General features: G+C 54.0%; 1 protein-coding gene and 2 long non-coding RNA genes across 10 annotated transcripts; all 3 read right to left on the bottom strand.

Moving 5' to 3' along the window:
* Positions 1–6,989: 6,989 nt before the first annotated feature.
* NCAM1 (neural cell adhesion molecule 1) lies at positions 6,990–126,375 on the bottom strand. 8 transcript variants are annotated; one of them, XM_064173218.1, is made up of 21 exons: positions 126,032–126,375; positions 75,362–75,436; positions 72,718–72,936; positions 70,077–70,220; positions 68,655–68,792; positions 68,080–68,197; positions 66,723–66,892; positions 65,810–65,952; positions 60,932–60,961; positions 52,963–53,113; positions 50,609–50,793; positions 49,238–49,334; positions 47,811–47,981; positions 47,325–47,456; positions 45,875–45,889; positions 29,175–29,299; positions 27,494–27,674; positions 14,237–14,444; positions 13,104–13,220; positions 10,392–11,180; positions 6,990–7,205 (listed from the first exon to the last, which is right to left on the bottom strand). In XM_064173218.1, exons 1-21 carry the CDS (start codon positions 126,081–126,083, stop codon positions 7,085–7,087), a joined length of 3,381 nt encoding a protein of 1,126 aa, XP_064029288.1. In that variant the 5' UTR covers positions 126,084–126,375; the 3' UTR covers positions 6,990–7,084. The 8 variants fall into 8 exon arrangements, with proteins under 8 accessions (XP_064029288.1, XP_064029290.1, XP_064029293.1 ...); XM_064173220.1 differs by lacking the exon at positions 10,392–11,180; XM_064173223.1 differs by lacking the exons at positions 10,392–11,180; positions 45,875–45,889.
* LOC135191169 (uncharacterized) lies at positions 18,753–20,692 on the bottom strand. The gene is made up of 2 exons (XR_010308739.1): positions 19,733–20,692; positions 18,753–19,118 (listed from the first exon to the last, which is right to left on the bottom strand). It is a non-coding gene; the product is annotated as an uncharacterized LOC135191169 (long non-coding RNA).
* Positions 126,376–126,517: 142 nt separating the features above from the next.
* Positions 126,518–133,437, bottom strand: LOC135191168 (uncharacterized). Its single transcript, XR_010308738.1, has 2 exons — positions 133,265–133,437; positions 126,518–126,741 (listed from the first exon to the last, which is right to left on the bottom strand). It is a non-coding gene; the product is annotated as an uncharacterized LOC135191168 (long non-coding RNA).
* Positions 133,438–245,185: the final 111,748 nt, after the last annotated feature.

Here is a 245,185-nt window from a genome sequence, read left to right as displayed (position 1 = left end):
CACGACTAGAAGCTGCTCAGCCTGCACTGCCATTAGGGATAGAGAGGTGTGGATGGATACAGATGCAGCACAGACAGCAGGGTGGACCCTCTGCAGAGGAACTAGCTTGGAAATGGGGATGCTACCCCCCCCCCCCCCCCCCGGCTGAAATGGTCCTCTAGGAGAGTGGGGGAGGGGGAAGTACACAACCACTCTGCACAGTTAGCCTGCAAGCAGTGGGAGGTGGCAGGAGGGTGTGCAAAGGGAGCTGGATGGACAGTCCCCAGCTTCAAGGGTTCACTTAAAGTGGTGCTCACCTCCCTGACCTCGACGTGGGCAGCAGGGCCACCTCCACAGAGCCACAGAATGGTTGGGGTTGGAAGGCACCTGAAAGATCCTCTGGTTCCAGCCCCCCCTGCCATGGACCTTCATGGAATCACAGCATGGGTTGGGTTGGAAAGGAACCTCCAAAGGGCATCCAGTCCAACACTCCCCCCACCACCACTCCTGCAGTCAACAGGGACACTTCAACCAGCCCAGGTTGCTCAGTGCCTCACCCAGCCTGACCTTCAACACCTGCAGGGAGTGGGCACCTCCCTGGGCAGCTTTGATTTGGATTGATTTGCTTAGGGACCATGAACCAAGCATCCCCACAGCTGGTAGTGGGGGGTCACCCAAGAGCCACATTTCCTCCTGCTGCCCTAGGACAGAATCCCAGCATGGTGAAGTGCTGGAAGGGACCTCTGGAGACACAAAACAGGCTTAGGAGGTGAGGACCCATCCTAACCCTGCCATCTGACTCAGGATGGGTATTGCACGAGTGCCTCTGCTTCTATATTCACTCATCCTCCATTTGCATCCCAAGGAGCTAAAGAACAACAACAACAACAACAACAAAAACCAAACCCCTGCAAAAAAACAAACCCAAAACTAACCCCAAAACCAAATCCAAACCCAAACCAAAATCCCCCCCCCCAAAAAACCCCATAACCAAAAAAAACCCAACCAAAACAAAAACCCCAACCCCCCCCCCCAAACCCCTCACACTTAGCAAGTGACCAGACCATGAATTGTCCACAGTTGAGAGATGATTTGATGCTGCTTTCAAAGACTCAAAAACACAGACAGAAGTGGCTCAAACACACCTGAGCCAAACAGCAGCTTCCCCACCCACCCCCACCCCCTTCTGCTAGCACACAGGAATGGATGCTGCAGGCAGCTCACGTCAAGGCTTCTGTTCCTCCTAAGAGTTGTTGCTTTGTGATGTAGTTTTTGTCCTGAATGTTTGGTTGTTTTCAGATCTGAACTATTCCCTACACCTTCCACATCCAAACTATGGTGAAGCTTTTTTTTTTTCTTCTCCTTTAATTATCATCATCATCATCATCATTAGTTCAATACTATGACAAAAAACACGTTTCACACTAAAATAGTCACGCACCCACAGTGCACAAGCTTGCAGATCTAAAGTAGAAGGAGGAAAAGAATAAAGAGGAGGGAATTAAAAAGAGGAAAAAAAAAGAAGAGAGAGGGGAAAAAAGTAAAATAAAAAGAGAGGGGAAAAAAAAAGAAATAGAAGGAAAAGAAACCCAAAAGAAATGGAAGGAAAATAAACCCCAAAAGAAATGGAAGGAAAATAAACCCAAAAGAAATGGAAGGAAAAGAAACCCAAAAGAAATGGAAGGAAAAGAAACCCCAAAAAAATGGAAGGAAAATAAACCCAAAAGAAATAGAAGGAAAAAGAAACCCAAAAGAAATGGAAGGAAAAGAAACCCAAAAGAAATGGAAGGAAAATAAACCCCAAAAGAAATGGAAGGAAAATAAACCCAAAAGAAATGGAAGGAAAAGAAACCAAAAAAAAAATGGAAGTAAAAAGAAACCCAAAAGAAATGGAAGGAAAAGAAACCCAAAAGAAATGGAAGGAAAATAAACCCCAAAAGAAATGGAAGGAAAAGAAACCCAAAAGAAATGGAAGGAAAATAAACCCAAAAGAAATAGAAGGAAAAAGAAACCAAAAAGAAATGGAAGGAAAAGAAACCCAAAAGAAATGGAAGGAAAAGAATCCCAAAAGAAATGGAAGGAAAAGAAACCCAAAAGAAATGGAAGGAAGAGAAACCCAAAAGAAATGGAAGGAAAAGAATCCCAAAAGAAATGGAAGGAAAAGAAACCCAAAAGAAATGGAAGGAAAAGAAACCCAAAAGAAATGGAAGGAAAAGAAACCCAAAATCAAAAGCCCAAGAGAAGGAGCATCTCTATGCAATGGGCTGGTCTCCCCCCTAGCCACCTCTGCCTTCCTCCTGCTCAAGCCTCCTTTCTTTCCACTCCAAATCTCAGTGGGTGATTCCCAGTGATGCCCTCTCCAAGGCTCCCAGTGCTCAACCCCTTCACCATCAGCCCCTCTGCAGCTTGTTCAGCACAAGGGAGAGGGCACTGGGAGCCCTGGCACTGATTCCCAAGCTCTTTGTGCCGTGGTGCTGGTTGTGCAAAGCACAGCTGCTTGTGCCCTGCCCTGCAGCCCATGCCATGGTATTGGTTGTGCAAAGCACAGCTGCTTGTGCCCTGCCCTGCAGTCCATGCCATGGTATTGGTTGTGCAAAGCACAGCTGCTTGTGCCCTGCCCTGCAGCCCATGCCATGGTATTGGTTGTGCAAAGCACAGCTACTTGTGCCCTGCCCTGCAGCCCATGCCATGGTATTGGTTGTGCAAAGCACAGCTGCTTGTGCCCTGCCCTGCAGTCCATGCCATGGTATTGGTTGTGCAAAGCACAGCTGCTTGTGCCCTGCCCTGCAGTCCATGCCATGGTATTGGTTGTGCAGGACACAGCTGCTTGTGCCCTGCCCTGCAGTCCATGCCATGGTATTGGTTGTGCAAAGCACAGCTGCTTGTGCCCTGCCCTGCAGTCCATGCCATGGTATTGGTTGTGCAAAGCACAGTTGCTTGTGCCCTGCCCTGCAGCCCATGCCATGGTATTGGTTGTGCAAAGCACAGCTGCTTGTGCCCTGCCCTGCAGCCCATGCCATGGTATTGGTTGTGCAAAGCACAGCTGCTTGTGCCCTGCCCTGCAGTCCATGCCATGGTATTGGTTGTGCAGGACACAGCTGCTTGTGCCCTGCCCTGCAGCCCATGCCATGGTATTGGTTGTGCAAAGCACAGCTGCTTGTGCCCTGCCCTGCAGCCCATGCCATGGTGCTGGTTGTGCAAAGCACATCTGCTTGTGCCCTGCCCTGCAGTCCACAGCCTTGATTCTGCTCTAGGTTCCCTGGGCAGGGCAAGATGAGCTCAGTCTGAGCAGGAAGCTTCTCCTCTGCTTAAGTGTCCCTGCAGGGGGGGGTTGGACAAGATGAGCTCGGAGGGTCCCTTCCAAACCGAAGCAATCTGGGAGTGACAGCAGGAATCAGTCACAGAATCACAGCATCACTGAGGCTGGCAAAGCCTTTTGAGAGCACTGAGCCCAGTCCTAACCCAGCTACCATAAGCACTAACCCATAGCCTGAAGCCCCTCACCTCCAGGAGTCCACTTGCTAAGGGACCTCTGATGCTCACCCAGCCCAGTGGTGCTGGAGCTGCCCTGGCAGCAAGGCTCTGGCACAAAGCTTTGTCCCAGGGGACAGGAGATGAGATTCACTGGCAGGATGAGGAGGAATTGCTGCAGTCAAACATCTGAGATCAGACCAGCCCTAACTGTACCATCTCCCTTCTGCTCCTCAAAGCTCTGGGAAGGTTCCATGAAGGGGAGAATGTCCTAAAAAAGCAGAGGTGATTATTTCTCTTATGCAGTCAGGCCCAGGTCCAGCAAGGGACTTCAACTCTGAGTAACCTGAAAAGTACAAAAGGCCTTTGACCAGCAGCTCCCTTCCAAGCTGAGCTTGTTTTTAGGTGGCTTTGCTGGCTGAGAAAGACCTTGAGTGGTTTGAATACCCTTACCCAACCCCTCACCCCCCCTCCCCCAAAAAATAAAACCCCAACTCCCAGCATTACTTTTTCTTCTTATTCCAGTAAGAAATCATCATCATCATCATCAGAAAGGGGGAACCACTACTGTAAACATCCATGGTTTCAAATGTCTCCCTTTGCCAAAGCCAGCATCCTGCTAACCTAGGAGCTAGAGGAATTAAAGCAAGGAAAGAAAGAAATCATCCCCACCCCCCCCAAAACAAAAAACAACGAAGCAGCTAATTTACACCTTGGAAAAAGCAACAAAAAGTGAACAAAACCATCTGTAAACACTTGGAAAAGAACCCAAAATTGGCCCAAAAAAACCCACCCCAGTAATAATAATAATAATAATAACAACAACAATAATAATGAACAGAAAAGAGTGAAAGGAATGGAGAGGCTGAATACTGCAAATCGAAATAGAACCCCCCCAACAAGCTGCAATTTTGGCATCCTTCCTGGGATCAAAAGGCTTAAACCAAACCCAAAACCAACCAAACAAAAAGAGGAATAAAAGAGCAAAGAAATGCTCCAAGTGGAGAAGAGAAAACGTGAGGTGAAGAAGGAGGGGTGGGGTGGGTAGGGAAGGGGGAAGAGGGAGAAAAGAATAACAATAATTAATAATAATAATCATTAACTTATTTCTGAGGCTTTTACATATTTCCAACTCGACTGAAAAGTATAAAAATAAATTGTGGACTTTGTTCAGCAAGGACCCAGCTGTGCCCCAGCAGCAGCAGCAGCAGCAGCAGGAGGAGGAGGAGGAGGAGGCTGCCTGCCTTTGCTAGGCTAACAAGGGCAAAACGGGGAGGGGAGGTGCTCAGAGGAGGCAGGAGGCTGCCTGCCTGCCTTTGCTAGGCTAAAAGGGGCAAACCAGGGGGGGGCTGCTTCTGCTCTCTCTTTTTTTTTGTCTTTTTACATTATTAATATTATTTTTTTCCTTTTATTTTTTCATCTAGGAACTAAATTTGGAGCTTCCCCAACTGCTCTGCTTGCAGGTGTGGAGCTGCCCCAACTGCTCTGCTTGCAGGAGTGGAGCTGCCCCAACTGCTCTGCTTGCAGGTGTGGAGCTGCCCAACTGCTCTGCTTGCAGGTGTGGAGCTGCCCAACTGCTCTGCTTGCAGGTGTGGAGCTGCCCCAACTGCTCTGCTTGCAGGTGTGGAGCTGCCCCAACTGCTCTGCTTGCAGGTGTGGAGCTGCCCAACTGCTCTGCTTGCAGATGTGGAGCTGCCCCAACTGCTCTGCTTGCAGGTGTGGAGCTGCCCCAACTGCTCTGCTTGCAGGTGTGGAGCTTCCCAACTGCTCTGCTTGCAGGTGTGGAGCTGCCCAACTGCTCTGCTTGCAGGTGTGAAGCTGCCCCAACTGCTCTGCTTGCAGGTGTGGAGCTGCCCCAACTGCTCTGCTTGCAGGTGTGGAGCTGCCCCAACTGCTCTGCTTGCAGGTGTGGAGCTGCCCCAACTGCTCTGCTTGCAGGTGTGGAGCTTCCCAACTGCTCTGCTTGCAGATGTGGAGCTCCCCAACTAATCTGCTTGCAGGTCTGGAGCTCTCCAACCTCTCCTTGCAGGTTTAGAGCTTCCCAACCTCTATTTACAGGTTTGGAGCTTCCCAACCTCTCTCTTTGCAGTTTTGAAGCTTCCCAACCTCTGTTTGCAGGTTTAGAGCTTCCCAACCTCTCTCTCTTTGCAGGTTTGGAGCTCCCCAACCACTAACTTTGCACATTTGGAGTTCCCCAACCACTTCCTCTGCAAGTTTGGAGCTCCCCAACCACTTTGCAAGTTTTGGAGTCCCCCAACCACTTCCTTTGCACGTTTGGAGCTCCCCAACCACTTTCTTTGCACATTTGGAGCTCCCCAACCACTTTGCACATTTGGAGCTCCCCAACCACTGCCTTTGCACATTTGGAGCTCCCCAACCACTGCCTTTGCACATTTGGAGCTCCCCAACCACTGCCTTTGCACATTTGGAGCTCCCCAACCACTTTCCTTGCACGCTTGGAGCTCCCCAACCACTTCCTCTGCAAGTTTGGAGCTCCCCAACCACTTTCTTTGCACGATTTGAGCTCCCCAACCACTTCCTCTGCAAATTTGGAGCTCCCCAACCACTGCCTTTGCACATTTGGAGCTCCCCAACCACTTTCTTTGCACGATTGGAGCTCCCCAACCACTTTCTCTGCAAGTTTGGAGCTCCCCAACCACTTTCTCTGCAAGTTTGGAGCTCCCCAACCACTTTCTCTGCAAGTTTGGAGCTCCCCAACCACTTTCTCTGCAAGTTTGGAGCTCCTCAACCACTGCCTTTGCACAATTGGAGCTCCCCAACCACTTTGCATGTTTGGAGCTCCCCAACCACTTTCTTTGCACATTTGGAGCTCCCCAACCACTTTCTTTGCACATTTGGAGCTCCCCAACCACTTTCTTTGCACATTTGGAGCTCCCCAACCACTTTGCATGTTTGGAGCTCCCCAACCACTTTCTTTGCACATTTGGAGCTCCCCAACCACTTCCTTTGCACATGTGGAGCTCCCCAACCACTTTCCTTGCACGTTTGGAGCTCCACAACCACTTTGCACATTTGGAGCTTCCCAACCACTTTCTTTGCACGTTTGGAGCTCCCCAACCACTTTCTCTAGAGGTTTGGAGCTTCCCCCAACCTCTCTGCAAACCCAGTTCTGCTTCTTTCAACACAACCCAGGGTCAGCTAAGCCCTGATTTGATTCTGGCTTTAACCCTAGGCTTTATTTTTGGGGGTTGTTCTTTTTTTTTTTGCTTTTGTTTCGTTTTGCCTTTTTTTTTTTTTTTTTTAAGCTTATTCACTTTTTTTTTTGGCCTTTTTTTTCCTTTTTGTTCTTTCAACTCAAGTGCACAACAAACAGAAACCTCTGAAGAAACCTTCAAAACCGACCAAGCAAAGGAGACAAAAAAACAAAAACAGAAGGAGGAAAAAAAAAATAAACCAAAAGGAAAAGAGAAGCAAAAAAAAAAAGAGATTTTTTTCCCTCCCCCTCCCCTCATTTATGTTTTTTTTTTTTTTTGTGGGTTTTTTTTCTCTTCTTTTGTTTAAAACAAAGAAAAAGGCAACAGACACTAGAGGGGGATGAGATGTGTTGTGTGGCTTGTGGGTTTCAATGCTTGGGTGAAGTTCTCCTGTCGCTGGCTGCTCAGCCCTGGCTGGATCATGCTTTGCTCTCGTTCTCCTTTGTCTGTGTGGCTTCGTTGGGGACCGTCTTGACTTCTGCTGGAGCTGTCTTAGGTTCCGTTGCTTGCACTTCCAATTTGTCTTCTACTGGGGGGTTCCTGAAGGAGAAGCAGCCAGAAAGAGAAAAAGGCACAGTTTAGAGGGGTGGAAATGGTGTTTGGCTCTGAATTTGTCAGATAGGAAGTGAGCTCCAAGCTGCAGTGAGCTCCAGGCTGCATTCAGCTCCAAGCTGCAGTGAGCTCCAGGCTGCACTCAGCTCCAAACTGCAGTGAGCTCTAAGCTGCACTCAGCTCCAAACTGCAGTGAGCTGTAAGCTGCACTCAGCTGCAGGCTGCACTGAGCTCCAGGCTGTACTCAGCTCCAAGCTGCACTCAGCTCCAGGCTGCATTGAGCTCTAGGCTGCACTCAGCTCCAAGTTGCATTGAGCTCTAGGCTGAACTCAGTTCCAGGCTGCACTCAGCTCCAAGTTGCATTGAGCTCTAGGCTGCACTCAGCTCCAAGTTGCATTGAGCTCTAGGCTGAACTCAGTTCCAGGCTGCACTCAGCTCCAAGTTGCATTGAGCTCTAGGCTGCACTCAGCTCCAGGCTGCACTCAGCTCCAAGTTGCATTGAGCTCTAGGCTGCACTCAGCTCCAGGCTGCACTCAGCTCCAAGTTGCATGGAGCTCTAGGCTGAACTCAGTTCCAAGCTGCACTCGGGTCTAGGCTGCACTCAGCTCCAGGCTGCACTCAGCTCCAAGCTGCATTGAGCTCCAGGCTACACTCAGCTCCAGGCTGCACTGAGCTCCAAGCTGAACTGAGCTCCAGGCTACATTCAACTCCAGGCTACACTCAGCTCCAAGCTGCATTCAGCTCCAAGCTGCATTGAGCTACTCAGAGTAGCTTCCCAGTACCTGAAGGGGGCTACAGGAGTGCAGGGGAGGGATTTTTGACAAAGGCTTGGAGTGATAGGATGAGAGGGAATGGATTGAAGCTCGAGGAGGGCAGAATGAGACTGGAGAGTGGGAAGAAATTCTTGACAGTGAGGGTGAGGAGACACTGGCACAGGTTGCCCAGGGAAGTTGTGGAGCACAGAGAGGGAGGGTGAGGAGACACTGGCACAGGTTGCCCAGGGAGGGTGAGGAGCACAGAGAGGGAGGGTGAGAAGACACTGGCACAGGTTGGCCAGGGAGGTTGTGGAGCACAGAGAGGGAGGGTGAGAAGACACTGGCACAGGTTGCCCAGGGAGAGTGAGGAGCACAGAGAGGGAGGGTGAGAAGACACTGGCACAGGTTGGCCAGGGAGGTTATGGAGCACAGAGAGGGAGGGTGAGAAGACACTGGCACAGGTTGCCCAGGGAAGTGTTCAAGGCCAGACTGGATGAGGCCTTGAGCAACCTGGGGCTGGTGGGAGGTGTCTCTGCTCATGGCAGGGGGGTTGGAGCTGGATGAGCTTTGAGGTCCCTTCCAACCCAACCTAATCCATGAAGCATTTCCTTTAGCTTCTGACCAGTACAGGACCTCAGCATGGAGCTCACCCAGTCCACCCCCCCCAGCTAAAGCTTGCCCAGGATCACAGTACCAAGGTCCAGATTTTGCCACTTGTTGTAGGAAGGGAAACAGAGAAGTTTGTTTGTCAAACAGCAGGGGAAAGAGAGGTCAACATCTTCACAGAGTGAGGCTCAGGTTCATCAGCACTGAGGCCTTTGCCCAATGCTCTCTTCCCAGCCACAACAAGTGCCACACAAGGCACACCTGGTGGCCTCTCTGAAGTGCCTGCTCCAGCCCTTCAGCCACCAAGTCAGCCTGGGATGACTGCAAGCTTAAATCACCCTGGCAGGACCCTGAGCATATAGTTACAGTGCCAGCTGTGCCAAGGAGAGCAGCCCAGCAGAAAGAACCCAGCTCTGCCTCCCACCACGCCAAGAAGCCCTTTACATGACACAGAGCAAGCTGCAGTCAGCCCTCACTGTGGGCAAACCATTTGCTGCCTGCTTTCAGCTCTGAACCAGATCACAACTCTCTGTCTCTCTCAGCACTCCAGGGCAGCAGCTTTAGGTGCAGCTTGGGTTGCTCTGCTTGGGAGCAGCTCAGCTGCACCCATCAAAGCTGCCTGGTTCCACCCAGTGCCCTGCTGGTGTCCTCCCTGGGGCATGCTGATGCTCCTTAACCAGCTGGGTGAAGAAGAAAGGCAGTACAGGGATGGAGGCTCAGCTCCCAGCCACCAGGACAGCATCCTGCAAAGCAACCCAGCTGTGACTGCTGTCCCTCTCAGCCAGGGCCACGCTGCCTCCAGCCACTCCAGGGGCAAATCCAGAGCTGCTGTGCTTGGACTGCCTTCTGCCCCACCTCACACTGGGGCGAGTGCTGAAGGGCTCCACTGATCTGTTAGGAACTTGAATCAGGGTGGTTGTGCTCACTGACCTACAGCAGCTCAGTGCCTGAAGCCAGACCTGCCCTGAGCACCATGCAGGGCCCTGCCCTCAGCACCAAAGAGGGCACTGCTCTGAGCACCAAGCTGGGCACTGCCCTGAGCAGCAACCCTGCCCTGAGCACCAAGCTGGGCACTGTCCTGAGCACCAAGCTGGGCACTGTCCTGAGCACCAAGCTGGGCACTGTCCTGAGCACCAAGCGGGACCCTGCCCTGAGCACCAAGCTGGGCACTGCTCCTGAGCACCAAGCTGGGCACTGCTCCTGAGCACCAAGCTGGGCACTGCCCTGAGCACCAAGCTGGGCACTGCCCTGAGCACCAAGCTGGGCACTGCTCCTGAGTACCAAGCAGGACCCTGCCCTGAGCACCAAGATGGGCACTGCCCTGAGCACCAAGATGGGCACTGCCCTGAGCACCAAGCAAGACCCTGCCCTGAGCACCAAGCAGGACCCTGCCCTGAGCACCAAGCAGGACCCTGCCCTGAGCACCAAGATGGGCACTGCCCTGAGCACCAAGCAAGACCCTGCCCTGAGCACCAAGCAGGACCCTGCCCTGAGCACCAAACTGGGCACTGCTCCTGAGCACCAAGCTGGCCCTTCCTGCCCTTTTCCTCCAAGAGCAACCCAGGCTGAAGCTGCAGGAAGCCTACCCAACAGCAGCTCCCACAGCCTCTCTCTGTGCCTTCGCCCTGCTGCCCCAGCCCAGCCTATCCCCGCTTCCCTCCTGGCCCTCTCCAGCCAAGCCCTGCCCGTTGGGCCGGCTCAGGGGGGAGTTAGTTTGCTGAGGAGCGCCGTGGTTAGCTCAGAGGACACCCACACGAGCACAGGACAGGCACAGGCACAGCACACAAGCAGCAGAGATCAAAGGCAGCCGTACTCGGTCTTGGCTGGCGCAGCAGGCACAGAGCTGTCTGCAGCGGGCGCAGCGAGCTCGGCAGCTTGCCCACTTGCCGCACTGGCGGGAGCAGGAGAGCCAAGGGCTGCAAAAACATCCTTTGCAAGGTCAATGTCTGGGGTCTTGAAGGTCCCCTCGTCCATTTTAAAGTCCTCCTTCTGCGAGGGGTTGGTGGCGCTGCCCGAAGCAGCTTCGCTCTTGGCGCTGCTCGGGTTCTTGGGCGCCTCCGTCGGGCTCTTCGCTGCCCCTGCCTGCACAGCTTCCTTCTCGGGGCTCTTGCTGCTTGAGGCCTCCTGCTTGGGCTCTGATGGGGCTGGAGGAGAGCCAGGGAGGTTCGCAGGGCTGGGGGCAGCTGCCTTGTTCCCAGCTGCTGCTTTGGAGGTCTCGGCCACGGTAGCGACAGCGCTGGGGCTGAGCACTGCGCCTTGGGCGGACAGGACGCTTGAAGACAAACTGTTAGTGGCTGGAGCAGAGCTGGGAGTGTCGCTGAGGTCAACAAGGGGAGCCACTTTGGGGGTGGAGGAGGAGGGTGGTGGTGAGGAGGCCGAGGTGGCTGCCCCTTTGGCTGGAGTCGCCTGGCCAGCGGCCGTGGCGTTTGAGTCGGGCATGGCCGCGGGCGGCGGGGCAATGCTGGAGGTCAGTGTGGTGGTCTCACTGGTGGGGCTGTTCTGTGCAGTGGCAAAGGTCTCAGTGACAGTGTCAGAGTTAGTGGTGCCTGTAGTTACAGAAGGCAGCATGTCCTCAACAGTGGCTGCAGTGTCAGCAGGGTGCCTGTGGAGAGGACAGGAGCAGAAGAGAAAGAGAGACAATGAAGCCTGTAAGTGACAGCAGGGAGAAGGGGAGAGGAGTGCAGGAGTGAGAAGGTGAGCGGGGGGCATGCAGCAGCAGCAGCAGCATGGCAGGGGCTGACAGCACACAGCAGGCAGAGGCACTCAGAGCAGCTGAAAGCCTTCAGAGGTCGAGCGTGAGAAGGGCAGCAGGGGATGGCTGGAGAATGACTGGGAAGAGGAATAAAGGCAAAGAGGAGGCAGCCTTCAGGAACGACTTCTTCAGAGGTCTGGGCCCAAGTCTCAGCCAAAGGCAATCCTGACAGCTGCAGACACTTCTCTTTCAGCCTCACTTCCCTCCCAGCCCCTTCCACCTAACCTCACAAGTAAGCTTTCCACCAAGCCCCTGAGCTCGCAGCCCTGTGCCACCTGTCACCACATCACAGGGTCCCAAGAGAGAACACCTGGATCCAGTCCACAACAGGGTCCCAAGAGAGAACACCTGGATCCAGTCCATGACAGGGTCCCAACAGAAAACACCTGGATCCAGTCCATGACAGGGTCCCAACAGAAAACACCTGGATCCAGTCCATGACAGGGTCCCAAGAGAGAACATCTGGATCCAGTCCATGACAGGGTCCCAACAGAGAACACCTGGATCCAGTCCATGACAGGGTCCCAAGAGAGAACACCTGGATCCAGTCCACGACAGGGTCCCAAGAGAGAACACCTGGATCCAGTCCATGACAGGGTCCCAACAGAAAACACCTGGATCCAGTCCATGACAGGGTCCCAAGAGAGAACACCTGGATCCAGTCCATGACAGGGTCCCAACAGAGAACACCTGGATCCAGTCCACCACAAGGTCCCAACAGAGAACACCTGGATCCAGTCCATGACAGGGTCCCAACAGAGAACACCTGGATCCAGTCCATGACAGGGTCCCAAGAGAGAACATCTGGACCCAGTCCACCACAGGGTCCCAAGAGAGAACACCTGGATCCAGTCCACCACAGGGTCCCAACAGAGAACACCTGGATCCAGTCCACCACAGGGTCCCAACAGGAACACCTGGATCCAGTCCACCACAGGGTCCCAACAGAGAACACCTGGATCCAGTCCATGACAGGATCCCAAGAGAGAACACCTGGATCCAGTCCACCACAGGGTCCCAACAGAGAACACCTGGATCCAGTCTCTCATGCTGGCCCTGCTTGCCTGCACGTTTAAGGCTGCCACCAACTTGTGCCAGCCATGCCAGAGGTCAAACACTAACAAGCATCTCACAGCTGCCCAGAGCGAAGCCTCCTGCTTCAGCAGCCACGCAGAAGTCCTCAGAGGTGACTAAAAGCAAGGTCTAGGAAAGACTCCAAGGAAGACAGAGGACAATACTTCAGCCTAGCCTGGCCCAGCTAACAGGGATTCCCAGCCCTGGGCCCCAGACAAGTTCTCTGCCCTGACCAAAGCTCCTGGGCAGCTGCAACCTTCCCACTGCTCGGTCAGACCTGCCAGGTCTGCCCCAGCACCCAGAGCAGAGCTGCTCTGCTGCTGCCAGCAGAGGACTGCGTTCACTAACCCAAACCCAGCACTGCCAGGGCAGAGCTGAAGCAGGGGGCGGTGGTAGCTGGGCACTGCTTTTGCTCTGTCTCCTTTGCAGTGAAGGTGGCTGGGACAGGAGTGGCAGTGACAGCTCTGCCACGAAGCACTGCTCTCCTGCCCTTCCCCCCCTCCAGGGCTGCAGGAAGGACTCACTGAAGGCTGAGCAAGAGGCAAATCCTCCCTGGGACGTCGCAAAGGGAACTGCTGAGCTTTTAACTTCATTTCTCTCTTCCTGCCCTAAGGTTATGAGCGTGAGAGCTCAGGGATGGATGAATGCAACTGAGGCCAGTGCCCTGCCCTGGCCCGAGGCTGGCTAATGCCCACATACTCTGGCTCTGTCAGCGGGGTGGTCTCGTTGGGCTCCATGTGCTTGCCCCCGTCGTGGTTGGGGGTCCGCTCCTCTTCGGTCCTCACCTCCACGATGGGCTCCTTGGACTCATCTTTCCTGTAACAGAGGAATTGCATGGAGCATGCTTCACACTGGGGAGCTCCTCCTGCAAAGAGCTGCTGCAAAGAGCCATGGGGGGAGGGGCAGGAACAGGCTGGCCCTGACAGGTCTTTTTGTCACTTCCCCTCCACCCCAGGACAGCAGGGTAGGGGCAGCTATTGGGTGGCTGCTTACAGGAGAAGGGCAACAACAGGGAAATGGCTGCAGAAATCCCTTCCTGGGAACACAAAGCAGAAGCAGTGTGGCCCCAGAGCTCTTCAGCACCCTCCTGGCAGAGATAGGAACTCAGAAGTCTCTAAACTCTGCTGCTTTCCCAGCATAAAAGGGATATGGAGCTGCTAGAGCAGGTCCAGAGGAGGCCATGAGGATGATCAGAGGGCTGGAGTAGCTCTGCTGTGGGGCCAGACTGGGAGAGTTGGAGCTGTTCAGCATGGAGAAGAGAAGGCTCCAGGGAGAGCTTAGAGCAGCCTTCCAGTACCTGAAGGGGCTCCTGGAGAGCTGGGAAGGGACTGTGGACGGGCTGGGAGTGACAGGATGAGAGGGAATGGATTGAAGGTTAAAGAGGGCAGATGACCAAGAAATTCTTTAGAGTGAGAGTGGGGAGACACTGGCACAGGTTGCCCAGGGAGGTTGTGGAGCAGAGAGAGGGAGGGTGAGGAGACACTGGCACAGGTTGGGCAGGGAGGTTGTGGAGCACAGAGAGGGAGGGTGAGGAGACACTGGCACAGGTTGCCCAGGAAGGTCGTGGAGCACAGAAGCACAGAATGTGATCAAAGATCACATTCTGTGCTTCTGTGCTCCACGACCTCCCTGGAGACATTCAGGACCAGGCTGGATGAAGCCCTGAGCAACCTGGGGCTGGTGAGAAGTGTCCCTGCCCACAGCCGCGGCGGTTGGCACCGGACGATGTCTACGGTTCCCTTTCAGCCCAACCCATTCCACGAGCCTGAAGCAGTCTCCTCCCTGGAGCTGCTGGGGCACAGGGGAGCAGTGGCAGCAGGGGCAGTACTCACGAGAAGGCAGCTTTGCCCTCCTCCATGTCCTTGCCCTTGGCCCCGGGGCCAGCCTTGCCGCAGAGGTTGACGGCGATGCACATCAGCAGCCCGCACTTGTTGACGAAGTAGCAGGTGACATCCACGGCCACCAGCAGCAGCACGAAGATGACAATGAGGATGCCAATGATGGCAGCAGTCCCCAGGCCTGAGGTTGGGCTGGTGCTGGCTTCAGAGACCAAGAGAGAAGAAAAGGCAGAGTGGTTAAGGGGTGAGGTGAGGCTCACGGCAGCTGGAGTCACACAACTGGTTTGGTTGGAGATGACCTTTTAAGGTCCTTGAGCTGCAGCTTATATCCATGGTTCCTTGGGATAGGACAAGCAGCAATGGATGGAAGCTGCAGCACAGGAAGGTCCAGCTTAACACAAGGGGGGAATTCTTGACTGGAAGCACTGGAACAGGCTCCCCAGAGAGGCTGTGGAGTCTCCTTCTCTGGAGCCTTTCAAGGCTTGTCTGGATGTGTTCCTGTGTGCCCTGAGCTAGATTGGATGGTCCTGCTCTGGATGAGCTCTTTGGGCCCCTTCCAGCCCTTGACATCCTGTGAGCCTGAGTCCAAGCATCTGGCCATGCCTGGGCTGCAGCATGGGCAAGCCACAGTCCCCTCTCTCCCTAGCACCCCTGTAACCAGGGCATCACCCTGAAGACATGCAGGACAACCTACCTGAGAAGCCAGAGTCACTGGCACCTCATGGGGCTCTTCCCATGCCTGCTAAGCAGCCTACTGAAGCCTTTTCTGCTGTGGCACAAACCCAGCTGGAGCTCCAAGGGGCTCCTGTTTCCCCCCCGACCCCATTCTCTCAAGATGAAGGCTGTGTCCAGGGCACAGAGTGGCACTGCCAGCCTAGGCTCTGAGCCATGCCTTGTCCTAGCAGGTGGTAGCTGTGGGGCCTCAGCACTGCTCAGCCCCTTGTGTGGTGAAAAAGGAAGGAGGAACCAAAGCCCCTCCTGCTGCTCAGCTAAGGTCCAGCCACCACTGTCAAGGCTTTCCATGTCTTGTCCAGGCACAGCTGAGCTCATCATGGAATGCTCTGGGAGTGTTTTGCCTTACCCAGACAGCAACCCAAGTGGCCTTCTGAGGCAGCAGATGGCAAAGATGGGCAGGCTGCCACTCTGCTGGCATTGCCCTGGTGGCAGCAGCAGCCCATCCCACCACACCAACTGTCCACCACCACTCCCAGCTAGAGAACAGAGAAGAACACCTTGGCCTTTCCAGCACACAGAAGGGCAGCAGGTGAGAGGTGAAGACCCAGCAAAGGCACAAGGTTGCCTGGCTGCTAGCTTCAGAGGGAGTGCCTTTAGCTTCCTGCCTGCCTGCCAAACGCTGAGCTCTGATTAACTGATCAGAGAACCCTGCCAAAACCTTTCAGCATCACTAAACCAACAGGCACAGCCCTGACTGTTGCCAGCTGCAGCTTCCCAGCCTGTCACTCCCTGAACACAGACTGCTTTTGGGTCCCCTTCTAATTCAGAATGCTCCTCCCCATGCTGCTGAGCTGCAGGCAGGGCATGCAACTGCTGCTTCACACAGTTTAGCTTCTGTTTGGGTACCAAACGACTCAGAATGCTCCTCCCCATGCTGCTGAGCTGCAGGCAGGGCATGCAACTGCTGCTGCACACAGTTTAGCTCCTGTTTGGGTACCAAAGTACTCAGAATGCTCCTCCTCACACTGCTGAGCTGCAGGCAGGGCATGCAACTGCTGCTGCACACAGTTTAGCTCCTGTTTAGGTACCAAACGACTCAGAATGCTCCTCCTCACACTGCTGAGCTGCAGGCAGGGCATGCAACTGCTGCTTCACACAGTTTAGCTCCTGTTTGGGTACCTAACTACTCAGAATGCTCCTCCCCATGCTGCTGAGCTGCAGGCAGGGCTTGCAACTGCTGCTTCACACAGTTTAGCTCCTGTTTGGGTACCAAAGTACTCAGAATGCTCCTCCCCATGCTGCTGAGCTGCAGGCAGGGCTTGCAACTGCTGCTTCACACAGTTTAGCTCCTGAGCTGCAGGCAGGGCATGCAACTGCTGCTTCACACAGTTTAGCTCCTGTTTGGGTACCAAAGTACTCAGAATGCTCCTCCCCACACTGCTGAGCTGCAGGCAGGGCATGCAACTGCTGCTGCACACAGTTTAGCTCCTGTTTGGGTACCAAAGTACTCAGAATGATCCTCCCCACGCTGCTGAGCTGCAGGCAGGGCATGCAACTGCTGCTTCACACAGTTTAGCTCCTGAGCTGCAGGCAGGGCATGCAACTGCTGCTTCACACAGTTTAGCTCCTGTTTGGGTACCAAACTACTCAAAACCTGGTTGCAGGTCTCAGCTGCCAGATTCTCTGCACTCAGAAGCCTCTCTCTGCCTGCTTGCTGCTGCTTGCTCTCTGCCAGCTGCTTGCTGAGGCAGCTGGGCACGAGCAGTGTGGCTGCCACTGGCCACAAGACTGCTTTGGGGTCTTCTCTCTCAGTTGAGATGCAAACCTCTTTGTTCCTAATGCCTTTCTGTTGCTGCTGGGTGTCCCAGCCCCCAGACACACCCAGCCTTTGCAGAGAAGCCCAGCAGAGCACCCCCTTCCCCTCAGCCCAGCTGATGGTGACTCTTGACAGGTGGAATGATCATTTCCAGGGCTCACAGAGAGCTCTACCCTCTGCCACAGATTGGATTGCTTCAGAACAGGAGAGAGAGAGCATCCTCAGCACGAGACAGGGCAGGGTTGTGTCATTTTGTGACCCTGACAGGCACTAAGGGAGGCAAACCCCAACAGGAAGGTTTCTTCCTGCATTTGGCTGTACCTAAACGCCACTCTGAGGCACTTGAATCACATCCCAAGCCCATTAAATGCTCAGCAGAACATCTGTGCCCCTACCCAGGCCCCTGCCAGCACCTGCATGATGACATGAGTGAATCCCTGCCCCTTGCAGGCAGGGAGGGAGGGGGAGTTGCCTCTTTTAATGCACTCAGGATTCTTCCACAGTTACCATGTCCCCGTTCAGATGAGCTCCTGAAGAGAGAGAGCTAAAGAGGGGTCAAACCTTTCTCCTTACTCACACCACCTCCCTGGGCATGAGCTGCTTGGCAGGCTAGCAAAGGTGCACTAAGAAAAGCATCACAGGAGAACAGCTCCAAAATATTCCTCACCTCAGCCACCAGAGACAACAGATTTTATCCTGGGACTGATGGGAGCTTTGCTGTGTGCCAGAGGACACCCTCTGGAAAATTCCACTCAACCAAGAGTCCTCCTCTTTGCTTCCTCTCCCCACTAAGCTCTCACAAGACTTTTACATCACTCCCAGCCGTGAGTCCCTTCATGTCAAGAGAGTTACCTGGGCCACAAACCACATCAACAGCTTCATGCACTGCCTACACCTTGTCTGGGATCCTACAGCAGCTGCAAAGCTGCTGGGCCAACCACAGCCTCCAGGGTTCTGAGCCAGAGCTTCTGGGTCCTCAGCAGGCTGTTTTCAAGCACCTTAGAGTTCACACAGGGAATGGGGCCTGAGTGAGCCTCTTTCAGGTGACTAGGATGGAAGGAACTCATTTCTTCTCTCTGCAGGACTCAGTTTGCTGTGCCACTGGAGATCAAAAAGGTTCAGGCACTCCCATGGGATTCCTGGGCCAGCCTGGGACCATTTCACCTCTAGCACAGGGAGATAAGGAGCTGGAAATGGAATGATACCACCTGCCCTTGGCATGGGGATGAGCAAGGGGGGGAAAGGTGCTCAGAAAACAGACAACTCAGGGGTGAGGTCCTCCCTGGGACTCCCTTCCATGCTGACTGCAGGGTGGGAGTCACTTCCAGTAACTTCAGCCATGTAAACCACCTCTCATTTAACTTGCCAAGGCTTTGCCTCTGGCCCTCTCCTTGAACATGCCTTAGAGGGAGGGTGAGGAGACACTGGCACAGGTTGGGCAGGGAGGTTGTGGAGCACAGAGAGGGAGGGTGAGGAGACACTGGCACAGGTTGGCCAGGGAGGATGTGGAGCAGAGAGAGGGAGGGTGAGGAGACACTGGCACAGGTTGGGCAGGGAGGTTGTGGAGCACAGAGAGGGAGGGTGAGGAGACACTGGCACAGGTTGCCCAGGGAGGGTGAGGAGACACTGGCACAGGTTGCCCAGGGAGGTTGTGGAGCACAAAAGCACAGAATGTGATCTTTGATCACATTCTGTGCTTTTGTGCTCCACAACCTCCCTGGAGGTGTTCAAGGCCAGGCTGGATGAGCCCCTGAGCAACCTGGGGCTGGTGGGAGGTGTCCCTGCCCATGGCAGGAGGTGGGGGTTGGCACTGGATGATCTTGAAGGTCCCTTCCACCCCAAATCACTCTCTGAACCTGCAGCTGAACCTCAATTCAGCTCCAGCACTTGGTCAGACAACTTCTCAGTGCCAGGATTCCTGCTGCTGTGCTTCAGTAACACAAAAGGTGCCAACTCCAATCAATTGCCTAAACCCACTGGGGGCGAGGGGAGGGGGTTTAAAACAAGGACTGCAGATGCTTGTGGGTGTGCAACAGCTGCACAAGGCTTTGCCTTTATAATTTAGACAGAGAAAAAACCCCATCAACTCAGAAATCATCATGAACAGGATCTGAACAGAGACAGCAGAGAACTTTTATGTGCAAAGCATAAAACGTTATGGTTAGACAAGGCTGATGGCAGGGAGAGGTTTGCTCAGCCCTGTTAGAACCTGGTTAGAAAGATTAATCCCATCCCAAAGAGCTGAGAGTGCTGCAGAGAGAGTCTGGGCAGACAGTTCAACAGCTACAGCAGCAGCTTCATCCTTGGCACCCTCAGGCTCACTGTTGAAAGAGAGAGCTGCAGGGATCAGAGCTAAATGGATTTCTCCATCACAAAAGGCAATTCCTGGAGGGAGAGACATCCTCATTCCCAAAGAGCAGAGCCAAGTGGATTCCCATCACTCAAACATGGAGGGAGAGACATCCTCATTCCCAAAGTGCAGAGCTAAATGGATTCTGATCACAAAAACATGGATGCAGACATCCCCATTCCCAAGGAGCAGAGCCAAGTGGATTCCCATCACTCAAACATGGAGGGAGAGACATCCTCATTCCCAAAGTGCAGAGCCAAGTGGATTCCCATCACATAAACATGGAGGGAGAGACATCCTCATTCCCAAGGAGCAGAGCCAAGTGGATTCCCATCACAAAGGCATGGATGCAGACATCCCCATTCCCAAGAAGCAGAGCCAAGTGGATTCCCATCATAAAAACATGGAGAGAGAGACATCCTCATTCCCAAAGGGCAGAGCCAAGTGGATTCTCATCACACAAACATGGAGGGAGAGACATCCTCATTCCCAAAGAGCAGAGCCAAGTGGCTTCCCATCACACAAACATGGAGAGAGAGACATCCTCATTCCCAAAGAGCAGAGCTAAATGGATTCTGACCACAAAACCATGGATGCAGACATCCCCATTCCCAAGGAGCAGAGCCAAGTGGATTCCCATCATAAAAACATGGAGGGAGAGACATCCTCATTCCCAAAGGGCAGAGCCAAGTGGATTCCCATCATAAAAACATGGAGAGAGAGACATCCTCATTCCCAAAGAGCAGAGCTAACTGGATTCCCATCACAAAAACTTGGAGAGAGAGACATCCTCATTCCCAAAGAGCAGAGCTAAATGGATTCTGACCACAAAAACATGGATGCAGACATCCCCATTCCCAAGGAGCAGAGCCAAGTGGATTCCCATCACAAAGACATGGATGCAGACATCCCCATTCCCGAGGAGCAGAGCTAAATGGGTTCTCCATCACCAAACCAACTCCTGAAGGGCACAGGTTGAGGTTTCAAGGTTGGTTTGTTTTGTTGTTGCTGCTGGGTTGGGTTTTTGCTTTGCTGTTTGGTCTTTTGAACATGAGAAGAAGAGAGGAGGAGGAGGAGGAGGAGGAAAGAGCTGAAAATCCTTCAGTGCAGTGCAACCCAGAGCACTTGCTACTAAAAACCTGCATCCTACTGCCCCATTTTCCACCCTGGATGAATGCTGCCTGGGAGAGTCAGACAGAGAGTTCCCCACCTCTAGGATGAAGGCTCAGCAGAGTCATTTAGCTGGGCAGGGACTTGATCCAAGCTATTATTTGCTGTTAAAATGGCAAGAAAAAGGAACCTTCTCTATGCAGCTGAGGACAGAGGAGGGCAAACCCAGCAGGTGTTAGACCAGCACCCAGTGGAGCTCTGTGCTCTCAGGGGCTGTGCTATGCCCCAGCACCTGAGGGGCTCAGGAGGTGCCAAAGATTCAACCACATTCAAAGGAAATGTGGGATGAGATTGAACAAGGCCAAGGGCAGGGTTCTGCACTTTGGCCACAGCAACCCCAAGCAGCACTACAGGCTGGGGCCAGAGTGGCTGAGAGCAGCCAGGCAGAGAGGGAGCTGGGGGTACTGATAGATAGTAGCTGCAGAGGAGGCAGCAGTGCCCAGGTGGGCAGCAGAGCCAATGGCATCCTGGGCTGGCTCAGGAGCAGTGTGGGCAGCAGGACAAGGGAGGTTCTTTTGCCCCTGTGCTCAGCACTGCTCAGGCCACCCCTGCAGTGCTGTGTCCAGTTCTGGGCTCCTGAATTGCAGAGAGATGTTGAGGTGCTGGAAGGTGTTGAGAGAAGGGCAGCAAGGCTGGGGAGGGGCCTGGAGCACAGCCCTGTGAGGAGAGGCTGAGGGAGCTGGGGGGGTGCAGCCTGCAGCAGAGGAGGCTCAGGGGTGATCTTATTACTGTCTACAACTACCTGAAGGGACATTGTAGCCAGGTGGGGGTGGCCTCTTCTCCCAGGTAACCAGCAATAGAACAAAGGGACACAGCCTCAAGCTGTGCCAGGGCAGGTTCAGGCTGGCTGTTGGGAGGAAGTTGTTGTCAGAGAGAGTGATTGGCATTGGAATGGGCTGCCCAGGGAGGTGGTGGAGTCACCATCCCTGGAGGCATTCAAGCAAAGCCTGGATGAGGCACTCAGTGCCATGGTCTGGTTGACTGGATAGGGCTGGGTGCTAGGTTGGACTGGATGATCTTGGAGCTCTCTTCCAACCTGCTTGAGTCTATGAAAGAAAGAATCAAACCCAGAAATCAACTCTTCAGTGTAACTCCCATGAGATGCTCATGTCCAGACCACCACAGCACAGGAAAAGCTTCTCCTGGCCACCAATTTGAATCCCCAGCCAAAAGCCCACAGAGATCTTTGGGACAAGCAGAGCAGGAACATCTCTGAGCCATCTTCTTTCTTTCTTTCTTTTTAGAAGCCTCTGAGGGTTTGGATTTGTGGCTGAGGCTTTAGAAAGCTTTTGGGTTAAGTGCTGGATAAAAACCCCAAGCAGAAAGCCTTGCAGTCAGTGCTGCACCTTCCTTGGATGAAACCCAAACAAGCAAACCCCACCAAATCTTTCTTCATATCCAGGGGGATGGAGGGGGAAGGATAGAAAAAGGCAAACTCATTACAAGCAACAACAACCAAAAAGAGATAAAGAGGGGGGGGAAATAAACCCCCAACTTGGCTTAAACCTCCTCTTTTTGTGTCTCCTTGTTACACAGCACTGCTTCAACTTAATCAGGTTTTATTGTTCCAGTGTCCTCTGGGGGGTTGAACTTTTCCTCTTTGGGTGGGTTTTTGTTGTGGGTTGATTTCTTTACTTCCTCTCACCCTTCCCTTTGCTTTTTAGTCTGTATTTTTATCATCCTCTGAAGCTGCTTTCACACCTTGGGGTCTGTTTTCTTTTACCAAGCCTTTTTTTCCCCCCAAGCCTTTATTTTTCCAGGTCTTTTTTTTTTCCCCAAGCCTTTTTTTCCCCCAAGCTTTTCTTTTTCCAGGCCTTTTTTTCCCCCAAGCTTTTTTTTTTCCCAGGCCTTTTTTTCCCCCAAGCCTTTTTTTCCCCCAAGCCTTTTTTTCCCCCAAGCCTTTTTTTTTCCCCAAGCTTTTATTTTTCCCCTAAGCCTTTTTTTCCCCCAAGCTTTTTTTTCCCCAGGCCTTTTTTCCCCCCCAAGCTTTTCTTTTTCCAGGCCTTTTTTTCCCCCAAGCTTTTCTTTTTCCAGGCCTTTTTTTCCCCCAAGCCTTTTTTTCCCCCAAGCCTTTTTTTCCCCCCAAGCCTTTTTTTCCCCCCAAGCCTTTTTTTTCCCCCAAGCCTTTTTTCCCCCCAAGCCTTTTTTTTCCCCCCAAGCCTTTTTTCCCCCCAAGCCTTTTTTTTCCCCCAAGCCTTTTTTTTTCCAGATCTTTTTTTCCCCCCAACCCTTTTTTATTCCCAGGCCTTTTTTTCCTCCAAGCCTTTTTTTTTCCCAGGTCTTTCCCCCCCCCCGCCTTTTTTTCCCAGGCCTTTTTTTTTCCTCCAAGCCTTTTTTTTATTCCAGGTCTTTCCCCCCCCCAAGCCTTTTTTTTTCCAGGTCTTTTTTTTCCCCCAAGCCTTTTCCTCCCCCAAGCCTTTTTCTTTTCCCAAGCCTTTTTTTTTCTCCCCAATCCTTTTTTCCCCCAAGCCTTTCTTCCCCCAAGCCTTTTTTCCCCCCAAGCCTTTTCTTTCCCAAAGCCTTTTTCTTCCCCCAAGCCTTTTTCTTCCCCAAAGCCTTTTTCTTCCCCCAAGCCTTTTCTTCCCCCCAATTCTTTTCTACCCCCAAGCCTTTTCTTCCCCCAAGCCTTTTCCTTCCCCAAGCCTTTTCTTCCCCCCAATTCTTTTCTTCCCCCAATCCTTTTCTTCCCCAAAGCCTTTTTCTTCCCCCAAGCCTTTTCTTTCCCCAAGCCTTTTCTTCCCTCAAGCCTTTTTCTTCCCCCAATCACTTTCCCCCCAAGCCTTTTTCTTCCCCAAGCCTTTTTCTTCCCTCAAGCCTTTTCTTCCCCAAGCCTTTTTTCCCCCAAGCCTTTTCTTCCCCCAATCCTTTTCTTCCCCCAAGCCTTTTCTTTCCCCCAATCCTTTTTCTTCCCCAAGCCTTTTTTTTTCCCCCTATTTTTTTCTTCCCCCAATCCTTTTCTTCCCCCAAGCTTTTTTCTTCCCCAAGCCTTTTCTTTCCCTCAATCATTTTCTTCCTCCAAGCCATTTTTATCCCAAGCCTTTTTTTTCCTTTCTCCCCAAGCAAATTATTGCCTTGTGGTGGTGGTTTTGTTTTTTGTTCCTTTTTCTTGTGTGTGTGTGTGGTTTTTTTGTTTGCTTCACTTTATTGGTTAAGTGTCTAACAGAGCAAAAGCAGAGTCACTGCAGAGAGAAGCAATGAAACAAAGGAGGAGGACGACGTTGATGGACTTCCCAAGGTCGCTGCAGGTGCCAGACAATGGTTCCCAGGAGGGATGGAGAGGAAGGGGGTGTGGGGAGGGGGGGGGGGGGGGAAATTGTGGTTGTTTGAAAGAAACCAAACCAAACCCAACCAAATTTGGTGCATGTGGCAAGCGTGGATGTTCCCCAGTGAGATCCAAGGTGGCATGGATGAAGACAGACACAGGAGAGGGGGGTCAGGGGAAGAAGGGAAAAGGGAAGGGAAGAAAGAAGGAGGAAGGGAGGGGAGAGGAAGAAAGAAGGAGGAAGGGAGGGGAGAGAAAGAAAGAAGGAGGAAGGGAGGGAAGGGGAAGAAAGAAAACAAAACAAAACAAAACAAAAGAGAGAAAAGAGAAAAAAATAGATAAAAAAATTAGGTCATAAATATAGAAATCATAAAGAATCAAAAGGTTTTATCTACTTTTGTAACTGAAAATGGCTAAAGGGTTAAAGAGGAGCACTGAGCATGTTCACACCGATGAAAAAGGGAGAGGGCAGAAGCTCAGCAATGTCCAAAGCTGCAGAGCAGGGTCCAAGTCAGGGGGGCTGGGGGGGAGGGGTGCAAGCAAATGGGATTAAAAGGGATGGAACAGAGGGCTCGGGGAGGGAGACAGGGAGGTGGTTAGCTGGTATTTGAAAGGACAACACTGCCTTGGACACAGAACAACCACAGCAACTAAAGGAAACGAAACGCAGCAGCTGTTGTGCAGACCTCCTGTCTGCCTGGGCAGGGTCTGCAATCCAGGGGGGGGCTACACCACTGGGGAAGCAAAGAAGGGCTCAAGAACCCAGAGCTGACTCTTCCACTCAGCCTTCCAGCTGGTTTGCCAACTCCTCTAAGGCAGGGAATGGTGGCCTTAAGCCTTCCAGCAACGTTGCAGAGGGTGGGAGCAGAGAGCTCCACAGCTGAAACGCATCTCACAGCTGCAGAGAGCCTCTGGCTGCTACTGCCCAGCAGAGAGATGCCATGGCACAGGGCCTGACTCTCACCTCTCCTGCACAGCTCCTTTGAACTTTGGAGGTGCACCACAGGAGGTGCTCGAGGACAGAAGCCCAGAGAGCAGCTTCTGCCCCACTGCAGGTTGCCAGAGTTGCCCTCATGCCAACAGAAGCTTGCAGACTGCATGCCAGGGGCAATCTAGCTTGCCCTCTGGCAATCTTTTCCCCACCGGTACTTTGGAGATCAGTTGAGGCAAGCAAAAGGTCAGGAAACTCCCTGGAAGGCCTCAGAGAAACTAAAAACCTTTACAACACGAGAAGAAGCCCCCAGACTGCTGCCAAATCCAGCAGTCAGCAGCAAGTGCAGTGCTCTGCTTGCCCCTGACCCACAGCACAAGCTGAGAACCAACTGCATGCACCTGCTGGGCAGGCCTGCAGCACAGCTGCACTTCCAACCACTGCTCTGCAAAGTGCTTCTGACATTTGCAAGTGCAACCCTTGAGTGGCAGCCTCCAACCCTCAGCCTCCAACCCTGAGCCCTACTATGCTTCACACCAAGCCACAGCAAGAAATAACTCCAGAGAGGCCAAAGGAATCACAGCTGGGATAACAAACTGGGCTCTTTAGAGGGTCCCTGCCCTGCTTTGTTGGATCTGAAGGGTTCAGTGGCATCTATGCTCCCTGCTCCTCACATGGCCTCAGACTGCAGCACGAGCACCAAGCACCTCACAGGCAGCAGAGCTCTCAACGTTTGCTTATGCACCTGCTGCAAGGCATCCCAACTGCCCCAGGTAGCTTTGCTGCCCCGTTTTGGGGGGACACTGCTTTGCAAAGTGCTTCTGACATTTGCAAGTGCAACCCTTGAGTGGCAGCCTCCAACCCTCAGCCCTCCTATGCTTCACACCAAGCCACAGCAAGAAATAACTTCAGAGAGGCCAAAGGAATCACAGCAGTGACAACAAACTGGGCTCTTTAGAGGGTCCCTGCCCTGCTTTGTTGGATCTGAAGGGTTCAGTGGCATCTATGCTCCCTGCTCCTCACATGGCTTCAGACTGCAGCACGAGCACCAAGCACCTCACAGGCAGCAGAGCTCTCAACGTTTGCTTATGCACCTGCTGCAAGGCATCCCAACTGCCCCAGGTAGCTTTGCTGTCCCATTCTGGGGGGAATCAAAGCCTATAAGAGAAAACATCAGCAGAGGGAAGCAGCAGTGACTGCCCCCAAAGGGCTCTGGAGGAACAAAAGGATTGATCAGTGCTTGCAGCTGTCCCTGGGCAGACACCACAGTGCTCAGCAACCATTCTCTGCTCCTGCCAGCCTGCCACATTTGAGTGCTCAGCTCAGAACTGACCTAGGGCACCCTCTGCCAGGCTACCTTTGCTAGTCCCTGCCAGGAGCCACAGTTGTCCTTCAAATATGTGAGGGCAGCAAGTATTAGAGCTGTTGGAAAGGAGAATCAGAGAGTGAGTTGCTTAGTGAGTTACTGAGGGTCCCTCCACCCAAAACTGCAGCCTTGGTCAAACACAGCCCAGTCTCTTCTACCCCATTTCCTTCCTCCTCCCTGTCCTCAGCCTTACTACCACAGACCCTTTCCAAGCCCCAGGCAGCTCATTTGTGTGCTGGACAACATCACCTGCCTTAACCAGCATGCAAACTGCACTGGGGCTCAGCTCTTTGCTTCAGACGAGAAGGGGCTGGGAGCAGTGGGGGCTGACCCCAGACTGGATTCTCAGAGCAAGGGTGAGGCTGAAGAGAACTCTCCAGTTCTGCATTAAAATGTGAGGCTGAGGGAGCAGGCTGGAAAACAGAATGAAATCAAACCACTGCCTTCAGCAGTTCAGTCACTGAAGTGAACCCACAGGCAGGCCGGGGAGGGACTGTGCAGAAGGGCTTGGGGTGACAGGATGGGAGGCAATGGTTTGAGACTGGACCAGGGCAGAGTTAGGTTGGACAGCAGGAGGAAGCTGTGCACAGGGAGGCTGCTGAGACACTGGCACAGGCTGCCCAGGGCTGTGCTTGAGGCCCCATCCCTGCAGCCAGCTAAGCTCAGCCTTGCTGTGTCCCTGTGCAGCCTGCTCCAGCTGGAGCTGTCCCTGCTGCCTGCAGGATGCCCTTGGAGGGTCCCTCCCAACCCACTGCAACCTGTGAATCTGTGACTGATCCTGACTGACTCTTCAGCTTCCAAGTTTGTCCTTCAACCAACCACCACTCCCTCAGAGGTGGGGCACAGCAACCTCACCCTTCAGGGTTCTTGTGTTTGGGTTTTTTTTTTTCACATGGGCACTTCTATGACCTATGTAGAAAGGAACTCACCTAGTTAAAGATATCCCTGCTCACTGTGGGGGCTGGGGCTGGATTAGATGACCTTTAAAGGTCCCTTCCAAGCCAACCCAGGCTCTGATTCTATGGAATATCAACTGTCCTTTCAGCACCTCCCAGCACACTGCTCCATTCCCAGCAGCTAACAGACTCTGCTTGCTTCTTACCAAGCCTCCCTCACCCTCTATGCATACTAATGAGCACAGCCTGTCTGAAACAAGACCTTCCAGCAGCATTCTAATGTGGGTTGGTTCTTCCTAATGCCCTTGCCAAGCACTCAAGCAGGGCTGTTTTAAAGGGATCTCCAGGTCATTGCTTAGGAGCAGCAAGCAAGACTTGGGAGATCCACACACTGAAAAGCATCACCCCTGCAACCTGAGTGCTCTCCTTTGCTGCTTTCAGACGGGACTGCTACTTTCTGGTCCCAGCAAGCATTTCCTTTCCCCCTCTCTGGCAATGCTCTTAACCCTGCTAGCCAAGGCAACACTCCCTGTGAGCAGTCAGACAAGGATCTGCCCAGCAGCATTCCCAGGAGGGGCAGTGCTGATGCTGTACATACTGTCACAGGAGCCTGCAGCGCAGGTATGTACACACAGCCAGAACTAAGCTTTGGATGGGGAACCAAACTGTGATCATGGCTTGAAGCAAGCAAGTTGTCAGGGTTACTCAGGCACATTAAAGGATGCAGCACTGTGGCATTAATCAGCAGCAGAAACCAGATGGTAAAAAGCTTGTGAGTGCTGTACCTGGGATGACAGTAGGCTGGGCAGAGGTTCGGAAGGCATAGTGAGCTGGCTTGGACTTCCCTTGCTGGTTTTCAGCTATCACATACACCTCATACTCTGCATTCCAGTCCAGGGACTTGAGCATGACGTGGTCACTGCCAGATGGAAGTCTGATCTCTGGTTTCCATTCTGAGGAGTGCTTCTGCAGAGCAGGAAGGGAACAGGCAGGGATGCAAAACACAGAGCGTTAGGCAGGGGCTCAGAGGACACCTCTGTGGCTAACTAAGGGAGGGCAAAGTGTGGAGGCCTCTGCACCAGCACAGGCTGCTCAGCTAAAGAAGGGGTGCACAACGTCAGGCAGCAGGGCAAGAGAGGGGGTTCTGCCCCTTGGCTCTGCTCTGCTGAGACATCCCCTCCAATCCTGACTCTGGTGCTGCTGTGCCCAGCGTGAGAAGGACAAAGAGCTGCTGGAGTGAGGCCAGAGGAGGCCACCAAGGGCTGGAGCAGCTCTGCTCTGAGGACAGGCTGAGGGAGTTGGAGGTGTGCAGCCTGGAGGAGCCTCTGGGAAGACCTTAGAGCTGCCTGCCAGTGTCTGAAGGGATCCTGCAGGAAGGCTGCAGAGGGACTTGTCCTGAGGGTGTCCAGAGACAGGCCAAGGGGGAATGGTTTGAAGCTGAGGCAGAGCAGGATGAGACTGGAGCTGAGGAAGAAGCTCTTCAGGAGGAGGGTGGTGAGACTCTGGAATAGGCTGCCCAGGCTGTGGCTGCCTCCTGCCTGGGGGTGTCCAGTGCCAGGCTGGATGAAGCCTTGAGCAACCCGGGCTGGAGGCAGGTGTCCCTGCCCATGGGGGGAGTAGATGAGCTCTGAGGTCCCTTCCCACCCGAGCCATTCTGTGATTCCAAGCAGAGAGGCCAAGCAGCCACTTTGCTGATCTCTGCAGTGCTGCCACACCTGCAGAAGATGCCTCAGTTCCTCCTCTCAGCCTGGGACACATCACCAAAGCCACTTCCACTTCAGAGGGGAGAAGCTGCGACCTGTGCGGCTCTCCACCACGCAGAGCCCTCTGGGGGTGTTGTGGCACCTCCTGGCACGGTGCTGGGCACTGCAGTGACACTGACTGCATGCAGTGACACTGACTGCATGCAGTGACACTGATCTTATTGCTGTCTACAACTACCTGAGGGGTGGCTGTGGCCAGGAGGAGGTTGCTCTCTTCTCTCAGGTGGCCAGCACCAGAACAAGAGGACACAGCCTCAGGCTGTGCCAGGGGAGATTTAGGCTGGAGGTGAGGAGAAAGTTCTTCCCTGAGAGAGTCATTGGACACTGGAATGGGCTGCCCGGGGAGGTGGTGGAGTCGCCGTCCCTGGAGCTGTTCAAGGCAGGACTGGACGTGGCACTTGGTGCCATGGTCTGGCCTTGAGCTCTGTGCTAAAGGGTTGGACTTGATGCTCTGTGAGGTCTCTTCCAACCTTGGTGACACTGTGATGCTGTGATACTGTGATGCTGTGACACTGACTGCAGGCACTCCCCACAGGCTCACAGGGGACAGCACAGAGAGGGAACCTTCCAGGGCCAAAGGAGAGGCAGGGTCAGCATGCAGCCTCTGTGCAGGCTCTGAACCCTTCCCCCACACCTCTTGGCCTGCTTACAGGGCAGTGAAGAGACTCCAAAGGAAGGAGGTCTGAGTGCCAGCCATACTTACAGCCTTGTACTTGATCAGGTAGTGCCGAATTGGGGAGCCACCATCGTCCTGCTTGATGACATTCACTTTGATGGAGTTGCCATCTTCTCCCATCTGACCTTCCAGCTTGGGGGCACTGGGTTCCCCTGAAACGAGGGTGGATGGATGCTGAGTTGTGGCTGGGGCTGGGGGGGGGGAGGGAAATTCAGCAGGGATAAAAGCAGTCATCAAACCCCAAACCCCAGCCAAATCCTTCCTTGCACTCAGCTGCCAGGGGATCAGCCTCGCTCTCAGCCACTGCCACTGCACCACCCAAGCAGCTCTTGCCTGGGGTCGTTCGGCTGCACCCACGCGAGTCGCAGGTTCCCTTCCCCAGGAGTGTGCCAGAGCCACCAGGAGTCCCCTGCTGGGTTTGGTGTGAAGGGGCCAGGCTGGGGCTCCTGGCAAGCAGGGGGGTCGTGGAAAAGGGATGCCGGGACCGGGGCTGGCACCTGAACGTCGAGGCTGTGGCGTTACTGGGGCAGAGGAGCCAGCGCAGCGCCCCCTGGCGGCCAAGAGGAGCCAGCGCAGCGCCCCCGGGGGGGCCAAGAGGAGCCAGCGCAGCGCTCCCGGGGGGCCAAGAGGAGCCAGCGCAGCGCCCCCTGGCGGCCAAGAGGAGCCAGCGCAGCGCTCCCGGGGGGCCAAGAGGAGCCAGCGCAGCGCCCCCTGGCGGCCAAGAGGAGCCAGCGCAGCGCTCCCGGGGGGCCAAGAGGAGCCAGCGCAGCGCCCCCGGGGGGCCAAGAGGAGTCAGCGCAGCGCTCCCGGGGGGCCAAGAGGAGCCAGCGCAGCGCCCCCGGGGGGCCAAGAGGAGTCAGCGCAGCATCCCCAGGGAGGCAGAGGAACCAGCGCAGCGCCCCCTGGCGGCCACGAGGAGGCAGCGCAGCGCCTCAGAGGAGCCAGCGCAGCGCCCCCTGGCGGCCAAGAGGAGCCAGCGCAGCGCCCCTTGGGGGCAGGAGGAGGCAGTGGCCCGCCGGGGGGGCAGAGGGAGCCAGCGCAGCACCCCCGGGGTGAGGGGGTGGGGGGCAGGAGGAACCAGCGCCCCCGAGGGGGACAGGGGGAGCCGGCACCCCCGGGGTTGGGGGGAGGGGGTCAGAGAACCGCTGCTCACTTCAGCGAGTGTGCTAAAGCACAGACTGAATCCCATCCCTGCATCTCCTCCTCCAGCTTACGCTGCTCTAAGCAGCCGCCAGAGCCCAGGCTGGACCTCATCAGCCCTCGAACAGGCACAAAGTACCCTGTTTGCAGCCCAGCAGAAAAACAAGGGGGGAAAAAAAAGACCCCAAACCTCCCCACACCTCTGCTGAACCTCAGCTCTGCCATTCCTCTGCAGCCACCCGAGGGCTGGGTAACTTAACTTCAGAGCATCAGAGAGCTGTCTGGGTCGGAAAGGCTCTCTAGAATCAAACCCAAGCCTCAACCCAACACCACCACGGCCACCAAACCACGTCCCAAAGTGCCAGGGCCACACCAGTCTACCAACCTCCTTTACTGATCCAGGATTTTTATCCTGGAAGCCAACTAACTGAGGGCTGCACCTCTGGAGAGGTCATCCCAGCCCACACTTCCCTCTGACCCTGAATGCTTCCAGCACCTGCTGATTGAGAACGGGACAAGAACAAAGGAGCCCTGCAGGAGCAGCAGCACCTCCCCTAGACACACTGATGAGATCAGATTCTCCCAGCAGTTAGATTCTTTTCCTTCCTCAATCTCTTTTCCTTCCTCAGTCTTTTCCTTCCTCAACCCTAACCCCCAAACCCATCACTGCAGTGGCTCCTGGTTCTGACCACGTAGTTGATTTGGCACTGCAGTAACTGAGCCACAGCTGCCAACCAGGAGCAAAATCTCCTGTCCTGCCATTGCTTCTCCCCCACTCCCTCCAAAGAATAAACTACCTGCCAGTAACAGCTGGAGCAGGGCACTCCTGGCTGCTTGTCTGGCTGCACACTGAGCCTTTGGCACTGCTGAAATCCCCATGGGCAGCACTCTGCTCTTCACAGATTGGCATTGGAATGGGCTGCCCAGGGAGGTGGTGGAATCACCATGCCTGGAGGTGTTGCAGCCAAGCCTGGCTGGGGCACTTAGTGCCATGGTCTGGTTGGTTGGGCAGGGCTGGGGGCTAGGTTGGGCTGGCTGAGCTTGGAGCTCTCTGCCAACCTGCCTGATTCTATGCTGGCAGCTGTGGCAGGCCTGAGGAATGGCTGTGCTGGTAACTAGACAGCTGAAGAGCAACACCTCCTTGGTCCTCCTTCCCACTCTCACCCCAGAGAGCTGATGAAGTGAAGGGATCTTGAAAGTGGGACCTTGCACATCTGGAACTGGAGCTCTCCTCTACCACAAACAGGTTTTACAGGGACTGATCACACCAAGGTTAAGCCATGGAGGAACAATCCTCTGGCAAGGTGGCAAGTGCCAGAGCTGCTGCTGTACCTTACCCAGGCTGATCCATCACCCTCCCTGCTCAAAGCTCCCTGCACTTGGAATTGCCTAGTGGCTACCTCCTGCCTCCTTCCTTCTCCAACCCTGCAAACACATCTCTGCTCTGAGAAGCATCCTGGAGAGGAGAACCTCCCCTGGTGGCAGCGACACAGCAGGTGGAGCAGTGCAAGTCCTGCTGGAGAACACTTTAGCTCTCTCTCCATAAACTCGGGGCCTTTAGTTTACCAGATGTAATCCAGACACAGGGCTGCAAAATCCAAAGTGAGTTAGTGTGAGGAAGAAGTTTAGTGGGGAAAGTTTAGTCCAGCAGAGTCAGCATCCCTAGGATGAGTCAAGATGTCAGTAGCTGAAGAGAAAAGGTTGTGGGCAGCAGGTTAGAGGAGAAACTCATGCTCACAGAACATGCACCCTCCCTACAGCATGGGGGCTGCCAAGCCAAGGTGCATTGCAGAGGGATGCTGCATGCCTGGGCATCTCCCACTTGCACTGACTGCAGATGTTGCAGAAGTCTGCCAGTTCCACCCACAGAATGGAGGACCCTTAAAGCACACCCCCGGGGGGGACCCTTAAAGCACACCCCCAGGGATGCTGCAGCTGAGAGCAGGCAGCTGCGAGCACTCCAAACTCCCTCTGCAGTGGCATTCTGCAGCCACCTCTCTGCTTAGGACTCCTTCTGCTGCAGCAGGGATGCAGGACCTTGTGTTCTCCCTCTGGGCTGTGACACTGCTGAGCAGCTCTGGCTGAGGGATGTGCAAAAAGCAGCTCAGAAGGCACTGGGTGAGTGCTGGAAGGCAGCAGTGAGCCCAGAGCTTTCGTGCTGCATCTCCTCCCTGCTCCTCTCAGATGTGCTTCTCCTGCTCACCTTTGAGGAGCAGCTCAAAGTGGTCACCAGACCTGCTTAACTGCCAGCTTAAATCCTTGCCCAGCTGGCACTGAAGAAAGATCCTGCACCCTGTGCTCAGAGCTGCAACCTCTGGTGACTTCTGCAACACAGGAAGGAGGAAGCAGCTGATTTCTGCAAGCTTTGACCATCAGGTAAAGAGAACAGGACTGAGAGCTCCTGTCACAACTCCACATAAGCATCAGCTGGGAGAAGCTTCCATGAGTGGCAAACAGACAGAGGGGAGAAAAGAACAGGTAGGGAGGCTTCAGAATGCACACAGGAGAAGCAAACAGCAACAGGCAAAAACCAGGAACGAGAACAGACCATGCAAAAACGAGCCAAAGTCTTCAGCCCTCCTGGGTTTTGGCCAGAGAGAGAGAAAGCTGGGGGCAGAGAGGCTGCTTCCATCCATGCAGTCATGTGGAAAGGTTACTGGTGTTAGTTTGGTGTTCCTGGCAAACCCCAGCCTAAACCCTGCCCTGGGTGGTGGTCCAAAGCCATAGGATGATTTCAGAGTTCAGGCTGAACAAAAGTCAATTCACTTCCTTCTGTCCAGAAGGATTTCTTTAGCTGGGGAAGCAGAAAAGCAGGACTTTCCCCTCCCTCCTCCCCTTGAGTTATGCACAGGGTAGGAAGAGAAGATGTAAAAATCACAGTGCTCAAGGAACTGTTTTCACTGATAGGCACTTGGGGACTGATTTCAAGCTGCAAGGCTCATTCATTTGCTTCTTGATTGCAAGGAGATCACCACCTACAGGAACTGCTGCTGGGAAATGAGCTCAGAGTGAGTCCCCTTGGCCATGCTCTGAGCTGTGAGGGCAATGAGATGACCTGGCAAGAGGTGATGCAAAAACTCTGCCAAGCTCAGCTCCCAGCACCCCACTCTGTGTGTGTGCCTGGAGATACAACTGCATTAAAAACCCAAATCCCACCTCAGCTGAGTTGAGTTTTACTCATAATAAACACATTTCTTTCTTAAAGCACAACCTGACTTGCTTAGCACTCACTGGACACAGGGAGGGTGAGGAGACACTGGCACAGGTTGCCCAGGGAGGGTGAGGAGACACTGGCACAGGTTGCCCAGGGAGGTTGTGGGGCACAGAAGCACAGAATGTGATCTTTGATCACATTCTGTGCTTCTGTGCCCCACAACCTCCCTGGAGGTGTTCAAGGCCAGGCTGGATTAGCCCTTGAGCAACCTGGGGCTGCTGGGAGGTGTCCCTGCCCTTAGCAGGGGAGTTGAAACTGGATGATCTTGAAGGTTCCTTCCAACCCATTGTGTGTATCCATGAAAGGGAGGCTGGATGCTCTTTTTCATTACCTGGCTAAATACAGCCTTCAATTTTTAATGCTCTGTGTTGTAAGCACCAAACCAGAGAAGGGCAGCAAGGCTGGGGAGGGGCCTGGAGCACAGCCCTGTGAGGAGAGGCTGAGGGAGCTGGGGGGGTGCAGCCTGCAGCAGAGGAGGCTCAGGGCAGAGCTCATTGCTGCCTGCAGGGAGGCTGTAGCCAGGTGGGGTTGGGCTCTGCTGCCAGGCAGCCAGCAACAGAAGAAGGGGACACAGCCTGGAGCTGTGCCAGGGCAGGTTCAGGATGGATGTTAGGAGGAAGTTGTTGTCAGAGAGAGTGATTGGCATTGGAATGGGCTGCCCAGGGAGGTGGTGGAGTGGCTGTGGCTGGAGGTGTTGCAGCCAAGCCTGGCTGGGGCACTTAGTGCCATGGTCTGGTTGGTTGGGCAGGGCTGGGTGCTAGGTTGGGCTGGCTGAGCTTGGAGCTCTCTTCCAGCCTGGCTGATTCTGTGATTCTATGATCCTCCCTGTCTGTGTTCCACAACCTCCTTGGACAACCTGTGCCAGTGTCTCACAATTTATTTTGAGGTGTTTGAGGCCAGGCTGGCTGAGGCTGTGTGCAGCCTGCTCTGGGGTAGGGTGTCCCTGGGCATGGCAGAGGGGTTGGCACTGGCTGCTCCTTGGGGTCCCTTCCAACCCTGACTGATTCTGTGATTCTAACTCGATGTGTACCTTGAGTGCACACACACACTGTGCACATTGAGTACACACACACTGTGCACATTGAGTGCACACACACACTGTGCACACTGAGTACACACACACTGTGCACATTGAGTGCACACACACACTGTGCACACTGAGTACACACACACTTTGTACTCAGACTGGATGATCTTGGAGGTCTCTTCCAACCTGGTTGATTCTATGATCATAAAACCTGCCCAGAAGGCTCCAACATCTCCGCTCCTTTACCCACACCTCACTGCAACCTCAGAGAGAGCTTTAGATGCTGCCTGCTGGAAGAAGCAAATGACTGAGCCATGTGATTGAATGTTTTTTTTGCCCCTCTTTTGCCTTTTCCCCCTCCCAAGGCTTTTCCTTTCCAAGCTCAGCTGCATTCTCCAGAGGCAAAAGAGTGGCGACTCCTCCGTTAAGGCTTCGGAGGAGGCTTTTGGGAGCGAGGGGATTGGGAAGAAGCTCCCTGGGGGGAGAGAATCTTCAACCCCCCCCCCAAAAAAACCAAAAAATCTAAAGGCACCCAATCAGAACAAAGTGGGTTGTTGGTTGGTTGGTTTGTTTTACCTTCTGTTGACCAGCGTGGACGACATCATCAGCACCATGCAAGCCACATGACAAAGGCACATGGATAGGGCACGCACATGATGTGGTTGAAAGGAAAGTGGAGGAGGTCACATGGAAAACACAAAAGAATTAAAAAACTGATGTGAACAATGGGCAAGGGCCAAAAAAAAAAGAAACAGAAACCACCAAACCACCAAACCAAGCAAACCACACAATTAACCAAACCACTTTAGCCAGCATCTATCAGAGTGGGGAAGAGAGAGAGAGCGAGAAACCAACCTGGGGAGAGAAGAAACACATCGAGGCACAGAGTTATGGCTTTGGGGTGGGAGGGAGGGGGGTGATGGGCACAGCTGCATCACTGCTGGTTAAGGACTGAGTCGAGGAGGAAAGAGAAATTACTGTGGGGTGGTTCTGGAATGCTGAAGGGATCCACAGGGCTGCTGGAAGAGAAAAGGGAGTAACGACGGCGGTGCGGAGCGGCAGCGCGGGGGGAGGTGGGCAGGGTGCAGCTCCAGGGGCACTGAAGGCAGAGCTTGGCACTGCAGAGGGATGTGCCCTGCTAAATGCAACCACTGCCAGAGAGAGAAAACTGCTCTGGGCCTGCCTGCACATCCCTGCCCTGTGTCTCCTTACACTTCCCTGCCCTATGCCTGCCTGCACATCCCTGCCCTGTGTCTCCTTACACTTCCCTGCCCTATGCCTGCCTGCACATCCCTGCCCTGTGTCTCCTTACACTTCCCTGCTCTATGCCTGCCTGCACATCCCTGCCCTGTGTCTCCTTACACTTCCCTGCCCTATGCCTGCCTGCACATCCCTGCTCTGTGTCTCCTTACACTTCCCTGCCCTATGCCTGCCCGAACTTCCTTGCACTTCCTCACCCTGTGCCTCCTTGCACTTCCCTGCCCTGAGCCTGCCTGAACTTCCCTGTACTTCCTCACCCTGTGTCTCTTTGCACTTCCTCACCCTGTATCTCCTTACACTTCCCTGCCCTGTGCCTCCTTGCACTTCCTTGCATTTCCTCACCCTGGGTCTCCTGCACTTACCTGCCCTGTGCCTGCCTGCACTTCTTTGCATGTCTTTGTGGGTGCCGTGCACAGAGGCACTGAGTGCAGCCTCAGCAAGTTTGCTGCCCACACCAAGCTGTGTGGTGCAGCAGCCAGGCTGGAGGGCAGGATCCATCCAGAGGGACCTGCACAGGCTGCAGAGGTGGGCACAAGCCAAGCTCAGGAGGTTCAACAAGAACAAGGGCAAGGTCCTGCAGCTGTGTGGAGTCAATGCCAAGCACAACTCCAGACTGGGCAGTGAGTGGCTGAGAGCAGCCCTGAGGAGAGGGACTTGGGGGTGCTGCTGGAGGAGAAGCTCAGCAGGAGCCAGCAGTGTGCACTTGCAGCCCAGAAAGCCAAGCAGAGCCTGGGCTGCAGCAGCAGCAGTGTGGCCAGCAGGGCCAGGGAGGGGATTCTCCTCCTCTGCTCTGCTCTGATGAGAGCCCACCTGGAGTCCTGCATCCAGTTCTGGAGCCCCTGGGACAAGAGGGATGTGGAGATGCTGGAGAGTGTCCAGAGCAGGGCCAGGAGGATGCTGAGAGGCTGCAGCAGCTCTGCTGTGAGCACAGACTGAAAGAGTTGGGGCTGTGCAGGCTGGAGCAGAGGAGGCTCCCAGGGGACCTTCTTGTGGCCTGCCAGGATCTGAAGGGGGCTCCAAAAGAGCTGGGGAGGGACTTTTGAGGGTGTGAGGGAGTGTCAGGAGTGGGGGGAATGGAGCAAAGGTGGAGGTGGGGAGAGTGAGGCTGGAGGTGAGGAGGAAGTTGTTGAGCAGGAGAGTGGTGAGAGGCTGGAATGGGTTGCCCAGGGAGGGGGTTGAGGCCCCATGGCTGGAGGTGTTTGAGGCCAGGCTGGCTGAGGCTGTGTGCAGCCTGCTCTAGGGTAGGGTGTCCCTGGGCATGGCAGGGGGGTTGGGACTGCCTGCTCCTTGTGGTCCCTTCCAACCCTGACTGATTCTATGATTCTATTAAATGAACATTTCACTGCTGGGGGATTTTTTCTCCTTTACTTTCTCTCCCCTCCAAGTTTCTTCTCAATCTTCTGTTTCCACTTTTTACCCCATGCTGAGAGGGCAGGAAGGTTGGCACCATGCTGGGGTCTTGGCATGCTCACACAACACATCAAGGGCAGGCTGTTGGTTAAGAGACATCAAGAAAATGAGGTGCAAGGGCTTTAGTTCCCTGGATACAAAGGCTCCAGAAGGACAAACAGCACTCTGCAGCAAGGGGATGCAGCTCCCATCTACTCACTCGGTGGCTCTGAGCTCGCAGGGTCAGCAAGAGGCTGAGTTGCTATGGAAAGATGAAGGACAGAAGAGATGTAAAGGGGAAGTGTGGCATGGGCAGGAGTTAAAAGAGGCAGGGGTGACAGAAAGGAGAGAGAAAAATGATGCTGAACCCTTCTGGAAGATCCTGGCATCACAGAGTTACCTGAAGAGGCTGCACAAGCTGTGCCCTGCTGCTGCTCTTTGCCAATGCCTCTCCCACGGGGACAGCTCCTGCAGCAAGCTCTGGCTCCAGGGCTCACTACTGATGCTCTGTCATCCCTACGAGTTTTGAAGCTCTGGATTCAAAGACAGCTCCAGCATTTTGCCTACTTTGGCCCAAACAGCAACCTAGGTTGCCATGTTGCTAGCCCATGAAGCCCTGGGATTTCTGGAGGCTGGCAGCATCCCACTGCCAGCTTTAGAAGGCAAAGGAGCAAGGAAGGAGAATGGGCAGCTCAAGCCAAAGCAAATGCACTTTGCCAGCCTGCATTTTGCACCCTCTTGAGTTCAGAGATTCATGGAATGGGCTGGAAAGGACCTTCAAGATCATCCAGTGCCAAGCCCATGCCATGGGTAGGGACACCTCCCACCAGCCCAGGGTGCTCAAAGGCTCATCCAACCTGGCCTTGAACACCTCCAGGGTGGTTGTGGAGCACAGAAGCACAGAATGTGATCTTTGATCACATTCTGTGCTTCTGTGCTCCACAACCACCCTGGGCAACCTGTGCCAGTGTCTCCTCACCCTCCCTCTCTGTGCTCCACAACCTCCCTGCCCAACCTGTGCCAGTGTCTCCTCACCCTCCCTGTAAACACATCCTCCTTGGGCAACCTGCCCATGGCAGGGGGGTTGGAAGGAGATGACCTCCAAGGTGCCTTCTAACCCATCCCATTCATGAATCTATGATTTCATGTTCTCCAAAGCCACACACACACATCCCCAAGTGATGACCACGAGGCTTGGCAGTCAGATCTATCCACCTGGCTGACACAAAAGCTTTTCATCTTCTTTCCCCCCTCCTCTCAATGGGAATCTTTCCCCTTTTCAGGCTTTTTTGCACAGAGCCTGAATTGCTGAGCTCTGATCTCCTCTCTGGGGCTGCAGGACCACACCTGTCTCAGAATGACCTGTACCAAATCATCATCCTGCTGGTGATGACACCAACCGTGGTGAAACTTCACCTGGGGGATATCTCCTCCTCAAGTTAACAGCATCCAAACCACTCCAGGCACAAGTTTTAGGCACAGATGTTCTGGAAACTCATCTCCCAGTCAGCTCTCTGCAGCTGCTGCCATTTACAGCTCTACCTATCCATCCCTTTATCCACTGTGGTCACTCATCCACTCATCCTGCTGCTGCTCCACTAAGTCCAAACTTTCCTATCATCAAATGTTTATAGGGAAAATAGAATAGGAATGATTAAAATCCTCTAATTACAGCTTAATAATAATAATAATAAATCAAATCAAAGTTGCAGCTTAAAAGGAATCAAATAAAATTACAGCTAAAAAAAACCCACCCAAATCAAACTAAAATTACAGCTTAAAAGTTAAGATGAAAACTACATCTTGAAAGAAATCAAAATTACAGCTGGGAAAAGTCAAATTTGAGCTGGGAAAAATCAACTCATCAAAATTACATCTTAAAAAATAAGATCAAAATTACATCTTGGAAGAAATCAAAGCTGCAGCTGAGAAAAATCAAATCAAATCAAAATTAAAGCTTAAAAATTCAAATCAAACCAAAATTACATCTTAAAAAATAAGATCAAAATTACATCTTGGAAGAAATCAAAGCTGCAGCTGAGAAAAATCAAATCAAATCAAAATTAAAGCTTAAAAATTAAAATCAAACCAAAATTACAGCTTAAAAAATAAGATCAAAACCTACATCTTTAAAGAAATCAAAACCACACCTTAGAAAATTCAAATTGCAGCTGAGAAAAATCAAATCAAATAAAAAATAAAGCTGAAAAATTCAAATAAAACCAAAATTACAGCTTAAAAAAATAAGATGAAAACTACATCTTGAAAGGAATCAAAATTACAGCTGAGAAAAATCAAATAAAATCAAAATGAAAGCTTAAAAAAATCAAATCAAACCAAAATTACAGGTTAAAAGAAATAAGATCCAAACTACTTCTTTAAACAAATCAAAATTAAAACTGAGAGAAATCAAATTACAGCTGGGAAAAGTCAAATTACAGCTGGGAAAAGTCAAATCAAAGCTGAAAAAAAAATTAAATCATCTAAATTACAGCTTAAAATAATAAGATCCAAACTACATCTTCAAAGAAATCAAAATTACAGCTTAGAAAAGTCAAATAACAGCTTAGAAAAATCAAATAAAATCAAAATAGCAGCTTACAACAATCAAATGAGATCAAAATTACAGCTTAAGAAATAAGATCCAAACTACATCTTTAAAGAAATCAAAATTACAGCTTAGGGAAAAAACCCAATTACAGCTTTAAAACAATCAAATAAGGTCCACATTGCCACTTAAAAAAATCAAAGTTATAGCTTAAAAACCAAATCAAAGTTACAGCTTAAAAATCAAATCAAAGTTACAGCTTAAAAACCAAATCAAAGTTACAGCTTAAAAACCAAATCAAAGTTACAGCTTAAAAAGCAAATCAAAGTTACAGCTTAAAAACCAAATCCAATTGAAATTAGAGCTCAGAATCAAATAAGATCAAAATTAGAGCTCAAAAAATAAGATCAAAACTACATCTTACAAATCAAATCCAATTGAAATTAGAGCTTAGAATCAAATAAGATCAAAATTAGAGCTTAAAAATTAAGATCAAAACTACATCTTAAAAATCAAATCCAATTGAAATTAGAGCTCAGAATCAAATAAGATCAAAATTAGAGCTCAAAAATTAAGATCAAAACTACATCTTAAAAATCAAATCCAATTGAAATTAGAGCTCAGAATCAAATAAGATCAAAATTAGAGCTCAAAAATTAAGATCAAAACTACATCTTAAAAATCAAATCCAATTGAAAATAGAGCTTAGAATCAAATAAGATCAAAATTAGAGCTTAAAAATTAAGATCAAAACTACATTTTACAAATCAAATCCAATTGAAATTAGAGCTCAGAATCAAATAAGATCAAAATTAGAGCTTAAAAAATAAGATTCAAAACTGCATCTTAAAATTCCAATCAAAACTACAGGTGGAAAAAAATCAAAATCAAAATTGCAGCTCACAAGGATCAAATAAGGTCTAAGTTAGAGTTTAAAATAGATCAAAGCTACATCTTAAAATATCAAATAAAAATTACAGCTTAGGAAAAAATAAATCAAATTACAGCTTGAAAACAATCCAAATTACAGGTTCAAAATCAAGTCAAACCAAAATTACAGCTTAGAGCAGCAAAATAAGATCCAAATCACAGCTTAAAAAATAAGGCCAAAACTACATCTTAAAACAATCAAATCAAAGTTGCAGCTTAGAGAAATCACAGCTCAGGAAAAAAAAAGTATCAAAAGCAAAATTGCAGCTCACAACAATCAAATAAACTCAAAACTGACAGCTTAAAAAAAGAACAAATCAAAATTACAGCTTAGGGGGGGGGAAATAAAATCAAATTGCAGCTTAAAAATCAAATAAAATCAAAACTGCAGCTCACAGCAATCAAAGAAACTCAAAATTACAGAAAAGAAGAGGAAATCTACAGCTTAAGACAATCAAAGCCAAATTGAAGCGTAGGAAAATCACAGCTTAGACAAAAATCAAACTCAAAATTACAGCTTAGAAAAGAATCGAAGCTGCAGCTTCAAAACCAAATAAAAACAAAGCTGCAGCTTCAAAATCAAATTAAAGCAAGGTTCCATCTTAAAAATCAAAGAAAAGCAAAGCTACAGCTTACAACAACCAAATAAAATCAAAATTACAGCTTCAAAATCAGATATAATCAAAACTACAGCTTCAAAATCAAATAAAATCAAAGCTACAGCTTACAACAATCAAATAAAATCAAAGTTACAGCCTCAAAATGAAATAAAATCAAAGCTACAGCTTGAAAATCAAAGAAAATCAAAGCTACAGCTTAAAAATCAAACAAAATCAAAGCTACAGCCTCAAAATGAAATAAAATCCAAGCTACATCTTAAAACAATCAAATAAAATCAATGCTACAGCCTCAAAATGAAATAAAATGAAAGCTACAGCTTAAAAATCAAATAAAATCAAAGCTATAGCCTCAAAATGAAATAAAATCAAAGCTACAGCTTAAAAATCAAAGAAAATCAAAGTTACATCTTAAAAATCAAAGAAAACCAAAGCTACATCTCACAACAATCAAATAAAACCAAAGCTACAGCCTCAAAATGAAATAAAATCAAAGCTACAGCTTCAAATTCAATAAAATATAAGCTACATCCTAAAACAATCAAATAAAAGCAAAATTACAGCTTCAAAATGAAATAAAATCAAAGCTACAGCTTAAAACAATCAAATAAAAGCAAAATTGCAGCCTCAAAATGAAATAAAATCAAAGCTACAGCTTAAAAATCAAAGAAAATCAAAGTTACAGCTTAAAAATCAAAGAAAACCAAAGCTACATCTCACAACAATCAAATAAAACCAAAGCTACAGCCTCAAAATGAAATAAAATCAAAGCTACAGTTTCAAATTAAATAAAATCTAAGCTACAGCTTAAAACAATCAAAGCAAAATTACAGCTTCAAAATGAAATAAAATCTAAGCTACATCTTAAAACAATCAAATAAAATCAAAATTGCAGCCTCAAAATGAAATAAAATCAAAGCTACAGCTTCAGATTAAATAAAATCTAAGCTACATCATAAAACAATCAAATAAAAGTAAAATTACAGCCTCAAAATGAAATAAAATCAAAACTACAGCTTAAAAATCAAATAAAAGCAAAGTTTCAGCCTCAAAATGAAAAAAAATCAAAGCTACATCTTACCACAATCAAATAAAAGCAAAATTATAGCTTAAAAACCAAACAAAATCAGTTACAGCCTCAAAATGAAACAAAATCAAAGCTACAGCTTCAAAAGGAAACAAAATCAAAACTACATCCTAAAACAATCAACTAAATCAAAACTACAGCTTCAAAATCCAATCAAATCAAAGCTACAGCTTACAACAATCCAATAAAATCAAAGCTACAGCCTCAAAAAGAAATAAAACCAAAGCTACAGCTCACAACAACCAGAACTACAGCTTAAAAATCAAATAAAATCGAAATTGCATCTCACAACAATCAAATAAGATCCAAATCACAGCTTAAAAAAAGATCCTGACTACATCTGTAAAAAAAATCAAATCAACATCACAGCTTAGGAATGAAAAAACAAAATCAACCCAAACTTGCAGCTTCAATAAGTCAAATAAAATGACAGCCTTAAAAAAAAAATCAAATCCAAACTGCATCATAAAAAAGAATCCAAAATCTCATCTTAAATACATCAAAATCCCAGCTCAGAATTCAAAAACCCAGATTAGAATTCAAAATGCCAGCTTTGAATTCACAATCTCAGCTTTAAATTCACAATCTCAGCTTCTAATTCACAATCTCAGCTTCTAATTCACAATCTCAGCTTCTAATTCAAAATTCCATCTTAGAATTCCAAATCTCATTTTAGAATTCAAAATCCCAGATTAGAATTCAGAATCCCAGCTTAGAATTCAAAAGCTCATCTTAGAATTCAAAAGCTCAACTTAGAATTCAAAAGCTCAGCTTAGAATTCAAAACCTCAGCTTAGAATTCAGAATATCAGCTTAGAATTCAGAATCCCAGCTTCAAATTCAAAATCTCAGCTAGAATTCAAAACCTCAGCATTCAAAATCCCACTTTAGAATTCAGAATCTCATCTTAGAATTCAAAATCTCATCTTAGAATTCAAAATCTCATCTTAGAATTCAAAACCTCAGCATTCAAAATCCCACTTTAGAATTCAGAATCCCATTTTAGAATTAAAAAAATCTCATCTTAGAATTCAAAATCTCAGCTTAGAATTCAAAATCCCAACTTAAAAATCAACCTAACCCCAAATGACAGCAGAAAACCCCTAAAATAAATAAATAAATAAATAGCTGAGTGGTTTTTTTTTTTTTGTTTGTTTGTTTGTTTTTCTTTGTTTTTGTTTTTCTTTTCCTTCAGCTTCAGAACTGCCAAAGGATTTGCCAGCAACTTCCTAAAGCTTGCCCAGGCCACCATGGGGATAAGAAGAGCTCAGCACGAAGCCACTTTTCAAAGTGGCTGCTGTGGCTGTAGGCTTGATGGGGCAAACATAGGCTTATCCATGCTGGCTTGCCCAGGAATCTTCCCCTGTCCCCCTGCTCCTCCTTCTGTGCTGGGGGGAGGCAGCTGTGGGAGGGGAGGGCGAAAGCCTTGGCTTCACCTAGTACAGTGAGGCTTGGCAAAGTGCCATTCTGATTGGCTGACCTGTGCCCAGTGCTCCACTAGTCTTGGGCTGGATGTTGCTAAAAGGGATAAGCAGGCAGCATGAGGCTGCTGCTGCCTCGTTTTGCATCCTGAATTTGCCTGGAGAGCTTACCAGGAGCAGGCTCTAAATGCCTGCAGGCGGTCGGCTTGCCTAGCCCCCGGCGCGACGCTGTGCTGAGGCTGCCCCTGGCAAGACATCCTGCCTGCACCTGAGTCACCTGCTAGGAATACAGGTCCTGGAGGTACACAGATCATGCAGAGCAGCCAGGAGACAAGACTGTCTGCCTCCTTTCCCCAGAAGCCTGAGAAGAATGGGATGGGGTTCAATAGCTCCAAGTGCAGGGTGCTGCACTTTGGCCACAGCAACCCCATGCAGAGATACAGGCTGGGGTTGGAGTGGCTGAGAGCAGCCAGACAGAGAGGGATCTGGGGGTGCTGATTGATACCTGCCTGAATATGAGCCAGCAGTGTGCCCAGGTGGCCAAGAGAGCCAGTGGCATCCTGGCCTGCATCAGGAATGGTGTGGCCAGCAGGAGCAGGGAGGTCATTCTGCCCCTGCACTCTGCACTGGTTAGACCACACCTTGAGTGCTGTGTTCAGTTCTGGGCCCCCCAGTTTAGGAGGGACATTGAGATGCTTGAGCATGTCCAGAGAAGGGCAACGAGGCTGGGGAGAGGCCTTGAGCACAGCCCTACAAGGAGAGGCTGAGGGAGCTGGGATTGGTTAGCCTGGAGAAGAGGAGGCTCAGGGGAGACCTTATTGCTGTCTGCAACTACCTGAGGGGTGGTTGTGGCCAGGAGGAGGTTGCTCTCTTCTCTCAGGTGGCCAGCACCAGAACAAGAGGACACAGCCTCAGGCTGCACCAGGGGAGATTTAGGCTGGAGGTGAGGAGAAAGTTCTTCCCTGAGAGAGTCATTGGACACTGGAATGGGCTGCCTGGGGAGGTGGTGGAGTCGCTGTCCCTGGAGCTGTTCAAGGCAGGACTGGACGTGGCACTTGGTGCCATGGTCTGGCCTTGAGCTCTGTGGTAAAGGGTTGGACTTGATGATCTGTGAGGTCTCTTCCAACCCTGATGATACTGTGATACTGTGAATCAAGTCTCAGCAGCAGCCAACAAGACACAATTCCTTCCACATGCTTTGGGTGCTGTCTGGTTTATACTTTGAAGTACTTAAAAGCCTCTTCCAGTATCCTATTTGCATTTGCCACTTTAAGAAGCATCTGCTCAGGTTTTGCCTGTCCCCTGCCCGTATGAATTTCCAACCTGTGCAGTTTTGAAGCTGTGAGTAAGTTTTCTGGCCAGTATTCACGTTAATAAATGGCTTTCACACTTATTAACAATCATCACCTGGACAGCAAAATGAACACAGGTTATTCATCTTGCCTAATCCCTCCCAGCTGCTCCAAGAGGGTTTCTTTTAGCTGTCACTGTGGAGCAGCCAAGGTCTGACTTGAATTCAGCACCTCCAGCACAGCTCTCTGAGCACATTGTGTGGTGGGGGTAGGAGGCACACATAGAATCAGAGACCTCCAAGATGCAGCTTTTGATTGAGGAAGAAGGTTTGAGCACCCAACTGACACAAGTGCTGGAAGCCTGCTCCAAGGACTCTTTAAAAGGAGAGGCCAAAAGTTGTCATCATTCCCCCCCCCCCCCACCTCCTTTTCCCTTCAAGTTTTTGCTATCAAAACTCTGAAGGCATTAAAAATTCTGGCTCCTAATTGGTCTAAAACTTTTCTTTTTGGGGTGTGTGTCCTGCATTATCTTTTCCCAATGGATGCATAAAGGTGAAGGCTTCTACTACTCCACTCTGTAGTCACCAAGCTACTACTGTTAGCCAAACCACTACTTGCATGCTTGACAACCAAGGTGTTAACCCTTTCGAGTCTCTTCTACTCTAGAGTCAGTCTTGTTAGCAAACAGGCAGGACCCAATTACTTCTAAGCCCCAGGATTAGATGGAAAGCTAATTTGGTGTTAGAGGACCACACTAGGAGCAGAGATAAAGAGTGCAGAACAAGAATTGCAGAGGCACTTACGTGAGTGGGGGATGCCTGCAGTTTTTCCATGGATGGAACACAAGAGACACACACACAGAGAAAAGAAAAAAGACAGAGACAGACACACAAATAAAATAAAATGTAGAAGTGGTGAGAAGAGGAGAGAGGGAGCATGGAGCTGGAAACAAAAAGAGAACCAAACTACCACCAGCTGCCTCAAAGGCAACCCCAGGGAGAGGGGTAGAGGTCGCAGGGATTATGGCAACGGCTTTGGAGGTGGACTCTGAGGGATGGAGTTGGCTGCAGAGGGGCTGGGATTTGGGAGCAGCAGGATGTGTGGGGCTGGGCTGTGGTGCTGAGCACTTCTGCTGAGGCAGAAGCTGGCAGGCTAAAGTCCAAGGCCTGCACAGCTCACAGGCTCCTGAAAGCATGCACAGAGGTGGGCTAGGAGCGGTGCTAGCTCTGAGCTCAGGGGAAGGTCCTGCAGAGAGGTTTCAGAAGAGCTATCCACGAGGATCCACAAGGATAGGTGCAGTGGTGGGAAGAAGAACAGGATGTAGAAGATCTTGCTCATTCCTTTGGCATTTAGAAGAACTCCAGGGGGTGTGGGCAGCTGAATACAGATCCTAATACTTGGATGAGGTTGTGCACAAGGCTAAGAGACCATCTCTCCCCTGCCTGCTTTTGACACAGCTCCCATACCCACTCTGCATTTCTTTTCTTCCTCTTTCTCTCCTTTCTGTCCTGAAAAAAAACCTTCCTGATTTTTATTTCTTGCCTGTTTTGTTCCTAGTTTAAACAGGAGGGGAAAAATGTTAGGGTGGGACTCTGGAACAGGCTGCTCAGGGAAGCTGTGGATGCCTCCTCCCTAGGGTTGTTCAAGGCCAGGTTGGATGAGGTCTTGAGTAAGGGAGTGTGGGTGAGAGGTGTCCCTGCCCATGGTGGGGAGGTTGGAGGAGATGATCTCTGAGGCCCCTTCCAACCTCAGCCATTCTATGATCCTGCCCCTGGAGTGGAAGATCAGCCAAGCAGAGCAGACAAGAGGCTGTGGAAGCCACCTCAGGTGCTGCATAGCCACCTGACAGAAGTGATCTGCAGAGAACAGAATCAATCCCTCTCCCTCCCCAGTTCATCTGCTGAACCTCTTCATTTCTGCTTTGCAACCCCCTGCCATTTCCACCAGCAAAGCCCTGCTCAGCTCACTGCTTTTTTCCCATGCAGCCTCTCTCATAGCCTCTGGTTGATGAACTTCAGCCTAGCAACCCAGGGCACAAACCAGTGCAAACCAAAGCAGTTCCTCTGCCTCCTAGCATCAAAGCCTGTTTTGAATTAGTCAAGAGATTCACCAGGATCCCAAAGCACAGCCAAAACAAAGGGTGCAGCAAGGTCTGCAAGAGGAGGAGCTGTCATCCATGCATGGCAGAGATCCCCTGGAAAGAGGCAAGGAGAGAGAAGCAGAGAAGCAGGAGGAGGTCTCAGGTGTACTTACGAACTGGTTGTGTCTTGAAGTCTGACGCCAGGCTGAGCTCACCCACACCTTTGCCGTTGACTGCAGACAGCCTCACCGAGTAGGTGGTCTCAGGTTTCAGGCCAGTGATGGTGATCATGCCCTCCACGTTTGCTGTGGCACAAAGAAGGGAGGAAAGGCAAAGGCTCAGGCTTTAGGTCACCAGCAAACGCCAGCTTCCTGCTGGACACGACAGCCAACAGAGCCCTCTTCTGAGCCCGGGGCAGGCAAAGCTCAGAGCTGCCACCACCCTGTGCCCCCAGCTGTGCCACAGCTTCTCTGGAGGAGGATGCTGCAGAGCTGCCAGCACAGGGGAAGCTCATTTCCAGCTGGCAATGCAAAGCCTCCCTGCAAAGGCAGCGTTTGAGAACCTGTCTGGGCCTCCAGAGAGGAGCTGAGATGGCAGAGCTATGGACACCTTGCCCTAGAGGACAGGCAGGCAGGCAGGAGGCAGTTTCATCATCCTACCTTCTTTGGCATCATACAACCTGGAGTGCCACTCCCCCTCGCCCAGTGCCCTCCACTCGGCTTTGTACTTGAGGATGGGCACCCCGCCCGTGGCCTCGGGCTCGTCGAACTCCACCTGGGCAGTGCTGGAGTAGGGCTCCACTCTGTCAATGGAAGGAGAGGACGGAGTATCTGCGGGAGGAAGGGACACAGGACACGCTGGGAACCAGGCTCCGGCGGCAGAGAGAGCAGCAAACAGGCAGCAGCCGACACAGCTCTGCCACAGCTCGAGGAGGTGGAGCAGAGGGATTGGCCTGGGGTCAGGAGGGCACAGCTGCTCAGAGGGCTTTTAAGGATGCTCATTAGACAGGGCAGAGACCTTCACCTTGTGTCTCCCCCCCGAGAGGATGGAGACTGAGGTGCCCCTTCTGAAGGACAACCAGGCAAGAGCATCCCTGGGCACTGTTCTGCCCCTACACTCTTCCCCAGGGCACTCCTTGGGTGCTGTTCTGTCCCTTATAGTCTCTCCCCCAGGGCACTCCTTGGGTGCTGTTCTGTCCCTTATAGTCTCTTCCCCAGGACACTCCTTGGGTGCTGTTCTGTCCCCACACTCTCTTCCCCAGGCCACTTCTTGGGTGCTGCTCTGTCCCCACACTCTCTTTCCCAGGACACTCACTGGGTGCTGTTCTGTCCCTTATAGTCTCTTCCCCAGGGCACTCCTTGGGTGCTGCTCTGTCCCCACACTCTCCCCAGGGCACTCCTTGGGTGCTGCTCTGTCCCCACACTCTCTTTCCCCAGGACACTCACTGGGTGCTGTTCTGTCCCTTATAGTCTCTTCCCCAGGACACTCCTTGGGTGCTGCTCTGTCCCTTATAGTCTCTTCCCCAGGACACTCCTTGGGTGCTGTTCTGTCCCTTATAGTCTCTTCCCCAGGACACTCCTTGGGTGCTGCTCTGTCCCTTATAGTCTCTTCCCCAGGACACTCCTTGGGTGCTGCTCTGTCCCCACACTCTCTTTCCCAAGGACACTCCTTGGGTGCTGTTCTGTCCCCAGTGTTTCTTCCCCAGGGCACTCCTCGGTTGCTGCTCTGTCTCTGTCTTAACCATTCCTAAACCTGTGTCTGCAACAGTTCCAAGAGGACTCAGAGACCTTCTCAGATTGCCCTGCAGTCAGACCCTGGGGCCTCTCTGGCTGGCAAGTGCTGCTCTGAGGTTTCTGTCTTGCATCAGCTGCACTATCAGGAATATTTTGCTGGTTTTGAGACCCTCCAGCAGCAGGAGATTGGATACTGAGGATCTTGTTAGCCATGATTCACCTGATCCAAAACCCTATGAGCAGTCTCAGAGCAGAAGTTGACTCTCCTGCTCCCCCACCAAGACACCCCAGAAGAGGACAATCACTCTGGCAGCTCAGCTGCCTTTCCTCACCTCCCTGCCTGGGCTGCTCACCTGCCTGCACAAGGATGAACTCGGAGGACTCCTGCCCAATGCGGTTCACAGCAGTGCAGTTGTAGTTCCCAAAGTCGTTTTCAGAGTCTGGTGTCACCTGTGGAAGGGAAGCAGGGATCAGAAAACCCTTTGCACAGTCAAGCCCAGGTGCTGGCATCCTGAGGGCTGCCCTCAGAGGGCAGAACAGCAGTGGGCAGCAGCTGGTGTCTTCTATTACAGAGTCATAGAAGCAGGCAGGGTTGGAAGGGAGCACAAGGAGCAGGCAGTGCCAACCCCCCTGCCATGCCCAGGGACACCCTACCCTAGAGCAGGCTGCACACAGCCTCAGCCAGCCTGGCCTCAAACACCTCCAGCCATGGGGCCTCAACCACCTCCCTGGGCAACCCATTCCAGCCTCTCACCACTCTCCTGCTCAACAACTTCCTCCTCACCTCCAGCCTCACTCTCCCCACTTCCAGCTTTGCTCCATTCCCCCAGCTCCTGACACTCCCTCAGCCTCAAAAGTCCCTCCCCAGCTTTTTTGGAGCCCCCTTCAGATCCTGGAAGGCTACAAGAAGGTCCCCTGAGAGCCTCCTCTGCTCCAGCCTGCACAGCCCCAACTCTTCCAGTCTGTGCTCACAGCAGAGCTGCTGCAGCCTCTGAGCATCCTCCTGGCCCTGCTCTGGACACTCTCCAGCATCTCCACAGCCCTCTTGTCCCAGGGGCTCCAGAACTGGATGCAGTACTCCAGGTGGGCTCTCAGCAGAGCAGAGGAGGAGAATCCCCTCCCTGGCCCTGCTGGCCACACTTCTGCTGCTGCAGCCCAGGCTCTGCTTGGCTTTCTGGGCTGCAAGTGCACACTGCTGGCTCCTGTTGAGCTTCTCCTCCAGCAGCACCCCCAAGTCCCTCTCCTCAGGGCTGCTCTCCAGCCACTCACTGCCCAGCCTGGATTTGTGCTTGGCATTGCCTCCACCCAGCTGCAGGACCTTGCCCTTGCTCTTGCTGACCCTCCTGAGCTTGGCTTGTGCCCACCTCTGCAGCCTGTGCTGGTCCCTCTGGATGGATCCTGCCCTCCAGCCTGGCTGCTGCACCACACAGCTTGGTGTGGGCAGCAAACCTGCTGAGGCTGCACTCAGTGCCTCTGTCCATGGCACCCACAGAGATGCTGAACGTGACTGGTGCCAGGGCTGACCCCTGAGGGATTTTCCCTGCTTGTCCCTTGGCCATGGAGTAATTGGCAGCCACTCTCATTATCTGTGTCACAAACACCACCCCACCCCCACCCCACCTGCCAGCAAGAGCTAAGTCCTTCAACGTGAGGAGCAGCTTTGATGGCACTGAGCCCCCTCCTGGCTGCAGATACCTCCTTCTTCCCTCCCTGCCTTTCCTCACCTCCAGGTAGCTTGCTGAGGGAGTGTTGTAGATCTTGATGTTGCTGTAGTTGGAGCTGGGCAGCAGCTGCCCGTCCCGGAACCAGGAGATGACAGCACTGGGGTAAGCAAATACCTCACAGGTGATGTTCACTTGGTTCCCTTCCCAGGTGTAAACAGCCACAGGGCCCTGCAGCTTGGGAGCATCTGAAAGGCAGAGACACTTTGAGCCAGGACATCCCTCCCAGTAGCACAGGCAGCCTCACTCCAAGCATCCCTTCCAGTGAGAAGTGGGAAGGGAAATCTAATCCAGGAGGTGGGAAGTGGTTTATCATCCAGGGGGGGATGAGCAGAGCCTGAGGGATGTGAGGAGGGAACCTACTCAGCCTGCTCCAACGTGGCATGGGAGCAGGCAGCACGCCCTGCACTCAGGGAGGGTCTCCAATGCACCCAGCAGCTGGCACTGAGCAGATTTAAGCCCCATCACTGCCCAGGCTGCAGTGTCCCAGCTGCAGACAGCTACAGCACACATTTGCATGCAGCAACTCATCTCCAGCACAACCAACTCAGGCTGAGCTCCTACTCATTCCCTCTCCCTAAACCACTCAGGTTTCCCTGCAGGTGCCTCAGTCCCAGCATGAGAAAGGAAAGTCTCTGATTTAAGCCATGGAAAGGTTTAGGCTGGAGGGTACCTCAGAGGTCATCTCCTCCAGCATGGGCAGGGACACCTCTCAACTGGACTTGGCTGCTCAAGATCACATCCAACCTGGCCCTGAACAGCCACAGCCTCCCTGGGCAGCCTGTGCCAGACTCTCACCACCCTCATACTGAAAAACTTCTTCCTCAGCTTCAGCCTAACCCTCAGCTTCAAACCATTTCCCCTTGTCCTGTATCCAGATAGCCTCATGAATAGTCCTTCTGCAGCATCCCTTCAGCTACTGGCAGGCAGCTCCAAAGTCTCCCCAGAGCCTTCTCCAGCCTGAACACCCTCAGCTCCCTCAGCCTGTACTCACAACAGAGCTGCTCTGGCCCTTGGATCACCTTCATGGCCTCCTCTGGACTCCCTGATCTCTTCCCTAGGCTCACAGGATGTTAAGGGCTGGAAGGGACCCAAAGAGCTCATCCAGTCCAGCCCCCTGCCAGAGCAGGACCACACAATCCAGCTCAGGGCACACAGGAACACATCCAGACAGGCCTGCAAAGGCTCCACAGAAGGAGACTCCACAACCTCTCTGGGCAGCCTGTGCCAGGCTCTGGGACCCTTCCAGCCAAGAAGCTGCCCCTTGTGCTGAGCTGGAACCTCCTGTGCTGCAGCTTCCATCCATTGCTGCTTGTCCTGTCCCAGGGAGCAGTGAGCAGAGCCTGTCCCCCCCTCCTGACCCCCAGCCCTCAGATATTGATAAACATTGATTCAATCCCCTCTCAGTCTTCTCTCCTCCAGACTAAGCAGCCCCAGGGCCCTCAGCCTCTCCTCACCAGGCAGTGCTCCAGTCCCCTCATCATCCTCACAGCCCTCCCTTGGACTCTCTCCAGCAGATCCCTGTCCCTCTGCAACTGGGGAGCCCCAAACTGAAGGCAGTGCTCAAGATGAGGTCTGACCAGGGCAGAGCAGAGGGGCAGGAGAAGCTCCCTGGATCTGCTGGACACACTCTGCTGAATGCCCCCCAGGATCCCATTGGCCTCTTGGCCCCCAGGGGCACACTGCTGTGCCATGGACACTACCCACAGGGGCACACTGCTGCGCCACAGATGCCACCCGCAGGGGCACACTGCAGCACCACAGATGCCACCCGCAGGGGCACACTGCAGTGCCACGGACACCACTCCCAGGGGCACACTGCAGCGCCACGGATGCCACTCCCGGGGGCACACTGCAGTGCCACGGATGCCACCCCCAGGGGCACACTACCGTGCCATCGACGCCAGCCCCAGGGGCACACTGCAGCGCCATGGATGCCACACGCAGGAGCACGCTGCAGCGCCATGGATGCCACTCCCTGGGGCACACTGAAGCACCATGGATGCCATCCCCGGGGGCACACTGCAGTGCCACAAATGCCACCCACAGGGGCACACTACCGTGCCACAGATGCCACCCCCAGGGGCACACTACCGTGCCACGGGCGCCACACGCAGGGGCACAGTGCGGTGCCACAAACGCCACCCCTGGGGACACACTGTGGTGCCATGGCCGCCACCCAAGGGGCCACACTGCCGTGCCACAGATGCCATCCCCGGGGCCACACTGCCGTGCCACAGATGCCATCCCCGGGGCCACACTGCCGCGCCACGGACGTCACCCCCGGGGGCACGCTGCCGCGCCACGTCCTTCTGAAGAGAGGCTCGGCCCTTGCCCAGCCCTTGCCCGCTGCTTACACTGCACTTCCAGGTACATGGCCTGCGAGTCCTGGCCGATGGTGTTGCTGGCGGTGCAGATGTACTCCCCGGCGTCCGTGTACTGGATCTCCTTCAGCGTCAGCGAGGACACCCGCGCGTGGCTGCGCACCACCATGCGCCCGTCCAGCGTCTGCCACCAGAGCACAGCCCCGTTAGAGCCTCACCTCCCGCCCCGGTCTGCGGCCCCCCAGCGCTGCAGCGGCTGCCCAGGCTGCCCGGTGCCAGCCCTGCGCCCAGCGCTGCCGCGGGAAGGGTTTGCCCCTGGCCGCTGGCGGGCACAGGGCAGCCAGAGGGTTCCTTGGGGAGTGCCACATGGAATCAGAGAATGGAAGCAGAGAAGCAGGCAGGGTTGGAAGGGAGCACAAGGAGCAGCCAGTTCCAAGCCCCCTGCCATGCCCAGGGACACCCTACCCTAGAGCAGGCTGCACACAGCCTCAGCCAGCCTGGCCTCAAACACCTCCAGCCATGGGGCCTCAACCACCTCCCTGGGCAACCCATTCCAGCCTCTCACCACTCTCCTGCTCAACAACTTCCTCCTCACCTCCAGCCTCACTCTCCCCACCTCCACCTTTGCTCCATTCCCCCCACTCCTGACACTCCCTCACAGCCTCAAAAGTCCCTCCCCAGCTTTCTTGGAGCCCCCTTCAGATCCTGGAAGGCCACAAGAAGGTCACCTGGGAGCCTCCTCTGCTGCAGCCTGCACAGCCCCAACTCTTTCAGTCTGTGCTCACAGCAGAGCTGCTGCAGCCCTCTGAGCATCCTCCTTGCTGCCATCTGCTCAGAGGTTGCAGCCATTCACTGAGGCCACCCCAAAGAACCATTTTTTGTGCCCCTCTTCACTGCATGAGCAAAGCCCAAAGTGTTCTCTTCAGGCAGTGGACTCCTCCCTGCACCCTGCTGCTTGTGCCAGCTCCCTGCTGGGGGCTTCAGCAGGGTACCCTCAGGGCTGTGCCTGCTGGCTGCAGCCTGCCATACTTAATGCCTTTAAGGCTCCAAAAGCATCTCCTCGGGAGACACAGGACAAGCACTGAGATTCTGAGGATACCAAACACCCAAATGCACTGAGCTGTGGCACAGAGCTCAGCTCTCCTGTCCCCAGCAGCCAGACCCCTCCCTGGTCTGGAGTCTTTTTGTGCTCCCAGCTGTTGACCTCCATCTCTGAGCCTGACCAAGTTTCTAGCAGTGAATGAGGTGACCTCTGAAGTGCTGAAGCTCAGCTAAGCAGGTTCCACATGCACAAATCCAGCCCCCTTTGGTGACACAATTCCATGTGACCTTAAACACCTCCAGGGATGAGGCTTCCACCACCTCCCTGGGTAACCCATTCCAGCCTCTCACCACTCTCATCACCAACAACTTCCTCCTCACCTCCAGCCTCACTCTCCCCACCTCCACCTTTGCTCCATTCCCCCCACTCCTGCCACTCCCTCACAGCCTCAAAAGTCCCTCCCCAGCTTTTCTGGAGCCCCCTTCAGATCCTGGCAGGCCACAAGAAGGTCCCCTGGGAGCCTTCTCCTGCAAGTGCATGTGGGCAGGCTCCACATGCACAGGTCCAGCCCCCTTTGGTGGCACAACAACAATTCCATCTGGGTTTATTCCCTCTTCTACCCTGACTAATGCCACAACCTACAACCTGCATCCCCTCTCCTGTGCTGGTGGGGACAGATCTGTGTGCACAGCACAGGCTGTGGTGTGCATCTCCTACAGCCAGGGCAGGAGCCCTCAACATGACATTGATCCACTCTGACGCTTCAGCCACTCAAACTCTGCTTTTATCTTCATCCTTTGTCTGACTTGGGATTGAACTCCAAAACTCAGCTCATTCCTGCAGCAGGATCCACAAGAGTCAGGAGTCCTGACCTGCAGAAGCTCCAAACTTCTTTTAGAACCACAGAATCAGTCAGGGTTGGGAAGGACCACAAGGAGCAGCCAGCTCCAACCCCCCTGCCATGCCCAGGGACACCTCACACTAGAGCAGGCTGCACACAGCCTCAGCCAGCCTGGCCTCAAACACCTCCAGGAATGAGATTGCCACAACCTCCCTGGACAACCCATCCCAGGCTCTCACCAGCCTCATGCTGAAGAGCTTCTTCCTAACATCCAGTCTGAACCTCCCCATTTCCAGCTTTGTTCCATTCCCCCCAGTCCTGTCATTCCCTCACAGCCTCAAAAGTCCCTCCCCAGCTTTCTTGTAGCCCATTTCAGCTACTGAAAGGCCACAATAAGGTCCCCTGGGAGCCTTCTCCTCTCCAGACTGAGCCCTAGAGAATCTCCTAAGCACTTCTCTCTATGGCCACATCAGCAGGCAAGAGCAAAACCATGGCAGAGGAGCAGCCTGTGGTCACTACACAAAGACCATTTCACCTCCAGTGTTCATCTGCCAAGACCTCATAGAGACAAAATTGAGCTGGGCAAGCATGGCAGAAGAGGAACTTCACAAGCAAAGCAACTGAAGTTCCAACAGAACAAGTTCAGGCTGAGCTCCTGCTCATTCCCTCCACCTAAACCACTCACATCTGCCCAGCTGCAGGTACCTCAGTTTCAGCACAAGACAGGAAATCAAAGCAGTCTCCCCCCCTCTGCCCACCCCCCATCCTCCACTCAGTGCAAAAGGCAGAAGAAAAAGAAAGATGAGGGAAAAAGAGCCCAAGGAAGAGGAAAATGTCTGCCCAAAACAGCAGGCTGCAGCTTGGCTTTCTCCCTGCTCTGACCACCAGGTGCTGACAATTCCAGGCTGCTGGACAAACAGGCTGGGCAGAAGCTGGTGAGCCAGAGGCAGACACTGGTGATGGTTTACCAGTGCAAATGCTGTGATGGGCAGCATGAGGGGCAGCAAAATGCCCCAGTGACTGCCCCTGCCCAGAGAAAGCCCTGGCAGGTCTGTATCACCAGCAGCTGTTCTCCATGGCAGTGCCACTGCCCAGATCTCAGCTAATTAAAGGGTTGGACTTGATGATCTGTGAGGTCTCTTCCAACCTTGGTGATACTGTGATACTGTAATTCAGTGCCACAGGGGAAGAGACCAGCAGGAAATGCATTGACCTCCCTTCCCTCCACCTGCTTGAGGGTTTGATCCTGCCACAAAGGACCTCAAAGCTCATCCAGCTTCAACTCCTTCCCATAGGCAGGGAACACCTCCCACCAGCCCCAGGTTGCTCAAGGGCTCATCCAGCCTGGCATTGAACACCTCCCTGAGCAAACCTGTGCCAGTGTCTCCTCACCCTCCCTCTCTGTGCTCCACAACCTCCCTGGCCAACCTGTGCCAGTGTCTCCTCACCCTCCCTCTCTGTGCTCCACAACCTCCCTGGCCAACCTGTGCCAGTGTCTCCTCACCCTCCCTCTCTGTGCTCCACAACCTCCCTGGCCAACCTGTGCCAGTGTCTCCTCACCCTCCCTCTCTGTGCTCCACAACCTCCCTGGCCAACCTGTGCCAGTGTCTCCTCACCCTCCCTCTCTGTGCTCCACAACCTCCCCTGGCAACCTGTGCCAGTGTCTCCTCACCCTCCCTCTCTGTGCTCCACAGCCTCCCTGGGCAACCTGTGCCAGTGTCTCCTCACTCTCCCTGTCCAGAATTTCTTCTCATCTCCACTCTCAATCTGCCCTCCTCAAGCTTCAATCCATTCCCTCTCCTCCTATCACTCCCAACCCTTGTCAAAAGTCCCTCCCCAGGTCTCCTGGAGCTCCTCTTCAGGTACTGGGAGGCTGCTCTGAGGTCTCCCTGGAGTCTTCTCTGCTCCAGGCTAAACAGCCCCAACCCCCCAGCCTGTGTCCAGAGGGGAGATGCCCCCAGAGCACTCTGCTGGCTACACAGGCTGCAAGAAGAAGTTTCCAGAACATTCTCAGAGTGCCCCTTGGGTATCTTTTAAAGACTCAGGGTGGGAAGTCCAGAGGCAGCAAGCTTAATAGTAGTATTAGTGCTCAGTTAATGAAAAGCTTGAGGCAGAGAACACAGTGAAAACACTGAGAGGTTGGAGTCTGGGGGTGGGGGGAAGAGCAAGAGGAGGTAGAGACAACTGTAACAGGAGTTCACAGGAAGCCTGGAGAGATGCAGCTGCTCAGATTCCAAACTCTTCAATGCAAACTGCTCTGAGCATCTGATGAGGTCCCCACCTGCCACAATGAATCTGCTCATAGAATGGCTCAGGTTGGAAGGGACCTCAGAGCTCATCTGGGTCCCCCATGGGCCCAAGGGCAGCTCTCAACTAGAGTCAGCTGCTCGAGGTTACATCCAACCTGGTCTTGAACATCCCTAGAGAGGAGGCAGCCACAGCCTCCCTGGGCAGCCTGTGCCAGGCTCTCATCACCCTCATCCTGCAGAACTTCTTCCTCAGCTCCAAACCATTCCCTCCTGTCCTGTCTCTAGACACCCTCAGGAGCAGTCTTTCTGCAGCCTTCCTGCAGGATCCCTTCAGGCACTGGCAGGCAGCTCTGAGGTCCCTCTGGAGCCTTAGAATCATAGAATCAACCAGGTTGGAAGAGACCTCCAAGCTCATCCAGTCCAACCTTCTCCTCTGCAGGCTGCACCCCCCCCAGCTCCCTCAACCTGTGCTCACAGCAGAGCTGCTCCAGCCCTTGGAGCATCTTTGTGGCCTCCTCAGCAGCTCTGTGTCCTTCCAACAGATCCCTCTGATGGGCAAAGCTTTCCCAGTCAAGCAAAGGTTCCTGTGGTAGAGGCTCACCTTGTCTAGGCCACATCTGGGGTTTAAGATGGCTTCAAAATCAAAAGAGAACTCAAGATCCCCAAAAAACACATCCTAAAATGGCCAAAGTTGCTCAGTTCTGAGAGCTGCTTTTGTTCTGATCCCTTTCACTTGCTTGGAAACTCACTCCCTTGTCTATTTTGCAGCAAGAATGGTACCAATCAGGTGCAGGCAAGGGGAGCTTATTACTATTTTTTTTCCCCCATAACACAGCACTGAATGTGAAATAAAAACCAGCAACAAAGCAGCCTGGCAGCAACCTGAGTCACTGCATCATCCCACAGCCCCCACACTGCCCCTTGCAAATCAGAGTGCAGCAAGAGGAGAGCAATTTGGAGCCTTTGCTGGAGCAATGTGAAGTTGTGCAAGGTAGATCTGCATTGGTTCTGGAATGGAACACGAAGGAGTTGTGGTTTAAAGAGAAGGAGAAACTGAAGGAGCACCATGAGCAAACTGATGTGTTGGCTGGAGCAAGAGAAGTTAGCTTTGGGAGGGGGAGATAACCCCCAAATCCAAACCAAAAAGAATAAAACTAAACTCAAAATACCCAAACCAAAGCAAGCAAAGAAAAGAAAGCAAAAAAAAAAAAAAACTCAAAGAAAAAAAAACCAACCCAAAAAAACACAGCCCAAGGCAAAAAAACCCCAAACCCAAGCCCCAAACTCAACCCAAAAACATAAAAGCCCCAAACCTTAGAGCCCCAAACAAAAACTACCCCAAACCCAACCAAATAACCTCAGAAACCCAAACAAAAACTACCCCAAACCCAACCAAATAACCTCAGAAACCTAAACAAAAACTACCCCAAACCCAACCAAATAACCTCAGAAACCCAAATAAAAACTACCCCAAACCCAACCAAATAACCTCAGAAACCCAAACAAAAACTACCCCAAACCCAACCAAATAACCTCAGAAACCCAAACAAAAACTACCCCAAACCCAACCAAATAACCTCAGAAACCCAAACTAAAACTACCCCAAACCCAACCAAATAACCTTAGAAACCCAAACAAAAACTACCCCAAACCCAACCAAATAACCTCAGAAACCCAAACAAAAACTACCCCAAACCCAACCAAATAACCTCAGAAATCCAAACAAAAACTACCCCAAACCCAACCAAATAACCTCAGAAACCCAAACAAAAACTACCCCAAACCCAACCAAATAACCTCAGAAACCCAAACAAAAACTACCCCAAACCCAACCAAATAACCTCAGAAACCCAAACAAAAACTACCCCAAACCCAACCAAATAACCTCAGAAACCCAAATAAAAACTACCCCAAACCCAACCAAATAACCTCAGAAACCCAAACAAAAACTACACCAAACCTCCACCCAAAACCCAACCCAAACCTCAAACTCAGCCCCCCACTAAACATCCCCTCCCAAACCCAGCCCCATTAAACCCTTCCCCCCCAAACCTGGCCCCACTAATACCCCTCCCAAGCCAACACGTCTGAACGCCCCCCCAAAACCCAGCCCCATGAAGCAGATCCCCAAACCCAGCCCCACTAAGCAGCCCCACAAACCCAACCCCCAAACCCCACTAAAAACCCCAAACCCAACCAAAACCCCAAACCAAACCCCCAACCCCAACAAAAAACCCTGAACCCAACCCAAATTCCCAACCCTAAACCAAACCCCAAACCAAATCCCCAACCCCAACTAAAAACCCTGAACCCAAACTAAACTCCAAACCCCAACCAAAACCCCAAACCAAACCCCCAACCCAAACCCCCAAACCAAACCCAACCTCCAACTCCAACCCAAAACTCTGAACCAAACCCCCAACCCAAAATTCCAACCCCAACTAAAAAACCCAAACCAAACCCCAACCCCCAAACTCAACCCCAACTAAAACCCCTGAACCAAACCTCCAGCCTAAAACCCCGACCTAAACCCCAACCCAAAACCCTGAACCAAACCTCCAGCCTAAAACCCCAACTCAAACCCCAACCACAACAAAAACCCCCAACCAAAGCCCCCAAACCAAACTCCCAACCCCAACTAAAAACCCTAAACCAAACCCCCAGCCTAAAACCCCAACCCAAACCCCAACCCAAAACCCTGAACCAAACCTCCAGCCTAAAACCCCAACCCAAATCCCAACTAAAACCCCTGAACCAAACCTCCAGCCTAAAACCCCAACCCAAATCCCAACTAAAACCCCTGAACCAAACCTCCAGCCTAAAACCCCAACCCAAACCCCAACTAAAACCCCTGAACCAAACCTCCAGCCTAAAACTCCAACCCAAATCCCAACTAAAACCCCTGAACCAAACCTCCAGCCTAAAACCCCAACCCAAACCCCAACCCAAAACCCTGAACCAAACCTCCAGCCTAAAACCCCAACCCAAATCCCAACTAAAACCCCTGAACCAAACCTCCAGCCTAAAACCCCAACCCAAATCTCAACTAAAACCCCTGAACCAAACCTCCAGCCTAAAACCCCAACCCAAACCCCCTGAACCAACCCCTCAGCCTAAAACCCCAACCCAAATCCCAACTAAAACCCCTGAACCAACCTCCAGCCTAAAACCCCAACCCAAACCCCAACCCAAAACCCTGAACCAAACCTCCAGCCTAAAACCCCAACCCAAATCCCAACTAAAACCCCTGAACCAAACCTCCAGCCTAAAACCCCAACCCAAACCCCAACCCAAAACCCTGAACCAAACCTCCAGCCTAAAACCCCAACCCAAACCCCAACCCAAAACCCTGAACCAAACCTGCAGCCTAAAACCCCAACCCAAACTCCAACCACAACAAAAACCCCCAACCCTAACTCCCAACCCCAACTAAAACCCCTGAACCAACCCCCCCTAGCCTAAAACTCCAACCCAGGTCCCTCCTGGCTAACCCCTAAAGCCCCAGCAGGCAGAGGTGTCCCAGGCTGGCAGCGCTCGGCACAAGAACTCTCCTCCAGCTTTGCCCTTTGCTTTGCTTCTCTCACTTCCTCAGCCCCCAGCTGGGCTGCTCTCTCCCAACACAGCTCTGTTTGCTCATGACTAAGCCACTGCTAGCTCTAGAAGCTGTTTCTCTCGTGGATTGCTCCTTGCTCAGGTTATTCATGCTGCTTTAGCTGCCGTGGTTACCGAGCTAGAAGAGTGTTAATCTGCAATGCTAAAAAGAGGAAGAAGAAATAAAAGGAGGGAGGAAAAAAAACCCCAAACAACCCCAAAACCAACCAAGAAAACCAAACTAAAAGAAGTTGGCTAAAGGTCTGGCAAATCTGATACCTCTTGTTTCTCGGGCCGGGTCCAGGAAGCCTGGAGAGAACAGATATAGAACACAACAACAACAGAAAAACAGCAGTAAGAGTTTATCAGAGGTTGCTTGCAGGTATCCACAGCCCAGGCACCCCCTTGGGGTTCTGTGCACATGCAGGCTCCAAGCTGAACAGCTCAGCAAAGTGTGGGGTGGGCACAGTTGCTGCTGCTGCTGCCCAACCTAAACCTCCTCCAATTTAGATTGGCAGAGTGAAATTTCCTAGCCTAGGGATTGGGTGAAATGAAGTCTAAGGAGAGCTAAAGGCTGCTTCTGGTTGTAGGTAGAATGGTTGGAAGGGATCTCAGAGATCATCTCCTCCAACCACCCCAACATGGGCAGGGACATCTCCCTGCTAGACTTGGCTGCTTGAGGCTTCACCCAGCCTGGTCTTGAACATCCCCCCCAGGGAAGAGACAGCCACAGCCTCCCTGGGCAGCCTATTCCAGAGTCTCACCACCCTCATACCAAGTGACTGTTTCGCTTCTCACATCTCCCCATTGCCAGGAGCCTTTCCCCAGTCGTCCTGAGGAGGGGATTCTGCTGGCCTGGGTGACTGCAGTGCATAGCCAGTGCCAGGCCTGGGCTCTGCCACTGCTCTGCAGGCCACCCACACACACTGCCTGACATGAACACCCAGCTCATGCATCTGGACACCTCTGACATGCAGGCTGTGCCAGGGCACCTGGAGCTGCAGGGCACTGAAACAGGCTGACCCTCCTGGACAGCAGACAGCAGGGCAGAGCCTCCCCCCTCCAGCTGATCACATCTAGCTCACGATGCTTAGGGATGAGCAGACCCAATCCTTACTGAGCTCAGGACAAGCCAACAAGCATCAGTGAAACATGCAGCAACCTCCCCAAGAGCCACACAGCTCCCAGCCAGAGAAAGCCACCACCAGTGTGGACCATTCTGACTGCAGACTCAAGTTGCTGCTTTCCATTTTCCCCCTCCCCTATGATTTGCCTTACACATTTATTGTTCCCTTCTGGTCTCTGTTTCAATTGCAACTTGAGGCAGTTCAGTTCAGGAGTCAAAAATCACCTGCTAATTAATTAATCTCCCAGCTCTGATGACATTGCTGGAGGTGAGGATGCAACACAAGAGTGACACTACAGAAATGGAGATGGAAGCAGAGGAGATGAGGATCCAAACCAGACTCTTGCTTCCATGGTGCTTCTGGTGAACACTGAGAGAGTCAAGGATCAACAGATGGCACAGACAGACTCATCTCAGAGTGTCTTGAATAACAGCAAAGGGTTTGCTGGTAAGCAGAAGCCTGAGGTGAAGCTCACAAGGACCTGCCTGGGTTGGGACACTGCTCGTTTCTCTCTCTCTTTCTCCTCTTGTGCCCAAGTTCCTCCAGAGCTGAGCAGCCAAGTCATAATTCAGCCTTGCTTATACCCCTGCAAGTGCCCTTTCAACCCTTGTCACTGAGTCTCTGCAGGGTCAGAAGAAAGGGAAATGAGAAGATATCTCTTTATCCTTTGCTGCAAGCCAAAGGGAGATGAAGAAGGGAAGCCTGTGCCCACGCTCCCTCAGGCTGCTGTTTCTCTGCAGCACCACTCAGAGGGGTGGGGGAAACAGGCACAGGCTCATTCTCCAGCCTGGACACTTTGATACCAACTCTCCCTCATCAGCACAAGCAGATGCACAAGCTCTGAGCAGCACCATGCAGGCAAGAGACAAGAACCAAGAGCCTCCTGCATTCCCTTCCCTTTGGCACTTGCTAAAGGGGAGCATCTTAGCTACACCAGGGAGCTCCTGGCAACTCTCAGGGTGGTTGAGCCCCTGCATGGTTCCATCCAAAGCTATTCCCAAGTCCATCTCCTGAGACAGAAAGCAGAACAGGGATTTAAGGCAGGGAATTCTCTACAAGGTCTAATGGCCTCTTAGCAGGGAACAAAGGAAAACAAATCAGGCAATTAAACAAGTCCAACTCTGAAGTGCTTTGTCCTGCACACCACATTGGGAAGCATTTGCTGAAGGTATTCACTGAATGACAGAACTGTTTGGGTTGGAAAAGCTCTCTGAGATCATCCGCTCCAACCTCCAACCCAGCACCACCACGGCCACCAAACCCTGTCCCCAGGTGCCATGGCCACAGGTTTCCTGAACCCCTCCAGGCATGGGGACTCCACCACCTCCCTGGGCAGCCTGTGCTGATCCTTGACCACTCTTGCAGCAAAGAAATTGTTCCTCATCTCCAACCTAACCCTTCCCTGGCAGAGTTTTCAAGCCATTCCCTCTCATCCCCTGACCCCAGGGAGAATGGGGGGGGGGGGGGGTTGGGCACATTTTGCTTCAGCACCAAATGTTCATGAGAGGTAAGGAAGCTCTGAAACCTTTAACAACCTGAGTGTGATTGTAACAGCAAGCAAACCATGACAGGATAGATGCATCCAGGTACCTACAGCAGGCAAGACAGAATCCCAGAAGGCCAGGTTGAAAAAGACCCCAAGGATCATCTGGTCCAACCTTTCTGGGTGACAGTGGAGCTGAAACGAGCTGCCCCAGCAGCCTGCCAAGCTGAGACCTCAATGGAGGGGACTCTACTACCATCCACCTCCCAGAAACACAGCAAACTGACTGTGTGCCTTTGGCTGCACCTGTAGGAGCCTCCTCAGGGCTGTTCTGAAGGGATCTGAAGGGAGCATCTTGTGGCCAGCTGCACCTTTCCCCCAAACACACAGCACCAGGCAGAGAGTGGGATCAAGGCAAAACCAAAGCAACCCAACACACACAGAGACACAGACCCTGCCTAGCAAGTGTACAGTGCAGGACACCACAACAAATCTCCCTAAACCAATCTCTGCCCTGAAGGTTTGAACCACTCCATGAGACACGTGGCAGGACCTCAAACCTTTGCTTTGCCCTCCAAAAGTGTGGAAGAAACCAGAGCAGTAATTTTTTCCCCCCCTCCTTAATGCTTAAGAGCATCGAGCAGGAGAGATGGGAGGCTCAAAAATGGTTAGCAGTTTTGCCACTGGGCTGGACAGATGAGACCCTGCATACTGCTTCTTCCTCCTCCTCCTCCTCCTCACTTCTGCTTGATTGATGGCAGCTTTTCTGCTCTCCTCCTTGGCCAGGCTCTTTTCCATGCCTGTGATTCAAACTCTAGGGCTTGCAGCACTGTGGTGCTTGGTTCCTCACACTGCTCTCCTAGACAAAGGCTATGGAAAGCCTTCTCCTGTCAAGGCAGGACCTCAGCCATGCTGCAGGCAGAGTCCAAGCCAGCAGCTGTTGAAGGCAAAGGAAATTCCTCCTAAAGCTCACAGGGATTGCCTCTAGCCCTCAGATCCAAAAGGTGGTAAGAAAGGATTCATGCTGGAAAGCTTTGGCACCCTGATCAGTATGGCACACATTAACAAGGTGGTGACAGGCTGGCATCGTGAAGGTGGCTGAAGAAGCTCATTTAAGGCTGTCAGAGTGGTTCAGGTTGGGAAAGACCTCACAGTTCATCTGCTCCAACCTCCCCACGACGCCCAGGGACACCTCTCAACTCGACTCAGCTGCTCAAAGCCTCATCCATCTGGCCCTGAGCACCCCCAGGCAGGAGGCAGCCACAGCCTCTCTGGGCAGCCTGTGCCAGACTCTCTCCACCCTCACCTTGCAGAACTTCCTCCTCAGCTCCACTCTAACCCTGCTCTGCTTCAACTCCAAACCATTTCTCCTTGGACTGTCTCAGACACCCTCATGAGCAGTCCCTCTGCAGGATCCCTTCAGGCACTGGCAGGCAGCTCTGAGCCCTCCCTGGAGCCTTCTCCTCTGCAAGCTGCACACCCCCAGCTTCTTCAGCCTGTCCTCACAGCAGAGCTGCTCCAGCCCTTGGATCATCTTTGTGACCTCCTCTGGACTCTCCAGCAGCTCCCTGCAGGATGGCAGCTGTGTGGCTGACCAAGAGTGGACATCTCTGCTGCTTTTAAGACTTCAACAACCTACCAACTGCTGCCTTCACAGGGACTGAGGAGCACTGCAACATCCAAGTTAGCTGTGCCTTGAGACACTCTCTTATTAGAGGGTGATTAATAGCCAACAACTCCTTACCCCAGCTTCTCTCTAGCCTTTCTCTGCCTCTAAACTGAGCACTTTGCGTTATGGGATGCCTACAGCAGCAGAGTACATCCTCATCTCCTCTCATTACTGGCAGCTGTGGCCAAGGGAACCAACCCAGCACTCCTTTGTAAAAACTGCTAATGATTTTTGCCTTTGGAGAACAAAAATGGTGTTGATGTGATCTGCAAGAGGTGAGCACAAAGGCAGGCAGGCTTTTGTGCTTCTGGAACATGCAGTGCTTCAACAGGGCAAGAAGGAATTGAATTAACAGGCTCATTTTGGTCCACTGCACCTCTGAGAGGTGACAGCCCACACCTCTCCACCTGCCACCCCTCTCACATGGTGCCAGCACCACGATGACAGCATGGACAACACTGGAATCAAGGTGCTCATTCCCAAACCTCTCAGCCTGGAAATAGAAGGGGGAAAAAAATCCTTTCCCAAGCTTCCTGCAAGTGCAAGCCCCTCTGGAAACTCCTCTGCCAAGGGCCTACTGCTTTCCCAGCTTGCTCCACTCAGTGCTAGCAGTCAGCATCCCAAAGCACATCCTCAGTTGCTCTGAACTGAGTTGGCTCTTGAGAGCAAAGCACAGCAGTGGCCTGACTGCAGCTGTGGAGCTGCCCCTGCAGCAGGCAGCCCAGGCAGGGGCACGCAGCTGCTCTAGAGAGGGGAAGTGCCAGGGTGCCCAGGGGGCTCTGTGTGCAGCTCTCATGCATCCTGCCTCAGGCAGGGCAGGCAGGGAGAAGCTGCACTGCTGCCAGCAGCTCAGCCTGGGGGCTGGGGAAGGGCTCTACCTTCTCTTCATTGCTGATGTTGCGGGTGGAGGTTCTCCAAGTGATGGAAGGGATTGGGTCCCCAGAGGCCTCGCAGGTCAATGTGATCTGCTCCTCCAGCTCCATGGCTGTTTTATTCTCCACGTAGGTGATTTTGGGTTTTGCTGCAAAGAGAACACAGCTTGCACTCAGCTGGGGCTCAGGGTGAAGCTTGCCTGGCAGCAGCCACCTCTGCAAAGGGCTTCTGAACTGGCACAAGTTCTCTGCTCTGTGGGCAAGGCAGCAGAGTGACCTCTGAGAGCAGGCTGCCTCCTGCCAGAGCTGGAAGGGTTCTCTCTGCACATGCTCACAGTTGGGGTTTGCAAGAGAGGACTGGCAGAGGATGTGTCTGAGGCAGAAGCCAGGCAGCAGTGCAGGAATGAGTGGATAATCCCAGGGACTGATAAACCTTCAGGCTGTCTACTTTCTCTGCCTCAAATTAGCCTTTTGATAAGCAGCTTTGTCAAGTGGATGCAGAGGGATGGGCCAGGGACAATGACACTGCCTGACTCTCCTAGAGGGATGGAAGGCAGGGAAGCTGCTGACTCACTCCTGCAAGCTTGAGGTCACTGGACAGCAGTGGGCTGGGGTTCACCTTCCTGTCCAGTTCACAGCAAGCCTCACTGGGCTGCTGAAGCCCTTTTACTAGCAGCTTTGGCTGGGTTGGGCCTCAGCCCTCTGCAGCATGTGAACCCTCTGCACAGGTCCAGAAAGGAAGCAGGATGGAGTTGGCCTCTAGTTCAGACACAGGATCAATTTTGCCTGTCGTGATGGCAGAGGGAAAGAAGCAGCTCCAGATAAACCACATCAGGCATTAACTGGGAGAAGCAGCTTGCACCATGAGCTACCAAGAGTCAGCTGGGTTGGGCAGGGGGCACAGCAAGGGCATGTTTACCAAAGACTTTGAGATGAATGGTAGCATCCTGCTCGCCAGCCTTGTTCTCAGCAATGCAGATGTATTCTGCTTCATCACTCTTGTCCACCTTCTTGATGATGAGCTCAGACCCATCATAGTTAAAACTGTATTTCTCCTCATCATCAGCCTCTTCTATGGGCTCTCCATCCCTGCAGGGCACAAAGCACATAGGCTGTGTTGGGGAGAAGCAATCAAAAGCTGTTTCCTTTAGCCTTGTTAATGCCACAACTGCATTGCAAGCCCTCAACTTGAGAGGGTCACCACCTTCTTCTTCCTCCATGGCCTACAAAGCTGCCATTTAAATCTGCTCCTCCTCTCTCCTGCTGCACCTTTCACCTTCTGACACACATCATAACCTAGACACAAGAGCTACAAACACCACCAAGGGTGGCTTCTGTCCTTGCACATCAAGGCAGCATTCCAAGCTGTCACCAGAGTGTTCAACACAGCAACTTGGCCTTGACCTTCCCCCAATGACTCCAAACTGCCCAACAGTGAAATGCAGCCCTGAGGAACCAAAGAGAAAGACTTTAGATGTGGATCTCCTGGCATGACCAGTGCAAGTTATAGCAGCCACTTCTGACCACGTTTCCTCACCAGCTGATAATAAACTGACCCATGGGACAGGTCTGGTCAGCATCAATCATAGCATGGCTCAGGTTGGAAGGGTCCTTGAAGGTCATCCTTCAGGGACACCTTCCACTAGCCCATGTTTCTCAAGATCTCATCTAACCTGGCTTTGAACACTGTTTGACCACCCTTGAGGATGATGAGGCTTCATCCAGCCTGGCTTTGAACACTGTGAGACCACCCTTGAAGGTGATGAGGCCTCATCCAGCCTGGCTTTGAACACTGTGAGACCACCCTTGAAGGTGATGAGGCCTCATCCAGCCTGGCTTTGAACACTGTGGATGATGAGACCTCATCCAGCCTGGCTTTGAACACTCTGAGACCACCCTTAAAGGTGATGAGACCTCATCCAGCCTGGCTTTGAACACTGTGGATGATGAGACCTCATCCAGCCTGGCTTTGAACACTGTGAGACCACCCTTGAAGGTGATGAGGCCTCATCCAGCCTGGCTTTGAACACTGTGGATGATGAGACCTCATCCAGCCTGGCTTTGAACACTGTGAGACCACCCTTGAAGGTGATGAGGTCTCATCCAGCCTGGCTTTGAACACTGTGAGACCACCCTTGAAGGTGATGAGGCCATTCCTTCTCTTGTGTTAATCTTAGCCCAGTTACAGTGTTGCTTTCCCTCCAGCCTGCATTTCCAGGCCTTGCAGCCCACATCCATGCTCACACACCCCCAGGGCACTGCACACAGCATCTTACTTTGTCCAGGTCATGGTTGGCTCAGGAAAGCCATCAGCATCACATGCTAAGGTGACAGACTGGCTGAGGTTGGCAGTGGCATTCATGGTGCTCTGCCTGGCACGCACAGAAGGAGGTACTAGAAGAGAAGGAATTGACATTGGGGTTAGTAAGGACAGAAGCTGTGAGCAGGGCTGAGCCCTGCAGGCTCATGCTCAGTCTCTGCCCTGCTCTGCCTGCCCCCAGCGATGCAAAGCCTTGGGCCACCACCTGCACTCTACAGGTGGCATGCAGGAGCTCTCCAAAGCAAGCAGCACAGGGAAGGAAGGACAGGAGGTAGTGAGACACACAGACAAATCAGTGCTGTGGACAAAGCCACTTCTCACTCCAAGGCAGGAGACACTTAAAGGTCTCTTTTGCCACAAACGTTGCCTGTCAGCATCTCCAACTCCCCACTTCTGTTTGACACAGCAGAGATGGAGATCAGCAAGCTGATGGCAACCTGGGGGTGCAAATCCACTGCAGCATTTGCAGCAGCCCATGGTGCAGGTGCCACACACCCTGCCCCTGCCCTAGCACTGCCCAGGGCTGCTCACCGTTGACGATGACCTGGATGTCCTTGAAGTTGATCTCCCCCCGAGCCAGGATCCTGCCCTCGCAGCGGTAGGTGCCCTCATCTGTCTTCTTGATGCCCCTGATCTGCAGGTAGTTGTTGGACAGCACTATAAATCGGACTAGGGGGGACAAAAGGAAGGTTCACTCAATCATCAAGGGTGGAAAAGACCTCTCAGATCCAACCACGACCACTAAACTCTATCCTGAAGCTTCCTGAACACCCTCAGGGATGGAGACTCCACCGCTTCTCCCTGGGCAGCCTGTGCCAATCCCTGACCACTCTGGCAGCAAAGAAATTCTTCCTCATCTCAAATCTAAACCTCCCCTTGCAGAGTTTCGTTTCCTCTCATCCTATTGCTGGTTACTTGAGAGAAGAGACCAACATCAGCCTCACTCCAGCCTCCTGGCAGGTAGCTGTAGAGAGCAATGAGGTCTGCCCTTAGCCAGGGGTGCTCAGGAAGGCTCACTGCAGGGAACAGCTTCTCCTCTCTTTGTCTTTTCTGGGTGGAGAGAAGGCTCAGTGCAATAGAATGTCCCTTCCCATCATTTCATGGGGATTCTGCTCTGACACTGCCAAGAAAGAAACCAGATGGGGGCAGCAGGCAAACTGCTCTGGTGCCTTTTAGCATGAACAAATAGAGGCAGTGACACAAAGACAGACACACAGACACATCTGCACTTCATTAGGGCAGACAAGGAAGCCTGCCCCTCTCGCCCAAGGTTGGCAGAGTTCAAGTCTTGCCAGGAGCAGATGTGGGAATACAGCTGGGGCAGGAATGCTCCAGTGGAGTCAGGGCTCTGCAGTCCCCCACGCCAGGGAAATGCCCCCCTGGGCATGACAGGCTGCATCACTTGAAAGAAAGAGGAAAGCTGCTCACTTGCAAAGAGCTTTGAGGCCACAAGTGCAGAGTGTCTCAGCTCTTAGAATCACAGAATCAGGCAGGGTTGGAAGGGACCACAAGGAGCAGCCAGTTCCAAGCCCCCTGCCATGCCCAGGGACACCCTACCCTAGAGCAGGCTGCACACAGCCTCAGCCAGCCTGGCCTCAAACATCTCCAGTCATGGGGCCTCAACCCCCTCCCTGGGCAACCCATTCCAGCCTCTCACCACTCTCCTGCTGAAGAACTCTGACCTTGATCATCTCTTCTGCCTGTTGATCTTTTCTTTCAGCTGAATTTCCTTTCTTTCTGCCATCCTCTGGCCTAGTGCAGTGCCAAAGCCCAGTGGCCATTTGTGGCAACATCATTGTCCTGCCACTGCCAAACCACAGCATCCCTGAATAACTCCATTCACATCCTAAGACCTAGTGTTAGACACAAACTCCTCTTCTCCTCCCTCCTGACCATTCTGTTCTCCTGAACTCCTCGAGGGTAGATTTAACCAAGACCCCTCTTGTGCCTTACCATCTTTCTTGAGGATAACATCCCTGCCTTTGTGCTTCCAGATGATGGTAGGAGGCAGGGAGCTGACCACATCACACACGATGACAGCATCATCCCCTTCCTTGAACTCCTGAGGAGTGGGAGCATTCTTGAACATCAGCTTTTCTGAAAGCAATGGGAGAAGAGAGTCACTGCAGCTCTCCCAGCACACCTCAAGCCTGAGGAAAGCAAAGCAAGCCCAGGAGAGCCCTTGCCTAGAAACCCTGGTCCCGAGGGCAGGATCGAGGTGAGCCTGATGCAACCGCATCACAGGAAGCCTACATCCCAGCCCTGCCCCATCCACCCTCTCCCCAGCTCACCACTTTGCCCACACTGCAAAGAGAAAATGTGCACTTGGAAGTGCTCAGCTGCCTGGCAGGGGTGGGAGGAGCTGCTGGACAGCAGGCTGATGGCTTCTTACAAGCCTTCTGGGGCTGCAATCCTCCACGCTGAACACTGCTCCTATCTCACCGCGCGCCTGTCGCCAGTGACAGCTGCTCTCCTCTCTGCTTACTCCTCCCAGACACTTAGGATGTGCTGGAATCTTCTCCTTCTACCCCCTGCCCTCCTGTCTCCCAGCAGAATGAAAGCAGCAGACATGCTGGGAATCACAAAACGAGTTGGGTTGGAAGGGACCTCCAAAGGTCATCTCATCCAACCGCCCTGAAAAGCCAAGGTCTTGAGTTCCCCACCTACCCCTCTAAACCAAGGAAGAAAGTAGGCTGCAACTTCCCAGTATCCCCTTTCTATTCACCTTTCTCCCTGTCCTTTAGAAGCAGCCTCAGAGTCACAGAATGGTTTAGGTTGGAAGGAACCTGAAAGCTCATCCACTGCCAATCCTCCTGCCATGGGCAGGGACAGCTACATCAGCCCCAGGTTGCACAAGGGCTCATCCAGCCTGGCCTTGAACACTTCCAGGGAGGTTATGGGACACAGAAGCACAGAATGGGATCTTTGATCTTTGATCACATTCTGTGCTTCTGTGCCCCACAACCTCCCTGGGCAACCTGTGCCAGTGTCTCCTCACCCTCCCTCTCTGTGCTCCACAACCTCCCAGGGCAAACCTGTGCCAGTGTCTCCTCACCCTCACTGTAAAGAACTTCTTCCTAACATCCAGTTTCAATCTCCCTTCTGCCAGTTCAAATCCATTCCTCCTCATCCTGTCACTATAAGACCTTGTCAATAGAACCAGAGAATCAAGCAGGTTGGCAGAGAGCTCCAAGCTCAGCCAGTCCAACCTAGCACCCAGCCCTGCCCAACCAACCACACCATGGCACTAAGTGCCCCAGCCAGGCTTGGCTGCAACACCTCCAGCCACAGCCACTCCACCACCTCCCTGGGCAGCCCATTCCAATGCCAATCACTCTCTCTGACAACAACTTCCTCCCAGCATCCAGCCTAGACCTGCCCTGGCACAACCTGAGGCTGTGTCCCCTTCTTCTGTCCCTGGCTGCCTGGCAGCAGAGCCCAACCCCACCTGGCTACAGCCTCCCTGCAGGTAGCTGCAGGCAGCAATGAGCTCTGCTCTGAGCCTCCTCTTCTGCAGGCTGCACCCCCCCAGCTCCCTCAGCCTCTCCTCACAGGGCTGTGCTCCAGGCCCCTCCCCAGCCTTGCTGCCCTTCTCTCAACACCTTCCAGCACCTCAACATCTCTCTGCAATTCAGGAGCCCAGAACTGGACACAGCACTCCAGGAGTGGCCTGAGCAGTGCTGAGCACAGGGGCAGGAGAACCTCCCTCATCCTGCTGCCCACACTGCTCCTGAGCCAGCCCAGGATGCCATTGGCTCTGCTGCCCACCTGGGCACACTGCTGGTCTGATAGAATCACAGAATAGAATCATATCATAAGAGCTCACTCATCCTACTGGCCAGTTTCAATCTTCCCTCTCTGCCACTTCAAACCCATTTCTCCTCCTCTCATTACCAGACCTTGTCAATAGTCCCTCCCCAGCCTTCCTGTAACCCCCTTCAGATCCTGCAAGGCCACTCCAAGGTCTCCTTCAATCCTTCTCTTCTCCAGGCTGCACAGCCCCAACTCTCTCAGCCTGCCCTCAGAGCAGAGCTGCTGCAGCCCTCTCAGCATCTTGGTGGCCTCCTCTGGACTCCCAGAACCAATCCTAAGAACATAAATTCAGCATCAGGTCATTCTCCACACTCAGGGCAGCGTGGAACACTTGTCAGACTCAGCTTGGCAGGATGCTGTGCCAGCTCAGTTCAACTTCACTACATCTCCTTGAAGCCTTCTCTTCTCCAGGCTGCACAGCCCCAACTCTCTCAGCCTGTCCTCAGGTCAGAGCTGCTGCTGCAGCCCTCTCAGCATCTTGGTGGCCTCCTCTGGACTCCCAGAACCAATCCTAAGAACATAAATCCAGCATCAGGTCACTTTCCACGCTCAGGGCAGCATGGAACACTTGTGCAGGATGCAGCACCAGCTCAGTTCAACTTCACACATCCTTGAAGCCTTCTCTTCTCCAGGCTGCAGACCCCCAACTCTCATAGCCTATCCTCATAGCAAAGCTTTCCCTCTTCGCCTTCCTTTTGGGAGGTGAAGCAGTTCCCTGCTTAAACCTCGCCTCAGGCCCGCAGGGGGGAGCAGGGAGCAGCCCTGGGAGCCGCTGCCTTACGGAATATCTTGACGTTGACGGTGGCCTCAGAGTCGCCCTCCTCGGCGCTGCTGACCACGCACTTGTAGATGCCTGCGTCGTCGATGTTGGCGTTGTAGATGGTGAGGGTGGAGGAGAAGTCATCGTTGCGCACCACCGAGATGCGCTGCTGGTTGGGCGTCAGCTTCTCGCCGTTGGGGGAGAACCAGGAGATGTCTTTGGACTTGGCCTCCCCTGCCACTGGGGAGGAGAGAAGGAAACAGAGCAGGCTTAAGAAGAAGTCTCACAGCGTCGCAGAGCGGCAGGGGGCTGGGAGGGACCTCCAGAGCTCAGCCAGTCCAAGCTCCCTGCCACAGCAGCATCACCCAGAGCAGAGCACACAGGGACACATCCAGGCAGGGTTTGGATATCTCCACAGAGGGAGACTCCACAGCCCCCCTGGGCAGCCTGTGCCAGGCTCTGGCACCCTCACAGGGAAAAAATTCCTCCTCAGGTTCACATGGAACTTCCTCTGCCTCAGCTCCCACCACTGCCCCTTGCCCTGGCACTGGCATCCCCCAGCAGAGCCTGGCTCCAGCCTCCTGCCACTCACCTGCACAGCTTTAGAGCCACTGCTGAGCTCACCTCTCAGCCTCCTCTCCTCCCAGCAGCACAGCCCCAGCTCCCTCAGGCTCTGCTCCTAACAGAGCTCTTCCATTCCCTTCAGCATCTCTGTGGCTCTGTGCTGGACTCTCTCCAGCAGTTCTATGTCCTTCTTGAACTGGGGGGCCCAGAACTGGCCCCAGTACTGCAGATGTGGCCTCAGCAGGGCAGAGCAGAGGGGCAGGAGAACCTCTCTTGACCTGCTCACCACAGCCCTTCTGATGCACCCCAGAATGGCACTGGCCCAACAGATGTGCATAGAGGACTGCAGGTATCCAGCATTGCCCTGTGAAAGGCTGACCCAGGGAAGGGTTCTGCTGCCTGGGAAGCGAGCACAGAAAATTGTCTCTCTTGGCACTGGCAGTGCTCAGCTGCTGAGCTGCACCAAGGGCACTGGGCTGGGTTTGTAACCTAGAGGGGGGCACTCCTTGCACAGGAGCACAGAATTAGCCAGGTTGGAAAAGACCTTTGAGATCACTGAGTCCAACCTAGCACCAACCCTTCTGATTAACTCACCCCTGGCACTAAGTGCCTCATGCAGCCTCCTCTAAACACCTCCAGAGATGGGGCCTCCACCACCTCCCTGGGCAGCCCATTCCAGTGCCAATCATTCTTTCTGCCAAGAACTTCTTCATAACATCCAGCCTAAACCTGCCCTGGCACAGCTTGAGACTGTGTCTGTCCCTGGGTGCCTGGGAGCAGAGCCCAACCCCAGCTGGCTACAACCTCTCTTCTGGTAGCTTTAGAGAGCAAAAAGGTCCCCCCCTGAGCCAGGCCAGAGTGGTTTTCCTGGACCCCATGTCCTAATCTATCCACTGAGGAGCAGCATCAGAGAATCAAGCAGGTTGGAAGAGAGCTCCAAGCTCAGCCAGCCCAACCTAGCAGCCAGCCCTGCCCAACCAAGCAGACCATGGCACTAAGTCTCTTCCTGCTCCATCCCCACCAGCAGTGGCAGGCTGGGCTCTGCCTGCCAGAACAGCGACACTGCTGTGGGCACTGAGCATCTCCTGCCTCCTGCTGCATCCACTGCAGACCCCAACTGCTATCAAGTGGTTCCAGGCTGTCTTTTCCTTGCAGCTCACATCTCTGCACTCCTCACTGTGGCTTTGTTATCTCCTGTTATTGGAGGGGCTGGAACTGAATGCAGAGTGTTTCTGAATGCAGATAAGATGCCAGCAGCACTTGCTCAGAGGATGCCTCCATTCCCAAAGCAACTAACCAATCACTCTGCAGTTCCTCTTGGATCAGATGGCCTCATTACTTAACTCCTGAGGAAGCAAATGGTCCACCTGGTGGCCTTCTGCTCCCAGAGCCCCACCACAGCACCTCTGTGCTTTGTGTCATGCTTCACCTCAGTGCTCCAACACATTCACCCCTCCCACTGGACTCTCAGCAGAGCATCTGAAGGGGACACGTGGGTGCTAATTTGGTGGTAGGAGCAGCTCTGGGGCACGTGGGTTGCATCAGCACTGCACCACAGAGTGCAGGAGAACAGCCTGGGGCAGTTGGTGGCCTGGACAAGCAGTGATTTGTGTCACCACAAAGGCAGGTTTTCAGCAGCACTGAAGCCCTGGGTTGTGGAGGTAGCAACCCCCAAGCCACTTGGCCATTTCCACTGCTGCTGAGAGCAGCTGAGGAGAGAAATCAGCTGGCAAACAAAAGGCTGCCTTCTAAATGCAGCAGATCTAAGAGCAGTGGAACTTGCAAGGTGCTCCTCTGCTCCTGCTTAGGCACCTGGCTTTCCCTTTTGCCTTTCAGCAGCTCCTTTCCCATTCTCAAGGCTGTCTGCTGGAGCTGCTCTCTGTTGCTAGCTCCCAAGGGAGGATGCATTTGCTGTTTGCAGTAAACAACACGTGCTGCTTTGCTGCTGACTCTTACACACCATGAGGGCATAGAAGGAAGAGAAACCAAGAGAACTGCTAGCTAGACCTGGCACTGGAGCTTTTATCTCAGAGCTAAAACAGTGCTTGACCTCCCCAGCAAACCAAGAGAGAGGGAGCTGATGCCATGAGCCACCACTCACCTTGACATAAGAAGAACTTGGATTCTCCAACGCTGATCTCCCCCTGGCTTGGAACAATGTCCACTTGTAGAGAGGCTGGAAGAGAGGCACACAGGAGAGGGTTAGACAACAGGAATGGTCTGCAGCAAAATGGATTTGCTCAGCCTTCTAAGGCCCAGGGCTCCTCTCCCCATCCAGTGAAAGAGCACAGGGTGGAGGGAGGATCTTTGGAGCAGAGTGGAGCATCTTTGGAGCACAGGGTGGAGGGAGGATCTTTGGAGCAGAGTGGAGCATCTTTGGAGCACAGGGTGGAGGGAGGGAGGATCTTTGGAGCACAGGGTGAAGGGAGGATCTTTGGAGCACAGGGTGAAGGGAGGATCTTTGGAGCACAGGGTGAAGGGAGGATCTTTGGAGCACAGGGTGGAGAGAGGATCTTTGGAGCACAGGGTGAAGAGAGGATCTTTGGAGCATAGTGGATCTTTGGAGCAGAGGGTGGAGGGAGGATCTTTGGAGCACAGGGTGGAGAGAGGATCTTTGGAGCACAGGGTGAAGAGAGGATCTTTGGAGCATAGTGGATCTTTGGAGCAGAGGGTGGAGGGAGGATCTTTGGAGCAGGGTGGATCTTTGGAGCACAGGATAGAGGGAGGATCTTTGGAGCAGAGTGGATGTTTGGAGCAGAGGGTGGAGGGAGGATCTCTGGAGCAGAGTGGAGGATCTTTGGAGCACAGGGTGAAGGATCTTTGTCTCCCCAAGCATTGCTCTTATCAATGTTTAGCTGATCCTTTAGTGGGGCTAGAACTGGATGATCCTTGAGATCCCTTCCAGCCCAAACCACTCCATCAACCTAATGAACCATCTGCTGACATCACAACCTGCAGAAACAGCTTCATCACCCCACTGAACTATGCCTTAAATGACACAAATTACTCCTTCCTTGCCAAACTTTATGGCTTGGGAGATGATCAATCTACCAGACCCAGCACTGCCATGGATTTTAACCACTACTCCCTCATGAGTTGTGCTTTGCAGTCGAGGGAAATGAGACTATTTCAACCCCCCCCCCCCACCCCCTTCCCTGCTCTTCATTTAATAGACACTGTGAGCCCATTTGTATTCTGCTTCCAACTTGGAGCAATAAAGGCCTCTTTAGCATCACATAATAACTGCATTAAAAGGGCCTCTTTATAATCACACAATAACACTTTTTATAGCTCTGCCCTCCCTCCTATCTTTTATCTGGTTACAAAGTTCCCCCCAGCCCCCAAAATAATGCTGAATAACTGCCCATTGATTTGATCAAACAAAAACCCCCAAACTACCCCAAACCTCTGCTAATGCAACTTCCTGTTCATCTGCATTCAGTATAATTAAGTTTTGCATCCCAACAAAAGAAATTAGCCCCCAAATTGAGGCATGATTTTGGTAACAGGCAGGGAAGATGTTGCCCTGCAGGGCTAAGGGCTGAGGCCACAGCCAGGCTCTAGCTGGCAAGTAAAGAAGATGGCAGTTTATAGAATCACAGAGGAGTTTGGGTTGGAAAAGCTCTCCAAGAGCTCCAGTGCAACCTGCAACCCAACCCCACCACGGCCACCATGTCCCCAAGTCCTTTGCTGCTCAGTACCTGCAAGCCAAAGGGAGATGAAGAAGGGAAGCCTGTGCCCACGCTCCCTCAGGCTGCTGTTTCTCTGCAGCACCACTCAGAGGGGTGGGGGAAACAGGCACAGGCTCATTCTCCAGCCTAGACACTTTGATGCCAACTCTCCCTCATCAGCACAAGCAGATGCACAAGCTCTGAGCAGCACCATGCAGGCAAGAGACAAGAACCAAGAGCCTCCTGCATTCCCTTCCCTTTGGCACTTGCTAAAGGGGAGCATCTTAGCTACACCAGGGAGCTCCTGGCAACTCTCAGGGTGGTTGAGCCCCTGCATGGTTCCATCCAAAGCTATTCCCAAGTCCATCTCCTGAGACAGAAAGCAGAACATGGATTTAAGGCAGGGAATTCTCTACAAGGTCTAATGGCCTCTTAGCAGGGAACAAAGGAAAACAAATCAGGCAATTAAACAAGTCCAACTCTGAAGTGCTTTGTCCTGCACACCACATTGGGAAGCATTTGCTGAAGGTATTCACTGAATGACAGAACTGCTTGGGTTGGAAAAGCTCTCTGAGATCATCCACTCAACCTCCACCCCAAGCCCACCACAGCCACCAAACCCTGTCCCCAGGTGCCATGGCCACAGGTTTCCTGAACCCCTCCAGGCATGGGGACTCCACCACCTCCCTGGGCAGCCTGTGCTGATGCTTGACCGCTCTTGCAGCAAAGAAATTGTTCCTCATCTCCAACCTAACCCTTCCCTGGGTTGTTCCTTAGCCACTGCTCCCTCTGCTCCACCAGCTGCAAAGCTCCCATTACAGCCCCAAACTCCTGGCTTCAGTACCAGAACTCCTGGGCAGGTTGTGCAGAGGGGCAGCAATTCCTCCAGCAATGGTCCCTCTGTAGGTCAGCACAGTCCCTTCTGCCATGCCCCACTCCATGGAACCCCCTGGAGGTGTTCAGGGCCAGGTTGGATGAGGCCTTGAGCTGGTGGGAGGTGTCCCTGCCCATGGCAGAGGGTTGGAACTGGCTAAGCTTTAAGCTCCCTTCCAAGTCAACCCAATCTATGAACCAGGACACATTTGCCCATGGCAGGCAGCCTGCTCCTCTGCCTGCACTCTGCAGAAGGCTCTTGCCAGAACAGTTCCAGTAAAGATGCAAACTGAAACCCCCTTTGACACTGGGAATTATCTGGGATTTCTGGAAGCTAGCAGAAGAATCCCAGCTGAAAGTGAAAGATCAGAAGCAAAGCCACCAACAGCACAAAGCTCCACTCCTATGTCCCCCACTGCCCCTCCTTTGGGGTCCATTCCTCTGTGACATGCAAGAGAAGGTGACCCCAGGTTTGGGTAGATAAAGTATGGATCCAGAGAGCTTCAGGAGCAGAATCTGAGCTTCACTTCTTAAAGACTCTGCCTTTAATTTTGTCCATTTCTCCTCCTTTGCTCTGCTCTCCTCAGACCCCAGTCCTGGGTGTAGTTCTGGAGCCCCCAGCACAAGCAGGACATGGAAACTGTTGGAGCCAGTCCAGAGCAGGCCACCAAGATGCTGAGAGGGCTGCAGCAGCTCTGCTCTGAGCACAGGCTGAGAGAGTTGGAGCTCTGCAGCCTGGAGAAGGCTTTGAGGACACCTTGGAGTGGCCTTCCAGGATCTGAAGGGGACCTACAGGAAGGCTGAGGAGGAACTATTGACAAGGTCTGGTAATGACAGGAGGAGGAGGAGGAGGAGGAGGAATGGAAGATGACAGGATGAGGAGGGCAGATTGAAACTGGATGTTAGGAAAGGGTTCTTTGCAGTGAGGGTGGTGAGAGACTGGCACAGGTTGCCCAGGGAGGTTGTGGAGCACAGAGAGGGAGGTTGTGGAGCACAGGTTGCCCAGGGAGGGTGAGGAGACACTGACACAGATTGCCCAGGGAGGTTGTGGAGCACAGAAGCACAGAATGTGATCTTTGATCACATTCTGTGCTTCTGTGCTCCACAACCTCCCTGGAGGTGCTCAGGACCAGGCTGGATGAGGCTTTGAGCAACCTGTTCTAGTGGGAGGTGTCCCTGCCTATAGCAAGGGGTTGGAACTGGCTGAGCTTTCAGGTCCCTTCCAACCTAAACCATTCTCTGGTTCTATAAACGACCAGAGGGTGGTGGAGAGGGAAAGATCTGCTGGGTCCAACGGCCTCAGCTCTGTGACCAAGGGTAGGATTTGTAAAGCTTGTGAGTTCAGCAGATTATGGTGAAAGCCCCCAAGGATCTAATCCCCAACAAAGGCTTAACAAGACAAAGCTCTGCCTCCTGTACATGGCACTTCATTAGAAATAGACTGACTGCTCAGGAGGAGGAGGAAGGCAGGCAGGCAGGCAGGCAGCTGGGACTGATCTCAGCTGCTCTGCTGAGCCAATTCCTCCCCCATCACCATGGCAACCGCTCAGTAATTCTGCCCTGAATCGGAGGAGGGAATTGTTGATACCTTTGGGGAATATCAGATCATAAAGATTCAGAGAGGAAGCAAACAGAGGCCGGAGCACAACACAAAGCAGCCGTCCAGGGGAGAAGCTGCAGCAAAAAACAAGCTGCAAAGCCAACAAGCCGCAGGTGAGCGGCCCAGGGGCGCCCTGCAGGGGATGCTCTGCACCCTGCTGCTAACACACAGCGCTGTGGGCAATGCCAAGAGGCTGCACAGAGGGCATGCAACCTGCCCAGGGCTGCACTGCCCCACTGGCAGCTGGGCACAGGCTTTGGAAAACACGGGACAGAGCTGGTTGGGAAACCTCAAAGAGCGTTCTCAGCCCAACCCCCGACCCAGCAGTGGCACCAACAGAGCAGGGGCAGCTCTGCCCACGTGCAGGGGCACCAATAGAGCAGGGGCACCAACAGAGCAGGGGCAGCTCTGCCCCTGTGCAGGGGTACCAATAGAGCAGGGGAACCAACAGAGCAGGGGCAGCTCTGCCCCTGTGCAGGGGTACCAATAGAGCAGGGGCACCAACAGAGCAGGGGCAGCTCTGCCCCTGTGCAGGGGTACCAATAGAGCAGGGGCACCAATAGAGCAGGGGTAGCACTGCCCCCATGCAGGGGTACCAATAGAGCAGGGCCACCAATAGAGCAGGGGCAGCTCTGCCCCTGTGCAGGGGTACCAATAGAGCAGGGGCACCAATAGAGCAGGGGCAGCTCTGCCCCTGTGCAGGGGTACCAATAGAGCAGGGGCACCAACAGAGCAGGGGTAGCTCTGCCCCCATGCAAGGGCACCAATACAGCAGGGGCACCAACAGAGCAGGGGTAGCTCTGCCCCCATGCAAGGGCACCAATACAGCAGGGGCACCAACAGAGCAGGGGTAGCTCTGCCCCCATGCAGGGGTACCAATACAGCAGGGGCACCAACAGAGCAGGGGTAGCTCTGCCCCCATGCAAGGGCACCAATACAGCAGGGGCACCAACAGAGCAGGGGTAGCTCTGCCCCCATGCAGGGGTACCAATAGAGCAGGGGCACCAACAGAGCAGGGGTAGCTCTGCCCACGTGCAGGGGCACCAATAGAGCAGGGGCACCAACAGAGCAGGGGTAGCTCTGCCCCCATGCAAGGGCACCAATACAGCAGGGGCACCAACAGAGCAGGGGTAGCTCTGCCCATGTGCAGTGGCACCAATACAGCAGGGGTAGCTCTGCCCATGTGCAGTGGCATCAATACTGCAGGGGTAGCTCTGCCCATCTGCAAGGGCATCAATACAGCAGGGGCAGCTCTGCTCATGTGCAGTGGCACCAATACAGCAGGGGTAGCTCTGCCCATGTGCAGTGGCACCAATACAGCAGGGGCAGCTCTGCCCATCTGCAAGGGCATCAATACAGCAGGGGCAGCTCTGCCCATGTGCAGTGGCATCAATACAGCAGGGGCAGCTCTGCCCATCTGCAAGGGCATCAATACAGCAGGGGCAGCTCTGCCCATGTGCAGTGGCACCAATACAGCAGGGGTAGCTCTGCCCATCTGCAAGGGCATCAATACAGCAGGGGTAGCTCTGCCCATTTGCAATGGCATCAATACAGCAGGGGCAGCTCTGCCCATGTGCAGTGGCACCAATACAGCAGGGGCAGCTCTGCCCATGTGCAGTGGCACCAATACAGCAGGGGCAGCTCTGCCCATGTGCAATGGCACCAATACAGCAGGGGCAGCTCTGCCCTCATGCAGGGGCACCAATACAGCAGGGGCAGCTCTGCCCATGTGCAGGGGCACCAATACAGCAGGGGCAGCTCTGCCCCTGTGCAGTGCCCCTGCCTGCAGACCCTCTTGCTGCTCAGCCAGCTCCAGTGCCAGCCACACTCTTTCTTCCCCTTGGCCCTTCTCATAGCTGGATAAAAAGGTGCCCCTTAGAAGGTCTGAGGTGGGTTTAGGGGGTAAAAAAGGCACTTCCAAGCTGGCATGAAGGCTGCTGGGGGGTGGGAGAAGCTGAACTGGACCTGCTGCTGTAAGACAAGCAAAGATTCTCCCTTCCAAGGCAAACATGCTTCAAATTGTTGTATCAAATAGCCCAAGCTTGCCTGCCTGGGGGGGGAGCTGACTCCCTCTGCTTCCCTTTCCAAGGCACGAAGCTCTCACTCCAAGCTAAAAGCCTTCTCCAGCAGCCCAACTACACAATCACAGACGTGAGAGAGTGAATGTCTCAGACCACTTAAAGTTGCACCCTGCCTCAGCAGCTGAAACCAGTGAGGCTGCCAGCCCCTGTGGAACCACAGCAACACACAGAGGGAACCCTCAGAGCTTTCCTCTGGGCTTAAGGAAAGAAGTTCTTGAGTCTGGGCACAGCAAAATACTCAAATTGATAAAGCAAAAAGCTTTAGGGTGGGGAAAAACTGGCACAGGTTGGGCAGGGAGGTTGTGGAGCACAGAGAGGGAGGGTGAGGAGACACTGGCACAGGTTAGCCAGGGAGGTTGTGGAGCACAGAAGCACAGAATGTGATCTTTGATCACATTCTGTGCTTCTGTGCTCCACAACCTCCCTGGAGGTGTTCAAGGCCAGGCTGGATGAGGTCTTAAGCCATCCTGGGCTGGTGTAGGTGTTCCTGCCCATGGCAGGGGAGTTGGCACTGGATGAGCTTTGAGGTCCCTTCCAACCCAACCCAACCCATTCCATGGATCTATGAATGTGCAGAGAACCACAGAACTGCTTCTGTTGCAGGAGACCTCTAGGACCATCAAGTCCAACCTTCCACCTAAGACCACCAAATCCATCTCCTCTGCCCCTCAAGTGCCAGAGCAGGCACAAAGGAGCCAGGAGCTGCTCCTTCACTTTTAGCTGCTGATCACCAAATCCAACTCCACTTCCCAAGTGTCAGAGCAGGCAGAAAGGAGCCAGGAGCTGCTCCTTCACTTTCAGCTGCTGATCACCAAATCCAACTCCTCTCCCCCCTCAAGTGCCAGAGCAGGCACAAAGGAGCCAGGAGCTGCTCCTTCACTTCTTCTAGCTGCTGACCACCAAATCCAACTCCTCTCCCCCATCAAGTGCCAGAGCAGGCACAAAGGAGCCAGGAGCTGCTCCTTCACTTCTTCTAGCTGCTGACCACCAAATCCAACTCCTCTCCCCCCTCAAGTGCCAGATCAGGCACAAAGGAGCCAGGAGCTGCTCCTTCACTTCTTCTAGCTGCTGACCACCAAATCAAACTCCACTCCCCCTCAAGTGTCAGAGCAGGCACAAAGGAGCCAGGAGCTGCTCCTTCACTTCTTCTAGCTGCTGACCCCCACAGCAATGGTTCATTCACCTGCTCCCCTCCCTACCTTCCCCCTGGCTTGTCCCTTGTTGTGCTGCTTGCCAGACAGAAGAATGCAACCTGTGAACTGCCCTGCTGACAACAGCAATGCAGCTTCCAAGTGCTGCCTTTGCTGCAGAGCAGCCTTTTCACCCAGGCAGCACCTCAGATTGAGGCTCTTGAAATTCATTTTCCTCACCACAGTTCCCCTTCAGAGCTCTAATTATTTGTGTAAATCAAGGAAACCTCCAAGCTGGAGTGCTTCATTAAAGGCTTTTTGAGGCAGGGCAGAGCTGAATTGCCAACTCCACCACTATTTCAGCCTTGATTGCAGTGTTAAATGAAGGGTTTCTGTAACAGGCTTTGTCACCACTCTCCCCTCTCATGCTGAGGTGGCAGAGCTCTGTGCTTAATGGCAGTAAAGCATCAAGCTAATTACCAGGGGCTGAGAGCTGCACTGTCTCTTCCTTTCACCAGAGGACAAGAGCAGTGATGTTTAGGATCACCTCCTGCAGATAAGCTGCTGTTGAGATGCAGCTCACAGTCCTGGATGCCTCTTCCCTGGAGGTGGTCAAGGCCAAGAGGTTCAAGAGGCAGGCTCTGCTTGGTGACATCCAAGGATAGAAGAGGCAATGGGTCCAAGCTGGAGCAGAGGAGCATCACTGTGAGGGTGCTGGAGCCCTGGAGCAGGCTGCCCAGAGAGGCTGTGGAGTCTAAGAATCACAGAAACATCCAGGTTGGGAAAGACCCTCAGGATCATCTAGTGGGAGGTGTCCCTGCCTATGGCAGGGGGTTGGAACTGGATGATCTGTGAGGTCACTCCCAACCAAAATCAGTCTATGAATCCCTCATTGCTGGCTGCAATGGCTGCAAACCCCAAGCATTCAGCATCTATATTGCAGGCATAAAACAACCCATGCAAAAATGAACTTTCTGCTCCAGCAGCTTTGATGGGAAGGGAAACAATAAGGGAAGGTTGTAAAGGAGAAGATCTCAGCCTAAGCCACAGCTAATCACCAAGATTACACAGAGGCATCCTCGTGTTAAAGCCATAAAGGCTTTATGAAACACCAGCAGCTGATCTGTGCTGCAACCACTGACCCTCTGCCACAGCTGGGAGCAAAATGCAAGCACAGATCTGCAGTCTTAGGGAAGCACAATGAGCCTGGGCAAGGTACATGCAGCAGTCACAGCATCACAGAATGCCAGGGGCTGGAAGGGTGAGGGTGGAGGAGAAGTCATCATCGCGCACCACAGAGATGCGCTGCTGGTTGGGTGTCAGCTTCTCCCCGTGGGGGGAGGACCAGGAGATGTCTTTCTACTTGGCCTCCCCTGCCCCTGGGGAGGAGAGAAGGAAACAGAGCAGGCCCTTCCCTGAACATGCTCCTCAACATCCTTCTCATAGCAAAGGGTGAAGAAAGAATCACAGAGTGGCAGGGGCTGGAAGGGACCTCCAAAGCTCAGCCAGACCAAGCTCCCTGCCAGAGCAGCATCACCCAGAGCAGAGCACACAGGAGAACCCAGCCCCAAGGCTTTTATCAAATACAGTATTGGTTTGAAGAGGAAAAGCAGTCAGGGAAATACAAGAGCAGTTATCAGCTACCTTTAGCTAAGTGGTGAACCTTCAGCTGCACATCCTGAGCCACCTGGCAGCAGAAGCTTGAGAGCAGTGGCAATGGAATCAAAGAGAAGAAGCTAATGCAAGGAGAGTGGAGGCAAAACATTGGGGTTTAATGTCAGGGTTGTAGGCAGCTTTCATCCTTCCAGCTCCATGAAGAAAAAAAACCCCAAACCAAACACACCTGAAGCCTGAATCCTCACCTGGACTGACAAAGTGGCTCAATGCTCAGCACCGAGCACCAAGAGATGCTTGATGCCTGCTCTGCACCTGTAACAAAACCTCCCATCCAGATGTGTTCCCTAAGCAGGAAGATAGGAAAGTGCCACAAGGGGGATTATGCAGCCCAGAGCTGCAGCTGAGCTCTTCAGGTTGTGTTTTGTGGTTTAAAGAGCACTTAGCACAACCTGCCTGGGTCTGGAGCTGCAGCCTCTGCGCCCCATGGAGCAGTCAGGTGCGGTGGCTGCTGCTGGAGGCCAGGCAGCTCCAGCTCTGCAAACAGAAGCAGGCAAGGCTAAGCCCTAGGATAAAGGAGAGCCACTAACAGTCTCCACCTGACCTCTATTTGCTAATGGCTGCAGCATGCTCTGGAGCAGGAGGCTTTCTCTGCTGCCTGAAGCTCCCTTGGAGATATTCACAGCATCACAGAATGTCAGAGGCTGGGAGGGACCTCCAGAGCTCAGCCAGTCCAAGCCCCCTGCCAGAGCAGCATCACCCACAGCAGAGCACACAGGAACACATCCAGGCAGGGTTTGGATATCTCCACAGAGGGAGACTCCACAACCCCCCTGGGCAGCCTGTGCCAGGCTCTGGCACCCTCACAGGGAAAAAATTCCTCCTCCTGTTAACATGGAACTTCCTCTGCCTCAGCTCCCACCACTGCCCCTTGCCCTGGCACTGGCATCCCCCAGCAGAGCCTGGCTCCAGCCTCCTGCCACTCACCTGCACAGCTTTAGGACCATTTTCAGTTCACTGTATAAACATATTCAGTCCCTTCCTTCTACCCAGCACTCACTTGCACATCTTTTGCCAAGAGATGCACAAGTTCCAGAACCTAGAGGTGATTGCTGAACACAGAACTTGTTAAACACATCAAGATGATTTTATCACTCAACTTCAGACCACTGAAAGAACTCTTCCAGTTCCATTCTCCTGTGAAACCTGAGGAGCTACCTCAGCCTTCAAGCCAGAGCAGTAAATTGTTTCTCCTAACAGCATCCTAATTTAATGCTTTTTCCCTGCCTCAGAGCTCTGCTTTTTATCATTGAAGATGAAATTATTCATGCAGCCAGGTCCAGAGTATAGAGGACAAGCAAGATGCTGTGAGACTGTTAAATTTCACTGCTGACAGAAGTAAAATGCTGCTGCTTCTCACTGATGTGTTAAAATATGGGCTGCCCAGGGAGGTGGTGGAGTCACCATGCCTGGGGGTGTTGAAGCAAAGCCTGGATGAGGCACTCAGTGCCATGGTCTGGTTGGTTGGGCAGGGCTGGGTGCTAGGTTGGGCTGGAGGAGCTTGGAGCTCTCTTCCAACCTGCTTGATCCTCTGATTCTATTGATTTGTGAGGCTTTCTGCAGGGCAGTGAGAGAGGAGACCTTGAACCCAGTGATACTCAGCATGAAGAGTTACTAACAGAACCTGTGCCTTGTGTGCTCAGCCAGCTCAGGAGAAGGAATTACCCAACCAAAGGAATTCCAGGTGCAGAACTCATTTCTATCAGACATTTAACATCACCTCTAGCAAAGTCAGCTCCTGTGTCACAGAATGGTAGGGGAAGGCAGAAGAGGAATGTTCAGCTGGAGTGAGCTGTGAGTGAGCTGTGCCCAGGTGGGCAGCAGAGCCAGTGGCATCCTGGGCTGGCTCAGGAGCAGTGTGGGCAGCAGGACAAGGGAGGTTCTTCTGCCCCTGTGCTCAGCACTGCTCAGGCCATACCTTGAGTGCTGTGTCCAGTTCTGGGCTCCTGAATTGCAGAGAGATGTTGAGGTGCTGGAAGGTGTTGAGAGAAGGGCAGCAAGGCTGGGGAGGGGCCTGGAGCACAGCCCTGTGAGGAGAGGCTGAGGGAGCTGGGGGGGTGCAGCCTGCAGCAGAGGAGGCTCAGGGCAGAGCTCATTGCTGCCTGCAGCTGCCTGCAGAGAGGCTGTAGCCAGGTGGGGTTGGGCTCTGCTGCCAGGCAGCCAGCAACAGAACAAGGGGACACAGTCTCAAGCTGTGCCAGGGCAGGTCTAGGCTGGATGCTAGGAGGAAGTTCCTGGCAGAGAGAGTGATTGGCACTGGAATGGGCTGCCCAGGGAGATGGTGGAGTGGCTGTGGCTGGAGGTGTTGCAGCCAAGCCTGGCTGGGGCACTTAGTGTCATGGTCTGGTTGGTTGGGCAGGGCTGGGTGCTAGGTTGGGCTGCCTGAGCTTGGAGCTCTCTTCCAGCCTGCCTGATTCTATGACAAGACCTTTGGGCCACCTGAGGATTCCTGCTGAATACTTTTCCTTCCACAATCCCCCTTCTACTTTTTGTGTGCTGAGCCAGCTCAGGAGAAGAAAACAGCCAACCAAAGGAATTCCAGGTGCAGAACTCATTTCTCTCTATCAGACATTTAACATCATCTCTACCAACATCAGCTCCTGTGTCACAGAATGGTAAGGGAGGGCAGAAGAGGAATGCTCAGCTGGAGTGAGCTGTGAGGGTAAAAGACCTTTGGGCCACCTGAGGATTCCTGCTGAACACTTTTCCTTCCACAGTCCCCTCTTCTACTTTCCAGGGCATGAAACAACAGCACAAGAAAACCACCACCATTATATACCACACAACAGAAAATTCAGAAGGAGGAACACAAATGTGGTCTGAGGGGAGGAGAAAAATACCCTCCAGCTGGAGGCAGACAGGCACAAAGCAAATCCACCCAGAGACTGGCTGCAAGAACCAACCTGAGCAGCACTGCAGTGCCTTGATTAAAAACAGCAAAAAGATAACAGCCCAGTAAAAGCCTCCTGGAATTATTGCTGCCATTATTAATTGCTCTTCACTGTGAAGAGTCTCCAGGGAGCAGGGAGATGTGCAAGTGGCTGAATCTCCCAGCTACAACATCCTGCCTTTTATCTCCATCAGCAAGAGCCAATATTTGTTTTCACCAAGTCCCAGAGCTCCACTCCTTACCCTCACCCAACTCCACAGCTATGCAAATAATCACCAGCAGCAGCAGCACCAAACAGGTCAATCTCTACCCATCCCATCCCTGCATTCTTGGCAGACAGAGAAGCAGCTGAGGAGGGAGGTGTAAAAAGAGGCTCCAGAGATGAAGGGGCACAACAGCAGCCTCTCTGGAAGCTGTGAGGATGATGTACTACAGAAAGCCTCCATGGATACAATAAAGCTGTCAGAGGTGATCAATAATTCCCATTAGCAAGAGGCAGCAGTCAGCAGGTCCAGAGAGCCTGCTAAGCCCTCCCTGCAGTGAGGCCAGACCTTGGGGTTCAAGCAGCTTCTATTCCTCACCCAGAAACTATATCCTGTGACCTGCAGAGCTCCAATGATGGCTGCAGTGATGTACAACGAGAGAAGGAGTTGTGAGGAGGGAGCAATTGCTTCCAGATGGGGAAGGAATTCTTTGCAGTGAGGGTAGGGAGGCACTGGCACAGGCTGGCCAGGGAGGCTGTGGAGCACAGAGAGGAAGGGTGAGGAGACACTGGCACAGGTTGGCCAGGGAGGATGTGGAGCACAGAGAGGGAGGGTGAGGAGACACTGGCACAGGTTGGCCAGGGAGGTTGTGGAGCACAGAGAGGGAGGGTGAGGAGACACTGGCACAGGTTGGCCAGGGAGGTTGTGGAGCACAGAGAGGGAGGGTGAGGAGACACTGGCACAGGTTGGCCAGGGAGGCTGTGGAGCACAGAGAGGGAGGGTGAGGAGACACTGGCACAGGTTGGCCAGGGAGGATGTGGAGCACAGAGAGGAAGGGTGAGGAGACACTGGCACAGGTTGGCCAGGGAGGATGTGGAGCACAGAGAGGAAGGGTGAGGAGACACTGGCACAGGTTGGCCAGGGAGGATGTGGAGCACAGAGAGGGAGGGTGAGGAGACACTGGCACAGGTTGGCCAGGGAGGTTGTGGAGCACAGAGAGGGAGGGTGAGGAGACACTGGCACAGGTTGGGCAAGGAGGCTGTGGAGCACAGAGAGGGAGGGTGAGGAGACACTGGCACAGGTTAGCCAGGGAGGCTGTGGTCACACAGAGGGAGGCTGGATGAGGCTGTGGGCAGCCTGATCTAGTGTGAGGTGTCTCTGCCCATGGCAGAGGGGGTTGGGAACTAGAGCCTTGTGGTCCCTTCCAACCCTGACTGATTCTAAGCTGCTGTGATTCTCCTCTCTCAGCTCCACGCTGAACAAGCCACGAGAGGGAGCATGGCACCTTGGCACCGCGCAGCCTGCTGCGGGGAGTGCTGCCACAGCGCCGGGCAGCAGCCCACGGCTGGCATCACTCAAACTGCTCTGCTTGGAGCACTCCTCCAAGACCATCAAACCCAACACCACTGCCCTCACTGCAGGCACAAGGCTGAGGGCAAGGAGTCAGGAAGCAGAAAGAGCAGCTCTAGGCTGGGGAAGGAAATCTTGGTGGGATGAGCAATGCCTCACAGAATCACAGAATCAGGCAGGCTGGAAGAGAGCTCCAAGCTCAGGCAGCCCAACCTAGCACCCAGCCCTGCCCAACCAACCAGACCATGGCACTAAGTGCCCCAGCCAGGCTTGGCTGCAACACCTCCAGCCACAGCCACTCCACCACCTCCCTGGGCAGCCCATTCCAATGCCAATCACTCTCTCTGACAACAACTTCCTAACAACATCCAGCCTAGACCTGCCCTGGCACAGCTTCAGTGCTGTGTCCCCTTGTTCTGACCCTGTCTGCCTGGCAGCAGAGCCCAACCCCACCTGGCTACAACCTCCCTGCAGGCAGCTGCAGGCAGCAATGAGCTCTGCCCTGAGCCTCCTCTGCTGCAGGCTGCACCCCCCCAGCTCCCTCAGCCTCTCCTCACAGGGCTGTGCTCCAGGCCCCTCCCCAGCCTTGCTGCCCTTCTCTCAACACCTTCCAGCACCTCAACATCTCTCTTGAATTGAGGAGCCCAGAACTGGACACAGCACTCAAGGGGTGGCCTGAGCAGTGCTGAGCACAGGGGAAGAATAACCTCCCTTGTCCTGCTGCCCACACTGCTCCTGATGCAGGCCCTGCCCAGGGAGGTGGTGGAGTGGCTGTGGCTGGAGGTGTTGCAGCCAAGCCTGGCTGGGGCACTTAGTGCCATGGTCTGGTTGGTTGGGCAGGGCTGGGTGCTAGGTTGGGCTGCAGGAGCTTGGAGCTCTCTTCCAGCCTGCTTTATTCTATGATTCTATGAAAGCCAACATAAGACTGGAACCAGAGCCAATGCTGTCTGCTAGCAGGCAGCTCCATGAGGTGAGGCAGGTGTGGATATGCAAGGAGAGAGCAGCTGCAGACCTGCAGGTTTCTCTCAGGAAAAGCCCAGGTAATGAAAATCATCAGGGCAGAGCCCCAGGGATGCAAAGCAGCCCAGGTCCAGCAGCAGCAGAGAACTGATCTTCACTTGCAGAAAGAGAACTGAAGCTTCTCCTGGAGGTTCCTGCTCTGAACATTGCACAGGCTTAAAGAGCTCCACTGCTGCCTGGCTCCCAGGGCTGCAGCTATGCAAAGTGCTCTCCTACAGCTCCTTCTGCAGACAGCACCCAGCACATAAATAGCAAACCCATATTCTTGGGTAGAAGAAAGGCAGGCAAGAGGACAAAATCCCATCTCCCTCACCCCTCCTTCGATGCTCACTTCTCATTAGGAAGACACAGAAAGAGAGGGAGAGGAAATTGGCAGCAGACAACTGCTGGGACTCGCCTCCCAATCTGCACTCCACAACTGCTCCTGCCTGCCACTTTTGCATTTTTCCCCCCTCTGTGTTTTATTGGAAACAGATGGGGCCCCTGGCTAGTCTGTTATCAAGTCCCCCCACACAGCTGCACAGCTCTGAAATTGCAGGAATAGCAATCTCCTGAATACATTTCTCCTGCCACTAACAACTGCTTGCTTGGCTGTAATGAAGCCCATAGCAGGGTCTGGAAAGCTTCCTCAGAGCGTCGGGAGCCAGGGATGGGTTTTCTTTTCAGCCACAATGTATTTCTGTATCCCACAACCAAATTCCAGCAGCATCTGCCAGATGACTCCCCCTCTCCTCCTCAGAAAGCCCAGGGAGAAGCAGCTAGTAGAGGCTGCAGGAAGCATGAAGACAGTGCAGACCACAACACAAGCCCTGGGAGGAGAGGCTGAGGGAGCTGGGGGGGGTGCAGCCTGCAGCAGAGGAGGCTCAGGGCAGAGCTCATTGCTGTCTGCAGCTGCCTGCAGGGAGGTTGTAGCCAGGTGGGGTTGGGCTCTGCTGCCAGGCAGCCAGGGTCAGAACAAGGGGACACAGCCTCAAGCTGTGCCAGGGCAGGTCTAGGCTGGATGTTGTTAGGAAGTTGTTGTCAGAGTGAGTGATTGGCATTGGAATGGGCTGCCCAGGGAGGTGGTGGAGTGGCTGTGGCAGGAGGTGCTGCAGCCAAGCCTGGCTGGGGCACTTAGTGCCATGGTCTGGTTGGTTGGGCAGGGCTGGGTGCTAGGTTGGGCTGGCTGAGCTTGGAGCTCTCTTCCAACCTGCCTGGTTCTATGATTCTAAGGCAAGAAATCCAAACACCACAGCAAGCAGACCCAAAGTGCAACTTTCACTCCCCTCAGCCTGCCACACAACTGCAGTAAATCCCATTTTGAGTAAGCAAAGCAACGCCAAAGAATGCAACACTAAGGGAAGAAAAAGAGCTGCAATAAACCAAGTGAGAGGCAAAAAAAAGGCTGTACAGAGCACACCACACAGAACCAAATTCATCAGGATTCCATCACCAGGGAAGTCCAACAAGAAGCATTTCTGAGCCAAGCATCTCTTGATGGCATAGAAAAGCATCCCCAGCAACAGCTCCAAGACCCTTGTCAGAAAGGAACCTGAAGAGGAAGAGCTCAGCACCTTCCTGTCAAGCTGCCTGGTACAAACCCAATAAGCCTTCAGCAAGCAGCAAACCTTTTCTAGCTGATGGCTTTTTGCTGTCCTGGACACCAAGGAGGAGAATCATAGAATCAACCAGGTTGGAAGAGAGCTCCAAGCTCAGGCAGCCCAACCTAGCACCCAGCCCTGCCCAACCAACCAGACCATGGCACTAAGTGCCCCAGCCAGGCTTGGCTGCAACACCTCCAGCCACAGCCACTCCACCACCTCCCTGGGCAGCCCATTCCAATGCCAATCACTCTCTCTGACAACAACTTCCTAACAACATCCAGCCTAGACCTGCCCTGGCTGTGTCCCCTTCTTCTGTTGCTGCTTACCTGGCAGCGGAGCCCAACCCCACCTGGCTACAGCCTCCCTGCAGGCAGCTGCAGGCAGCAATGAGCTCTGCCCTGAGCCTCCTCTGCTGCAGGCTGCACCCCCCCAGCTCCCTCAGCCTCTCCTCATAGGGTTTGTGTTCCAGGCCCCTCACCAGCTTTGTTGCCCTTCTCTGGATACCTTCCAGCACCTCAACATCTCTCTTGAATTGAGGGGCCCAGAACTGGACACAGCACTCAAGGGGTGGCCTGAGCAGTGCTGAGCACAGGGGCACAAGAACCTCCCTTGTCCTGCTGCCCACACTGCTCCTGAGCCAGCCCAGGATGCCATTGGCTCTGCTGCCCACCTGGGCACACTGCTGCCTCACCTTCAGCCTACTGTCTATCAGTACCCCCAGTTTTCTTTCTTCTTGGCTGCTTTCCATCCACTCAGTCCCCAGCCTGCTCCTCACCAAGGCTTTGCAGGCTGCCAGCTTGCAGTCACACAGAGCACCAGCCTGGGTGCCCAGATCCTCTCCTCCTCCCAGCCCATGCTCTTTGGGTTAGTTACAATCACTAATTCAGCATCCATGCTGCAAACCTCCCTAGGGACCAGACACCAAAAGATCTCCTAAAGAAAGAATGACCCAAAATAGTAACAGATGTAGTTGGCTCCTGGCATGGCAGATGAGCCCAGGGGCAGAAGCCTGCAGACAATGGCCCCAGCACTCTCTGTGCTTATCTGAGCTCCCTCCAGGCAGCTGCTCGCTCGGATTTCCATACAGACAGCTCCAGCAGACCCAAGTGAGAGCTGCGAGGAGGAGCCAGATAATACCTGATCTCCATTTGCATGTCAGCAAGCTTTGTCTGGCAGCTCAGCCAGCTGGTGTCTAGGTAGACACGCTTAGCCAGGGGCACAGCAGGATGCCCGATGCCAGCAGGGTCCCTGTTTGCCTGATGAGAGAACAGATTTTGCTCCTCAGAACAAGCCACACTCGGCTAGCTCAGTGTGGGGCTTGCTTGCCAAGCACAGGAATCACTAATGTGGACACTTGGAGCCGTCCCCTTATCCTCCCTCCCCTCCCCTCGCATGTGAGCTCTGCTCCATCACCCCCTACGAGAGCCTGGGTTCATCTGCGACCAATCCACTGCTCAGCTGCACACTGACACCCATCCAGACCCACAAGGCAAGCAGCAAACACGAACAGAGAGCAGAGGGAGAGGAAGGAATCAGGAGCAGTGTGGCCAGCAGGACAAGGGAGGTTCTTCTGTCCCTGGTCAAGCCACAGCTTGAGTGCTGTGTCCAGTTCTGGGCTTCTCAGTTCAAGAGAGATGTTGAGGTGCTGGAAGGTGTCGAGAGAAGGGCAGCAAGGCTGGAGAGGGGCCTGGAGCACAGCCCTGTGAGGAGAGGCTAAGGGAGCTGGGGGGGGTGCAGCCTGCAGCAGAGGAGGCTCAGGGCAGAGCTCATTGCTGTCTGCAGCTGCTTGCAGGGAGGCTGTAGCCAGGTGGGGTTGGGCTCTGCTGCCAGGCAGCCAGCAACAGAACAAGGGGACACAGTCTCAAGCTGTGCCAGGGCAGGTCTAGGCTGGATGTTGTTAGGAAGTTGTTGTCAGAGAGAGTGATTGGCATTGGAATGGGCTGCCCAGGGAGGTGGTGGAGTGGCTGTGGCTGGAGGTGTTGCAGCCAAGCCTGGCTGGGGCACTTAGTGCCATGGTGTGGTTGGTTGGGCAGGGCTGGGTGCTAGGTTGGGCTGGTTGAGCTTGGAGCTCTCTTCCAACCTGCTTGATCCTCTGATTTAGGGGACCCTCCAGAAGCCTACCACAGGAAACCTGTCTGAGAAGAACAAAACTCAACCTCCCCAGCATCTTCTTCGGGCCCAGCAGCACCCTTAAGAGTGCATCCAACCATTCACTCAGCTGCGTGTGACACAAGTGCCAATGCAAACTGCAGCCCCGGACACGACTCATTTGCTTTCAAGGCTCTTCCCTTCAGAGCACATAACAAAGGCAGTAAAAACCACCCCAATCCCCACCATGCTTCATGCAACCAGGGATTAAGCAGAGCCTCGGGTACCAGAATCATTAGCCTGGGGTAGGGGTGGGGGGGGTGGAAAGAGGTTCTCATTGGGATGCTAATGAATGCAACATCATTAACACTAAATTACTGGCTGCAAAGTTAAACACAGAAGACACAAGAAGCTAAGCAGACCTTGCACCAAGCCAAGCAAGCTAATATGGTTGCATCAAACAAGGAGGTCAACCCATTCTTGCTGCCCCAATTATTAACCCGGGGATTCTTGCTGTTATGGGATGGCATTGGAAGGAATTTAGTGTTGCTTTTATGTGTTACAGTCGCTCGTGGAGGGCTGCAGCTATTCAAACTATTTGGCACGCTGAGTTTGCAGCCACAAAGGAGGTTTTGTTTCTGGGGAAGCAAAGGACAGGGCCGGCAAGGACAGATAAAAATAAAAGGGAGAGAGGGAGAGAGAAAAGGAGGGAGAGAAGAGAAAGGGATGGGAGGGAGGAAGGGAGAGAGAGGGAGAAGGAGAACGGCAGGGGGAGAGGAAGAGAGAGAGAAGGAGAAAGGGAAGGAGGGAGGGAGGGAGGGAGAGAAGGAGAAAGGGAGGGAGAAGGAGGGAGGGAGGAAGGCAGAGAGAGAGAGAAGGAGGGAGGGAGGGAAAGAGAGAGGGAGGGAGGGAAAGAGAGAGGGAGGGAGGGAAAGAGAGAGGGAGGGAGGGAAAGAGGGAGGGAGGGAAAGAGAGAGGGAGGGAGGGAAAGAGAGAGGGAGGGAGGGAAAGAGAGAGGGAGGGAGGGAAAGAGGGAGGGAGGGAAAGAGGGAGGGAGGGAAAGAGGGAGGGAGGGAAAGAGGGAGGGAGGGAAAGAGGGAGGGAGGGAAAGAGGGAGGGAGGGAAAGAGGGAGGGAGGGAAAGAGGGAGGGAGGGAGGGAGGGAGGGAGGGAGGGAGGGAGGGAGGGAGGGAGGGAGGGAGGGAGGGAGAGAAAGAGAAAGGGAGGGAGGGAGGGAGGGAGGGAGGGAGGGAGGGAGGGAGGGAGGGAGGGAGGGAGGGAGGGAAAGAGAAAGGGAGGGAGGGAGGGAGGGAGGGAGGGAGGGAGGGAGGGAGGGAGGGAGGGAGGGAGGGAGGGAGGGAGGGAGGGAGGGAGAAAGGGAGGGAGGGAGGGAGGGAGGGAGGGAAAGAGAAAGGAAGGGAGGGAGGGAGGGAGGGAAAGAGAAAGGAAGGGAGGGAGGGAGGGAGGGAAAGAGAAAGGAAGGGAGGGAGGGAGGGAGGGAGGGAAAGAGAAAGGGAGGGAGGGAGGGAGGGAGGGAGGGAGGGAGGGAGGGAGGGAAAGAGAAAGGGAGGGAGGGCAGGAGAAAGGGAGGGCAGGAGAAAGGGAGGGCAGGAGAAAGGGAGGGCAGGAGAAAGGGAGGGCAGGAGAAAGGGAGGGCAGGAGAAAGGGAGGGCAGGAGAAAGGGAGGGCAGGAGAAAGGGAGGGGGAGAGGACGGACCGAGGGGGAAAGCTTCTTAAAGCAATCGCAAACACCACAGACGACTAAGAAAAAGAAGGACACTGCCCAAGGCCAACCCTGAGCGTGTTTGTGCTGAGTGCCCAGGGCCATCCCCAGAAACAAGGCAGAACCCCCCCTCAGCCAGCCCCTCTGTGCCACTCTGACAACCACCAGCTGCAAACCCCTCCCTGCACTTTCATTCACGGATGGCATCAGGCTGGAAGGGACCCTCCGACCCCTCTGCGGGCACAGCAGGGACATCTCCAAGCAGAGCAGGCTTCCAGGCTCAGCCACAGCAAGGCTGGGGGGCAAAGCTACATCTCCTACTCCCTTAACTGCAGGCAGCAAGCTGAGTGCCCATCCCTGGGCTGTGTGACACCAGGCACAGCAGTTCGTTTGCAGGAGCAAAGCACCCAGAGGAGGCACCAAGAGGAGGAGAAGCAAAGGAGCTGTAAAGGAGAGCACTCAGGTCCCTGCAGTAAATCACAGCCCTCAGTTCCCTGTGAAAGGAGGGAATGTTAGGCTACCATGGGACCCTCAAAGAGCCCTTTGTTAGGATGGAGGCCTGTGCATAAATACCTTTGGGAAGCCTAGGGAAAGGAGGTTCAGAGTGGAAAATGCCTCTGAAATGCTTTTGCCTCCTTTCACCACGTTTCAGAGAGCGAAGGAGCTGAAAACGTCAAGCTGAGAAAAGTCAAGGACTGAGCACCACAGAGTTAACCAGGCTGGAAAAGACCTCTGAGATCATCCAGCCCAACCTAGCACCTAACCCTTCTAAGGAGCCCACGGCACCAACTGCCTTGTCCAGCCTCTTTTTAAACACCTCCATGGATGAGGACTCCACCACCTCCCTGGGCAACCCATTCCAGCCTCTCACCACTCTCCTGCTCAACAACTTCCTCCTCACCTCCAGCCTCACTCTCCCCACCTCCACCTTTGCTCCATTCCCCCCACTCCTGACACTCCCTCACAGCCTCAAAAGTCCCTCCCCAGCTTTTTTGGAGCCCCCTTCAGATCCTGGCAGGCCACAAGAAGGTCCCCTGGGAGCCTCCTCTGCTCCAGCCTGCACAGCCCCAACTCTTTCAGGCTGTGCTCACAGCAGAGCTGCTGCAGCCTCTCAGCATCCTCCTGGCCCTGCTCTGGACACTCTCCAGCATCTCCACAGCCCTCTTGTCCCAGGGGCTCCAGAGCTGGATGCAGGACTCCAGGTGGGGTCTCAGCAGAGCAGAGCAGGGCAGAGCAGGGCAGAGCAGGGCAGAGCAGGGCAGAGCAGGGCAGAGCAGGGCAGAGCAGGGCAGAGCAGGGCAGAGCAGGGCAGAGGGGGAGAATCCCCTCCCTAACCCTGCTGGCCACACTTCACCCAGGCTCTGCTTGGCCCTCTGGGGCTCCCCAGAGCAGAGCAGAGAGGTAAGGATCTCCTCTCCCCACCTCCAGGCCACGCTGCTTTCGCTGCAGCCCTTTGGGCTTCGCAAGTGCCCTTTGTCAGCCCAAGCTCCTGATCCAACACCAGTGCCCGCTGCTGCTGCTGCTGTCTGAGCAGGCTCTGTTCTCCTTTGGGAAGCAGCAGAGAGGCTGTGCCCACGGAAGAGGAGCTCAGCTGGGTCCTTCCCACGTGCCCAAGGGCTCAGTCACGTCCTGTGCCGATAACCCTTCCATTTATACCGTGCCACAGAGCAGCAGCCTCTCAGGAGGGTGTCATTAATGTGGCATTCAGACTTAGCAGAACTGCTGCAGCCATTTTGGAAGGTCTTTAATTATAGCCCCAGCATGGCTGTGGCAGAGAACAGAGCAATTCAGCTCTCATTAGAAATGTTCCCATTTTCCCCCACACAAATATTCACTTGCAGAGAGAGAGAGAGAGCAAAAAAAAAGGAGCTGTTGGATGCGCCCTGGAATGCTGCAGCGAGGGCAGAGCTCAGGGCTGGCTGGGACTGAGCAACCCTACAGGCTGGGGACAGAGTGGCTGAGAGTAGCCAGGAAGAAAGGGAGCTGGGGGTACTGGTGGATAGTAGGCTGAAGATGGGGCAGCAGTGCCCAGGTGGCCAAGAGAGCCAATGGCATCCTGGGCTGGCTCAGGAGCAGTGTGGGCAGCAGGACAAGGGAGGTTATTCTGCCCCAGTGCTCAGCACTGCTCAGGCCACCCCTGCAGTGCTGTGTCCAGTTCTAGGCTCCTCCATTGCAGAGAGATGCTGAGGTGCTGGAAGGTGTTGAGAGAAGGGCAGCAAGGCTGGGGAGGGGCCTGGAGCACAGCCCTGTGAGGAGAGGCTGAGGGAGCTGGGGGTGTGCAGCCTGCAGCAAAGAAGGCTCAGGGCAGAGCTCATTGCTGCCTGCAGCTGCCTGCAGGGAGGCTGTAGCCAGGTGGGGTTGGGCTCTTCTCCCAGGCAAGCAGCAACAGAAGAAGGGGACACAGCCTCAAGCTGTGCCAGGGGAGGATAAGGCTGGATGTGAGGAGGAAGTTCCTGGCAGAGAGAGTGATTGGCATTGGAATGGGCTGCCCAGGGAGGTGGTGGAGTGGCTGTGGCTGGAGGTGTTGAATCCAAGCCTGGCTGGGGCACTTAGTGCCATGGTCTGGTTGGTTGGGCAGGGCTGGGGGATAGATTGGACTGGATGATCTTGGAGGTCTCTTCCAACCTACTTGGTTCTATGATTCTATGAGCAATCAGTTCTGGAACCATTCTGCAGGGAACTCTTTGCCCCTCTTAGCTCCTTGCATTAAGTGGCTCTCAATGTGCACCATTTGTTGTGTCCAGCTCTGTGACCCTCCCCAACACCAGAGAGATGTGGACCTGATGGAGCAAGCACAGAAGTGGCCACAAAGATGATGAGGTGATTCTGCCCCTCTGCTGAGACCCCACCTGGAGTCCAGTTCTGGAGCCCCTGGGGCAAGAGAGATGTGGAGATGCTGGAGAGTGTCCAGAGCAGGGCCAGGAGGATGCTGAGAGGCTGCAGCAGCTCTGCTGTGAGCACAGCCTGAAAGAGTTGGGGCTGTGCAGGCTGAAGAAAAGAAGGCTCTAGGGAGACCATAGAGCTGTATCTGAAGGGGACCTACAGGAAGGCTGGGGAGGGACTGTGCAGAAGGGCTTGGAGTGACAGGATAGAACCACAGAATGGCTGAGGTTGGAAGGGACCTCAGAGATCATCTAGTTCTGAGCCCCTGCCATAGGCAGCATGAGAGGCAATGGTTTGGAGCTGAAGCAGGGCAGAGTTAGGTTGGGCATCAGGAGGAAGCTGTGCACAGGGAGGCTGCTGAGACACTGGCACAGGCTGCCCAGGGCTGTGCTTGAGGCCACATCCCTGCAGCCAGCCAAGCTCAGCCTTGCTGTGCCCCTGTGCAGCCTGCTCCAGCTGGAGCTGTCCCTGCTGCCTGCAGGGGGGGTTGGACAAGATGCCCTTGGAGGGTCCCTCCCAACCTGATGCTATCTGTGAGGCTGTTAGTGTCTGACATAGGTGCTAACGATACTCTTAGGGACCTCTCAGCCTTTGCCAGCTCTGCAGCTCAGTGCCAGTGTGCCTGTTTGGCACGGCAGAGGCTTTCCCAGCTGTGGACTGTTTTGCCTCTAGGAAACCTTTAGCCCTTAAGCCACCGTAACTGCCTGCTGCTTCAGGAATGCATTCCACTGTCAAGCTCCAAGGCTCAGAGCAGAAAGTTAAACAAATGTTTGCTGCATTAAAAGGGCAGCATCTGCAGATGCCAAGGAACACAGCATCCCTCTCAGCTGCCACCTCCTCCCTGCCTGCCCACAGGTCAGAAGCACCACAGCGGTGGTGCAGGGGGTAAAAAGTGCATCTGGGGTTTGCCAAAGCACCTCAAAACCACAAACCCTGCTCTCACTTCCCCAACTGCTGCTGCTTTGCTGCAGCAAAAAAGGAAACTCTCCACAGCTCCCTGAGAGGAGGCTGCAGTGAGGGGTTGGGGGGGGGGGGTTGGGCTCTGCTCCCCAGTATCAGGTGATAGGAGGAGAGGAAATGGCCTGGAATTGTGCCAGGGGAGGGTTAGGTTGGAGAGGAGGAAATGTTTCTTTGGTGTAAGAGTGGTCAGGGACTGGCACAGGCTGCCCAGGGAGGTGGTGGAGTCTCCATGCCTGGAGGTGTTCTAGAACCCAGTTGAAGAGGGACAGGGATCTGCTGGAGAGGCGAGGAGGAGGATGATGAGGGGACTGGAGGGCATGGCTTACGAGGAGAGGCTGAGGGCCCTGGGGCTGCTTAGGCTGGAGGAGAGAAGACTGAGAGGGGATATGATCAATGTTCAGCAATATCTGAGGGCTGGGGGTCAGGAGGGGGGGACAGGCTCTGCTCACTGCTCCCTGGGATAGGACAAGCAGCAATGGATGGAAGCTGCAGCACAGGAGGTTCCAGCTCAGCACAAGGGGGAACTTCTTGCCTGGGAGGCTCCCAGAGCCCTGGCACAGGCTGCCCAGAGAGGTTGTGGAGTCTGCTTGTGTGGAGCCTTTCCAGGCCTGTCTGGATGTGTTCTGTGTGCCCTGAGCTAGACTGGATGGTCCTGCTCTGGCAGGGGGGTTGAACTGGATGATCTCCTTGGGTCCCTTCCAGCCCCTGACATCCTGTGAGATGCTCTCTGAGTTGCCTTCCAACCTGAGCCATCCAATCATCAGCTGCAAATGATGCCCAAATTGGAGCTGTGCAAACTCTTCCACTTCTATATGCCAACCTGTGAGCCTGTGATCCCTGTGCCCGTGGCACCTGGGGACAGAGTCTGGTGGCCATGCTGAGGTTGGATTGGAGGTTGGACTGGATGCTCTTGGAGAGCTTTTCCAACCCAAGCAATTCTGTGTTTCCATTTAGAACTACAGCCCCAAAAAACCCCAAAATCCTGTTCCTTGTAAACATTGAGAGGGATGAACAGAGAGCTGGACAGACAGACAGGAAAATAAAGTCATTAAGACTCAACACAGAGGAGGGAAGAGTCTACAGGGAATGGATTAGAGATGGCTTTAATGGACTAATCCACTTTGCTTTCAACAGGCCTCACATAAACAAGGCTGGCTGCAAGTTAAATAAAAGCCCCATGAAATCTTAATGAAAAGCAACACAGCAGCTACAGAAACTAATCTTCCAAATGGAATCATTGCACAAGGAGCAAATTTCACCAAGCAGGAGGCAGTGAGAGGCAGGAGGCATGAAATAAACCTCCTGGAGCTGGCTCTGGAGTCTGCTGATAACCTGGGCAGAAAAACTCAGCCTCTTGGTGCTTCTCCAAGGCTCTTGAGGCTGCCTGGTGTGGGAGTTTCTCAACCCATCCCAACTTGGTATTTCCACAGAGTTAGTGGCAGGCTGCTGTTTCTCAGGGAGATGCATCATAGAATCAAGCAGGTTGGAAGAGACCTCCAGGATGATCCAGTCCAACCTAGAACCCAGCCCTGTCCAGTCAACCAGACCATGGCACCAAATGCTGTAGAGAGCAATGAGGTCTGCCCTCAGCCTCCTCTTCTTCAGGCTAAACAATGCCAATTCCTTCTGCTGCTCCTCCCCAGCCCTGTTCTCCAGACCCTTGCCCTGCTTTGTTCTCCTTCTCTGGACATCCTCCAGCAACTCAGTGTCTGTCTTGTAGTGAGGGCCCCAAAGCTGAACACAGGATCCAAAAAGCAGCCTCTCCAGTGCCAAGTTACAGGGAGAAGGAAGGAGAATTTCTGGCATAGTATGGCTGAGAATGCAGAGGCCAAAGGGATGAGACTGAACAAGGCCAAGGGCAGGGTTCTGCACTTTGGCCACAACAACCCCAAGCAGCACTACAGGCTGGGGCCAGAGTGGCTGAGAGCAGCCAGGCAGAGAGGGAGCTGGGGGTGCTGGGAGAGAGGAGCTGCAGAGGAGGCAGCAGTGTGCCCAGATGGGCAGCAGAGCCAATGGCATCCTGGGCTGGCTCAGGAGCAGTGTGGGCAGCAGGACAAGGGAGGTTCTTCTGCCCCTGTGCTCAGCACTGCTCAGGACACCCCTGGAGTGCTGTGTCCAGTCCTGGGCTCCTCATTTCAGGAGAGATGTTGAGATGCTGGAAGGTGTTTGGAGAAGGGCAGCAAGGCTGGGGAGGGGCCTGGAGCACAGCCCTGTGAGGAGAGGCTGAGGGAGCTGGGGGGGTGCAGCCTGCAGCAGAGGAGGCTCAGGGCAGAGCTCATTGCTGCCTGCAGCTGTCTGCAGGGAGGCTGTAGCCAGGTGGGGTTGGGCTCTGCTGCCAGGCAGCCAGGGACAGAAGAAGGGGACACAGCCTCAAGCTGTGCCAGGGCAGGTCTAGGCTGGATGTTGTTAGGAAGTTGTTGTCAGAGAGAGTGATTGGCATTGGAATGGGCTGCCCAGGGAGGTGGTGGAGTGGCTGTGGCTGGAGGTGTTGCAGCCAAGCCTGGCTGGGGCACTTAGTGCCATGGTCTGGTTGGTTGGGCAGGGCTGGGTGCTAGGTTGGGCTGGCTGAGCTTGGAGCTCTCTTCCCACCTGCCTGATTCTATGATTCTAAGGCAAGAAATCCAAACACCACAGCAAGCAGACCCAAAGTGCAACTTTCACTCCCCTCAGCCTGCCACACAACTGCAGTAAATCCCATTTTGAGTAAGGAAAGCGACGACAAAGAATGAAACACTAAGGGAAGAAAAGGAGCTGCAATAAACCAAAGTGAGAGGCACAATAAATGCTGGACAGAGCACACCACACAGAACCAAATTCATTAGGAAATGAAAGCAAATGATCTGTACCCAGAGCTCCTATAGGGATTCTCCAGCACCTGCCAAAGCCACAGCTTGCTGCCTGCCACTGTCTGAATGAGAAAGAACCAACCACAAAGGCATTCATGGAATGGGTTGGGTTGGAAAGGACCTTCAGGACCATATAGAATGGTTAAGGTTGGAAGGGACCTCAAAGATCATCCAGTTCCAACCCCCTGCCATGGGCAGGGACACCTCCCACTAGAACAGGTTGCTCAAAGCCTCATCCAGCCTGGCCTTGAACACCTCCAGGGAGGTTGTGGGGCACAGAAGCACAGAATGTGATCAAAGATCACATTCTGTGCTTCTGTGCCCCACAACCTCCCTGGGCAAACCTGTGCCAGTGTCTCCTCACCCTCCCTCTCTGTGCCCCACAATCTCCCTGGGCAAACCTGTGCCAGTGTCTCCTCACCCTCCCTCTCTGTGCTCCACAACCTCCCTGGCCAACCTGTGGCAGGCTCTCAATCGCCCTGCAGGGCACAGCTCTGTTCAATCCTACATTCTCAATGCATTTATCAGACAGCTAAATATGGTAGAGCTCTTCCCTCTGCCTCTATGACAAACAGGCTGCAACAGAACGTGGCAGAGCACAAGCTGCTGCTGCTGCTTTGAATGAAATCAAACACAGCCAAACATCAAAACCCAACCCCCAAAACCACTCAGCAAACCACAACTGGAGATCGACTGCACAGGAGGAGAGGGACCTCCAGAGAGCATCCAGCCCAAGTACCCTGCCAAAGCAGGATCACCCAGGTCAGGGCACACAGGAACACATCCAGGTTGGCTTTGGAAGTCTCCAGAGAAGGAGACTCTCTGAGCATCCTGCTCCAAGCCTCCAGCAGCCTCACATCTTATGACCAACCCCTACCCACTAAGAAGAAGTTCTGATTTTGAGCTGCTGACACAGAATGGTTTAGGTTGGAAGGGACCTCAAAGATCATCTAATTCCAACTCCCTCTGCCACAGGAAGGGAGACCTCCAATTAGAACATAAAAGGCACAAGATCCTTTGTGCATAGAAACACAGCAACATCCACATAGGCTCAGCATCACCAAGTCCAACCCATAACTCTACTCTCCAAGAGTAGCCAACTGCTTTAAATCATTGAGCCAAGCAGAATGGAAGAGACCTCCAAGCTCATCCAGTCCAACCTGCACCCAGCCCTGGCCAAGAGAAGCACCACTGTGGTGTATGGATTTAATATCACCTATTAAGTGCAGTCACATAGTACTGCACTTAACAGGTGATATGAAGTCCAGAAAGGAGTGATGAGGATTCTTAAGCCATCACACTTAGGTGAGGAATTAGTGTAGCTGTTCAGCAATCATTTAAACCTGGTTGTTCACAGCAGGAAACAGGGAGCTGTGCTATGGGGGGAGAAAATCAGTTGCTTGTGCCTGAAGATGTCTTAACTCTCTGCTGTGTGTTCAGAATTAGACCTCAGGTGCAAAACCAAGGGGGAGATGTTTGCAGCTCAAGTCTACAGTTGGTCACTCTCTCCACAGCACGGGCTCTGTGTTTCCTCCCTGCCCAGCTCTGGGAGGTCCTAAAGCTCTGTGAGGCTCTGACTGTCCACAGGAGCCAGTGGCAAAGTGGGCAGGAGCTGGCTTAAAGCCAGGTCACAGAAGGGCACAAAGGCAGGGCATGGCAGGAGCTGATCACAAGGTGCTGCTTGGCACCACGAAGCCTTACTCAACTTTTCTATTCACCCAACAGCCTAAAACCACAGAATCACAGCAACATCAGGTTGGAAGAGCCCTCCAGGATCACCAAATCCAACCTAGACCCCTACTCTACAAGATTCACCTTAAACCCTATCCCTAAGCACCACATCCAAAGGACTTTTAAACCCATCCAGGGTTGGTGACTTCACCACCTCCCTGGGCAGCTCATTCCAGTGCCTTATCCCACAACTCTTTCCACTGGCAGTTTGTAATGGCAGGGATCAAACCCTGGAGCTGTAAGTCTGCTGCAGGAAGGTGAGGAGCTTAGCTTGGAGAGGAGATGACTAAGGGCTGACCTCATTCATGTTCATATCTATGCAAGAGGTGAGTGCCAGGAGGCTGGAGCCAGCCTCTTCTTGGTGATGGAGCCCCTGGGACAAGAGGGCTGTGGAGATGCTGGAGAGTGTCCAGAGCAGGGCCAGGAGGATGCTCAGAGGCTGCAGCAGCTCTGCTGTGAGCACAGCCTGAAAGAGTTGGGGCTGTGCAGGCTGGAGCAGAGGTTGGAAGAGCCCTCCAGGATCACCAAATCCAACCTAGACCCCTACTCTGCAAGATTCACCTTAAACCCTATCTCTAAGCACCACATCCAAATGACTTTTTAAAGGCTTTGACAAGCCTTGAAACAAGGAAACTTTCAATGGATTAAAAGAGTAATGAAATAAGCAAACAATCAAGCAACTGCTGCCAAGTTAAGCCTTGGCTGTAACTTGTGCTGGGGGCAGACAGCTGAAGGGATCTCTACACAACTTGTGCTGCTGGCATCTAATTGCTTCCTTTCTTCTGCTCTCTGCCTGCATATGATAAGCTCTGCTTGCACAAGAAATGTCAGCTCTCTGAAAGGGCATCTTGTGCTGAACAGGAGGTTAATGTCCATTTCACATCAGCTGTGCACAGAGATGCTTTCTAGTAAAGCTTCTGCACAGCCTGAGTTAGGCAGGATGAAAACCAGACTGGTTGGAGGTTTAGGTTCCATAAGGGATTGAAGCTTGAGGAGGGCAGATTGAGACTGGAGATGAGGGAGAAATTCTTGGCAGGGAGAGTGAGGAGACACTGGCACAGGTTGGGCAGGGAGGTTGTGGAGCACAGAGAGGGAGGGTGAGGAGACACTGGCACAGATTGCCCAGGGAGGTTGTGGAGCACAGAGAGGGAGGGTGAGGAGACACTGGCACAGGTTGGCCAGGGAGGTTGTGGAGCACAGAGAGGGAGGGTGAGGAGACACTGGCACAGGTTGCCCAGGGAGGTTGTGGAGCACAGAGAGGGAGGGTGAGGAGACACTGGCACAGGTTGGGCAGGGAGGTTGTGGAGCACAGAGAGGGAGGGTGAGGAGACACTGGCACAGGTTGCCCAGGGAGGTTGTGGAGCACAGAGAGGGAGAGTGAGGAGACACTGGCACAGGTTGCCCAGGGAGATTGTGGAGCACAGAGAGGGAGGGTGAAGAGACACTGGCACAGGTTGCCCAGGGAGGTTGTGGGGCACAGAGAGGGAGGGTGAGGAGACACTGGCACAGGTTGGCCAGGGAGGTTGTGGGGCACAGAAGCACAGAATGTGATCAAAGATCAAAGATCCCATTCTGTGCTTCTGTGCCCCACAACCTCCCTGGAGATGTTCAAGGCCAGGCTGGATGAGCCCTTGAGCAACCTGGGGCTGGTGAGAGGTATCCCTGCCCATGGCAGAGAGGTTGGAACTGGACATCTTCAAGCTCCTTTCCAACCCACCCCACCCCTGGGACTCTATGAACAAGGAAGGACTCAACTCTTCTGCCTTCCAAAGCCCCTAAAAAAGAGTGGAGGGAGACATATGCAGAACCTGCTTCTCCCTGCCAGTGGAGCAGGATGGTGTTCTCCATCTGTTCTCAAAAGGCTGGCAGGTAATAAACGATTATCCCACCTTCTGTCCTGGAAAACAGAGCTTGTGCTCCTCATCTGCCCTTCCCCCTCCCTCCCCAACCTCCGTCATCAGCCCTGATTGATTACCCCAACAGAACAAATCAAACAGAGCCAGCCACGCTTCACTACATCCTCCCTTTTTTAGACTCCTTTACAATTAGATCTGTGGCATGGCCAAAGAAGAGCCCCAGAGGGCAGCAAGGCTCCTACCAAGCCACACTTGGGGTGATAAAGCCCCTAACAAAAGCATCTAGAGAGAGTCACATCCCCAAGGGGAGCATCGAAACTTTAGACTGTTAAGCACTAAGCAGCAGAACAACAAAGGGACAGAAATGGTGAGAAGAGGGAGGGGGAAGCAAAAAAAAGTCACTAGGAAGTAACTGATTCCACCCCAGAAGGGTTCTGCATTGGGCATCAATTCTGTCAAATCTTCTTTTTGGTAAGTTTAGGCTGAATAAGATTTCAAACAGGGCAGGTTTGGTGGTTTTCATCAGCTCAGATTCCTTCTCTGCTGCCTGAAAGCCCCAAGCTGTGTTGGGGGATTGCTGCAGGGGCTCAGCTCCATGCCATATGAATGCACAGGGAGATCTCTGCATCCTTTAAGGCACAGCTACACTAAAAGATGGAAACTGAAGCATGTGGGCAAGCCTAAGATGCAAGCCATGGCACAAAGAATCAAGCAGGTTGGAAGAGACCTCCAAGCTCAGCCAGTCCAACCTAGCACCCAGCCCTATCCAGTCAACCAGACCATGGCACTAAGTGCCTCATCCAGTCCCTTCCTGAACACCTCCAGGGATGACAACTCAACCACCTCCCTGGGCATCACCAACACCCTCCTCACAAAGGGTCACATCCTTGAAGCACATAGAGGTGTGGGGGAAAATGAAAGCATCAAGAGAGAAGACTTTTTTCTCCCTAAAGCTCTGTCAGGCTCTGCATGGAGACAAGAAGACTTTGGAGCAGCCTTCCAGGACCTGAAGAGGGCTACAAGAAAGCCAGGAAGGGACTTCTGAGAAGGGCTAGGAGTGGGAATGGATTGAAGCTTGAGGAGGGCACACTGAGACTGGAGATGAGGAAGAAATTCTTGGCAGTGAGGGAGGGTGAGGAGACACTGGCACAGGTTGCCCAGGGAGGTTGTGGAGCAGAGGGAGGGTGAGGAGAGACTGGCACAGGTTGCCCAGGGAGGATGTGGAGCACAGAGAGGGAGGGTGAGGAGACACTGGCACAGGTTGCCCAGGGAGGTTGTGGAGCACAGAGAGGGAGGGTGAGGAGACACTGGCACAGGTTGCCCAGGGAGGTTGTGGAGCACAGAGAGGGAGGGTGAGGAGACACTGGCACAGGTTTCCCAGGGAGGTTGTGGAGCACAGAAGCAGAGAATGTGATCAAAGATCACATTCTCTGCTTCTGTGCCCCACAACCTCCCTGGAGATGTTCAAAGCCAGGTTAGATGAGCCCTTGAGCAACCTGGGCTGGAAAGAGGTGTCCCTGCCCATGGCAGGGGGTTGGAGCTGGATGAGCTTTAAAAGGTCCCTTCCAACCCATCCTATGATTCCATGAACTCCACTGGAGAGGTCTCTCCAGCTCAGAGTGTGCTGTGCTTGCTGAAACCTTCAGCAGCAAGGCTAAGAATGGAATCTTCAGTTCAAGAGGAAAGGAAAACACCAACCACAAAACAACAACAAGCCCTAAATCAACCCAAGAATGCCAGCACATAAATCAAACTGTTTCATGGTCCTCATAAATGCCTGGAGGTGCATTCCCAGCTAAACAGAACCACATTTCACTTCCCTCCTGTGCACCACTGCCTGCTGAAGCCTCTGCCTGTGCAAACATCTTGCTAGAGGCTTTGAAGAGTGACAGCCTTGCCATTTGGGTTTCAAACCTGCCCTTGTCCTGTCTCATGATGAACTTCAGGCAAGCTGGCTGGCACTGGAGCAAGATTTGAGATCCCCAATGAGGTTTTCAGATGTGAAACTCGGTTTGCAGGAAGACCTCCAACACCAGGCAGGAGGAGCCAAAGCCAGCAGCTGTTGGAAAAGTGCATTGACCCATCCCAGCAGCCCTGCAAGCCCCCAGGGGGACACAGTTCAGTGGGTAGCTGCCAGTGAGTTCCAAACACAGCTCCCAGGAGCAGAGCTGGAGGACCAAAAGCAGGATGGCAGGAACCATTTGACAGCTGGTGCCAGGACTGGGGGGAATGGAGCAGAGCTGGAGGTGAGGAGGAAGTTGTTGAGCAGGAGAGTGGTGAGAGGCTGGAATGGGTTGCCCAGGGAGGTGGTTGAGGCCCCATGGCTGGAGGTGGTTGAGGCCAGGCTGGTTGCAAGCCAGGAGGGAATGGTTAGATTGGACATTCTGGACAGGCTGCAGAGGTGGGCACAAGCCAAGCTCAGGAGCTTCAACAAAACCAAGGGCAAGGTCCTGCAGCTGGGTCAGGGCAATGCCAAGCACAAATCCAGGCTAGGCAGTGCCAGGCTGGAGAGCAGCCCTGAGCAGAGGGACTTGGGGGTGCTGCTGGAGGAGAAGCTCAGCAGGAGCCAGCAGTGTGCACTTGCAGCCCAGAGAGCCAAGCAGAGCCTGGGCTGCAGCAGCAGAAGTGTGGCCAGCAGGGCCAGGGAGGGGATTCTGCCCCTCTGCTCTGCTCTGCTGAGACCCCACCTGGAGTGCTGCATCCAGCTCTGGAGCCCCTGGGACAAGAGGGCTGTGGAGATGCTGGAGAGTGTCCAGAGCAGGGCCAGGAGGATGCTCAGAGGCTGCAGCAGCTCTGCTGTGAGCACAGACTGAAAGAATCCTGCACTTGGCCTTGTTCAGTCTCATCCCTTTGGCCTCTGCATTCTCAGGCATACTATGCCAGAAATTCTCCTTCCTTCTCCCTGTAACTTGGCACTGGAGAGGCTGCTCCTTGGATCCTGTGTCCAGCTTTGGGGCCCTCACTACAAGACAGACACTGAGTTGCTGGAGGATGTCCAGAGAAGGACAACAAAGCAGGGCAAGGGTCTGGGGCTGGAGAAGAGCAGCAGAAGGAATTGGCATTGTTTAGCCTGGAGAAGAGGAGGCTGAGGGCAGACCTCATTGCTCTCTACAGCTCCCTGAGAGGAGGTTGTAGTGAGGTGGGGGTTGGGCTCTGCTTCCTCCTAATGTCTCTTTCTGGTTACCAGAAATAGGAGATGAGGAAACAGAACAAAGCTGCAGCAGGGGAAAGCTCAGACTGGGCATTAGGGAAAAGCTCTTCATTAAGAGGTTGGTCAGGCAGTGCAGCAGACTCCCCAGGGAGGTGATCACAGCATCCAGCCTGGCAGAATTCAGACAGCATCTGCCTGCACAACACTTCTGGTCATATACTTTGCTTTTAGGTCGTCCTGTGAGGAGCAGGGAGTTGGACTTGATGATCCTCAGGGGTCCTTTCCAACTTTAGACACAGGTTTGCCCAGGGAGGTTGTGGAGCACAGAGAGGGAGGGTGAGGAGACACTGGCACAGGTTGGCCAGGGAGGTTGTGGAGCACAGAAGCACAGAATGTGATCAAAGATCACATTCTGTGCTTCTGTGCTCCACAACCTCCCTGGAGGTGTCCAAGACCAGGATGGATGAGGCCTTGGGCAGACTGTTCTAGTGGGAGATGTCCCTGCCCATGGCAGGGAGTTGGAACTGCCTGAGCTTTGAGGTCTCTTCCAATCTAAACCACTCAATGACTCTATGATGCACAACTACAGAGAACCCAGCAAAGCAAACACTGCCTGCACCAATACATCAGATGAGTTTCTTGCCTTTAACAGCAGCAGGGTTCATAGAATCAGGCAGGGTTGGAAGGGAGCACAAGGAGCAGCCAGTGCCAACCCCCCTGCCATGCCCAGGGACACCCTACCCTAGAGCAGGCTGCACACAGCCTCAGCCAGCCTGGCCTCAAACACCTCCAGCCATGGGGCCTCAACCACCTCCCTGGGCAACCCATTCCAGCCTCTCACCACTCTCCTGCTCAACAGCTTCCTCCTCACCTCCAGCCTCACTCTCCCCACCTCCACCTTTGCTCCATTCCCCCCACTCCTGACACTCCCTCACACCCTCAAAAGTCCCTCCACAGCTTTTTTGCAGCCCCCTTCAGATCCTGGCAGGCCACAAGAAGGTCCCCTGGGAGCCTCCTCTGCTCCAGCCTGCACAGCCCCAACTCTTTCAGGCTGTGCTCACAGCAGAGCTGCTGCAGCCTCTGAGCATCCTCCTGGCCCTGCTCTGGACACTCTCCAACATCTCCACATCCCTCTTGTCCCAGGGGCTCCAGAGCTGGATGCAGGACTCCAGGTGGGGTCTGAGCAGAGCAGAGCAGAGCGAAGCAGAGCAGAGCGGAGCAGAGGAGGAGAATCCCCTCCCTAACCCTGCTGGCCACACTTCACCCAGGCTCTGCTTGGCCCTCTGGGGCTCCCCAGAGCAGAGCAGAGAGGTAAGGATCTCCTCTCCCCACCTCCAGGCCACGCTGCTTTCGCTGCAGCCCTTTGGGGTTCGCAAGTGCCCTTTGTCAGCCCAAGCTGGATGCAGAACTCCAGGTGGGGTCTCAGCAGAGCACAGCAGAGGGGGAGAATCCCCTCCCTGGCCCTGCTTAAGAACAGAGGATAAACCCCCTTAAGGGAAGTATTTCTTCTGCTCCATCTTCCCATCTCTAAACTACCCAAAATAGGTGCTTATGATTTGCCTCTCTTCTCCTCTGCAAAGTGTCAGCTCCATACCCTGCAGGGTAACACACAGATGCTCCAGAGCAGCAGCCACCATCACCAGCTTGTTTGTGCTTCCCAACCCAAACCTCTCTCACCATTCCCCCCCCACAGCTTTTGGTGCCTTCCCAGAGCAGGCAAATGTCAGCCACAGCACAATAAATTGGTGCCATCTAGTGGGTTTCAAACTGCTCACCTGGACCACAGCTCTCAAACCCTACCTGGCTTTAATGACCTTGACTAACACCTGAAGGAAAGGAAAGCAGAAACAACCACATCCACCTTCCTTGCTGATCAAACACACCCCTAAAGCATGCACACTGAGGTCTTCCTCAGCTTCCACCACCTGCAGAAGCAGCAAATGAAATGAGCTGCCCAGGGAGGTGGTGGAGTCACCCACCCTGATGTGCTTAAGGATGTGGTGGATCTGGATGTGGTGCTTGGGGATCGTAGAACCAAGCAGGTTGGCAGAGAGCTCCAAGCTCAGCCAGCCCAACCTAGCACCCAGCCCTGCCCAACCAACCACACCATGGCACTAAGTGCCCCAGCCAGGCTTGGCTGCAACACCTCCAGCCACAGCCACTCCACCACCTCCCTGGGCAGCCCATTCCAGTGCCAATCACTCTCTCTGACAACAACTTCCTAACAACATCCAGCCTAGACCTGCCCTGGCACAGCTTCAGGCTGTGTCCCCTTCTTCTGTCCCTGGCTGCCTGGCAGCAGAGCCCAACCCCACCTGGCTACAGCCTCCCTGCAGGCAGCTGCAGACAGCAATGAGCTCTGCCCTGAGCCTCCTCTGCTGCAGGCTGCACCCCCCCAGCTCCCTCAGCCTCTCCTCACAGGGCTGTGCTCCAGGCCCCTCCCCAGCCTTGCTGCCCTTCTCTCAACACCTTCCAGCACCTCAACATCTCTCTGCAATTCAGGAGCCCAGAACTGGACACAGCACTCCAGGGGTGTCCTGAGCAGTGCTGAGCACAGGGGCACAAGAACCTCCCTTGTCCTGCTGCCCACACTGCTCCTGAGCCAGCCCAGGATGCCATTGGCTCTGCTGCCCACCTGGGCACTGCTGCCTCCTCTGCAGCTCCTCTCTGCCAGCACCCCCAGCTCCCTCTCTGCCTGGCTGCTCTCAGCCACTCTGTCCCCAGCCTTCAGTGCTGCTTGGGGTTGCTGTGGCCAAAGTGCAGAACCCTGCACTTGGCCTTGTTCAGCCTCATCCCCTTGGCCTCTGCCCACCCATGCAGCCATGGTTATGGATTTGGTTTAAGGAGGGTCCTGGGGGATATGGCTTAAGGAGGGTCCTGGGGGATATGGCTTAAGGAGGGTCTTAAGGGTTCTAGGTTGGGCTTGGTGACCCTGAGGGTCTTTGCCAACCTGGCTGTTTCTCTGTGTGAAATGAGGGCCAGGACAGGAGTTCAAAACCAGCAGAAACTCCTCTCTAGAGCTGCTGAGCATTTAGCCAACAGCTCTGCACTCACAATAAATAATGGGGGCTGGGGGGGGGAAGACAAAAATTCAGAACAAGGGGGGTAAAAAAGCAGTTATTACTGGGTGATGATCTGGTTCTTTGATCCAGCCACTCTGCAAGGGCACTAAGAGCATTCACCTGCCACATGGAAGTAAAACCTACTGCCACTCATGCAGCCATTCAAGCAGCATCCCCACCAGCTTCCCCCCATCTCCCACGACTTGGGACTGTTGCTGCATGCCCAACACCACAGCTAAGGCAACACTTCCTACTATCTTTGTTAACACCTTCTGGAGAAGGCTTTTTGCACATCTGAGGAGTGAGTTCTACCACCCTGTGTGTAGCAGAGATCATCTTCTCCCTCCAAACTGCTCCACGTGTTAATTAGGTCCAACATCCTGATGATCCAATAAGGATATTGATTCCCAATGCTCTCAAGGAGCTCAGATGGGGAAACCATTTGAAGTCACATCAAAAATGCATATGTAGGTGTGTTAAAAAGCTTCAGGCACTGATGCAAAGCCAGGCCTAGATATTTATAGCCCTAATCCATTTAAAGTGCTGCATTCCAAGGGAAGCAGCAGCAGCATTGCCTCCACTCATCACTTCTGGTGCCACTACTTCTAGAGAAAGGCAGAGCAGATAAAACCATTCACATGGTCAGAAAACATCTTTACCTGTTAGAGCCACAGAATCAGGCAGGGTTGGGAGGGACCACAAGGATCAGGCAGTGCCAAGCCCCCTGCCATGCCCAGGGACACCCCACCCTAGAGCAGGCTGCACATAGCCTCAGCCAGCCTGGCCTCAAACACCTCCAGCCATGGGGCCTCAACCACCTCCCTGGGCAACCCATTCCAGCCTCTCACCACTCTCCTGCTCAACAACTTCCTCCTCACCTCCAGCCTCACTCTCCCCACCTCCACCTTTGCTCCATTCCCCCCACTCCTGACACTCCCTCACAGCCTCAAAAGTCCCTCCACAGCTTTTTTGCAGCCCCCTTCAGACCCTGGCAGGCCACAAGAAGGTCACCTGGGAGCCTCCTCTGCTCCAGCCTGCACAGCCCCAACTCTTTCAGGCTGTGCTCACAGCAGAGCTGCTGCAGCCTCTCAGCATCCTCCTGGCCCTGCTCTGGACACTCTGCAGCATCTCCACAGCCCTCTTGTCCCAGAGGCTCCAGAGCTGGATGCAGTACTCCAGGTGGGCTCTCAGGAGAGCAGAGCAGAGCAGAGCAGAGGGGGAGAATCCCCTCCCTGGCCCTGCTGGCCACACTTCTGCTGCTGCAGCCCAGGCTCTGCTTGGCTTTCTGGGCTGCAAGTGCACACTGCTGGCTCCTGCTGAGCTTCTCCTCCAGCAGCACCCCCAAGTCCCTCTGCTCAGGGCTGCTCTCCAGCCTGGCACTGCCCAGCCTGCAGTTGTGCTTGGCATTGCCCTGACCCAGCTGCAAGACTCTAAGACTGACTCTCCCCACCTCCAGCTTTACTCCATTCCCCCTAGTCCTGGCACTCCCTGAGAGGCTAAAAAGTCCCTCCCCAGCTTTTCCTGTAGGTCCCCTTCAGATACAGATTTTGCAGGACTTGTGAATGTCTCAATGAATAATAAATCACAACTGCATCTGCAGAGCAAGAGAAGACAAAACCACTGCAGAGGTGCATCAATAATGCAGTGCCCCACAAGACACAAAAGAAGTTGTAGTGTGGGATTTGCTATTTTTACATCTCAGGGCTCCTTTACATGTCCCAAATTTAGAACAACAGCTTCTGAATATGGCACTCATCATTCTCCAGACCTGACACTCTGCAGCCAGCTACCAAGCCACAAGAGGATATGAAAAGAGAAAAGAGACTTTTCATTACCTAGCCTGAAGGTTCAGCATCTAATTAGCACAGCTACATTAAAAGATGGAAAGTGGAACATGGGGGCAAGCCTAAGATGCAAGCCAGGGAACATCACCAACCATCTCCTCACAAAGGGTCACATCCTTGAAGCACATAAAGGTGTGGGGGGAAAATGAAGGCATCAAGAGAGGAAAAAAAGACTTTTTAACCTCTAAAGCTCTGGCAGCCTCTGCATGGAGAACAGAAGACTTTGGAGCAACCTTCCAGGACCTGAAGAGGGCTACAAGAAAGCCAGGAAGGGACTAGGAGTGATAGGAGGGGAGGGAATGGATTGAAGCTTGAGGAGGGCAGACTGAAAATGGAGATGAGGAAGAAATTCTTGGCAGTGAGGGTGAGGAGACACTGGCACAGGTTTGCCCAGGGAGGTTGTGGGGCACAGAGAGGGAGGGTGAGGAGACACTGGCACAGGTTTGCTCAGGGAGGTTGTGGGGCACAGAGAGGGAGGGTGAGGAGACACTGGCACAGGTTGCCCAGGGGAGGTTGTGGAGCACAGAGAGAGAAGGTGAGGAGACACTGGCATAGGTTTGCTCAGGGAGGTTGTGGGGCACAGAGAGGGAGGGTGAGGAGGCACTGGCACAGGTTGCCCAGGGAGGGTGAGGAGCAGAGAGAGGGAGGGTGAGGAGACACTGGCACAGGTTGCCCAGGGAGGTTGTGGGGCACAGAGAGGGAGGGTGAGGAGGCACTGGCACAGGTTGCCCAGGGAGGGTGAGGAGCACAGAGAGGGAGGGTGAGGAGACACTGGCACAGGTTGCCCAGGGAGGGTGAGGAGCACAGAGAGGGAGGGTGAGGAGACACTGGCACAGGTTGCCCAGGGAGGTGTTCAAGGGCAGGTTGGAAGAGGCTTTGAGCAACCTGTGCTGGTGGGAGTTGTCCCTGCCCATGGCAGGGAGGGTTGGAACTGAACAATCTTTGAGGTCCCTTCCAACTTAAACCACTCAATGAAATCAGACAGGTGTGAGCTGAATGCACCACTTGCTGGTGCTGAGACTTGCTGGTGACAAAGAGGAAAACTTGGACTCTTACAGCAGAAGAAGTGTGAAGTGCTAGGCAAGGTTGACAGGCAAAGTGTTTGCAATCCTAGCAGCAGCAGCATTTAAAAGAGCATCTAGCAGGGAAAAAAAACCCTCACTGTTTACACACATTATTCTATATTTCTGCCTCACCACCCCCAGCAAAATCATTACTGGAAGCAGCAGGTCAAATGAGTCAGTGTGAGCAGCAAGGCAGGGCCTATGTGGGGGGTTAAAATAAAAGCTTCCTCACCAGGCTGCTCATTTTCCCCTTCAATTAAATCCTTCATGGTTTCAGCAGGTGTAAAATAGGTTAGCAAAACTCATTGCAGCTTGCAGCAATACAGACCTTAGAGTAGCCTTCTGGGACCTAAAGGAAAGCCAGGAAGGGGCTGGAGTGATTGGAGCAGAGGGAATGGACTAAAGAAGCTGGAGGAGGGGAAATTTAGACTGGAGATGAAGGAGAAAGTCTTGGAAGTCAGGGTGAGGAGACACTGGCACAGGTTGGCCCAGGGAGGTTGTGGAGCACAGAGAGGGAGGGTGAGGAGACACTGGCACAGGTTGCCCAGGGAGGTTGTGGAGCACAGAGAGGGAGGGTGAGGAGACACTGGCACAGGTTGGCCAGGGAGGTTGTGGAGCACAGAGAGGGAGGGTGAGGAGACACTGGCACAGGTTGCCATGGGGAGGTTGTGGAGCACAAAAGTCTGAACCTTCCCATTTCCAGCTTTGTTCCATTCCCCCCTGCCCTGTCACTCCCTGACAGCCAAAAAAATCCCTCCCCAGCTTTTTTGTAGCCCCTTTCAGATCTTGGAAGGCCACAAGAAGGTCACCTGGGAGCCTCCTCTGCTCCAGCCTGCACAGCCCCAACTCTTTCTTGTAGGTCCCCTAAAGTTTCTCCTCACCTTGAGCTGAAACCTTCTCTGTCCCAGTTTGCATCCACTGTTCCTTGTCTTACCACTGTGCACCACCAACAAGAGATTGTGCCTCTCCATTTGCCTCCACCCATCAGCTGTTTGTACACACTGAACCTATCCCATCTCAGCCTTCTCTTCTCCAGACTAAACACCTCCAGGGCTCTCAGTCTCTCTCCATGGGGACATGTCTCAAGTCCCCAAGTCATCCTCATGGCTCTCTGTTGGGCTCCCTCCAGCAGATCTCTGTTTCTCTTAAATTTGGCATCCCAAAACTGGACACAATACTCCAGCTGTGATCTGCCCCAGGGCAGAGCAGAGAGGGAGAAGAACCTCCTGAGCCCTGCCTGGACTCACTTCATTTCACCAACGCACTAAACACTCCACCACGCAGGGCCAGAGGATGTCAGGGGCTGGGAGGGACCCAAAGAGCTCATCCCTCTGCCAGAGCAGGACCACACAATCCAGCTCAGGGCACACAGAACACAGCCAGACAGGCCTGGGAAGGCTCCACAGAAGGAGGCTCCACAGAAGGAGACTCCACAACCTCTCTGGGCAGCCTGTGCCAGGGCTCTGGGACCCTTCCAGGCAAGAAGTTGCCCCTTGTGTTGAGCTGGAACCTCCTGTGCTGCAGCTTCCATCCATTGCTGCTTGTCCTATCCCAGAGAGCAGTGAGCAGAGCCTGTCCCCCCCTGCTGACCCTCAGCCCTCAGATAGTGACAGACATTGATCAAATCCCCTCTCAGTCTTCTCTTCTCCAGACTAAGCAGCCCCAGGGCCCTCAGCCTCTCCTCATCAGCCATGCCCTCCAATCCCCTCATCATCCTCGCAGCCCTCCTCTGGACCCTCTCCAGCAGATCCCTGTCCCTCTTCAACTGGGAGCAGTGAGCAGAGCCTGTCCCCCCCTGCTGACCCCCAGCCCTCAGAGATTGCTAAACGCTGGAGAAGAGAAGACTGAGAGAGGATTTAACCAGCCCCAGGTCCCTCACCAGGCAGTGCTCCAATCCCCTCCTCCTGGGCTTGGAGAGGGAATGTTGGAGGGTGATGAGAAGACATCTGCAGCTTGCCCTGAAGCTACCTGGCACCCTGCAGGCGACATGGCACCAGGAGTCTCTGCTCCCCTCTTACCCCTACCCCCAGCGCTCAGCCCCGGGACCAGGCAGGGCTGCTCAGCATCCAACAGCGACCCAAAGGCTCTGTCCTGCCCCAACACACTGCGCTAATTCTGCTGCTTCCAGCCTGGCCGCTTGAATGGAAGGGGGAAAAAAAAAGCCCTTTTTGAGCACAACAATTCCAATTCCACCACCCCTCTTCCCCTCCTTTTTCTTCCTCCTCCCTCCCCCTTCTTCCTCCCCTTCCCTGGGACTGCTCAGCACAAGCGCAATGCAAATCAGGCAAACTTCCCTTTGGAAGCAGTGATTAAGATGCGGAGGCAGCTCGCTTTTGTGTGTCGGTGGGATGTGAGGAGCCACCGACAGGCATTTCCAAGCCCTGAGCTGCCCTTCAATTCTCCCCCGGTGCTGTGCTTTAAACCATCAGATCGTGCAACAAATGCCACACACGAAGAGCAATTTGCCTGCGTTGTGTAAACACCCCCAAAGCGACTGCTCATCTCTTGGGCCACCTCTGCAAGCGCAGAGCCAATGGGGCTGGGGGAAAAAAAAGACCTCTGAGATCATCTGGTCCAGCCTAGGAGCTAACAGCACCACCTCAGCCAAAGCCTGCCACCGAGTGCCACAGCCAAGCTCTTAGAGTCACAGACTTAGTCAGGGTGGGAAGGGAGCACAAGGAGCAGCCAGTCCCAAGCCCCCTGCCATGCCCAGGGACACCCTACCCTAGAGCAGGCTGCACACAGCCTCAGCCAGCCTGGCCTCAAACACCTCCAGCCATGGGGCCTCAACCACCTCCCTGGGCAACCCATTCCAGCCTCTCACCACTCTCCTGCTCAACAACTTCCTCCTCACCTCCAGCCTCACTCTCCCCACCTCCAGCTCTGCTCCATTCCCCCCACTTCTGAACACTCCCTCACACCCTCAAAAGTCCCTCCCCAGCTTTTTTGCAGCCCACTTCAGATCCTGGCAGGCCACAAGAAGGTCACCTGGGAGCCTCCTCTGCTCCAGCCTGCACAGCCCCAACTCTTTCAGGCTGTGCTCACAGCAGAGCTGCTGCAGCCCTCTCAGCATCCTCCTGGCCCTGCTCTGGACACTCTCCAGCATCTCCACAGCCCTCTTGTCCCAGGGGCTCCATCACCAAGAAGAGGCTGGCTCCAGCCTCCTGGCACTCACCTCTTGCATAGATATGAACATGAATGAGGTCAGCCCTTAGCCATCTCCTCTCCAAGCTAAGCTCCTCACCTTCCTGCAGCAGCCTTACAGCTCCAGGGTTTGATCCCTGCCATCACAAACTGCCAGTGGAAAGAGTTGTGGGATAAGGCACTGGAATGAGCTGCCCAGGGAGGTGGTGAAGTCACCAAGCCTGGATGGGTTTAAAAGTCATTTGGATGTGGTGCTTAGGGATGGGGTTTAAGGTGAATCTTGTAGAGTAGGGGTCTAGGTTGGATTTGGTGATCCTGGAGGGCTCTTCCAACCTGATGTTGCTGTGATTCTGTGGTTTTAGGCTGTTGGATGAATAGAAATGTTGAGTAAGGCTTCGTGGTGCCAAGCAGCACCTTGTGATCAGCTCCTGCCATGCCCTGCCTTTGTGCCCTTCTGTGACCTGGCTTTAAGCCAGCTCCTGCCCACTTTGCCACTGGCTCCTGTGGACAGTCAGAGCCTCACAGAGCTTTAGGACCTCCCAGAGCTGGGCAGGGAGGAAACACAGAGCCTGTGCTGTGGAGAGAGTGACCAACTGTAGACTTGAGCTGCAAACATCTCCCCCTTGGTTTTGCACCTGAGGTCTAATTCTGAACACACAGCAGAGAGTTAAGACATCTTCAGGCACAAGCAACTGATTTTCTTCCCCCATAGCACAGCTCCCTGTTTCCTGCTGTGAACAACCAGGTTTAAATGATTGCTAAACAGCTACACTGATTACTCACCTAAGTGTGATGGCTTAAGAATCCTTATCACTCCTTTCTGGACTTCATATCACCTGTTAAGTGCAGTACTATGTGACCATACACCACAGCTGTGCTTCTGCAGAGAAAGCAGCCAAGACCTTAAAGCAGTTGGCACTTCCTTAGCAGGATAATTCATTGTTAGCTACTCTGCCAAATGAGTTTTTCCATCATCAGCTGCCTGGAGATCTGAAGTTATCAGGACTAAGGCTGCTCACATTCTACATTTACCCAGAGAAGGGTCTTGTTGAAGTACCTCCAATGTCTATGTTGCCTGTCATGCAAAAAGCAACTTCAGATGCCAAAGGCTGTAATGAGGTCAAAAAAATGCAACAGCAGACAGCCCTTGCATTTTCCAATGCAGCACCACCTACCCTGTACAGAGCAAGGTCTGTAAGCTGCAGGTGTCCTTCACTGTATTCACTGCAGGGGGGTTGGAACTGGGGGGTCTTGAAGGTTCCAGGGAGCTGGGGGGTGTTGAAGGTCCCAGGGAGCCGGGGGGTGTTGAAGGTCCCAGGGAGCCGGGGGGTGCTGAAGGTCCCAGGGAGCCTGGGGGGTGCTGAAGGTCCCAGGGAGCCTGGGGGGTGCTGAAGGTCCCAGGGGACTGAGGGGTGTCGAAGGTCCCAGGGGACTGAGGGGTGCTGAAGGTCCCAGGGGACTGAGGGGTGTCGAAGGTCCCAGGGGACTGAGGGGTGTTGAAGGTCCCAGGGGACTGAGGGGTGTTGAAGGTCCCAGGGGACTGAGGAGTGCTGAAGGTCCCAGGGGACTGAGGAGTGCTGAAGGTCCCTTTCAACCCAAACCATTCTGCCACCTCATCATCATCTTGCAGACAGTGGAAGCTGCTGGACTTAGCATCAGAGAATTGTCAGGGTTGGAAGGGACCTCAAGGATCATCCAGTTCCAACCATCCTGCAATGGGCAGGGACACCTCATGCTAGATCATGTTGCTCACAGCCTGGCCTTAAACACCTCCAGGGATGAGAGGTTTCCACCACCTCCCTGAGAAACCTGTGCCAGTCTCTCACCACCCTCATGGTGAAGAACTTCCTAACAGCCAAACTGAATCTACTCATTTCCAGTTTTACTCCATTCCCCCCACTCCTATCACTACCTGAAGCCCTAAAAATCCCCTCCTCTGCTTCCCTGTAGCTCTCTTAAGATATCAGAAGGCCACAATAAGGTCTCTTTGGAGCCTTCTCTTCTCCAGGCTGAATAGCCCAAATTGCCTTAGTCTCTCCTCATAGCAGAGCCCTCTGATCATCCTCATGGCCCTTCTCTGGACACCTTCCAGCACCTCCAAATCTCTCTTCTAATAGAGACTCCAGAACTGGATGCAGTACTGCAGGTGGGGTCTCACCACAGCAGTGCAGAGGGGCCCTTGACCTGCTGCCACACTTCTCTTGATGCAGCCCAGTGGAATCACAGGCTCACAGGATGGCAGAGGATGGAAGGGACCCAAGGAGATCATCCAGTCCAACCCCACTGCCAGACCATCCAGTCTAGCTCAGGGCACACAGGAACACATCCAGACAGGCCTGCAAAGGCTCCACACAAGGAGACTCCACAACCTCTCTGTGCAGCCTGTGCCAGGGCTCTGGGACCCTTCCAGGCAAGAAGTTCCCCCTTGTGCTGAGCTGGAACCTGCTGTGCTGCAGCTTCCATCCATTGCTGCTTGTCCTATCCCAGAGAGCAGTGAGCAGAGCCTGTCCCCCCCTCCTGACCCTCAGATAGTTATAGACATTGATTCAATCCCCTCTCAGTCTTCTCTTCTCCAGACTAAGCAGCCCTAGGGCCCTCAGCCTCTCCTCATCAGCCATGCCCTCCAATCCCCTCATCATCCTCGCAGCCCTCCTCTGGACCCTCTCCAGCAGATCCCTGTCCCTCTTCAACTGGGGAGCCCCAAAACTGAACATTACCATTGAGGATGAGGTCTGACCAGGGCAGAGGAGAACAAAAGAATGATTTTAATCTGCAGTTCATCCTTTAGCCCTTCCACCGATTTTAGGCATCCTCTATCACAAACCCAAAAGCACAGAGGGGGAAGGGGGAAATAAATCTCTTTCTGCTCCTTGGTGGCTGCTGCCCCAGCCCCTGGGAAGGGCTGAAAGGCTTCCATTTGGCTCCGACGGGAACTTCAAAAGGCAACCTCCCTAATGAGCAGCTGCAGTGGGGAAGCTGCGTTTCGACACCATCAACTGAAAGGGCACCGCAGCCAAACCCACCTCATTTACATCCCTTTGCATCACCCGGGGCTTTAAGTGCCTTCTCCTAAACAAAAGAAGCCAGAGGCAGCACACAGCTGACCTTCCAATTGGATTCTGTGATTTTTAGGTCTCAAAGCTTATTTGCCTGGTGGCTCTTTTTTGTTGGTGTTGTTGTTTTCCTCCCCCTTCCTCCCCATCTCTTTAGTCTTTAGGAGCGAGAGCTCTGCTGTGATGCAAACCGACCCAGTCAGACCTCTGAAAACAGGCGCAAAGGAGCTCGGTCAGGACAGGGGAGGATGCTTGGGAGCTGTATTTCACTCCACAGGCACACCCTTTATAGAATCAGAGGATCAGCCAGGCTGGAAGAGAGCTCCAAGCTCAGCCAGCCCAACCTAGCACCCAGCCCTGCCCAACCAACCAGACCATGGCACTAAGTGCCCCAGACAGGATTGGCTGCAACACCTCCAGCCACAGCCACTCCACCACCTCCCTGGGCAGCCCATTCCAATGCCAATCACTCTCTCTGCCAGGAACTTCCTAACAACATCCAGCCTCAACCTGCCCTGGCACAGCTTGAGCCTGGGTCCTCTTCTTCTGTTGCTGGCTGCCTGGCAGCAGAGCCCAACCCCACCTGGCTACAGCCTCCCTGCAGGCAGCTGCAGGCAGCAATGAGCTCTGCCCTGAGCCTCCTCTGCTGCAGGCTGCACCCCCCCAGCTCCCTCAGCCTCTCCTCATAGGGTTTGTGTTCCAGGCCCCTCCCCAGCCTTGTTGCCCTTCTCTCAATGCCTTCCAGCACCTCAACAACTCTCTGCAATGGAGGGGCCCAGAACTGGACACAGCACTCAAGGTGTGGCCTGAGCAGTGCTGAGCACAGGGGCAGAAGAACCTCCCTTGTCCTGCTGCCCACACTGCTCCTGAGCCAGCCCAGGATGCCATTGGCTCTCTTGGCCACCTGGGCACACTGCTGCCACATCTTCAGACATCCTCCCCGTTGTAGAAAGGAACAAAAGCTGTTGTAGGTCAAACATCACCGGCACTATCTTTACACTGCACCTGGGAAACTCTGCCAGGGCTCCTACTTCACTTTTTCCTTGTAGAAAAGCTGTGACAGAGGCTTCCAAAGCAAACAGCTTCCCCTACAGGCTCAGAGCACCTTAGTGTTTGCAAGTGGTGAGTTAAGAGAACCACAGAAGGGTTAACGACAAAGCAAATCGCCTTGCAAAAGCCATGCTTCAGAAGCCACCGAAGGACACCAACCAACCCCCCCCCCCCCCCTCCTTGGAGCTGGGCATCCTCTAGATAGCACCACCAGCTGTGCCAGAGAAAGACTGAAAGTGCAGGATGGCCTTTGAAATAAGGAAATAAAACCTGCTTTTGTCTCTTACTAAAGCTATTTTGCTGTCCCTTGCAGACTGATGGCAGCAGATGCAGTATCCCCCTCCTCCTCCTCCTCCTCCTCCTCCCATCAATTGGTTCTGCTTTCCTGCCAGCCACTCGAGGCAAACCCCTGGCATCACCACCCAGCTGCCCTCCCCACATCAAGAAAAAACAAGCAAACAAATCGACACAGACTCCCCCCACACCAAGAAAACAACCAAACCACTCCGTATCAACAGCAAACCGATTTCTTCATGCTTAAGAGCAGGAAAGCCTACCCTTAAAACATGTTTCTGGAGCTGAGCCAAGAAAAGTAAAGGCACTTTCAAGTCTGGAGAGCAGCCACGAGCTTTAAAACATGTTAAAAGTGGATAGTTGTGGAATTACTGTTAAATATGCTTAAAAAACAACATGAATTTTAGAAGAATCACACAAAAGCCAACAAAATAACCCCCCCCCCCCCCAAAAAAAAAAGCTATCAACCGGGTCAGGGCTTCCCAAGTTCATCCCTAGCAAGAGGATGGAGTTTATAGCAAACACTGCTGTTTAAGGACTGATAGTTGTTGGTATGGAAATGGAGATGAGCCATCTGCTGTGCTTATCTATAAATCAGCCTGGAAACGATGAGATAATAGGAGATTAAATAAAAGCACCACTCAGAGAGACCACAGGAACACACACAAAAGGTGGAATCCCCCCTCAGAGATGTGAAGCCACCACAGAAGTATTGCTCAGCCAGCAGTTTCTGCAGGGATCCCTCCCTAATGAGCATCTATCTCTTGTCTCCTCTCACTGTAAAGCTAGAGCTGGGGTTTCTTTATCACCATCACCATAGCTGCTCCCCCTTTTTCACTGCCACCTCGACATCCCAGCTCCCAAAGCAACAACCTTTCTCCCCCACCCCCGTAGTGGGCAAACAAGACAAAAATGGGTCAGCTTTAGAGGACCAAAGCATCCTTCAGCATGGAAAGCAGCACTGAGGTGCTGCTCTGACCATAGCCACTGCTGCTGCTTTGTTCTGGCTGTTTAATATTTTATCTGGGGGCTGTGTTCTCCATTTGCTGCTGATTTAACAGGCCACTTCCAGCTGTGCAGCTCCCCAGGCACTCTACACGTTCATCATTATTATTATTGGATAAACATGGACTTGAGTGGGGGCAACAGATGACAACAGAGAGAATTATTTCTTTGCTAACTTCCAGCTATTTCCCCTGGAAAAAGAGGGGAACAGCTTTATTCTTGGGGTAGAAAGCTTTATTCTTCCCTCCCAGAGCTGAGTGTGTGTCAGACAGGCACAAGCCATGGAATCACAGAGCCTGGCATCTTATAATGGCTGAGATAAGAACAGGGATGGTGATCAGAGGGTGCAACAGAGAATTTTGCTTTGCTAACATCCAGCTACTTCCCCTGGGAAAAGGGGATGGGGAGGAGAAAGTTTTATTCTATCCCCCCCCAACACTGAGTGTGTGTCAGAGAGGCACAAGCCATGGAATCACAGAGCCTGGCATCTTATAATGGCTGAGATAAGAACAGGGATGGTGATCAGAGGGTGCAACAGAGAATTTTGCTTTGCTAACTTCCAGCTATTTCCCCTGGGAAAAGGGGATGGGGAGGAGAAAGTTTTATTCTATCCGCCCCCAACACTGAGTGTGTGTCAGAGAGGCACAAGCCATGGAATCACAGAGCCTGGCATCTTATAATGGCTGAGATAAGAACAGGGATGGTGATCAGAGGGTGCAACACAGAGAATTTTGCTTTGCTAACATCCAGCTACTTCCCCTGAGAAAAGGGGTTGAGGGGAAAGCTTTATTCTACCCCCCCCCAACACTGAGTGTGTGTCAGAGAGGCACAAGCCATGGAATCACAGAGCCTGGCATCTTATAATGGCTGAGATAAGAACAGGGATGGTGATCAGAGGGTGCAACACAGAGAATTTTGCTTTGCTAACTTCCAGCTATTTCCCCTGGGAAAAGGGGCTGGGGAGGGGAAAGCTTTATTCTACCCCCCCCAACACTGAGTGTGTGTCAGAGAGGCACAAGCCACGGAATCACAGAGCCTGGCATCTTCTAATGGCTGAGATAAGAACAGGGATGGTGACCAGAGGGTGTGGCTGTGCCAGATGCAGAGCTGGCTAGGGTGAAAAACCTGTGCTGGCAATATGTGTGTGTGCTCCCCACCCCCCCCCAAAAAAAAAAGCCACAAAGAGCAATACGATTTTAAGAGATTACAACACAGAGAAGCTCTCCAGCAGTGCTTAGAGCAAGGGAGGGCTGCGGATCGTTAAGGCGAGGTGTTGTGCTGATGTTAAACAGGTGGCTCGATTTAGCAACAGACTTGAGCACACTGGTGGCAATGGTCTGCCATGACAGGAGCTGGAATTGAGCCACCAGATAGTAATTGTTACTGTGCCGGCAGACAGGGCTACAAGCAGGAGTAACAGCCTCGGGAGATAAGGAACGGGCGCGGTGGGAAGGAGGATGCGAGGAGCTAAAGGGCAGAGCTGAAGGGAAGGGTGAGAAGCAGCTGTGCCGCCGTGGGGTCTGCAGTAGCAGCGATGAGAAGGAGCAGGGCACTTGGGTAGGTTGCGAGGACCTGAAAGAGGTAGAGAAGCTACCCTGCGGCAGCGGCGACCTGCAGAGGAGGGAGCTTTAGTGAGCTGAAGGCGGCAGCGATCAGCAAAGGGGCGCGGAAGGATGAGCTGAAGAGGGGCTGCGAGAAGGCAATGACAGCTCGGAGCTTAGGGCAGCAGGGGCAGTGTGGGTGCTTCGGCTCACGACGCTTGCAAAGGAGGAGGGGGAGAAGCGGTTTGAGGACCTGTAGGAGAGGACCTGAGTGACACAGCCAAGAACGGGCGCAGAAGGCTCTGGGGAACCCTTCCCGGCGGGTGCAGGTGAGGACAGCGCCGAGCACGGGGCAGGACACGGCGAGGCTCACCGCCGGCTGGAAGCCCTGGCCGGTGCCGCCGGCGGAGAGGCGGTACCAGCACAGGTGTGGCCGAGACCGCACCCAGCCACGGTGGGCGGAGCGGCGCGGCGCGGCCCGGGCGGCACCGGCACCGCTACGGGCGTTGGCGACCCCAGCGGCTAACGGCCGCTCCCGCCCGGGGCCGCCTGCTCCCAATTGGCCGCTGTCGCCGCCTGCCGCTCCCTTAACGGCAGCAGGGCGAAGCCCAGGCCCCGCTCCGCCGCCGACCGGGAGCCCCTCCGCAACCTTCCCGCAGCGCCGCGGCCATTCTCCTCTCCGCCCTGCTCTAACCCCCGCCTTTAACCGCAGCCGCACCGCTCCCCGCCTCGCCTCGCCTGCAATCTCTGCCCCGCACATGCAGCGCTCGCAAGAAGGAGGGCGGATGGGCGGGGGCGGAGGCGGACACCGCCGCGTAGCGCAGCAGCATCTCCAACATTCACAATGAAACTGACGCGACCACGAAAATCCGCCGCCTCCTCGCACGGCGACACCATTAGCACCGCGCACGTAGCATCCTCCCCGCTCCGCTCACCTCCTCCTTCCCCATCTCCATTGTCTGGGGCTCTCTGCACACCGAAAGCCCAACCCCGGGGAGACGGACTCCCCGCGGGGTGAGCGATTGCTGCCGTCGCAGCCGCGGACAGCAGCGCCAGGGCGCAGCGCAAGCCGCTCGCTCGTTCTCACCCTTCGCACATAGGCACCCCCCCAATCCCTCCGCTTTCTGCTGTCAAATTGGCACTGCCCGAACCATCTTTCCCCTCCGGCTCCCTCGACAACGAACAATGTACACCCAACAGCTACCCGAGCACGCACACCGGGCGCGGTCAGCAAGGCGGGGTGGGATGGGGGGGGAACCCCGCAGCGCAAACCGTCTCCCCCCCGGCAAGCCTCAGCGGCAGGGCAGCGGCGACAGGGTCCGCCCGACCCCATTGTTCGCTTCGCCAGGTCCCGATTCTACCCCGCCCCAGCTAGCTCCGGAGGGCCGCGCCCCGCTCGTACCTGCGGCTCCAAGCAAAACCAGCGTCCAGGGCAGTACGGTGGCCAGCAGCATCGCAGCCGGCTGGGGGAGAGCCGCTCCTGCAATAGCCTTTTTCCTGCGGGTCGGCAGAGACGCAGCCTGCTCCGTGCAGGTTTTCTTTTTGCGGGTCGGGGTTATTTTTTTTTTCCCCTCCTTCCCCTTTTCCTTCTTCCTTTCTTTTATGTTTTGGTGGCTTGGGGTTTGGGGTTTTTTTTTCCTTCTCCTCCCCGCGTTTCCCCCTTCGCCGCTGCTCCTTCCCGCTGCCGGCCGCGCTCCGGCTCCGTTACCGCGCGTAGTCCCCTGCACCGCCTTCTGCCGGCCGCGTCCCGGCGCCGCCGCTCTGACTGACAGGCGGCCTCAGCACCGCGGCCCGGATCCCTGCGCCGCCGCCGCCACCGCCGCCGGCCCCGCGCCGCGGCCGGCTGGCACCGCCGTGTTCTTCCACCCGCGCCCGCCTCAAATAGTACAGCGCAGTCCGCACGCAGCGGGGCTGAGGGAGAGCTGCCGGGCGCTTGCGAAACGCGGTGCGGAATCGCGGAGCCGGCTCGGCGGGGCCCCGGTGGTTAGCGGACGCGGAGGAGCATCGCGGGGCAGAGCGGTGGTGGTGGCGGCGTCGAGGTAGTTCGTAGCCAAAAATGGACTGAGGGAGTCGCTGGCGGAGGGAATGTGGACGTGGAGGTTCGGCCAGCACCTGCGGGAGGGCAGGTGGGAAGTGAAGAGGGCAAGGGGAAGAGCAGGTCGCTAACTGCCTGCTCTTCGGAGGAGGTTTTGTGCCGTCGCTGCAGGAGCTGGCTCGGAACCCACGGGGCACATGCAGCTGCAGGCTGACACCCAGCCCTCGCAGGCACCGTTTTGCCCCTGCCAGGGAACAGATGCGCCCTGGAGACTTGGCTCTGCAGCAGGTTGTCCACTTCAGTGGAAAAGAACTCCCGAGATGGAGTCCAACATCGAATGGTTTAGGTTGGAAGGGACCTCAAAGCTCAGCCAGTTCCAAGCCCCTGCCATGAGCAGGGACACCTCCCATTGGAACAGGTCGCTCAAGGTCTCATCCAGCCTGGTCCTGAACACCTCCAGGGAGGTTGTGGAGCACAGAAGCACAGAATGTGATCTTTGATCACATTCTGTGCTTCTGTGCTCCACAACCTCCCTGGGCAGCCTGTGCCAGTGTCTCCTCACCCTCCCTCTCTGTGCTCCACAACCTCCCTGGCCAACCTGTGCCAGTGTCTCCTCACCCTCCCTCTCTGTGCTCCACAACCTCCCTGGCCAACCTGTGCCAGTGTCTCACCACCCTCACTGCAAAGAACTACTTCCTTAACATCCAGTTTCAATCTCCCCTCTGCCAGTTTAAACCCATTCCTCCTCCTCCTCCTGTCCTTACATCAACCCGATGCCACCAAACCATGTCCCTGAACCCCTCCAGGCATGGTGACTCCACCACCTCGCTGGGTGGCCTTTGCCAAGTCCTAAGCAGTCTTGCAGCAAACAAATTTGTCCTCATCTCCAACCTAACCCTCCCCTGGCACAATTTCAGGCCATCTCCTCTGCTTCTATCACTTGATTCTAGGGAGCAGATCCCAACCCCCACCTCACTGCAGCCTCCTTTCAGAGAGCTGTAGAGAGCAATGAGGTTTTGCCCTCAGCCTCCTCCAGGCTTGAAGAACCCCAGTTCCCTCAGCTGCTCCTCACCAGACCTGTTCTCCAGGTCCTCACCAGCTTCACCACCCTTCTAACCACTGATGCCAGGACTCCCTTCACCTGGTTCACACCCACCCTCCAACCACTTTCACCTGAGTGCATCAAAGCTGCTGTGTGCACACACAGGTGTTGCCATTCAACCTCTTTCCTCCCCCCACCACCCACAGCAGCAACTCTTCTTCCTGCAGAGATCTGAGAGGTGGTGGGTGCTGGGGCACAGTACCAAAAGGGATCAGCCCTGGGTGTACAGAAAAAACAGTGAGGATGAAAAGCCAGAGTCTGATCTAGGCTGGCATTGCAATCAAAGCTCATTTCAGACCATCATGGCTTAACTGTGCTCCTCCAGCACCTCCCCACACGGACAGGAATTGCTAAGAGCCTTGCTTCAGGGAGTCATAGAATGGTTTGGGTTGGAAGGGACCTCAAAGCTCAGCCAGCTCCAACCCTCTGCCATAGGCAGGGACACCTCCCACTAGAACAGGTTGCTCAAGGCTTCATCCAGCCTGGCCTTGGACACCTCCCTGGCCAACCTGTGCCAGTGTCTCCTCACCCTCCCTCTCTGTGCTCCACATCCTCCCTGGGCAACCTGTGCCAGTGTCTCCTCATCCTCACTGCAGAGAACCCTTTCCTGACATCCAGTTTCAATCTCCCCTCCTCCACTTTAAACCCATTCCTCCTCCTCCTCTCATTACCAGACCTTGTCAATAGTCCCTCCACAGCCTTCCTATAGGTCCCCTTCAGATCCTGGAAGGCCACTCCAAGGTCTCCTCCAAGCCTTCTCTTCTCCAGGCTGCACAGCTCCAACTCTCTCAGCCTGTGCTCAGAGCAGAGCTGCTGCAGCCCTCTCAGCATCTTGGTGGCCTCCTCTGCACTGGCTCCAGCAGTTCCATGTCCCTCTTGTGTTGAGGGCCCCAGAACTGCACACAGTATTTCACCTGGTTGGAAGTGAACCTCAAAGGTAATCTTGGCCAGCACCCCTATAGAGAGGTCTCCAGCAGGTTGTTTAGGGCCACATGAAGCTTGATCTTGGGTGTCTCTAGGGCTTCCACCACCTCTCTGGGTAACCTGTGCCAGTGTCTCCAGGGATAGAGCTTCCACCACCTCTCTGACTAACCTGTGCCAATGTCTCCAGGGATAGGGCTTCCACCACCTCTCTGGGTAACCTGTGCCAGTGTCTCCAGGGATAGAGCTTCCACCACCTCTCTGACTAACCTGTGCCAATGTCTCCAGGGATAGGGCTTCCACCACCTCTCTGGGTAACCTGTGCCAGTGTCTCCAGGGATAGAGCTTCCACCACCTCTCTGGCTAACCTGTGCCAGTGTCTCCAGGGATAGAGCTTCCACCACCTCTCTGACTAACCTGTGCCAATGTCTCCAGGGATAGGGCTTCCACCACCTCTCTGGGTAACCTGTGCCAGTGTCTCCAGGGGTAGAGCTTCCACCACCTCTCTGGCTAACCTGTGCCAATGTCTCACCACCCTCCTTGTGCAGAACTTCACAGAATCACAGAAGCATCCAGGTTGGAAAAGACCCTTCAGGATCACCAAATTTCCTTCTGATGTCCAACCTGACTCTGCCCTTCTCCAGTTCCAAACCACTGCCTCTCATTCTATCCCTCCAAGCTCTTCCACACTGTCCCTCCCCAGCCTGCCTGTAGCTTCAGGTACTGAAATACAGCTCTGAGTTCTCCCCAGAGCCTTCTCCTTTCTTGGCTGAACTCAATCCTAGTATCTCCCAACTTTGGGATCTGTGCTTTCTAGGGGAAGAGATCAACTATGAGGAGCAGCTGAGGGAATCTGGAGAAGAAGAGGCTGAAGGGAGATCTCTGCAGCTCCCTGATAGGAGTGAGATTGGGTTGGCCTCTTCTCCCTAGTATATGACTGGATAGGGCTGGGCCATTTGGTTGGACTGGATAATCTTGGAGGTCTCTTCCAACCTGGTTGATTCCATGATGATAGGAGAGGAGATGACCTGAAATGGGCCATTTGGTTGGACTGGATGATCTTGGAGGTCTCTTCCAACCTGATTTATTCTGTGGTAATAGAAGGAGAGGAGATGGCCTGAAATGGGGCATTTGGTTGGACTGGATGATCTTGGAGGTCTCTTCCAACCTGGTTTATTCTGTGGTGATAGAAGGAGAGGAGATGGCCTGAAATGGGGCCATTTGGTTGGACTGGATGATCTTGGAGGTCTCTTCCAACCTGATTTATTCTGTGGTAATAGAAGGAGAGGAGATGGCCTGAAATGGGGCCATTTGGTTGGACTGGATGATCTTGGAGGTCTCTTCCAGCCTGGTTGATTCTATGATGATAGAAGGAGAGGAGATGGCCTGAATTGGTCATTTGGTTGGACTGGATGATCTTGGAGGTCACTTCCAACCTGATTTATTCTGTGGTAATAGAAGGAGAGGAGATGGCCTGAAATGGGGCACTTGATTGGACTGGGTGATCTTGGAGGTCTCTTCCAACCTGGTTGATTTTATGATGATAGAAGGAGAGGAGATGGCCTGAAATGGGGCACTTGATTGGACTGGTTGATCTTGGAGGTCTCTTCCAACCTGGTTGATGCTATGATCTCAAGCAAAGGGATTGGAGGTGCAGCATTTCTCTCCTCCAGGGGTAGCCTACAGCCTGTGTTTTCATTCCACTAGCAGGAGAGAAAAGCACTTGAGCTGAATTACACTTTTGTGTCAAAACACACAAAATCATTTTGCTTTAGTTGGTTAATTGTTTGTTGCTGTTTCCAAAAGCAAGATTTGAACTACCTGGGGAAGCTGTGAACAAGGGAGGACTTCTAATGACATTCCAGGCTGCCTAGCAGAAAGCTGCCATGCAGAAACATTTAAGGCTGAGAGGAACAATGCTGGTGTCAAATCCCATTTAAAGGGCATCTAACAAAATCCTTTACTGTATTTGTTTAGTGCTCAAATGGATTAATGAATTTATCATAGAATCACTCAAGGTTGGAAGAGACCACAAGGAGTTGCCAGTTCAGATCCCCCTGCCATGGGCAGGGACACAGTCACACTAGAGCAGGCTGGCTACAGCCTCATCCAACCTGGCCTTGGATACCTCCAGGGATGAGGTTTCCAGCCTGGCCTTGGATACCTCCAGGGATGAGGTTTCCAGCCTGGCCTTGGATACCTCCAGGGATGAGGCTTCCAGCTTGGCCTTGGACACCTCCAGGGATGAGGCTTCCAGCTTGGCCTTGGATACCTCCAGGGATGAGGCTTCCAGCCTGGCCTTGGATACCTCCAGGGATGAGGCTTCCAGCCTGGCCTTGGATATCTCCAGGGATGAGGCTTCCAGCCTGGTCTTAAACACCTCCAGGGATGAGGCTTCCAGCCTGGCCTTGGATACCTCCAGGGATGGGGTTTCCAGCCTGGTCTTAAACACCTCCAGGGATGAGGCTTCCAGCCTGGCCTTGGATACCTCCAGGGATGGGGTTTCCAGCCTGGCCTTGGATACCTCCAGGGATGGGGTTTCCAGCCTGGTCTTAAACACCTCCAGGGATGGGGCTTCCAGCCTGGCCTTGGATACCTCCAGGGATGAGGCTTCCACCAGCTCCCTGGACAACTCTTTCCAGGCTCTCACCACCCTCATGCTGAACAACTTCTTCCTAATATCCAGTCTGAATCTACTCATTTCCAGCTTTGTTCCATTTCCCCCCCAGTCCTATCGCTCCCTGACAGCCTAAAAAGTCCCTCCCCAGTTTTCCTCTAGCCCCTTTCAGATACTGAAAGGCCACAATAAGGTCACCTGGGAGCCTTCTCCTCTCCAGACTCAACAGCCCCAATTCCCTCCACTGCTTGGCTGGTAGTGGTCTAAATAAAAGGACCATTCCAGGCCAGGTCATTTTATTTTATGCTTTCCTGTTTGAGAAATCTTTTCCCCCTTTCCACTTCATAAAACTCCTCTGAGAGGAACAACCAAACTCACTGCTTGCAGTCTGACTGAAAACTCTTCCCTGCTCCTCTGCTCTGCCTGGCTCATGGCCTCATATTGCATTGATTATCTGCACAGAGCAGCCTGGCTCAGCCATGCCACATTCCACTACTCGACCCCCTCTTGCTTTCCAGCTTCACATCAATCCTCACTATCCTGCAGACTTCCATTGCTGGGCTCTGCATTCCTGCCACCCCTTCCACAGATTCGTGGACTCAGAGTCTTTCAGTTGGAAGGGACCTTCAAGATCATCCTAGTGCCAACCCCCTGACATGGGCAGGGACACCTTCCACCAGCCCCAGGTTGCTCAAGGCATCATCCAGCCTGGACTTGAACACCTTCAGGGAGGTTGTGGAGCACAGAAGCACAGAATGTGATCTTTGATCACATTCTGTGCTTCTGTGCTCCACAACCTCCCTGGGCAAACCTGTGCCAGTGTCTCCTCAACCTCCCTGGGCAACCTGTGCCAATGTCTCCTCACCCTCCCTCTCTGTGCTCCACATCCTCCCTGGGCATCCTGTGCCAGTGTCTCCTCACCCTCCCTCTCTGTGCTCCACAACCTCCCTGGCCAACCTGTGCCAGTGTCTCCTCACCCTCCCTCTCTGTGCTCCACAACCTCCCTGGGCAACCTGTGCCAGTGTCTCCTCACCCTCCCTCTCTGTGCTCCACAACCTCCCTGCCCAACCTGTGCCAGTGTCTCCTCACTCTCCCTCTCTGTGCTCCACATCCTCCCTGGGCAACCTGTGCCAGTGTCTCCTCACCCTCCCTCTCTGTGCTCCACAACCTCCCTGGGCAACCTGTGCCAGTTTCATTCCACCCTCACTGCCAAGAATTTCTTCCTCATCTCCAGTCTCAATCTGCCCTCCTCAAGCTTCAATCCACTGCCTCTCATCCTAACACCACAAGCCCTGGTGAAAAGCCCCTTCCCACCTTTACTGCCCTTTGGGTCAGCAGTTTGCCCTGGCAGCCCATCTTGACCAACCTCAAGAGGCCTTAAACCCACTCAATCCCTTCCTGACTTTGCCCACCACACAACCCCTCCTGTGCCATGCTGTGCTCTGTGCCTTGGCACAGCTTCAGCAGCATGCTGGGGCTGAGAATCTGTCAGTGAAGTCTTGGCATCATCTCTGGGCTTGCTCTGCTGGCTCAGGGGCTGACTCCTAGCCCTGTAACCTCTCTGCCCACCTTGCTGAGGGCACACCTCAGAAAACTCTTGAGTCACAGTGGGGCAGGACTAAGCTGTTTAGAGCTGCATCATTAAGGAGTAACTTTACCAACTGGGGTCAAGGAGTGATAGACTTTCTTTTGCCTGTGCTGTAGGCAGTCATCCTGGCAAGTTCAAAACCAAGCTGGGTTTGGAATCCTGCATGACTCACTGAAGAGCACATTTCTGCTTCTCCAGCAGCTGCTGCTGGGAGCAGGAGGAACAGCTGCAGCATGACTGACTCCTCCAAAATAAACCCCCAAGCCTGGGGCCTGCAAGAGAATACCTTGGAGAGATGCTCTGAAGCACAGAGGGCTGCCAGATTTGGAGAGCAGCAGCAGCCACATCTTACATTGCCTCATTTCACTTTACCTTAATCCCACTTGGAAGTGCTGGGTGAGAGCTCAGGAGCCTGGGGGGGGCTTCTAAATCCAGTCACAGTGTTTGGCTTCCCTCCTGTTCTTGCTCTTCCCTTACACCAGCCTGGCTCTTGCTCCATCTTTACAGACATTTGCTTGTCCACCTCTGCTCTTTATGTTCCTCCTGAGCTGAAAGCCAAAGCAGTAGATGTGAGTTCTTCCCAGAGAGAGTGATTGGCATTGGAATGGGCTGCCCAGGGAGGTGGTGGAGTCACCATCCCTGGAGGTGTTCAGGAAAAGCCTGGATGAGGCACTTAGTGCCATGGTCTGGTTGACTGGATAGGGCTGGGGGATAGGTTGGGCTGGATGAGCTTGGAGGTCTCTTCCAACCTGCTTGATTCTATGAGCTGGAAGCAGTTGCACTTCTCTAACTGCTGTGTGCAGGGAACAGCTACCAAGCAGCACCAGCAAGAAGAGCAGCCTGAAAGCTGGCACCTAAATAGAGGAACACAGAGACCTTGATGGAGCACAGTAGGGGTGGGATTCATTGCAGCTGGCTTCATCTCATCCTTAAAGCTGGTGGCAGCAATAGGTCAAAGAGAGACACCTGTCAGAGGAGCAGTGGGTTTAGGTGTAAATAGCTTCATTGTGGAGTTTCACAGTTCTGATCAGCTCAGCCTCAGCTTTCAGCTGCAGTTTGGCTTTGATCACTCTGCAGGTTAATCCAGAAGCTGTTAGTTTAGAAAGCAGGCTGAGCCTTGGCTCTGGGAAAATCATCCAGGTGTTTATCATGGATGGGAATATGATTGCAGCTTCCTCCTGCAAGGTTGGACGTGGCACTTGGTGCCATGGTCTGGCCTTGAGCTCTGTGCTAAAGGGTTGGACTTGATGATCTGTGAGGTCTCTTCCAAGCCTGATGATACTGTGATACTGTGAATTCCTGCTCTTGAGCAAGCATAGTGTTAGTTGGAGAAGGTGAATGGAGAAGGTGAGACCCCACCTGGAGTCCTGCATCCAGTTCTGGAGCCCCTGGGACAAGAGAGCTGTGGAGATGCTGGAGAGTGTCCAGAGCAGGGCCAGGAGGATGCTGAGAGGCTGCAGCAGCTCTGCTGTGAGCACAGCCTGAAAGAGTTGGGGCTGTGCAGGCTGGAGCAGAGGAGGCTCCCAGGGGACCTTCTTGTGGCCTTGCAGGATCTGAAGGGGGCTCCAAAAAAGCTGGGGAGGGACTTTTGAGGCTGTGAGGGAGTGTCAGGAGTGGAGGGAATGGAGCAAAGGTGGAGGTGGGGAGAGTGAGGCTGGAGGTGAGGAGGAAGTTGTTGAGCAGGAGAGTGGTGAGAGGCTGGAATGGGTTGCCCAGGGAGGGGGTTGAGGCCCCATGGCTGGAGGTGTTTGAGGCCAGGCTGGCTGAGGCTGTGTGCAGCCTGCTCTAGGGTAGGGTGTCCCTGGGCATGGCAGGGGACTTGGAACTGGCTGCTCCTTGTGCTCCCTTCCAGCCCTGACTGATTCTATGATTCTATGAATGCCATCACTTGTGGCCAGCTGTGGCCTGGATGCAGCTCACCAAGCTTTACATAATTTCCTGAGGCAGCAAAGGCAGGCACTTATCTTTGCCTCCCTCTGAAGAGAAGGAGAGAGGTACTCAGGAGAGAATTTATGCTCTCTTAGTTCAGAATGAAGTTTGGTTTGGGATTTTTTTTTTTTTTTGGTGGTTTTGCTGTTTATTTTTTTTAACCTTGGAAATTGTCTATTTGTAATAAACTTGGGGGGGGTTGGTGTCTGGTTGGGTTGGGTTGGGGTTTTGGTGTGGGGATTTTTTTTTTTCCTATGCTGCTTTCTATTAGGTAATCAAAACAAAGTACTTCAAGGTGCAAGAGGAAATGCAGTAGAAACATAGAATCAGAGAACCAAGCAGGTTGGCAGAGAGCTCCAAGCTCAGCCAGCCCAACCTAGCACCCAGCCCTGCCCAACCAACCAGACCATGGCACTAAGTGCCCCAGCCAGGCTTGGCTGCAACACCTCCAGCCACAGCCACTCCACCACCTCCCTGGGCAGCCCATTCCAATGCCAATCACTCTCTCTGACAACAACTTCCTAACAACATCCAGCCTAGACCTGCCCTGGCACAGCTTCAGGTTGTGTCCCCTTGTTCTGTTGCTGGCTGCCTGGCAGCAGAGCCCAACCCCACCTGGCTACAGCCTCCCTGCAGGCAGCTGCAGGCAGCAATGAGCTCTGCCCTGAGCCTCCTCTGCTGCAGGCAACCTAAACAATTCTATGACTCTCTGGCAAGTTCTTTGTGTCTCTCTTTGTAGACAGCCAAGCAAGATCCTGCTTTTACATCGCTGCTTACACTGAAATGGAGGCAACACTTTCCAGGCTGCCCTCCCCCCAGCCCCAGCCCCACAAAGAGGTTTTGTCAGCTGTTTGGTCAGTGCTTGATGTAAACAATCACAGATGAGTGCTCCAACACATTGCTGCCTTGAATGCTGATCTCCAGGCAGAGATGCAGCTTGACATCAGGCATGTTTTTGTCAAGGAGGCAGCAGAACAATCCTTAAAGGCATCCTCGTGTTTGGCTTTTGGGGGGGGGGGCTTGCAAGGGACTGGCAGATGAAATGGCCAAGCCAGCACCCACGCAGAGCAAATGGAGGGAGGCAAGAGGCTAATTACCTGCCCTGGGCCTTTGCCAGGAGAATCACATCAGCACTCTGCTCGTCCTCTGTGACATCCTGGGATCTTTAATGCTATTAATTTGTTCTAGTCACTTAGTGAGGTAAGAAGAGAGGATTTGTGCTTTGCCTGCAGGCTGACACCCAGAGCTCGGCAGCAGAGACTCACTGAGTGCCAGGCTGGAAGGGACCCCAAGGATCATCTGCTTCAACCTGTCTAGGACATAGTAGAGTTGAACTGAGCTGGTGCTGCATCCTGCCAAGCTGAGTCTGACAAGTGTTCCACGCTGCCCTGAGCGTGGAAAATGACCTGATGCTGGATTTATGTTCTTAGGATTGATTCTGGGAGTCCAGAGGAGGCCACCAAGATGCTGAGAGGGCTGCAGCAGCTCTGCTCTGAGGGCAGGCTGAGAGAGTTGGGGCTGTGCAGCCTGGAGAAGAGAAGGATTCAAGGAGACCTTGAGACCTTGCAGGCTCTGAAGTGGGCTACAGGAAGGCTGGGGAGGGACTTTTGACAAGGTCTGGTAATGACAGGAGGAGGAGGAGGAGGAGGAGGAGGAGGAGGAGGAGGAGGAGGAGGAGGAGGAGGAGGAGGAGGAGGAGGAGGAGGAGGAGGAGGAGGAATGGGTTTAAACTGGCAGAGGGGAGATTGAAACTGGATGTTAGGAGGAAGTTCTTTAAAGTGAGGGTGAGGAGACACTGGCACAGGTTGGCCAGGGAGGTTGTGGAGCACAGAGAGGGAGGGTGAGGAGTCACTGGCACAGGTTGCCCAGGAAGGTTGTGGAGCACAGAGAGGGAGGGTGAGGAGACACTGGCACAGGTTGCCCAGGGAAGTTGTGGAGCACAGAGAGGGAGGGTGAGGAGACACTGGCACAGGTTTGCCCAGGGAGGTTGTGGAGCACAGAGAGGGAGGGTGAGGAGACACTGGCACAGGCTGCCCAGGGAGGATGTGAAGCACAGAGAGGGAGGGTGAGGAGACACTGGCACAGGTTGCCCAGGGAGGTTGTGGAGCACAGAAGCACAGAATGGGATCTTTGATCCCATTCTGTGCTTCTGTGCTCCCCAACCTCCCTGGAGATGTTCAAGGCCAGGTTGGATGAGGTCCTGAGCGACCTGCTCTAGTGGGAGGTGTCCCTGCCTACAGCAGGGAGGTTGGAGCTGGCTGATCCTTGAGGTCCCTTCCAACCTAAGCCCTCCTCTGATTCTGCAAAGTGATTGCCAGATGATTGCCAGCAGGTTCCTGAAGGCAGGAGGCTGCTGCATGTGCTGCCTGCCTGGCTCGCTGCACATCCAAGGTGTTGCCAGCAGCATTCACAGCTTCAGTGGCTCTCTGGTGTAAATCCTTCACAGGAAACCTGTGACATTCAGCTGAGGAGCAAAAAAAAAACAAGACAGAGCCCTTGAAATGGTCCAGCCCATGGCATTTGCTGCCTGCATTATGTCTATTATATAAAGGAAAATCAAGTGGGATGCACCATGAATAGCAATGGTGGCACTCAGTGCTGCCAGAACTGGCTGTTCCACTCTGCACTGCAACATTCCAGGCTTGTGGCATGGGGAGGAAAAAGCATTCTGCTCTGGAGGCTTCTACCTGAAGGTCACAAACACCTACAGGAAACTCCAAGTGTGACTTTGGCAGAGAAATGATCACTGCAGGGAGGCATGGTGGAAAAAGACTCCTGCTAGAGGAGTTTGGGCTCTTCAGAATGGAGAAGAGAAGGTTCCTGGGAGACCTCAGAGCAGCTTTCCAGTAGTTGGAAAGGGCTACAGGAGAGATGGGGAAGGACTTTGTGCAAGGGATTGGAGTGCTAGGACAGGAGGGAATGGATTGAAGCTTGAGGAGGACAAATTTAGGCTGAAGATGAGGAAGAAATTCTTGGCAATGAGAGTGAGGAGACACTGGCACAGGTTGGCCAGGGAGGTTGTGGAGCACAGAGAGGGAGGGTGAGGAGACACTGGCACAGGTTGCCCAGGGAGGTTGTGGAGCACAGAGAGGGAGGGTGAGGAGACACTGGCACAGGTTGCCCAGGGAGGATGTGGAGCACAGAGAGGGAGGGTGAGGAGACACTGGCACAGGTTTTCCAGGGAGGGTGATGAGCACAGAGAGGGAGGGTGAGGAGACACTGGCACAGGTGTTCAAGGCCAGGCTGGATGAGCCCTTGAGCAACCTGGGCTGGAAGGAGGTGTCCCTGCCCATGGCAGGAACTTGGAGCTGGATGATCTTTAAGGTTCCTTCCAACCCTGCTCGTTCTGTGGTTCCATGAAGAGGGTTTGGGGACTTCTGTCTACCCTAACAAGTCCTCATGGTTCTATCACTGAGTGAAATCAGCCAAGTGGAGCTTGGCTAAACATGTGCAGGCTCAGGTGGGTGGCAGGAAGGTTGTGTGAAGCTGATGCTCATGCTCCAGATTCTCCCCAGCACTCTCCAGTGTGGTGCCAGGGATGCCAGCACTAAGGTTTTGAAAAGGCAGCCAATAAACTCAGGCAGACTTCAACAACTCCTTTCATTTTCCACAGGAGTCTACTTAACTTTAAGGAGCAGCTCAGAGGAAGTCTGTGAAGTGGGTAAGTGCCCTGGAGACTGTTGGCCTAGTTGGAATGTTGATGGTGTAGCTGTGGCCCTGTAGCATTTGCTACCAGATGGTTGCTCTGTTCCTGTTCCAGGCATGTGCAGGTCCCTTTAAAGGCAAATGCTGCTGAGGAAATACCAACCTGACTCCAGGCACAGCTCCTGCAGCTGGGTCGCTACAGCCCCAGGCACAAATGCAGGCTGGGTGCAGAGTGGGTTGAGAGCAGCTCTGAAGAAGGAGATTTGGGGATGTTGGTTGCTGAGCAGCTCCCTGTGAGCTGGCAGTGCCCTCCTGCAGCCCAGCAGGCAGCTGTGTGCTGAGCTGCAGCCAGAGCAGTGTGGGCAGCAGGGTAAGGGAGGGGATTCTGCCCCTTGGCTCTGCTCTGCTGAGAGCTCATCTCCAATCCTGACTGGTGTCCCCAGCATGAGAAGGACACAGAGCTGCTGGAGAGGCTCCAGAGGAGGCACAAAGGTGATCCAAGGGCTGGAGCAGCTCTGCTGTGAGCACAGGCTGAGGGAGCTGGGGAGGTGCAGCCTGCAGAGGAGAAGGCTCCAGGAGACTTTAGAGCTGCCTGCCAGTGCCTGAAGGGATCCTGCAGGGAGGCTGCAGAAGAACTTGTCCCGAGGATGTGTAGAGAGAGGACAAGGGGAGTTTGGAGTTGAAGCAGAGCAGGGTTAGAGTGGAGCTGAGGAAGAAGTTCTGCAGGATGAGGGTGGTGAGAGTCTGGCACAGGCTGCCCAGGGAGGCTGTGGCTGTCTCCTGCCTGGGGGTGTTCAGGGCCAGGTTGGATGAGACCTTGAGCAGCTGAGTCTAGTTGAGAGGTGTCCCTGCCCGTGCAGGGGGGTTGCAGTAGATGATCTTTGAAGTCCCTTCCAACCCAACCCATTCTATGAATGTTCCAACTGCCTGCAGGATCTGAAGGCTACTTAGTGCTAGGGGGAGGCCATTAGAGAGGAGCTGCAGAGGAGGCAGCAGTGTGCCCAGGTGGGCAGCAGAGCCAATGGCATCCTGGGCTGGCTCAGGAGCAGTGTGGGCAGCAGGACAAGGGAGATTCTTCTGCCCCTGTGCTCAGCACTGCTCAGGCCACCCCTTGAGTGCTGTGTCCAGTTCTGGGCCCCTCAATACAAGAGAGATGTTGAGGTGCTGGAAGGTGTTTGGAGAAGGGCAGCAAGGCTGGGGAGGGGCCTGGAGCACAGCCCTGTGAGGAGAGGCTGAGGGAGCTGGGGGGGGTGCAGCCTGCAGCAGAGGAGGCTCAGGGCAGAGCTCATTGCTGCCTGCAGCTGCCTGCAGGGAGGCTGTAGCCAGGTGGGGTTGGGCTCTGCTGCCAGGCAGCCAGGGACAGAAGAAGGGGACACAGCCTCAAGCTGTGCCAGGGCAGGTCTAGGCTGGATGTGATGAGGAAGTTGTTGTCAGAGAGAGTGATTGGCATTGGAATGGGCTGCCCAGGGAGGTGGTGGAGTGGCTGTGGCTGGAGGTGTTGCAGCCAAGCCTGGCTGGGGCACTTAGTGCCATGGTCTGGTTGGTTGGGCAGGGCTGGGTGCTAGGTTGGGCTGGCTGAGCTTGGAGCTCTCTGCCAACCTGCCTGATTCTATGAGTCTATACAGAAGTCACTACAGTGAGCAGGCAGAGCAGGGTAGGGCAGTGGGGAGCAGGGTAGGGCAGTGGGGAGCAGGGAAAAGCAGTGGGGAGCATGGAAGAGCTGTGGCGAGCAGGGAAGAGCAATGGGGAGCAGGGCAGGGCAGTGGGGAGCAGGGCAGGGCAGTGGGGAGCAGGGAAGGGCAGTGGGGAGCAGGGAAAAGCAGTGGGGAGCATGGAAGAGCTGTGGCGAGCAGGGAAGAGCAATGGGGAGCAGGGAAGAGCAATGGGGAGCAGGGCAGGGCAGTGGGGAGCAGGGAAGGGCAGTGGGGAGCAGAGAAGAGCAATGGGGAGCAGGGAAGGGCAGTGGGGAGCAGGGAAGTCACTGAGCCCTCAGTCCCCTTTATTAGGCTCCAGTTGCTCTGCTCCAGCCTCTTAATTACTGACATCACTGTACCAGAGTTGTCTGCAAAGTGGATGAGGGGGAGGGGAAATAATCTTTTGTTGCTCCTGCATTTAATTCCAGCCTACTGCTTCCAGTATTGGCCTTTGGGTTCATGCTTTCGACTGAGGAGATCTGTTTTCAGTTTCCTATTGGCACAGCTTTCCTGGAGGGAAGGCAAGAAGGCACAGCCCTAAATTTCACATCTCAATCTGTCCTGCTAAGTTGGCTTCATTTCTTTCTCATCTCTTTGGACTGTGCAATCCTGAGCAGGGCCTGGTTGATAATGTGCTTTTAAAAATGATTGAGTTTGCTCCTCCTAAGTGCTCCACTAAAATAATAAGGGCTTTGGAAACTGAATTTATTGAGGCAATCCTCACCCAGAGCAACCCAGAAATGCAAACTAGAGAGAAAGGAGGCTGCTGAATTACAGCCTCCTGCCAAGGTGGCTAATGGAGTGCAGTGGAATCGACACAATCTGAGCTGTATTTAGGGGCAGTGATATGTTTATCTTTGGGATTTATCAAAGTCATCTGCCCTAGGGACAAGCTGGCTGCCAACTGCAGTGTCTTGCCCTGACTCTCTGCCCTGTCTAGGATCTCATAGAGGATTGGAACTGTTAGCAAGTCTCATTGTTTTGTCCCTTTCCCATAATGAGCACAGCTCTTTTCATAAGGGGAGGGGGGAGGAAGCTGCTGCTGCTGCTGCTGCTGTGCATGTGGTAGACATCTGCAGCAGAAAAGCAGCCCTTGGTGTTGCTCATGTTATCAGTGCAGGCACAGAGCCACTTGTGCTACCTAAGAGCTTACTTGGTTCGAGGTGAAAGCACTTCTGTGGAGAGAGCTGGTGCCACACAGCCAAGGCATCATCCTAGCCCTGCTTGGTGGCTTCATTAGCATCTGTGTGAGGCTGCAGGGAAAAGTGAGAGGTCCTGCACCTAGAGATCAGTCCAGGCTGGGGAATGATGGGGGTGAGAGCCTTGAGTTGATGCCACACACCCAAGGCATCATCCTAGCCCTGCTTGGTGGCTTCATTAGCATCTGTGTGAGGCTGCAGGGAAAAGTGAGAGGTCCTGCACCTAGAGATCACTCCAGGCTGGGGATTGATGCAGAAAAGGACTTGAGGGTGCTGGTAGCTGAGCAGCTGGACAGGAGCTGACAGTGTGAGCTTGCAGCCCTGCACTTAGACATCAGTACAGGCTGGGGGATGATGAGGTTGAGAGCAGCCCTGCAGAAAAGGGCTTGAGCTGATGCCACACAACCCAAGGCATCATCCTAGCCCTGCTTGGTGGCTTCATTAGCATCTGTGTGAGGCTGCAGGGAAAAGTGAGAGGTCCTGCACCTAGAGATCACTCCAGGCTGGCAGATGATGAGGTTGAGAACCTTGAGTTGATGCCACACAGCCAAGGCATCATCCTAGCCCTGCTTGGTGGCTTCATTAGCATCTGTGTGAGGCTGCAGGGAAAAGTGAGAGGTCCTGCACTTAGAGATCAGTCCAAGCTGGGGGATGATGAGGTTGAGAGCAGCCCTGCAGAAAAGGGCTTGAGCTGATGCCACACAACCCAAGGCATCATCCTAGCCCTGCTTGGTGGCTTCATTAGCATCTATGTGAGGCTGCAGGGAAAAGTGAGAGGTCCTGCACCTAGAGATCACTCCAGGCTGGGGATTGATGCAGAAAAGGACTTGAGGGTGCTGGTAGCTGAGGAGCTGGACAGGAGCTGACAGTGTGAGCTTGCAGCCCTGCACTTAGACATCAGTCCAGGCTGGGGGATAATGAGGTTGAGAGCCTTGAGTTGATGCCACACAGCCAAGGCATCATCCTTGCCCTGCTTGGTGGCTTCATTAGCATCTATGTGAGGCTGCAGGGAAAAGTGAGAGGTCCTGCACCTAGAGATCACTCCAGGCTAGGGGATGATGAGGTTGGGAGCAGCCCTGCCCTGCAGAAAAGGACTTGAGGGTGCTGGTGGCTGAGCAGCTGGACGGGAGCTGACCCTGTGAGCTTGCAGCCCACGCCAATGGCAGCCTTCTGTGCTCCACAGCCTCCCTGGAGGTGTTCAAGGCCAGGCTTGATGAGGCCCTGAACAACCTATTCTAGTGAGGGGTGTCCCTGCCCAGGGCAGGGGGTTGGAACTGGCTGATCTTTGGGGTCCCTTCAATGATTCACTGCTTGCTACCAAATATTTAGCCGGAGCCGCTCGGATGCTGCAGGCTCTGCTAGCTGAATTTTCCACCCTCCCCTGATTTCTCCACCTGTAAGATGCTGGTGAAGCCTCCTGATTAAGGCTGGGCTAAATAAAAGCAGAGCTACAACAGCTGCTCCTTTAAAATAGCAAGGCATTAGTGCTGTTGATGGCAGCAGTTGGAGGCAGCGGGTGATGGATGCGCTTTGAGCCCCCCTGCTTCATCAGAAGCCTTCCAATTAAACCCAAGATGAGTAGGGGGAAAGGGGGGGGGGGGGAGCAGCCAATCCATCCTGATGGAGTCTTTACAGCCCCTTTATTTTCTGTGATTCTGATCAGCTAAGAGCCCCTCACTCTTCTCAATTGCAGCATCAGAGCTGCCTGGGTAGATTAAGAAGCTGAACGTTGAAGCCTTTCCTGCACGCCCCTGAGTGTGATGATGTTCTCCCTGTGAGCAAACACATCCAATTTCAGGTGCAGAACCTCAAAGATGGGTTTGTTTCTTTCCAAAACTGCCTGGGAAGCAGCTGCCAGCTAACTTCTGCCCTGCTGATGTCATTTCCAGCCTGAGCCAGCCCTGACAACCTCCTTGAGGTTTCTTTCACAGGAGCACAGAATTAAGCGGGTTGGAAAAGACCTCTGAGATCATCGAGTCCAACCTAGCACCTAACCCTTCTCATCAGCTAACCCAGGGCACTAAGTGCCTCCTGCAGCCTCCTCTAAACACCTCTAGGGAGGGGACTCCACCACCTCCCTGGGCAGCCCGTTCCAATGCCAATCACTCTCTCTGCCAGGAACGTCCTCCTAACATCCAGCCTGAACCTGCCCTGGCACAACTTGAGGCTGTGTCCCCTTGTTCTCTCCAGGAGTCCAACCCTCCACACACACATTCTGTGCTTCTGTGCTCCACAACCTCCCTGGCCAACCTATGCCAGTGTCTCCTCACCCTCCCTCTCTGTGCTCCACAACCTCCCTGCCCAACCTGTGCCAGTGTCTCCTCACCCTCCCTCTCTGTGCTCCACAACCTCCCTGCCCAACCTGTGCCAGTGTCTCCTCACCCTCCCTCACTGTGCTCCTCAACCTCCCTGGGCAACCTGTGCCAGTGTCTCCTCACCCTCCCTCTCTGTGCTCCACAACCTCCCTGGCCAACCTGTGCCGGTGTCTCCTCACTCTCCCTCTCTGTGCTCCACAACCTCCCTGGCCAACCTGTGCCAGTGTCTCTTCACCCTCCCTCTCTGTGCTCCACAACCTCCCTGGCCAACCTGTGCCAGTGTCTCCTCACTCTCACTGTCAAGAATCTCTTCCTAATCTCCACTCTCAATCTGCCCTCCTCAAGCTTCAATCCATTCCTTCTCATTCTATCACTCCCAGCCCTTGTCTAAAGTCCCTCCCCAGCTTCTCTGTAGCCACTTCAGGTCCTGGGAGGCTGCTCTGAGGTCTCCCTGAAGCCTTCTCTTCTCCAGGCTCAGCCTGTCCTCATAGCAGAGTTGCTCCACCCTCCTGATCACCTTCATGACCCTCCTCTGGACCTTCCCCATCAGGTCCATGTCCCTCCTGTGTTGAAGGTGGCCACAGCAGCGCAGGTGAGGTCTGAGCAGAGGGGCAGGATCCCCTCTCTCCATCTCTGGGCAGGCTGCTTTGGCTGCAGGCTCTCCTGCTTGCTCTAGGTGCAGCTGTCAGAAGATAGCTGTCTATCTGGATGTGCTTTGTGCTGAATGCAGAGGAATGGACACCTGGGTGAGGCCTCTGGGAGCTGGAACTAATTGTACAAACGATTTCTGACAGTGCTAATAGCAGTGTGACAACTCAGCCTCTACCTGTAGGCAATGATTGGGCACTAATCAGGCTGAATGCAAAAGGCTTTGCCTAAAAGCACAGGGCAGGGCCACAGGAATTGCCTGGTGCCAGAAATCTGCCTGCTGGGGCTGGTATTAAAAGGAAAAGAGGCAACATCTCCTGAATCCACCTTTTTGTCACCTTCTGAGGTGGCTTTTTACAGGGCAAGGTCACTGAGGGAGTTGTTTGCAAGTGGAGGGCAGAGCCAAGGAGAAGGAGCAGCTTTGTCACTTGGGGAGGGCAGATTTTAGGCAGAAGAGGAAGGGTGAGGAGACACTGAAAGAGGTTGCTCAGGGAGGTTGTGGAGCATAGAGAGGGAGGGTGAGGAGACACTGGCACAGGTTGCCCAGGGAGGTTGTGGAGCACAGAGAGGGAGGGTGAGGAGACACTGGCACAGGTTGCCCAGGGAGCTTGTGGAGCACAGAGAGGGAGGGTGAGGAGACACTGGCACAGGTTGCCCAGGGAGCTTGTGGAGCACAGAGAGGGAGGGTGAGGAGACACTGGCAGAGGTTGCCCAGGGAGCTTGTGGAGCACTGAAGCACAGAATATGGTCAAAGATCACATTTGGTGGGAAGGGACCCTCAGTGTCCAACCTCCCTGCAGGCAGCAGGGACAGCTCCAGGAGGAGCAGGCTGCACAGGGCCACAGCAAGGCTGAGCTTGGTTGGCTGCAGGGATGTGGCCTCAGGCACTGTGCAGAACTTCCTCCTGATGCTCAGCCTAAACCTCCCCTGCTCCAGTTTTGAACCGTGCAGGTACTGAAGCCTTTGCCCAGCCTTGGTGCTTGCTGCAGAGCCACCTCTAGGAGCCATGGTTTGCCTCTCCTGCACTGCTGCTGCTGCTGCTCAGTGCCCTGGCACTGCTGGGCAGCCCTGAACAGGTGTTTCCTGCTGGAAAAAAAGAGCTTAAAGCCCTTTGAAATAGGAACCTCTGTACACATCAGCTTCTGTTGTCCATGGGGGAGGGCTAAGCAGAGCATGACAGTGCAGGCTTTTCCACTCCAGGTGCTGCAGACAATGCCAGGTGGCACTCACTGTGCCATGGAGGCAGGAGAGGATCTCAGCCCTGAATGATCTGCAAAGTCTGAACCCAGGTGGGTTTGTAAGACACTGGAGCTTGCTTCAAATGCATCAACTGAGAAGGGGTAAGAGGCAGGATTGTGAATGTGCTGTGATTTTGTGCTGTGATTTGGAGCAAGATTTGCTCTGAGGGTGACTGAAGGCTGCTGGCAGGCTCAGGCTCTCTCCTCTGGCTGTGATTTTCCAGTTCAGCTTTCAGCTGGTGAGAGACATTTGCCTGCTGTTTGCAGCTTGGCTTTCAGGAGCACCTCCCTGGCATCTCTCTGCCACTAGCTCTAGCATCTCAAACCCAAAATCCTGATTCATCCTCTCTCAGTGCCCCTCCACGTGCAGTGGAATAGGCAGGGGTGCTCTGAGGCAGGACTCAGGAGCCAGACCTTGCTCTGCATCCTGTGACTTGCAGGAAGGTCAATGACAAAGCCTTTGAAGCATCAGTTTGTAAGTGGAAGGAAAGGTGGTTGACAGCTCTAGATCATAGGATCAGAGGATGCCAGGGGCTGGAAGGGACCCAAAGAGCTCATCCAGTTCAACCCCCCTGCCAGAGCAGGACCATCCAGTCTAGCTCAGGGCACACAGAACACATCCAGACAGGCCTGCAAAGGCTCCACAGAAGGAGACTCCACAACCTCTCTGGTCAGCCTGTGCCAGGGCTCTGGTGGAGATAGCCTGGATGAGCCCAGCCTCATCTGGTGCAGATTCTGAAGCATGCTGCTGGGTGAATCAGGCACACCATGGCAGGTCCCTGCACCACCAGGCTCTGGCTGCTCCCTTGCCTCCATGGCAAGTCCCTGCACCACCTGGATCTGGGTGCACTGAGTTGGGTTGGAAGGGACCTTCAAGATCCTCCAGTGCCAACCCCCCCCTGCCATGGGTAGGGACACCTTCCATCAGCCCCAGGTTGCTCAAGGACTCATCCAACCTGGCCTTGAACACCTCCCTGGGCAACCTGTGCCAGTGTCTCCTCACCCTCCCTCTCTGTGCTCCACAACCTCCCTGGGCAACCTGTGCCAGTGTCTCCTCACCCTCCCTCTCTGTGCTCCACAACCTCCCTGGGCAACCTGTGCCAGTGTCTCCTCACCCTCCCTGTCACGAATTTCTTCCTCATCTCCACTCTCAATCTAGATCCCTTCATCTGCCTCTTCAGATATCTTCCTTTCCACGTCTCTATCCTATCTTATTCCCCCAGAAAATTTGGGCTTGGGTGGAAAAGTGATGCTCTGAAGCAGGAGGGATGAAGGGTAGAGAGCAGCCGGGCACAGGTCCTGCTGTTGCTATGGCAATGTGTCACAGGAGGGGCAGGGCTAAGCGATAAAGTTCAGCTCAGCTGTGCTGAATCTGTTTCTTTCCCCTTTGTTCAGTTTGTTATCCCCTGGCAGCAGAACCCTGTTGAATCTCCTTGTGAGGGCTGCTGAGGGCTGGGTGGCTCTTTGCCAAGGAGTAGCAGGAAGGACACCCACTGCTGAAGACATCAACAGCTCCACCACAGCCTTGCTTTCTCCACAGAGCGATGCTGTTGGTAGTGCATCCTTCCCTGACTGCACCGAGCTGTAGCAGTCTTATTGGCATTCCAGTGCCACCTTCTTGTAATTGAGTTGCCTTTTTTTAATGTGAGCTACTAATTAGGCTCCAGGTGCTGCTGGCTTTAGGGCAAAGCAGGAATGAGTTCAGCAGGATCATTTCTCACCGTTCCGATGCTTTGCCATCGATGGCAACGACCTCGAATTGCACCAGGGGAGGGTTGAGTTGGAGAGGAGTCAAAAAGTCTTTGCTGCAGGAGTGCTCAGGGATTGGAACAGGCTGCCCAGGGGGGTGGTGGAGTCTCCATAGAATCATAGAATCAGGCAGGTTGGAAGAGAGCTCCAAGCTCAGCCAGCCCAACCTAGCACCCAGCCCTGCCCAACCAACCAGACCATGGCACTAAGTGCCCCAGCCAGGCTTGGCTGCAACACCTCCAGCCACAGAGACTCCACCACCTCCCTGGGCAGCCCATTCCAATGCCAATCACTCTCTCTGACAACAACTTCCTCATCACATCCAGCCTGAACCTGCCCTGGCACAGCTTGAGACTCTGTCCCCTTGTTCTGTCCCTGGCTGCCTGGCAGCAGAGCCCAACCCCACCTGGCTACAGCCTCCCTGCAGGCAGCTGCAGGCAGCAATGAGCTCTGCCCTGAGCCTCCTCTGCTGCAGGATGCACTCCCTCAGCTCCCTCAGCCTCTCCTCACAGGGCTGTGCTCCAGGCCCCTCCCCAGCCTTGCTGCCCTTCTCCAAACACCTCAACATCTCTCTGCAATTCAGGAGCCCAGAACTGGGCACAGCACTCAAGGTGTGTCCTGAGCAGTGCTGAGCACAGGGGCACAAGAACCTCCCTTGAACTGCTGCCCACACTGCTCCTGAGCCAGCCCAGGAGGCCATTGGCTCTGCTGCCCACCTGGGCACTGCTGCCTCATCTTCAGCTCCTCTCTCCCAGCATCCCCATCTACCTTTCTCCCTGGCTATGCCTGCCTGTGTTGAAGAAACCTGTGGGCATGGCGCCTGGGGACATGTTTGGTGGCCAGGTAGGGGTCAAGTTGCTGGTTGGCAGGAAGTGTGCTTGGCAGAGCTGATGACAGGTCCCCAAAGTCAGTGTTTTACTGAGGCATCACTGGCACTGCACACAGTGCAGTCCCAACCCAGCAGTGAGGATCACAGAACTGTTTGGCTTGGCAAAGCTCTCCAAGGTCATTCAGCCCAACCAGCAACCCAAGCCCACCATGGCCACTGAACCACATCCCCATGTGCCATGGCCACAGAGGTCTTGAACCCCTCCAGGGATGGGGACTCCACCACCTCCCTGGGCAGCCTGTGCCAATCCCTGCCCACTCTTGCAGCAAAGGTGTTGTTCATCATCTCCAACCTAACCCTCCTCTGGTGTGACTTCAGGCCAGGTCCTCTCCTCTTATTGCCTGCTGCCCTGCTCTGTTACCTGCACTGCCTCTCTCTAGCCCAGCAGAGCATAGCACAGCCCAGCAGAGCATAGCACAGCCCAGTCCAGCCCAGCACAGCCCAGCCCAGCACAGCCCAGCACAGAGCAGCCCAGCTCAGAGCAGCCCAGCACAACCCAGCACAGCGTAGCCTAGCACAGCACATCACAGAACAGCCCAGCACAGAGCAGCCCAGCACAACCCAGCACAGCATAGCCCAGCACAGCACAACACAACCCAGCACAGCACAGCCCAGCACAGCACAACACAGCCCAGCACTGCACAGCACAGCCCAGCACAGCACAGCACAACACAACCCAGCATTGCACAGCCCAGCCCTGCACAGCCCAGCACAACACAGCCCAGCACTGCACAGCCCAGCACAGCACAACCCAGCACAGCACAACCCAGCACAGCACAGCACAGCACAACACAACCCAGCACAGCACAGCCCAGCACAGCACAGCACAGCCCAGCACTGCACAGCCCAGCACTGCACAGCCCAGCACAGCACAGCCCAGCTGTCCTCAGGCCTCCTGTTTTAAAGTGCCCTTTCCTTTGCTGGGCCGTTCCTGGCAGCCTTTTGTCTTTAACCTTCTTGTCCTGCAAGCTGCAGTGCCTGAGCAAAGCACCGGGGGGGCAGGGAAGCTGTTTGCCCAAGGTGCTGTATGTGCAGAGAGAAAGTTGTGCTCAGCACCAAGCAAGAGGCTGCCAACTCCTTTTTCTCTGGAGTTCAGGTCTGGGCTGGGAAATGAGTGGCTGAGCCTTTCCAGCAGGCATCATGCTGACTTACAGTGACATGTAGATGCATCCTCCTGCTGTGAAGAGAGTTTTTCTTCTCCCCCACCCCCCCCCTCCTCCCTCCAGGACTCTGCATATTTCAGTCCCTTATCACTTTGTGTCTTCTTCAGACAGTGCACTGAGTTTCCTGTCTGCCAGTTCAGGTTTAGACTGCTCTGCCTGCTTGCTTTCCTCCAGGACAAGGGACTCTTAGTGGGACAAGGACTCAGAAATGCAGGGTGCCAGGGGCTGGCAGGGCCTCTTGACTTGGAAAGGACTTGGAGAAGTGCTCACTTTCTCCTTGCTCTACACCCACCTGCCCCAGCCAGGCAGAGAGGCTCGAATGTCGTGTGGGTGTGCTCTGAGAGAGGAATGCATGACCATGAAAACAAACACGGTCTGGTGATTAAAGCACACACTGCAGAGATGCACAGAGAGCAGGAGGAAGAGGGCTCTGAGAAGGGAAGTGGGAGCTGGCTTCTGTTCCTGGCCACTGATCTGCTGTGTGACCTGGAGCAAATCCCATCTCCTTTCTGTGCCTGCTGTTTTCCTTTTCATGTCAAGTGGGATGGTGTCCCTTACCTAGTTCCCAGGCAGGGGAGAAAGGCAGACTCATTACTATTGCCCATATCACAGGCACTCTTGGCAGCCTCAGCAGAGGTCAGAGCCCTCTCACTGGAACATCCACACGCTGAGAACCTCATCCTGAGCCTTAGGCAGGCAGAGCAAGGAGCTGTGCCATGCCACAAAAGGGGATGGAGCCTCAGAGGGACTGGTGAGGGGCCTGGAGCACAGCCCTGTGAGGAGAGGCTGAGGGAGCTGGGGGGGTGCAGCCTGCAGCAGAGGAGGCTCAGGGCAGAGCTCATTGCTGTCTGCAGCTGCCTGCAGGGAGGCTGTAGCCAGGTGGGGTTGGGCTCTGCTGCCAGGCAGCCAGGGCCAGAAGAAGGGGACACAGGCTCAAGCTGTGCCAGGGCAGGTTGAGGCTGGATGCTGTTAGGAAGTTGTTGTCAGAGAGAGTGATTGGCATTGGAATGGGCTGCCCAGGGAAGTGGTGGAGTGGCTGTGGCTGGAGGTGTTGCAGCCAATCCTGGCTGGGGCACTTAGTGCCATGGTCCGGTTGATTGTCTAGGGCTGGGTGCTAGGTTGGACTGGCTGAGCTTGGAGGTCTCTTCCAACCTGCTTGCTTCAATGATTCTATAAAGCTGTGGCATTTTCTGGTGTCTCCTCCCTCACAGAGACTTCTGGCAGCACAGTGGCCTCAGCTTTCAGCACAGGGAAGATGTCAAAGCCTTCAGATCGTGCACCACCTCCTCTGTTGTGCAAGCAATAAATGCCCAACACTGGGAATCATTTGCAATTCCATCCTGCTGTGCTTTGGTTTCTACAGCAGAGCTCCAAGCAACCTTCCCTTCTCCCCAGAGTGGCTGTGACACAAGCCCCAGAGGGGCTGGCAAGGATTTAATTGTGGCACCAAGTAATTTATCTGCTGCAGATCATTAGGAGCTGAAGTGGAGCAGGTTAGCAGAGTTGAGGATTCGATTCTTTCAAGCCCCTTGCTGACGTTCAGCTGTTGGGAGAACAATTGTAAAAGCAGGAAAGGGAACATTTTGCCTCTTAGATCCTATCCCTGAGTGGTCTGAGCTCTGGGGCTCTGTGGGGGGGAGTTTTGCCCTTAAGGCACCCAACATATTAACAGCACAAAGCTTGTGGATTGCTTTGGATGGTTCAATTTGCAGGGAGCAGATTTCCCATCAGAAGATTCCCTTCTTGCTGTCTTCTTCACGAGCCCCAAGATGCTGTGGGGCAGAGAAGTGATACCTTTAGCATCACTCAGGTTCAGAGATGGATGGAAAGGGTTGGGTTGGAAGGGACCTTCAAGATCATCCAGTTCCAACCCTCTGCCATGGGCAGGGACAGCTCCCACCAGCCCCAGGTTGCTCAAGGGCTCATCCACCTGGCCTTGAACATTCCCTTCTTGCTGTCTTCTTCATGAGCCCCAAGATGCTGTGAGGCAGAGAAGTGATACCTTTAGCATCACTGAGGTTCAGAGATGGATGGAAAGGGTTGGGTTGGAAAGGAACTTCAAGATCAGCCATTTCCTACCCTTTGCCATGGGCAGGGACAGCTCCCACCAGCCCCAGGTTGCTCAAGAGCTCATCCAACCTGGCCCTGAACACCTCCAGGGAGGTTGTGGAGCACAGAGAGGGAGGGTGAGGAGACACTGGCACAGGTTGGCCAGGGAGGTTGTGGAGCACAGAGAGGGAGGGTGAGGAGACACTGGCACAGGTTGCCCAGGGAGGTTGTGGAGCACAGAAGCACAGAATGTGATCAAAGATCACATTCTGTGCTTCTGTGCTCCACAACCTCCCTGGAGGTGCTCAGGATCAGGCTGGATGAGGCTTTGAGCAACTTGTTCTAGTGGGAGGTGTCTCTGCCCATGACAGGTGGTTGGAACTGGCTGAGGTTTGAGGTCCCTTCCAACCTAAACCATTCTATGATTCTATGATTCAGAGACCTCCTCTGTGCCCTCTGTTTGCTCTCCTGCACTGTTTAAGACCTTGCAATGAGATCAGAAAAGCTTCCAAAGCAAAGCAAAGCAAAGCAAACTCTCCCTCCCCTCTGACACAGCTCAGGAGGCTCAGGGCAGAGCTCATTGCTGCCTGCAGCTGCCTGCAGGGAGGCTGTAGCCAGGTGGGGTTGGGCTCTGCTGCCAGGCAGCCAGGGACAGAAGAAGGGGACCCAGCCTCAAGCTGTGCCAGGGCAGGTTGAGGCTGGATGTTGTTAGGAAGTTGTTGTCAGAGAGAGTGATTGGCATTGGAATGGGCTGCCCAGGGAGGTGGTGGAGTGGCTGTGGCTGGAGGTGTTGCAGCCAAGCCTGGCTGGGGCACTTAGTGCCATGGTGTGGTTGGTTGGGCAGGGCTGGGTGCTAGGTTGGGCTGGCTGAGCTTGGAGCTCTCTTCCAGCCTGCTTGGTTCTATGTACATCTCTTTCCTTTAAGATCTCAGAAGTGCCTCCTGAACGTTTGTCTCTTCTGCTGACAGCTCAGCACCAGGTCCCTCCTAAAGGGCTCTGTCTGTGTGTGTGTGTGTTTGAAGCTTGACAGCTTCACTTGGGTCTGCATTTTCCAGTCCTGCAGACAAATTGTACCAAGTATAGAGCAAATAAAATCCTTTCTGCCTTCAGAGCCTCATTAACAGCAACAACCAAAAGCTTGGAGCTGCTGTCAGGCATTATCCCCCCAGACAATGCAAGGAATGCTGGCATCAGAGGAAGGTGGAAGAGCAGCAGATAAATGAGAGTAACCCCCCCTCAAAAAAAAAGTGATTTAGGGAGGAAACAGGCATGAAGAGTGAGTCCTACAACCACATCTTTCATGTCAGTGCTCAGCCTTCTCTTTCAGGGCCATCACAGAACTTGGCCTTTTGTCAGCCTGCTGCAAAGCCTGAATTGCTTTCATTGGGAGATAATCGTGGTTCAGTTTCTGGGCTGGCTGAGGTTCTGCTGAGCTAAACCAGCTGAAACTCTTGAGCCAGCTGTGAACTGCCTCTGCCTCTTTGCATTCCAGGGTTTAGAGGTCAGGTGCAGGCTGGAGGAGATGAGGAAGAAATTCTGGACAGGGAGGGCGGGGAGATGCTGCCAGAGGTTGGGCAGGGAGGTTGTGGAGCACAGAGAGGGAGGGTGAGGAGACACTGGCACAGGTTGGCCAGGGAGGATGTGGAGCAGAGAGGGAGGGTGAAGAGACACTGGCACAGGTTGGCCAGGGAGGATGTGGAGCACAGAGGGAGGGTGAGGAGACACTGGCAGAGGTTGCCAAGGGAGGTTGTGGAGCACAGAAGCACAGAATGTGATCTTTGATCACATTCTGTGCTTCTGTGCTCCACAACCTCCCTGGAGATGCTCAAAGCCAGGCTGGATGAAACCTTAAACAACCTGAGCTGAGTGAGAGGTGTCCCTGCCCGTGGAAGTGGGGGCTGGAAGTGGCTGAGCTTTAAGATCCCTTCCAGCCCAACCTATTGTGTCAGTTTATGAATCAGATGAAGCCTCTCCTCTCTGCTCCCTTCATCTCCACCCCCATCCACATCCTTATCTTGGGTTTCCTGTGGTCTTCCCATGATTCTCCTTCCACTGCTTTGTGGCCCAGTTTGCAGCACTATTTTAGTTAGCAAATAGCCTTCCCCTCCCACGTTGCAATGGATTAAGTGCTTGTAATTGCTGCTGATTTAAACTCCTCCTTAAGGAGCTGGGCAGAGCAGGTTTAACCCAGGCAGCAACAGCTGCCTGCCTACAAGAAGGCTTCCCAGTGCTGACAGTGAGCAGTGGGAGTTAAGTGAACTCTCCCTGGTAGCTGTAGGGCTTAGGGCATTTCAGAGCAGGCTGAGATCATAGAATCATAGAATCCAGCAGGTTGGAAGAGAGCTCCAAGCTCAGCCAGCCCAACCTAGCATCCAGCCCTGCCCAACCAACCAGACCATGGCACTAAGTGCCCCAGCCAGGCTTGGCTTCAGCACCTCCAGCCACAGCCACTCCACCACCTCCCTGGGCAGCCCATTCCAATGCCAATCACTCTCTCTGACAACAACTTCCTCCTAACATCCAGCCTGAACCTGCCCTGGCACAGCTTGAGGCTGTGTCCCCTTGTTCTATTGCTGGTTGCCTGGGAGAAGAGGCCATCCCCACCTGGCTACAGCCTCCCTGCAGTTAGTTGTAGATAGCAATGAGCTCTAACCTGAGCCTCCTCTGCTGCAGGCTGCACCCCCCCAGCTCCCTCAGCCTCTCCTCACAGGGTTGTGCTCCAGGCCCCTCCCCAGCCTTGCTGCCCTTCTCTCAACACCTTCCAGCACCTCAACATCTCTCTGCAATTCAGGATCCCAGAACTGGACACAGCACTCCAGGGGTGGCCTGAGCAGTGCTGAGCACAGGGGCAGCAGAACCTCCCTTGTCCTGCTGCCCACACTGCTCCTGAGCCAGCCCAGGATGCCATTGGCTCTGCTGCCCACCTGGGCACTGCTGCCTCCTCTGCAGCTCCTCTCTCCCAGCACCCCCAGCTCCCTCTCTGCCTGGCTGCTCTCAGCCACTCTGGCCCCAAGATGTACAAGGCCTTCTTCTGGGATCTTGAGGTGCTGATGCTTTGGTTGCTTGGGGTTTTTTGGCTGCACTTCACTCTCACCAGCCAGATCTTGTGAGCAGAAGCAGCCAGCAGCTCGACAGCATCACACCATGTGCTGAGTCCTGGCTGCCTCATGGGATCATGGGATCATGAACTCATGGAATCATAGATCCATGGAATCATCAAATCATGGACTCATAGAATCATGGAATCATGGATTCATGGACTCATAGAGTCATGGAATCATGGAATTATAGAGTCATAGAATCATGGAGTCGTAGAACCATGGAGTCATAGAACTATGGAATCATAGAATCATGGAATCATAGAGTCATGGAATCACAGAATCATGGATTCATGGACTCATAGAGTCATAGAACCATGGAATCATAGAGTCATAGAATCATGGAATTATAGAGTCAGGGAATCACAGAATCATGGATTCTTGGACTCATAGAGTCTTAGAACCATGGAATCATAGAACCATGGAGTCATAGAACAATGGAATCATGGAATTATAGAGTCATGGAATCACAGAATCATGGATTCTTGGACTCATAGAGTCATAGAACTATGGAATCATAGAACCATGGAATCATAGAGTCATGGAATCACAGAATCATGGATTCTTGGACTCATAGAGTCATAGAACCATGGAATCATAGAGTCATAGAATCATGGAATCATAGAGTAAGGGAATCATAGAGTCATGGAATCATAGAACCATGGAGTCATAGAACCATGGAATCATGGAATTATAGAGTCATGGAATCACAGAATCATGGATTCATGGACTCATGGAATCATAGAACCATGGAGTCATAGAACCATGGAGTCATAGAACCATGGAATCATAGAATGATGGAGTCATAGACCAATAGAATCATGGAATGATAGAGTCAGGGAATCACAGAATCATAGAATTATGGAATCATAGAGTCATAGAACCACAGAATCATGGAATCATAGAATCATGGAATCATAGAACCATGGAATCACAGAATCATGGAGTCATAGTGTCATAGAACCACAGAATCATGGATTAATGGACTCATAGAATCATAGGATCATGGAATCATAGAACTATAGAGTTATGGAATCATAGAATCATGGATTCATGGACTCATAGAGTCATGGAGTCATAGAACTATAGAGTCATGGAATCATAGAACCATGGAGTCATAGAACCATAGAATCAGAGTTGGAAAGTACCACGAGGACCACCCAGCTCCAACCCCACTGCCATGGGCAGAAACACCTCACACTAGATCAGGCTATCCAAAGCTTCATGCAGCCTGTCCTTAGACACCTCCAGGGATGGGGATCCACCCCCAGCAGCCCTGGGCTGTATGTGCTGAGGCTCCAGAGAGCAGGGATTTGGCCAGAAGCACTCCTCCAGGTTTCCCTGCTGCAAACAAAAAAGAAACCAACTCTCATCCTCAGTGTGCAGCTGAAGGCTGTTTTTAACTCTGCTGTTTCTCACTTCAGCACCAAGTTCCTCCTTCCCATGGCTGCCTCCTTGCCTCGACTGCCAGAGCCGGGAGGGGCTCTGCAAACTCCCCCAGCAGCCTTGCTAGAAGCATTCAACAGATTGCTGCGTGGAGAGCCCTCAATAGCAGTCGCTCACAATCCCTCATTGTGCTTTGGTCACTCCTCTCCAGGCTGCTGCCAGCTCGCAGCCTGCTGACCCACTTCTTCTCTCCCCTTGGGTTAATTCCCAGTGCCTCAGGAAAAGTGGGAATCCCTCTGCCCACAGCACTTGTCCGCAGGGATGTGCTCCTCTCCCTGCACACGCAGCAGGAGCTGAGGCTGGCTGTTGGTGCAACACAGCTCTGGGTGCGATGTAAGCACCGAGGCAGCAGAGGATGGGAAGCTAAGGGAGGCAGAGCTGCGCGGCTGAGAGGGGATTCCTGAGCCGCAGGGATGCTGCGGGAAGCAGAAATGCAGAGAGGCAGGGGAAAGGGGGAGGAGAGGAGGGGAAAGGGAAAGGAGAGAAGGGGAAAGGGAAAGGAGAGAGGGGAAAGGGAAAGGAGAGAAGGGGAAAGGGAAAGAGAGGGAATGGGAAAGGAGAGAAGGGGAAAGGGAAAGGGAAAGGGAAAGGGAAAGGGAAAGGGAAAGAGAAAGGAGAGAAGGGGAAATGGAAAGAGAGGGGAAGGGAAAGGAGAGAAGGGGAAAGGGAAAGAGAGGGAAAGGGAAAGGAGAGAAGGGGAAAGGGAAAGGAGAGAAGGGGAAAGGGAAAGAGGGGGAAAGGGAAAGGAGAGAAGGGGAAAGGGAAAGGGAAAGGGAAAGGGAAAGGGAAAGGGAAAGGGAAAGGGAAAGGGAAAGGGAAAGAGAAAGGAGAGAAGGGGAAATGGAAAGAGAGGGGAAGGGAAAGGAGAAAAGGGGAAAGGGAAAGAGAGGGAAAGGGAAAGGAGAGAAGGGGAAAGGGAAAGGAGAGAAGGGGAAAGGGAAAGAGGGGGAAAGGGAAAGGAGAGAAGGGGAAAGGGAAAGAGAGGGAAAGGGAAAGGAGAGAAGGGGAAAGGGAAAGAGAGGGAAAGGGAAAGGGGAGAAGGGGAAAGGGAAAGAGAGGGAAAGGGAAAGGAGAGAAGGGGAAAGGGGAAGGGAAAGTGAAAGGGAGAAGAGGAGAAAAGCAGAGAAGGGGAAAGGGAGAGGAGGGGAAAAGGTTGAAGGGAAAAGGTGGGAGGAGGAATATCAGACAAAAGAACTTAGAACCATAGAATCAGTCAGGGTTGGGAGGGAGCACAAGGAGCAGCCAGTTCCAACCCCCTGCCATGCCCAGGGACACCCTACCCTAGAGCAGGCTGCACACAGCCTCAGCCAGCCTGGCCTCAAACACCTCCAGCCATGGGGCCTCAACCACCTCCCTGGGCAACCCATTCCAGCCTCTCACCACTCTCCTGCTCAACAACTTCCTCCTCACCTCCAGCCTCACTCTCCCATCTCCAGCTTTGGTCCATTCCCCCCACTCCTGACACTCCCTCACACCCTCAAAAGTCCCTCCCCAGCTTTTTTGGAGCCCCCTTCAGATCCTGCAAGGCCACAAGAAGGTCCCCTGGGAGCCTCCTCTGCTCCAGCCTGCACAGCCCCAACTCTTTCAGGCTGTGCTCACAGCAGAGCAGCTTCAGCCCTCAGCTCATCCTCGTGGCCCTTCTCTGGACACTCTCCAGCATCTCCACATCCCTCTTGTCCCAGGGGCTCCAGAACTGGATGCAGTACTCCAGGTGGGCTCTCACCATTGTGGAGCAGAGGAGAATCCCCTCCCTGGCCCTGCAGCTCACACTTCTCTTGCTGCAGCCCAGCCTCTGGTTGCTCTCTGGGCTGCCAGAGCACACTGACAGCTCAGATTCTCCTCCACCAGCACCCCCAAGTCCCTCTGCTCAGGGCTGCAAAGAAAGATCTGCACATAAAGGTGTGTTTTTTTTTTTTTACTTCCCTAGCCCTGCTCATTTTTCTCTCTCCTTCTTTTCCTGAACTCATTTGCTGATGCAGATCTCACATCAACACACATCAGAAGCTCCCTTGGAAGATAAAGCAGTGCCTGGATGTGTTCTGGAAGAGAGTGAGGCTGTATCTTAAGTAGGGCAGTAGGCAACATCCCATTGCTGAAACTGCTTATGGGAGAAAATGCTCAAGGGCAAAAGGAAGAGACTTGAAGCAAGTGACAAATGCAGGCAGACACAGAGCAGGCCTGGAAGAATCCTACCTCTAAACCCTCTAAATGGACTTTCAAGCCTCTGTCTTCAGGGCTGGGGCAGCTGTGGCACTCAGCATATGCAGGGAGCCAGGTGTGCTCAGCTGAGTGGGCTTCTTTCTGCACTATCTCCCTCTTGATGGAGTTTGAACCCCTTGAGCTGACACTGGCATGTGCTGCACCTTGGGATGTGTCCCCTGGCATAGTGAATCCTCAGGGAGAGCTGCACTGTGCAGGCTGAGCCCTCCTGCTCTGCACCAGAGCTGCTCCTCAAGACCTTTCTCACCCAGCCTGCCTTCCTTCCTTCCTTCCTTCCTTCCTTCCTTCCTTCCTTCCTTCCTTCCTTCCTTCCTTCCTTCCTTCTTTCCTTCCTTCCATCCTTCCTTCCTTCCTTCCTTCCTTCCTTCCTTCCTTCCTTCCTTCCTTCCTTCCTTCCTTCCTTCCTTCCTTCCTTCTTTCCTTCCTTCCTTCCTTCCTTCCTTCCTTCCTTCCTTCCTTCCTTCCTTCCTTCCTTCCTTCCTTCCTTCCTTCTTTCCTTCCTTCCTTCCTTCCTTCCTTCCTTCCTTCCTTCCTTCCTTCCTTCCTTCCTTCCTTCCTTCCTTCCTTCCTTCCTTCCTTCCTTCCTTCCTTCCTTCTTTCCTTCCTTCCTTCCTTCCTTCCTTCCTTCCTTCCTTCCTTCCTTCCTTCCTTCCTTCCTTCCTTCCTTCCTTCCTTCCTTCCTTCCTTCCTTCCTTCCTTTTCTCCTTCCTTCCTTCCTTCCTTCCTTCCTTCCTTCCTTCCTTCCTTCCTTCCTTCCTTCCTTCCTTCCTTCCTTCCTTCCTTCCCTCCCTCCTTCCCTCCTTCCTTCCTTCCCTCCTTCCTTCCTTCCTTCCTTCCTTCCTTCCTTCCTTCCTTCCTTCCTTCCTTCCTTCCTTCCTTCCTTCCTTCCTTCCTTCCCTCCCTCCTTCCCTCCTTCCTTCCTTCCTTCCTTCCTTCCTTCCTTCCTTCCTTCCTTCCTTCCTTCCTTCCTTCCTTCCTTCCTTCTTTCCTTCCTTCCTTCCTTCCTTCCTTCCTTCCCTCCTTCCTTCCTTCCTTCCTTCCTTCCTTCCTTCCTTCCTTCCTTCCTTCCTTCCTTCCTTCCTTCCTTCCTTCCTTCCTTCCTTCCTTCCCTCCCTCCTTCCCTCCTTCCTTCCTTCCCTCCTTCCTTCCTTCCTTCCTTCCCTCCTTCCTTCCTTCCTTCCTTCCTTCCTTCCTTCCTTCCTTCCTTCCTTCCTTCCTTCCTTCCTTCCTTCCTTCCTTCCTTCCCTCCCTCCTTCCCTCCTTCCTTCCTTCCCTCCTTCCTTCCTTCCTTCCTTCCTTCCTTCCTTCCTTCCTTCCTTCCTTCCTTCCTTCCTTCCTTCCTTCCTTCCTTCTTTCCTTCCTTCCTTCCTTCCTTCCTTCCTTCCTTCCTTCCTTCCTTCCTTCCTTCCTTCCTTCCTTCCTTCCTTCCTTCCTTCCTTCCTTCCTTCCTTCCTTCCTCTCTCTCTCATTCTCACTCCATTTCTCTCTCTCTCTCTTCCTCTCTTCTGCTCTCTCTCTCTCCCTCCCCCATGACACTGTTTGGCTTTTGTGGCTTCCCCTGCTTCCTGCAGCCCTTCCCTTGTCACCACCGAAGCAACCCAGGGCAAGTGGTGCTCGATGAAGGGCGAAGGGCAGTGTGGCAGAGGAGGCAAGCCTGGCAGGCAGGCAATTAAACCAGAAGGGAAGGATCCTTAGCACTCATTGCCAGCAAATCCAGGCAGGGAGGACTCTGCAGCTGTTGGGAATCCCCAGGTTGTGGCTGCAGAGGAACAACTTTGCCCTGTGCCCTGCTGAAGTCTCCACTGGCAGCTAAGTGGATTAGCTGCTTTTTGTTGTCTCTTCACCCTTCAAGCCTTATCTGGACTAAAGACTGCTTTGAAAGCCCTTTGAAATGTGGCACTGCCAGGTGCTTGTCGAGGAAGCTCTGCTCTCAGGGAGGTGAGTGGCTAATAACTGCCAGCAGTGGTGACATGGCCTGGATAAATCAAAGTCCAGACAGAAATGAGCTACAGTGGAGGTGCCAGACAGCAGTCAGGAGAGCAAGCAAGCAGTAGGTAAACAGGGGGCTGAAGGCTGCTCTTGTCCCAGCTTCCCTCTGATCTCCAGGAGAAGATATTCCAAAAGAAGCCAAGAAAGAACAAGAAGGAATAGGGAAGGTGATAGGAGTGAAGGCTGCTCTTGGGCAAGATCATCCAGTGCCAATCCCCTGCCACCTCCCACCAGCCCCAGATTGCTCAAGAGCTCATCCAGCCTGGCCTTGAACACTTCCAGGGAGGTTGTGGAGCACAGAAGCACAGGCTGGGGACTGAGCTGTTGGAAGGCAGTGAAGGGGAAAAGGATCTGGGGGTGCTGGTGGATGGGAGGGTGAGCATGAGCCAGCAATGTGCTCTGGGGGCCAGGAGGGGCAATGCCATTCTGGGGTGGATTAGAAGGGCTGTGGGTAGCAGGTGGAGAGAGGTTCTCCTGCCCCTCTGCTCTGCACTGCTGTGGCCACATCTGCAGTACTGGGGCCAGTTCTGGGCCCCCCAGTTCAAGAGGGACACAGAACTGCTGGAGAGAGTCCAGCACAGAGCCACAGAGATGCTGAAGGGAATGGAAGAGCTCTGTTAGGAGCAGAGCCTGAGGGAGCTGGGGCTGTGCTGCTGGGAGGAGAGGAGGCTGAGAGGTGAGCTCAGCAGTGGCTCTAAAGCTGTGCAGGTGAGTGGCAGGAGGCTGGAGCCAGGCTCTGCTGGGGGATGCCAGTGCCAGGGCAAGGGGCAGTGGTGGGAGCTGAGGCAGAGGAAGTTCCATGTGAACCTGAGGAGGAATTTTTTCCCTGTGAGGGTGCCAGAGCCTGGCACAGGCTGCCCAGGGGGGTTGTGGAGTCTCCCTCTGTGGAGATATCCAAACCCTGCCTGGATGTGTTCCTGTGTGCTCTGCTCTGGGTGATGCTGCTGTGGCAGGGGTCTTGGACTGCCTGAGCTCTGGAGGTCCCTCCCAGCCTCTGGCATTCTGTGATTCTATGATTCCAACTCCTTGCTGCTAAGTCAGGCTCTTGCTTCAGACTCTTCACCTTTTCTAGACTCGTGGTTCTGCTCCTGAGAGACACCACAAAGCCTTCCCCCCACCATGGCAGAAGAGAAAGAAAACCAAAGCAGCACTGCAGGAGCTTCCCTCTTGCCTCCCACTTACAACCTCTGAAGTCAGGACCCTTCTGTCACCCTCAGCCTAACCCCCACACACCTGAGCTTTCCCTGCCTTTACTTCTGGAGTCTTTCAGCCCAAGATCTGATTTGCTTCTGGGTAGCTTTAGGCTCACCACTTTCATGTTTCCTAATCTGTGATCTCAGAGAGCAGAGGGACTGTTTAGGGCTAGAGCCCCAGTGAATGATGGTGCTGATAGGCAGGGGGGAGATGAAAAGCCAGGGGTAAACACAAACTGTGTGCTTAGAACCTGTCTTAGACCTTCTTTGGCTGCAAACACAACCAGAGCTTGTTGGCCCAACTCCTGGAGCTGCCAGCACAAAGCTGAGCTCAGAGCATATGTGCAAGAGGGGGGCTGGGGGCTGTGTGTCAGCAGGCAGATGGAACTCACTGTGCTGCAGCCCAGCTCCCTGCCTCCAGCTCCACTCCCTCTCTGTCCTGCCTCTGAACTCAGCCAGCTTTGCCCTGCCAGTAATGGGGCCAGGCCTAAACCAGGAGCTGATGACCTCTGCTGCTGGGACAGAGCCCTGCTGGCTTAGGGTTACCTCTGCAGTGCAGCCTCAAGCATTGCAGTGGGTGGGAAGGGACCCTCCAAGGGCATCTCATCCAGTCACCCTACAGGCAGCAGGGACACCTCCAGCTAGGCTACCTCAGCACCTACTCACTAACCACCCATCAAGTAAAGATGCTGAGGAGGCTGAGTAGGAGGGAAAGCTTCAGTACAGTCATACTGTGGAGGTGGGAGGTGCCCCTGCCTATGGCAGGGGGTTGGAACTAGTTGATCTTTGAGGTCCCTTCCAACCTAAACCATTCTGTGATTCCATGAACCATCAGGCTGCCCATGGCCACAGCAAGGCTGGGCTTGAATGTCTCCAGAGAGGGCTTCAAGCATGGCCACAGCAAGGCTGAGCTTCAATGTCTCCAGAGATAACTGCTGCAGAGAGTCCAGCACAGAGCCACAGAGATGCTGAAGGGAATGGAAGAGCTCTGTTAGGAGCAGAGCCTGAGGGAGCTGGGGCTGTGCTGCTGGGAGGAGAGGAGGCTGAGAGGTGAGCTCAGCAGTGGCTCTAAAGCTGTGCAGGTGAGTGGCAGGAGGCTGGAGCCAGGCTCTGCTGGGGGATGCCAGTGCCAGGGCAAGGGGCAGTGGTGGGAGCTGAGGCAGAGGAAGTTCCATGTGAACAGGAGGAGGAATTTTTTCCCTGTGTGGGTGCCAGAGCCTGGCACAGGCTGCCCAGGGTGGGTGTGGAGTCTCCCTCTGTGGAGATACTCAAACCCTGCCTGGATGTGTTCCTGTGTGCTCTGCTCTGGGTGCTCCTGCTCTGGCAGGGGGCTTGGACTGGCTGAGCTCTGGAGGTCCCTCCCAGCCCCCTGCCATTCTGTGATTCTATGATTCCAAGAGAGGCTTTCAGCTGGATTCCACTGAGCCATACCCATAGCAGGCACCAACTGGCCCAGCTCCAAAACAACAGCCACAAAAGATTGGTGTCAGTGGAGACCCCTTCCAGCCCCTGCCATGCTGTGATGCTGTGACAGGACTTCAACCACAGCCCTGGGCAACCTGTTCCAAGCATTCCACTCTCTGCTCAGCCAGCAGTGCTGAGTAACCTTGCAGTGGCCTTGCTGTTAGCTGCCTTTGCTTCAGCTCCAGGTGGCTTCAGGTGACTCATGCACCTAATTAATGCCCTTGCCTGTCTAAATGAAGCAATGCTTTGAAGCTGGAGCCAACCAAATTGGTCCCCAGAGAAGAGACTGATGCTTGGCACACTGCTGGTTGCATCATCCAAAGAGCCAGGCCACTTCCACTTCCTGCAGCAAGGGCTATTGTGAAACCAGCCCCAAACTGAAAGGAGGCTCTGGGGAGCCTGGAGATGACACACCTGTGAGTGAGCATCATTAAAGCTCCACCACTGTGCTGGTGGAGAGCCTTGCTGAAGTAAGGGGGGTTTTTGTTTTCCTCCCCCTCTATGATTTAAAACCTCTTCCATTTCAAATCAGGTCAGGCTGAAATGATACTGAGCTGCCTGCTGCCCAAATAAAGAGCCCAGGAAGGGGTTGTTTGCATCCCTGAAAAGGTTTGAATGTTTCAAAGCTGCCAAAAGGATTCCTGGGATTCTTGGAGGGCAATATTAAAGCAAATATCCTTTCCCCCTGCTGCCTTTGGTGCCTGCTTTGGCAGGCAGCTGTGGCTGAGATCAGTTGGCCAAGGTTAGAGGCTCACTGGAGTGTGTCCTGATGTTATGAACAGTACAAACCTACCTGCTGCTACCTAGCACCAGATTTAGGCTGGAGATGAGCCTTGAGACTGGCACAGGTTGGGCAGGGAGGTTGTGGAGCACAGAGAGGGAGGGTGAGGAGACACTGGCACAGGTTGGCCAGGGAGGTTGTGGAGCACAGAGAGGGAGGGTGAGGAGACACTGGCACAGGTTTGCTCAGGGAGGTTGTGGAGCACAGAAGCACAGAATGTGATCAAAGATCACATTCTGTGCTTCTGTGCTCCACCACCTCCCTGGAGGTGTTCAAGGGGATGGAAGAGCTCTGTTAGGAGCAGAGCCTGAGGGAGCTGGGGCTGTGCTGCTGGGAGGAGAGGAGGCTGAGAGGTGAGCTCAGCAGTGGCTCTAAAGCTGTGCAGGTGAGTGGCAGGAGGCTGGAGCCAGGCTCTGCTGGGGGATGCCAGTGCCAGGGCAAGGGGCAGCTGAGGCTCCTTCCCCCACCCCCTTAGATACCAGCACTAACATATTCCAGGCCTAACCAGCTGCTGGCTGGCACAAGAGGTCCTCTCATTCCCAGTGGCAACGCTGGGTAGAGGCATGCTGGAATATTTTCAAGGCTCACCAGATGCCAACCAATCTCCTGCTGCCTGCTTCTCAGGCTCTACTCTTGCAGTTGCAGGTCTTATTTATTGCAAAGTTCTTCCCTGCAAGAGGAAAGAGAGAAGAAAGTGAAGGCCAAGCCCTGACTCGTGTGGCAGAAGCAGCCCCTGCCAGTGCAGCTCTCACTCAGCCATCTGTGAAATTAAGACCATCAGAGGTGTTCCCACTGAGGCTCCCTGACTCCTCCTCAGCTTACAGGAATGCTGAGGTGGGAAATAGTTCTCCCCAGAACCTGCTGATTGAATCCATGTGGAAATCTCTACCTGACAATGAGGCTCACATGCCTGGAGCAGAGCACAGCTCCCCAGTGAGGAGCTGCTTTGGGAATGTAGCTCTTGGTTAGAAGTGTTTGCTCTTTTCTCCTTTCAAACATCCTGGATGAAAGAAAACCTTTGTGTTGTTTGCTGCTGGGAGATGTGAGACAGGAGAGGACCAGAGGTAAAGATCAAGTTCACCATGGGTCACTCTGTGGGAGTCACACAGCAGAGATGAACACGAGCTGGCTTCTGACCAGGCACAAGCAGCTACAATAAGCTCCAGGGAGACTTTAGAGCAGCTTCCAGTACCTGCAGGAGGCTACAGGAGAGCTGGGGAGGGACTTTGGACAAGGGCTGGGAGGGATGGGATGAGAGGGAATGGATTGAAGCTGGAGGAGGGCAGATTGAGAGTGGAGGTTGGGGAGAAACTCTTGAATGAGGGTGAGGAGACACTGGCACAGGTTGGGCAGGGAGGTTGCGGAGCACAGAGAGGGAGGGTGAGGAGACACTGGCACAGGTTGCCCAGGGAGGTTGTGGAGCACAGAGAGGGAGGGTGAGGAGACACTGGCACAGGTTTGCCCAGGGAGGTTGTGGAGCACAGAGAGGGAGGGTGAGGAGACACTGGCACAGGTTGCCCAGGGAGGCTGTGGAGCACAGAGAGGGAGGGTGAGGAGACACTGGCACAGGTTACCCAGGGAGGCTGTGGAGCACAGAAGCACAGAATGTGATCAAAGATCACATTCTGTGCTTCTGTGCTCCACAGCCTCCCTGGAGGTGTTCAAAGCCAGCTTGGATGAGCCCTTGAGCAACCTGGGGCTGGTGGGAGGTGTCCATGCCTATGGCAGTGGGGTTGGCACTGGATGATCTCTGAGGTCCCTTCCAACCCAACCCATTCTATCCACCCATGAACCTCTCCCTGTTTCACATCTGCCAGGGTGGGTTTTGGTCATCAATTTGCACCATTGCTTTTGCAAGGAGAGCATCCAGAAATGCTTTCAGCTCCTTGCACTCTGATTCAATCACTGCTTCTGTGTAATGGAGACCTGGGGAGGTGAATCACACCACAGCTGTTCTAGCCTGAGAGCTGATCCCTGTGGCAAGACACATCCATGGGCACTGGAGGAGCCATGGCTGGAGCAGAGGGGTTTTGGGTGCCTGCAGGAGCAGGCTGCTGGTGTTGGGCAGAGACTTCTCTCTTTGTAAGATCAACCATTGCTGTGCACTGTGAAGAGCAATCAATCCTCTCCTCTCTAGTTCCAAGCCTTGCCACAGGGAAAGTGCCACTCAAGCCTCTCCAAGAAGCATCAGGAGGGAGCTGTGTGTCTGGAGGAGGGGGAGCCTTGCTGGACCCCTCCTGATTTCTCAATCTCATTCTTATAAGCTTGAGGTATGGCTGCTTCAGAGCTGAGCTCAGCCTCTGCCAAGCCATCCATTAGATGCTGGGGAAAGGCTCAGAGTGAGCAACGTGGTCATCCTTTCAAAGCAAATGACAGCTTTGTTTCCAACCCACTCCTGCTCTGCTGCCATTTATTCTCCTGGCCTGAATCTCTTCCTTTCTTCAAAGAAAAACCACCAAACACACAACTTATTGACTGCAGGTGATGTATTTGGACGTGATTCATTCTGACCTGAATGTGCCTGAGCTACATGAATCAGCGCTGCCCATTTCCCCCTGCCTGGGGCTGAGGAGCAGCCGAGTTGATAAGGGCATTCTTGCAGCTGAAGTGTCCCAGCTGCAGCCCTGCTTGCTCTGCATTCTTGCAGCTGAAATGTCCCAGCTGCATCCCTGCTTGCTCTGATCTTGCAGCTGAAGTATCCCAGCTGCAGCCCTGCTTGCTCTGATCTTGCAGCTGAAGTGTCCCAGCTGCAGCCCTGCTTGCTCTGATCTTGCAGCTGAAGTGTCCCAGCTGCAGCCCTGCTTGCTCTGATCTTGCAGCTGAAGTGTCCCAGCTGCAGCCCTGCTTGCTCTGATCTTGCAGCTGAAGTGTCCCAGCTGCAGCCCTGCTTGCTCTGCATTCTTGCAGCTGAAGTGTCCCAGCTGCAGCCCTGCTTGCTCTGCATTCTTGCAGCTGAAGTGTCCCAGCTGCAGCCCTGCTTGCTCTGATCTTGCAGCTGAAGTGTCCCAGCTGCAGCCCTGCTTGCTCTGATCTTGCAACTGAAGTGTCCCAGCTGCAGCCCTGCTTGCTCTGATCTTGCAGCTGAAGTGTCCCAGCTGCAGCCCTGCTTGCTCTGCATTCTTGCAGCTGAAGTGTCCCAGCTGCAGCCCTGCTTGCTCTGCATTCTTGCAGCTGAAGTGTCCCAGCTGCAGCCCTGCTTGCTCTGCATTCTTGCAGCTGAAGTGTCCCAGCTGCAGCCCTGCTTGCTCTGATCTTGCAGCTGAAGTGTCCCAGCTGCAGCCCTGCTTGCTCTGATCTTGCAGCTGAAGTGTCCCAGCTGCAGCCCTGCTTGCTCTGATCTTGCAGCTGAAGTGTCCCAGCTGCATCCCTGCTTGCTCTGATCTTGCAGCTGAAGTGTCCCAGCTGCAGCCCTGCTTGCTCTGATCTTGCAGCTGAAGTGTCCCAGCTGCAGCCCTGCTTGCTCTGATCTTGCAACTGAAGTGTCCCAGCTGCAGCCCTGCTTGCTCTGATCTTGCAGCTGAAGTGTCCCAGCTGCAGCCCTGCTTGCTCTGCATTCTTGCAGCTGAAGTGTCCCAGCTGCAGCCCTGCTTGCTCTGCATTCTTGCAGCTGAAGTGTCCCAGCTGCAGCCCTGCTTGCTCTGATCTTGCAGCTGAAGTGTCCCAGCTGCAGCCCTGCTTGCTCTGATCTTGCAACTGAAGTGTCCCAGCTGCAGCCCTGCTTGCTCTGATCTTGCAGCTGAAGTGTCCCAGCTGCAGCCCTGCTTGCTCTGCATTCTTGCAGCTGAAGTGTCCCAGCTGCAGCCCTGCTTGCTCTGATCTTGCAGCTGAAGTGTCCCAGCTGCAGCCCTGCTTGCTCTGATCTTGCAGCTGAAATGCCCCAGCTGCAGCCCTGCTTGCTCTGCATTCTCCCCTACCTAAGGCCCAAATCTTTGCTAAGAGGAGGTAGAGGTCACAGAATCACAGAATGGTAGGGGCCTGACCCAGGGCAGATCACAGAGGAGCACATCCAGATGGGTCTAGAAAACTCCACAACCTCTCTGGGCACCCAGAGATGCTTGGAGCTTGTGGCCCTTGGGCAGAAGTGAAGAGCACCTCCTGCCTAGGCTCTGTGCTGCTCTTCCCTCCTCCCTGCTTGCTACACTCCTGTGCAGACCTTCTGTGCCAGCTCCCAGCACCACTTCTTGTGTGCCAGCTCCCAGCAGCCTCTTCTGCTGCACAAAGCTGCTTGTGTGCTTGGGTCACAGGCTGCAGAGGCTCAGAGCACCAACAGCATGTTTCTGTAGGGAAGTTTGTCAAGCAAATCTAATCCTGAGGTTCCCAAAAGGCAGGTCTTTAGCTGGAAAAGAGCATCTGGAGCTAGCCACTGGAGGGAGCTACTGGAAGCAGCCTGGACTTGGGCAATGCCAGCAGCACCATCTGCCACAACAAGCTGCTGGCACAGCTGGCAGCTCCTGGCTTGGATAGATTCACTCTGATGTGGGTCAAGAACTGGCTGAAGTGTCAGGCCCAGAGAGTGGTGGTGAATGGTGACAGATCCAGCTGGCAGCTGGCACTAGAGGTGTGCTCCAGGGATCAGTGCTGGGCACAGTCCTGTTCAGTGTCTTTATTGATGATCTGGACCAGGGGATTGAGTCCAGCAGCAGTAGGTTTACAGATGGCACCAAGCTAGGAGCAGCTGTGGAGCTGTTGGAGGGTAGCAGAGCCCTGCAGAGGGACCTGGCCAGGCTGGATGGGTGGGCAGAGGTCAATGGGATGAGATTGAACAAGGCCAAGTGCAGGGTTCTACACTTTGGCCACAACAACCCCAAGCAGCACTGCAGGCTGGGGACAGAGTGGCTGAGAGCAGCCAGGCAGAGAGGGAGCTGGGGGTGTTGGGAGAGAGGAGCTGCAGAGGAGGCAGCAGTGCCCAGGTGGGCAGCAGAGCCAATGGCATCCTGGGCTGGCTCAGGAGCAGTGTGGGCAGCAGGACAAGGGAGGTTCTTGTGCCCCTGTGCTCAGCACTGCTCAGGCCACCCCTGGAGTGCTGTGTCCAGTTCTGGGCTGCTCCATTGCAGAGAGATGTTGAGGTGCTGGAAGGTGTTTGGAGAAGGGCAGCAAGGCTGGGGAGGGGCCTGGAGCACAGCCCTGTGAGGAGAGGCTGAGGGAGCTGGGGGGGTGCAGCCTGCAGCAGAGGAGGCTCAGGGCAGAGCTCATTGCTGTCTGCAGCTGCCTGCAGGGAGGCTGTAGCCAGGTGGGGTTGGGCTCTGCTGCCAGGCAGCCAGGGACAGAAGAAGGGGACACAGCCTCAAGCTGTGCCAGGGCAGGTCTAGGCTGGATGTTGTTAGGAAGTTGTTGTCAGAGAGAGTGATTGGCATTGGAATGGGCTGCCCAGGGAGGTGGTGGAGTGGCTGTGGCTGGAGGTGTTCTTGCCAAGCCTGGCTGGGGCACTTAGTGCCATGGTCTGGTTGGTTGGGCAGGGCTGGGTGCTAGGTTGGGCTGCAGGAGCTTGGAGCTCTCTTCCAACCTGCTTGCTTCTCTGATTCTATGAAAGCCAACTTAAGACTGGAACCAGAGCCACTGCTGTCTGCTAGCAGGCAGGTCCATGAGGTGAGGCAGGTGTGGATATGCAAGGAGAGAGCAGCTGCAGACCTGCAGGTTTCTCTCAGGAAGAGCCCAGGTAATGAAAATCATCAGGGCAGAGCCCCAGGGATGCAAAGCAGCCCAGGTCCAGTTCCATCATGGCATTTCCTCCTATCAGAGAAGCACACAACAGCTTTGAGAGAGCCAAGGGGAAGGCAGAGGTGAGAAGCAGTCAGGTAAAGCAAGTGGGGAGGACTGTTGGTGTTTGCAGCCACTGTGAGCAGTGCCCTTGCTGGGCAGGTTCAGACCCTGCCCCTGGAGCCCAGGCAGATGAATGTGCCAAGGCACAAATGCAGGTCAAAAGCATCAATGCTTCTCTGCCCTCCATCCCCTTCTGGGCTGCCCTCTGATACCCTGAAACTGACCCAGGCCTGGGGCTTTATTTTGCAAACCCAAGGCCTGGATCATGTCTTTGCAGATCTTTGGCAAGGCAGCACTTGGCTCTGCCCTCTTCTGCCTGCATCCACTCCTGGCAGATGGAAATTCCTCTTCTTCCTTTCCTTAAAGCTCCTCTCCTTGAGCTGCAGAGGAGCCCCTGCAGGGCTTCAGTATTGCTTTAGCACCTGCCATAAATAAAACCTGCTTGCAAGGAGAACAAAAGCAGCCATGGAGGGGGGGAAGAGGAAGAGCAGCCCAGGAGAGGCTAAACGACAGGCTGGAGCAGGGGGCAGCCACAGCCACATCTGGTGAGTGGCTGGAGAGCTCAGGGTGGGCCCCAGGGGGCTGGCAGAGGGACACCTGGCTCAGAGCAGGGCTGCACAGTATTGATTTCACCCCAGGAATGCACAGATGCACATTTGCTTAAACTAATTAAAGAGAGTAGAAGCCTCCTCCTCATCTGGCTCTGCTGCTGGCTGCCTGCAAACTCATCTTTGTGCAGGTTTATTAGCTCTGATAAGGGATTTGAGCTAATTGACTTATCTCCTAATGATGACTACACTCTGGATGTGCATCAGGAGGAGGAAGCAGCTGGAAAGCCCTCGTTGCTCAGCTTGCCTCTTCCTGGGGGGGGGAAAAAGGGATAGAAAGGTTTGGGTTGGTTCTGTTGACTTTGGCAATGCATTAATAGGGCCTGGGTTGGAGGTAACTGACATGGAGAAAGGATTAGTGGGAATTCAGGGCAGGATGTTTCCTCCCTGGAGGTGCTCAGGGTCAGGTTGGATGAGGTCTTTGAGCAGCCTGGGCTATGGGAGGTGTCCCTGCCCATGGCAGAGGGGTTGGAACTGGATGATCTTGAAGGTCACTTCCAAGCCATTCTATGGACCTGTGCTGCAAGAGCCATCTCAGGCTGAGAGCTGAGTTAGCTTCTTGAATGGATGAAGAAAGGAATGATGGAGAGATGGTGACAGGAACAAGAGGAGTCCTAAACAAACAAAGCCTCAAGACCTAAAGGGAAGTACCTGGACAACAACCCCAAGCAGCACTGCAGGCTGGGGCCAGAGTGGCTGAGAGCAGCCAGGCAGAGAGGGAGCTGGGGGTGGTGGGAGAGAGGAGCTGAAGAGGAGGCAGCAGTGCCCAGGTGGGCAGCAGAGCCAATGGCATCCTGGGCTGGCTCAGGAGCAGTGTGGGCAGCAGGACAAGGGAGGTTCTTCTGCCCCTGTGCTCAGCACTGCTCAGGACACCCCTGGAGTGCTGTGTCCAGTTCTGGGCTCCTCCATTGAAGAGAGCTGTTGAGGTGCTGGAAGGTGTTTGGAGAAGGGCAGCAAGGCTGGGGAGGGGCCTGGAGCACAGCCCTGTGAGGAGAGGCTGAGGGAGCTGGGGGGGTGCAGCCTGCAGCAGAGGAGGCTCAGGGCAGAGCTCATTGCTGCCTGCAGCTGCCTGCAGGGAGGCTGTAGCCAGGTGGGGTTGGGCTCTGCTGCCAGGCAGCCAGGGCCAGAACAAGGGGACACAGTCTGAAGCTGTGCCAGGGCAGGTTGAGGCTGGATGTGAGGAGGAAGTTCCTGCCAGAGAGAGAGTGATTGGCATTGGAATGGGCTGCCCAGGGAGGTGGTGGAGTCCTTGTCCCTGGAGGTGTTGCAGCCAAGCCTGGCTGGGGCACTGAGTGCCATGGTCTGGTTGGTTGGGCAGGGCTGGGTGCTAGGTTGGGCTGGCTGAGCTTGGAGCTCTCTTCCAACCTGCTTGATTCTGTGGTCCTCTGTGGGCAGCCCCACTCCAGCCTACCCAAGTTACCTTCCTGTGCTCCCTCCCTTGTGCTGTGCTCCCTTCCCAAGGCGAAGCTGCCAGCTCTCAGCTGCAGTTTGTGCTTCCCTGCCCTTAGCTGCTCCAGGCAGGATTTCAGTGAAGTCTCAGGCTTTAGCTGAAAGTCAGAGGGAGGATTTATTGATGAGGATTTGATGGATTGCTGTACATCTGTGGCTATTTTCTCTCTTGCTATGGGACCTGGCCCTGCTTCCCCAGCCTGCCCATGCTGCAGCCTCTGCTCTCCTATGGCTTTCTTATCACCTCTCTCTGTTGCCTCCTCTCCCTCCTGGTCATGAGCTGTCACAGTCTGTTTTGTCACTCCTCAGCACTCCAAACATATCCACACACCTAAGGACATGAGGGATCAAAGAGAAAGTCAGCTAAAGGGCTGACACAGACAAACATTCACCCCCAGATCCAGCGCTCCAGTTCCAAACCAGTTATCCTCCCAGCCTCCTGGCCAGGCATAAAGTCCTCAACAAGCCCTGAGCCAGTGACTCTGGGCTAAAAATGCCACTCTCCAGCCAGCCAGAGCCACTGCTTCCAGCCTCCTCTGCTGCTGCAGCTGGTCCCTGGGGTCAGGAAGGCAGGAAAACAGTGGCCATGGTTGCTGCTGCTGGTTAATTGCATGCCCCCTGTTAGATCCCTGAGGCTGGAGAGAAATATTTTTCCATGCCTAGCAAAGCTAAACATAGCATTAGGCTCCTTCCCCAGCTGATTCCCATTTGAATTCCCCCTTCAGCACTGCTTTTCTCTTTCATTTGCTTGCAAACACCCAGCACTTTAGATGATTGTAGAGAGGAAGTTTGCTGATGGTGGAAAAAGCCTTCCCCTACCTTCTGGCTGCCTTTCACAGCTGAGAGAAAGAGAGAATGGTTTAGGTTGGAAGGGATCTCAAAGATCATCCAGTTCTAAGCTCCTTGCTATGGGCAGGGACACCTCCCATTAGAACAGGTCACTCAAGGCCTCATCCAACCTGGTCCTGAGCATCTCCAGGGAGGTTGTGGTGCACAGAAGCACAGAATGGGATCTTTGATCACATTCTGTGCTTCTGTGCACCACAACCTCCCTGGGCAAACCTGTGCCAGTGTCTCCTCACCCTCCCTCTCTGTGCTCCACAACCTCCCTGGCCAGCCTGTGCCAGTGTCTCCTCACCCTCACTGCAAAGAACCCTTTCCTGACATCCAGTTTCAATCTGCCCTCCTCCACTTCAAACCCATTCCTCCTCCTCCTGTCATCACAAGACCTTGCCAATAGTCCCTCTCCAGCTCTCCTGTAGGCTCCCTTCAGTTACTGGAAGGCCACTTCAAGGTCTCCTCAAAGCTTCTCCAGGCTGAAGAGCTCCAACTCTCATAGCTTGCTCCAAAGCAAGCACTGGAATTGATGAACCTGAGCCCCAGCAGAAGCCATTGGTGTTATCCAGAGTGCATGGCATGGGAGAAGCTCTGTGGGATGCTTCCCTTGCCTCCTCTTGCCTTGCTGCCCATCAGCTGCCTAATTCCATCTCAGTGAGAGCAGCAAACATTCCCAGGGCAACACTGCAGCTGCTTCTTTCTTTCTCATCCCTCTTAAACCCCTCCAAGCATGGTTTTGCACAGCCTCTTTCATTCTGCAGGGCTTTAGGTGCCAGCATCTTTCCCTGCCAGCCTGTCAGGGACAGGTATTTTGTGTGGTTGGTGCTGTGCAGTCAGAGACTCAGCCCCTTTTGAACACTGGAGTGTAGAGGATTGTGGTTAGCAACAGAGTGGAGGCAAAGGAGAGCTTGGTTTTCATCAGTGCATGGAGACCTGCTCCACAAATCCAAACCCTTCCTCAGTAAGAATCAGCCCAGCCCAACAAATCTGCACCTAAGCTGCTTAGCAAGAGTCCCTCTGCAGAGGGAAAGATGCTGAGGAGTGGCTTTAGCCTCATGCAGATGCTTTCAGATTGGGTTAGTACCAGGTGATATAGCACAGGAGGGAATGACCTGTGATGGTTTGGGTGTTCCCTGCCCCCACACACTGAGGAAGATCACCCAGACTAGACTCAGCCAGTTGGGAATTGAGTGAAGCTTTAGACTTAGAGCTGAGCACAAGAAACAAGCAGAGAGTTACAACCTCTACAGCTGCAGACAGCTTAAAAAGGTAATGCAGCAACACAGCAGCCCTCCCAGAAACCAGAGTGCCCAGGAGGGGCTTCCAACCACCCTAACACCTTCTCCCCACCCCTCTACCTTACCCCAGACTTTGCCTTACGCTCAGTGTAGTTTGGAGAGTTGGCCAGGGGGGTTAGGAGGCAGAGGGATTAGTCAGGCAGGTTAGAGAGAGAAGTGCAGCCCAAAGAGCCCAGAGAGAGACTCCCTCATCTCTGTTTGTTGTTCTTACCCATCTCAGCCAGGCTCTGAGTGCAGCAGCCATCAGCACTGATTCCTTCTCACAGCCTAGCATCTGGTTCTTCTCACCCAAATCACAGAATCACAGAATCACAGAATGAGTCAGGGTTGGAAGGGACCACAAGGATCATCTAGTTCCAACCCTCCTGCCATGGGCAGGGACACCCTGCCCTAGATCAGGCTGGCCAGAGCCCCATCCAGCCTGGCCTTAAACACTTCCAGGGACAGGGTCTCAACTCCAACTAGCACATGGCCTTTAAACTGCACCAGGAGAGGGTTAGGCTGGAGATTAAGAAAGGTTTCTTTGCTGTAAGAGTGGTCAGGGACTGGCACAGGCTGCCCAGGGTGGTGATGGAGTCCTCATGCCTGGAGGGCTTCAAGAACCCTGTGGCCATGGCACCTGGGGACATGGTTTGGTGGCCACAGTGGTGCTGGGTTGAGGGTTGCATTGGATGCTCTTGGAGGGCTTTTCCCACCCAAACAATTCTGTGTTTCTGTGGCTCTCTGATTTTAGACCCAATTGCTTCTCTCAGCTGCAAACAAAGGCAGTTCAGAGAGCTGGCCCAGGTGGAGACATCTGCACTGCAACCATCACACAGCTCAGCCCCATCCCCTTGGCACTCTCCTGACTTTGCAGCCCTTTCTCTGGATGAAAACATCTTTTTGGTAGCAACTCCAAGGTAGTTGCAGCTTCTTTCCAGGCTGCAGTGATTCTGCTGCCCTTTGCAGGTGTTTTGGGGATGCTGCCATCCTCTAAGCAGCAGCTGTCACTGAGTTTTAGTTTCATAAGAGGAGAAGCAAACCATGAGAAGCCATGCATGAGGCAAGCTCTGGAAAAGCATCTTTCTGCCCAGCACTCTGCTAAATATAAACAGCCTTCAACCTAATGACAACAGCAGGAGCAAAGCAAGACCTCGAGGATGGCCCTGCTGGAGAGCCTCAGTGCTGCTGACTTGCACCAAGCTCTCCCCACCCCAGGACCTACTTTTGTTTCCAGGAGCATCCTAGAGAGCAAGCTGCAGTGCCTTGGAGAAATGCTCTGCTGTGCACACATCAGATAACACAGCACAGCCTTTGGAACTGGGCTTCTGCCTCAGTTCTTGCTCTTTTCAAGCCAGGCTCAGCACCAAACCATCTCCTACCTGCAGCCAGCTGGGACCATTGGCTGCCAGAGTGAGCATCACTGCCTCACTGAGCAGGGCACAGCCAAATGTCTCTCATGGAGTCAAGCAGGTTGGAAGAGAGCTCCAAGCTCAGCCAGCCCAACCTAGCACCCAGCCCTGCCCAACCAACCAGACCATGGCACTAAGTGCCCCAGCCAGGCTTGGCTGCAACACCTCCAGCCACAGCCACTCCACCACCTCCCTGGGCAGCCCATTCCAATGCCAATCACTCTCTCTGCCAACAACTTCCTAACAACACCCAGCCTCAACCTGCCCTGGCACAACATATGACTGTGTCCCCTTGTTCTGTTGCTGGCTGCCTGGCAGCAGAGCCCAACCCCACCTGGCTACAGCCTCCCTGCAGGCAGCTGCAGGCAGCAATGAGCTCTGCCCTGAGCCTCCTCTGCTGCAGGCTGCACACCCCCAGCTCCCTCAGCCTCTCCTCACAGGGCTGTGCTCCAGGCCCCTCCCCAGCCTTGCTGCCCTTCTCCAAACACCTTCCAGCACCTCAACAGCTCTCCTCAATTCAGGAGCTCAGCACTGGACACAGCACTCAAGGTGTGTCCTGAGCAGTGCTGAGCACAGGGGCACAAGAACCTCCCTTGTCCTGCTGCCCACACTGCTCCTGAGCCAGCCCAGGATGCCATTGGCTCTGCTGCCCACCTGGGCACTGCTGCCTCCTCTGCAGCTCCTCTCTGCCAGCACCCCCAGCTCCCTCTCTGCCTGGCTGCTCTCAGCCACTCTGGCCCCAGCCTGCAGTGCTGCTTGGGGTTGTTGTCCAGGTACCTCCCTTTAGGTCTTGAGGCTTTGTTTGGTCAGGACTCCCTTTGTGACTGGGGGCACTGCAGCTGGCTTTTCCCTGGGGCGTTTGACCCACCCTACAAACCGACTCACAGGATCCAACCTTCAGCCTCAAATCCATCCATGTCTTGAACCAACCCAAATCACAGCCCTCAAACCCAACCACTTGGAATCCCCAGATCAAACCAGGAGCAGGAAGCTAACAGAACCCAAGCAACCTCAGGAGGGATCCTTTCGTTCCTACTCAGCATTTTTCACTGCCTGCTTTGCTTTTATTTCCCCCCCTCACGTTTTTCTCTCCTGGGACCTCTCCTGGTTTCTCTCCCTGCCTCCTCCTGTCCACACTACAGTGCTTGTGTTTTTTTTTCCCCTCCTCCCCCCCTTTGTAACAACGGCAGGGAGGTGAATGAAGAATCCTCCTTCACACAGCTCTCTGCATCCAGCACTTAGCATGGAGCATGCAAGACCTTCCCACGCCCCAGGACAGGGAGTTTGGAGCAGAGATTCTCTTGTTTGCAGGGAGCTTTATTTCTATTTGCTGTCCAAGTCCCTGCACAGCTCAGTGCAGCCTGGCCCCACTATTGCTATAGAAACAAGAAGGTGGCAAGAGATGTGCTGGAGTCTCTCTGCCTGCCTGAGCACAGCTCCTGCCTACCTGGGGAGCTGGAGCTTGTAACAGCCTGACCTTTCCACTGGAGCCTCCCTGTGCCTTGGATCAGAGGCAGTTAGCTCTCATTTGGCCCTTTCAAAGCTCTGTAGCCACCACTGTGCTGCCAGAGGGATTCCTGACAGCTCTGCTTGGAGGAATGGTACATGAAGAGTTTGCTGGCTCACATCCCAAGGGATACTGCCCTCCCTCCCACTTCCTGAGCAGCTCTGACCTCAACCCAGGCAGAGCAAAGATGTGTCTTAGCCAGAGGCTATCAGAGGGCAGCAAAAGGGACAAATTCAAAGCAGAAGCTGCTCTCTGCACCCCTCCCAGAATCACAGAACATTAGAGCTTGGAAGGGACCTTCAGAGATCGAGTCCAGCCCCCCCTGCCAAAGCAAGATCACCTGGGATAAAGCAGGATCACCTCTGGACTGGGATTGCTCCCATTCCCAGCCACAGGATGGGGACAGTCCCACCTCCTGAGGTGCCTGCATGTGCCTGTGTGTCTGCATGCAGTGGAGTGGTAATACTGCAGAGCTGATGGCACAGAGCTGGGCTCTAGGCTTGCTGACTGAATGCAGCTGGGCATCACCATGGCATCAGGTAGCTTGCAGATGCAACAGCAGCATCCCTGCTGGGCACTCTGGAGCACTGAAACCCATGGGGAAAGAGCAGCTCCAAGGCAGCCTGTGACTGCCCTAGGCCTTGGCAGGTTGCAGGTCTCCAAAGCTTTGGATCGTGGCTCTGGGAACTGAGGCACAGTGGCACTGCTGGAGAGGACCTTGGTGTTGTGTGGGGGCTGAGAGCTCACAGCAGAGCCTGAGTCATGGAACCTGTGAGGCAGAGCCACACCAGGGGCTTTCCTGGGCTCTAAATCGGGGTGACAAGCTCAGCTCTTTCCTCAGGGAGGAGCACAGCTTCAGCATTGCCTCCTGATCACTCACCAGCTGCTGCCTGCCGTGATGGACAGGGCTGGCACCATGAGCATCAGCCCTTTTTACACCTACACCCCCACTGCAGACAGACACCACTCTGAAATGCTCTCTCTCACCCTGCATTCTCCTCTGGCCCTGCACAGATTACTCTCAGTGCTGCCCTGGCTCCTCTCAACTCTTTTGGGTTCCAGCACAGGGTACCTGGTTCTCTGCACTGGAGCAGATGCCCTCAGCACTTCCCCACCCCTCAGCACCTCTGCTGTCTGCAGCCACAGCCCAGCACTGCTCACCCCTCAGCACCTCTGCTGCCTGCAGGCACAGCCCAGCACTGCTCACCCCTCAGCACCTCTGCTGCCTGCAGGCACAGCCCAGCACTGCTCACCCCTCAGCATCTCTGCTGTCTGCAGGCACAGCCCCACACTGCTCACCCCTCAGCACCTCTGCTGCCTGCAGGCACAGCCCCACACTGCTCACCCCTCAGCACCTCTGCTGCCTGCAGGCACAGCCCCACACTGCTCACCCCTCAGCACCTCTGCTGCCTGCAGGCACAGCCCCACACTGCTCACCCCTCAGCACCTCTGCTGTCTGCAGCACAGCCCAGCACTGCTCACCCCTCAGCACCTCTGCTGCCTGCAGGCACAGCCCCACACTGCTCACCCCTCAGTACCTCTGCTGTCTGCAGGCACAGCCCCACACTGCTCACCCCTCAGCACCTCTGCTGTCTGCAGGCACAGCCCCACACTGCTCACCCCTCAGTACCTCTGCTGCCTGCAGGCACAGCCCAGCACTGCTCACCCCTCAGCACCTCTGCTGCCTGCAGGCACAGCCCAGCACTGCTCACCCCTCAGCACCTCTGCTGCCTGCAGGCACAGCCCAGCACTGCTCACCCCTCAGTACCTCTGCTGCCTGCAGGCACAGCCCAGCACTGCTCACCCCTCAGCACCTCTGGTGCCTGCAGGCACAGCCCCACACTGCTCACCCCTCAGCACCTCTGCTGCCTGCAGGCACAGCCCCACACTGCTCACCCCTCAGCACCTCTGCTGCCTGCAGGCACAGCCCAGCACTGCTCACCCCTCAGCACCTCTGCTGCCTGCAGGCACAGCCCCACACTGCTCACCCCTCAGCACCTCTGCTGTCTGCAGGCACAGCCCAGCACTGCTCACCCCTCAGCACCTCTGCTGCCTGCAGGCACAGCCCAGCACTGCTCACCCCTCAGCACCTCTGCTGCCTGCAGGCACAGCCCCACACTGCTCACCCCTCAGCACCTCTGCTGCCTGCAGGCACAGCCCAGCACTGCTCACCCCTCAGCACCTCTGCTGTCTGCAGCACAGCCCAGCACTGCTCACCCCTCAGCACCTCTGGTGCCTGCAGGCACAGCCCCACACTGCTCACCCCTCAGCACCTCTGCTGCCTGCAGCCACAGCCCCACACTGCTCACCCCTCAGCACCTCTGCTGTCTGCAGCACAGCCCCGCACTGCTCACCCCTCAGCACCTCTGGTGCCTGCAGGCACAGCCCCACACTGCTCACCCCTCAGCACCTCTGCTGTCTGCAGGCACAGCCCCACACTGCTCACCCCTCAGCACCTCTGCTGTCTGCAGCACAGCCCCACACTGCTCACCCCTCAGCACCTCTGGTGCCTGCAGGCACAGCCCCACACTGCTCACCCCTCAGCACCTCTGCTGTCTGCAGGCACAGCCCAGCACTGCTCACCCCTCAGCACCTCTGCTGCCTGCAGGCACAGCCCAGCACTGCTCACCCCTCAGCACCTCTGCTGCCTGCAGGCACAGCCCCACACTGCTCACCCCTCAGCACCTCTGCTGCCTGCAGGCACAGCCCAGCACTGCTCACCCCTCAGCACCTCTGCTGCCTGCAGCACAGCCCAGCACTGCTCACCCCTCAGCACCTCTGGTGCCCAAGCCAGCTGCAAGGTGCCTCACACAGCAGCAGCAGCAGCAGCACAGGCAGTCAGGTTCTGATGCCTCCCTGAAGCTGAGAGCTAGAGAAGAGTTGCAGAAATGACTTAGAAACAGCAGCAGATTAAAGCCTGGTACCCCACAAAGCTCATTTTTCTTTCCCCCTGGCTTTCAGAGCTGGATGGATTTCTTCATCCATCAGCTAAAAAAGAGAGAGAGAAGCACTCATGCCTGCCTGCAGTGTAATTTCTTTAGGGCCCAGCAATGCCATCCCTCACAGGGCTGCTTTGGCTCCCATGCTTTGGAGGCACACAGGACAGTCAGTGCCTTAGACAGACCTTGCTGCTTGAAGGAGGCAGCTTGGACAGGTCATTAAAAGAAGGTGACCTCTCTTTTGGCAGGGATTTGCCTCTTGTAAGTCATCCAGTATTGCTCTGTAGGGGTCCTGCCTTGTTGGGTTGTTGTTTCCTGGAGGTGCTGAAGGGAATGGAAGAGCTCTGTTAGGAGCAGAGCCTGAGGGAGCTGGGGCTGTGCTGCTGGGAGGAGAGGAGGCTGAGAGGTGAGCTCAGCAGTGGCTCTAAAGCTGTGCAGGTGAGTGGCAGGAGGCTGGAGCCAGGCTCTGCTGGGGGATGCCAGTGCCAGGGCAAGGGGCAGTGGTGGGAGCTGAGGCAGAGGAAGTGCCATGTGAACAGGAGGAGGAATTTTTTCCCTGTGAGGGTGCCAGAGCCTGGCACAGGCTGCCCAGGGGGGCTGTGGAGTCTCCCTCTGTGGAGATACTCAAAACCCATCTGGATGTGCTCCTGTGTGCTCTGCTCTGGGTGCCTCTGCTCTGGCAGGGGGGGTTGGACCAGATGATCTTTGGAGGTCTCTTCCAGGCCTTGACATTCACAGGATGTCAGGGCTTGGAAGGGACCCAAACAGCTCATCCAGTCCATCCCACTTGCCAGAGCAGCACCACACAATCTAGCTCAGGGCACACAGGAACACATCCAGACAGGCCTGGAAAGGCTCCACAGAAGGAGACTCCACAACCTCTCTGGGCAGCCTGTGCCAGGGCTCTGGGACCCTTCCAGGCAAGAAGTTCTCCCTTGTGCTGAGCTGGAACCTCCTGTGCTGCAGCTTCCATCCATTGCTGCTTGTCCTATCCCAGGCAGCAGGGAGCAGAGATGACTCTGGGATTCATCAGCTTGCCAGGAGGGCCACTGCTGCACATGCCCTGTCAATTAACCAAGCCCTCAGGCAGCTGCCCTGGGGACACTTCAAACAGCTGTAGCTGCAAACCTCATTTTTTTGCTTCCTCAAAGGCCTGGCTGGAAGGCTGAGAGGGGAACTGCAAGGAGGTGGCTCCAGCCCCTGAGCCAGCTGGAAGTGCTTTCCGACCCTGAGCAAAGCAGCAGCAGTGGGAGGAGGAGGAGAGAGATGTGGGGGAGGCAGCCTGGGAAATCTCCCCAGCAGAGAGAGAAATGTTCCTTCTGGTGAGTTGCTGCTGCCAGGGAGGGGGCAGAGCTGCCTGATCTGCCTTCTCCAGGAGCATTTCAAGGTGGGGGAGGGAGGGAGGTTCAGAAGCAGTGTAACAGAGGAAGCTGGAGGAGATTTTGCAGCCCCCAGCATCAGTAGGAAAGGAACTGCCACTGCAGTTAGCAAATTGCTGGCAAATCCTGCTGGGAGAGCAGCAAAACAAGCAGGGGGTGGGTGCCAGGCAGACCTGCAGGCAGAGCATCTGAGCAAGCATCTTGGCCTTGCTGCTCCTCTCCCTGCCTCCATCCACCTCTGGGCATTCACCCCTTGTTTGCAGCAGCCCCAGAGAGGGGGAAATCCCTGCAAGCTGCTTCCAGTAACTCATCCCAGCCTCGTTAGCTCTCACCAGCCTGCTTTGACATGTCCAGTGAGTGTCTGGCTTGGGAAGGAGGCAGCCCTGGTGACAGCCAGGGCAGGATTTGGCACTCAGAGCTCTCTTCCCACAGAATCAAGGCAGTCACAGCACTCTGGCCAGGTTCTGCTGGCAGCTACTGATGAGTGCTGTGGTTGCTGAGGCTCTCTGAGCATTGTCCACTTGCAGGCAACTGCAGTGGGTAAGAAAGGCAAAGTGCTTTTTGTCTCCACTGCTGGGAAGATTTAGATTAACTCTTTGGTTTAGAAACAAAACCAGCAACAACTTGCACCAATTTTGTCACAGATTGCTGGAATGGGTTGGGTTGGAAGGAACCTTAAAGCTCATCCAGTGCCAACCCTCTGCCATGGGCAGGGACACCTCCTGACAGCCTCAGGGTGCTCAAGGGCTCATCCAGCTTGGCCTTGAGCATCTCCAGGGAGGTTGTGGAGCACAGGAGCACAGAATGTGATCTTTGATCACATTCTGTGCTCCTGTGCTCCACAACCTCCCTGGGCAAACCTGTGCCAGTGTCTCCTCACCCTCCCTCTCTGTGCTCCACAACCTCCCTGGCCAACCTGTGCCAGTGTCTCCTCACCCTCCCTCTCTCTGCTCCACAACCTCCCTGGCCAACCTGTGCCAGTGTCTCCCAACACTCACTGCCAAGACAGTCTGGTGAAAGGCCTGGAACACAAACCCTATGAGAAGAGGCTGAGGGAGCTGGGGTTGTTTAGCCTGTAGAAGAGGCTCAGGGCAGAGCTCATTGCTGTCTGCAGCTGCCTGCAGGGAGGCTGTAGCCAGGTGGGGTTGGGCTCTGCTGCCAGGCAAGCAGCAACAGAAGAAGGGGACACAGCCTCAAGCTGTGCCAGGGCAGGTCTAGGCTGGATGTGAGGAGGAAGTTGTTGTCAGAGAGAGTGATTGGCATTGGAATGGGCTGCCCAGGGAGGTGGTGGAGTGGCTGTGGCTGGAGGTGTTGCAGCCAAGCCTGGCTGGGGCACTGAGTGCCATGGTGTGGTTGGTTGGGCAGGGGCAGGGCTGGGTGCTAGGTTGTGCTGGCTGAGCTTGGAGCTCTCTTCCAGCCTGCTTGATTCTGTGATTCTATGATTCAATGCAAACAGGAGGCAAGGGGACAGGCTCTGCATGGGCTGCTTTGTGGGGATTTCCTGCTGGAAGCCCCAGCCCTGCAGTGGAAGTTTCTAAGGCCAGGCTGGATGTGGCTCTGGGCAACCTGATCTAGTGTGAGGTGTCTCTGCCCATGGCAGGGGAATTGGGACTGGATGATGCTTGAGGTCCTTTCCAACTCTGCCACTTCTCTGATTCTGTAGGAAGTAGCAATTCCAACATCTGGGATAGTCCTGAGCTTTTAACAAGCATTTTATACAACAGTGCTCCAGATCTAGATCTTAGAGAAGCCATTCTGGGGTGCATCAGAACGGCTGTGGGTAGCAGGAGGAGAGAGATTCTCCTGCCCCTCTGCTCTGCCCTGCTGAGGCCACATCTGCAGTACTGGGGCCAGTTCTGGGCCCCCCAGTTCAAGAGGGACACAGAACTGCTGCAGAGAGTGCAGCACAGAGCCACAGAGATGCTGAAGGGAATGGAAGAGCTCTGTTAGGAGCAGAGCCTGAGGGAGCTGGGGCTGTGCTGCTGGGAGGAGAGGAGGCTGAGAGGTGAGCTCAGCAGTGGCTCTAAAGCTGTGCAGGTGAGTGGCAGGAGGCTGGAGCCAGGCTCTGCTGGGGGATGCCAGTGCCAGGGCAAGGGGCAGTGGTGGGAGCTGAGGCAGAGGAAGTTCCATGTGAACCTGAGGAGGAATTTTTTCCCTGTGAGGGTGCCAGAGCCTGGCACAGGCTGCCCAGGGGGGCTGTGGAGTCTCCCTCTGTGGAGATATCCAAACCCTGCCTGGATGTGTTCCTGTGTGCTCTGCTCTGGGTGATGCTGCTGTGGCAGGGGGCTTGGACTGGCTGAGCTCTGGAGGTCCCTTCCTGCCCCTGGCATTCTGTGATTCTATGGTTCAAGAAGAGGCTTTCAACTGGATTCCACTGAGCCATACCCATAGCAGACACCAACTGGCCCAGCTCCAAAACAACAGCAACAAAAAAAGATTGGTGTCAGTGCTTGCAGCTTTGCTAACTAAAGATCTGCCCATATGTGGCTTTGGAGGAATATTTTGGGTTTATGTTTTGCAGGCATCTCACAAAACATGGACTAATTGGCAACACTTGTGTGTAAAAGGCAGCTAAAATAGGAACTGCATTTCTGTATCTGTGGATGGAGAAATAGATGCAGGGTGGGAGGAAAGAGCCCAAGAGATGCAATTTTTAGGTCTGACTAAGGATTCAGTTTCAGGGCAGCAACAGAGTCTCCTTGCAACCAACCTCCTGAGCTTAGATTCCTTAAGGACTTGCTCTGGCCTCTAGAAAGAACAACAGCAGTGCTACAGGCTGGGGCCAGAGTGGCTGAGAGCAGCAGGCAGAGAGGGAGCTGGGGGTGGTGGGAGAGAGGAGCTGCAGAGGAGGCAGCAGTGCCCAGGTGGGCAGCAGAGCCAATGGCATCCTGGGCTGGCTCAGGAGCAGTGTGGGCAGCAGGACAAGGGAGGTTCTTGTGCCCCTGTGCTCAGCACTGCTCAGGCCACAGCTTGAGTGCTGTGTCCAGCTCTGGGCTCCTCCATTGCAGAGAGATGTTGAGGTGCTGGAAGGTGTTTGGAGAAGGGCAGCAAGGCTGGGGAGGGGCCTGGAGCACAGCCCTGTGAGGAGAGGCTGAGGGAGCTGGGGGGGTGCAGCCTGCAGCAGAGGAGGCTCAGGGCAGAGCTCATTGCTGCCTGCAGCTGCCTGCAGGGAGGCTGTAGCCAGGTGGGGTTGGGCTCTGCTGCCAGGCAGCCAGGGACAGAAGAAGGGGACAGAGGCTGAAGTTGTGCCAGGGCAGGTCTAGGCTGGATGTTGTTAGGAAGTTCCTGGCAGAGAGAGTGATTGGCATTGGAATGGGCTGCCCAGGGAGGTGGTGGAGTGGCTGAGGGTGGAGGTGTTGCAGCCAAGCCTGGCTGGGGCACTTATTGCCATGGTCTGGTTGGTTGGGCAGGGCTGGGTGCTAGGTTGGGCTGGCTGAGCTTGGAGCTCTCTTCCAGCCTGCTTGATTCTCTGAACACAGGAATCCTTAAGGAGAGGCCAAGTGGCTTTTGCTACTAATATAGAATCATAGAATCAGTGAGGGTTGGAAGGGAGCACAAGGAGCAGCCAGTGCCAACCACCCTGCCATGCCCAGGGACACCCTACCCTAGAGCAGGCTGCACACAGCCTCAGCCAGCCTGGCCTCAAACACCTCCAGCCGTGGGGCCTCAACCCCCTCCCTGGGCAACCCATTCCAGCCTCTCACCACTCTCCTGCTCAACAACTTCCTCCTCACCTCCAGCCTCACTCTCCCCACCTCCACCTTTGCTCCAGCTCTGGTTTTGGTTACCATGAAGCTCCAGACACGTTACTAAATGATCTATTAAGACAACTACAGACCTGTTTTGCTGCTAACTTGTGCACAAAGAGCCCAGCCAAGGCAGGAGCCCTGCAGACAGGACCCACACTGCAGCACCTCTTGAGGAGCTGTGGTCCACAGGAGGGACTCACCTTGGAGTTGCTGGTGGAGGTCTGAGTGCCATGGGAGGGACCTCATGAGCAGGGGCAGGTCTGAAGAGGGAGGAGCAGCAGAGACCACATGCAATGAGCTGAGCACAGCCCTCAGCCCCCTGCCCTCCTGGGAGGTGAGGAGAACATCAGGAGTCAGGTTGAGCCTGGGGAGAAGAGAGGAGCAAGAGGAGGCTTCCGAAGGTCTGCTTTGATTTCTCCCTCCCTTACTCTGCTTTGGTTGGCAATAGATGGAGCTAATTTCCCCACCCTGAGTCTGCTTTGCCCATGCCAGTGATGGGTGATTGATCTCTCCCTGCCCTCATCTCTCTCCACCCCACTTGCATTCCATTTCCTCTCCCTTGCCAAGCTGAGGAGGGGCAGTGCTAGACCTGCTTTGGGGAGCACCTGGGACCCAGCCAGGCTCAATCCACCACAGATGGGCAAATATTGACTTGAACTTTGTTTGGATGGAGCCCACTCTGACTTCCCCTCCCCCCCAACAAAACTTATCGAGTAACAAAACCTTGATCCCATGATGTGCCCCTGCTCCTGGACCAATATTTGGTTTCAATATGATGTGTGCAGGCACTTGTAAGATAAACAGCCCTGTTTGCATTAGCATCTGGGCTCTTGGAGACAGCAAATCAGATGCTCTGCAGAGGGAGAGCAAAAGGCAGTGTGAGAGCATGCAAAACTTTGGGGGATGGAGTAAGAACTGAACAAACAAGTGCAGAGCTTTTGTTCAAGGCTGAGGAAGCTGCAAAGCTGTGCCCTTAAGGAGAGGCCTCCAGCTTCTATGAGTGGCACAGGCAAAGGAGCTGCCACTGCTCCTGCCAGAGAAGCCCTCTGGTTTAACCTGCATTCAGCTCAGCTCTCACCCCCCCTGCCTCTCCCCCCCCCCAGCCTCTCACCCCCCCTGCCTCTCACCCCTGCTTCAGCAAAATGCTGAGGTGCTGGAAGGTGTTGAGAGAAGGGCAGCAAGGCTGGGGAGGGGCCTGGAGCACAGCCCTGGGAGGAGAGGCTGAGGGAGCTGGGGGGGTGCAGCCTGCAGCAGAGGAGGCTCAGGGCAGAGCTCATTGCTGTCTGCAGCTGCCTGCAGGGAGGCTGCAGCCAGGTGGGGTTGGGCTCTTCTCCCATGCAGCCAGGGCCAGAAGAAGGGGACACAGCCTCAAGCTGTGCCAGGGCAGGTTGAGGCTGGATGTTGTTAGGAAGTTGTTGTCAGAGAGAGTGATTGGCATTGGAATGGGCTGCCCAGGGAGGTGGTGGAGTCCCCATCTGTGGAGGTGTTTAAGAGGAGCCTGCATGAGGCACTTAGTGCCAGGAGTTAGTTCATTAGCAGGGTTGGTGATAGGTTGGACTTGATGATCTCTGAGGTCTTTTCCAACCTGGCTAACTCAGTGACTCTGATTCTGTGCCCTCTTCCAGGGCTGCAGTGCCTTTGCCCAAGGGAATAAGCACAGAGCAGAGTATTGCAGCTGGGAAGCATCTCCAACCAGCAGCCAGCCCAACTGACTGCCTGCTTCAGTCTGGAGAGAAGCTTTTGGCTGATCAGGCTGGAGAAGGGAAGGCTCCAGGGAGACCTTACTGTGGCCTTCCAGTATTTGAAGGGGGTTACAAAAAAGCTGGGGAGGGACTTCATAGGCTGTCAGGTAGTGATAGGAGCGAGGGGAATGGAGCAAAGGCGGAGGTGTGGAGAGTCAGACTGGATGGTAGGGAGAAGTTCTTCAGCATGAGGATGGTGAGAGCCTGGAGGGGGTTGCCCAGGGAGGCTGTGGAAGCCTCATCCCTGGAGGTGTTTAAGGCCAGGCTGGATAAGGCTCTGGACAGCCTGATCTGGGGTGTCCCTGCCCAAGGCAGGGGGGTTGGAACTGGCTGCTCCTTGTGGTCCCTTCCAGCCCTGGCAGTTCTATGATCCTACGACTCTATTATCCTGTGATCCTATGAATCTATGACCTTGTGATCCTATAATCCTGTGATCCTATGAGTCTGTGATTCTATGATCCTATAATCCTATGGTCCTGTGATCCTATAGTCCTATGATTCTATGATCCTGTGATCCTATGATTCTATGATCCTATGGTCCTGTGATCCTGTGTTCCTATAATCCTATGATTCTGTGATTCTATGATCCTGTGATCCTATGATCCTGATTCTGTCATCCTGTGTTCCTATAATCCTGTGATCCTGTGATCCTATGATTCTATGATCCTATAGTCCTATGATTGTATGATCCTATGATCCTGTGATCCTATGATCCTATGATTCTGTCATCCTGTGTTCCTATAATCCTGTGATCCTGTGATCCTATGATCCTATGATTCTGTCATCCTGTGATCCTGTGATCCTATGATCCTATGATCCTATAGTCCTATGATCCTGTGATCCTATGATTCTGTCATCCTGTGTTCCTATAATCCTGTGATCCTGTGATCCTATAGTCCTATGATTGTATGATCCTATAATCCTGTGATCCTATGATTCTATGATTCTATGATCCTATGATCCTATGATTCTGTCATCCTGTGATCCTGTGATCCTATGATCCTATAGTCCTATGATCCTGTGATCCTATGATTCTATGATTCTGTCATCCTGTGTTCCTATAATCCTGTGATCCTATGATCCTATAGTCCTATGATTGTATGATCCTATGATCCTGTGATCCTGTGATCCTATGATTCTATGATTCTGTCATCCTGTGTTCCTATAATCCTGTGATTCTGTGATCCTGTGATCCTATAGTCCTATGATCCTGTGATCCTATGATCCTATGATTCTGTCATCCTGTGATCCTGTGATCCTATGATCCTATGATCCTATAGTCCTATGATCCTGTGATCCTATGATTCTGTCATCCTGTGTTCCTATAATCCTGTGATCCTGTGATCCTATAGTCCTATGATTGTATGATCCTATAATCCTGTGATCCTGTGATCCTATGATTCTATGATCCTATGATCCTGTGATCTTATGATCCTATGATTCTGTCATCCTGTGTTCCTATGATCCTGTGATCCTATGATCCTATAATCCTGTGATCCTATGATTCTATGATCCTATGATCCTGTGATCTTATGATGCTATGATCCTGTGATCCTATGATCCTGTGATTCAAGGCTGGCCCAAGTTGAAGCATGGCACCGAGGGTGTTGCCCAGGTGCCTCTTAAGCACTGCCAGGCTTGGGGCATCACTCACCCCCCAAGCAGCTGTGCCAGCATCTGACCACCCTCTCAGCAAATCACTGCTTCCTCATGGCCAGTCTGACCCTCCCCTGGTGCAGCTTTGGGCAGAAGAGCTCAGCACCATCTTCTCTCCATCCCCTCTTCATCGAGCTTGCTTCTCCCCCCTCAGCTTCCCCTCCATCCCACACAGCATCACTTGGGTGCTCCTCAGCCTCCCAGTGCTGCAGCAGGGCAGGGTTCTTCTTCTGGTGGCCCCCATGTGCTGCTTGCTGCATGGCTTGAGGGAGCTACAGAAGCTCTGAGGTGCATTGCTGTGCTAGAGCTGTCAAGGTCACGTTGTGTGTGCTTCACAGAGACCACCTCAAGTGCAGCTTTCCAGACAGCCTTTCCAGATGGATGCTTTCAGCAGGGCACCTCTGACTTTTACCTCCCTAAATGGCCACGAGCCAGGATAATTTGGGTCCTAAAGATCTTCTTCTGAGTCCTGCAGCTTCATCCATCTGAAATTGCTCTTTGAGGCTGATGAGTTTGCTCCTGTGCAGATGAGCATCCTGGGGGGAGATCCTGCCTTGTCATGCTCCTTTCTTGCCCAGCCTCCACTTGGCACTTTATCATTTGCATCTGTAGAGCTCACTGCAGCCAGGACAGATGTTTGAAGAGAGACAAAGGCTACCAGAGGAACAATCCAGCCCTGCCCTCTTGGACTTAGTGTCTCTGCTGGGAATGCTTCACTCCCTGGGTCCCTCAGGGAAACTAATCAGATTCTGTTTGCTTTGACCAGACAAATATTTCTTCCCCAGCAGTTTGAGCTGCACTATTAGGAAGTCTGTTTAGAGGCCTAATTAAGGTTTCTGCCACTTAAATCAAGTGGAACACCACACAGAGCACTGACTAATAGGAGCCTGCTCCCTGCAGCAGCTTTAGGGGTTTTTTTTCCTTACTTTCCTGACACTCAGGCAAACAAATTCCATTCCTGCAGCTCTGCAATCTGCTGTGTGCATCCCAGCAGTGGTCCCCACTGCAAATGCTCAGGGTTCTGAGCATCTGAAATGCTTCTGCCTTTTCTCTGCCAAGGGACAGAAAGAGGGGAGGGAGGGCAGGGGGCACTGCCTGCTGCATGCAGGGGTGAGGGAGGTCTTCATTTACATGCCAGGAAGGCTGTAGCAAGTGTGACCTGCTGAAGTGCTGATTGCTTGCTCAAACTCATAGAATCATAGAAGAGAAGCATAGAATCAAGCAGGTTGGAAGAGAGCTCCAAGCTCAGCCAGTCCAACCTAGCACCCAGCCCTGCCCAACCAACCAGACCATGGCACTAAGTGCCCCAGCCAGGCTTGGCTTGGACACCTCCAGGCACAAAGACTCCACCACCTCCCTGGGCAGTCCACTCCAGTGCCTAATCACCTTTCCTTGAGGAAGTGCTTCCAAATACCCAACCTAACCCTGCCCTGGTGCAGCTTCAGGCCATGCCTACTTGTCCTGTGATGCCTACTTGTCCTGTGACTGGTTGCCTGGGAGCAGAGCCTGACCCCCACCTGACTACAACTTCCCTTTAGGTAGTTTAGGGAGTGCTAAGGTCCCCTCTGAGCCTCCTCTTCCCCAGGCTGAGCACCCCCAGCTCCCTCAGCCTCTCCTCATCAACCTTTCTCTCCAGCCCCCTCCCCAGTCTCATTGCTCTCCTCTGGGCCAGTGAGATCTGTGGCAGGTAGAATTGCTGCCCAGGGAGGTGGTGGAGTCATAGAATCATAGAGTGAACCAGGTTGGAAGAGAGCTCCAAGCTCAGCCAGCCCAACCTAGCACCCAGCCCTGCCCAACCAACCACACCATGGCACTAAGTGCCCCAGCCAGGCTTGGCTGCAACACCTCCAGCCACAGCCACTCCACCACCTCCCTGGGCAGTCCATTCCAATGCCAATCACTCTCTCTGTCGAGTGCTTCCATCCAGACTGGGGGTGCCAGCTGAGCCCACACCCTGCTCTGCTGCAGGGATGCTCCTGCTGCCTTCTGCCTGCTACAGGTGGTGGTCCTCAGAGCAGTCAGGGGTTCACAAAATTCCCTGGGGCCGTTTAGACTGGAGAGGAGAAGGCTGAGAGGGGATCTGATCAGTGCCTATAAATATCTGAGGGGTGGGTGGGCCAAGAAGAAGATGCCAGGCTCCTTTTGGTGGTGCCCAGTGCCATGATAAGGGGCAAGAGACACAAAGTGGAAGCTTCCACTTCAACATGAGGAGAAATTTCTTTGGTGTGAGGGTGCTGGAGCCCTGGAGCAGGCTGCCCAGAGAGGCTGTGGAGTCTCCTTCTCTGGAGACTTTCAAGCCCCCTTTTGGATGTGTTCCTGTGTGACCTGCCCTGGGTGGTCCTGCTCTGGCAGGGAAGTTAGGCTGGATGATTTCCAGAGGTCTCTTCCAACACCCCATCCTCCTCCTCCCACTATGATGGGCTAACTTGCAATGTGCTTATGACAGCAATTCCAAAGCAAGGCTGAACCAAAGCTGGGCTGTGGATTCCCAGCTGGAGCCTCTCCTCTGCCTCCCTCTCTGTGGCCATGCTGTTGGAACTGAGCCACTGCTGCTTCCCATGCTCTTCTTTTTCACTCATTGGGTGAAGCCTTCCCCAGCTGCCCCAGCACCCAGCTCCTGAGCTGCAGCTAAGCTCTGACTTCTCCTTTCTCTCAGTGATTTATTTGCAAACCTCAGGATCTCTTTGAGGCCTCCTCTCAACACTGGAAGTGGGTCGATGAGAACTAAACTCTCCAAACACCCGTGCCCTAATTAATGCTCAGCATTAAAGTGCTAATTGTGAAACGGCCTCTGCCTGGGCTGGCTCCATTCAAAAGCCTTTTATCAGTGTGCTTGGGGCATGGCTTGGCTTTGTTTGGAGGCTGCAAAGAGGTTGGGGTGGGGGGGGGGAGGGTTGCAGGCAGCTAATAACATACAGGGCTCTGTGAAGGGGGCACTAACATGTGAGGGGGCAAAGCAGACCTCAGGAGGTTGGATGGCAGTGGTGAGTTAGGGGATCATAGAGGCACAGGATGGGTTAGGTTGGTCTGGCACTTTGGCTCCCCTGAAGGAGTCCTACCTCACCTTGTTTCTGATGCATCTTCTTTAAGCAGGTGATTTGCCTGTAGACATCTTTGAGTACTCAACCAGTGAAGCAAGAGCTCAGCACAGTCTCTCCCTGTTCCTGGAAGGAAAGGATCTCCTCCTGCCTCAGTTGCCACCAGCAGCACTCTGATGCCTCCCTAATGAAATGCAACAGAGCAGAGTTTGTCAGCCCTGCCTTCAGAGCTGCACAGGCTGCAGCCAAACCTGGCAGCCACAGCTCATAGAATGGTTTAGGTTGGAAGGGACCTCAAAGCTCAGCCAGTTCCAACCCCCTGCCATAGGCAGGGACACCTCCCACTAGCTCAAGGGCTCATCCAACCTGGTCCTGAGCACCTCCAGGGAGGTTGTGGTGCACAGAAGCACAGAATGTGATCAAAGATCACATTCTGTGCTTCTGTGCACCACAACCTCCCTGGGCAAACCTGTGCCAGTGTCTCCTCACCCTCCCTGGGCAACCTGTGCCAGTGTCTCCTCACCCTCCCTCTCTGTGCTCCACAACCTCCCTGCCCAACCTGTGCCAGTGTCTCCTCACCCTCCCTCTCTGGGATCCTCCTTCTTTTTCGATTCATAGATTCCTCCCAGGATGCTCAAGGTCTCATCCAGCCTGGCCTTGAACATCTTCAGGGAGGGAGCATCCAAAACTTCCCTGGGCAACCTGTGCCAGTGTCTCCTCACCCTCCCTCTCTGTGCTCCACAACCTCTCTGGCCAACCTGTGCCAGTGTCTCCTCTCCCTCCCTCTCTGTGCTCCACAACCTCCCTGGGCAACCTGTGCCAGTGTCTCCTCACCCTCCCTCTCTGTGCCCCACAACCTCCCTGGGCAACCTGTGCCAGTGTCTCCTCACCCTCCCTCTCTCTGCTCCACAACCTCCCTGCCCAACCTGTGCCAGTGTCTCCTCACCCTCCCTCTCTGTGCTCCACAACCTCCCTGGCCAACCTGTGCCAGTGTCTCCTCACCCTCCCTCTCTGTGCTCCACTACCTCCCTGGGCAACCTGTGCCAGTGTCTCCTCACCCTCCCTCTCTGTGCCCCACAACCTCCACAGAGGAGCAGGACTTTCAAGACCCATCTGGATGCATTCCTGTGTGATCCTCTTCTGGTGACCTCCAAAGGTCCCCTCCAACCCCTACCCTTCCCTGAACATATGAGTGCCCCTGGCAGGCTTTGACACCCAAACTGCAGGCAGTGCAGCAGCAGCTGCTGAGCTGCAGGGCTTGGGAATGGCTGAGAGCTTTCACCTCCTGCAAAGCCTGAGCACAGGGAATTTATTGCCCTTTCTCCTTGCACCTCCTAGACTTGAAGACTCTTTTTTTCCCCCCCCCCAGTGACTCATCAAGTGCCTTATATCATTGAATGCCTTCAGAGAGAAACCATCCATGACATCACCTCACAAAGAGAGCAACTGCAAGCAAAAATCAGTTGTGCTTGGCACCTGCTGGGGGGGACACACGAGGCCTTGCTGACATCTATTCGGTTACATTCATTGTTTTAGACCTCTCCTCTTTCTCTTTTTTTGGCTGCTGCTTGGTGCCAGTGAATTCCAGAGCATGAAATCATCTCCTCGTGTGCTGTGTTAGTCAGAGGTAGCAGAGACTTCTGCAGCAGCAGGACATTACAGTGCACATTCCTCTGGGTGCTCAGGTCTATTCCCAGCTTTGTCCTGTGGCTTGTGTGACCTTGAGGAGATGACTCCACCTTTTTCTGCTCTCCTGTCCTGCCCTCAGCTCTTTTGTCCTTCTGGCTGTTTGCAGCAGAGCCTTTTCTCACCCTTCACACCCAAAGAGTGGCTGCCAATGGCTCCATGGCCAAATGGAGGCCTGGGACAAGCAGAGTGCCTCAGGGGTCAGTCCTGGCACCAGTCTTGTTCAGCATCTCTGTGGGTGCCATGGACAGAGGCACTGAGTGCAGCCTCAGCAGGTTTGCTGCCCACACCAAGCTGTGTGGTGCAGCAGCCAGGCTGGAGGGCAGGATCCATCCAGAGGGACCTGCACAGGCTGCAGAGGTGAGCACAAGCCAAGCTCAGGAGGGTCAGCAAGAGCAAGGGCAAGGTCCTGCAGCTGGGTGGAGGCAATGCCAAGCACAAATCCAGGCTGGGCAGTGAGTGGCTGAGAGCAGCCCTGAGGAGAGGGACTTGGGGGTGCTGCTGGAGAAGAAGCTCAGCAGGAGCCAGCAGTGTGCATTTGCAGCCCAGAGAGCCAAGCAGAGCCTGGGCTGCAGCAGCAGAAGTGTGGCCAGCAGGGTCAGGGAGGGGATTCTCCCCCTCTGCTGTGCTCTGCTGAGACCCCACCTGGAGTCCTGCATCCAGCTCTGGAGCCCCTGGGACAAGAGGGCTGTGGAGATGCTGGAGAGTGTCCAGAGCAGGGCCAGGAGGATGCTCAGAGGCTGCAGCAGCTCTGCTGTGAGCACAGCCTGAAAGAGTTGGGGCTGTGCAGGCTGGAGCAGAGGAGGCTCCCAGGTGACCTTCTTGTGGCCTTGCAGGATCTGAAGGGGGCTGCAAAAAAGCTGGGGAGGGACTTTTGAGGCTGTGAGGGAGTGTCAGGAGTGGGGGGAATGGAGCAAAGGTGGAGGTGGGGAGAGTGAGGCTGGAGGTGAGGAGGAAGTTGTTGAGCAGGAGAGTGGTGAGAGGCTGGAATGGGTTGCCCAGGGAGGTGGTTGAGGCCCCATGGCTGGAGGTGTTTGAGGCCAGGCTGGCTGAGGCTGTGTGCAGCCTGCTCTAGGGTAGGGTGTCCCTGGGCATGGCAGGGGGGGTTGGAACTGGCTGCTCCTTGTGCTCCCTTCCAACCCTCACTGATTCTATGATTCCATGATTCTAAATCCTCAAACACCACAGGAGTTAACCCTTGAGTGGCTCTAGACCTCTCCTGCAGGGTTCTAGGGAATGCAAACAACAACATCAAGGGATCAGATATCAGCACAGGCACAATGAGATCTGCTTGGAAGCAGAGACCCCTCCTCAGCAGAGCCCTGCTTTGGCAGCTGGTAAATGAGATTAGGCTTTGGAGGACGAGGAAGGGAATGAGGAGCACTGTGAGCCCTCTGCAGCACCTTACACTGTGCTCCCACCACGCTGCTGAGCTGCCCAGGGAGGTGGTGGAGTCACCCACCCTGCCTGTGCCCTTTGGATGTGGTGCTCAGGGGTATGCTTTAAGGTGAATCATGTAGAGCAGGGCTCTAATGGTGATCCTGAGGGGCTTTGCCAACCTGCATGTTTGATTCTGTGCCCTGCTTTTTAGATCCCACCAACCCCTCCCAGCTGCCAGCAGCTCAGAGCCAGGCTGCTTATAGATCAGAAGTGTCTGCTATGAAAGTGTGCCCTTAAAGAGCAAAGCCCCCTACCCTTGCAGCTAAAACACCCAACCCTCACACCCCCCACACCCCCCCCCCCAGGCTCCTGAGAGCCTCTCTGCCCCAGCCCATCCCTTATCCCTTCCAACAAAGCACCAGCAGCTTCCTAGGAGCCCTGGCACAAGCCTGCCTTGTGCTGGCACTGGAGGACTTTGCTTACATTCATTAGTGCTGGGCTGCATTTGCATAAGCAACGTCTCCACCAGCAGGGCCCTTTAGCACTGTGACTCAGAGAGCTGGCAGTGTGGCATGGGCTGTGCTAGCACTGCCTCCAAATTAGGATGATTTATTCATTAGGGGGGGTGTTGGGGGCTGGCTATGAAGTCACTGCCACGGCCCTTGTGCCTGCACACAATTAGCAGCAAGGCTTGTAGCAGAGAGGTACAGAGCATCATGAAAGGCTCCTGGGGTCCTCTCTTGTCTCTGCTCTTCAAAGGGTGCAAGTAGAGGGCAGGAGGAGAGCTCTGCACTCACCAAAGGGTGTGGCGGGGGGGGGCATAGCATAGAGTGGCTGATTCTGACCCGCTGTGGTCCTGGCTCTGATCTCATTAGCTGTGATGGATGATGATGAGGATGGGCACGGTGTAATTGCCATTGCTGTTCAGCATCAGTCCACTTAACGTCCACTGTCTGTGGAGTGTCTCCAGGCAATTAGTATTCTCCTCTTTTGTCTGGGGGGGGTCATGGGTTACAGAGCATTACTGAGAAGGATGGGCTGGGAGGAGGAAACAGGAGTGGGGAGGCAGGGGGGGGGGGGGCAGCATCTCTTCTGCAGAGGAAGAGGCTAAGCCACAGCCCAGCTTGCTGCAGAGAAAGTGAGATGCCAACCTCCCACCTGCTGAGCAGGAGATCCATGCCCCTCTGGGTTTTTCCAGACCAAATCCCAGCTCCATCTTCTGCTTTCTCCAAGAGAGCTCAAGCACTGCAGTGCAGCAGGTTCAGTGCCATGCCTTCAGCTGAAACCCACCTCTGCCTTGGGCTTTGACCCGGGCCAGGATGGCTGTGAGGGGAGCAGCAGAGCCTTAGGTAGTCCTTCAGCCCTGTGGGACAGAGACACAGCTCTTAGTGCACAGAGCAGTGGGTGGAAGCTGCAGCACAGGAGGTGCCAGCTCAGCACAAGGGACAACTTCTTGGCTGGAAGGGTCCCAGAGCCCTGGCACAGGCTGCCCAGAGAGGTTGTGGAGTCTCCTTCTGTGGAGCCTTTCCAGGTTCTGTGTGCCCTGAGATAGATTGGATGGTCCTGCTCTGGCAGGGGGTTTGGACTGGATGAGCTCTTTGGGTCCCTTCCAACCCCTGACATCCTCTGATCCTGTGATCCCTGACCTCTTTGGGTCCCTTCCAACCCCTGGCATCCTCTGATCCTGTGATCCCTGACCTCCTTGGGTCCCTTCCAACCCCTGACATCCTCTGATCCTGTGATCCTGACCTCCTTGGGTCCCTTCCAACCCCTGTCATCCTCTGATCCTGTGATCCCTGACCTCTTTGGGTCCCTTCCAACCCCTGACATCCTCTGATCCTGTGATCCTGACACCTTTGGGTCCCTTCCAACCCCTGACATCCTCTGATCCTGTGATTCTGACACCTTTGGGTCCCTTCCAACCCCTGGCATCCTCTGATCCTGTGATCCTGATACCTTTGGGTCCCTTCCAACCCCTGACATCCTCTGATCCTGTGATCCCTGACCTCTTTGAGTCCCTTCCAACCCCTGGCATCCTCTGATCCTGTGATCCTGATACCTTTGGGTCCCTTCCAACCCCTGACATCCTCTGATCCTGTGATCCCTGAGCTATCTATGCTTTGGTCTTCCTGTCCCCACATGCTTTCTCTATTCCCTTGCCTGTGAAGGAGGCCTTGAGTGGGTCCCCAAAGCTATGATGCTGGCAGGAGCCCAACCTGGCCTGACAACAACAACCCCAAGCAGCACTACAGGCTGGGGACAGAGTGGCTGGAGAGCAGCCAGGAGGAAAGGGACCTGGGGGTACTGTTAGATAGTAGCTGAAGATGAGCCAGCAGTGTGCCCAGGTGGCCAAGAGAGCCAATGGCATCCTGGGCTGGCTCAGGAGCAGTGTGGCCAGCAGGACAAGGGAGGTTCTTCTGCCCCTGTACTCAGCACTGCTCAGGCCACACCTTGAGTACTGTGTCCAGTTCTGGGCTCCTCAATTCAAGAGAGATGTTGAGGTGCTGGAACATGTCCAGAGAAGGGCAGCAAGGCTGGGGAGGGGCCTGGAGCACAGCCCTGTGAGGAGAGGCTGAGGGAGCTGGGGGGGTGCAGCCTACAGAAGAGGAGGCTCAGGGAGGACCTCATTGCTGTCTACAACTACCTGAAGGGACATTGTAGCCAGGTGGGGGGTGGCCTCTTCTCCCAGGCAACCAGCAATAGAACAAGGGGACACAGTCTCAAGTTGTGCCAGGGCAGGTCTAGGCTGGATGTTAGGAGGAAGTTGTTGGCAGAGAGAGTGATTGGCACTGGAATGGGCTGCCCAGGGAGGTGGTGGAGTCTGCATCCCTGGGGGTCTTCAAGCAAAGCCTGGATGAGGCACTTAGTGCCATGGTCTGGTTGATTGGATAGGGCTGGGTGCTAGGTTGGGCTGGCTGAGCTTGGAGCTCTCTTCCAACCTGGTTGATTCTATGATTCTGTGATCTTCTCTCTGCCCTGCTGTGGTGCCTAAGGCCCTGGGTGGATCAGTGCACCCCCAACTCCTGGCAGCATTTTTGCTCTCAGGAAGGCACAAGGAGAAGTTTGCCATGTCTGCTGGTGCAGTAACAAACTGTGCTGCTCTCCCAAACCTTCAGCTTGCCTCGGGGACAAAGTGTGAACGGAGCCATCGGGATGCAGCCTGACCTCTTGGCACTCCACACCACATTCAGCTCTCCCCCAGGATACACTTAGCACTTGCCAGGAGGAAGCAAAACCCCTTTAACAAGGTGCCCAAAACAATCCTTGTGCTCCGTGTGCTAACCAGCAGGGCTGCAGAAGCTGCCCTGAGTCTAGCAGCCTGCAGCCAGCCTCCACCCTGGGAGGAGTGAAGAGGTGGAAGCCTTCTCCCCAAAACGCAGGCTGGAAACAGCTTCTGTGCTCCTCTCCTCTCTGCCTGCCAGCACAGCCTGCTGGGTTCTGCCTCCTGTGCAGCCTCCTGGCACCGAGCAGGGAGGCAGGCTGCCTCCTTCAGCTGGGAAGCTTTCCCAGAGAAGGGGTGAGGGAATGGAGCGTGCCAGAGAAGCAGCCTTGGGTAGTGCCTGCTAATCTCTGCCAAGCAACTGCCCAAATCATGGCTCAGCCTTGCAGTGAAGACATCAAGCTGCAGGTGCCAGCTGCAGCCCAAGGGATCTGCCACGGGAACAAGTGGGGGAGCTTCCTTAGCAGCTCCCTCTTGCATCCCTGGGGAAACCCTCACAGCTCTCCTTGTGTTCGTTCCTCTCCCATTCCCAGACTGCTCCACCTCTCTCTGGCAGAGTGCAGCAGCTTCTCCTGAGCAGCTCCTGGAGATCATGGGATGGGTTGGGCTGGAAGGGACATTGAAGTTCTGCTGGCATGCTGGGGTGTGACCAGAGCAGGGCCAGGAGGATGCTCAGAGGCTGCAGCAGCTCTGCTGTGAGCACAGACTGAAAGAGTTGGGGCTGTGCAGGCTGGAGCAGAGGAGGCTCCCAGGGGACCTTCTTGTGGCCTGCCAGGGTCTGAAGGGGGCTCCAAAAAAGCTGGGGAGGGACTTTTGAGGGTGTGAGGGAGTGTCAGGAGTGGGGGGAATGGAGCTGAGCTGGAGGTGGGGAGAGTGAGGCTGGAGGTGAGGAGGAAGTTGTTGAGCAGGAGAGTGGTGAGAGGCTGGAATGGGTTTCCCAGGGAGGGGGTTGAGGCCCCATGGCTGGAGGTGTTTGAGGCCAGGCTGGCTGAGGCTGTGTGCAGCCTGCTCTAGGGTAGGGTGTCCCTGGGCATGGCAGGGGGCTTGGAACTGGCTGCTCCTTGTGCTCCCTTCCAACCCTGACTGCTTCTATGATTCTAAATGATTATTCTGGCAGGGGATGAGGAAGTGAGAAGGTTTAATACTGACACCTTATGATGAAGCCTACAACAGCTATGAGAACTCCCTTGTCTGCTCTGCTTCCCTTTCCAAACCTGGATGGAAATATCTGGCTGCAAGCCTGGACTCATGAGTGTGGTTGGACTGGTTTGGTTCAAGCAATGCAGACACACAGTAAATTGCCTTTCCTCCCTCCCTTTCCATTCTCTTCTTAGAGCCAGGGAGGGGGGAAAATGGATTTGTGCCCCCTCAAGCAGCTGAGAGCATCCTGTGAGCCACAGAGCTGCTGCCTGATGTGCCAGCTCCCTTTGCCATCTTTTCTGGGATGCTGTGCCAAGACAGCCCCAGGAATAATTGCACCTTAAAAGGAAGATCCTGTCCAGATCTCTTCCTTACACTGCTCTTATGTAAGATGAGGTTTAGGAGATAATCTGGGCCAGGATCACTTCCTAGAGGTGGGAAGACCTGGAAAGACACACACACATGTGGCACAGTGCCTCTGGAAGAAGGGGTTCTGGGGTTCCTTTTCAGTCTATTGCCCTTCCTTCCTGTGCCCTTGGTGGGCAGCACAGTCCCAACAGCAGGCAGGCTGCAGCTGGGGGATCTTTAAGGTCCCTTCCAACCTGAGCCCTTCCATCAACCTATAGGTCTGCAGTTACAGCAGGGAGGATGCTACCTTTGAGGAACAACCCCAGAGGACAACCTTTGTCCCTCTCTGGGGGGGGACACAAACCCCCAAAGGACAACCACCACTCCCTCCCCAGGCAGAGCTGCCAGCTTGGTTCTTATCTGTGCACGGTGGTGGCTGCACAGCAGTGCTGCTGGGGAGAGGCAGAGCAGAGAGTCCTCAGCCTCTGAGCTGATCCCTTCTCCTCACAGGTGCTGTTCTTTGGTGTCACTCAGAAGCTGTGACAGGGGAAGAGCCTGTTTGGTGACCTGAGGCAGGCAGGAGCTTTCCTCACTGCACTGCAGCTGGCTCATCCATCCAGACCAGTGGCTGCCTCCATCAGCTCGGCGACAGGTGACAGCAGGGGGAGGGAGGGAGGGAGGGCAGACGCCTCCTGCCTGAAGGCTCGGCATGAAGCAGCCTTTCTGTGTGCTCTGCTCCTTGCTAGTGAGCCAGAAATCCTGCTGTGGTAACCCCAGCCTGACACACTGGAAAGGCTCCTTCGTGAGTGGGGGATGTGGCCAGTGGCAGAGGGACCAGCCACCACCTTCAGCAGGTGCTGCTCTCATCAGGGAGTCCTGAGGAGTTCAGAAAGCAGCTCTTGATGAAGCACCTTCCTCTGTCTCCTTGGCAGCTGTCTAATCTATAGATGTCACAGGAGATGGAATGAAATTGGTTCCTACAGATTGGCCTGTCTCTTTGCTGCATCTCCGGGTGATGGATGGGTGCTACCTGTGGAGCTGGGGAGCAGCCACAGCTCCCAGAGCTCTGACTACAGCCAGGAATGCTGAATGTTGCACTGCTTCACCAGAAGAATCACAGAATCAAGCAGGTTGGAAGAGACCTCCAAGATCATCCAGTCCAATTCTACCACAGAGCAACCAAGAAGCAATCATCTTTGCCTCCTGGAAAGCTCAACTCATCATAGGGTTGGAAGGGACCTCTGAAAGTCATCTACTCCAACCCCCCCTGCAGTCAGCAGAGGCATCCTCAACTCCTCTGTATCCTCACAGCACAAAAGAGAGGCAGAAGCACAGCTCCCAGGTCCCTCAGCTGGTTTGCATTGCCAGTGGACAGGTCCTGTAGCAAGGGATCAGAGAATTGTTTGGGTTGAAAAAGGCCTCTAAGATCATCCAGTCCAACCAGCAACCCAACACCACCATGGCCACCAAACCATGTCCCAAAGTGCCATGGCCACAGGGTTCTTGAATACCTCTAGGGAGCAGAACAGATTTGGTGATGCCTTCAGAGCTAAAACAAGAAGCCTGAGCTGGGTACCTGTTCCTCTTCCAGGGGACCCTTATAGCTGTACCTGTTCCCCTTATAGCTGAAGCTTATAGCTGAAGGGGACCTACAGGAAGGCTGGGGAGGGACTACTGGCAAGGTCTTGTGATGACAGCATGAGGAGGAATGGGGTTGAACTGGCAGAGGGGAGTGAGGGTGGTAAGACACTGGCACAGGTTGCCCAGGGAGGTTGTGGAGCACAGAGAGGGAGGGTGAGGAGACACTGGCACAGGTTTGCCCAGGGAGGTTGTGGAGCACAGAAGCACAGAATGTGATCAGGCTGGAGCAGAGGAGGCTCCCAGGTGACCTTCTTGTGGCCTTCCAGGATCTGAAGTGGGCTCCAAAAAAGCTGGGGAGGGACTTTTGAGGCTGTGAGGGAGTGGCAGGAGTGGGGGGAATGGAGCAGAGCTGGAGGTGGGGAGAGTGAGGCTGGAGGTGAGGAGGAAGTTGTTGAGCAGGAGAGTGGTGAGAGGCTGGAATGGGTTGCCCAGGGAGGTGGTTGAGGCCCCATGGCTGGAGGTGTTTGAGGCCAGGCTGGCTGAGGCTGTGTGCAGCCTGCTCTAGGGTAGGGTGTCCCTGGGCATGGCAAGGGGGTTGGCACTGCCTGCTCCTTGTGCTCCCTTCCAACCCTACCTGATTCTGTGATTCTATGTCTGATAATAACTTGGAAGTGAATGGCTCTGTCCTGCTGATCTCCATAGCCACAGGTAGGAGAGCTGAGAGAAAGCAAAGCAAAGTAGAAGCTCTGGGGTTTGGGCATCGAAGATGATCTCCAGATAAGAACTACACCAAAAATCGGGACAAGGAGAAAGAAAATGGGACAGGAAAAGTGGAATTTGTGCCAGTTAGTGGGTATCTGAGTCACAGGGTGATAAATGCTGGAAGTGACCTCTGGAAATCTTCTGATGCAGCTGCCCTGCTAAAGCAGGATCAGCCAGAACAGGCTGCACAGGCACTTTGCCTCTGCTGGGTGCTAGGAAACGTTGTCAGAGCTGACAAACATTTCTCAAGCATGGCAGTTTCAGAGGCAGGAGCTTTTGTTGGCTGTGCAGGAGAAAAGGAAAGCAGAATTCCAAACTCTCAGCCTTTTCCCCCCTCCCCACCCCCCCCAGCCCACGTCAGAAGGGAGAGCATCCAAGGACACAGCAGCAGCTCCTCTGATCTATGTTGGGCCACCAAAACTACTGCAGGAGGCAGCTCTCAGTTGCCAACATCAATATGCACATCAGAGAGGTACTCCAGCATCTCAGCAGCCTCCCTGCTGACGTTGAAACCAAATCAATTTGCAGCTCATGATGACCCCAAAGCAGAGGGTTGTTTTCTGTGGGCAGTGCAGATCAATGGAGGGATCTGGGACAGAATGGAAATCAGTGCAGTGCACTCAGCATGGAGAGGGAGAATGCCCCAGCCCCTGAGCTCTGAGTCACAGCTCTCTTCATGCTTCCATCCTGCACAGTCTCACCTGGAGCTGCTGATTCTTAAACCTAATAAAGCAGAGAGCAGATCTGAGAGGCTGAGAGCTGGGTCTGTGCAGCCTGGAGAAGAGGAGGCTTGAGGGAGACCTTAGCACCGTGGATCAGTACATGGTGGCTGCCAGGAGGATGGAGACTCCCTTTGACAAGGAGGTGAGGGGGACAAGTTACTGCTGGGGACATTCCCAGTGGGCTTCAGAGGAAAATGTTTCCCCCTGACAACAGTTGGACACTGGAAGCATCTCCCAGGGGCAGCAGTGGGGTCCAGGGGAAAATGTTTCCCCATGAGAACAGTTGGGCACTGGAAGCATCTCCCAGGGGCATCAGTGGGGTCCAGGGGAAAATGTTTCCCCATTAAAGCCTGGATGAGGCACTTAGTGCCATGGTCTGGTTGATTGGATAGGGCTGGGTGATGGATTGGACTGGATGAGCTTGGAGGTCACTCCCAGCCTAGTTGACTCTATGAGAACAGTTGGACACTGGAAGCATCTCCCAAGGGCAGTAGTGGAGTCAGTGGTAGTTGATTGGATAGGGCTGGGTGCTAAGTTGGACTGGATGAGCTTGGAGGTCACTTCCAGCCTGGTTGACTCTGTAAGAACAGTTGGACACTGGAAGCATCTCCCAGGGGCAGTAGTGGGGTCCAGGGGAAAATGTTTCCCCATTAAAGCCCAGCTGGGTCACTTAGTGCCATGGTCTGGTTGATTGGATAGGGCTGGGTGCTAGGTTGGACTGGATGATCTTGGAGGTCACTCCCAGCCTAGTTGACTCTGTAAGAACAGTTGAACACTGGAATCACCTCCCAAGGGCAGCAGTGGAGTTCCCTACACTGGGCACTTTGAGCCTGGCAGGCTCTGTGCCAGCTCATTGCAGCTCTGCTGTTAGCTGGAAGGGTTGAAGCAGATGATCCTTGGGGGTCCCTTCCAGCCTGGCATTTTGTGACTCTGTGAGCCCTGCTTGGGAGTGTTTAATTAACAAACAAACAAACAAACCAGCAAAATAAATGCCCACTCAACAGACAAACACAAACAGAAATCCCCCAACCAAGCAAGCAACCAAGCAACCACACAAAGCCCAATTTCACTCCTGTTATTGATAGCTTTGTGGCTTTCAGGTTCTCTGTGCAATGCTCAGATCAGCCCTCCAGCTTTCAAAGGCAAGAGCTGAGCTGCTGGCTGCACTTCTAGTTATTGGCTGATGTTGGCTGGGAGGAGGAGGAGGAGGAGGAAGCAGGTTGCCTGCAGGTGACCTGCTAACCTTGGCTTTATTTAGCTTTGGCAAGGTACCAGCCAGGGCAGGCTTCATTTCTGAGTGCTGAGCAATCCACAGGAGCAGTTTCCTGGGATCTGGCAGGGAGAGGCAGATGTGGTTCTGCTTGAGGAGGGCAGATTCAGACTGGAGGTTAGGAAGAAGTTCTTGCCAGTGAGGGTGAGGAGACACTGGCACAGGTTGCCCAGGGAGGGCTGTGGATGGGCATCCCAAGCCAGGTTGGATGAGGCCCTGAGCAACCTGGACTAGTGAGAGGTGTCCCTGCTCACTGCATCCTCTCTGCCACTCAGATGAGCTTTGGGGAGCATACTCACACTGGGCACTACCCTCAGCTCTCAGTCCCCAAGAGAAGCTGCAGGCACTGCAGGGGGGTGGTGAACTCACCCTGGAGGAGCAGGATGAAGGCACTGAGAGATGCTTCTGTGCTGCAGTAAATGCTGTAGGGCAGCCATGCCCAAAGCTCACAGCTCCACTTAGCTCTCTCTGCTCTCTGCTTGGCTGAACTCACCTCTGAGCAGCAGCAGAGAAACAGAAGGTTAAAGCATGCAGGATCCATGCATGTGTACAGAGCAAAATGTCAGGCACCTCGAGCACACTGCTCCTCCCTCCCTCCCTCCCTCCCTCCCTCCCTCCCTCCCTCCCTCCCTTCCTTCCTCCCCTCCTTCCTTCCTTCCCTCCCTCCTCTTTCCTTCCTTCCTTCCTTCCTTCCTTCCTTCCTTCCTTCCTTCCTTCCTTCCTTCCTTCCTTCCTTCCTTCCTTCCTTCCTTCCTTCCTTCCTTCCTCCCTTCCTCCCTCCCTCCCTTCCTCCCTTCCTTCTTTCCTTCCTCCCTTCCTTCTTTCCTTCCTCCCTTCCTTCTTTCCTTCCTCCCTTCCTCCCTTCCTCCTTTCCTTCCTCCCTTCCTTCTTTCCTTCCTCCCTTCCTCCCTTCCTTCCTCCCTTCCTCCCTTCCTTCCTCCCTTCCTTCCTCCCTTCCTTCCTCCCTTCCTTCCTTCCTTCCTTCCTTCCTTCCTTCCTTCCTTCCTTCCTTCCTTCCTTCCTTCCTTCCTCCCTCCCTCCCTCCCTCCCTCCCTCCCTCCCTCCCTCCTCCCTGGCTCCTCTCTGGAGCTGAGCCTGCCCTCAGTGCCCTCAGCAGCCCTGCCTCACAGAGCAGCAGTTAGAAACCAGCAAATCCACCACTGGAGCCCCTGAGGGACAGCTGCAGCATGGCCTGGGGGCACTGAGGTCTCTCTTCGCCTCTCTGGCAGTATCTAACCCTAGAAGTTGTCCAGAAAGAACTTTGAAACTGCCTTATCTGGGGGATCTGAGCCAGTTCCTCTGGCTCCTGGCCAAGGCTCTCTTTCATCTGCACTCCTTGGCTCCCTGTGCTGCTGGATGCCAGCCACCCTTTTCTACACCTAACCCACAGCCTCCTTTCCTCTGTTGCTAAACATAGAAGCCATCCACTGTTCTTCAGGGGATGGTAATCAGGGTTTCAAGTGCTCTGTCTCTTCACAGGAGAAAGCTACCAGCCTCAGATCCACAGGCTCCTATGTTCCAAAGCCACTTTTGATCCTAGGCTTGGGAGAAGTTTGCCTTTTGCAGGTGTTTGAGCTTCAGCCCAGGTCAGCTCAGCAGGAGAAGCAATCTGCAGCCTACAGGAGGGGCACAAAGGCAAACCCAGGGGAGCTTCTTGGGAGCCACAGAGCAAATGGGGAGGTTTAGAGTGCACATTAGGAAAAGGTTTTTCAGAGAGAGAGGGGTCAGGGACTGGAGTGAGCTGCCCAGGGAGGTGCTGGAGTCATCCACCCTGGGTGTGTTTTAGGGTAGTTTAGATGTGGTGCTTGGGGATATTGCTCCCTGGGACAGGACAAGGAGCAGTGGGTGTAAGTTGCAGCACAGGAGGTTCCAGCTCAACACAAGGAAGGATCTTTCTTGCCTAGAAGGGTCTCAGAGCCCTGACACAGGCTCCCCAGAGAGGTTGTGGAGTCTTCTTCTCTGGAGCCTTTCAAGACCTGTCTGGATGTGTTCCTCTGTGCCCTGAGCTAGATTGGATGGTCCTGCTCTGACAAGGGGGAGGTTGGACTGGATCCTCTCCTTGGGTCCCTTCCAACCTCTGGATCCTGTGAGCCTGTGATATGGTTTGAGATGAATCTTGTAGAGCAGGGTTATAGGTTGGGCTTGGTGATCCTGAGTGGCTTTGCCAACAGACTGAAGCAAAGCTTTGTTTAGAACCAAACCCATTTGTCTTAGCAGACTGCAGCTGGCTCCTGTAACTGCTGTGAGAGGTGAGAATGTTCACCAGCCCAACTGCTTCTGGCCTTTCCCCTCTTCTTTTCCTCTATCCTACACCTCAAGTGTTGAATTAACCTCTGCCTTCACTCAGAGGTAGGTGTTTCCCAAGAGGATCTGAACTACCCTAAGCCATTAAACTCTGCATTTAGAGCCTCAGGCTGTGAGTCCATAAAGGAATGGGCAAAATCCCTTCTGGCTTCTTGTAGGCTGAGTCCTGAGAGCCATATATGGGAGCAGTGTGGGATGGGAGCAGTGTGGGATGGTTGCAGTTGTAGTTTCTGAGAGGGTATTTAGCCAAAAACGACCTCTCTGAGTAATTTCTATGAATGATTGTCTCCAGCAAAGCCTTTCTGGGAAGCTCTTTCCCCAGTGGGGCTGTGCCTGATCTGTTACAGATGAGCAAGCACTGAGTCAAACAGCTCAGGCTGAGCTGTGAGCTCTGCTTGGAAAGTGACCAACAAAAAGAACAGAGAGAGAGACACACACCAAAAGAAAAAGGAGCTCTGCCCTTGGTTTGAGCCTGCCTGATGTCTCTCTGTAAGCTGCACTAAAGCAGGGCTTGATAACCAGATGAAATCACAAGGAGTGATCTCTAACATCTGCCTCCAAGCACAACAAGCCAAGGGCTGCTGGGAGGCAGGGGGAGAGGGGGGGCTTGGCATCTCTTCAGACCACCAGTTTGGCTTTGAGAGCTGGGGCAGCAGCCTGCCTGCAGCCTGCCCTAACGACAGGGGGGGACCAGCAAAAGCTGCTTCTGGTTTGAAGGAGAACTGCTGGGGGAGTGGAGGCTTTCTGCATGCAGAGCCCTGCTGCTCCTCAGCTCAATGAGGCTCTTCCATTTTGCTCCCTTGGAATGGAATGGACTAGAATAGAAGGTACTGGAATGGAATAGAATAGAATGGAATGGAATAGAATGAAATGGAATAGAATAGAGTAGAATACAATAGAATGGAATGGCATGCAATAGAATAGAGTAGAATAGGATAGAATGAAATGGACTTGAATAAAATATAATAGGATGGAAGGGAATGGAATGGAATGTACTGGAATGGAATGGAGTGGAATGGAATGGAATGGAATGGAATAGAATGGAATAGAATATAGTAGAATAGAATGGAATGGAATGAAATGGACTTGAATAAAATAGAATAGAATATACTGGAATGGAATAGAATAGAATAGAATTGAATGGAATGGAATAGAGTAGAATGGAATGGAATGGAATGGAATGGAATGGAATGGAATGGAATGGAATGGAATGGAATAGAGTAGAATAGAATAGAATGGAATGGAATAGAGTAGAATAGAATAGAATGTACTGGAATGGAATGGAATAGAGTAGAATAGAATAGAATGTACTGGAATGTAATAGAATGGATTGGAATGGAATAGAATGCAATGGAATAAAATAGAATAGAGTAGAATACAATAAAATGGAATGGAATGGAATAGAGTAGAATAGAATAGAATAGAATAGAATGTACTGGAATGGAATAGAATGGATTGGAATAGAATAGAATGGATTGGAATGGAATGGAATAGAATGCAATGGAATAAAATAGAATAGAGTAGAATACAATAAAATGGAATGGAATAGAGTAGAATAGAATAGAATAGAATAGAATAGAATGTACTGGAATGGAATAGAATAGAATAGAATAGAATAGAATAGAATAGAATAGAATAGAATAGAATAGAATAGAATAGAATAGAATAGAATGTACTGGAATGGAATAGAATGGATTGGAATAGAATAGAATGGATTGGAATGGAATGGAATAGAATGCAATGGAATAAAATAGAATAGAGTAGAATACAATAAAATGGAATGGAATGGAATAGAATAGAGTGGAATGGAATAGAGTAGAATACAGTAAAATGGAATGTAATGGAAAAGAATAGAATGGATTGGAATGGAGTAGAATAGAGTAGCATGGAATGGAATAGAATAGAATAGAGTACAATGGAGTGGAATAGGATGGAATGGAATGGAAAGAATAGAATAGAATCAACCAGTTTGGAAGAGAGCTCCAAGCTCAGCCAGTCCAACCTAGCACCCAGCCCTGGCCAATCAAGCAGACCATAGCACTAAGTGCCCCAGCCAGGCTTTTCTTGACCACTTCCAGGCACAGACACTCCACCACCTCCCTGGGCAGCCCACCCCAATGCCAATCACTTTCCACAAGGCAGAGGAATTCATTCTGCAATTGCTTTGTAGCACCAAGAGCACAAAAGAAAAGGCAGCACTGAATGTGCTGCTGGCAGGACCAGCTCTGTTTGGAGCTGTAACCAGCAGCGTGGGTGGGAGTGGGCTGGAGAATGAAATCCTCCCTGCCCAGCAGCTCATAGCAAGCAGCCTCAGGGCCACTTGCTGCAGATAAGCTCAGGGTGAAAGTCAAAGAGCTGGAAAGGTGATGGACTTTGCTCTAGAGGTCACTGACTTCCCTGCATTGCTGGGCTCAATCACTTAGTGTAAAATTGCTCTGAGGGCTGCCCTGGCTGAGGATTCAGCCTTGCCTGCTTGGCACCTGCTAGGGGTTTATCAGCAGTCTGATGAAATCACAGAAAGAGCAACCAAAAGCTCAATGCATTTCCCTAAGAGGGGCCCTGGGAGATGATTGCCCTGCAGAAAAAGTCACTCCTGTGACATTGGGGACCACTGAGTACAGGGTAGGAGGTGACTGCTGGAGAGCAGCCCTGTGGAGAGGGACCTGGGAGTGCTGGTGGACAACATCCATGGGGCAGCAACGTGTCCTGGGGGCCAAGTGGCCAATGGGATCCTGGGGGGCATTAAGCAGAGTGTGTCCAGCAGATCAGGGAGGTTCTCCTCCCCCTCTACTCTGCCCTGCTGAGACCTCATCTTGAGCACTGCCGTCAGGACTGCTGAAGAGGGACAGGGATCTGCTGGAGAGAGTCTGAGGGAGGGCTATGAGGATGATGAGGGGTCTGGAGGGCATGGCTGATGGGGAGAGGCTGAGGGCCCTGGGGCTGCTTAGTCTGGAGAAGAGAAGACTGAGAGGGGATTTGATCAATGTTCATCAATATCTGAGGGCTGGGGGTTGGAAGAGACCTCACAGATCATCAAGTCCAACCCTTTAGCACAGAGCTCAAGGCCAGACCATGGCACCAAGTGCCACGTCCAGTCCTGCCTTGAACAGCTCCAGGGACGGCGACTCCACCACCTCCCCGGGCAGCCCATTCCAGTGTCCAATGACTCTCTCAGGGAAGAACTTTCTCCTCACCTCCAGCCTAAATCTCCCCTGGGGAGGAAACAGCACTGCCCTTCCTGGAACCAGCACTTACCAGGGAGCTAAACTGTAGGGCACTGCTGCCAGTCTCTTTGGGCTGTCTGAGTGCTCCCTGAGCTGTGCTCCACAGATGCCACACACCAAGCTCTCAACTCACAGAAGGGTTTGGGTTGGAAAGGACCTTAAAACTCATCCAGTTCCAACCCTCTGCCATGGGCAAGGACACCTCCCACTAACCCCTGTTGATCCAAGTGACTTTCACTGCATTGCTGCACTAAGACTTTAGCAATCAGGATTTGTGCTGCTCTAGGAGGCAAGGCAGAGATTGTCTTTAAGCAAAGTAAAATCACAACACCTTAACATTTCATTTGGTTGGCTTCACTCCAGCAAGCCCATCCTGAGATTAAAAGTCTGGGGGGGGGTGGGGGGGGGTGGGGGGGATTATTTTGACCTCATCTTGGCCCTGGAGAGGATTGAAGAAAGCCACCATGAGAGAGAGACCTCTGAACAGTCTGCTCTGAGAACAACAAAAAGCATCAGCTGGGCTTTTGGGTTGGGGAGGAAGAAGTCAATCCTGGCTGAGGTTTTTCCAGCTCCACCTGTGTTAAATGTGGCAATAACTTCTTTTATTATCATCTTTTGTTATTATTGTTGTTATTTCAGGCAGGAGCTCTGCAGGAGTGTCGATAAAAATGAAAGAGAGAGAAGCCATGGAAATGGTCTCTGGGAGCAGATGTGCAGGAAGCATCTGGGATAGAAGTGGAGGAGAGGAGAGGAGAGGAGAGGAGAGGAGAGGAGAGGAGAGGAGAGGAGAGGAGAGGAGAGGAGAGGAGAGGAGAGGAGAGGAGAGGAGAGGAGAGGAGAGGAGAGGAGAGGAGAGGAGAGGAGAGGAGAGGAGAGGAGAGGAGAGGAGAGGAGAGGAGAGGAGAGGAGAGGAGAGGAGAGGAGAGGAGAGGAGAGGAGAGGAGAGGAGAGGAGAGGAGAGGATCAACCAGGTTGGAAGAGACCTCCAAGCTCATCCAGTCCAACCTATCCCCCAGCCCTATGCAGTCATCTAGACCATGGCACTAAGTGCAGCATGGCATGGCAGGGGGCTTGGAACTGGCTGCTTCTTGTGCTCCCTTCCAACCCTGACTGCTTCTATGAGACCCTGCACAGGTTGCCCAGGGAGGTTGTGGATCACAGAAGCACAGAATGTGATCAAAGATCCCATTCTGTGCTCCACAACCTCCCTGGAGGTGTTCAGGACCAGGCTGGATGAGGCCTTGAGCAACCTGTTCTAGTGGGAGGTGTCCCTGCCTATGGCAAGGGGTTGGAACTGGCTGAGCTTTGAGGTCCCTTCCAACCTAAACCATTCTATGATTCTATTACCCAACTTGGAGGTCAAATAGGGGCACCTCAAGATCTTAACTTCATAGAGTCTCAGAATTGTCAGGGCTGGAAATGGACCTCAAGGATCATCCAGTCCCAACCTCTCCTCCCCCTCCCAGTTAAAAGAAACCCAAACACTGCCTGCACCTAACACTGCAAGCATAAAACTACTTCTGGATTGCTCTGCAGATAGCAACAGATGTATGGTTTGTGAGCCCAGACTTTGAGGCTCCACTTTAAAATATAATCACATCCTCAGTCCTCCACAGCATTCTGTTTACTGGATTAATGTTCTCCCTTCCAAGAACTTCAGCTGCTGGTTTCTTTTTAACTAATGTGAGACTGCTCAGGTGGTGTCTTAGAATCACAGAACCAAGCAGGTTGGAAGAGAGCTCCAAGCTCAGCCAGCCCAACCTAGCACCCAGCCCTGCCCAACCAACCAGACCATGGCACTAAGTGCCCCAGCCAGGCTTGGCTGCAACACCTCCAGCCACAGCCACTCCACCACCTCCCTGGGCAGCCCATTCCAATGCCAATCACTCTCTCTGACAACAACTTCCTCCTCACATCCAGCCTAGAGCTCCCTTGGCACAACTTGAGGCTGTGTCCCCTTGTTCTGTTGCTGGCTGCCTGGCAGCAGAGCCCAACCCCACCTGGCTACAGCCTCCCTGCAGGCAGCTGCAGGCAGCAATGAGCTCTGCCCTGAGCCTCCTCTGCTGCAGGCTGCACCCCCCCCAGCTCCCTCAGCCTCTCCTCACAGGGCTGTGCTCCAGGCCCCTCCCCAGCCTTGCTGCCCTTCTCCAAACACCTTCCAGCACCTCAACATCTCTCTGCAATGGAGGAGCCCAGAACTGGACACAGCACTCCAGGTGTGTCCTGAGCAGTGCTGAGCACAGGGGCAGAAGAACCTCCCTTGTCCTGCTGCCCACACTGCTCCTGAGCCAGCCCAGGATGCCATTGGCTCTGCTGCCCACCTGGGCACTGCTGCCTCCTCTGCAGCTCCTCTCTACCAGCACCCCCAGGGCCCTCTCTGCCTGGCTGCTCTCAGCCACTCTGGCCCCAGCCTGTAGTGCTGCTTGGGGTACACTCCCCAGCACTGACTGCAAATGAATGCTGATCAAACTCCCAACTATCCAACTCCTGTTTAGGAAAGCTCAGCCCTGACTTGCACCATCCAAAGGCACAGAGAAGGGCAGAAGTGAGGGTGCATTGATCTGATTTAGGCTTCCCAGAGACTCAAACCAGCTAGCAGAGCAATACCATAATAGGATGCCTTCCTTCTCCCCACTTTGGAATGAAAGGAACAAGATGTAGGAAGGGAAAAGGAGTAAAAGAGGCAAAGAAGAGTCTTGATTTGCTTGGGGAGTTGAAAGAAAGAAACTCTAACCTTAAATTGAAGGTATTTAAGGTAAGAGGAGTTACAAAAGGCATAGGGAAGGGAAACAAGGTGCAAAAATATCTATACAAGTAGATTGGTGGCAATGGGTGGAGGTAGATTCAGCAAGGGGTTGTCCACCACGTATTGGGGTGGCCACATGGCAAAAACAGGAGCAGCAGGACCCAGGGTGGTGCTGGCAGGCAGGCAGGGAGGGCAGAGAGAGGGCCAAAGAGGAAGGTCCTTTGGTTTCATGGAGGGTATAGGCAGGAAATGGGAGTGGGGTGAGCATTACACCTGGGGTCAGGTTCAGACCCCTCCCAGGGAGGAGACAGGAGGAGCTGGGGTCAGGTTCAGACACCCCCTCCAGGGAGAAGTCAGGTGGAGCTGGGGTCAGGTTCAGAGCCCACCCCTCCCCCCCCAAGAAGGAGACAGGAGGAGCTGGGGTCAGGTTCAGAGCCCCCCACCAGGGAGAAGTCAGGAGGAGCTGGGGTCAGGTTCAGACACTCCCTCCAGGGAGGAGACAGGAGGAGCTGGGGTCAGGTTCAGACACTCCCTCCAGGGAGGAGACAGGAGGAGCTGGGGTCAGGTTCAGAGCCCCCCCCAAGAAGGAGTCAGGAGGAGCTGGGGTCAGGTTCAGAGCCCCCCCACCAGGGAGAAGTCAGGAGGAGCTGGGGTCAGGTTCAGAGCCCCCCACCAGGGAGGAGACAGGAGGAGCTGGGGTCAGGTTCAGACACCCCCTCCAGGGAGGAGTCAGGAGGAGCTGGGGTCAGGTTCAGACACCCCCTCCAGGGAGTAGGCAGGAGGAGCTGGGGTCAGGTTCAGCTGCCCAGGGGGGCTGTGGAGTCTCCCTCTGTGGAGATATCCAAACCCTGCCTGGATGTGTCCCTGTGTGCTCTGCTCTGGGTGATGCTGCTGTGGCAGGGGGCTTGGACTGGCTGAGCTCTGGAGGTCCCCTCCAGCCCCTGCCACTCTGTGATGCTGTGAAGCTGGAAAATGTCATTTCTCTCAAGAGCTTTGTGGCCAAGCCCTTGTCAAGGCTCCAGAGGTCTGCAAGCCTCAGAGGTTATTGGTATGGATGGGCACATCACTGAGGTATTATCTTAGCAGCAACTGCTTGAGGAATAGAGATGGATTTTTGTGCAATGAAATTGTCTGATCAATCACAGGGTTCAGCTGCAGGAGGCAAAGCCTCCTTGATGTATCTCTGCCATTAAATAGACCTTTAAGCTGTTGCTTTCTACCTTGAGTGTCATGAGCCTGGAAATCCTGCTTCATGGATTGATGGAATGGGTTGGGTTGGAAGGGACTTGAGAGATCAGCCAGTTCCAACCTCTCCTGCCATGGGCAGGGACATCTCCCACTCAATCAGGTTGCTCAAGGACTCATCCAGCCTGGCCAGGCATGGGGACACCATCACCTCCCTGGGCAGCCTGTGCCAATCCCTGACCACTCTTGCAGCAAAGAGACTTTTTCCTCCTCTCCAACTTAACTCTCCCCTGGCACAATTTCAGGCCATTTCCTTTCACTCTATCACCTGAGGCCAGGGAGCAGAGCCCAACCCCCCCCCTCATTGCAACCTCCTTTCAGGGAGCTGGAGAGAGCACTGAGGTCTCCCTCAGCCTTCTCCACACTAATCACCCCCAGCTCCCTCAGCTGCTCCTCCCCAGCCCTGTTCTTCACACCCTTCCCCAGCTTTGTTGCCCTTCCATGGACATGCTCCAGCTCCTCAACATCCCTAACATAGCAAAGGGTGAAGAAAGAATCACAGCATCACAGAATGTCAGGGGCTGGAAGTGACCTCCAGAGCTCATCCAGTCCAAGCCCCCTGCCACAGCAGCATCTCCTAGAGCAGAGCACACAGGGACACATCCAGGCAGGGTTTGAATATCTCCACAGAGGGAGACTCCACAACTCCCCCTGGGCAGCCTGTGCCAGGCTCTGGCACCCTCACAGGGAAAAAATTCCTCCTCAGGTTTCCAAGAAACTTCCTCTGCCTCAGCTCCCACCACTGCCCCTTGCCCTGGCACTGGCATCCCCCAGCAGAGCCTGGCTCCAGCCTCCTGCCACTCACCTGCACAGCTTTAGAGCCACTGCTGAGCTCACCTCTCAGCCTCCTCTCCTCCCAGCAGCACAGCCCCAGCTCCCTCAGGCTCTGCTCCTAACAGAGCTCTTCCATTCCCTTCAGCATCTCTGTGGCTCTCTGCTGGGCTCTCTGCAGCAGTTCTGTGTCCCTCTTGAACTGGGGGGCCCAGAACTGGCCCCAATACTGCAGATGTGGCCTCAGCAGGGCAGAGCAGAGGGGCAGGAGAACCTCTCTCCACCTATAACTCTCGACCCCTTCAGCATCTCTGTGGCTGTGGCTCTGTGTTGGACTCTCTCCAGCAGTTCTGTGTCCCTCTTGGACTGGGGGGCCCAGAACTGGCCACAGTACTGCAGATGTGGCCATAGCAGGGCAGAGCAGAGCAGAGGGGCAGGAGAACCTCTCCCCCCCTACTAACCACAGCCCTTCTACTCCAGCCAAGCCATGAACTGGTGGAATTCTGTTGTGCAGCAGCCACTTGAGAAAAGAAGAGCAGAAAGTGCTCTGATTGCTCCGTGCCCATGACACATCCTGAGCAGGCAATCAAAACTGAATCCTCTACCATCCAGCACCAACCTCCCAGCTCTTGTTTTAAATGCCTGGCACTTGATTTGAACAGGCCCAGAGCACATAAAAGCTCCCCTGGAGCCCAGGCAGACAGATTTCCATCAGTCAACCAGAACAGCTCCCCAGCCTCAGCCCTTTCCCTCGCCCCTATAGCAGCACCTTTATCATCTAATAGATTATTGATGAGGCTGACTTTTATCCAAGTGCTCTGCCATGAGTGGTTATAAATGGGCATCATCTGCCCTGCAGAACCCATTACCTCATTAAAATAATTGTCTTAATTTGATTGTTAAGGTGATGAATAGGCCAAGTGGTAGAGGAAATTAATGCTCCAGACCCAAGCGCTAACTGCAGCCCCCCCCCCCCCCCAAAACTAACTGCACTGGAGCGAGGTGGGAAGAAGGTAGCAGGCCTGTGGTTAATGAAGCATGGGAAGCTAAGTATAGGATGGTGTGGGGGAGACAGGAAAGAGACAGAAAAGTTCTTTGCTTCCTTTGCCATTGATAGCAAAGTGGAGAATCTTCTGCTGGCAGAGCTCCCTTCCTGCGCGCCTTAGCGTGGGGCAGTAGCATCCATCACAGGACCACAGCATGCTAGGGGTTGAAGGGACCCAAGGAGATCACAGTGTCACAGTATCACAGTATCATCAGGGCTGGAAGAGACTTCACAGATCATCAAGTCCAACCCTTTAGCACAGAGCTCAAGGCCAGACCATGGCACCAAGTGCCACGTCCAGTCCTGCCTTGAACAGCTCCAGGGACGGCGACTCCACCACCTCCCCGGGCAGCCCATTCCAGTGTCCAATGACTCTCTCAGGGAAGAACTTTCTCCTCACCTCCAGCCTAAATCTCCCCTGGCACAGCCTGAGGCTGTGTCCTCTCGTTCTGGTGCTGGCCACCTGAGAGAAGAGAGCAACCTCCTCCTGGCCACAACCACCCCTCAGGTAGTTGCAGACAGCAATAAGGTCTGCCCTGAGCCTCCTCTTCTCCAGGCTAACCAATCCCAGCTCCCTCAGCCTCTCCTCGTAGGGCTGTGCTCAAAGCCTCTCCCCAGCCTCGTTGCCCTTCTCTGGACACACTCAAGCATCTCAATGTCCCTCCTAAACTGGGGGGCCCAGAACTGAACACAGTACTCAAGGTGTGGTCTAACCAGTGCAGAGTACAGGGGCAGAATGACCTCCCTGCTCCTGCTGGCCACACCATTGCTGATGCAGGCCAGGATGCCACTGGCTCTCTTGGCCACCTGGGCACACTGCTGGCTCATGTTCAGGCAGGTATCAATCAGTACCCCCAGATCCCTCTCTGTCTGGCTGCTCTCAGCCACTCCGACCCCAGCCTGTATCTCTGCATGGGGTTGCTGTGGCCAAAGTGCAGCACCCTGCACTTGGAGCTATTGAAGGCATCCCCTTGGACTCTGCCCATCTGTCCAGGCAGTCAAGGTCCCACTGCAGAGCCCTTCTGCCTTCCAACCCAGCCACATCTGCCCCCAGCTTGGTGTCATCTGCACACTTGCTGATGCCTGACTCCATGCCCTCATCCAGATCATCTATGAAGATGTTAAAGAGGATGGGGCCCAGCACAGATCCCTGAGGGACACCACTAGTGACAGCTGCCAGCTGGATGTGGCACCATTCACCACCACTCTCTGGGCTCATCCCTCCAGCCAGTTCCTAACCCAGCACAGAGTGTTGCCATCCAAGCCATGGGCTGACAGCTTAGCCAGCAGTTTGCTGTGGGGGACAGTGTCAAAGGCCTTGCTGAAGTCCAGATAGACCACATCCACCATCCAGTCCAACCTCCCTGCCAGAGCAGGACAATCCTAGCACAGATCACAGAGGAACACATCCTTGAAAGGCTCCACAGAAGGGGACCCCCCCATGGCTGCGGTGCAGAGCAGTGCCTGAAGCTGCTGCGTCCTGCCAGCTGCAGGAGAGGCACAAGGGAGGACGTTTGCTCTTGGTTGGTTGGTTGTTCCTCGGGGGGGGGGGGCGCGGACCTCATCGTTTCCTCTTTGCCTTTGTTCAGAGCATGGGAAAGGAGCATCCCCCCCCGGGCGGTGCTGTGAATTTGCACTGCAAAGTCAGTTCCCATTTTTCACAGCAGAGCCAGCTCCGAGGTGGCACTGGTGGCTTGGCAGCCCTGCCCGGGGGGGCACAGCTCACTGCTGGCACTCACAGTCACCTCACACTTTCTCACTTCACTCAGGGCTTCTCTCTTCTCCCTCTTCCCTCCTCTCCTTTCCCTCCCCTCTCCTCTTCCCTTCTCTCCTTTCCCTCCCCTCTCCTCTTCCCTTCTCTCCTTTCCCTCCCCTCTCCTCTTCCCTTCTCTCCTTTCCCTCTCCTCTCCTCTCCTCTCCTCTCCTCTCCTCTCCTCTCCTCTCCTCTCCTCTCCTCTCCTCTCCTCTCCTCTCCTCTCCTCTCCTCTCCTCTCCTCTCCTCTCCTCTCCTCTCCTCTCCTCTCCTCTCCTCTCCTCTCCTCTCCTCTCCTCTCCTCTCCTCTCCTCTCCTCTCCTCTCCTCTCCTCTCCTCTCCTCTCCTCTCCTCTCCTCTCCTCTCCTCTCCTCTCCTCTCCTCTCCTCTCCTCTCCTCTCCTCTCCCCTCCCCTCCCCTCCCCTCCCCTCCCCTCCCCTCCCCTCTTCTTTCCTCTCCTCACACAGGAACACATCCAGGCAGGGTTTGAATATCTCCACAGAGGGAGACTCCACAGCCCCCCTGGGCAGCCTGTGCCAGGCTCTGGCACCCTCACAGGGAAAAAAATTCCTCCTCAGGTTCACATGGAACTTCCTCTGCCTCAGCTCCCACCACTGCCCCTTGCCCTGGCACTGGCATCCCCCAGCAGAGCCTGGCTCCAGCCTCCTGCCACTCACCTGCACAGCTTTAGAGCCACTGCTGAGCTCACCTCTCAGCCTCCTCTCCTCCCAGCAGCACAGCCCCAGCTCCCTCAGCCTGTCTTCACAGAGAGCTGTTCCACTGCTTTCTATGATTCTCTTCTACTCTTCATCCCCTTCGTGGCTCTGCACTGTCCTCTCCCAAGCAGTTCCCTGAGGTCCTTCTTGAACCGAGAGGCTCAGAACTGGCTGCAATATTCCAGCTGCAGCCTCACCAAGGCTGAGTAAAGGGGGAGCAGAACCTCTCTGATGCCAGAAAGCAGGAGAGATTTCTTGCAAGGCATCAAAAAGCCTTTGGATCAGTTGACCACTCACGTTGGCATCCTTGGGTCTGTAGCTTCTGCCCTGGCTGCTGCAGTGCTTCAGGACTGCCTGGTTCCTGAAGGGCTGTCCCAGAGCACACATTTCAGCTTAGCCTCCTTGCTAGCTAAGGTTTGAGAGAGCAGAGCAATAGGGGCATGGAAGGAAAGCCTGGATTAATCCAATGTTTGCAGAGATTGCTCTGCACAGTTAAGTCCTAACAGGGTGGACCAAGGTTTCTGCAGCCCTTGGCCAATGGAACAGAAAACATTGCCCAGCTCATAGCCTGCAAACACTTGGGAGCCCTGAAGCAAGTGAAGGTTTCATAACTCAGTCTGGACAAGCCCTTTTGAACAAGTTTATTGGGTTTGAAAGGAGAGGGGGGAGGAAGAGAGAGAGAATAAAAGTAGCAAAGCAGGGGCAAGAATGAAAGGTGGAAGAGAGAGAGAATAAAAGTAGCAAAGCAGGGGCAAGAAGGAAAGGTGGAAGAGAGAGAATAAAAGAGCAAAGCAGGGGCAAGAATGAAAGGTGGAAGAGAGAGAGAATAAAAGAGCAAAGCAGGGGCAAGAATGGAGGATGGAAGAAAGAGAGACAGAATAAAAGTAGCAAAGCAGGAGCAAGAAGGAAGGGTGGAAGAGAGAGAGAATAAAAGAGCAAAGCAGGGGCAAGAGTGAAAGGTGGAAGAGAGAGAGAATAGAAGTAGCAAAGCAGGGGCAGGAATGGAGGATGGAAGAAAGAGAGAGAGAATAAAAGAGCAAAGCAGGGGCAAGAATGAAAGGTGGAAGAGAGAGAGAATAAAAGAGCAAAGCAGGGGCAAGAAGGAAAGGTGGAAGAGAGAGAGAATAAAAGAGCAAAGCAGGGGCAAGAAGGAAAGGTGGAAGAGAGAGAGAATAAAAGAGCAAAGCAGGGGCAAGAAGGAAAGGTGGAAGAGAGAGAATTAAAGAGCAAAGCAGGGGCAAGAATGAAAGGTGGAAGAGAGAGAGAATGGAAGTAGCAAAGCAGGGGCAAGAAGGAAAGGTGGAAGAGAGAGAGAATAAAAGAGCAAAGCAGGGGCAAGTAGGAAAGGTGGAAGAGAGAGAGAATAAAAGAGCAAAGCAGGGGCAAGAAGGAAAGGTGGAAGAGAGAGAGAATGGAAGTAGCAAACTAGGGGCAAGAATGAAAGGTGGAAGAGAGAGAGAGCAATTCTTGTTACCACTTGCTCGTGTTGCATCCCACCTGGACCCCACAGCCCCCTTGCTCTGAGCTCTGTGTAAAGCTTTGGACAGAGCAGGAGTGTCTGACTCTGTTATTATGTTTAGAAGCCTTTTCTCCACTCAATCACAACAGTACCTTAATGGAACACCCACTGGGCCAGAGAGAACAGTGTGTGGGGAGACATGAAAGGGGAGCAGAAAACCACTCTGAGCTCTTCAGTCTCCAGACACTTTCATCAGGGCCCTGCAGGAAAATCCCATACATTGAAGGCAGGAACTGCCTCTTCAGCTGCACAGCCAAGGGTGCTCTTGGCCAGGATTCAGCCTGTGGGCAGCAAGCACAAGCTGCTGCTTCCTGTTCTGTCCTCTTTTTACCTTCTCTCCTTGCTCCCTTTCTGGTTTCTCTTTTGCCTTCTTGTTTCCTCCTTTCCTTCCTTTTTCATTTTCTCTTTCTCTTTCTTGTTTCCTCCTTTTCTTCCTTTTTGTTTCCTCTTTTTCTTCTTTTTCATTTCCTCCTTTCCTTATGTCCTCCTTTCCTTCCCTTTTGTTTCCTCTTTTCCTTGTTTCCTCCTTTCCTTCCCTTTTGTTTCCTCTTTTCCTTCTTTGTTTCCTCCTTTCCTTCCCTTTTGTTTCCTCTTTTCCTTCTTTGTTTCCTCCTTTCCTCCCTTTTTTGTTTTCTTTCTTGTTTCGTCCTTTCCTTCCTTTTTGTTTCCTCTTTTCCTTCTCTTTTGTTTCCTCTTTTCCTTCTTTCTTGTTTCCCCCTTTCCTTTTCTCTTTCTTTCTTTCTTTTCCTTCTTTCTTTCTTTTCCTTCTTTCTTTCTTTCTTTCTTTCTTTCTTTCTTTCTTTCTTTCTTTCTTTCTTTCTTTCTTTCTTTCTTTCTTTCTTTCTTTCTTTCTTTCTTTTCTCATTCCTTCCTTCCTTCCTTCCTTCCTTCCTTCCTTCCTTCCTTCCTTCCTTCCTTCCTTCCTTCCTTCCTTCCTTCCTTCCTTCCTTCCTTCCTTCCTTCCTTCCTTCCTTCCTTCCTTCCTTCCTTCCTTCCTCCCTTCCTCCCTTCCTTCCTTCCTTCCTTCCTTCCTTCCTTCCTTCCTTCCTTCCTTCCTTCCTTCCTTCCTTCCTTCCTTCCTTCCTTCCTTCCTTCCTTCCTCTTCTTTCTTTCTTTCTTTCTTTCTTTCTTTCTTTCTTTCTTTCTTTCTTTCTTTCTTTCTTTCTTTCTTTCTTTCTTTCTTTCTTTCTTTCTTTCTTTCTTTCTTTCTTTCTTTCTTTCTTTCTTTCCCCCTTCCCTTCCTTTTTGTTTTCTCTTTTTCTTTCCTTTTTCCTCCTTCCCTTCCTTTTTGTTTCCTTCTTTCCTTCCATTTTGCTTTTTTCCTTCCCTTCCTTTCTCTTTTTGTTTCCTCCTCTCCCCCACCCCTCTAAGCCTTTCAGTCCAGTTATCACTGCACCCCTGGGCAGGCAGAAGTGGTTCCAGCAAACCTTCTGGAGAGGTCACTGCATGTAAAACATGGAGATGAAAATGAGTGTTTCAATTTGCCCTCTTCTCTTCTCCATGGTTCAATTTGCCCTCCTCTCTTCTCCATGGTTCCATTTGCCCTCCTCTCTTCTCCATGGTTCAGTTTGCCCTCCTCTCTTCTCCATGTTTCTATTTCCCCTCCTCTCTTCTCCATGTTTCTATTTGCCCTTCTCTCTTCTCCAGGCTGAGCAGCCCCAACTCTCTCAGCCTACCCCCACAGAGGAGGTGCTCCAGCCTGTGTGGCCTCCTCTGGACCTGCTCCAGCAGCTCTGTGTCCCTTTTAATGCTGGGGGGGGCACCAGAACTGGACACAGTACTGCAGGGAGGCTGTCAGAAGGGGACAATCAGCTCCCTTGTGCTGCTGCTCACATTGCTTTTGCTGCAGCCCAGGCTGCCCACCAGCACTGCTGGCCAAGCTGCTGTGCCAGCCTCACTTGCCCTCTTGTTTTCATTCAGTATCCTCTCTGGGTCGTTTCTCTGGATGTATTTCCAGGCTCTCTTTGGCTCCCTGGGGCTTCCTAAGGATGTCTGCTCCCTCCTTCTAAGAGGATGCTGGAAGATGCCTCACAGCAACTCCCTCTCCTTAGGTAGAGAGCAGCAAGATTCGGTCCGGGCGCTGCTGAGCTGCCACCCACAGTGCTCTGATGCCAAGAAGCTTCCTCCCAGCAGTGAGCACACCCAGAAGAGGACCTTGGACAGGCAGGCAGTGGCTGCTGTGCTTCCCTAGCTACTGCAGCATCTCTGGCAGTGAAAAGTGAGGCCAAGTGCTCCTCCTTGTGACCGAGACACACACCAGGGACGAGATGCTGCGCAGCAAGCAGGGTCACTTCCCATGCCTGCCACTGGCACTGCCCCCGACCACTGCAGCTCTGGCAGGTGGGCAGCAGAGCCAGGCTGAAATGGGTAACTGCTTACACTTCATCCCAGAGAGCCACAGCAATCCAGACCCTTCCAACACCAGGCTGGGTGATGCCAGCCTGCCCATGAAGCACATTGCCTGCTTCTCTTGCTGCCAGCTGAAGGTCTGGGAGGGGGGGAGGGGTGTTCCTAGAGCATCCTGAGATGTGTGTGCATGAATGGGTCTGCTCCACATCCTCTCCAGCTTCAGCTCTTTTTCTTGTATGCAGCTCTTTAAGACAGCTCCCAGAGCAGCTGTGTGGCTTTCTTTCTTCTCCTTAACCTCAAAGGACAGAAGAGAAGGGCTGGAGAAATATTCTCTGCTGAAGAAACTCCAGTTGCTCAGTTGCAGAAGCTCTCTAAGTGCAGCCCTGTGGCAAGGAATGGGAGTCTAAGGGCTGGAGATGGTAAAGTACTGCAGCAAGCTGCCCAGAGAGGCTGTGGAGTCTCCTCCTCTGGAGGCTTTCAATACCCACCTGGATGTGTTCCTGGGGGACCCTGCTCTGGCAGCTGGCTTGGACTGGATGATGTCCAGGGGACCCTGCTCTGACAGGTGACATGGACTAGATGATGTCCAGAGGTCACTCCCAACCCCTAACCTTCTCTGGTTCAGTGATAGAGCATTCAAATACATCCTTCAAGTGTATCTCATTACACCCAGAGTGGTGGCAGCTCAGAGAAGAGGCCACAGCCCAAAATACATCATACGGCAGCAGACAGGCACTGAGTAGGCAGAAGGAATGGGTTAGCTGCAGTCTGTAGTAGCTTGGCCTCCTGAATCCTATGGTGTTGGCATTGCAGCATGAGCATCTGGCTATGTGCTCTGCTGGAAGCATGTTCCCTGCTCTGGCAACTTCATCCTGTTTGTCCTCAGAGCAGATCTGTGCTTTAAGCAGAGCCACTTCCATACATGCCCTGCTGAGGCCACATCTGCAGTACTGGGGCCAGTTCTGGGCCCCCCAGTTCCAGAGGGACACAGAACTGCTGCAGAGAGCCCAGCAGAGAGCCACAGAGATGCTGAAGGGAATGGAAGAGCTCTGTTAGGAGCAGAGCCTGAGGGAGCTGGGGCTGTGCTGCTGGGAGGAGAGGAGGCTGAGAGGTGAGCTCAGCAGTGGCTCTAAAGCTGTGCAGGTGAGTGGCAGGAGGCTGGAGCCAGGCTCTGCTGGGGGATGCCAGTGCCAGGGCAAGGGGCAGTGGTGGGAGCTGAGGCAGAGGAAGTTCCATGTGAACCCGAGGAGGAATTTTTTCCCTGTGTGGGTGCCAGAGCCTGGCACAGGCTGCCCAGGGGGGCTGTGGAGTCTCCCTCTGTGGAGATATCCAGACCCTGCCTGGATGTGTTCCTGTGTGCTCTGCCCTAGGAGATGCTGCTCCTGGCTGGCTGAGCTCTGGAGGTCCCTCCCAGCCCCTGGCATTCTGTGGTGCTCTGAAATTCCTCCTAATGCATCCAGGCCATTCACAACAAAACTGCAATGCCCTGATCCAGAAACAGGAGCAAGTCATTATGAAGTGTGTAAGGGTGGCAGCTGTGCTGTGTGAACATCAAAGGCAACAAAGCCTCTTCTCTTCATCTCTAACTAGCTGCTCTGTGATGCAGCAGACACTGGCTGGGAGCAGTCCTGGAGGGTGGCAGCAGCTAAGCCATGGAGCCTGGCTGAGTGAACATGTTCATGTTTAATTAGGTGGCTCTCTTGGGGCTCAGGGATTGCTGGGTGCTGAAAATGCACAGGGCTGCTTTGCACAGAGCCCACAGGAGCTTTTCATCTCCCTCTGAAGCCCCTCCCCAAAGAAAAAGAGAAGGGAGGGAAATGTTGACTTCAGAGAAGATCATAGAACCACATCCCCAAGCACCACATCCAAACCAGCCTTAAACACATCCAGGCTGGGTGACTCCAGCACCTCCCTGGGCAGCTCATTCCAGTCCCTGACCACTCTCTCTGTGAAAAACTTTTTCTTTATCATATCATAGGATCACAGAACCAGTCAGGGTTGGAAGGGAGCACAAGGAGCAGCCAGCTCCAAGCCCCCTGCCATGCCCAGGGACACCCTACCCTAGAGCAGGCTGCACACAGCCTCAGCCAGCCTGGCCTCAAACACCTCCAGCCATGGGGCCTCAACCCCCTCCCTGGGCAACCCATTCCAGCCTCTCACCACTCTCCTGCTCAACAACTTCCTCCTCACCTCCAGCCTCACTCTCCTCACCTCCAACTTTGCTCCATTCCCCCCACTCCTGACACTCCCTCACAGCCTCAAAAGTCCCCCCCCTGGCTTTTTGTGTGTCAAAGATTCCCTGGGATGAGAGACAGGAATGGAAGGAAAGCAGGAACATGCCTCCAGGTTGGCATCAAGGATGGCACCAACACTGTGCATGAAGCAATCTTGGTAAGGGCCCTTACTCTGAGCAGCAAAGTGCTATGGGTTGGAATGTTCTACATCTTATACCAACTAAACTCACCCTTGATCATAAGCAAGGTTATGCAGGCAGCCCTGCAAAGCTGGAGGCTGACAAAGCTGCTGCCTTACTTCTCTTCCCTGGCCCAGCAGGGCAAGGCAATTTCAGAGTGGCTCAACCACCACAAGTGTTTTCACCCTGATTAATGATGCTGAGCCTCAGCACAGCCCTCAGGGAGTCCCTGAAAGGTCTCCTTCTATCCTACCCACCTGCAAAGCAGAGACAAAGGAGAGGTGTCTTGAGCCTTCAGAATGTTTGCAGGAGTGCTTTGAAGTGCATGGTGCAGAGCAGTTCACACTAGAGCAGAGCCATTTGTGGCCCCAGCTGCCAGCAGCAAGTGTCTCATAGCCCAGCCCACGGCACAGGTCACAGCCCAGCCCATGGCACTGGTTATAACCCAGCTCATGGTTATAGCCCAGTCTATGGCACAGGTCACAGCCCAGCCCATGGCACAGGTCACAGCTCAGCCCATGGCACAGGTCACAGCTCAGCCCATGGCACTGGTCACAATCCAGCCCATGGCACAGGTCACAGCCCAGCCCATGGCACTGGTCACAGCCCAGCCCATGGCACTGGTCACAATCCAGCCCATGGCACTGGTCACAGCTCAGCCCATGACATTGTCCACAGCTCAGTCCATGACACAGGTCACAGCTCAGCCCATGGCACAGGTCACAGCCCAGCCCATGGCACAGGTCACAGCCCAGCCCATGGCACTGGTCACAGCCCAGCCCATGGCACAGGTCACAGCTCAGCCCATAGCACAGATCACAGCCCAGCCCATGGCATAGGTCACAGCTCAGCCCATGGCACTGGTCACAGCTCAGCCCATAGCACAGATCACAGCTCAGCCCATGGCATAGGTCACATCCCAGCTCATGGCACAGGTCACAGCTCAGCCCATAGCACAGATCACAGCTCAGCCCATGGCATAGGTCACATCCCAGCCCATGGCACAGGTCACAGCTCAGCCCATAGCACAGATCACAGCTCAGCCCATGGCATAGGTCACAGCTCAGCCCATGGCACAGATCACAGCTCAGTCCATGGCACAGGTCACAGCCCAGCCCATGGCACAGCTCACATCCCAGCCCATGGCACAGGTCACAGCTCAGTCCATGGCACAGGTCACAGCCCAGCCCATGGCACAGGTCACAGCTCAGCCCATGACATTGTCCACAGCCCAGCCCATGGCACAGGTCACACCTCAGCCCACAGCACAGGTCACCTCCCAGCCCATGACATTGTCCACAGCCCAGCCCATGGCACAGGTCACAGCTCAGCCCATGGCACAGGTCACAGCTCAGATTCCCAGCTGCCACCTGAGGGCTGTCAGCATTCCCTAAAGCCAGCCAGCAGCAGCAGCAGCAGCAGCAGCCTGCTCCTGGAGTTCAGTCCCTGCCTTGGAGGTTCATTTTGCACCTTCACTCTGCACCCAGAGCTCCTTCTGCAGACCCAGCCCTGCTGCTGCTGCCTTTCCATTGCTCTTGGACACTGGGTGCTGGAGAATGGGATTTCAGTTTGCAAAAGCAACTTCTGTAGCCTCAGCACCAAAGAGTGCTGGGTACCAGAGGGTCCTCAGTGCCAGGAACAAGCCTGACAACAAAGCAAACAGTTACAACTGAGCCAGCTGCTAGGGCTGCAGTCACCTGCACCTGGCTGCTCTGCCCCTGAGCCATATCTCTTGTGCAGAGCTGAAGGCAGCCAGATGGGTAAAGGGGCCAAAGCAGTGAGGAGGCAGCAGGCATTGGCAGCAGGCATATAACAATGAAATCAAGGTTCCCAGGGGTGTGATGAGAATCAGAGGGAAGGAAGAAAGGCTCAGAGCTGAAGCATAAATTCTAATGGTAGCTTACAGTGAGCACTGAAAGGCTGCAGGCTTGGAGGGGAGCTTAGGATGTAGGTGCAAAGAGAGCACAGAGCTGTGTGAAATCTGTGAGAGCAGAAGTCATTTGTCTGCATCTCCTGCTGGGACACACATCTGGAGTGGAGGAGGTTGCACTGGCTCCTCTCAAAGTGCAGGGCAGTGATTGATATGTTTTTTTTGTCTTCCCAAGCAGCCAATGTCAAGCTGGAAAGGTTCAGTTCAGTTAGCTGGAGTGGGTGTCTAAGGGCTGCACACCATAGAGTCACAGAATCAGTCAGGGTTGGAAGGGAGCACAAGGAGCAGCCAGTTCCAGGCCCCCTGCCATGCCCAGGGACACCCTACCCTAGAGCAGGCTGCACACAGCCTCAGCCAGCCTGGCCTTGAACACCTCCAGACAGCAATTCCCTGAGCCTCCTCTGCTGCAGGCTGCACCCCCCCAGCTCCCTCAGCCTCTCCTCACAGGGCTGTGCTCCAGGTCCCTCCCCAGCCTTGCTGCCCTTCTCCAACACCTTCCAGCACCTCAGCATCTCTCTTGAATTGAGGAGCCCAGATCTGGACACAGCACTCCAGGTGTGGCCTGAGCAGTGCTGAGCACAGGGGCACAAGAACCTCCCTTGTCCTGCAGGTCTGCAGCTGCTCTCTCCTTGCATATCCACACCTGCCTCAACATACAGACCTGCCTGCTAGCAGACAGCAGTGACTCTGGGTTCCAGTCTTAAGTTGGTTTTCATAGAATCAGGCAGGTTGGCAGAGAGCTCCAAGCTCAGCCAGCCCAACCCAGCACCCAGCCCTGCCCAACCAACCAGACCATGGCACTCAGTGCCCCAGCCAGGCTTGGCTGCAACACCTCCAGCCACAGCCACTCCACCACCTCCCTGGGCAGCCCATTCCAATGCCAATCACTCTCTCTGACAACAACTTCCTCCTCACACTCAGCCTGAACCTGCCCTGACACAGCTTGAGGCTGGGTCCCCTTGTGGTGCTGCTTGCCTGTTGCTACAGCCTCCCTGCAGGTAGTTGTGTCAAGTTTCTTCCACTCAGAATGAATCAGTGATGCAGGAATCACCAATAACTCTTCAAGCTAAAACCTTCACCTTCCCAAAAAGCAGGCAGAGGTGACAGGAGAGCTCAGCAGCCCAAAGGGTGCACTGGGGCTGCTCCTTCTGCTGGTGCCTTTAGCTCAGCTCCCCTGCACTGCCCTTGCTGGGCTGTCTGACATCTGCACAGCTCAGCTTCCAATCCTATCCATAAAGCTTTTTTTTTAGGTTGCATTTGACTCCAAGGGAATGATCTGAGCTCAGGAGTGCTGCTCCTGTGCTCTTGAGGTCATCCTGACAGCTCCTGATGAATATGCAGCTCTAAAGATGTTCTTGAGTGGTTTTAAAGGCAGTGCAAAAGGAAGGGGGGCTGGAGTTAACCAAAGCAATTATTGCCAGATCTGAGCTCTCACAATAGAGACAAATTGTAACTGCACCCTTGGAAACCTGCAATTAGAAGCAGCTCTCACTAACCCTCTGCCCTTCCCTCTGAGGGATAGAAAATGAGCTACAAGGCATCAGCAGAATTTCCCTGCACTTGCTAAGAGGAATGGTTGAGGTTTGTTGTTTCTTAGTCCCCCCACAGTGTTTAGAGACTCTTTAAAGGGCTGAAGGTTCCAGTCTGAAGTAGGAAGGGGGGAAATGCCCTGGCTGAGATGTTTCAGATGGCTAAAAGAAGTGTTCCAGGGAAAGGAAGGGTTGAGGAGAAGATTGTACAAACCTCTTCCCAAAGCCACTTCTGGAAGCCTGCTTCTTTTTTTGGGGTCCAAGCTTTGTTCCAAGCAAGGAATAATAAGCAGGGTTGGCTCAGGGGAACTGCCAAGGGTGAATCAGGGCATAGGAATCAGAGAGTCATAGAACTGTCAGGGCTGGAAGGGACCATAAGGATCATGGACTCAGAGGATCAAGCAGGTTGGAAGAGAGCTCCAAGCTCAGCCAGCCCAACCTAGCACCCAGCCCTGCCCAACCAACCAGTGAGGAGGAAGTTGTTGGCAGAGAGAGTGATTGGCATTGCAATGGGCTGCCCAGGGAGGTGGTGGAGTCACTGTCCCTGGAGGTGTTTAAAAGCAGGCTGGATGAGGCACTTAGTGCCATGGGTTAGTTAACTAGAAGGGTTAGGTGCTAGGTTGGTCTTGATGATCCTCGAGGTCTTTTCCAGCGTGGTTGATGCTGTGATCCTGTGAGTTCTACTTTGCATCTATTTTCCCTTGTCCTGTTACCAGGCAGCACTAAAAAAGGTGCTCAAGAAAAGCCTGGCTGGGGCACTCAGTGCCATGGTCTGGTTGGTTGGATAGGGTTGGGTGCTAGGTTGGACTGGCTGAGCTTGGAGCTCTCTTCCAGCCTGCCTGATTCTATGATCTCCCTCTGGATTTCACTTGTCATCTTGGCAGGGCTTGAGCTCACACCTGGAGAAGAGCCTCAGCTGATGCATTTCTTACCTGGGATGGGTCATTTTTAGGAGGTGGCAACTCTCTGGCTGTAGTTCAGCTGATGGAGTGCAGCAAAATGCTCATTTCCTCAGTGCAGGGGGGGAGAAAGAAAAAGCCCTTTATGAAGTGAGTGATATGTGGGGATGAGCACCTGTGGCAACCGCTCCTTTGAATGCAAGAACTGAGGCTGCAGTCCCCTGGCACTCCCTGAGAGCTCTTTTTATTTGCTCTGGAGCTAGCATTTGCCTTGACATTTGGATCTGGCTGTAGCTGGCTGTGGCTGTGTCACTGACTCAGTGCAGTCTGCTGTCTGCTGGCTCTGATGGCACCAGGAGCTCACAAGCAGTCAGCAGTAGGAGGCAGGGGGTGAGGAGCTGGTGGGCACCAGGGCTGGCTGTGGATAAACTGCATTATGGAGGGGGCTGAGCAGGGCTGCACTATAGGCTCTCTGCCTGGCAAACAGCTCTCAGCTGCTTCACATTTCACTCAAGCCACTCTCACCCTGGTTCCTGCACATAAATTCTGCCTCCTCAGCCTTGTAGTGCAATTTTACTGCTGTCTGTGCAGTGGATTTCCTCTGGCTGCCAGCCAGCTAACTGGGGAGCAGGAACCTTTGCACAGGGATGACAGAAAGGCTCTGAGAAGGGTTCTGCCAGGCTCTGATTTCTGCCACTTGTTAACTGGGCTGCTGTGATCTGCTGCTTTCAGATCTGCTGCAGCAAGCCTGAGTAGCTGTGACAGAGGAGGAATGACAGAGCAGGACCCAGGGCAGAGAGGGGCACCCTGCAGGCAGTCAGCTTGCACTAATTGCACCCCAAACCTGGTTTGCATTGGTGGTTTGAAAGCCCTGAGTGTCTGAGGCAAGGTGATTGCTTTTTGCAGACCCCAGAGGAGAGAGGAGAGCAGAAATTGCCTCTCTCTCTCTCTCTATCTCTTACCTCAGCCCTACATCACTAATTGCATCATGTAGCTCTCATGCATAACCAGGTTAGAACCTTATCTTCTCTGCAAGGGCTGCAGCAACAGACTGCATGGAGGGGAGATTCGATTAAAGGCTGATGTCAGCCCATTTAGGGGGAACAACAAGTGCTGGGGGTGCAGACAAAAGGTTTTGAACCAGCAGTGCTCAGCTGTCAGAACTGAATTTTCCAAAGCATGATGCCCTCTGTGTCTCTGTGAGTTTGCAGCGAGTTGTGCTGTACCTCCAACCCCCAGTGCTTGCCTGCTCTGTCTTCTGTGCTGGGGCTGCTTTGAAGATGGACATCTGCATCCAGTTCTGGAGCCCCTGGGACAAGAGGGCTGTGGAGATGCTGCAGAGTGTCCAGAACAGGGCCAGGAGGATGCTGAGAGGGCTGCAGCAGCTCTGCTGTGAGCACAGCCTGAAAGAGTTGGGGCTGTGCAGGCTGGAGCAGAGGAGGCTCCCAGGGGACCTTCTTGTGGCCTGCCAGGATCTGAAGGGGACTCTGAAATAGCTGGGGAGGGACTTTTGAGGCTGTGAGGGAGTGTCAGGAGTGGGGGGAATGGAGCAAAGGTGGAGGTGGGGAGAGTGAGGCTGGAGGTGAGGAGGAAGTTGTTGAGCAGGAGAGTGGTGAGAGGCTGGAATGGGTTGCCCAGGGAGGTGGTTGAGGTCCCATGGCTGGAGGTGTTTGAGGCCAGGCTGGCTGAGGCTGTGTGCAGCCTGCTCTAGGGTAGGGTGTCCCTGGGCATGGCAGGGGGGTTGGAACTGGCTGCTCCTTGTGCTCCCTTCCAACCCTGACTGATTCTGTGACTCCATGGTTTTAACATCTGCCAGCTCCTGCTGCTGCTGCAGTTTTCCATGCCCTCCTGGCACAGAGTTGTGCCACCCAAACGATGCCCTACACACATTTGCAGAACCACAAGCTGTGCACTGTCCTCCACCACCAGCACACCTGCAGATGTGACTGCTGCAGGAGAAAGCTGCTACTGGGCATGGAGAGAAAAGAATCTCTCACTTCTCCTGATTCCTGCCTTCAGATGTTATTTATTACCACTGGCTGCCAGGTGGCTTCGCAGCCTCCCCAGGGGCCACTGCTGGAGAGACATCAAATGAGTTTCCCTGGTTGCTGCTGTCTGTGCTGCACTCCTGTTTGAGACTTTGTCTGCCTGGAGTCTGGGTTTGGATGCAAACAAGTGAGAAGCATTTCCCTCTCTTTCTGTATGACCTAACAGTTGGAAGGTGGGAGCAGATGGAGTGTAAAGGGGAGGAAGACAGGGAAAGGATTCAAGCATCCATGTTGCCATCTCCTAACCACCAGCATCAGCTGCTCTGGGCTGGGCTGCTGCTGCTGCCATGGGCTTTCAGCCAGACTCTCTTTCCAGGTGCTAAATCAGGAAGCCAGCAGAGCTACTCCCACTGCATCCCAGGAAACTGAGCCACCACCACCAGTCTGTTCCTAAGGGAGAGAACAGTGACAGAGATCACAGAAGCAGAGCATGGGTTGGGAGGGACCTCCAAAGCTCACCCAGTCCAACCCCCTCTGCAGTCAGCAGAGGCATCCTCAACTAGATCAGGTTGCCCAAAGCCCTGACAAGCCTCACTTGGAATATCTCCAGGGATAAGTCCCCAGCCACCTCCCTGGGCAACCTGTTGCAGTGTTCTACCAGCCCTAGGATGCTTTAATTGATAAGAGGACTGAGAGCACAAGGAGGAGAGAGAAATGGAACAGCAGTTTGAGGTGTTGTGAGGAGGGAAGCACAGATGGAAGGAGAGGGCAGTGCTGGGTGGCTGGAAGCCACTGAAGTGCATTCATAGAAGCAAAGGCTTTGAAGAGACCTTGTAGCAGCCTTCCAGGAGCCTACAGGAGGGCTGGGGAGAGGCTATTGACAAGGTCTTGTAATGACAGGAGGAAGGGGAATGGGTTTAAAGTGGCAGAGGGGAGACTGAAAGTGGATGTGAGGAAGTTCTTTGCAGTGGGAGTGAGGAGACAGTGGCACAGGTTGGCCAGGGAGGTTGTGGAGCACAGAGAGGGAAGGTGAGGAGACACTGGCACAGGTTGCCCAGGGAGGTTGTGGAGCACAGAAGCACAGAATGGGATCAAAGATCACATTCTGTGCTTCTGTGCTCCTCAACCTCCCTGGAGGTGTTCAAGACCAGGCTGGATGATGCCCTTGAGCAACTTGGGCTGGTAGGAGGTGTCCCTGCCTATGGCAGAGGGTTGGATCTAGCTGAGCTTTGAGGCCCTTTCCAACCTAAACCATTCTATGATTCTAATCACAGAAGGGTTTGGGTTGAAAGGGACCTCCAAAGGTCATCCAGTCCATTTTCCCTGCAGTCAACAGGAGCATCCTCCCCTAGGCTGGGTGGTTTTGTGTGGTTTTGCACCAGCCACATTTCACTTCCATCAGCTGCAGACATTCTTCCACTTCCCTCAGGCCCTCTGGGTCTAACTCATGCTCCTGAGGAGCCCATCAGAGCCTGAAGCCAGCCTGCTCCTCACAGTGCTACTTCCATTCAGTGCCTGAGTTGAGGAACTTAGGGCAGAGGGAGAATAGCAGCAGAAGAGCTTGCCAGAGCCTGCCAGCTGCTGAGAGCCTGAAGAGAACTTTGTGGCAGCTTTTGGTCTTTGCCACTGGCTCCCTCTAGACTTCAGCTACACCACGAAGGAGCTTGCTTCTTCACAGAGGCAGCTGCTTTGGTTTCAGAGCCATTTTTCACTGAGGGAGAGAGCAGCCCCACTGGGGCTTGCCTGTAATGGCCTTTGCCTGGGGAAGTCATCAGAGGGCTGTGATTGCCTCCTCTGGCTCCAGTCCAGGCTGGGCTGCATCTCCAGCAACCACTGCCAAGGGAAATGTATATTTGATCCACGTTCTTGAGCCAGTGCCTAATGCCCTGGCTGCAACAGACTGCTGCTCAGTTACATTTCCAGCCACCATGACAAACAGCCCAGCTGATGGGGACAGCTCTAATAGCTGCTTCCAGTAAAGACCTACCACTGCCTATCATAGAATTACACAGCACAGGCTTTGGAACTTGGCTTCTGCCTCAGTTCTTGCTCTTTTCAAGCCAGGCTCAACACCAATCCATCTCCTACCTGCAGCCAGCTGGGACCATTGTCTGTCAGAGTGAGCCTCACTGCCTCACTGAGCAGGGCACAGACTCATAAAGTCAAGCAGGTTGGCAGAGAGCTCCAAGCTCAGCCAGCCCAACCTAGCACCCAGCCCTGCCCAACCAACCAGACCATGGCACTAAGTGCCCCAGCCAGGCTTGGCTGCAACACCTCCAGCCACAGCCACTCCACCACCTCCCTGGGCAGCCCATTCCAATGCCAATCACTCTCTCTGACAACAACTTCCTCCTAACAGCCAGCCTCAACCTCCCCTGGCACAGCTTGAGGCTGTGTCCCCTTCTTCTGGCCCTGGCTGCCTGGCAGCAGAGCCCAACCCCACCTGGCTACAGCCTCCCTGCAGGCAGCTGCAGGCAGCAATGAGCTCTGCCCTGAGCCTCCTCTGCTGCAGGCTGCACCCCCCCAGCTCCCTCAGCCTCTCCTCACAGGGCTGTGCTCCAAACCTCTGACCATCTTCATTGCCCTCTGCTCAGATACCAGCCTTGCCTGCTAGTTTGTCACTCTCTCTCTATAAAAACAAACATATATATATATATATATATATAATTCTTTCCCCCTCCCCATTTCATTCAGGGCTGCCTAAAGCTTGGGTAATAGCTAAAATCATTGGGAACAATCACACCAGGTGCAAATTCCTGTTAGCAAAAAGGACCACGTTGAGCCCTGAGTGAATTACAGCTGGGGAACTGAGCCCTGCCCTCTGCCCAGGTCTGGCTGTTCCAGTTAATGTGTGTTTCCAATCAGGTTATTCCATTACAGGAAGCTGGAGCTAGAAGCCCTTTTGTTTGCTGTGTTATACAAATCCAATTTGTCCTAGAGCTGGTTCTATAAATTAGAAATGAGGGACCTTAGGGAAATGAAATGATAAGGGCCTGTGCCAGCTTCTGCTGCAGCAAAGGTTGGGTTGATAAATTGGGGGCACCAAGCAATAGTTGGGCAACTGGAAGAAAGGCACAGTGTAGAGAAGTAAACAAGTCAGGGATAGACATTGGCTACCTGGATACCTGCTGGCAGTGAGAGTGCAGCCCAGAGAGCAACCCTGGGCTGGGCTGCAGCAAGAGCAGCATGGCCAGAGGACAAGGGAGGGCAATCTGCCCCTTTCCTCAGGCCAACCTCATGACATTCAACAAGGCCAAGTGCAAGGTCCTGCTCCTGGGTGGGTGCAATCCCAAGCACAGCTCCAGGCTGGGTGGGGAATGGCTGAGAGCAGCCCTGAGGAACAGGACCTGGGGGTCTGGGGTGATGCAAAGCTCAACAGGAGCCTGCAGTGTGAGTGCAGCCCAGACACAAGCCTGTGCTGGCTGCTGCCAGAGCAGTGTGGGCACAGGGCAAGGGAGGGGATTCTGCCCCTTGGCTCTGCTCTCCTCAGACCCCACCTGCAGTCCTGGGGGCAGTTCTGGAGCCCCCAGCACAAGCAGGACATGGAAGTGTTGGAGCCAGTGCAGAGGAGGCCACCAAGATGCTGAGAGGGCTGCAGCAGCTCTGCTCTGAGCACAGGCTGAGAGAGTTGGGGCTGTGCAGCCTGGAGAAGAGAAGGCTTGGAGGAGACCTTGGAGTGGCCTTGCAGGATCTGAAGGGAGCTGCAGGAGGGCTGGGGAGGGACTATTGACAAGGTCTTGAGGTCCTGTAATGAGAGGAGGAGGAGGAATGGGTTTGAAGTGGCAGAGGGGAGATTGAAACTGGATGTTAGGGAAGGGTTCTTTGCTGTGAGGGTGGTGAGACACTGGCACAGGCTGCCCAGGGAGGTTGTGGAGCACATGAGGCCTTGGGGCAGGCTGTTCTAATGGGAGGTGTCCCTGCCTATGGCAGGGAGTTGGAACTGGCTGAGCTTTGAGGTCCCTTCCAATCTAAACCATTCTTCCAACCTGGTTGATTCTGTGACTCCAAAGTGCAGGGTTCTACACTTTGGCCACAACAACCCCTAGCAGTGCCACAGGCTGGGGATAGAGTGGCTGAGAGCAGCCAAGCAGAGAGGGAGCTGGGGGTGCTGGGAGAGAGGAACTGAACAGGAGCCAGCAGTGTGCCCAGGTGATCACATTCTGTGCTCCACATCCTCCCTGGGCTACCTGTGCCAGTCTCTCACCACCCTCATTGCAAAGAACCCTTCCCTAACATCCAGTTTCAATCTCACCTCTATCACTTCAAACCCATTCCTCCTCCTCCTGTCATTACCAGATCTTCTCAATAGTCCCTCCCCAGCCCTCCTGCAGCAGAGCCCAACCTCACCTGGCTACAGCCTCCCTGCAGGCAGCTGCAGGCAGCAATGAGCTCTGCCCTGAGCCTCCTCTGCAGGCTGCCAGCTTAGCTGGTATTTGGCACCAGAGCAGCCAGAGCTGCTGTGCTGCTCTGCAAACAGCCTTGCCAGATGCTTTGCTCTGTGGGAAGCAAGGAGAGACTATAGGCAAGTGGAAAAGAAAACCCCAAGGCTTCTTCCACTTAGCTTTATCCAAATCAGGTGTTTGGAAGGATGGAAGGTCAAGGGGGGCAGGCTTAGGCTGGAGATTAGGAAGAAATTCTGGACAGAGAGGCTGGGGAGACACTGGCACAGGTTGGCCAGGGAGGTTGTGGAGCACAGAGAGGGAGGGTGAGGAGACACTGGCACAGGTTGCCCAGGGAGGGTGAGGAGACACTGGCACAGGTTGGCCAGGGAGGTTGTGGAGCACAGAGAGGGAGGGTGAGGAGACACTGGCACAGGTTGCCCAGGGAGGGTGAGGAGACACTGGCACAGGTTGACCAGGGAGGTTGTGGAGCACAGAGAGGGAGGGTGAGGAGTCACTGGCACAGGTTGGCCAGGGAGGTTGTGGAGCAGAGAGAGGGAGGGTGAGGAGACACTGGCACAGGTTGGCCAGGGAGGTTGTGGAGCACAGAAGCACAGAATGTGATCTTTGACCACATTCTGTGCTTCTGTGCTCCACAACTTCCCTGGAGGTGCTCAAGGTCAGGTTGGATGAGCCCTTGAGCAACCTGGGGCTGGTGGGAGTTGTCCCTACCCATGGCAGGAGAATTGGAAGTGAATGAGCTTGAAGATCCCTTCCAACCCAACCCATTCTGTGCTACCTTTCACAGCCTGTTCTGCATTTCCCTGAGCCATCATCCTGGTCACTATGTGAGCTGTCAAGCTCAGCAGTGTGAAAAACAACCTTCACCACGTCCTGGCAGCCTCATTCATTACACAAAGCAGAGTAATGCCCTCTAGAATCCAACCATGCCTGGATGAGAGCTTCCTGCTACCCTGTGCGTGGGCACTGCCGCGTGTGCCCCTACCAGGCACAACACACACAGCCATAGCTCAGAGGAGCTGAGCCTTCAGCTGACTGCAGACAGAGCACCAAGCAGGAGTGTCTGAGGTGTCTCATGACCCTGCAAGCCAGCTCTGGCTGTTCATCCACAGTGGCAGGTTGGCAGGCAGCAGCTAAATCTGTGCCACGCGTGCCCGCGCATAAATGAAGGCTGCCTTTATGGACTGCCTCTGCTGTGTAATCATCTATTAGTGCTAATTGCCAGAGCCCAGGGCTGAAGTGGCCTTTCACATCAAATAATATGATCATAAATAAGAGAGATTTAAAGATCTTCCAAAAGGGCAGCTGGAAGAAAAAAGCTCCTTCCTGCCTTCAGTCTTGCTCTTCCTTCCTCTCTCCGTCATCAAAGAGGAGTTCATCGATTCATAGATCCACAGAAGGCTTTGGGGTGAAAAAGGAGCCTAAAAAGCCTCCCTGAACATCTGCAGGGAGGTTGTGGAGCACAGAAGCACAGAATGTGATCTTTGATCACATTCTGTGCTTCTGTGCTCCACAACCTCCCTGGCCAACCTGTGCCAGTGTCTCCTCACCCTCCCTCTCTGTGCTCCACAACCTCCCTGGTCAAACCTGTGCCAGTGTCTCCTCACCCTCACTCTCTGTGCTCCACAACCTCCCTGGGCAACCTGTGCCAGTGTCTCCTCACCCTCCCTCTCTGTGCTCCACAACCTCCCTGGTCAAACCTGTGCCAGTGTCTCCTCACCCTCACTCTCTGTGCTCCACAACCTCCCTGGGCAACCTGTGCCAGTGTCTCCTCACCCTCCCTCTCTGTGCTCCACAACCTCCCTGGGCAACCTGTGCCAGTGTCTCCTCATCCTCCCTCTCTGTGCTCCACAACCTCCCTGGGCAACCTGTGCCAGTGTCTCCTCACCCTCCCTCTCTGTGCTCCACAACCTCCCTGGGCAACCTGTGCCAGTGTCTCCTCACCCTCCCTCTCTGTGCTCCACAACCTCCCTGGCCAACCTGTGCCAGTGTCTCCTCACCCTCCCTCTCTGTGCTCCTCAACCTCCCTGGCCAACCTGTGCCAATGTCTCCTCACCCTCCCTCTCTGTGCTCCACAACCTCCCTGGCCAACCTGTGCCAGTGCCTCCCCACTCTCAAGAACTTCTTCCTCATCTCCAGCCTCAATCTGCCCTCCTCAAGCTCTGGCAGACATTTCATTGCTCTCCTGACCTGCAGCCAGGTGAAGCAGGAATGGACACTTCCAGCCTGCACCCATTCAGCCCAGGTGTGGATGGGAGCTGAGGCTTAAGAGGCTGGGTTAGGAGTGACCCCAATTAGGCAGCAGAGCTTTAAGGCACAGCTACCACTGGAACAAATTAAGAGCTGCCCTGATAGACATGAGAGAAGTCCTAGAGACAGCCAAACCATTCTATCCTCTTTTGCACTTGCCTGTTGTGCTCAAGAGCTCCTCACCTACCTGTTGATATGTCTTAGAGGTCAGGAAAAGGCTGAGTTGCTCTTGTATCTTGTCCTTCCCTCTCAAGCACTCACTGGGGAAGGGAATGTGGTTTGCTTTGGGGTTTTTTTTTCAGCAGGCTGATTTCTTTTTGCTTCTTCCCCCCCTCCTTTTTTTCTTTGTTTTGTCTGTGTGCACATCTCCAGAGAAGTTGAACCCCCTGCAAGCTGACCCAGAGCAGCAAGGTACACCCTAGAATCAACAAGTCTCTTGTCTTCTGGGTCAGCCACTCCATCCCCTGACAGAGGAAACTAAATGGCTCTGAAAAGGCTTTTCATTGAGCCTCTGGGAAAGGCCAGCATCTTGCTGCCCTCTGCTAATTCTTCCCTACACTGTTTTCTTAACCCACTGAAGCCTCTGCTGGGCTTCCCCTTAGCTCTGAGCCACTTCCCATTCACAGTTAGTAGACCCCAGAAACAGTGAGTTGGGGAGCTTTGGAGCTGATGGGAGTTGACCCAAAGGTAAGGGAGGCAAAAAGGCTGAAGTTGATGGCTGGGGGTGGGCTGGATGACAGCAAAGCTGGTTGAGGTCACAACTCTCTCAGCCTTCTGTGCTCCACAACCTGCCTGGGAAACCTGTGCCAGGGTTTCACTGCCCTCAACCTGTGCCAGGGTCTCACTGCCCTCAGCCTGTGCCAGGATCTCATTGCCCTCAGCCTGTGCCAGTGTTTCACCACCTTCAACCTTTGCCAGTGTCTCACCACCCTCAACCTCTGCCAGTGTCTCACCACCTTCAACCTGTGCCAGTGTCTCACTGCCCTCACCCTCTGCCAGTGTCTCACCACCTTCAACCTGTGCCAGTGCCTTACTGCCCTCAACCTTTGCCAGTGTCTATCCACCTTCAACCTCTGCCAGTGTCTCACCGCCCTCAACCTCTGCCAGTGTCTCACCACCTTCAACCTGTGCCAGTGTCTCACTGCCCTCACCCTCTGCCAGTGTCTCACCACCTTCAACCTGTGCCAGTGCCTTACTGCCCTCACCCTCTGCCAGTGTCTCACCACCTTCAACCTCTGCCAATGTCTCACTGCCCTGAACCTGTGCCAGTGTCTCATCACCCTGAACCTGTGCCAGTGTCTCATCACCCTGAACCTGTGCCAGTGTCTCAGCACCCTCAACCTCTACCAGTGTCTCACCACCCTCAGCCAGTGCCAGTGTCTCCGCACCCTCACTGCGAAGAACCCTTCCCTAACATCCAGTTTCAGTCTCCCCTCTGCCACTTCAAACCCATTCCTCCTCCTCCTCTCGTTACCAGACCTTGGCAATAGTCCCTCCCCAGCCCTCCTGCAGCCCCCTTCAGATCCTGCAAGGCCACTTCAAGGTCTCCTCCAAGCCTTCTCCAGGCTGCAGAGCCCCAACTCTCTCAGCCTGTGCTCAGAGCAGAGCTGCTGCAGCCCTCTCAGCATCTTGGTGGCCTCCTCTGGACTGGCTCCAACAGTTCCATGTTCTTCTTGGACACCTCATAGCAGCTCTGCTGTGAGCACAGCCTGAAAGAGTTGGGGCTGTGCAGGCTGGAGCAGAGGAGGCTCCCAGGGGACCTTCTTGTGGCCTGCCAGGGTCTGAAGGGGGCTCCAAAAAAGCTGGGGAGGGACTTTCAAGGCTGTGAGGGAGTGTCAGGAGTGGGGGGAATGGAGCAAAGCTGGAGGTGGGGAGAGTGAGGCTGGAGGTGAGGAGGAAGTTGTTGAGCAGGAGAGTGGTGAGAGGCTGGAATGGGTTGCCCAGGGAGGTGGTTGAGGCCCCATGGCTGGAGGTGTTTGAGGCCAGGCTGGCTGAGGCTGTGTGCAGCCTGCTCTAGGGTAGGGTGTCCCTGGGCATGGCAGGGGGCTTGGCACTGGCTGCTCCTTGTGCTCCCTTCCAGCCCTGCCTGCTTCTATGATCCTATGGTTCTCTGATCCTTGTGTTGGGGGCTCCAGAACTGTACACAGCACTCCCCAGGCACCACATCCAAACCACCCTTAAACACATCCAGGCTGGGTGACTCCACCACCTCCCTGGGCAGCTCATTCCAATGCCTGGGAACAAGCAAGAGCAACCACAGATCAAACTTTCCCCTCAGCATCCTCTGAAGCCAACCAAAATAAAGCCAGCCCAGATCTGCTCTTTACCTGCCAGAGCTTCACACCTCTGCTGCCAGGCTCCCAGCTTTATGTGCTGTGCTCTGGAGATGTTTATCACCTTTCTATAGAGCTTTTTTTTTCCCCCTCCACATTTCAAGACAAGGATATTTTTCACCCAGCAGCCAGATTCCCACTTCTAAGGCTTGGGGTTTTTTGTCTTTGCTGGGGCTGGAAGGAAGCAGAACCTTTAAATCACTGAGAAGCTCTGACAATGCAGACCCTACTGTGCAAAAGCTGCTTGTAAAAAGCACTTACTTTTTATGGTCTAATTTAGGGTGACATTGGATGGTCTCAAGAACATCTCCTCAGTTCCTCCAAACGTTCTGCCCTGGTAAAAGAACCCAAAAAAAATTATGTCTGAAAAGTCCTTTCCTGCATTCATTCCATAGCCCAAATGTACTCTGTGCCTCTTTGGAACTCTCCCAAATGGCCAAACTTCAAGTCATCATTTCTAGACCAAATCACCTCTCTGTCAGGCTGGGGATGAGATGAGTTCAGGAGGGATACAGGGCCCAGGGTGGCTTTTGTTTAGAATCAGAGAATCTTAAGAGGGAGGGTGAGGAGAGACTGGCACAGGTTGGCCAGGGAGGTTGTGGAGCACAGAGAGGGAGGGTGAGGAGACACTGGCACAGGTTGGGCAGGGAGGTTGTGGAGCACAGAGAGGGAGGGTGAGGAGACACTGGCACAGGTTGGCCAGGGAGGTTGTGGAGCACAGAGAGGGAGGGTGAGGAGACACTGGCACAGGTTGCCCAGGGAGACTGTGGACCACAGAGAGGGAGGGTGAGGAGACACTGGCACAGGTTGGCCAGGGAGGTTGTGGAGCACAGAGAGGGAGGGTGAGGAGACACTGGCACAGGTTGCCCAGGGAGACTGTGGACCACAGAGAGGGAGGGTGAGGAGACACTGGCACAGGTTGCCCAGGGAGGCTGTGGAGCACAGAGAGGGAGGGTGAGGAGACACTGGCACAGGTTGGGCAGGGAGGTTGTGGAGCACAGAGAGGGAGGGTGAGGAGACACTGGCACAGGTTGGCCAGGGAGGCTGTGAAGCACAGAATGTGATCAAAGATGGAAGGAACCACAAGGAGCAGCCAGTGCCAACCCCCCTGCCATGCCCAGGGACACCCTACCCTAGAGCAGGCTGCACACAGCCTCAGCCAGCCTGGCCTCAAACACCTCCAGCCATGGGGCCTCAACCACCTCCCTGGGCAACCCATTCCAGCCTCTCACCACTCTCCTGCTCAACAACTTCCTCCTCACCTCCAGCCTCACTCTCCCCACCTCCACCTTTGCTCCATTCCCCCCACTCCTGCCACTCCCTCCCAGCCTTGAAAGTCCCTCCCCAGCTTGGACCTGAGCAGATGGAAAGCAGTGCTGGAGATGACAGTGTTGGCTTTACAGTTGGACTTGCTGATCTGAAAGGCTTTTTCCAACCTCCATGCTTCCATGAAAATCCATCCCTGGAAGAGTCCTCTGTGCACCCCAGCAGCTGGGAACGTTGCCAGTCAGCAGCTCTGTCTGCTGGGGGCTGCTGGCTCAATTTTAGGTGCTAAAATGTCCTGTTCCTTGTCATTCCCCTATCACAACAACTCTTCCTGCAGCAGCTCCAGGTCAAGCAATGGGTTGCAGCCTTCCTATGTGTGAAATTTGCAGGCAAGGATTGAATGTGCAAGATGGGGCTGGAGCAGCTCTGCTGTGAGCACAGGCTGGAAGAGGCTCACAGCACATTAAGGGTTGGAAGAGACCTAAGGAGATCATTGAGTGCAACCTCCCTGCCAGAGGACAATCCTATCTAAGACACATCACAGGGGAACACATCCAGACAGGCCTTGAAAGGCTCCAGAGAAGGAGACTCTCAGTCTCTCAGTGGCCCTAGTGTGAGCCTACAGAGGTCAGAGTGTGGAGAAGTCCCTGCAGGTCTTTCATAGATTCATAGAACCATAGAATCAGGCAGGTTGGAAGAGACCTCCAAGCTCAGCCAGCCCAACCTAGCACCCAGCCCTAGCCAGTCAACCAGACCATGGCACTAAGTGCCTCATCCAGGCTTTGCTTGAACACCTCCAGGGACATGACTCCACCACCTCCCTGGGCAGCCCATTCCAATGCCAATCACTCTCTCTGTGAAGAACTTCCTCCTCTTTGGAGCAGGTTTCCTCTCCTCCTTCACTGTCTCCCTGGAGTCGCTGTCCCTGGAGCTGTTCAAGGCAGGATTGGACGTGGCACTTGGTGCCATGGTCTGGCCTTGAGCTCTGTGGTAAAGGGTTGGACTTGATGCTCTGTGAGGTCTCTTCCAACCCTGATGATACTGTGATGCTGTGATACTGTGATACACTCCCTCTGAAGGTCTCAGCTCAGGCTGGTACCACACTCTTGCTTGCAGAAGAAAAGGTTCCTGGCTAAGGAACCTGCACATGGCCTGTGAGGCACTGCAGCCTTTGCCAACCCTTTAAAGAGCAGGCTGGGGACTGGGCTCTGCTCCAGCAACCCTTCCTCACAGCACTGCCTCTGCACTACACTCCTGCAGGAGCTGGAGTGCATTAAATCCTCCTTTTTCCTCTCTCAGAGAATTTCCCTTCCTCTGATTTATTGCTCTGGCAATCCACTTAGCAGAGGAGAGCGATGGGGATTTGGGAGCTGACAGCCTCTCTTTACCCCCTGGCCAAAGCACCACCTCCTTGGCACCTCCTCAGCAAGGCTTTTCAGCTCTGGCTGGGAGAGCTGCCACTGCAGGCCAGCAGCTGGAAGCTCCCAAAGCTTGCTCGAGGGCCAGAGGCCATCCAGCCACACAACAGGATTCTTCTCAGCAGTGGCTGCTTTGTTTGCTTGCTGTGGCTCCCAGCCCCTGCTGAAAATCCTCTGCTGAGCAGGAAACTCAATCCCCTTTCCCCCTCTTTGCAGCACACACAGCTGAGAGAGTGATTGCCATTGGAATGGGCTGCCCAGGGAGGTGCTGGACTCACCATCCCTGGAGGTGTTGAAGCCAAGCCTGGCTGGGGCACTGAGTGCCATGGTCTGGTTGGTTGGGCAGGGCTGGGTGCTAGGTTGGGCTGGCTGAGCTTGGAGCTCTCTTCCAGCCTGCTTGATTCTATGAACTGCTGCTTAGAAGCATTAAAAAGTTCCTAAGCAATAAAAAAATGTCTCCAGGCTCTCATCACTTTGAAAGGAAGGTCCCTGGAGCTTCTCAGCAGGGCTCTGTAGTTCAGCTGAAAGGATATTTCTCAGCCTTTTAGGTGTGTGTGGGGGGGTTGATGGCAAGGACAGGATGAACACAGAGCTGGAGCACCTCTGCTACAAGGAGAGGCTGAGGGAGTTGGGGCTGTGCAGTCTGGAGAGGAGAAGGCTCCCAGGTGACCTTCTTGTGGCCTTTCAGTACCTGAAGGGGGCTGCAAGGAAGCTGGGGAGGGACTTTTTAGGCTGACATGGGGTGATAGGACTGGGGGGAATGGAGCAAAGCTGGAATTGAGTAGATTCAGACTGGATGTTAGGAAGAAGTTGTTGAGCAGGAGAGTAGTGAGAGGCTGGAATGGGTTGCCCAGGGAGGGGGTTGAGGCCCCATGGCTGGAGGTGTTTGAGGCCAGGCTGGCTGAGGCTGTGTGCAGCCTGCTCTAGGGTAGGGTGTCCCTGGGCATGGCAGGGGGTTGGAACTGGCTGCTCCTTGTGCTCCCTTCCAGCCCTGACTGATTCTGTGATACTATATTAGTAGCACAAAGCCACCTGGCCTCTCCTTAAGGTTCCCTGTGTTCATAGAGTCATAGATAACAAATTAACTTTGCTGTTTAGTTTGGGGTTTGTCTGGGAAGGGAGGTAGGAATAGAGAGGGGGAAAGGGAGGGAGGGAGGGAGGGAGGGAGGGAAAAAGGGAAGGAGGGAAAAAGGGAGGGAGGGAGGGAGGGAGGGAGGGAGGGAGGGAGGGAGGGAGGGAAAAAGGGAGGGAGGGAAAAAGGGAGGGAGGGAGGAAGGGAAGGGAAAAAGGGAGGGAGAGAAAAAGGGAAGGAGAGAAAAAGGGAGGGAGAGAAAAAGGGAAGGAGAGGAAAAGGGAAGGAGAGAAAAAGGGAGGGAGAGAAAAAGGGAGGGAGAGAAAAAGGGAGGGAGAGAAAAAGGGAAGGGAAAAAGGGAGGGGAAAAGGGAGGGGAAAAGGGAGGGAGAGAAAAAGGGAGGGAGAGAAAAAGGGAGGGAGAGAAAAAGGGAAGGGAAAAAGGGAGGGGAAAAGGGAGGGGAAAAGGGAGGGAGAGAAAAAGGGAGGGAGAGAAAAAGAGAGGGAGAAGGGGTTAGAGGGTGAGAGGGAGAGGCTTTGAGCCCCTTCTGGGCAGTTTCTCTGCCCTGGAAGGAGTTTGGACTTCTGGCTTATTTCCAGCCTGCATCTGCTCTAACCACTTGTGACTATCTCCTGTGCTGATGCCTGTGCAGGCAGCTTTGCTCTGGCTCCAGCTTCCTCTTACTTCCAAGCCCTCTGAGCTGGTCTGGTAAATTTCAGTAGCGTGCAGGGGGGAACTTCCTAACCCACCACAAGCCCTCAACAGCAACGAGAAGAAGGTTCTGAAGGTACTGCAGCTTCCAAATGGAGGCCAAACTGTGCTGTGCTCTAAGCTGCACATCCCTGTCCCTCCTACCAAGAGGAGGAGAAAGGCCAAACCATGTAGTGATGTGCAGCCAGTTTCCTGCAGGCTCTGTTCCCTCTGACTCAGGAGGCTGGCAGGAGGCCACCTTCAGCTGCAGTCTTTGCTATGGTTTGTGTGGGAAGTGTAGCAGAAGCACAGGGATGTGTATGAGCAAAGTGTGAGCTGAGGTGTCTGGGTGAGGCTTCCAAGAACAATCCCTCCTGAGAACCAAGGACATGACTTCCACTCAGACAAACACCTCCAAAGGCCTTTGCCCTGCCAAGGCAACAGCACAGAGGACTGCCAGCAGCAGAGCCTGCAGTCTGACGGCAGGAGGAGGGTGAGAAAGGCTGCAGTGTGTCACAAATGCTGTTGCTGGTTTGTGCTGGTGCTGTGGGGGCTGGCAAAAGGGCACAGAACCCCCTCCAGAATTAGTCTATCAGCATCAGTCAAGCTGCCTGCATGAGGCACAGCATAGGCTTAGCAGCCTGCATCCCAGCCTCAGACAGCATCCCAGCCTCAGCCTGCATCCCAGCCTTAGTCTGCATCCCAACCTCAGCTGCATCCCAACTTCAGCTGCATCCCAACCTCAGCTGCGTCCCAACCTTAGCCTGCACCCCAGCCTCAGCTGCATCCCAGCCTCAGACAGCATCCCAACCTCAGCTGCATCCCAGCCTTAGTCTGCATCCCAACCTCAGCTGCATCCCAGCCTTAGTCTGCATCCCAACCTCAGCTGTATCCCAGCCTCAGCTGCATCCCAGCCTCAGCTGCATCCCAGCCTTAGTCTGCATCCCAGCCTCAGCTGCATCCCAGCCTTAGTCTGCATCCCAGCCTTAGCCTGCATCCCAGCCTTAGCCTGCATCCCAGCCTCAGCTGTGTCCCAGCCCCAGCTGCATCCCAACCTTAGCCTGCATCCCAGCCTCAGCTGCATCCCAGCCTCAGCCTACATCCCAGCCTCAGCCTGCTCCTGCCCAGACCAGCTGCACACACTGTGCCTTCCAAGGCTGGGGGTGTGAGGAGGACTGGAGAAGGTGCTCAGAGATTTTGTATACAAATGAAGTCCCCTTCCTTAAGCTCTTGACCTGAGTTTGTCCATAGGATGGTTTGGACTGGAAAGGACCTTCAAGATCAGATTCACACTCACAGAATTAACCAGGTTGGAAGAGACCTCTGAAATCATTGAGTCCAACCTAGCACCTAACCTAACCCTTCTAATGAAATAACCCATGGCCCTAAGTGCCTCATGCAGCCTGCTCTTAGTCACCTCCAGGGATGAGGACTCAACACCTCCCTGGGCAGCCCATTCCAATGCCAATCACTCTCTCTGGGAAGAACTTCCTCCTAACATCCAGCCTGAACCTGCCCTGGCACAGCTTGAGGCTGTGTCCCCTTCTTCTCTTGCTGCTTGCCTGGCAGCAGAGCCCAACCCCACCTGGCTACAGCCTCCCTGCAGGTACTTGTAGACAGCAATGAGCTCTGCCCTGAGCCTCCTCTTCTCCAGGCTGAAAGATCATCCAGTTCCAACCCCCCTGCCATGGGCAGGGACATCTTCCACCAGCCCCAGGTTGCTCAAGACCTCATCCAGCCTGAATTTGAACACCTCCAGGGAGGTTGTGGAGCACAGAAGCACAGAATGTGATCAAAGATCACCTCCCTGGCCAACCTGTGCCAGTGTCTCCTCACCCTCCTTCTCTGTGCTCCACAACCTCCCTGGCCAACCTGTGCCAGTGTCTCCTCACCCTCCTTCTCTGTGCTCCACAACCTCCCTGGCCAACCTGTGCCAGTCTCTCCCCACCCTCACTGTGAAGCATTTCTCATCTCTCAGGCTGTGTTCCAGCAATCAGGGCCACACTGGCTCCACACTCACTCTCTTTGCTCTGCTCTGGGCTCATCACAAGCACATCCAGGGATGAAGGCAAATCCATCAGGCAGACAGGGGCACCTTCAGAGACTCACAGGCATGGTTGTGAGCCAATGCCCTCTATGAAGCTGCTGGTTTGGATGCCAGAGAAGCAACTGGCAGAGCCTCTTGCTGCTCTGTGAGTTATATTCAGCTATTTTTAGGCACCAGGCAGAGACAAAGGGAAGCTCTGGACATCTATAAGACAG

This window comes from Pogoniulus pusillus, chromosome 38 (genome assembly GCF_015220805.1).
Source record: "Pogoniulus pusillus isolate bPogPus1 chromosome 38, bPogPus1.pri, whole genome shotgun sequence".
Lineage (NCBI taxonomy): Eukaryota > Metazoa > Chordata > Aves > Piciformes > Lybiidae > Pogoniulus > Pogoniulus pusillus.
The sequence above is the reverse complement of the archived record's forward strand: the minus strand, read 5'-3'. Positions and strand labels throughout refer to the sequence as shown.

Bases quoted from the DNA above. Each gene is read 5' to 3' on its own strand.
- NCAM1 (XM_064173218.1), bottom strand. From the start codon at position 126,083: ATGCTGCTGGCCACCGTACTGCCCTGGACGCTGGTTTTGCTTGGAGCC. The intron at 60,962-65,809 runs GTAGAGCCCTTC...TGTTCTCTCCAG, and splicing joins ACATCAGCAATGAAGAGAAG to GCTTCCTGGACCCGGCCCGA. The intron at 50,794-52,962 runs GTAAGCAGCGGG...TCTGCCTTTCAG, and splicing joins CATGTACCTGGAAGTGCAGT to ATGCTCCCAAGCTGCAGGGC.